The 288,358-nt window shown below is 44.2% G+C and overlaps 1 protein-coding gene, 1 non-coding gene and 1 pseudogene across 2 annotated transcripts; 2 read left to right on the forward strand and 1 right to left on the reverse strand.

Annotated features, from left to right (window-relative positions):
* Nucleotides 1-7,232: 7,232 nt before the first annotated feature.
* Nucleotides 7,233-205,546, forward strand: LOC124555888 (sodium channel protein Nach-like). Its single transcript, XM_047129948.1, has 12 exons — nucleotides 7,233-7,954; nucleotides 16,839-16,959; nucleotides 92,877-93,130; nucleotides 105,563-105,763; nucleotides 114,015-114,153; nucleotides 114,229-114,359; nucleotides 114,500-114,611; nucleotides 148,949-149,225; nucleotides 159,294-159,347; nucleotides 162,731-162,839; nucleotides 197,425-197,516; nucleotides 205,061-205,546. Exons 1-12 carry the CDS (start codon nucleotides 7,233-7,235, stop codon nucleotides 205,204-205,206), a joined length of 2,358 nt encoding a protein of 785 aa, XP_046985904.1. The 3' UTR covers nucleotides 205,207-205,546.
* On the reverse strand, nucleotides 21,429-21,546 carry LOC124556889 (annotated as a pseudogene).
* Nucleotides 205,547-266,780: 61,234 nt separating the features above from the next.
* Nucleotides 266,781-266,854, forward strand: Trnat-ugu. Its single transcript has one exon. It is a non-coding gene; the product is annotated as a tRNA-Thr (tRNA).
* The last annotated feature ends 21,504 nt before the right edge of the window (nucleotides 266,855-288,358 follow it).

A 288,358-nucleotide genomic window follows, 5' to 3' on the forward strand; every position in this document is an offset into this window, starting at 1 on the left:
CTCCAGTTTTGGCTTTCTTCCTAGATAAATAACTAATGACACTATATGAAGGATAACTATGGTTTGTAACTTTTGAACCAGTGCTCTTGAATACAAATACAGTCAACACAAATATCATTGGCGTCAGTCCCAAATTCAAGAACTTTATTTTTGAGACACTGTAGATTAAGGCTGATTATTTTTTAAGCTGTTATAACTAGTTTGAGAGGAGTTCATGCTTTTATTGTCTGATGTCACCAACTTCTTCTTGTTGAGGGTGGGTACCAAAAATCCTTTAGGGACACAAGTTTCCTGCCTCTTTACTTTCTTCCTTCTGAATGTGCTGTAACTGTTGAATCTGATGACCCGGTGGCTGCTGGCACATCAGTCACTATTTTTCTTGTTAATGATGTAGTTACCATGCAAGGTGGCGCAGTGGCTAGCACACTGGACTCACATTTGGGAGGATGATGGTTCAATACTGCATCCGGCCATCCTTATTTAGGTTTTCTGTGATTTCCCTAAATTGTTCCAGGCAAATGCCAGGATGGTTTCTTTGAAAGGGCTCGGCCAACTTCCTTCCCCATCCTTCCCTAATCCAATGAGACCGATGACCTTGCTGCCTGGTCTCCTCCCCCAAACAACCCAATGATGTAGTTGTGTAATATTTAGCTGCTTCTGATACAGGTGAAGTTGTTGCAGAGGCCACTATCTGAAACAAATGATTTACTTCATCGTCATTTGTGGGGAGTGAAGATTATAGTGCTGGACCTGTTGTCAGTGATTCAGTTTCATTCTCTTGTTCAAAATTTTTAGTTGCTGAGTTTGGTGGTGGAAGTGATGTGGTCAGGCCATCTTGTCTTTAACTGCTTTCACTGCACTAAGAATTTGTTGACTGGTAAATGCTTTTCCAAGTTTATTCCTGTGTAGCCCATGCCTGGTAAATGGACATTCTGCAGGTAGTACTTCAACATCTGTGGCATTTGGGAGGTTTTGACAAATTCTGTCAATTTTTTATTGCTAACTGTGATTTATTTGTTGACCCAGGAGTTTTCTATAAGATCATGCCTTTGTGGAATGTTAGCAATGAAGAAATTAACATTTGTGATTTTCTGTAATATACTTTTAGTGCTCTTGTGGCAAGTCTACCATTATTCCTATAAACATCATTAGCACCCGTTATGATTATACATTGTTATTGTAGGCTGATATGCAGTGTTAATAAGAAAGCAATTTTGATAACTAATGACATTAGATTACTATGTAGGAGGAAACAAGAACTGTGGTAGCATGTGCATGTTCTGAATATGTGTGCAAACTCAGTCCACTAATGTCAGCAGGTCAGTGTGTACTGTGTTGAATGTAGACTGTGAGAAGTCTGCAGAAAGCGACAGGGTTTCACCACATAGGATCTCAGCAAGTGATGCATGGATGTTATCTTTGCATGCTGATGGAATGTGAAGAGGCACCCATTGCAGCCCCTTGGACCATGACCCATTATAGCACATCATAGATGCCTTCACACTCTTATACCACCTCTTGATCAGCCTGTTGCTTTGGGACTGATAAAACATGGTGTGTGTGCAATTGATACTGCAAGGTGGCACAGGGCTGTGAAGAGGGATGACTCGAACTGCTGGTCGTGGTCTGTGGTGTTCTGAAGGTTATGTGTTCATATCTCGTTGGGGTCATCAATGTGGAAGTACAGTAATAAGGCATTCTAGAAGAACTGCTGGATAATGTATGACACAGTTATACACGAATCCTTTTACTGCACAGAATGAATTTACAGATCTTCCACACTGTTACAACCTCAAGAACAGTCTGATCATCTCTTTTTTTGAAGCACCCTGGACTTGGAACACTTCTGCAAGGAACACATAAGCATGTAGTTCATCCTCTATATTTAAGAACACAATGAGTTCAACACAAGTGGTCTTCGTTACCACTACAAACATGTAGCAAACTTTGAAACTGGTTCCTAACAGGAAAATAAGTTCACAACTAAATGCAGGTACTTGGAACACAAGTATTGGTTGAGGAAACAATACCATGAAAGTTTCTACAGTCAGAGTTCATTCTCCACTAGTTTGACTACCAAATGTTTAAGCCATCTCTAATGACCTCAATGTTGACAGAATGTTAAAACAAACCTCCCTTCCTTCCTTAAATGTTCAAGTCCTTGCTCTCCTTGGTTGAAGCACATAGGAACACACTGACACGCAATTTATGATTTGTATAAGTTCACAGTTGCTGCAGTCTTACCAAATGAGTCTGACAGAATACTAACAGGCCTGCAAGCATGTTGCCAAGATCCCTTTGTGGCAAAGGTGGCATGTGGCTAAGGTGGTGCTAGATCTGGAGTATATTCTTCTCCTGGCTGGTAGTGTCGTAACTGCCGTGATCAGCTCGGGTGCGGTCCTAAATACCTGTATGTTGGAGGCACGTTGCCTCCTGACCGGCTGCAAGTAACATTGGCAGATGCAACACTTTTTCTCCCCCAGAAATCCTCTCCTTGAGATGTCAGACAGTTTTTGACTTCTCAGAGCTCTCAATGTTCCCAACTAATTAATCAGAAGTGCTGAAAATATTATTTTGTCACTACAGTATTCAGCACAATGCAGATATTGAATGTGTTTTTCACTAGTCTCAGTCCAATTGCCAAATGAAATGAACAGATTAAATATGTGTTCTGAGAAGGGTTTATACGAGGGCTATTCACAAAGTACATTACGTTTTGGAATTAAAAATAAATAAAGTATTGGAAATTTTTTATTATATACAGATGAAATCTACACTTAAATACTACTTTTAACATAGTTGCCATTTAAATTAAGGCACTTATCGTAGCGATGGACGAGCTTGGAAATTCCTTCGTCGTAAAATTCGGCCGCCTGTGCCTTCAACCACATGGTTACCTCTTCTTGAAGCTGTGCATCGCCGGCCGCTAGTGGCCGTGCGGTTCTAGGCGCTTCAGTCTGGAACCGCGTAACCGCTACGGTCGCAGGTTCGAATCCTGCCTGGGGCATGGATGTGTGTGATGTCGTTAGGTTTAAGTAGTTCTAAGTTCTAGGGGACTGATGACCTCAGATGTTTAGTCCCATAGTGCTCAGAGCCATTTGAAGCTGTGCGTCGTCATCAAAACGCTGCATAGCCAACCACTTCTTCATTGCTGGGAATAAGTGGAAGTCGCTCGGTGCCGGGTCGGGACTGTACAGCGGATGAGGAAACAACTCCCACTTAAAAGATTCGAGAACTTCACGAGTGGCATTTGCCGTGTGGGCCCGGGCGTTGTCGTGAATCAGCAAGATCTTTGAGCCCAACTTTCCCCTGCGCTTGTTTTGTACTGCTCTTCTGAAGTTGTGCAGAGTTTGGCAATACCCTTGAGAGTTTATTGTAGTGCCTCTTTCCAGGAAATCCACAAAAATCACACCTTTTCTGTCCCAAAAGACAGTCGCCATCACCTTCCTTGCCGACATTGTCTGCATGCATTTCTTGGGTTTTGGGGGGGGGGGGATTTGTGTGCCCCCACTGCATTGACTGCAATTTTGTCTCGCAGTTCACATTCTTAACCCATGTTTCGTCACCAGTAACGATGCGATCGAGTAATAAGTCGCCATCTTTCTCGTAAGCGTCCAAAAACGCTGCAGCCATTCACTGATTTTTGTGAATCTCTGTCAAGATTTTTGGTATCCATCTTGCACAAAACTTGTGGTAACCAAGCTTTTCGGTAATGGTTTTGTGCAACAAACTTTGTGAAATTTGTGGAAAACTCATAGAGAGTTCCATTATTGTGAAATTACGGTTTTCACGGACTGTGGCATCGACTTTTTCGACAAGTTCGGTAGTCACTATGCTGGGTCTTCCACTTCGCTCTTCGTCATGAACGTTTGTTCGGCCATTTTTAAATTTTATGACCCATTGACGCACTCCATCTTCAGTGATTATGTTGTCCCCACACACTTCACAAAGCTGCCGATACATTTCTATTGGTGTACAGTTTTTTGCAGTCAGAAACCTTATTACAGCACGCACTTCACACTTCACGGCATTTTCAATTAACGCTGACATTTCAAACTGTCACAGTAACTCAACGGAGTACAACACGAACCTCGCACTAGCACGGCAGGATGCCGACTGAGCGGCGGAGTGCCATGACACCAAGATGGCCGCGCTAGCCCCGCCCCTAACGGACACAAACGAAAACGTAATGTACTTTGTGGATAGCCCTCGTATGACAAAAGAGTCTCAAGGAAATAACTTGCTCCAGATTAAATAATTACACTAAAGGTCAAAGTAAATTGTTGATATTTGCATCTACAGTGTAGAAGAAGTTAAAAAGTGTCAAATATTTTGAGTGGTATTAGTACACACCGAAACAAGAAGGAAAAAAAAAAAACAATAAATGTATGTCTAGAAATGCTTACTTTCAGAGATCTCAAAGTACTTGTTCATAGTATGACCTCAATATGATAACCAGCTATGATATTTTATCTCTGTCTTGTGACCTAAAGAATCATGCAATTGTTGACCCAATTGTTGTTGTTGTGTATGCTGGCATGCACTAAGGATGAAATCCATTAGAGTCTGTGCATCATTGACTGGAGTGGTGCAGATGAATTCTTTCAGGCCAAAAGTCTAGGGGACTGAGGTGTGGGGAAGGAGGAGACCACCTATTCAATTCAGTTGTCCTGATGTGTCGGTGATGGATGTTGTGACATACTGCTGCTAAAACTTGCTTGTGCACCCTCATGTATGAATCATATCTGTAGTTTTTGATGACATGCCACGTCTTCCTGCAATACAGGCAGTACATTAATAAGAAACTCCCAATAATGAGCCACAGTTAACCACTGTCATAGCATTTATCGTTCTTTTCACTTGTCACCAAATGTGTCTGACCATATGTTCATTGAGAAATGATGCTGGTGACCTGTTTCTGCAATTGCATGGGGACTTCCACCAGTGCACAAAATTTTATTATAAAAATTCAAATCAGCATCTTTTGTGAATCCAGCCTTACCGGTAAATAAAATCTCAGATTTGAACAAAGGATCTTCTTGTCACTTTTGCAAGACCAATTGACTGAACTGCAATCTGCCAATGTGGTCTTGTTGCTTTATGAGATGACTGCACTGAAGACATGGAGCTAACAATTCTTCATGAAGTACTGTCCAGACAAGATGAAGACTTATACCTTTTGCTGCTTCTAACCATAAAACACTGGTTCTTGTGTTTTTGTCTACTAAATGTGGCATCTTAAGCATGTGGCCTGGGGGACACCTTCAGTTGGTTATGTTTCAGTGTGCTAAGGAAATTGTGTCACTAAGATGCTGCAAAATTGGCCTAAGAGCTTACCACATGGTACTTTGCAATGTGGATATTTTTCAGTATAGAGAGCATGATTTCGGTGGCGAAATAATAAAAAAACAGTAAATACAACAGTGAAGTCATCTTTGTAAGTAGGTAGGACTCCACAAGACATAAAGTACTCACAAGGGCACAGTTCGATCCAGCATGCCAAAACTCAACCTGAAATTTTTTGAGTAGCAATAATACTATTTCAAAATTTTAGTTGGTAAGGTGCACTGCACGTATTAAAACAAAAGTTAAAAATTACCAAATTTGTAGTGCACCAGGCAGCTGGAGAAATGTGAACCCCTACCGGAGCTGTAAGAGACGGAACATGCGCAACACAGCAGGCACAAATCCTTGCTTGCCGACGCCTTGGTAAACAGATCACATGGCACAATGTGATTGTAATTTTTGAAGTGAATTTCAGTTCCCATTGATAATTTCTCTGGCACAATTGCGCACAGTTACTACTTACTTGAACTTGCATCTCATGCATTTCATTTAACATCCATAATAATTAGCACTGGCCTTTGCAATATGGCTAAATGTTGATGATGGAGATAAAATTCAATTGATTTTCTTTGTATTTCCTTCATATATGCATCCACTAGTAACTACCTTTGTACACGTTCCGGGGTTCACAGTAGTGCAGAATCCAATTAATGCCTTCAACCTTGCAAAGGTGAAATATGAAGAATATGGTATGCAACTGGAATCCCCTAAATCCCATGAACACCTACATATGTGTTATTTATTAGTTAATTTCTTGCAGTTTCATTTGAATGATGTCGACATTTTGTTAGAAATTGTGGAATCGTTAGAAGAAACAGAAATAGTTCTGACAATTCCATCAATTGTGGTTTGAACAACGATTGTTGTGCTAATTGAAATCCAGCACAAAAGTACAGGATCTTTCTAGCCCAAAGACGACATGTAAAGTAATAGATTTGAGTGACAAAACAAAGGCTGTAGTATAAAGCTACCTAATTTGGTGATGAACCCAGTAATTCTATAAATAATTATTTGATTAGCCATATATTTTTGCAAAAAATGATTATGTGACTTAGGTTTATATGTGTACGATATAATGACAGGAATTTCATAGCATTAGGTTTCGGTTTGATTGAGTAGAGGATACTTAAAAGAAAACTCTACAATTTTACCTAATTTGGTGATAAAGTTAGATACCTTTATGATATGAGTTCTTAATTTGGTAATGCATCAACATAAATTATAAATACGATGAAATAATTTGTATATCATTGAACATTTTTATTATACAATCAAAACGAGTGTGTGGCGGTTATCGACCGTGAGCAATCGACCGACTCATCTTTGAACTAACTTCCTTGAAAAATTGTTTATTGGAGTGTTCGCCATGTTGTCGAATCAAGCGACTGTGGATTTTCAATGTTTCGCTTCATGTATCTATTTCTAGCAACAATAAAAGTATTCAGTCGATTAAGTGGTATGTTTCGGTTCTACAGACGACCCAACTACTACAATTGTGACTCCGAACTTTTGTTTTTTCGTGTGCTTCTGAAACAACTCAGTGTATAAACAATGTGCCGATCAACAACGCGAGTGTGCCTATGATTCCGCTGTCCTGTGTAAGTGCGAGTGAATTCTCATGAGCTACGGTCGCAGGTTCGAATCCTGCCTCGGGCATGGATGTTTGTGATGTCCTTAGGTTAGTTAGGTTTAACTAGTTCTAAGTTCTAGGGGACTAATGACCTCAGCAGTTGAGTCCCATAGTGCTCAGAGCCATTTGAACCATTTTTGAATTCTCATGAACTGCTCCAGGACAACTACCGTTTGCGCCGAATCCTACATTTGCGTCTCTTACGAATTATTACGCTCCACAGTCGCAGCTTACGACAGACACTTGTGTTGTGACAATGCCACCCGACAGTGTTCGAGTGAAACAAGTCATCGACGACACATCACGTGCTGTGTATTCTGTGTTACCTACGTCGTACGACACACAGGCCACGCAATACGACCAGATTACCCGGTCATTTGTTCCGGCGGCACTAGCCGCCCCTGCCGCGCCTACCGCGATATACGCTGATCGTATTTCGGACCGTTCCGAGTTTTCAACAGCACCGGCTGTTTCATCCGCGCTGGCGACACACCACGTGTCTTCCGTACCAACCGTGTCGCATCGCTTCGCACCTTCAGCTGCCAAATGTTACATCTTGCCTCCAGGCGTATACCAGTTTCTGGACCCCGCCTTGTCTCCAGTCGCACAGCCGTCCAAGACCCCAAAACTGCCACCATTCAATCGTGACAATCCTGTCACTCTGTTTGCTCTAGTCGGGCATGTGTTTGAACTTAATGGTGTTATCTCAGATGACGCACGATACTCCAGTTTGATTACTCATCTACACGACGAGCTCGAGCGGGTGAGTGATAAAATTAATTCACCACCACCTCTGCCAAAATATATTTCGTCGAAGAAAATTATTGTGGAAAGTTTAGCACGCACTACGGACGAGGCGCTGCAGCAAATCATCCGTGTCGAGCAAATTCGAGAGAGATCGCCGTCTCAGCTGTGGCGTCGACTACGCTCAATAGTCGACCGGCAAACCCTGTCGGACACTGTCCTGTGGGCCATTTGGTCAGTTAAGTTACCATATGACATCCAAATGCAACTGCTCGCCCTCTTGACGGCACCTTTCGACCAGCGCCTACGGATCGCTGACAGCGCTCATCGGCTATATTCGCACAGACAATTCGAGATTCAGCTTCAGCTCACACCCGACATGCTGTTCCTGTGGACGTTTCACGTCGCGGATATCGACGAGCCGCTGCTCGGTATTGATTTCCTCTGACATTATGGACTTTCTCCTGACCTACAGTCTGCAGCACTGGTGCACCATGCTTCCGGCACATGCATCTCTGGTTCCTTCGCGCCACATCCTACAACTCTGCCTCTAAGTTATGATTGACTCATCAACTCTTCTGCCGATTGCTCCAACCTGTCAGCTCAACTCGTCGCCTCCATCGCCGAAGTCAACCGCCAACATCGTGAAACAGGTGCTATTCGTAACGACAACAACAGACAACGACAATCGATTGCGGACGCATCACGCGAGCTGGCGCGCGCACGCAGCGTGATCGCCAACCTCTCGTCTATGAACGCTCTCCTGTCATCTGGGGTCACTCACACCGCCAACCTCACGCACGTTTCCGCAACTGTCGCGGACTCTACTGACGAACTCCAGCTCGAGTTATTCCCTCGCTCTCATGTCGAGCCGGCACATGACCCCACCTGATCACTGGTCACAGCCACGGACCGCAGATCTCTTCCTGAGACGGCACTTCGCACGAACGCCCCCACCGACCACGCCCACGCACCTCCTGTTACGACACCGACTACGCGGCTCCCACAGCCGCCACCACAGGTCAGCGACTCTTCAACTGTCAGGGCCGCGGGTGATTCGACATCCTCCCATCGCCCCCACGTCGCGGTGATTTCGAACGGCACGTGCCACAGACTGAACACTACCGAAGACCCGCCAGTTCGTCACAAAGCCAGGCGCCTGTCGGCACACAAACTTTGCCAGGCAAAAATACATGACCTATTAGACGCCGCTATTGTCCGGCCGTCCTCCAGCAAATGGTCTTCTCCAATTCACTTGGCTTCCAAGAAAGACAGTTCGTACCGCTTATGTGGAGATTACCGCAAATTAAATGCACGCACCATCATTGACAATTATCCGATTCAGCATATTCAGGACTTTGCACAACTACACTGCGCACGCGTTTTCAGCGTTATTTACTGTAAAAAAGCGTACCATCAGATCCCTATGCACACTGATGAGCCGGCCGGAGTGGCCGAGCGGTTCTAGGCGCTACAGTCTGGAACCACGCGACTGCTACGGTCGCAGGTTCGAATCCTGCCTCGGGCATGGATGTATGTGATGTCCTTAGGTTAGTTAGGTTTAAGTAGTTCTACGTTCTAGGGGACTGATGGCCTCAGAAGTTAATTCCCATAGTGCTCAGAGCCATTTGAACCACACTGATGACATTCCAAAATCATCTCCTTCGGCCTCTATGAATATTGTACCATGCCGTACGGCCTCGCAACGCTTCATTGAGTCACTCCTTCTCCAACTACCTTTTTGCTATGCGTATCTCGATGACCCTCCCCCAAGAACCATGGACCTTGCCGTTGGTGGGGAGGCTTGCATGTCTCAGCGATACAGATAGCCGTACCGTAGGTACAACCACAACGGAGGGGTATCTGTTGAGAGGCCAGACAAACGTGTGGTTCCTGAAGAGGGGCAGCAGCCTTTTCAGTAGTTGCAGGGGCGGCAGTCTGGATGATTGATTGATCTGGCCTTGTAACACTAACCAAAATGGCCTTGCTGTGCTGGTACTGTGAACGGCTGAAAGCAAGGGGAAACTACAGCCATAATTTTTCCCGAGGGCATGCAGCTTTACTGTATGATGGCAAGGTAAGCGTTTCTGAAGAAGAGAAATTTGTTAACATCGAGTTTAAGTGTCAGGAAGTCGTTTCTGAAAGTATTTGTATGGAGTGTAGCCATGTATGGAACTGAAACATGGACGATAACTAGTTTGGACAACAAGAGAATAGAAGCTTTCGAAATGTGGTGCTACAGAAGAATGCTGAAGATTAGATGGGTAGATCATATAACCAATGAGGAGGTACTGAATAGGATTGGGGAGAAGAGAAGTTCGTGGCACAACTTGAGTAGAAGAAGGGATCGGTTGGTAGGGCATGTTCTGAGGCATGAAGGGATCACCAATTTAGTATTGGAGGGCAGCGTGGAGGGTAAAAATCGTAGAGGGAGACCAAGAGATGAATACACTAAACAGATTCAGAAGGAAGTAGGTTGCAGTAGGTACTGGGAGATAAAGAAGCTTGCACAGGATAGAGCAGCATGGAGAGCTGCATCAAACCAGTCTCAGGACTGAAGACCACAACAACAACATGTCGATGACGTCCTTGTTTTCTCAGCGTCAGAAACAGAACATGAAGAACATTTGTCACGTGTGCTACAAATTCTCTCAGACAATGGCGTTGCGATTAACGTGGATAAATACCAGCTCCGCCGCTCTCGTGTGACGTTTCTGGGTCATGAGGTCACCCCTAACGGCATACGGCCCACATCTGAGCGTGTCGCCATTATTAACGAACTGCCACTTCCAGAAACATATCGTGACCTCCGTAGTTTCTTAGGAATGGTGAACTTTTTCCGCCGACACATCCCGCTCGCAGCTTCACTCCAGGCACCGCTCAGAGACGCGTTGGCAGGCAAGAACACTTCTGGCGCACGCAAAGTAGTTTGGTCCGAGGATATGATACACGAGTTCGACAATCTCAAGTCCGCCCTGATCAACGCGGTTACACTCGCTCACCCTTTTGCCGACGTGCGCATCTCTATTACTATGGACGCGAGCGACGCCTGTATCGGCGCCGTGCTTCAGCAACACGTCGGTGATACCTCTCAACCACTCCGATTCTTCTCTAAAAAACTGTCCGCTTCTACACGCAAGATACCTCTCAACCACTCCGATTCTTCTCTAAAAAACTGTCGGCTTCTCAGCGCAAGTGGTCCGCGTTTGATAGAGAGTTACTGGCCGTTTACGAAGCTGTCAGACACTTTCGCGAAGATATCGAAGGTCGCGAGGTCACTATGTAGTCCATCAACAAAGGAGGTGGCTTACAAAACTCTCGTTCGACCTATACTTGAGTATTGCTCATCAGTGTGGGATCTGTACCAGATCGGGTTGACGGAGGAGATAAAGAAGATCTAAAGAAGAGCGGCGCGTTTCGTCACTGGGTTATTTGGTACCCGTGATAGCGTTACGGAGATGATTTTCCTTGACTTCCGGAAGGCGTTCGATACTGTTCCGCACTGTCGCCTGATAATCAAAGTAAGAGCCTACGGAATATCAGACCAGCTGTGTGGCTGGGTTGAAGAGTTTTTAGCAAACAGAACACAGCATGTTGTTCTCAATGGAGAGACGTCTACAGATGTTAAAGTAACCTCTGGCGTGCCACAGGGGAGTGTTATGCGACCATTGCTTTCACAATATATATAAATGACCTAGTAGATAGTGTCGGAAGTTCCATGTGGCTTTTTGCGGATGATGCTGTAGTATACAGAGAAGTTGCAGCATTAGAAAATTGCAGCGAAATGCAGGAAGATCTGCAGCGGATAGGCACTTGGTGCAGGGAGAGGCAACTGACCCTTAACATAGACAAATGTAATGTATTGCGAATACATAGAAAGAAGGATCCTTTATTGTATGATTATATGATAGCGGAACAAACACTGGTAGCAGTTACTTATGTAAAATACCTGGGAGTATGCTTGCGGAACGATTTGACGTGAAATGATCATATAAAATTAATTGTTGGTAAGGCGGGTATCAGGTTGAGATTCATTGGGAGAGTCCTTGGAAAATGTAGTCCATCAACAAAGGGGGTGGCTTACAAAACACTCGTTCGACCTATACTTGAGTATTGCTCATCAGTGTGTGATCCGTACCAGATCGGGTTGACGGAGGAGATAGAGAAGATCCAAAGAAGAGCGGCACGTTTCGTCACAGGGTTATTTGGTAACCGTGATAGCGTTACGGAGATGTTTAGCAAACTCAAGTGGCAGACTCTGCAAGAGAGGCGCTCTGCATCGCGGTGTAGCTTGCTCGCCAGGTTTCGAGAGGGTGCATTTCTGGATGAGGTATCGAATATATTGCTTCCCCCTACTCATACCTCCCGAGGAGATCACGAACGTAAAATCAGAGATTAGAGCGCGCACGGAGGCTTTCCGACAGCCGTTCTTCCCGCGAACCATATGCGACTGGAACAGAAAAGGGAGGTAATGCCACACACCGTTGGGTGGCTTGCGGAGTATAAATGTAGATGTAGATGTAAATCACCGTCCGCTTGCAGATGCCATTCGTAATCCTGCTACCGACCTCCCACCGCGTAAGTTCCGACATATGGATCTCATATGTCAGTACGCGACGGACGTCCGCTATATAAAAGGTGCAGACAATGTCATCGCAGACTACATGTCGCGCATAAACGCCATTACTTTGCCGTTTGACATGTCTAATCTGGCGCGCCTTCAACAACAAGATCCCAGCATACAGGACGTATTACAGGACACCAACACATCTCTTACCTCGGAGAACTGCCACCTACCGGGGTCTGACACCCCAGTCATATGTGACACTTCCACCGGTACACCGCGCCCAATCGTACCTGCCTCGCTCCGTCGAGCGGTTTTTGATACCCTCCACGACCTAGCCCACCCTGGCATTCGCGCTACGACACGCCTTGTAAACGAACGTTTTGTATGGCCTAATGTCAAGCGTGACTGCCGTGACTGGGTCCGTGCGTGCATACCCTGTCAGCGCAGTAAAGTCGGACGTCTACGCCCAGCTGCCACTCGGACAGTTCGATGTTCCTAAAGTCGTCGGCACACGGACCGTGCATCTGAACGTTGAGCGTTGAGCGTGCCGAGTTTCTGACGTCATCGCGTGGAATAGCACGCTCTAGAGTCTTTCCGAACGTGCAGAGCAATATCTGGCATGTCAGATATTCTGAGCGTGCGTCTGAGCCTTGACCAATGAGATAACACAACGCCACCTACGTCGCACGCTCGCCGTCTCTCTTCAGTACAGAATTGTGAGGCGCCACATTGGCATTCATTTCAAGCCTATATGTATATATGCCGTTTCTGAACACCAGCAAATTGAGAACCACTGAAAACGAGTTGTTAACTGTGTGATTCGTTCCAATAAAATAGTGAGAAACGTCATATTCGTGGCAAAAGAACTATTGTAACTTGCGTGTTATGAGAGTAGGCTATTTGAAGGCAGCGACACACTGAAGATCCAACCAAAACGCATTGTTCTTGGTACAATTTGTTATAATTAAATTTCAATTAGTAACATATCTACGATTAAGGTTTTCAGGAAGAGTAAGACAATATAACTACACATAAAGTGTGTGCTGTTAGGTTAGTGTTAGTCGGCACGGTAGTTCAGCGTGTTCGGTCAGAGAGTTAGCTGCCCTCTGTAATAAAAAAAACTGAGTTAATCGATCAACAACGAACTTAAACGGATGTCTTACGACGTCCACACCAAGCAGATGCAACGAACAAAAGCGAACAAACTGAGCTATAGCCGGCATGGTAGCTCATCGTGTTTGGTCAGAGGGTTTAGCTACCCTCTGTAATAAAAAACTGAGTGAACAGAACAACGAACAACCTGAACACGTGTCATCGGACGCCCGCCACGAACAAATACAACGAACAACATAGAACAAAATGAGATAAAAAAAGGCGTAATGAACATCATCACTGTTTTGTATTGAGCTGTTTGTAGGGACGGTGGTTCGCGTCTTGACCCCTCTAAATTTTTTTCCTGACATTCGCGTTTTTATTAGGTTCTGATACTTTATAACTAGTTTAATATAAGTAATACTTTAATATTTGAGTTATGTAAACCTTTTTTTGTGGGGTGACTCTGTTCGATTGGCTTAGTCTACAGGACAGCTTGCGCTACTTATATAAAGATATATAGCTCCTTTTTCTTTTACGCTTCGTAATTCACACGTTGCAAAGATTCTGCTACTGGGTAGGAACAGTGATCAAGTAAGACTGACCTTGGGATTTTTCTAAAATGAGGGAATGATGAAATAATGTTTATGTTATGCGGAGAAATATTCCAAATTTGTAATGCACTGTTTGTAATGGAACTTTTATAAGCCTGTGTCCTTATTGATTGGACATGGTACTTTCCTTTTCGTAGACGATGGAGGAAATGTGCGTTTTAATACAGCTGACGTGGGAATTTTACGCGCGCCCGTTGAGTGAACAGTGTGATTTACGAACTAGAAGCATCCCTCAACTGCCGCTGGAGTGCGTTGCGATCGCGTTTACCACGTTGGGGCCCACGTACCGTATGCGCAAGTCGCATCGTTCCTGAGCGTTCAGCAGCACGTTGAACTCGGCACGCTCAACGTTAACGTTCGACAGCGCGGTCCGTGTGCCGATGGCTTAAGGGTCGCTTCCGCCACGTCCACCTCGGCATCGTCGGTCCCCTCCCCCCTTCTGAGGGCTACAGATACATTTTGTCTATGATCGACTGTACCTGCAGATGGGTGGAAGCTGTAGCGCTTATTGACATTTCAGCTGCCTCAGTGGCTTGCGCCTTTGTCCAAACGTGGCTAACCCCTTCGGCTGTCCATCCCCGATTACTACGAACCAAATGGTTCAAATGGCTCTGAGCACTATGGGACTTAACATTTATGGTCATCAGTCCCCTAGAACTTAGAACTACTTAAACCTAACTAACCTAAGGACATCACACAACACCCAGCCATCACGAGGCAGAGAAAATCCCTGACCCCACCGGGAATCGAACCCGGGAACCCGGGCGTGGGAAGCGAGAACGCTACCGCACGACCACGAGATGCGGGCACTACGAACCAGGGCCGGCAGTTTGAGTCTGTCCTTTTCGCCAGTCTTCGCCAACTATGCAGTGTCAATAAATTCCATACATCCACTCATCATCCACAAGCTAACGGTTTAGTCGAATGCTGGCACAGAACACTAAAAGCAGCCCTCATGTGCCATGCGGAACAGTGGTCGGAGGCCCTTCCCTGGGTGCTTTTAGGCGCTCAATCAGCCTTCAAAGAGGACCTGCAAGCATCATTAGCGGAAGTGCTCTACGGCGAGCCCCTTGTTCTTCCTTGCGAGCTCATTGAGGATTCACATCCCTTTTCATCGGACGAGCTCCCCAACTTGGTCGAGCGTGTTCGCACGTGTATTTCACGCATCCTTGTACCCCCTCCGTGTGCACACACGGTTCCACGCGTTTTCGTACACAAAGACTTAGCTCACTGCGAGTATGTAATGCTCCGGCACGACACTGTGCGAGCCGCTTTACAACCTCCCTACACAGGACCTTACAAGGTACTGTCACGCTCCCAAAACACGTTCCAAATCTCCATCAACGGACAACCACACATCGTGTCCGTGAACCGTTTAAAGCCGGCACGGATCATCTCGGGAGCAGCATCCATTATTCCGTGTGACTTCACCACTCGAGTCGAGTGTACTCACCCGAGTGACAGCAGTGATCTAAGTGATGTGCCGTGTGACGCCCACACTCCGAGCGAGTGTTCTGACTCAGGTCATAGTGTCCCGTGTGACGTCTCTCCCCTCAGCGCGACACAGCTACGCCCCCCTTTAGGTCGAGTGATTGTGTCTCACCCGCACTGTCGCCAGCAACTCACCTTACGCCAGCTCCTCCGTCGAGCATCTACGTCACGGTCGACGTCTCCACGTATTCAGCCGACAATCTAGCAATACAGGGCCATGAGGGTCCCCTTTTCATCCTCCACGCCCCTCCCCGCTCTCTCAATAATTCACGTCCCTCTGTTACACTGCTCAGGCATCTCTCCCTTCCTCCCAAAGCCGATGTCGATAGCATTACATCGTTCATCGACACGGCTGGTACCCTCACTGTCACCATCCCCATGAGTCCCTCTTCCTCAACATCACTGTCTCCCTATCCCCTCCCCATGTCCAGAGCAGGTCGTCAGCTTCGGCCTCCTCTCTGGCATAGGGACTATAACTTTTCCTCGCCTATCTGTTCCCCCCTCGCGGATCTGGATACCTCACCGATTACGCCGTGCTCCGCACTACCGGCGGGGGCTCTGTGGCGGTCATCGACCGCAAGCAATCGACCGACTCATCTTTGAACAAACTTCCTTGAAAAATTGTTTACTGGAATGTTCGTCATGTTGTCGAATCAAGCGACTGTGGATTTTCAGTGTGTCACTTTGTGTATCTATTTATAGCAACAATGAAAGTATTCAATCGATTAAGTGGTGTGTTTCGGTTCTACAAACCCCTATACGACCCAACTACTACAAGTGTACTGAATAAAGAAAGTTGTCAAAAATTACACATTTATAATAAAAATAACCTTTACAAAAATAAATTCCGTTCAAATACAAAGTAAATTTTTCAGGTTCAAAGTTAACATTAATTATAGAAAAAGAACTGAGTATTACTAATTCAACAACATTTATTTCTGTCTAAACAATATCACCTCACTCATTTGTGGAACTGCAGAGATCACACATGTAAATATGTCCCACTGCTGATTCGCTTTGGCAGCGTTCATGGCAGAGAATGAGGTAGAATGAACATTGCAGCCAGTTCTTTTCATTTTTTTGTCTTTCATCCGTCGTATATTGGCCCCCACGTGTGCCACAAGTCCAGTCATCGTCATCATTGCAAATGTTTTTTTTAAACTTTTCTACCTATGGATTTCCTCATTCCAGAAGGTCTAGCTGAATCCAAAGCAGTGCTTTCTTTTCCTTTGCTAGTTTGTTGACTGCTCAGTGCACGAGCTTTTTGTTCATGTCCACTTACGAGCCTAGCCTTTGGGCCAACTGTCCTTGCACTTGTGATCTTCCTTCATACATTTCCTGCTGGTGTTCTTAGGATACTGTCAACTGGAGATAATGAAGTTGCTGGAGATTCAATAGCATCTGCCTGCGAACTCCCATCTGATAATCTACTTGCATCAGGAACTGATGGCCTACGTGTGGGCCCAGGATTCTCAGTGAGCTCTGATGGAGTCAAATTTTCTTGGGGAATGAAATTTTGATCAAACTGTATCATCCCACAAAACTTGAAGGCATCTTGAAGATGGTGTGGAAGTTTCTTTTATTTGGTTTCTCTGTTGGGTTTTTTGCCATAAAATAGTGCACTTCATCTCCCCAAGCACTCTTAACTGCCTTGTAAATGGTGATGTCCAGAGGATGGATAGCGTGCATAGTGTGAGATATCATTTTCACTAGCAAGCTCAAGCACTTGAGGAAAAGTACGTGCTCCATTCGAATCCATCAGCAGTAGGACAGGTATTGTTGCGTTATATTCAAGAAAAAATTGAAATCATTCTAAAAATATTCGTCAGTAATCCACCCCTTTCCAGATACACGAACCTACAAGTTTGGTAGACAGTACCTCATGTAATCTTCATTCCATCGAGAACCTGTGAAAATTATAAATGGGGGTATCCAATTGCCATTAGCACAAACAAAGCCTACCAAAGTCATAGTTTCTCCCCATTCTGCGTAGGTTCATCTATCTACAAAACTTCTTTCCAATCACAGTTACAACCTCATTGGGTTTGTCGACAGGCATCAACCCTGTTTCATTAACATTTCACAAACGACCTTCCACCTTCCTTAGAGGAGACAAGCCTAGAGTATTAATGGAATCTGAATGTTTGTCGAAATAATCGTCTATCATAACACGTTTAGACATGGAAGCTCAGTAGGCAGACAAATTTTCCAGCACTCTTGAGGTCAGACTATATCGACGTTTATAACTGAGCCACCATTTCTTGCTTGCAATTTCATTTCTCACTATTAAAAAAAATCACAACATGCACTGCACCTGCCAGTTCATTTGCCACCATCCTCACTTGTTGGGCAATAAGTCCAAATCCCATCTCTTCCGCTGTAATTACGTACTTCAGTAATTCCTATACTAATTCTGACTCTAAGGCGATTGGGCCACCTAATTTCTTCAGACCAGCAGCCGCACCATCATTATGATTTTCTGTCAGGAACCTTTTTAAAGAGCTCTAAGACACCCATTCTCCTTTGTTGCATTGTAAATGCTAATATGATTTTGCTGAACCATTCTTGCTGCCCATAGCATTGCACTAGAGCTGTATACCGGATGATGCTGTGGTATATCGAGAAGTTGTAACAATGGAAAATTGTACTGAAATGCAGGAGGATCTGGAACGAATTGACGCGTGGTGCAGGGAATGGCAATTGAATCTCAATGTAGACAAGTGTAATGTGCTGCGAATACATGAAAAGAAAGATCCTTTATCATTTAGCTACAATATAGCAGATCAGCAACTGGAAGCAGTTAATTCCATAAATTATCTAGGAATAGGCATTAGGAGTGATTTAAAATGGAATGATCATATAAAGTTGATCGTCGGTAAAGCAGATGCCAGACTCAAATTCATTGGAAGAATCATAAGGAAATGCAATCCGAAAACAAAGGAAGTAGGTTACAGTACACTTGTTCGCCCACTGCTTGAATATTGCTCACCAGTGTGGGATCCGTACCAGATAGGGTTGATAGAAGAGATAGAGAAGATCCAACGGAGAGCAGCGCGCTTCGTTACAGGATCATTTACTAATGGCGAAAGCGTTACGGAGGTGATAGATAAACTCCAGTGGAAGACTCTGCAGGAGAGACGCTCAGTAGCTCGGTACGGGCTTTTGTTGAAGTTTCGAGAACATACCTTCACCGAAGAGTCAACCAGTATATTGCTCCCTCCTACGTATATCTCGCGAAGAGACCATGAGGATAAAATCAGAGAGACTGGAGCCCTAATAGACGCATACCTACAATCTTTCTTTCCACGAACAATACGAGACTGGAATAGAAGGGAGAACCGATAGAGGTACTCAAAGTATCCTCCGCCACATGCCGTCAGGTGGCTTGCGGAGTATGGATGTAGATGTAGACGATAGATTCTATGTTCTTCCAGTCATATCGCATTTTTACGATTACTGTGCATCTTTTCCACCTTAATGTAAAAGATAAAATAAATCAGTCATACCTAAGTTGGTGGTACCATCTAATTTGGTGGTAGGCTGTATGGAAATATTTTTACCAAAAAATGTTGTTCTATGTATGTACTAACATATAAAAGCATTGGAAACTACACATGACAATTTAAACATAATCCATGATTTTTTGGATTTATACCTGCTTCATAAACAAGTTTGGGACACTTTATTTTTTCACGAAAATGCTAAGACGATACAAGGAGTACCGGGTAACTAAATAGTAAGCAAAAAATATACTTCACGAAAGTTTTTGTAACATTTTGAGAATGGAATACACTTTTCGATTCTCTTTACATCAATATACCGGCATTCTTAAGAAATAAAATAAAGTAATAATTTACTCACAAAGTGAAATTACTGCTGCAATACTGCTCACTGCCCTTTCACATCTGCTACAGTCGGCTAACAATGATGAAAAGGTGGTTCCGTGTGAGCAACACAAAGAAGAAATTCTCTGCCGTATTTGATTTGCGTCGCGAATTATGTGAGTCGCTTCTAAGTTAACCCTTAACGCCCCAGGTGTGGTCTCACAGACCACTAGCGTTTATTTTTACTCTGTTGCTAACGCACAGGGGTGGGTTAGGAGATTACAGTGTTATGTAGTTGTTCTCTGCTGAAGCTACAGTGATTTCCTTTGTCAGCAGCCACATTAATGTGACGTGAACCTATGTTATTACTGTTCTCTGAGACTACACCTGGGACTTTGCGTTATGGATTCAGTAGCCAAGTCTTCATCTGACTTTGAGGATACTGTTTTAAAATGGTGTGAGGACAGTTTGGGAAGTGATGTTGGATTAGATAGTGGCAAGAAAATTGAAAGTGAACATAATTCAGAATAGGAACAGCGCAAAAGTGAAGACGAATTTGTTTTGCCACTTGTGAAATCCTTGAATGAAACAAGTGCTCAAAGTGATGAAGACGGAATTGTTGAGACTGAACCATTAGCTAAAGGTTCTGTTAGAAATATTTAGTTGAAACAAATATCGCTGATCTTTCCACGTGTTGGACGTAAATGGGGTGAATGTGTTTGTCCTTCACAGTTACCACAAAAACGATACTCAGGCGAGCCGTTTTAATTTTTTGAGGAAGCTAGCAAACTCATTGGTAACACCTCAGATAAAAAGCGAGTCAACAACTATCACACAGCCCATGAACTTCGTGTAACCATTTACTGTGTTTTGGTTGTAGCAGAACCAAGAGTAGAAGCCGTTGTAGAACGATTGGAAAAACGCAAAAAATGCTCCACCTGTGACCCAAAAAAGAAGAGAAAGACGCCTTATATTTGCCATTGTTGCAAGAAGCCAAGTTAGCTGCATTTCTCTACAAAGATTTCCAATGAGTGCAAAGAAAACATTTGTGAAGAAAACTAAAAACTGGAAAATTACTAGCGTAATTTTCAGTTTTTGAATGTTTTATGGAAGTTTTTTATGTTTTTATTGTTACATGTACAATAAACAATAAAAATATAGCAAAAAGTAAAATTTAGAGTGCAGGGTATTCGAATCTTCAGAGCATTAACATTATCATGTAATATTATGTTCATTATGTGCAGTTTTTTGTTTAAATGCGGTTTTTTGCAAAAATAAACTTGAAAATTATTTGAATATATTTTTTGTGTGGTATTAATGTAAACTTTCACACGAAAAACTGAATTGTTTCACTGAAAGTGCCGAATGCAATTTTTATGGTTATTGAAACATAGCGGTCTGTCAGACCGCACCTGGGGCAGAGTGTGACAAAAAATGACCTTGGAAGCTAAGAGTTAACGAGAGACGAAATGACATGTATCACGAACTTAGTTATACCGCCAGATACGGTTTCCTCACCATAAATTTTTTGGTTAAACGAAGAAGGGAGAAATCCTTAAAATTAAGCACTTTGCAAAGCTGCTTCCGTTTCATAAAATCTGACCATGAATGGTGTAAATGGATGAAATATTTTAATGGAATACGAAACACACAACGAAATGAAACTTCCAAAAGTATGAAAGAAAAACTATTCCAAAGATTTAGAACTGCTCGTTAGAGTAACGGACCATTATTGTGGGTGATCTACGAGACTGGACTCCCTGATCTGCAAGTGAGATGAACGTTACTGATTTCTAGGCTTCTTCGACTTAGTTGAATAGATCCAGAAAAGTATATGGAAAAGGAAGTCGCAAAATTACGAGGTTCAAATAAACGTCTGCAAGATGTGCCATTAATACACAGTAAAACGTAAATTCCGTCCACAGGCCCTGGCGGACCCAGCGGTAGCGACTGGCCGCCGTGTCATCCTCAGCCCATAGGCGTCGCTGGATGTGGATATGTAGGGGCATGTGGTCAGCACACAGCTCTCCCGGCCGTATATCGGTTTACGAGACCAGAGCCTCCACTTCTCAATCAAGTAGCTCCTCAGTTTGCCTCACAAGGGCTGAGTGCATACCGCTTGCCAACAGCGCTCGACAGACCGGATGGTCACCCATCCAAGTGCTAGCCCAGCCCGACAGCGCTTAACTTCGATGATCTGAAGGGACCCGGTGTTAGCGCTGCGGTAAGGCCACTGGCATTACTATATACTACTATCACAGTCTAACATAACAGTCGCGACACTCACTGCTGCAAAAGTTGTTACCGTTTGACAGATGGAGCGACACTAGCGCTCCAAGTGGGGAGTAAGGTGAACTTCAGACCCGTCGTAAGCATCATGTTTGTTTTGCATACATTTCCTACGTAATTTACGAAATATTTGAGTTTTTTCTTGCCTCCAAGGATTTGTGTAGTATCAAGAGGCATATATGTTTCTAAAAATGATTCCAAAATACTCGCAAGTACGGACAAAAACCATGAATCGAGTGGCAAGCTACAACACATTTGTGAATAAACACTAGTGACGTTGGATAGAACTGCAGCTTACCACGTTCATACAAAAAGAATATAAACACACAGACTCACACATAAGAAGCACAGACATGTACCTCTACATGCAAAAGCGATCGACAGCTCATTTACCGTTCCATGGTTACCATGGCTTACCATGGTTGTCATTGTCGCCTGTTGCCACAAGTACAACCTTCATCATCTATTATCCCAAGTGGGACAAGCAACTGCCAAATAGTGGGAGAAATATGTTGAAAACATTATAATGAGCTGATTACATTACATTTCACGCAAAACGAAATAATTGAATAATTTTCAAACAGTCTGTCAGTGAACAAGGTGCTAACAAAGTAATGTAATTACACGAAGGAAGCAAGGAAAATTTAGTGACTAACAACAGAAGTGAATGAAATACGTACCAAAGAAATCAGCAGCCCAAATGAGCAAACTTCTTCAGTTTCTTATTTGCTTTCTTGTTGCTAGAAACTATGTCTTGATTCCAATATTTGAACCAGTAAACGAGTTTCACATTAACAAATATCTTGATCAACAGCAGCTTAGTTTCTTCACAACATCCAGGAGGAAAACTTGGGATAGCCATCAACAAGTCCACATATAATGTGCCACAGTTTTTCTTGTTTAGGATGTTCATCAAAGACGTCCCCAGAGGCTGATCAGAAAGCCTCCCCGGTGCGTCTGACAAACAGGTTTCAGGCACTGTCTCTGGCTGAGCCAGATGCAGCTGCCTGCCCTGTTTCAGAGGATGATTCTGTCTTCAAGGTCCGGGCAATCACAGAGGGTGGGCTTATTGGTAGTTGGGAGCTCCAATGTTAGGCGCGTAATTGCGCCCCTTAGGGATATGGCGGCTAGGGAGGGGAAGAAATCCAGTGTGCACTCCGTGTGCATTCCGGTGGAGTCATTACTGATGTGGAAAGGGTCCTTCCGGATGCCATGAAGAGCACAGGGTGCAGCCAGCTGCATGTGGTGGCACATGTCGGCACTAATGACGTGTGTCGCTTTGGATCTGAGGAAATTCTCTCTGGATTCCAGCGGCTATCTGATTTGGTGAAGGCTGCCGGTCTTGCTTACGAGATGAAGGCAGAGCTCACCATCTGCAGCATCGTTGACAGAACCGACAGCGGACCTTTGGTGCAGAGCCGGGTGGAGGGTCTGAATCAGAGGCTCAGACGGTTTTGCGACCGTGTTGGCTGCAGATTCCTTGACTTGCGCCATAGGGTGGTGGGGTTTCGGGTTCCGCTGAATAGGTCAGGAGTTCACTACACTCAGCTGGCGGCTACATGGGTAGCGGAGGCTGTGTGGCGTGGACTGGGCGGTTTTTTAGCATAGAAGGCCTCGGGAAAGTACGGGGTGGGCTGCAACCTCAAAGGGTGCATGGCATATACAGGACGTGCTTGGATCAAGGAACAGTCGGAATCGTAGTTGTAAATTGTTGTAGTTGTGCTGGGAAAGTCCCTGAGCTTCAAACGCTAATAGAAAGCACAGAAGCTGAAATCGTTATAGGTACAGAAAGCTGGCTAAAGCCTGAAATAAGTTCTGCAGAAGTTTTTACCAAGTCTCAGACGGTGTTCAGGAAAGATAGATTAGGCAGAATTGATGGTGGAGTGTTTGTGTCTGTCAGTAGTAGTTTATCTTGTAGTGAAGTCGAAGTAGATACTCCGTGCGAATTGGTATGGGTGGAGGTTATACTTAACAGCCGAACTAAGTTAATAATTGGCTCCTTCTACTGACCCCCAGACTCCGATGATGTAGTTGCTGAACAGTTCAGAGAGAATTTGAGTCTCGTAACAAATAAATACCCCACTCATACGGTTATAGTTGGTGGGGACTTCAACCTTCCCTCGATATGTTGGCAAAATTACTTGTTCAAAACCGGTGGTAGGCAGAAAACATCTTCCGAGGTTGTCCTAAATGCTTTCTCCGAAAATTATTTCGAGCAGTTAGTCCACGAACCCACGCGAATTGTAAATGGTTGCGAAAAATCACTTGACCTCTTAGCCACAAACAATCCAGAGCTGATAGAGAGCATCATGACTGATACAGGGATTAGTGATCACAAGGTCGTTGTAGCTAGGCTCAATACCGTTTCTTCCAAATCCACCAGAAACAAACGCAAAATAATTTTATTTAATAAAGCGGATAAAGTGTCACTAGAAGCCTTCCTAAGAGACAATCTCCATTCCTTCCGAACTGACTATGCAAATGTAGACGAGATATAGTAGCAACAGCAATTGAGAGATTCATAACTCATAAATTGATAAGAGATGGAACTGATCCCCCGTGGTACACAAAACAGGTCCGAACTCTGTTGCAGAGGCAACGGAAAAAGCATGCGAAGTTCAGAAGAACGCGAAATCCCGAAGATTGGCTAAAATTTACTGACGCACGAAATTTGGCACGGACTTCAATGCGAGATGCCTTTAATAGGTTCCACAACGAAATATTTTCTCGAAATTTGGTAGAAAATCCGAAAAAATTCTGGTCGTATGTAAAGTACACAAGCGGCAAGACGCAGTCAATACCTTCGCTGCGCAGTGCCGATAGTACTGTTACCGACGACTGTGCCGCTAAAGCGGAGTTATTGAACGCAGTTTTCCGAAATTCCTTCACCAGGGAAGATGAATGGAATACTCCAGAATTTGAAACACGAACAGCTACTAGCATGAGTTTCTTAGAAGTAGATACCTTAGGGGTTGCGAAGCAACTCAAATCGCTTGATACGGGCAAGTCTTCAGGTCCAGATTGTATACCGATTAGGTTCCTTTCAGATTACGCTGATACAATAGCTCCCTACTTAGCACTCATATACAACCGCTCGCTCACCGATAGATCTGTACCTACAGATTGGAAAATTGCGCAGGTCGCACCAGTGTTTAGGAAGGGTAGTAGGAGTAATCCATCTAACTACAGACCTATATCATTGACGTCGGTTTGCAGTAGGGTTTTAGAGCATATACTGTATTCAAACATTATGAATCACCTCGAAGGGAACGATCTATTGATACGTAATCAGCATGGTTTCAGAAAACATCGTTCTTGTGCAACGCAGCTATCTCTTTATTCGCACGAAGTAATGGCCGCTATCGACAGGGGATCTCAAGTTGATTCCGTATTTCTAGATTTCCGGAAAGCTTTTGACACCGTTCCTCACAATCGACTTCTAATCAAGCTGCGGGCCTATGGGTTATCGTCTCAGTTGTGAGACTGGATTCGTGATTTCCTGTCAGGAAGGTCGCACTTCGTAGTAATAGACGGCAAATCATCGAGTAAAACTGGAGTGATATCAGGTGTTCCCCAGGGAAGCGTCCTGGGACCTTTGCTTTTCCTGATCTATATAAATGACTTGGGTGACAATCTGAGCAGTTCTCTTAGGTTGTTCGCAGATGATGCTGTAATTTACCGTCTAGTAAGGTCATCCGAAGATCAGTATCAGTTGCAAAGCGATTTAGAAAAGATTGCTGTATGGTGTGGCAGGTGGCAGTTGACGCTAAATAATGAAAAGTGTGAGGTGATCCACATGAGTTCCAAAAGAAATCCGTTGGAATTCGATTACTCGATAAATAGTACAATTCTCAAGGCTGTCAATTCAACTAAGTACCTGGGTGTTAAAATTACGAACAACTTCAGTTGGAAAGACCACATAGATAATATTGTGGGGAAGGCGAGCCAAAGGTTGCGTTTCATTGGCAGGACACTTAGAAGATGCAACAAGTCCACTAAAGAGACATCTTACACTACACTCGTTCGTCCTCTGTGAGAATATTGCTGCGCGGTGTGGGATCCTTACCAGGTGGGATTGACGAAGGACATCGAAAGGGTGCAAAAAAGGGCAGCTCGTTTTGTATTATCACGTAGTAGGGGAGAGAGTGTGGCAGATATGATACGCGAATTGGGATGGAAGTCATTACAGCAAAGACGTTTTTCGTCGCGGCGAGATCTATTTACGAAATTTCAGTCACCAACTTTCTCTTCCGAATGCGAAAATATTTTGTTGAGCCCAAACTACATAGATAGGAATGATCATCAAAATAAAATAAGAGAAATCAGAGGTCGAACAGAAAGGTTTAGGTGTTCGTTTTTCCCGCGCGCTGTTCGGGAGTGGAATGGTAGAGAGATAGTATGATTGTGGTTCGATGAACCCTCTGCCAAGCACTTAAATGTGAATTGCAGAGTAGTCATGTAGATGTAGATGTAGATGTAGAAAACTGAAGCCATTTGATCTTCACAATCCCTCAAAAATAAACTAACATTTGCATTGCAAATAACCAAGCTTCTAAAACTGTCTTCATAACTTTTGAAATGGCAATAAAATTTGTCATTTGCATCTAAGTCCTGGCTGTTGTCTACAAGTAGATTACTACACTTGACACAATTATGTAAAGAAAAAAGTTTTTTGAAGATGTAGCCAAACATATATCTCATATTGCTTTGTTCTCCAAGGTCTGCTGGAACTTCCACATTTGGTAGCTTTGTCGTCGAACTTGTATCAGTACTGCATAACAATGCTGAGACCTTTAATGTTTGAGCAGATTTCATGTCCAGTATTGACTGACCCTACTCAATTCCTTCACAATTACTGCTTGCCACATTAGAAGAGTTTATCAATTTATTTAGTGTACAGTTGTTAAATGCAGCACAAAACTGCCTTGGAGATGGGTTGCTGCAAAAATTACCTCTCTGCCTTATAGTTGAAAAAAAGTTTTCTAATGTGTCTTGGTTAATTTTACGTGAGAATAAGTATAATTTTGTTCCAGTTAGTACCTCAGCAGCAAGCATTTTCAAAGCACATATATTGCTTAGAAGCCCCTTCACACATTTTATTCTCAGGGAGTAATCTTTCCCATCACAGTCTACAAATTTCCAAGAGTGAATCCATGGCTTCATCGCATGTAGAACATCCAAATCCTCTGAATCACTCCTAATACAGTTTCTTAGATGTGCAGGCCCTTTCACACTGTATGTATTAAAGATATCAAAAAAGTAATTAGTGGCCGAGCGGTTCTAGGCGCTTCAGTCTGGAACCACGAGACCGCCACGGTCGCAGGTTCGAATCCTGGCTCGGGCATGGATGTGTGTGATGTCCTTAGGTTAGTTAGGTTTAAGTAGTTCTAAGTTCTAGGGGACTGATGACCTCGGATGTTAAGTCTCAGAGCCATTTGAACCATTTTTTGTCATTAACTTTCTGACAAAAGTCTGAAGTGCCAATTGCAGATAATGACATACTACCACAAAATACAAGTGTGTCAATACCAGCTGCCACTGCGTCGCTTAACCCACTAACTGCAGTACCCACTTTCAGTTTTGAAAAAGCTGGCAGTTCGACAGCTTTTTTAGTCAGCTTGGGAGCTAACTTGTATTTTCTGTGCAAGTCATTTGAATAGAGCTGAGAAATGTCCTTCCAAGAAGCAGTACCGACCAAACCATCATTTGATTTATGAATTATGTCATACCTAAAGAGGTTGTTTCTGATACTCTTAAACAAATGTGGGGTGTCATAGAAAAAGTAGATCGTCTGCTCCTCATATACCAAACTTGGATTGTCTTGTGTAATTCCCAATCTCTTTCTCCAGTCCACAAAATTTGAATCCTGGTCAGTCACACAAGTCTTCACAACCAAGCCAATTTCCTGAAGTCTTTTGACTGCTTCATAAAATATAGCAGTCAAATGCATAGCTCCCACTGTTCCTTTACAAAAACGGGTATAGCAATTGTAGTTTGAAAAATGAAAAAATGCCATTAATCATTATCACCAACACACTGTTGGCAATTTTTGCTGTGCGTGTATAGCCCAAGTCCACAAAACCAATAACATTGCCAGAAGTGTTGTCATATGTTAAATTTGCCACTAGAGGCATTTAATCCAATGAATTATTCTCTAGTTTATCATTATCAGAGAAATACTGTGTCTTTTGCTTTAAAAGATGCAATATATTGTCACTTATCCCACACTTTATTTGTATGCCTTCCACATACCTTTGTAATGTATGCACTGATGGAAGCATAAAACATTCTGACAAAAACCTGTATGCCTGAGTGCTGTAATATAATAAATTTAAACAGCTTATTTTCGTCTTTCCATCTTGCAGCACGTTTCTCTTTCAGTGGCATGCTAATCTGGCTCAATAAGAAGTCAAGAGCATCTTTTTTTTTAAATATCGGGATCTTGCGATATTCAACATTCGTTTGTCCTTGTTCACTTTATCTTTCTGATACAGTTTCTGTCGCTATCTGTAGGCACTTTCCTTGTCCCATAATAGTTTTGCTCGACGTCTAGCGATCTGCACATTCTGACACTTCACGCGCTTTTGTAAGACGAGTAACTGCACTTAATCTAACCACTTCGTCGTCCAAGCAGGTCTGTATTGACGATTCACACGAATCTGGCACTGATACACGGAGAGTTGCACTGGCTGCTTCTGTGTCATAGGACTGTTTTACAGTTTTAGATGGATTGTCGAATCTTTGTGGCAGTTACCTCTTCATCGTCAGTTGAGGTGGCTTATTTGGGATATCAAACTGTGAGTACTGCATTCCACACTCGTTTATTATTGTCTGCGTTCATGAATTGGTTTTGTTCGAAATGTTGCGAACTAGACCTAATGTTATTATACAGGTAAACTGGGTCTTTTTTCATAAGGTCTTCTCGTCTGCTATTAACTAGCCATTTTCTGCTCCTAAAACGAAACATTAATCATTAACACACATGTAGTTTGCAAGTGAATTCTGACGATACAGCTTAGTAACATGATGCTATATACCTCTCAGGATCCTTAGGAAACCTAAAAAAAGACAGCTGTGGTGTCTTCTTCCTGTTGTTGCTGCAATTTATTGCACTACAAACCACTGCGCTTGCAAAAACCGTTGTAGAAATCAAAATAAACAACCACTACTCACTTTCAATATCGCTCTGAACTCACAGTTTAACTTACTGGCCGCTTGGGGCGCTGCTGATGCGGTAGGCAACAAAATCGGGGCGAAGTGTCGCGACTGTTATGTTAGAGTGTGGTACTATAGAGAAATTCGTAGCTCATGTGAAGACGAAGCTGCTTCTTATCACCTGAGATGCTGTGCGTTAACCCAGTCAGTCAGATTCCGTATAAAGAACTGCGAGCAAACCGCACTTCATCATTTAGAACGAAAAAAAAAAAAAAAAAACCAAGAGTCGCTGGTGCAGTCGATGAACGCTCTGACACATTCGTGTGCAACAGTGCCAAAGCTAAGTATTACTGTTTCCACAGCTTTATATCCGTTCCCAGGAGCCTCGGGGCAAATTATGGCCACAAGATTAAAAAAACCCGTTTACTTGCAAATATACATAGCAGAATCTGGTAAAATGAGAGAGAAAAATTTTCAACATTACAACCGAAATGTTGCAGAAAATAATTTATTCCTTTTGCTGGAGGTTGCCCTCGACATAACGTAACTTCCATCTTTAAGAGGACAACGAAAAGACTGTTAATATAATTCGTATTCAACCTGGAACTACTAGTGTGGGGCCTGTTCTCTCCTTGCATTTTCAGACAGAGTCAACCTTTTGCATAATCTCTTTCATCCGCGATGTCTTATTTTTAGGTACCACACTTACTCATACGTCTTTTTGACGTGAATACGTCTTTAAGACCAGAGCCACGTATGGGACACCAGTCAGCGAAACAGAAGTGAAATGTTTGCAGTGTAATACGTTTTGAGTTATGACTCCAAAATTAATTATGCGTCCTAAATTAAGTTGTGTCACTAGCAGAGTGTGTAACTAAAACAGGTTCACTTTTCGTCGTTCCCTAAGTCGAGTGGATCTTGCGGTGTGAGAGCTGTATTAACCAGCACAGATGAATATTGCATTGTCCACGGTATCGCCATCGCCTCTGCTGCTGCAGAGTGGAAGGTCACAGGACACTGCGTGACTTACATATAAACGATTTATTTGTTTAAAAGATGTCTATAAATTGCCAATGCCTATTTAGCGTGTTCGTAGCACATAAGGAAAAAGCAGCTACGTTGGATTAGCAAGAAGGCGTGCTATCCGACACGCCACGACTATGATTAATGGCTCAAAACAGGAAGTTTTGAAAGCACTTCCATTTACTATAGCGAGAAGTAACAGTTATCTACTGAATAAAGTTGTTGGAACTCGAACAGGGTGAAATACGGCTAAACTGGGAAAACGGTCCCCGCACTTTAGTTGCTTCAGCTCCAACATAAGGTTTGACAGGTTTTCTCCGTATATCTTAAATATTAGGAAGAAGAGCAGTGTAAATGGTATTAATGGCAGATCCAAAGGTGAGGAAGTGATGGGGGCTAGGATCGATACAGCTTTCCAGGTATAAACGCCCCTTAGTCACAACGTCTGGACTGAAAAGCCTATGGCATGTGACAGCAGTGCATAGTTTACTTATTATTTCTGTATTTATTACAGAGCGTTTTTCTCAGCGATACCCCTACAGACACACGTGATAATCATTGAACTATACGAAAAACACGTAGATTAGATACAAACCAAGGCTTTATTCAACATTTAAACACCACTACAGATATTCGGATTTAGGTTAAGACATATTCGATATGCCCACCGTCATTGGCGATGATGTGGCACAGACGAATAGCGAAACTTTGCATGACCCGCTGAAGTGTCGGAACATCGATGCTGGCATTGACCTCCTGAATGATTGCTTTCAGCTCAGTAATGGTTTTGGGGTTATTGCTGTACACCTTGCCCATAATATAGCCCCACAAGAAGGAATGGCATGTGTTCAGATCCGGAGAATATGGCGGCCAATCGAGGCCCATGCCAGTGGCCTCTGGGTACCCCATCTAACAATACCATCACTTGCAAATTAGGTTAGAAATCAGATTAATAATGTTGCTCACGCAGCATATTTTCGCTTTATTGGGCAACAACAAAGTTATTGACTGTGGATGGTATCGTCAGAATGGAAATAATGAAGTCACTGTAAAAAAGTCATTAATTTTGGCACTTATCTTGAATGGATTCCCACGTAGATTTCGTCGAAGTTGTTATGGCTCATCTTGTTGATTCTAGGGTGATTCCACTTTGACTGCTAGAAGGTCCAGATCTGTTTTTAGCAATATTTGAAGACCTAACAAATGCGTTTTTCAGGAAATTCTTAATGATCAAACAATCCCAGATCAGAACAATGGTATGGTAGAAATAATTTTTGACTTGGTGTTCACGATCCACATTTTTATTAAACTTCTTGTAAATTCACATAGACTTCTTCTTAATTGTCACATCATCAAGAAAACAGTTTTGTATCAATCTTCATATATTTAATTTCCACTTTAACCAAACACAAGACTTGACTGTTCTTTTACAAAGCGAAATAACAACTTAACTTCTGCAAAGTGAAACAAAGATTGCTCTGTGCGCATTCGCGCCAAAACGGTTACAAGTAAGTCAAAGATTATGAGAGTCTCACAGAAATCAATACACACAAGAACCGTATCACTGTAATATTTCGATACATCGGAGCACCTATACATTAATAAACACAAATGTGAATATTGTCACAAAAATATGTCTGTTACTTCGCAGGAAAGTAGTACGATATTACTGGTATCGAGAACTGGGGTTGGAAGGCCATAACGGTCACGTAAATAAAGAACCATTACACCCAGAACCAGAATGCGGTCCCCAGACTGCTCCTTCAGGACGTCAAATTTCCTCCTGCTTCGATGGGGTCGAGCTCCGTCTTGCATGAACCACGTCTTGTCGACATCAGAGTGACTTTGGATAATGGGGATGAAATCATCTTCCAAAACCTTCCCGTACCGTTCGGCAGTGACTGTGCCATCAATAAATATCGCACAGATTATTCCGTGACTGGACACTGCACACCACACAGTCACCCATTGAGGGTGAAGAGACTTCTCGATGGTGAAATACGGATACTCAGTCCCCAAAATGTGCCAGTTTTGCTTATTGACGAACCCATCCAAATGAAAGTGGGTTGGGTTACTGAACCAAACCGTGCGTGCGCATACTAATTCCCATCGTGCCCTGCGGCCAATCGTGCAGTTTGAACGTCCTAACACAAACCGTTCAGAAGTTACGACGATTTTATATCGTATAGTTCAATAATTGTCACCCTGTGTTTAAGGAATTGTTATGCCGTTACATGCTGACATTTATTTTTGTTTATTTATTATGAAGTTTTTCGCTTATGTAGGGGCTGTCAAGTTGAGATGGGTACGTTTCAAGTGTTGTTCAGGCGCATGATACAGGGTGTTTCAAAAATGACCGGTATATTTGAAACGGCAATAAAAACTAAACGAGCAGCGATAGAAATACACCGTTTGTTGCAATATGCTTGGGACAACAGTACATTTTCAGGCAGACAAACTTTCGAAATTACAGTAGTTACAATTTTCAACAACAGATGGCGCTGCGGTCTGGGAAACTCTATAGTACGATATTTTCCACATATCCACCATGCGTAGCAATAATATGGCGTGGTCTCTGAATGAAATTACCCGAAACCTTTGACAACGTGTCTGGCGGAATGGCTTCACATGCAGATGAGATGTACTGCTTCAGCTGTTCAATTGTTTCTGGATTCTGGCGGTACACCTGGTCTTTCAAGTGTCCCCACAGAAAGAAGTCACAGGGGTTCATGTCTGGTGAATAGGGAGGCCAATCCACGCCGCCTCCTGTATGTTTCGGATAGCCCAAAGCAATCACACGATCATCGAAATATTCATTCAGGAAATTAAAGACGTCGGCCGTGCGATGTGGCTGGGCACCATCTTGCATAAACCACGAGGTGTTCGCAGTGTCGTCTAAGGCAGTTTGTACCGCCACAAATTCACGAAGAATGTCCAGATAGCGTGATGTAGTAATCGTTTCGGATCTGAAAAATGGGCCAATGATTCCTTTGGAAGAAATGGCGGCCCAGACCAGTACTTTTTGAGGATGCAGGGACGATGGGACTGCAACATGGGGCTTTTCGGTTCCCCGTATGCGCCAGTTCTGTTTATTGACGAAGCCGTCCAGGTAAAAATAAGCTTTGTCAGTAAACTAAATGCTGCCCACATGCATATCGCCGTCATCAATCTTGTGCACTATATCGTTAGCGAATGTCTCTCGTGCAGCAATGGTAGCGGCGCTGAGGGGTTGCCGCGTTTGAATTTTGTATGGATAGAGGTGTAAACTCTGGCGCATGAGACGATACGTGGACGTTGGCGTCATTTAGACCGCAGCTGCAACACGGCGAACAAAAACCCGAGGCCGCTGTTGGATCACCTGCTGCACTAGCTGCGCGTTGCCCTCTGTGGTTGCCGTACGCGGTCGCCCTACCTTTCCAGCACGTTCATCCGTCACGTTCCCAGTCCGTTGAAATTTTCAAACAGATCCTTTATTGCATCGCTTTTCGGTCCTTTGGTTACATTAAACCTCCGTTGAAAACTTCGTCTTGTTGCAACAACACTATGTTCTAGGCGGTGGAATTCCAACACCGGAAAAATCCTCTGTTCTAAGGAATAAACCATGTTGTCTACAGCACACTTGCACGTTGTGAACAGCACACGCTTACAGCAGAAAGACGACGTACAGAATGGCGCACCCACAGACTGCGTTGTCTTCTATATCTTTCACATCACTTGCAGCGCCATCTGTTGTTGAACATTGTAACTACTGTAATTTCGAAAGTTTGTCCGCCTGAAAATGTACTGTTGTCCCAAGCAGATTGCAACAAACGGTGTATTTCTATCGCTGCTCGTTTAGTTTTTATTGCCGTTTCAAATATACCGGTCATTTTTGAAACACCCTGTAGAAACAGAGCTGCGAACACTGGTAATTGCAATCTTTGCTATTCTGAAAGACGCAACCAAGGTGACCAACTCCAGAGCTTCCTTTGTCAACTGTTTCACAACACCGTAGACAATTTCCAGTATGACATTAGATTTTATGAATGATTTGTGTGTACAACTTATTCTCACACTTCTTCATTTATACAAAACTTTGATTGTCTTACTTAATTCGTCCTTTTGGAACCATATTGAAATTTAAGATTTTCTCGTTACAAAAACTCTTATTTCGTCGCTACAGTATGAGGCAGACTGTAACCACACACACCCTGCCGATATTATCCAGAGTGAAGAGGTCCAATCACCAGGATACTTGTCTTAAAGAAAACATGGAAGGCCGGCCGGGGTGGCCTAGCGGTTCTAGGCGCTACAGTCAGGAACCGCGCTACCGCTACGGTCGCAGGTTCGAATCCTGCCTCGGGCATGGATGTGTGTGATGTCCTTAGATTAGTTAGGTTTAAGTAGTTCTAAGTTCTAGGGGACTGATGACCTTAGAAGTTAAGTCCCATAGTGCTCAGAGCCATTTGAACCATTTTTTTGAAAACATGGAAGAATCGTCAGGCTCTCTGTCTCCTCTAGTTTACTGCAGTGCGAAATGGACCAATAGATTACAACTGGGTGGCTAGCAATAGCGACCAACAAAGGTGTGTGGAAGAGGCAGAATTACGCAATCTTCAAGAGAGATCGTGTCGCATACAAAATACACCCTGCCGGCTTTCAATAGAAAATGAATGGAATGTGTAATGAGTGTTGGCCCTCAAACTACGTACCCTCAGACTCAGAGTTGAAATATTAAATGTTTTGGCTGGTTTCTTTGTCTAGGGCCTGGGATACGTAGTTGCCGCATTACAAGCCAAATAATACTGACAAGGGAACCTCCCCATCGCACTCCCCTCAGATTTAGTTATAAGTTGGCACAGTGGATAGGCCTTGAAAAACTGAACACAGATCAATCGAGAAAACTGGAAGAAGTTGTGTGGAACTACGAAAAAAATAAGCAAAATATACAAACTGAGTAGTCCATGCGCAAGATAGGCAACATCAAGGTTAGTGTGAGCTCAGGAGCGCCGTGGTCCCGTGAGCAGCTGCAGAACGAGAGGTCCTTGGTTCAAGTCTTCCCTCGAGTGAAAAGTTTACTTTCTTTATTTCCGCAAAGTTATGATCTGTCTGTTCGTTCATTGATGTCTCTGTTCACTGTAAAAGTTTAGTGTCTGTGTTTTGCGACCACACCGCAAAACCGTGCGATTAGTAGCCGAAAGGACGTGCCTCTCCCATGGGAAGCGAAAACATTTGATCGCAAGGTCATAGGTCAACCGATTCCTCCACAGGAAAACACGTCTGATATATTCTATACAACACTGGTGACGGCATGTGCGTCACATGACAGGAATATGTTGTCGACCCACCTAACTTGTACACTTGGCGAATGGGTAAAAAGATTCTTCTACCTTGCCCGATTTAGGTTTTCTTGTGGATGTGATAATCACTCCCAAAAAAGTGATGAAAACATAAGAGTTTGTCACATAAACTGCAACAAATGAATGCAACAGTTTCACAGTCGCACAGTTTTCCCTGTGCTCTGTCAAAACATATGTTTTTAACGTTTTCAAATTTTTCCGTGTGTAGACCGTCAAATCCTGCATATGTCCAAGTAAATCTGAAAATGTCCTGGAATTTTGGAGAGCGAAGTTGATTATCTGTGGGTGCCTGAACTTTGATAATTGTCTGAAAATAAAAAATTAAACTTTTCACTCGAGGGAAGCCTTGAACCAAGGACCTCTCTTTCTGCAGCTGCTCACGCTAACCACGGGACCACGGACCTCCTGAGCTCACACTCTCCTTGATGTTGCCTATATTGCGCATGGACTACTCAGTTTGTATATTTTGCTTATTTTTTTTCGTAGTTCCACACAACTTCTTCCTGTTTTCTCGATTGATCTGTGTTCAGTTTTTCAAGGCCTATCCACTGTGCCAACTTACAACTAAATCTGAGGGGGGTGCGATGGGGAGTTTCCCTTGTGAGTCTGCAGTATATGATAAGAATACACACATGAATCGAATGGCGGAAGGTTTCTATCACTCGTCTATTGCGAATGTAACGTAGAAATTACAAATGAAAGATTGCAATTAAATAAAATCTGCAGGTACTATCTTAAGAACTTTCAAAAAATGGCTCTGAGCACTATGGGACTTAACTTCTGAGGTCATCAGTCCCCTAGAACTTAGAACTACTTAATCCTACCTAACCTAAGGACATTACACACATCCATGCCCGAGGCAAGATTCGAACCCGCGACCGTAGCGGTCGCGCGGTTCCAGACTGTAGCGCCTAGAACTGCTCGGCCACTCCGGCCGCCCTTAACAACTTTAAATGATGAGTACGATAGTAGAAGTACTTTTGAGAATGCGGTATATTTCTGCAAAACACTTACTGGTATCGATGGTCCAGCAATTAAATAAAATATAAGCTGAATAACAGTGAAACAACAGATTCCTACTGCACGTAATGAGTTATGACTGCACGTAATTAGTTATGAACAACAACATAGCTTGCGAGACATTCACTTCTAAACGCACACTACGTCTTCACTGTAGAAGCCTCGGACATCTCACAAATTCACAAGTCTGCACTCCGAAGTATTTCTATCTCTCTTGACCATGCGCAAACCGCTCCACACTCAAAGTCTCTCTCGCGACCGTGTGTCCGCCGAGGCTGTTGCGTCCAGCACTTCCCCTGTCCTGTGCTGTCCCTCGCGCCGCACTCTCAAACTGCCCCCGTGTCCTCTCTCGAAACGATGCTCCTCCCCCACTTCTATACAGTCTCACCTTTAATGAGTGCTGTGATTGGCTAGAGCGCTCCCTCCATGTCTCCAAGCAACGTGCACTCACAAACATATTTAAGCACATACGAAATACGGGATTTACATTTAAATACTTCAAATTAAATAAATATTCCTACGGCTGGGCCATAAACACGCTCCAACACACATTATTAAATACGTAATCAAATTAAATAAACTTATATCAAAGGAATAGCAACAAAAGGTAGGCCAGTAGCCTAATGTTTCTATGCTTTCTAAAACACAGTAAATATTTAACCAATTCTTCATGAATAGTGTATATCGGATATAAACAAAGACATAGATGAATAAATATATTTATAAGCATGCTGATACCGTTTTTTCGTGCAACTGTGGAGTACTTATGGCCTGAAGCAATCGATAGTAATCGGCCACTGTGACCTCCAATAACTCATCTACTATTTAAGTTACATGCCTGTAATTCATACCAATTTAGGTTTACACTAATAGCTTTCTAAAGACACGGCGATCGACGAAATCGGACGAACCGTTTAGATTTTGGAAATTCGTTGCTGGGTGTTACTTGTATAATTTGTCATCAGATACTAAACTTTAAACCAATAAATATATTGAAAATCTCATTACACCATCAGAATCGTCGTGCAAATAATGATAATGCACATGTTTCTTTTTGAGGTATCATGATTCATCTGGATACTATTAATTTCTATACGAACTGTGAAATGTCTGCCATTAAGGTTTCACAAAGTCCGCCATCTTTGGCCCTCCCGGCGCACAGCGTCATCAAATAATTCCCAGCCACGTGCTTGAAGGACACGTGCTCCGGCCGTTGTGAGGCACCACACGGATGCTAACGAGCTCGGCCCTGCCGCGCGGCCCTAGCGGTGGCCCCCAACTCTGAACATAGAATATTTCCAGGGCGTCGCAACTCGCCAGTTTCCTCACAACCCTAACATCCTCGCGTGGCCGGAAACCATTCACAGTATGATTCCGATGGTGATGTGAGCAGGTGATACCTCATGTCTCTCCAAAAGTACTCATCGTTCCCTGAACCGTCGAACACTCAAGATTCAAAAATGGGTTTAGACAATCTGATAACACATTACTGATGTCATGGTAGCCTTGATTAAAGATGAGTTATGTGAGCGAGCACCTCAGGGTCGAAGCATCGGTCAGCATGCACCTGCTAATGCGCGAGTGTACAACCCATGCTGATTTCAAAGTGCCTTTCTGGAAGAATTTTGGTGAGAGAGTACTCAAGATCGAGAAAATCTTAGCATTTGATGCAGAATTATGGTAGTTCAAACTGTCTGATGCAATACTTTAATGATATGTTATAAAGAATTCAATATCGTACACTACTGGCCATTAAAATTTCAACACCACGAAGATGACGTGCTACAGACGCGAAATTTAACCGACAGGAAGAAGATGCTGTGATATGCAAATGGTTAGCTTTGCAGAACATTCACACAAGGTTGGCGCCGGTGGCGACACCTACAACGTGCTGACATGAGGAAAGTTTCCAACCGGTTTCTCATACACAAACGGCAGTTGATCAGCGTTGCCTGGTGAAACGTTGTTGCGATGCCTTGTGTAAGGAGGAGAATTGCGTACCATCCCTTTTCCGACTTTGATAATGGTCGGATTGTAGCCTATCGCGATTGCGGTTTATCGTATCGCGGCACTGTTGCTCGCGTTGGTCGAGATCCAATGACTGTTAGCAGAATATGGAATCGGTGGGTTCAGGAGGGTAATACGGAACGCCGTGCTGGATCCTAGAGGCCTCGTATCACTAGCAGTCGAGATGACAGGCATCTTATCCGCATGGCTGTAACGGATCGTGCAGCCACGTCTCGATTCCTGAGTCAACAGATGGGGACGTCTGCAAGACAACAACCATCTGCACGAACAGTTCGACGACGTTTAAAGCAGCATGGACTATCAGCTCGGAGACCATGGCTGCGGTTACCCGTGACGCTGCATCACAGACAGGAACGCCTGCGATGGTGTACTCAACGACGAATGTGCGTGCACGAACGGCAAAACGTCATCTTTTAGGATGAATCCAGGTTCAGTTTACAGCATCATGATGGTCTCATCCGTGTTTGGCGACATCGCAGTGAATGCACTTTGGAAGTGCGTATTCGTCACCGCCATGCTGGCGTATCACTCGGCGTGATGGTATGGGGTGCCATTGGTTACACGTCTCGGTCACCTCTTGTTCGCATTGACGGCACTTTGAACAGTGGACGTTACATTTCAGATGTGTTACGACCCGTGGCTCAACCCTTGATTCGATCCCAGCGAAACCCTACATTTCAGCAGGATAATGCACGACCGCATGTTGCAGGTCCTGTATGGGCGTTTCTGGTTACAGAAAATGTTCGACTGCTGCCCTGGCCAGCACATTCTCCAGACCTCTCACCAATTGAAAACGTCTGGTCAATGGTGGCCGAGCAACTGGCTCGTCACAATACGCCAGTCACTACTCTTGATGAACTGTGGTATCGTGTTGAAGCTGCATGGGCAGCTGTACCCGTACACGCCATCCAAGCTCTGTTTGACTCAATGCCCAGGCGTATCAAGGCCGTTATTACGGCCAGAGGTGGTTGTTCTGGGTACAAATTTCTCAGGATCTATGCATCCAAACTGCGTGAAAATGTAATCACATGTCGGGTCTAGTACAATACATTTGTCCAATGAATACTCGTTTACCATGAGCATTTCTTCTTGGTGTAGCAATTTTAATGGCCAGTAGTGTACTTTAGTACCTAGACAAATTACCCCTCCGTTTGCAAAAGGAAATAATATTTGTTGGCCAGAATACGCATTACATTAGGGCATTTCACTACCTTGGATATGATTATGATCGCAGAGCGAAAATGCGTGAACGAGTTCACATTGTGAGAAGCGACTTTTCTCTGGAAAGAAAGTGCCAGAAACTCGGGACTGGTGATCGCAGCATCCACTGCGACAAGACAGATATAGATGGAATAGGAACTCATAGAGCGGCCACTGGTCTCCATTGAGAAACCACAATAGTAGACGAAATTTTGGCAGACAGGAAAGATTATTATTTGTGAACATCCAAGAGACGTAAGTTTAGAGATGCACATGCACATAGTAATGTGTGAAACAGAGAGGAAAGCGATATTTCGAGGAACTGACTAGGGGACTCCGCAATGGGCTGTCTCGATGATGGGTAAGTGAGCCCATGTCTTTGTACATAGATTTTAAAGAGCTGCAAGAAACCTTGATAGAAGAAGAGGATAAAACACCCAGTGTCGCCTATCCGCAACTCACTGTTAGAATAAACGGTAAATGGGTTCAGGGCATTTTGGGTACTGGTAGTCAGGTCTCTGTGACGCACCATAGTCCCTTCGAATTGTGGAGTAAGAACAGGCTTTCGAATGTAGAGAATGAGAACATGAGGGGCAGTGAACAGAACGGGTACTGAAGTCAAGAAGCAGACTAGGATTTAGCTCGAATATCAGTTGTATGTGTTACATGCGATCTTCCTTGTCATTGTTTAACAGTGAGGCTTTACTCAGTAAACTTAATTTCGAATTTAATGTAACCAGGCATGGATAGAAATTTGAAATTTATCTTTCTTTGAATGTTCAGCTGAAATTATTACCTTCAGCCAATTTAATTAGTAACGGTGCTATTTAGGAAAACTGTTATTATTTGGTGGCCGAGCGGTTCTAGGCGCTGCAGTCTGGAACCGCGCGACCGCTACGGTCGCAGGTTCGAATCCTGCCTCGGGCATGGATGTGTGTGATGTCCTTAGGTTAGTTACGTTTAAGTAGTTCTAAGTTCTAGGGGACTGATGGCCTCAGCTGTTAAGTCCCATAGTGCTCAGAGCCATTTGAACCATTTTTGTTATTATTTGGGACAAGTCAATTTAAATGCCACACTTCCAGGCGCTCTTTGCTCAATAATTGTCATTTCATAGTGTACCTTCACAATGGTGCATTTCCGACCTATGGTTATGTATAAAATTTTATTCAATTCGATGTCCATTACCGTGCTCTGACCTCGTTATGAGATTGTTTTTCTACATCCTATTTACCTGAACATTTCTCAGTTCGTGGTCAGAGCACAGAAAAATGATTTATTGTTCATGTTAACAAAATTAAAGTTACCGTTATGTATTATGAGGTTAAACCCTCCTCACACATACGATGTTCTCAAGAGGCCGCCGCCGAAGGCTGGAACTGGCTGGAGCAGCAGTGCCTCGACCACCTCGTGGACATTGTGCTGGAGATTTGCAGACAGTGTGAAGTGTTGGTTGAGCATACAGGACACCACTGTGATGCTACAAGGTCTGGACCCAGTGAGGTGTACAGAGAATAGGCTCCCCATGAGATCATGTGAAATTAAAAAGCAAAGTCGTGCAATGGATGATTAACTAAATATCTGAATTAAACAGGGATGGTCCAATTAAACATGAAATATGGGTACCACAACTCACATAGACATAGTGATAAAGGTTTCCATCAAGCTACGAAATGAAACTAAAGGTCACTATAATAATATAATTTATTTTTAAATGTATTAATAGGACTGTAACCACTGAATAAACAGTAAAAATAATTACAAGAGGGTACAAGGGTGATAAAAAATGTTCAAGAGACCTTGGCATAGGTGGGTGGATTTGAAATATGAGTGACACAAAACCGTATCCTCGGGCCGATGATTGCTGAATAGGTTTTGTAACCTAAAGAAAAGACGTAGAAAAGTACATACAACTACCAGCTCTTTCGCCTAAGCGCATATTGAGTGCTTCTATCTTACCGCATGGTTTACGAAACTCTGATGTAAGACAAATGACTTCACTCGTTCTCTATCACGACGCACGCAAATGCAGCCCTTGCTTACTACGCTGCTGGTACCCAGGGACAGAGGATGGCTGCAGTACTCTCTGAGTATTCTAAGTCCAGCTGTGGCATTTGTGATCAGCTCCAAAGCGAAGCCATCTCCCTCTACTATACTAAACTGTCCTCTGTCTGTAGTCTCAAGATGAAGTCTTCCTCCTACAGAGATCTGAGATGTACACTCATGCTCATAAATTGAGGATAACTGCAGAATGTGGAGCCACACAACGTGACACTACATAAAACTGGCGCTAATAGCATAGGCACGTAGGGAACACACACGACACAGGTCTGTAAGTCCACGGTATTGGTGATAAGTTGAGAAAACCGTCCCGAAACATATGTGCTACAAAACGCCACTGTTTCCTGCGCGTGTACCCCGACATCAATATGGGATATGATCACCATGCACACGTACACAGGCCGCACAACGGGTTGGCATACTCTGTATCAGGTGGTCGAGCAGCTGCTGGGATATAGCCTCCAGTTCTTGCACCAGTGCCTGTCGGAGCTCCTGAAGTGTCGTAGGGGTTTGAAGACGTGCAGCGATACGTCGACCGAGAGCAGCCCAGACGTGCTCGATGGGGTTTAGGTCTGGAGAACAGGCAGGCGACTCCATTCGCCTGATATCTTCTGTTTCAAGGTACTCATCCACTCCGACCGCGGTGGCCGAGCGGTTTTAGGCGCTTCAGTGCGGAACCGAGCGACTGCTACGGTCGCAGGTTGGCATCCTGCCTCGGGCATGGATGTGTGTGATGTCCTTAGGTTAGTTAGGTTTAAGTAGTTGTATGTTCTAGGGGACTGATGACCTCAGATGTTAAGTCCCATAGTGCTCAGAGCCATTTGAACCATTTTTTACTCTTCCACGATGACAGCTCGGTGGGGCCGTGTGTTATCATCCATCAGGAGGAAGGTGGGACCCACTGGACCCCTGAAAAGGCGGACATACTGGTGCAAAATGACGTCCCGATACACCTGACCTGTTTCAGTTCCTCTGTCAAAGACATGCAGGGGTGTACGTGCACCAATCATAATCCCACCCCACAATATCAAACCACGACCTCCATACAGGTCCCTTTCAAGGACATTAAGGGGTTGGTATCTGGTTCCTGGTTCACGCCAGATGAAAACCCGTCGAGAATCACTGTTCAGACTATACCTGGACTCGTCCATGCCCATAACCTGGGACCACTGTTCCAATGACCATGTACCGTGTTTAAAAAATGGTTTAAATGGCTCTGAGCACTATGGGACTCAACTGCTGAGGACATAAGTCCCCTAGAACTTAGAACTACTTAAACCTAACTAACCTAAGGACAACACACACATCCATGCCCGAGGCAGGATTCGAACCTGCGTCCGTAGCGGTCGCGCGGTTCCAGACTGTAGCGCCAGAACCGCTCGGCCACTAGCGGCCGGCTGTACCGTGTTCTTGACACCAGGCTTTACGGGCTCTCCTGTGACCAGGGGTCAGTGGAATGCACCTTGCAGGTCTCCGAGCGAATAAACCATGCCTGTTCAGTCGTCTGTAGACTGTGTGTCTGGAGACAACTGTTCCAGCGGCTGCGGCAAGGTCCCGAGCAAGGCTACCTGCAGTACTTCGTGGTCGTCTGCGGGCACTGATGGTGAGATATCTGTCTTCTTGTGGTGTTGTACACTGTGGACGTCCCGTACTGTAGCGCCTGGACACGTTTCCTGTCTGCTGGGATCGTTGCCATAATCTTGAGATCACACTTTGTGGCACATGGAGGGCCCGTGCTACGACCTGCTGTGTTTGACCAGCCTCCAGTCGCCCTAGTATTCTACCCTTCACAACGTCATCAATATGTGTTCTCAGAGCCATTCTCAACACACAGTCACCATTAGCACGTCTGAAAACGTCTGCACACCTCTGCGTATGTGGACTCCTGCCAGCGCCACCATGCGACGACCGCAGGTCAAATGCACCACATGGTCATACCCTGAGGTGATTTAAACCAGCAAACCGCTCACCAGAGAGTTGTTTCACCATGAATCAGCATTATCCTTAATTTATGAGCATGAGTGTAGTTTGAACCTTATCATTCTTTGAGATGAAGTGTTTCTGTTCTTCTGAACAAATGCTAACTGGTTCTGCCAGCGTCAGAATGTCAGTATGCAAGAACAGTGTACAGTCCGAGTTCTGATCAATGAAAAGTTTATAAAAAATGTAATGGTTTTCCTTTTCCTAACGAAAGGACTATGGTTAACCAGTACTTCTCAGTCCTTTCTCAGAGTAAATCAGTGGACAGCAAGTCTCTTCCAATTTATGTGTGTTTCCACGATTTGTCCAATAGAAACGGCTGCACATTTACACTCGTGAGTCTCTGCCAGCGCTACAAAATTTATACTCACGAGCCAACCATTGGCCTCCTTTCAGTGTTCAAACAATTACACCTGCGGCTTCCTTTGGCCCCAACACAGATAATTTTTTCTACAGTGTATTCCGTAAGTTCCTCGCACAAGTTTATACGTGCTGGACACTCTTGGTCTGCCACCCCCATCGCGACCGTGCAGGGTCTTCGCAGCTGTTAAAAATAGTGTTCGCTTCCCAGCATATACTCGACTGAGTTCTGGCGTTCAGCAGAAACATTTTTGTGATCTGTGCACCATGCTACCCTCGGAAATCTTGTTAACTAACATAGCTGTCTAGCCACCCCAAGGTGCAGGAAAGCACTACAAAGAGACGTCGCCGGCCGGAGTGGCCGTGCGGTTCTAGGCGCTACTGTCTGGAGCCGAGCGACCGCTACGGTCACAGGTTCGAATCCTGCCTCGGACATGGATGTGTGTGATGTCCTTAGGTTAGTTAGGTTTAATTAGTTCTAAGTTCTAGGCGACTGATGACCTCAGAAGGTAAGTCGCAAAGTGCTCAGAGCCATTTGAAGCAAAGAGACGTCACTGTACAGATTTATTGGAAACAGAACTACTTAGATTTGCAATCACTGTTACTGGATTTAATTGTGTGCATACTTCCAATCAGCGTTAATAATTAAAATGGATTGGTTATCCTCATCTGAATAAAGGTTTATTGATAAGGTTACGGAGCAGTTTTGTAAAAACTGTCCTGCGACTCTACATAGGGGCTGCAAAGTGCTTTCTGAGCAGTTTATACTCTCTCTCTCTCTCTCTCTGTCTGTGCCTGTGTGCGCGTGTGTGTGTGTGTTTGTGTGTTCAAGTGAGTGAGAGACGGAGAGAGGGGAGAGAAGAGAGAGAGAGAGAGAGAGAGAGAGAGAGAGAGAGAGAGAGAAATGAAATAGCGGACGAGCTGTTATTTTCCATCACTATATACATATAACATCTACTATATTTTTTATTCTAACAAATTATAGCTTATTTACAGTCATTTTAGTGTCTAGGCTTATGTTCATGGCTGATATCTGACGTATTAATACGACATTATAGCAGTATGATAATAGTAAGTAATACAACATGGTAGTCTGAAGACCTACCCGGATAGCCGCGTGCGCTAGCATGTAAGTTCCAGGATTCAGGGAGTTGCCCAAACCCGTATCGACTCTGCCCAATGTATTAACGACGAAGGCAGGTATGCTGCCTAGCGTGGATGTAGTTTTTATGCGGTTTCCTGTATCTGATTAGGTGAATACTGAGCTGGTATCTACATCCCGCTTCTGTTACCTGGCTCAAAAACATTTAGAAACCTTTGCGTACTTTCACTTTGGATAACACCAGAAGCAGACAGATGGGGTACACATGTTTCGTCCTGGGACGGGGGTGGAGGGAGAGGTGGCGACATCCAGCCACGCTCTAGCACTAACATTGCCGAATAACATGCCGACTCCGTTAAGATATGGGGAAAAAAGGCCAGGCAAAAGAAGAAACACTATGTACGAGTATTAGTATGAACATTTAAATAGTATCCCAGAGAACTCTTTCACGTGGTTGTAGGTGAAAGATCACCAAACACACTCAGTATTGTTCTATTTTGTAATAGGCTATGGGGCAAAGGTATAACCAATTTAATCTCTGGGTTGCAAACCGGATGACTTAATCAAAATGTGGCGAATTTTGATGAGTGTCACTCCCACCAGCTTTTGCAAAAGAGACAACGAGGTCGCAAAATTTGTTGTTTTTTCCTTCATACAAGCACATTTTAGTATTACATCGTTTGGGATGCATATAGGTAGCGGGGACCGAACCCTAGCTACAGAGTTTCCGATGCTATAGGAAAGTAGCCACTTGCACGCTTGACATTGTCACGTATTCCAAAACGGAATAACTTGGGCAACACATGAGAGGCAAGAACATTAATTTGTTAAAAGAATTTACATCCAAAAATATACTCAGCTTTTGCTTTGTTGATACTGATGTATACGTTTTGAACTTAATCTAACCTAACACTGTAGCTGATGACTAAATAATCTAATTGAAGTTCAATATGGACTACTGTTAGAGAGTGTCTAAGTTCCGTATCTCAACAGATAAACACTTTGACCATCACGTCGACTACTATCCGAAGCTCGACGTTATCTGTCCGATGATTTGAACTGGTCGGCGATTGTAGATAAATGAAGGAAACTGTAGGATGGTTCAAATGTCTCTGAGCACTATGGGACTTAACATCTGAGATCATCAGTCCCCTAGAAAAAAAAGTGTGTGAAATCTTATGGGACTTGACTGCTAAGGTCATCAGTCCCTAGGCTTACACATTACTTAACCTAAATTATCCTAAGGACAAACACACACACCCATGCGCGAGGGAGGACTCGAACCTCCGCCGGGACCAGCCGCACAGTCCATGACTGCAGCGCCCTAGACCGCTCGGCTAGTCCCCTAGAACTTAGAATTACTTAAACCTAACAAACCTACTAACGTCACACACATCCATGACCGAGGCAGGATTCGTACCTGCGACCATAGCAGTCGCGCGGTTTCGGACTGAAGCGCCTAGAACCGCTCGGTCACCGCGGCCGGCGGAAACTGTAGGACTATAATGGATGAAAATTGTAGGTACCTGTGGACAACTGGCTGACTGTCAGCGTGCGGCCGCTTAAATCTCGTGTTCGGCGTATTAATTTGGGTTATTTGAATGTCTTCCAGCGGAAGCAAAAAGTAGTTCATGGTATGTGTGCCGTCTAGGAGTGGACTGATCATACTGCGAGGGTCGTTCCGAAAGTAATGTCTCTTATTTTAATTCATGGAAACTACAGGAGATACATAAATCGCAACAGCACAGCTAAATAGAGCAATATTTCAGCTACAGATTGTCATTTTTCCACATAGTAACCACCATTAGTTATACACTTTTGCCAACGATGAACCAGAGCCTGCGTACCGCGCTTGTAAAAATCGGAACGAGCTGAGGCTAACCACTTTCTTACAGATTTGACAACAACATTCGAGTCTTGAAAATGTCCGCCACGTAGTCTATCTTTCAGGTGCCCAAAGAGATGGAAGTATGAAGGCGCTAAATCGGGATTGTACGGTGGATGTGGTTAAGACAGGCCAGCCGAATTTTGCAGTGAGTCGCGTGGTCACAAAACTGGTGTGGGGCCTGGCGTTATCATGTTGAAGGTGAAAGCTGGTCTTCTTCTCTGGCCTTATCCTGGAAATACGGGATTTCAGCTTAGTCAGTGTCGTCTTGTAGCGTGCTAAACGAACAGTTTCTCCAGGCTCCAGGATATCCAAAAGAACCACATCCTGGTTATCCCAGAAGACTGCGCAGCACTTTGTCTGCAGACGGCTGTGTCTTTAATTTGTTCTATGACGGAGAATTCGCATGTCGCCATTCCATGGAGTGTGTTTTGGATTCTGGCTCGTAGTGGTGACACCACGTCTCATCTCCAGTGACGTTGCTATTCAGAAAATTTTCACCTTCAACTTCACACTGGTCCAGCAGGTCCCGACAAATTTCCATTCGATGACTTTTTTCTTCTGCAAGTATCTGTAGGACCCATCTCGCACGGACTTTGCGATAATCAAGATGTTCCAACATTGTTTCCAAGGCATGACAGCCGACATTCAGTTTTGCACACAATTCTCTAGTTGTTATGCACCGATCAGCACGGATGAATTGGTCAAGACGCTCTTCACTGCAATGGATGACAGCTGTGCAGGGTCGACCGGGCCATGGCTTGTCATGCACACCCTTTTCACCACCTTGAAAATGCCGTACCCGTCGCCTCACATTGCTCACGTCTATTTTATCGTCTCAATACACCTTTAGCAAGCGTCGATGGATCTCAATCGGCGCAATTTCTTCAGTAGTGAGGAATTCAATCACACATCGCTGCTTTATACGCGCGTCCTTATCACACTTCGTTTTGGAACACTCCTCTGCTGGCGCCAACTACTGCAGAACAACGGAACCACATTCAAATGAAAAAGAAAGGTTCAGAGATTACCACTACACGAAAGACGTCCAGTGCGGACATCCAAAGTCAACAGAAAAAAAATAGGAGGCAATACTTTCGGAACGACCCTCGTATATAGGGCACCGCATTGGGGCTGCGTGGTGTGTGGCGTTCACTGAAGTCTACCACTGTGTACCAGGTCTGGCGGTGACACAACCACAAGTATTCATCTTCTTTACTGGAATTTGTGTAGTTGCAATAGATAATGGCTCTGTTTTGTTATAAAATAAACCAATGCAGGACTGGATTCAACACAATTCATTCTATGATATTCGGGAAACTTTCATACTATTTTTAGGCTTTCTGACAGTTGTTATCTCACTACCAGACGTTCACTCACCAACTGGCCTATTTTCGTAGAAAAGTTCCCCGTTGTATCCTTAGCACTTCCCCTTCCCCCCCCCCCCCCCCCCCAAAATTCTGTAAGTCCCTCCAGATCCTAGAGTGCCATGCACTCTGCCTCGTCTTCCATATACGCCTCCTGTCCCCCACGCGGATCCTCTATGACTTGATTTCTTTCCCCCATCTGTTCCTATTCCTCGAGCATATCTGCATGCTCTACGCCTCCCGCCGCCTAGATCCCCCTCATCCCCTTGTTGCTCCTCTCCTCTCCCATCCCTGCCCCCTGCCACGCCTTCACTGTTTTGTCCCCCCTACCCTCCATCTCTACACCCTTCATCTCCTTACCCAAGGTGGCTTCCATCAACTCCCCCTCCCGGATGATGCCCTCTCTCCCTCCCTTTATCCCTCCTATCAACTCTGATCCCCATCTCCCCCTCCTTTCCTCTGTCCTTTCTCGGGCTCCCTCTTCCCCCTTCCATCCTGTTTTTTCCCCACCTAACCTCTCTCTGCTTCCCTTCTCCCCCCCCCCCCCCCCCCGGCGAGTCCTTTTGCATTCCCCTCCTCTGCGTTTCCCCATTCCCTGTCGCATCTGCCCAGCCCCACGCCCCCTTATGGGTCCTCGTCCTCCATCGGCTCCTTCCCCTCCCCCCCCCCCCACTTTGTTTTTCCTCTCCTTCCTCTCTTTTCTTGCCCATCATCTGTCCAGGTTACCCTCGTCTGCCCTCAGCTGTAGTACACTACTGGCCATTAAAAGTGCTACACCACGAAGATGACGTGCTACAGACGCGAAATTTAACAGACAGGAAGAAGATGCTGTGATATGCAAATGATTAGCTTTTCAGTGCATTCACACAAGGTTGGCGCCGGTGGCGACACCTACAACGTGCTGACATGAGGAAAGTTTCCAACCGGTTTCTCATACACAAAACAGCAGTTGACCAGCGTTGCCTGGTGAAACGTTATTGTGATGCCTCGTCTAAGGAGGAGAAATGCGTACCATCACGTTTCCGACTTTGAAAAAGGTCGGATTGTAGCCCATCGCGATTGTGGTTTATCGTATCGCGACATTGCTGCTCGCGTTGGTCGAGATCCAATGACTGTTAGCAGAATATGGAATCGGTGGGTTCAGGAGGGTAATACAGAACGCCGTGCTGGATCCCAACGGCCTCGTATCACTAGCAGTCGAGATGACAGGCATCTTATCCGCATGGCTGTAAAGGATCGTGCAGCCACGTCTCGATCCCTGAGTCAACAGATGGGGACGTTTGCAAGACAACAACCATCAGCACGAACAGTTCGACGACGTTTGCTGCAGCATGGACTATCAGTTCGGAGACAATGGCTGCAGTTACGCTTGACGCTGCATCACAGACAGGAGCGCCTGCCATGGTGTACCCAACCATGAACCTGGGTGCACGAATGGCAACACGTCATTTTTTCTGCTGAATCCAGTTTCTGTTTACAGCATCATGATGGTCGCATCCGTGTTTGGCGACATTGCGGTGAAAGCACATTGAAAGCGTGTATTCGTCATCGCCATACTGGCATATCACCCAGCGTGATGGTATGGGGTGCCATTGGTTACACGTCTCGGTCGCCTCTTGTTCGCATTGACGGCACTTTGAACAGTGGACGTTACATTTCAGATGTGCTACGACCCTTGGCTCAACCCTTGATTCGATCCCTGCGAAACCGTACATTTCAGCAGGATAATGCACGACCGCATGTTGCAGGTCGTGTACGGGCCTTTCTGGATACAGAAAATGTTCGACTGCTGCCCTGGCCAGCACATTCTCCAGATCTCTCACCAATTGAAAACATCTGGTCAATGGTGGCCGAGCAACTGGCTCGTCACAATACGCCAGTCACTACTCTTGATGAACTGTGGTATCGTGTTGAAGCTGCATGGGCAGCTGTACCCGTACACGCCATCCAAGCTCTGTTTGACTCAATGCCCAGGCGTATCAAGGCCGTTATTACGGCCAGAGGTGGTTGTTCTGGGTACGAATTTCTCAGGATCTATGCACCCAAACTGCGTGAAAATGTAATCACATGTTAGTTCTAGTATAATATATTTGTCCAATGAATACTCGTTAATCATCTGCATTTCTTCTTGGTGCAGCAATTTTAATGGCCACTAGTGTATATCATATTTGTACCAACTTTTTAGTGCAGTGTTCAAGTGAGTGTTCAGTGTTGTGCGTCTTTCCAAAGTGTTGCGAACAGAACTCATGCTGTCGCTCGGTGTGAATTTTATATCTCTTGGTAGCAGAAAGCAGACTGTCGCCGTGGTTTTTATCTGTCTATTATTTTACCTGTCTGCTTCCTGCGTATTTTATTAGCATATTCAACCCTTTGTTTTATGTTTTAAGTTTCACAATTTTCCGCCATTTTACCATTTAAGTCACCGATTTTATCGCCTGCTTTTATTATTTATTATCTTCATCTTTTTAAAAAAATTCTGTAGGCTGAAGAACGGTGTACTAAGCTGCTGCCAGCCTGCCCCCTTCGGGGGTAATCGAAACTCAATAAAGTAAAAAAAAATGGCTCCATTTTAGTCAGTACACTGCAGACTTGTATCACACTGACCTGTGACGCAAAGCCACCAGGAGGTACTCCATCTCACGCAGGCTAGTAGTCATAATACAGGGTTATTTATAAATACTTTCAGGGTTTCAGAAGGTGACTGCATGAAAACTGTAAGACATATAGAGAAGGAACACATAGCGGGTGGTTGAAATTAAAGTGCAGCTGCTCGCGATGGTTCTGTTCGGGCTGTAATTATTGGTTCCTGACACGGATCGAAGTTGTTGACATGTGGCCGGGCAATATTCTGTGGAGTGATAAGTCACTTTTTACGCTACAGGTTGCAGTGTATACACAGAACTGCCGAATTTGAGATACTGTTAAACCACAAGTTGTGCACGAAGAGCTACTGCACTCGCCGTATGTGACTGAGGTGTGGCTACACAAGCACGTTGATTCTGCGCCCGTTCTTCTTTGAACGCAGTACATCCACTGGGCCTGTCAGGTGTATCGTGACGACTGCACGTTGTCGAGAGCTCCGTGTTCAGCATGTGATTCCTGCTTTAGAAGTGCGTTGTTGTTGTTGTTGTGGTCTTCAGTCCAGAGACTGGTTTGATGCAGCCCTCCATGCTACTCTATCCTGTCCAAGCTTCTTTATTTCCCAGTACCTACTGCAGCCTACATCCTTCTGATTCTGTTTAGTGTATTCATCTCTTGGCCACCCTCTACGATTTTTACCCTCCACGCTGCCCTCCAATACTAAATTGGTGATCTCTTGATGCCTCAGAATATGCTCTACCAACCGATCCCTTCTTCTAGTCAAGCTGTGCCACAAATTTCTCTTCTCTCCAATTCTATTCACTACCTCCTCACTAGTTATGTCATCTACCCATGTAATCTTCAGCATTCTCCTGTAGCACCACATTTCGAAATCTTCTATTCTCTTCTTCTCTAAAATATTTATCGTCCACGTTTCACTTCCATACATGGCTACACTCCATACAAATACTTTCAGAAACGCCTTCCTGACACTTAAATCTATACTCGATGTTAACAAATTTCTCTTCTTCAGAAATGCTTTCCTTGTCATTGCCAGTCTACATTTTATATCCTCTCTACTTCGACCATTATCAGTTATTTTGCTCCCCAAATAGCAAAACTCATTTACTACTTTAAGCGTCTCATTTCCTAATCTAATTCCCGCAGCATCACCCGATTTATTTCAACTACATTCCATTATCCTCGTTTTGCTTTTGTTGATGTTCATCTGATATCCTGTTTTCAAGACACTGTCCATCCCTTTCAACTGCTCTTCCAGGTCCTTTGCTGTCTCTGACAGAATTACAATGTCATCGGTGAACCTCAAAGTTTTTATTTCTTCTCCATGGATTTTAATTCCTACTTCGAATTTTTCTTTTGTTTCCTTTGCTGCTAGAGCGTAACCATGTGGAAACCACCGTTTTCATGCCAGATTTGGCAACACCTCATGTCGCTCGCCCACTGAAAGATCTGCTTAATGCCACCTTCCACGAATGTTTTGGCTCCAGAGATTTTGCAGATCAGATTCATGGCCTGTAAGATCACCTGATCTGAACACACGTGACTTTTGCCTCTTAGGATATCTAAAAGAACGCGTTACCAGGGACACATTCGGTCTCTACCTGATCTGAGGGCCAGTTATAGAGGAACACATTGCTCAGATTCCACGGGAAATGCTGCGAACAACTCTTGATCACTTCGTTTCACGGATGCAGCATCTCGTCGACGTCGCTGTTGCTCATACTGAACAAAGTGAGTAAGCTACAGTTAGTGATAAAATCAGCATTACGCTTTTCTCACTAGTTTGACCTTTTTCCCATTACATGTGGAAACATTTCTTTACGTATTTCTTGCATTCATAGAGCCATGTTTGCGCCAGATGACCAAAACTGGAACTAATTTTTTCCAGCGGAAATCGATTCTGCATAACACATTAGAATATCTACCAAGTTTCGCGGCCATACGATAATTACAGCTCACTATGGACCTGTGTGAGTAGTTGCACTTTAATGATAACCTCCCGGCAATAGTGGATAGAGCATCTCTCCAAGTTTCGATCCGTAATGCAAGCTGTGGCGTAGTGGCAGTAGGGGGAAGGCATGTCAAAACATGTACACAAATCATTCATTCCGAACTGCTGCATCGAATTAGTTCGTGGCTGACGATAGGCAACACAGTTAACAGATTTACAAAATGGCCTGCTGTCATTCCTGCCGGAGCAGTTCGTGTCAGCGACTTCAGTTAGTTACGAGAGCTATTCGGCAAGTAAGGACCGATAGGTCGCAAAATGGAAACCACCGTGAAAATATCTTCCAGCTACTTCTGTACACAGTCGCCGCTTCGATTAAGACATTTGTCGTAGCGTTGTGCCAACTTTCCAATACCCTCGTCATAGAAAGTAACTGCCTGTGCTTTCTGCGAATTCTCTGCTCTCATGGAAAATGCTGCATGAGCACCTTCGTTGCCCCTGCAGAATACGGACGAGATTTGTTATGAAGAGGGAAATGCCTGACAGTTATGTTATGTGGGATGCATCACATCAGGAGAAATCTCCCACCAGGCCTCGTACGTGGAGGGATGATGATGTTTGGTTGTGAGGCGCTCAACTGCGCGGTCATCAGCGCCCGTACAAAGTCCCAATTTTTTCACAGTCCAGTTTTTACACAATCCCAGGCAGGGAAAAATCCCCAACCCAGTCGGGAATCGAATCCGGGACCCTGTGATCCAGAGGCAGCAACGCTAGCCACTAGACCACGAGCTGCAGACTACGTGGAGGGAGACTCTATTTACTATGCATCTTTACGTGATTACTGTGCGCTCAGCACTCAAGAGAGCGACATGATGCTGTCGAGTGGCATTCTAGATACACTGCCCGACACATCTGTGCAAAGCTTCATCGGAGTTTCACTGCGGTTTCCATTTCTCTACCGATCGGTCCTTACTTCCTGAATAACCCTCGTAAATGCGTGTTTTAAAATTAGCCATATCGCAAACTATGCCCACATACAGAACCTATAATGTGAGTTAAAAACTTGTGTTGTTCACTCTGCCTTGTAGGACCGTGCAGCCACGTTGCGTACGTTAAGTCAAGAGATGTGCTTGTGTATAGCCAGTCAAGTATCCACACAGAGAGTGCATCACGACCAATCACTACGGCGATCGTTATTGTGACTTTCTTCGACACGGCAGCAGAAAGAGACCCACTGATAGTGGTATGTCCAAAGACAATACTGGCCACCGGAGTGCCGCGAGTTGGTCTTTTCAGACGATTTACTGCACTGTGTCGTAACGGTCCAGCACCTGGCGTATGGTATGGAATGCCATTTGGTACACAACACGATAACTTCCAGTTCGCATAGCCAATAATTTTGATAGCAGACGTCTAATTTCTGACGTGTTATCGCTGGTAACTGTGACATAATTTCGAAGTCTGTGTGACATTATCTTTCAATAAAATAACGCAGGGGCGCATGATGCCTGTGCTCTCCTGACCTACGTCGTAACAAAGATATCCGTCTTTGCCTTGGCCAGCACATTCTCCAGATCTCTCACCCACTGAAAACATCTGGTAATTGGTTGCCGGAAGATTGTCACGCCACCTCTCACCAGCCACTACGATTGGTGAATGGTGGCATACAGCTGAAACAGTACGGAATGTCGTACCTGTATCTGTCATCCAAACTCAGTTCGACTTGACTGCCAGGCGTGTTAGAGCGGTTATGCTATCAGCGGTTTCAACTCTGCATACTATATAGGGTTAATGGCTATAACTGCAGATATTTTTATATGTGATACCTCAATAAGTACACTCGTCAGTGCGTTGGTTATTTTTTTCTCAGTCGTCCCACAAACACGTCACAAACTTGACGACTTGATATTTTTTGCCCAGTCGTAACTGCACCCCTAAGTGGACTACACCTGTCAGTATAGACTAAGCGATTTGCTTCCTTGTAAACACTTCTACGCCTGACCTGCTGCCCAGGGGAAAATAAGCATTAGTGGCTTGTTCTTACCACATGTCGTTGGAAGTACTATCGAAACTAAAAACGTACTACGCCTGATAGCTAGAATTATTAGTTTGCAAATGAAATAAAAACTGCTGTAGTGTTTTCTAGCATCCCGTCCTCAGTCACCAATGAAAATATCTGCACTTAAATCCGTTACAATGTGTATGTCTCACCCCTTACACTTCAAAAATAATCTACAGATTTTGAGAATTCAATAATTCTTCCTCCTATTATACACTACTACATAGGCACAATAAGTAAAATTTCTTAATATGCTGTCCTTCAAGCTGATGCGATTTTAATGGCCTCCACCGTTGACGTTATCATATCAACAAAACATATGATTGTCACTCTATGTTCTCTAGAGTCTGTCAGTTATTGATGGAAGAAAGAGTGAATTTGTTTATTTTTTTTTGTTTAAAATGGTTCAAATTGCTCTGAGCACTATGGGACTTAACATCTGAGGTCATCAGACCCCTAAAACTTAGAACTACTTAAACCTAACTAGCCTAAGGACATCACACACATCCATGCCCAAGGCAGGATTCGAACCTGCGACCGTAGCGGTCGCGCGGTTCCAGACTGAAGCGCCTAGAACCACTCAGCCACTCCGGCCGGCTATTTTGTTTAGCCCTAATGGCCGCGATACAACACGAAAACAATAGGTTTTCCATTGCATGTACTGGTTTCGCTCTTTAATTATGCATATGTCGTGTTGCATATCTTCAGAGGAGTGCTGCATGCGAGGCGTGGTCGTTACGCTCCTAAAGCAGAATCAGATCGGGTCGTAATTACGCTAAATAAATAATTAGGCCCTCTGCGTGTCGGTTTGCTGCAGTACCCGGGAACGACTGTGTTACACGCAGTCTGTCCCTGAGACGTGTTTGCAGTGCTGTGATTCTCACAAATAAACTTCCGACGTTGAAATAACTGGTACACCATTTCACAGTAAGTGCCTCAGCGTTGTTACACTGAACAGATTAGTATGGTGTCAGCTGAAGCTTAACTTTTAGAGAGTAGTATTTATTGTTCCTTTGCAGCAGTCGTATCTGGGAAGGTGCCGGCACCAAGGTCGTTAGAGATATTGGACATTGATGAGGAAGGAAATTTTCAGTGTCCTTGATTACAGAATAATCCCCGCTTGCTGTTTCCCTGAGTTAGCGAAACCATGTAAATACTGAATCTGGACAATCGAATAAAGAATTAAATCCGGCGGAAGCTATTTAAGGCAACGAATAGTTCTGTTTCAAAGGATGAGACGGTGGCCAGTCGAAAACTGGATTGTTGAAATAAGCTTTAAATCCGGTTCCTCCTAGCTAAATATTCATAATCAAACTTTTCCCTAGTGTTCCGCGGTATATATTATTTTTGTACTTTCCCGTTTAGTAAGGCACACTACAGAAACTGTGCAACTTAGTCTTCCAATCGGTTTCATACTGCCTGCATCTTCATTCCCTATCTTTTGTTAATATTTTCATCTCTGCTTCACTACTACACCAAATATCCTCTTCTGCATCTTCCAGAATCAAATTAACAATCGTGGAGGTCGTAGCATATGCTCCACGAACGTGTACTCTCTTGTGTTGACGTTAAGTAAATCGTTATTCTTCTTCCTGATACTTTTCATCACCTTTCTCTTTGATTTGTATACAAGGAGTTAAAAAAGTATTCCATATTTTTGAGAGGTGTTAATATGAAACCAAACAAGACAAAAGTGTCCAATAAACATGGGCTCTGAAAAACTTACATCAGGAGGTGCGAGTATATGCTCAGTAGACGAGATTTGTTTCACGTTAACGAAGACGTGCAAGTGCTCACAACTCTTTGCTATGCATTTTAGAGACCACTTTTCCTCGTCGTATCTGTCTTCTTTTGGTCCATACTACCACCTGTAAAAATATGGAAAACGTTTTTAGATCTCTGTGTATTGAAACTGTATTCTGTGCTAAGTATGCAGTTCATTCCTTTCAATAGCCCTCCTACGTCTCACAAAGTCCCAGCCCACCTTACCGTTGATGGTCTGCTTGTGTTTTACATTTATTACCCCTCCGACAATTCATTTCGCTTTCTTCATTCTTCAACGTATATTTGAACAACAGTGATAGCAACCTGAAAACTTATCTCAGAATCAGAATGTCATTGTACAAACTAAATGCATGCTTCTTGTTAATGTACGTTTTTATCTTTCCGAGGAAGAACACTTTCATATCTATGAGTAAAAACCCCACATATAGATATTGTTCCACTAGTATTTATTTATTACGAAACGTTGGACTTATTGAATCACTGTAAAGTAATAACTGATTAGTGGCAAAAATGCACTAATTTTTAAGGAGACCAAATCTTGAAAGTCAAGCACAAATAATCTTTCACTGTAATAGGTGGGAAATGTTACACGAATATCTCTGTATAGGTGTTACGTTTCAATTATATTACAACTAGAGCTGTAACACTATAGTAGGCTACCGGAGACTACCAGAAGTACGCGTAGGCTATGGTAATTTTGCTTGTGGCTTTGGCCAGTTAAAGTCGTACCCCACGTTACCCGTACATTGGGTGTACTGCATACCTATTGGGCGTTACCTCATATCGATCGCTTTCTTTACATATGTAGTCAGTGTCTTACTAGATTCCTAAAAAAAAGACCGGAAGTGGGAGAACCGTCTAGAAACTGAGTGAGGATATACACTGAAGAGCCAAAGAAACTGGTACACCTCTCTAATATCGTGTAGGGCCCCCGAGAGCACGCAGAAGTGCCGCAACACGGCGTGGCATGGACTCGACTAATGTCTGAAGTAGTGCTGGAGGGAATTGACACCATCAATCCTGCAAGACTGTCCATAAATCCTAGTACGAGGGGGTGGAGATCACTTCTGAACAGCACCTTGCAAGACATACTGAATACGTAATGTTCATGTATGGGGAGTTTGGTGGCCAGCGGAAGTGTTTAAACTCAGAAGAGTGTTCCTGGAGCCACTCTCTAGCAAGTCTTGACGTGTGGGATGTCGCACTGTCCTGCTGGAATTGCCCAAGTCCGTCGGAATGCACAATGAACATGAATGGATGCAGAGAATCAGACAGGATGCTTACATACATGTTACCTGTCAGAGTCGTATCTAGACATATCAGCGGTCCCACATCACTGCAACTGCACACGCCCCACATCATTACAAAGCCTCCACCAGCTTGAACAGTTTCCTCTGATGGCATGCAGGGTCCATGACTTCGTAAAGTTGTCTGCACACGCGTACTCTCGATCCACTCAATACAATTTGAAACGAGACTCGTGCGACCAGGCAATAATGTTTCCAGTCATCAACAGTCCAGTGTCAGTGTTTTTTTTTTTTTTTTTTTTTTTTTTTTGTGGTTTTAGGGCGCACAACTTCAACGGTCATTAGCGCCCAGATAACGTTAGGAATGCGCCGCGAGGCACAAGTTTAAAACAGCAACTAAAAGGGAAAACACGATAAAAGATCGACAGGCATAAGATTAAAAAAAACAGCATAATCAAATGTCCTTAGACAGGTTGGTCAATTTGATAAAACAAAGAACGCGAGCAGCTGCTCCTGGGTCATCCGCTAAAATGGCATCGAGAGTACATGGCAGGCCAAGATCAAGACGCAGTGTAGTAAAATCCGGACAGGACGTTAAAATGTGGCGGACCGTCAGCAATTGCCCACATGGGCAGAACGGCGCCGGCGCAGCCGTCAGCAGATGGCGATGGCTGAACCGGCAGTGTCCAATTCGTAACCGGGCCAAAACTACCTCCTCCAGCCGAGAGGGGCGTGAGGAGGACGTCCAAGCCGCGGGAAGAGGTTTCAAGGCCCGAAGCTTGTTGTCCGTAAGTGCAACCCAATCGGCATGCCACAGCGATAAAATGCGCCGACAAATGACCCTGCTACAATCTGATGAAGGGACATAACAAGAAGCTGTCCGAGGCTGGAGGACCGCAGCCTTGGCCGCGGCATCTGCAGCTTCGTTCCCAGGGATACCGACATGGCCAGGAACCCACATAAAGCTAACCGGAGAACCGTCGTCCACCAGCTGCTGAAGAGAGCGTTGGATCCAGTGCACGAAAGGGTGAACCGGATACGGATCACTGAGGCTCTGGACGGCGCTCAGGGAATCGGAGCAGATGACATAAGCAGAATGTCGGTGGCGGCAGATGTAAAGAACAGCCTGGTAGAGGGCAAAGAGCTCAGCTGTGAAGACCGAACAATGGCCATGGAGCCGATATTTGAAACTTTGTGCCCCGACAATAAAAGAACAACCGACCCCGTCATTGGTCTTAGAGCCATCTGTATAAATGAAGGTCATATTAATGAACTTCGAACGAAGTTCGACAAAACGGGAGCGATATACCGAACTGGGGGTAACCTCCTTTGGGAGCGAGCTGAGGTCAAGGTAAACGCGAACCTGAGCCTGGAGCCAAGGTGGCGTGTGGCTCTCGCCCACTCTAAAGGTTGCAGGGAGTGAAAAATCAAGGTGTTGAAGGAGGCGACGAAAGCGAACTCCAGGGGGTAGCAGGGCAGAGACATACAACCCGTATTGACGATCGAGAGAGTCGTCAAAAAAGGAACGATAAGACGGGTGGTCGGGCATTGACAGTAGCCGACAGGCATACCGACAAAGCAGTATATCGCGCCGGTAGGGCAGTGGCAATTCACCGGCTTCAGCATGAAGACTCTCGACGGGACTAGTATAAAATGCTCCGATCGCAAGACGTAAACCCCGATGTTGTATGGAGTTGAGGCGGCGTAAGATGGACGGCCGTGCAGAGGAGTATACGAAGCTCCCATAATCCAGCTTTGAGCGGACGATATAGGCGAAGTAGGACGGTTCGATCCGCTCCCCACGACATACCACTGAGAACACAGAGGACATTTAGAGAACGGGTACAACGGGCAGCCAAATAAGACACATGTGGAGACCAGCTAAGTTTCCTGTCAAATGTAAGACCTAAAAATTTTGTTGTCTCCACGAATGGGAGAGCAACGGGACCGAGTCATAAGGACGGTGGGAGAAACTCTTTGTAGCGCCAGAAGTTAATACAGACCGTCTTCTCGGCAGAAAAACGGAAGCCATTGGCGGCACTCCAGGAATAAAGATGGTCAAGAGAACGCTGAAGACAGCGCTCCAGGAAACATGTACGCTGCGCGCTGCAATAGATGGTAAAATCGTCCACGAAAAGGGAGCCTGATACATCAGCTGGGAGGCAATCCATTATTGGATTGATCGCTATGGCGAAGAGAGCGACGCTCAAAACTGAGCCCTGTGGCATCCCATTCTCCTGGCGAAAGGTGTCTGACAGGACCCACACGTACCCTGAACTGTCGATCCATTAAAAAGGAACGAATAAAAAGAGGAAGGCGACCGCGAAGGCCCCATGTATGCATGGTGCGGAGAATGCCCGCCCTCCAACAGGTGTCGTAAGCCTTCTCCAAATCAAAGAACACAGCCGCGGTCGGGCGCTTCCGCAAGAAGTTATTCATAATGAAGGTCGACAAGGTAACCAGATGGTCAACAGCAGAGCGGCGCCTACGAAATCCACATTGTACATTGGTAAGTAGGCGCCGAGATTCGAGCAGCCAAACCAAACGAGAGTTAACCATTCGCTCCATCACCTTACAGACACAGCTGGTAAGCGAGATGGGTCGATAACTGGAAGGCAAGTGCTTGTCCTTCCCCGGCTTAGGAATCGGTACAACAATAGACTCGCGCCAGCATGCGGGAACATGTCCCTCAATCCAGATGCGATTATAAGTGCGAAGAAGGAAACCTTTACCCGCAGGAGAAAGGTTCTTCAGCATCTAAATATGAATAGAATCAGGCCCTGGAGCGGTGGACCGTGACTGGGCAAGTGCATTTTCGAGTTCCCGCATGGTGAAAGGGGCATTATAACTTTCACGATTCGATGAGCGGAAGTTAGGTGGCCTAGTCTCCTCTGCCTGTTTTCGGGGGAGGAAGGCAGGGTGGTAATGAGCGGAGCTCTAAACCTCTGCGAAAAAGCGGCCGAAGGCATTGGAGATATCCTCAGGGGCCACAAGGACGTCATTCGCGACCATCAAGCCAGAAACTGGTGAGTGGACTTTAGTGCCAGATAGACGGCTACCCCAGACAACAGAACAAGGAGTAAAACTGTTGAAGGTGCTTGTGAAAGCGGCCCAGCTGGCTTTCTTGCTTTCTTTAATAATACGACGGCACTGCGCACGTAATCGTTTATAAGTGATACAATTCGCCACTGTAGGGTGGCGTTTAAAGGTGCGTAAAGCACGTCGACGAGCACGTAAAGCGTCGCTACATGCTGCGGTCCACCAGGGGACCGGTAAGCGACGTGGAGAAGAAGCAGTGTGAGGGATGGAATATTCAGCAGCAGTGAGAATGACTTCCGTGAGGTGTGCGACCTGACTATCGCAGCTTGTGAAGGTTTGATCCTGAAAGGTCGCCCTGGAAGAGAAGAGCCCCCAGTCGGCTTTGGAGATGTTCCAACTAGCTGAGCGCAGAGAGGGGGTATGATGCAGGAGATGGATGACACACGGGAAGTGGTCGCTCGAATATGTATCAGAAAGGGCATACCACTCAAACCGGCGTGCAAGTTGGGTAGTACATATAGAGAGGTCTAAATGGGAATAGGTGTGAGATGTGTCCGAAAGGAAAGTAGGGGCGCCAGTATTGAGACAGAGAAGATTGAGCTGGTTGAAAAGGTCTGCTAACAGGGAGCCCCTCGGGCAGGATGCTGGAGAGCCCCAAAGGGGATGGTGGGCATTGAAGTCTCCAGTTAACAAAAATGATGCAGGTAGCTGAGCAATAATTTGCATCATGTCTGCTCTGGTAATGGCAGACGACGATGGAGTGTAAACGGTACAAATGGAAAATGTAAAAGTGGGGAGAGTAATTCGGACGGCAACTGCCTGCAGGCCGGTGTGCAATGTGAGGGGATCGTAGTAAATATCATCCAGGACCAGCAACATAACCCCTCCATGAACCGGAATACCTACCACAGGGGGTAGGTCAAAACGCACAGAGGTGTAGTGTGCCAAGGCAATGTGATCGCATGGGCGTAGCTTCGTTTCCTGGAGGGCGACGACGAGCGGACGGTGCAAGCGGAGCAGCAACTTCAAGTCCTCTCGGTTGGAGCGAATGCTGCGAATATTCCAGTGAATAAGTGCCATCGTTAGAAGAAAAGGAAGAGGAAAGAAGGGGTCACCGTGAAAGCCGCTGAGGGCCTGGCTTCGAGCGAGTACTGCCGCCGCTATCAGTAGGCGGACAGTCATCGTCCATTGGTTCCATAGGTTCATCGGCCATCTCGTTAAGATGGCCGGGAGCAGGAGCTTCCTCCGCCGGTGGACGGCCAGATGTTCGGCTACCAGCGGTGCGGCCAGGCGAAACGGATGACGGCGTGGGGCGGCAACCGCTGGGTGGCGCAGGAGAGGAAATGCGCCGTGGCGGAGAAGGAGAACTGTGCTTCCTATGAGCCTTCTTGGAAGGTCTTTTAGTGGAAGTACTGGTCGACGGCTGGGAGTTCGAGGTACGTAGGAAGTCTGCACGGGACGGTTCCTTCTTGAAGGCCCATGCATCTGACTTCTCGGTCTTCGTCTTGGCAGAAGCTGATGAAGGTGCTTGTGTTGGAGGGGTGACGGGAGGAAGAGGAGACGTCGACCACGCGATCTTAGCACTGGCCGAACGGACGACCGTGGTGCTGAAGCTCAGATCGCATGTCTGCGTCGCCACCTCCCTGGTAGTCCGAGGAGAGGCGAGGACAGTACTGTATTTTCCCGCTGGGAGCAGCGTGGGCTTCCTACTAGCAAATAGCTTGCGAGCAGCCGAGGTGGACACTTCCTCTTTGACCCGAATTTCTTGGATACAGCGTTCTTCCTTGTAGATGGGACAGTCGCGGGAGGACGCTGCATGGTCACCCTGACAGTTCACACAACGAGGAGATGGAGGTGGACAGTCACCCTCATGGGCATCCCTGCCACAAGTGACACATTTAGCCGCATTGGAACAAGACTAGCGAGTGTGATTAAAACGCTGACACTGGTAGCAGCGCGTAGGTGTCGGGACATAGGGGCGAACAGAAATAACCTCATAGCCCGCTTTGATATGCGACGGCAGCTGAACACTGTCAAAGGTCAAGAAAAGTGTCCGGGTCGGTACAAGGTCATTGTTGACCTTTTTCATGACCCTATGGAGAGCCGTCACGCCCTGCTCAGCGCGGAAAGACAGAATCTCCTCGTCAGTCAATCCGTCGAGTGATCTAGTATAAACCACACCACGAGACGAATTCAAAGTTCGGTGAGCCTCCACCCGGACAGGGAACGTGTACAGGAGTGTGGCTCGAAGCAGCTTTTGTGCCTGAAAGGCGCTCTCAGTTTCTAGTAACAAGGTACCATTACGCAAGCTGGTACAAGACTTAACAGTTCCGGCTATGGCATCTGCGCCCTTCTGGATAACGAATGGGTTGACAGAGGAAAAGTCCTTTCCGTCCTCAGATCGAGAAACGACAAGGAACTGTGAGGCAGGCGGTAGTACTTTTGTCACTGGTGGCTGGTCAAGTTTCCGTTTATGGGCAGAAGTCGAGAGAGAAGAAGAAGAGAAATCCATTGCGGAGGAATCCCCCATGAATGCCAGTGTCTCCGATGGCGCGCTCCTTCCTTGTGGGGACCCTCTCAGAGGGCACTCCCGCCTTAGGTGAATGTTTACACCTCAGGTCACACCTCCCGAGAAACAGACGGAGGGACCAATCGGCATGGTCAGAAGGTATCAGCTCAGGCAATCACCCCTCCCTGGGCCTGGCCTTTACCAGGGGGTACGTGCATGCCTTACTTTTCTACCCAGGGCGAGGAATTACGCGTTACCCCGTCACCGGCTACGCTTGCGAACGCGTGGGTCGGCCTTCAGGCGCGCACAGGGAGGAAGGAAGAAGAGGAAAAAGAAGAGAGAGACGGGGAGAGGACAGACTGTCTCAAACGCCGAGGTGGAGACCAGAGAAGGCAATGAGAAGAAGACAATGAGAAGGCAAGGAGAAGAAGGCAAGGGAAAGAGTAAGGAAGACAGTGAGATGGAGAAGAGCATAGAAAGGAACCAACCAAAGGAAGGAAGAAACGAGAAGAAGTGAAAAAGCAAAATGACCGCAAATAGAGGTCGTGGAACCGTCCGTCTCCGGACGCAGGCGCCAACTACCCACTTGAGGGGGAGGGACTCCTTTTAGTCGCCTCTTACGACAGGCAGGAATACCTCGGGCCTATTCTAATCCCCGGACCCGCAGGGGGGGAGTGTCAGTGTTGATGGCCCCAGGTGAGGCGTAAAGCTTTGTGTTGTGCAGTCATCTACAGTATAAGAGTGGGACTTCGGTTCCGAAAGCCCATATCGATGATGTTTCATTGAATGGTTCGCACGCTGACACTTGTTAGTGGCCCACCATTGAAATCTGCAGTAATTTGCTGAAGGGTTGCACTTCTGTCACTTTGAACGATTCTTTTCAGTCGTTGTCGGTCCCGTTCTTGCAGGATCTTTTTTCGGCCGCAGCGATGTCAGAGATTTGATGTTTTACCGGATTCCTGATATTCACGGTATATTCGTGAAACGATCGTAGGGAAAAATCCTCACTTCATCGCTATCTCGGAGATGGTGTGTCCCATCGCTGGTGCGCCGACTATAGCACTACGTTGAAACACACTTAAATCATGGTAACCTGCCATTGCAGCAGCAGTAACCGATCTAACAATTGCGCAACTGAGCGAGGTGGCGCAGTGGTTAGCACACTGGACTCGCATTCGGGAGGACGACGGTTCAATCCCGCGTCCGGCCATCCTGATTTAGGTTTTCCGTGATTTCCCTAAATCGCTTCAGGCAAATACCGTGATGGTTCCTTTGAAAGGGCACGGCCGACTTCCTTTCCCATCCTTCCTTAATCCGACGAGACCGGTGACATCGCTGTTTGGTCTCCTCCCCCAAATCAAATCAAACCAAACAACTGCGCCAGACACTTTTCGTATACAGGCGTTGCCGACCGCAGCGCCGTATCCTGCCTGTTTACATGCTCTATATCTGAATACGCATGCCTATATCACTTTCTTTGGCGCTTCAGTGTATAAAGGGCCGGCCAACCTACGGAACATTTTTGTTCAGCATAGTTATCGTACTGTCTCTACTTAAGAATAAACGGTATCTACAGCAAAACTGAAACTGTCGATGTTGTATTGAGGTTCTATGCGAAAATTGTCTGTCTGTAACATGAAACAGAGGGATGTTGTTGTAGAAATAAAGAAAACCACGCAGATTTATCATATAGTGCTAGAAACCGCAAGTTCCTCAACAAAAAGGTAAAAAAAAACCACAAAGCAAAAATATATCAAATATATCTTCAAAACTTTGTCGAACTTACATAAAACATGTTTCTATTGTTCAAGAAAACTTTCACATGTTTCAATAATAACAAGAAACGCTTGCCTTAGATCGTGATGAAGAATATTCTCTGAGAAGAGAATAATAAGAATAATCCTGTAAATTTTGTTATGTTTGTGCATTTAAACCGCCCTTGCGTCAAAAATAATTGCCTTGGTTACATTAAAACACAGATGTTACTCAAACAACAAATTTTGTTACTTATAAATGCAATTTATATTCAATAAAAACATAAAATACACACTGGACTATTTATGTGAAAAACAAACAACTAAACAAGTAAAAAGCAAAGAGCAGTCGTCGGCTCCCGTTTTCACTCTTACACATTGATTTAGGTTTCTTCCCCTTCCAATTCTACTGATACTACCGGTAATCCTCCATTTACTACATTTATGTAGTACAGGGTATATCAAAAAGAATCATCCCATTTGTCACGTCTAGGTTTCTGAAACTAATAAACATACACAAAGATTTTTTTTTGATGAACGGGAAACTCAAAAAGCTTTTTTTTCGTACCTTATCATAGGTGTTCAGTATACCCCCCTTGAGATGCACGCCATATGTCAATGCAGTATTCAAATTGCTTTGACACTGCACCGAGCGTGTCTTGAATTGCAGCTTCCACAGCCGTTGTTATGCAATGTCTCAGTTCAATCATTGTTGTTGGTAACGGAGGCATCTAAACAAAGTCTTTTATAAGCCCCCACAAGAAATAATCACATACAGTCAGGTCCGGTGACCTTGGTGACCAGTGATGTAAGGTTAATCGTTTGGTCCTTCCACATGCCAGTGTGGGGGTGCCTCATCCTGTTGGTAAATGAAGTCGTTCGAATTCGTCTCCAACTTTGGAAAAAGAAAGTTCTCAAGCATATCGAAATATGTGCTTCCTGTCACAGTGTCCTCAGCAAAGAAACATGGAGCATACACTTTTCCCGGGAAACTGCACAAAACACATTAAATTTTGGAGGGTCCCTCTCATGTACAACTTCATGTGGTTATTCCCTACCCCATATTCTCACATCATGCCGGTTCACCTTTCCATTTAAATGAAATGTTTCCTCGTCACTAAACAGTAAGCGTGGAAAAAAGTGTCATTCTCCATCTTGCAAAGAATAAAATTACAGAACTCCATACGTTGTTGTTTGTCGCCTTCACGAAGAACTTGCAGTAGCTGCGTTTTGAATGGTTTCATGTGTAAACGTCGACGCAACACACGCCAGACGGACATCGAGGGCATGTGACACTCGGGTCCGGCCCGGGGATTTGCCTTTACATAAAGAAACTGTTTGTCGGAATCGTTCATATCATCGTCTAATGCTCTGCGCTGTAGGAGCATCCACATCGTACCTAGTACGAAAGTCAGTTTTGGTATAGCGCAACTCTGGTTACAACTAACCATCTTTTGCCAGCTCGCGTCAGTAATGCCATGGCACAATATAAACAGTTAAATGGAAATCGTATGGCATTACTGCCTGGGAGAAGCCATTTGGTGTTAGCTTGAGTCGACTCGAGCTATCCTTGAGTGGTCCTGTTAGATATATGCTCGACAGTCGGCTGATCGAGGATCTAATTTCCACTGACGCTCAGGTAGACGATGCCACGGGATAGGCAACGTGATTTTCTCATGTTCTGACATCTTCAAGTAAAATAAATACATAAAAATGAAACGTATATAGCGTGTTAAAAATATAAAAGAAATATAAAAATTGAGATGTGAGACAATAATTGTTATGACTTTAATTTTCAATGCCTCGTTTTCTTGTATGTTAGCATTTCCGCGAACTCAGCTGTTGTTAGTTGAAAATGACCGAATAAGTCAAAAATAGGCGTGAAACAAATGAATACTATTGGGAAGAAAGAAACTTGTATACATTTCACAAGAATGGATATCTTATAAACAGTGGAACTGCTTGCATTGCACATTCTTGTCATAATCACGGAAACAAAACCGTTCTGGAGTGCAGCACCATTCTAAGGCAGTAACATAGGCCTCTCGTTTGGTGTGACTGTCGTTCGTTTTTGCACCACGCTAAGCGGGGTGTTACGGACCATTCGTCCAGCTGACCAGGGCTATGGCAAAAAGGAAGGTCTGTCTGTCTTCAAACGGGAACCATTATCGGAGAGTTGTTATGCTTCTGCTTACAAGAGGACCGTACGAATTTCCCTTCGCCAATTTCAGTCATATTGACAGGGTGTGTTGGCACGACTAGGCCTTCACCATATGTAAACAGGGAGATGTAACTCTCAACCGTTTCCGAGATAATTGAGTTTCAAAATTTTAGGCGTGCACTTTGTAGGGTCTCTCTACTTAGCAAGCAGTTAGCAGCCGAGCGAGTAAGCACTTCGTTGCAGCCGGCCGGAGTGGCCGAGCGGTTCTGACGCTACAGTCTGGAACCGCGAGACCGCTACGGTCGCAGGTTCGAATACTGCCTCGGGCATGGATGTGTGTGATGTCCTTAGGTTAGTTAGGTTTAAGTAGTTCTAAGTTCTAGGGGACTGATGACCTCAGATGTTAAGTCCCATAGTGTTTAGAGCCATTTGAACCATTTTTGAACTTCGTTGCATAAGTGCGATGTCTTCGGATCAAGTCTCTATGTCAGCTTTTTTTTTTCTCGTGTAGTTCTAGCAACAGATTTATTATGACTGTGAAAGATATGAATATTTGATGATTCATTTCTTCTTCTTCTTTCGAATAACCCATTTGGAGGGTACGACGAATCAACTTTGGCTACTCTTCATTGTATTAGATTTCCTTAGTTTCCAAATTTCCTTCATCCTTTTAGAGTGTTGTTCCCTTTCTTCTAGTCTAGTATAGTTGTTTTCTTTCTCTCCTGAAATTCTGCCTTTTGAACTACCTTTCCGAAATGTGTTCTGTTTTCTATTGTGTCTATTGTAATTCTAGCGTTTTCCATATCCTTTTCAGTCTCTATGAACCATGGGGGCTTGGATTTGTAGCTACTGAGTAATGTGAATACCCGTTTGGTTAGCCTGTTGTTATCCATTATGAATGTATGTCCAAGAAACTGTAGTCTTCTCTTCCTTATTACATCAGTTACTTTTTCAGTTTTCAAGTATAGCTCTCTGTTTGGTCTTAACCTGTATTCAGCACTCTTTTAGCTCCCAGTATTTTCCTTAAAATTCATCTTTCGACCTTCTCTAGTTTCTCAAGATCTCCATTTCTTGTTAGATTAAGTGTTTCTACAGCATTCAGAGCTTCAGGTTTGGCCACTGTTTGGTAGTGTCTTAATTTCGTGTTCCAGGACAAGGATTTTTTGTTATAAACGTTTTTGGTCATATGATACACTCTTTCCATTGTGTGCACTCTAGTTTCTATAGCTGTCTTTTCTTTTGCATTTTATGTAATCCACTCTCCTAGGTATTTAAAGGAATCTGTTTTAGGTATTGTATTGTTGTCAACTACAATATTTTGAGGAGCATCACAGATGTTTGTCGTGAATTTTGTCTTTCCAAAGGATATTAGTAGTCCTACTTTGGCTGCTTGGTTTTGCAGTTCTCTTATTTGTTATTGGGTATTATCTAGCGAATCTGCAATCAAAGCCATGTCTCCTGTGAAGGCTAAACATTCGACAGTGATCTTGTTTGGATTTCTTCCTAGTTGAATCCTTTTATTATTGATGGCCTTCCTCCATTCTCGAACTACCTTCTCTAACACGCAATTGTAAGGCAGAGGTAACAAACCATCTCCCAGTCGGATACCTGAGTTTATTTCAAACGATTTTGAGAGCTCTCTCCTAAATTTTACTTTCGATTTTGTGTTTGTCAATGTTACTTTAATTATTTCAGTTGTTTTAGTATCGAGTCCCAATTCATTTATTATTTTCATAATTTTTATCCTGAAAAAAGGAGAAAAAATTGTATTCTAAGGAGACTGCAAATAAGGAAAGATAAACAAATCAGTAGCCTAGAGTTATTTTATTTATATTATTGTATTTAAGCTTAAGATAAATAAAATATGTAACCTAAGGAGCATTGTACAAATGAGGATGATAGTGATCGTAGAAACATGAAGAACAATTATTGCAGCACATTTAGTGAACGCCGAATTTTTGCTTGTGTATGATTTATTCAATGTGTCTAATGCAAAACAAGCTTGGTTTATGTACTTCATCGGTTGTCGTTCATCACACAGTTTCACTGCATACCATGCATATCGAAGCATATCATTTAAAACTGGTGCGGACAACTGATGGTCTACGATTGACTGAATTGTTACGCAACGTTCACTAGAAGATACCTCTCTATTCTGTTCGATGACGTACGCGTAATTCTGTAGTCTTGTCACACAGTTCTTCATCTGCCTGAAACGAAAGTGCCGGCAGCGAGATTCGAGCCAAAGACCGTGTGCTTATGACACTACGCAGTTACTCACTTGGTTGCTAGCGACCATACAAAGTACACAAGCTCGCCTAAAATTTTCAAACTCAGTTTTCTTGATAACAGTTAAGAGTCCCATCTTTCTGTTTCCGTATGTTGAAGTCGTTCTCGTACCCTACACACCCTGTCCATGTGAATCAAAGTGGCGAAGGGAAGTTCGTAGGCTTCCTTTGTTAGCGTTGAACTAACGCGGCCCTTCGCACTGTACTTTCTCATAGTTCACAACCTAAAACTTGTAATACTCTTCTTTATTATATGATTTCATATGTGCTTATCGCCTATCGTCCAGTGGCTTATTGTGGAGTTTCTACATGTTTTATTCTGTGGTTGAAGTTTTGTGAGTGCTTCACGTTACCCATCTTTAAGGGGCGTAATGACTTTGTTTGAATTCAGCCACTCATTTGTTAACTGTTATAATGATGAGGAGAACTCTCTTTACACATTCACCAACACTGAATTTATTTATCAGGTCCCGTGGGACCATACGAGCAAAAGCTACATGGTTATGGAACGAGTCAGTACATAGTTTACAGAATGAAGACAACAAAATCTATAAGCCAAGAATTAAAGAATTAAAACACATGTATAACAGACAGTATACGAATAAATAACACATTACAGAGAAACGTTTTCAACCACTGTGAGGGAATGTTAAACAGAACAGAAGGAGTGTGCCACAAGGAAACCATTCAATGTAAATTTGAATACTTGGGGAATTTACTCAATGCTTTTCAGTTCTGCAGAAGTACACTGAACAGAAGATCTGGTCAGTAGTGCACATCTTTCTGTAAAATGTGTAAGGACGTGTTATTCAAGTGCATATCGTTTTTCCGTCTACTGTTCACCGCATGAAGGTTGCCATTTCTTATGAATATGTCAATAATGTGAACAACAAAAATCCCATTGTGGAAAAGATATAGCCTACAAGAATGACACAGTTGGAATTTCGCGACACCTGAACAACGGCCTACACGAAATTCACGAACGGACACAACTGATCAATCTTACCGCCCCTTTCTAGCCTTAGAATATTCTTGGTGAATTCACAGAGTTACCCCAAAATATAACACCTCACCAGATGACAGAGTGAAACTCAGCACAATAAACCGGCTTTCGCGTTGTGTGTCAGAGACAGTGGGGATCATTCTTATTGTAAAGACGGCAGCACTCAGTTTCTGCATAATACCTTCAACGTGGTACTTCCAATAAGGCTTTCCATCTACCCTCATTCCTAAGAATTTGAAACAGTGAACTTCACTGACTGTTGGACCGTTGTCGGACAGTGAAGTTTCGCTTTTAAAAGTATTCTGTGTCAGAAACTGTAAGCACTGCTTTCTATTCCAGTCAAGGGTTAATCTGTCATCTGAAAGCCACATGCTGATGTTACTGACTACCCTGTTAGCTATATCATGTATAATAAGCTCCATGACTTTCATATTAACATATACGTCCTCGCCAAAGCGAAATTTATTTTGTCGTCTGTCCTGTTTTGTGCAGATCATTGATATGTACAAGGAAAGGCAACAGACGCAGAACAGAACTCTGCTGCACTTCTGCTTTACACAACTCTAGTCAGATTCAAACCTTTTCCCTACTTACTGACACTGGAGGGCAGCCTCTTGCTCCCTACCTTCCAGGTATAAAGCGAAGCACTGTTGATATTTTTTCCCCAGTCTCATGATGTTCCAACTTAAAAGTATTTTATGGTCCTCAAAATCATCCGCTTTTGTTAAATCAAAGAAAATACCTACCGTCATTTAGCCTTGATGGTGTTTCACATACAAAAAATAAAGTGCATTTTTTGTAGACTTTCCTTTCCTGAACCCAAACTGAGAGTCTGACAGAAAATTATGTGTGCTCAGATGTGCCTCTACTCTCCTGTACATTGCGTCCTTAAAAATTTCCAAAACAAACTGACAATAATTGTCTACGTTACTTGTTTCATCCTTTTTTGGGCAAATGTTTATGCGAAATGAAAACAAGATTCGCCAGAAATTACACAATGGATTTTTACCGAATTTTCATATGCAAATGAAAAGTGGGAAATGGACAAATGGGGTATCAAACTGTCTAGTTTTGAAGGATAAAGAAAGGTTCCACATTAATCAGGGTAATTAAGAAAAAAATCCTGGAACAGTACGCATTGCTTTCGTAAAAGGACTTAAGAATATAACGAAGTTCGAATTAAGAATATGATATTTATTTATGTCTTATCTTTGTTCACCAGCGCAAGGATGGGTTCGAAGTCTTCGTAATTTTTTGTATGCTTCATCTAGCGTGATTCTGAGCTCATCGGCAACAATTTGCGGACAGTCCTTTTTCAGATATCAATCTTTATGTGTATTACTTTCGACGTCCGATAGATCTGCTGACTGATAAAGTACATTCATGAAATTTATTCTTCTATAAGACCCGTTTCTCAGGAACTGGTACTACTATTTCGAAAGAAAAGGACAGACAAAGACGAAGACGTTAATACCAGTTTTTTAATGAAAGCAGAAGGTGGAGAAGAAGGAGAAGAAGAAAAAGAGGATAATTATGTCGAGGAAGATGATAATTATGACAATGATGAACACGAAGGAGAAGAAAAAGAAGAAGAAGAGGATGATTATGATGACGTTCATGACTGGAAGACGGTGTCCGCCAAATGGCCAGCCGATATTGACCCAAATGGATCGCTGGGGCGATTAGTTTTCTTTCTAGCACTGGAAGGGTTGGGAGATAATTCATGTGATTATGAAATAATGTCTATTGGAGATGAAGTTCGAGAATCATCAACTATTGCTCGAAGTTGCGGAAAATAAAGAGGTAAGTTGTGTATAAGAACATTCTGTCATTTCAAAGAACTTCACAAAAGGTGTATTTTACAAATTCGTAAACGGTTTACGTAATTACTGTATGGGATATTGCATATCGAACAGATGGTGAGAGATCGTATCCGATTACAAAGGAGAACTGAGAATATAGTAAGACTTAAAGTGCCAATATTACAAGCTAGTCATCAAAGAAGGTGAGACCTTAGTAGATGTGTCTGTGATATTAGAAGCTAGTCATCATGTAAAGTGTGAGCTTAGCAGATATGTATGTGGTCATGCTTGAAAATTTACGATGCCTATTGAAAATAAAAATAATGTTCTTATTAAAAGTGTAACATAAAATATGTAACTGCTCCATAACAGTGATGGCATAGAACTGGTAGAGACGACTTAGGCATGAGCAAGTCTCAGCTCGACAACTACGCATTTTTGGAAGCCGTAACTTGTTCTGGGAAAAACACATTTGCATTTTTGTCAACTAAGTGAAAAATGGGAAATTGAGCAAGTATTGACTACCTAAGTATTTCCGCTAGTCGGAACTTGTTGATAGTTGCTGATTCAACAGGAAAACACGTATAAATACGAGATGACCACTACTAGAAGTAACACACTGGTGCTGTTGCTGATGCTGGTGTAGCTGCTCTCCTCATCGAATAAGAATAATGTGAGTCTAGTGTTCACTATTACACTACTGGTCATTAAAATTGCTACACCACGAAGATGATGTACTACAGACGCGAAATTTAACCGACAGGAAGAAGATGCTGTGATACGCAAATGATTAGCTTTTCAGAGCATTCACACAAGGTTGGCGCCGGTGGCAAAACCTACAACGTGCTGACATGAGGAGAGTTTCCAACCTATTTCTCATACGCAAACAGCAGTTGACCGGCGTTGCCTGGTGAAACATTGTTGTGATGCCTCGTGTAAGTGCGTACCATCACGTTTCCGACTTTGATAAAGGTCGGATTGTAGCCTATCGCAATTGCGGTTTATCGTATCGCGACATTGCTGCTCGCGTTGGTCGAGATCCAATGACAGCAGAATATGGAATCGGTGGGTTCAGGAGGGTAATACGGAACGCCGTGCTGGATCCCAACGGCCTCGTATCACTAGCAGTCGAGATGACAGGCATCTTATCCGCATGGCTGTAACGGATCGTGCAGCCACGTCTCGATCCCAGAGTCAACGGATGGGGACGTTTGCAAGACAACAACCATCTGCACGAACAGTTCGACGACGTTTAAAGCAGCATGGACTATCAGCTCGGAGACCATGGCTGCGGTTACCCTTGACGCTGCATCACAGACAGGAGCGCCTGCGATGGTGTACTCAGTGACGAACCTGGGTGCACGAATGGAAAAACGTCATTTTTTCGGATGAATCCAAGTTCTGTTTACAGCATCATGATGGTCGCACCCGTGTTTGGCGACATCGCGGTGAACGCACATTGGAAGCGTGTATTCGTCACCGCCACCTTGGCGTATCACCCGGCGTGATGGTATAGGGTGCCATTGGTTACACGTCTCGGTCACCTCTTGTTCGCATTGACGGCACTTTGAACAGTGGACGTTATATTTCAGATGTGTTACGACCCGTGGCTGTACCCTTCATTCGATCCCTGCGAAACCCTACATTTCAGCAGGATAATGCACTACCACATGTTGCAGGTCCTGTACCGGCCTTTCTGGATGCAGAAAATGTTCGACTGCTGCCCTGGCTAGCACATTCTCCAGATCTCTTACCAACTGAAAACGTCTGGTCAATGGTGGCCGAGCAACTGGCTGGTCAGCCGGCCGTGGTGGTCGAGCGGTTCTAGGCGCTACAGTCTGGAACCGCACGACCGCTACGGTCGCAGGTTCGAATCCTGTCTCGGGCATGGATGTGCGTGATTCCCTTAGGTTAGTTAGGTTTAAGTGGTTCTAAGTTCTAGGGGACTGATGACCTCAGAAGTTAAGTCCCATAGTGCTCAGAGCCAACTGGCTCGTCACGATACGCCAGTCACTACTCTTGATTAACGGTGGTATCGTGTTGAAGCTGCATGGGCAGCTGTACCTGTACGCGTCATCCAAGCTCTGTTTGACTCAATGCCCAGGCGTATCAAGGCCGTTATTACGGTCAGAGGTGGTTGTTCTGGGTACTGATTTCTCAGGATCTATGCACCCAAATTGCGTGAAAATGTAATCACATGTCAGTTCTAGTATAATATATTTGCCCAATGAATACCCGTTTATCATCTGCATTTCTTCTTGGTGTAGCAATTTTAATTGCCAGTAATGTAGTACTACGAGTACACCGTATTTTACTGTGTAGACTAATGGTTAGAAAATTAATCGTAGTTTTTGTTGTTGCGTAAGTCTTGTGAATACCCATGTGTAGGGCGGCTTCCTAGTGTAAATTTTACCGTCACCAGAAACCCCGTCACGCCACTAAGTTTTAATTTATTCTAGTAGACAGCACACAGTTTAGATCAGTGCATTCTACTTTAAACATTTGTCTCGTGCAGTCACTTTTCGGCAAACAGGATTTCTAATAACAGGTATCTGTAAATACATCAATTTCAGTAGAGAAATTTATTTCTGTTTGATAGCTTGCGGTCTCAGAGTACAGTGCGAGATCTGCAAAGCAACTTTTAGTGTTACTTTATTCTCCTTTGGTATAGTTTCAAACCCAGTAGCGCCATTTGAGAGCTTATATGTATCTTATACACAGTCCGATATGGTTAGGGACTGTGCTTGTTGTCAGCGGATACTAGGAGAGTTGGTTGCTGCGCGTAAAACGCTGAAAGCTGCGATGGCTACCGTCGACAAGCTTCAAGCTAATGCTCAAAGTTGCGGTGACGTCGGGGTGCCAGTGACGAGACCTTTGGTGCCACTGGAGTACTCTGGTGACCCGGACGTCGCTTCGGCTTCTGATACGCATCACTGACCGGTCCATCCTCACTCCAGAGTGGGTGGCACATAGTGGTGGGTTCGCTTGTTACTGGGCAGAAGGCGAAAGAGGGAGCAGGCTGTGCAGCTGGCTCCCTACGTCTTAACAACAGATACGAGGTGCTTCCCAGTGTTGATGAGAACTCTGAGCCAACATGGGAAGCCTCTACTACTGGGCCAGCTGTCGATTTTCCTGCCCAGTCCGGACGAGTACAAAGGGTGGGTATGCTTGTCATTGGGAGCTCCAATGTTACACGGGTGATTGACCCCCCAGGGAGATAGCAAGCAAGGGGGGAAAGAATTCCAGTGTGCATTCGGTATGTTTGCCGGGAGGTCTCATTCGTGATGTGGAGGAGGCCATGCCGGTGGCTATCGAGCGCACTGGGTGCAACCGGCTGCATGTAGTGGCACATGTCGGCACGAATGACGCCTGCCGCTTGGGTTCTGAGGCCATCCTCGGCTCCTTTCGGCGGCTGGCTGATTTGGTGAAGGCAACTAGCAACGCAAACGGGGTGGAGGCTAAGCTGTCTATTTGTAGCATAGTACCCAGAGTTGATCGCGGTCCTCTGGTCTGGAGCAGAGTGGAGGGTGTAAACCAGAGGCTCAGACGACTCTGCGAAGGTATCGGATGCGAATTTCTCGACCTCCGGTATTGGGTGCAGAACTGTAGGGTTCCTCTTCATAGGTCAGGCATGCACTACAAACAGGAAGCGGCTACTAGGGTAGCGGAGTACGTGTGGCAAGCACATGGGGCGTTTTAGGTTAGAGAACCTCTCCGTTGGGAGCGAACACGATTTGCCTGTTAAATCAGCCACAGTGACCTCAGAGAATTTTGGTCCTCCCAGATCACAGATAGAAAAGATTAACATGATTTTAGTAAACCTCAGGAGCATCCAAGGGAAGGTTCCAGAAGTAGTATCGCTTACTGAAGGTTCTAATGCACAGATAGTATTAGGAACAGAAAGCTGGTTGAAACCAGACGTTAATGAAAACGAAATCTTAAGTTGAGATTGGAATGTTTATCGTAAGGATAGGTTAGTCGCCAATGGTGCTGGGGTACTTAATGCAGTAAAAAGTTCCATAAAATCTAGCGAGGTCATCATGGATTTCGAATGTGAATTAATCTGGGTGAAACTGAGTCAAACAACAGTCAAAAATGGTGATCGGGTGCTTTTATGGACCATCTGGGTCAGGGTCTGTAGTTGTAGAGCGCTTCAGGCAGAACTTGCACAATATCGTTAGTAATTTTCCTGATCATGCCGTTATAATAGGGGATGACTTCAACTTGCCAGCTATAGATTGGGAGTGTTATGCCATCAAAACTGTGCGCTACAGACAGGGAATCGCGTAGCACTGTTCTGGATGTCTTGTCCGAAAATTACCTTGAGAAGCAGTTAGAGAACGAGACCTACTGGCAACAAACAGACCTGAAGGTATCGAATCAGTTAACATAGAGGAAGGTATCAGTGATCACGTGACTGTGACTGTGAATCTATGACGACGGGTCCTACAAGGAATAGCCCGCATCTCGTGGTCGTGCGGTAGCGTTCTCGCTTCCCACGCCCGGGTTCCCGGGTTCGATTCCCGGCAGGGTCAGGGATTTTCTCTGTCTCGTGATGGCTGGGTGTTGTGTGCTGTCCTTAGGTTAGTTAGGTTTAAGTAGTTCTAAGTTCTAGGGGACTGATGACCATGGATGTTAAGTCCCATAGTGCTCAGAGCCATTTGAACCTACAAGGAATGTTAAGAAAGGTTGGTAGATATATTTTCTCAGCAACGGAGACAGGATACAAATTTCAGAATATTTCAGCAGTCAGCATCAAATATTCGGGGATGAGGACGAAAATGTGGAGAACAAATGGAAAAAAAATTCAAAGGCATCGTTTAATATGCCCAAGACAAGAATAATCAGAGTAAGATTTTAAGGGATGGGAAAGATCCATCATGGCTTAATAACCCTGTTAGAAAAGGGCTGCGTAAACAAAGAGCACTTCACCTCAGATTAAAGAGAAGTAAAAACCTAGCTGACAAACAAAAGCTGAACGAAGCGAAAATGAGCGTTCATTGATTTCAGTAAGGCATCTGACACCGCCCCGCATTTCCGTTTAATGAAAAAAAATACGAGCTTACGGAGTACCGCAGCAGACCTGCGATTGTATTCAAGACTTTCTTGCAGATAGAACTCAACACGTCGCTCTTAGCGGAACTCAATCGACAGATGTAAAGGTAATATCCTGAGTACGATAGGGACGTGTGATAGGACCGTTGCTGTTTACAATATATATAAATGATCTAGTAGAAATCGTCGGATGCTCTTTAAGGTTATTCGCAGATGATGCAGTTGTCTGTACCAAAGTAGCAGCGCCAGACGATAGTAGGAAATTGCAGAACGACCTGCAGAGAATTGATAAATGGTGCAGACTCCGGCAGTTGACCCTGAACGTAAATAAATGAAACGTATTGCTCATACATAGGAAAAGAAATCGACTACTGTGCAGCTACAGTACTGATGACAAACAGCTGCCGTAAAATATCTAGGCTTAACTATCCAGAGCGACCTTAAGTGGAATGACTATACAGGGTGGTCCATTGATCGTGACCGGGCCAAATATCTCACGAAGAAAGCGTCAAACGAAAAAACTACAGAGGACGAAACTTGTCTAACTTGAAGGTGGAAACCAGATGGCGCTATGGTTGGTCCGCTAGATGGTGCTGCCTTAGGTCAAACGGATATCAACTGCGCTTTTTTAAAATAGGAAACCACATTTTTTATTACATATTCGTGTAGTACGTAAAGAAATATGAAAGTTTTAGTTCGACCACTTTTTTCGCTTTGTGATAGAGGGCGCTGTAATAGTCACAAACATATGGCTCACAATTTTAGACGAGCAGTTGGTAACAAGTAGGTTTTTTAAATTAAAATACCGAACTTGGGTACGTTTGAACATTTTATTTCGGTTGTTCCAATGTGATACATGTACCTTTGTGAGCTTATCATTTCTGAGAACGCATGCTGTTACAGCGTGATTACCTGTAAATACCACATTAATGCAATAAATGCTCAAAATTATGTAGGTCAACCTCAATGCATTTGGCAATACGTGTAACGACATTCCTCTCAACAACGAGTAGTTCGCCTTCCGTAATGTTCGCACATGCGTTGACAATGCGCTGACGCATGTTGTCAGGCGTTGTCGGTGGATCACGATAGCAAATATCCTTCAACTTTCCCCACAGAAAGAAATCCGGGGACGACAGATCCGGTGAACGTGTGGGCCATGGTATGGTGCTTCGACGACCAATCCACCTGTCATGAAATATGCTATTCAATACCGCTTCAATCACACGCGAGCTATGTGCCGGACATCCATCATATTGGAAGTACGTCGCCATTCTGTCATGCAGTGAAACATCTCGCAGTAACATAGGTACAACATTACGTAGGAAATCAGCATACATTGCACCATTTAGATTGCCATCGATAAAATGGGGGCCAATTATCCTTCCTCCCATAATGTCGCACCATACATTATTTTGTGGCGGCGTTCGTAGCGACAAGCAATTCGCTGTAGAAACGGCTTACTAAGTCACCGCCACACTTTTAATAGCGGGCCGACCGGTCCGCTGGAACAGTGAACAGAAAGATGAAAACCCAAACACTCTGATTAAATAAAAGTCGGTACTTATCTTTATTAACGAAGATACAGAAACACAGTAGTGAACTCCGTGTCTACAGAAATCTGTCTAGTTCGAGTCGGAGCGGCTAGGTCAGCGTCGGCTGACGACAAACAACAACTCTGCTGCGATGAACACACAACTGACTAGCAAGTACACAATTCGGTGGCGAGTATACAACTGAGCGGCGAATACAGAACTGTCCTAGCGCTCGCGACTCCAGCGCTTAAGAAACCAGAAGCCAGCGGTGGCGCGCGCAGACTTGCGGCGATTTCCTGTCTCGCTGGCGCTGCTTATGCGGACTGCGTCCGGACTTTGATGCTGCCAACCTTTTGGCAGCGGGCTCGGGTGGAATTACTGGCTAGGATATAACACATTAACCCGCCAAGGTCGCTGATGTTCAACTTGTCACAGTCATCGTGGATTTTCCTTTGTCCAATAGTGCATATTATGCCGGTTTACGTTACCGCTGTAGGTGAATGACGCTTCGTCGCTAAATAGAACACGTGCAAAAAATCTATCATCATCCCGTAATTTCTCTTGTGCCCCTTGGCAGAAGTGTACACGACGTTCAAAGTCGTCGCCATGCAATTCATGGTGCATAGAAGTATGGTACGAGTGCAATCAATGTTGATGTAGTATTCTCAACACCGACGTTATTGAGATTCCCGATTCTCGCGCAATTTGTCTGCAACTGATGTGCGGATTAGTCGCGACAGCAGCTACAACACCTGCTTGGGCATCATCATTTGTTGCAGGTCGTGGTTGACGTTTTACATGTGGCTAAACACTTCCTGTTTACTTACATAACGTAACTATTAGGCGAACGGTCCGGACACTTGGATGATGTCATCCAGGATACCTAGCAGCATACACAGCACACGCCCGTTGGAGATTTTGATCACAATAGCCATACATCAACACGATATCTACCTTTTCCGCAATTGGTAAACGGTCCATTTTAACACGGGTAATGTATCACGAAGCAAACAGCGTCTGCACTGGCGGAATGTTACTTGATACCACGTACTTATACGTTTGTGACTATTACAGCGCCATCTATCACAAAGTGAAAAAAGTGGTCCAACTAAAACATTCATATTTCTTTACGCACTACGTGAATATGTAATAAAAAATAGGAGTTACTATTTAAAGATGCAGCTGATTTCCGTTTGACCTATGGCAGCGCCATCTAGCGGGCCAACCATAGCGCCATCTGGTTTCCCCCTTCAAGCTAGACGAGTTTCGTTCTTTGTAGTTTTTTCGTTTGATGCTTATTTCGTGAGATATTTGGCCCGGTTACTATCAATGGACCACCCTGTATAAAACAGATGGCGGGAAAAGTGGAAACCAGACTCAGATTCATCGAAAGATTCTTCATCCACGAAAGAAGTGGCTTATAAGGCGCTTGTTCGCCCGGTTCTTGAGTACTGTTCATCCATCTGGGGTCTCTGTTAGGTAGGACTGATAGAGGAGATAGAGAAGGTCCAACGAAGAGCTGCGCGTTTCGTCACGGGATCGTTTAGCTGGCGAGAGAGCATTATGGAGATGCTAAACAAACTCCAATGGCAGACGCTACAAGAGAGGTGTTTTGCATCACGGAGAGATTTACAATTGAAATTTCGGGACAGGACTTTTCAGGAGGAGTTGGAAAACATATTACTTACCCACACATACATCTCGCGTATTGACCACGAGGAGAAAATACGAGAAATTAGAGCCAATACAGAGGCTTACCGACAATCATTCTTCGCACGCACTATTCGCGAGTGGAATAGGGTTGGAGGGATTAGACAGTGGTACCGAAAGTACCCTCCGCCACACACCATTAGGTGGCCTGCGGTGTATGATGTTGATGCAGGTGAAAATTTGTCACACGTTTCTCTTGGCAGGACATGCATTACTGTTATGATAAAATCCACTACAGTTGTAAAAAGTATTTATTTCTAAAAAGGAACGCACAACCTGGTTTCAGAGCATGTATCCCATGCATGTTGCATATTAAAATATGAGTCCACAGAGGATGCATGACTGAGGTTAAAATAGGTTACAATATGTAAAAATAGTCCTTCCCTGGTACAACGTTGGGCTGTGCTTCGTAGGGGGCTGGTGAGTGTCTATGCAACACTGTTCGAAAGACCGCCTGTCTGACTTCGTGTGGATACATGCATGGGGCGACTCTCAACCCAGACCGTTGTCTCCTTCTGCTAGGGGCTTTCCGGTAGATCTAGGACGGAACAGGATATCCTGTTGCAAGCTATGAACAATGAAGCCACTATTTTAACGTATAGTAACCCATTTCAACCTCAGTTATACTTCCTTTGTGGACTCACAGTTTAATACGCACTTGAAGATGGGACACTTATCATGACACTGGTTTGTGTTTTCCTTTTTATAAATAAATAATTTTTACAACTATAGCGAATTTTATCATTGATGAGTAAAACTTGTAGTTTGTTTATTAATTACTTCCGTTTCCATGTTACAAAACGTGTAGCATCTGGGTGATGGTGGAAGCAAAATATGTGCCGAGAGACTGTCAGCATTTAATAAGGGCGAGCGCCAATGTTTCAAATGGCTCTGAGCACTATGGGACTCAACTTCTGAGGTCATCAGTCCCCTAGAACTTAGAACTACTTAAACCTAAATAACCTAAGAACATCACACACATCCATGCCCAAGGCAGGATTCGAACCTGCGGCCGTAGCACTCGCGCGGCTCCGGACTGAAGCGCCTAGAACCGCTCGACCACCGCGGCCGGCGGCGGGCGACACCCCATCTTGAGTACAATACGTGTTAACACAAGATCTGGAATGGCAGTACTGGTCTGTCTGTTCTCAACAATGGGACCATGTGTATGATGTATCATGGAAGACTGAACAACATGGAGACAGTCGATTTCAAAAGGAGTGATATGAACTAACGTCTGCGCCTAGTGTAAAACTGTGCGTATATAAAAATCACAATTCCTGTTCATAAGGTATCACACAGCTGAAATGTAAGAGAGAAAATATTCGCTCCTTAAGGAATGATTGTTTTAAGTCTGTGTTTAATTCACTAGAGTGTTTGGTTCTCACATAGAAAGTCATTGGATTTGGTTCAGACCGAAATGCTTTTTCAGCAGTGAATGTGAAAATAATACAGGAGCTTCAGAAAGAGTGCTTTACAGATTCCGAACACATTTTTGCTTTTGGAGTTTATGATAAGTATGGATGTGTTTATTATATTGCAGGGACTCCGTTTCGATATAAAAAAAATTGGTTGATTGTTATATTAAGGATATATTATTCATATTGTATACTTTTTTCCTTAATATATAATTCAGTATCATTTCGATTTTACTAAGGCAGATGCAACTGTCAAAACTTGGTTAGCTGTTACAGATATCTCAAACATTTACTCAAAGCGTAACAACATACTGTTTACAATAAATGATATTCGAAAAAGTAGTGAAGATGGATTGAAATGTGTAATAAATTTATTTGTTTCCACAGTTTGTGATAGCACAAAAAGTGAATCTGTTTCAGTATAACAAATGGTTTGTAAGGATATTAGAGTACTTTTTAACGCGAAAATTTTTACACTTTCAATATTCCTTGTTGTGTGTAAATATTCATAGTCATTCAAGTGTGTATGACTTTCTTTGGGATGCAATTTTTTTATAGTAAGTTTTTTATCGAGACAATTTTTTGTTTGAGTCTCTCTTTCCCATTGCCTCTGTATTATATTGATTATGAGGCAGGACAGTATTTCACGTAAATATTATTTAAGTATGATAACAGATAGATAGGTAGATACATAGATAGATGGAGATAGAGAGTTGAAATTTAGTGTTAAGACAATACAGTACTTAAGTATGAAAACGAGTAAAGCATAAAAGCAACGAAATTTACTGATGAGGCTACGGTATTTCCATAAGCGTTTCTCTCTCTCTCTCTCTCTCTCCCTCTCTCTCTCTCTCTCTCTCTCTCTCTCTCTCTCTCTGTGTGTGTGTGTGTGTGTGTGTGTGTGTGTGTGTGTTTGTTTGTTTTTAAATTTGCCAGCCACTGCCATCTTTAATATTTAAATTTCCTGCCACTTTTTTCGAATTGTGCACAGTCTTTTCTTAATGACATAATTAAAAAACTGGACAAGTGTGAGCAGCACTTGCGCTCTGAGGGTTCTGTACAAACTTGATTATGTATATAGATAGTTCTGACGAATGTGTCTGCAAGTATCGAAACAAGTGACATAAATGTCAATGTCTTTTGATTGCATTGACTTAGAAGTTTAAAATTTTTACACTGCCAAGAGATCGTAGACGTTAGTACTTCACGGAAGTTTCAACTTGACACCTCTTCCGTTTCTATCGATTGAGCTACAGAACCCTAAAAAATGGGTGTGGCTTGTGACATAATCGAAATGTCATTGACCCTGCCTCAGCATGTAGGCAACTTGCACTTTTGCACCTGCGCGCAGTTGCCTTCCTCAAGGAGAAGTGGACGCCATCTTGGATTGTGATGTCACTGGTATCGAATACTTCAGAACCGCATTTAAGTGCAAAGCGATCCAGAAACTGCATATCCATTCTACTCCTGACGTCCTATCCAGCGAGCAGGAAAGTCGTAGTTGAGCACTTTCCTAGACACAAGCGAGTGGTGAGCTGGGCACTCTTTTCGCTGGTATCTCATACATACACATACTCGTATTTCAAGTGGTACATTCTCTAGGAGTGCCAGTAGCAGTTCGGTAAGAAATTTTGGGTATCTTTTCTTCATTAAGGTTCCTCAATGAAATAAGGACTACCCAAATAGTCTCCATTAATCTCGCACCAAACTCTCATACTTCACTGCTTTGTTCAGCCTGCCCAAGCCATTGCGGATTATCAGCAGCTCAGTAACGGATATCTCTTACACTCATAATCCCATGATTTCTGACAGTAACTTCATCGGTAGACAGAATTTTTTTGAAGACGTCATGATGACGTATCAAAACCGAGCGACAGAATTTGATACGTCTTCTGCTATCCCACTGGTTAATCTGCTGGTGAAGTGACACGTCATACGGATGGAAACTGTTTGCGTACAAAATGCGAAGACCGTTATGATTACGTATTTCTGAGGCACTCCAATTTCTCTGGAGCCTCACATATGTGGATTAAGAGCAGCAACTGCCAGAACATCTATTTCCTTCGCTCTGCTCTTTGCAGGCTTACTCCTTTCCCTCTGTGTAGTATTCCAGTGACTTTCAATAACAATTTTAGCACATTCGCTGAATTTTCATTCTTTTCGAACACTATGTTCGGATACTTTTGTACACACAACTCAACTGTCCTCTTCACCCTCCTTCTTCAGTCTCCGTATTGAAGAAGTATATCTAGTTTCTCTTGTATGCGAAAGACATTTATTTTTTCAGACTAAAAAGCACTCGAAGTAAGTGAACGACACAGATAGAACGAAAGCTGCTTTTCCGCAGTGCTCCCTTTATACCTGTATCATGATGGTGCAACACGTCGTTTGCTTCTTATCCGACGTGACGCATTTTCTTATTTGGGTATGGAATCACTATCTTCCACATAAGACCGTAACTGGTTTCATGTTCAAAACACATAAGTCTCAAATTATAACACTGCAGTTACTCCGAATGTAGTTGCTGGGTTTAAAAGAATGAAACGCTGATGAATCTGTCTGTTTTAGAACTACGGTTCTGGCAGTAGAAATGATTAGATTACCATTTGAAAAAGCGATGCAGATACCGACATACTGCTAATTAATGTAGCAATGTAAAGAGAGTTTACGTCTTTTTGTGAGGACTTTCTCACAGTGCACCTGGGTGAAAACAGAATTGTTGTTGTTGTGGTCTTCAGTCCTGAGACTGGTTTGATGCAGCTCTCCATGCTACTCTATCCTGTGAAAGCTTCTTCATCCTTCATCCTTCTGAATCTGCTTACTGTATTCATCTCTTAGTCTCACTCTACGATTTTTACCCTCCACGCTGCCCTCCAATACTAAATTGGTGATTCCTTGATGCTTCAGAACATGTCCTACCAACCGGTCCCTTCATCTAGTCAAGTTGTGCCACAAACTCCTCTTCTCCCCAATTCTATGCAATACCTCCTCATTAGTTATGTGGTCTATCCATCTAATCTTCAGCATTCTTCTGTAGCACCACATTTCGAAAGCTTCTATTCTCTTCTTGTCCAAACTATTTATCGTCCATGTTTCACTTCCATACATGGCTACACTCCATACAAATACTTTCAGAAACGACTTCCTGACACTTAAATCTATACTCGATGTTAACAAATTTCTCTTCTTCAGAAACACTTTCCTTGCCATTGCCAGTCTACATTTCATATCCTCTCTACTTCGACCATCATCAGTTATCTTGCTCCCCAAATAGCAAATCTCATTTGCTACTTTAAGCGTCTCATTTCCTAATCTAATACTCTCAGCATCACCCAATTTAATCCGACTACATTCCATTATCCTAGTTTTGCTTTTGTTGATGTTCGTCTTATATCCTCCTTTCAAGACACTTTCCATTCCGTTCAACTGCTCTTCCAAGTCCTTTGCTGTCTCTGACAGAATTACAACGACATCGGCGAACCTCAAAGTTTTTATTTCTTCTCCATGGATTTTAATACCTACTCCGAATTTTTCTTTTGCTTCCTTTACTGCTTGCTCAATATACAGATTATATAACATCGGGGAGAGGCTACAACTCTGTCCACTCCCTTCCCAACCACTGCTTCCCTTTCACGTCCCTCGACTCTTTATAACTGCCATCTGGTTTCTGTACAAATTGTTAATAGCCTTTCGCTCTCTGTATTTTAGCCCTGCCACCTTCAAAATTTGAAAGAGAGTATTCCAGTCAACATTTTCAAAAGCTTTCTCTAAGTCTACAAATGATAGAAACGTAGGTTTGCCTTTCCTTAATCAGAATTACGATATCTTAAACCAGGGTCTGGCATGGGGTCAAAACCGGACGTGAGCACGATGTGCTGCACGTGTGGGGGCCGAAGGTCGGCCTGTCTCGTGTTTGCTTGGTCATTCTCGGATCTACTCGGTATAGCTTGACATTTTATTTAGCATTTCGGCATTTTTCGGCAAATGTGACATTCCTCAATTGGCAGAATCATGGTGTCGTTGCCGTTTGCCCTACGCTATTTGTTTGTGGTATACAGGAAGTTGACAGGTCCAGTGCCTGTTCGCACAAAAAGCGGCAGTCTAGAGATCTAGCGCCACAAGCCTTTAAAAATGAATTGGAATGACAGAAGAGAATGATGATAATTCCCAGTATCTATTATGCAGTCGCATAATCTACAGGAACCGTAAACTCACTGTGGAACGACATTACATTCAGAAAGAATTTAAAGATTCAGTTAAAGTGATTGAAAGAGCAAAAAATTGAAGTGATCGATAGACGGCAGTCATTGTACTGTGCATCAAGAAACACTTTGTGCTAAATTTACAGGCAGGAACACGTGACAAAATCGATAGAACGAATAATATATTCTCTGAAGTCGCACGCATTATTATACTGTCAGTTGCAACTATTTTCGATGGAGCTGAACGAAGAATATGGAGACTATATATATTACTGCTAATCACATTGGTGAAATCGAGGGTCGGGTCTCGAATGATTTTTCGACGTAAAACCCACTATTTAAGAGTTTATGAAGGAGAAAGGACTGCAGGAACGAAAATTAAAACATCCGGAATGGATAGCAGACCTCGCATTTTATGTGGGCTTCACTGCACACTATCCACAGTAAGACACTGCACGGTGAAGCACAACTTATTTCTGATTTGATGGGGATGCGTTTAAAAACAAAATCACATTGTGGCAGGACAAATTTTGACAAGAAAACGTATATCCATTTTCGAGGCCGTTTGCCATTTCAATTGAAACAGCCCCTGTTCCTTTTCAGATGAAATTGACTGATCTGCAATGTGGTTGCTGTTTAAAAGTCAAATTCTTTTACGTTAAGACTTTCCAAGAAATCTACGTAGTTTCTCTTGGAAAGAGTTTCAACGTCTGCATAATGAAGTTGCAAACGTGATAAAATATTTCGATCAAACATATGTGTGTAAAAGGTTGTTTTCGATTTTTGTTGTTGTTGTTGCTGTTGTGGTCTTCAGTCCTGAGACTGGTTTGATGCAGTTCTCCAGGCTACTCTATCCTGTGCAAGCTTCTTCATCTCGCTGTACTTACTACAGCCTACATCCTTCTGAATCTGCTTAGTGTATTCATGTCTTGGTCTCCCTATACGATTTTTACCCTCCATGCTGCCCTACAATGCTAAATTTGTGATCCTTTGATGCCTCAGAACATGTCCTACCAACCGGTCCCTTCTTCTTGTCAAGTCGTGCCACAAACTCCTCTTCTCCCCAATTTTATTCAATACTTCCTCATTAGTTATGTGATCTACCCACCTAATGTTCAGCATTCTTCTGTAGCACTACATTTCGAAAGCTTCTATTCTCTTCTTGTCCAAACTATTTACCGTCCATGTTTCACTTCCGTACATGGCTACACTCCATACAAATACTTTCAGAAACTACTTCCTGACACTTAAATCTATACTCGATGTTAACAAATTTCTCTTCTTCAGAAACGCTTCCTTGCCATTGCCAGTCTATATTTTATTTCCTCTCTACTTCGACCATCATCAGTTATTTTCCTCCCCAAATAGCAAAACTCCTTTACTATTTTAAGTGTCTCATTTCCTAATCTAATTCCCTCAGCATCACCCGACTTAATTCGACTAGATTCCATTATCCTCGTTTTGCTTTTGTTGATGTTCATCTTATACCCTCCTTTCAAGACACTGTCCATTCCGTTCAACTGATCTTCCAAGTCCTTTGGTGTCTCTGACGGTATTTACAATGTCGTCGGCGAACCTCAAAGTTTTTATATCTTCTCCATGGATTTTAATACCTACTCCGAGTTTTTCTTTTGATTCCTTTACTGCTTGCTCAATATACAGATTGAATAGCATCGGAGAGAGGCTACAACCCTGTCTCACTCCCTTCCCAACCACCGCTTCCCTTTCATACCCCTCGACTCTTATAACTGCCATCTGGTTTCTGTACAAATTGTAAATAGCCTTTCGCTCTCTGTATTTTACCCCCGCCACCTTTAGAACTTGAAAAAGTGTATTCCAGTCAACATTGTCAAAAGCTAGAAACGTAGGTTTTCCTTTCCTTAATCTTTCTTCTAAGGTAAGTCGTAAGGTCAGTATTGCCTCACGTGTTCAAATATTTCTACGGAATCCAAACTGATCTTCCCCGAGGTCGGCTTCTACCAGTTTTTCCATTCGTCTGTAAAGAATTCGCGTTAGTATTTTGCAGCTGTGACTTATTAAACTGATGGTTCGGTAATTTTCACATCTGTCAACGTCTGCTTTCCTTGGGATTGCAATTATTATATTCTTCTTGAAGTCTGAGGATATTTCGCCTATCTCATACATCTTGCTCACCAGATGGTAGAGTTTTGTCAAGGTTGGCTCTCCCAAGGTTATCAGTAGTTCTAATGGAATGTTGTCTACTCCCGGCGCCTTGTTTCGGCTTAGGTCTTTCAGTGCTCTGTCAAAATCTTCACGCAGAATCCTATCTCCCATTTCATCTTCATCTACGTTCTGTTCTATTTCCATAATATTGTCCTCAAGTGCATCGCCCTTGTATAGGCCCTCTATATACTCCTTCCACCTTTCTGCTTTCCCTTCTTTGCTTAGAACTGGGTTTCCACGTGAGCTCTTGATAATCATACAAGTGGTTCTCTTTTCTCAAAAGGTCTCTTTAATTTTCCTGTAGGCAGTATCTATCTTAACCCTAGTGAGATAAGCCTCTACAGCCTTACATTTGTCCTTTAGCCAACCCTGCTTAGCCATTTTGCACTTCCAGTCGATCTCATTTTTGAGACGTTTGTATTCCTTTTTGCCTGCTTCATGTACTGGGTATTTATATTTTCTCCTTTCATCAATTAAATTCAATAATTATTCTGTTAACTAAGGATTTCTACTAGCCCTCGTCTTTTTACCTACTTGATCCTCTGCTGCCTTCACTACTTCATCCCTCAGAGCTACCCACTCTTCTTCTACCGTATTTCTTTCCCCCCTTCGTGTCAATTGTTCCCTTATGCTCTTTGTGAAACTCTGTACATGCTCTGGCTTAGTCAGTTTATCCAGGTCGCATCTCCTTAAATTCCCACCTTTCTGCAGTTTCTTCAGTTTTAATCTACAGTTCATAACCAATAGATTGTGGTCAGAGTCTACATCTGCCCCTGGAAATGTCTTACAATGTAAAATCTGGTTTCTAAATCTCTGTCTTACCATAATCTATCTGATACCTTCTAGTATCCCCAGGATTCATCCATATATACAACCTTCTTTTATGATTCTTGAACCAAGTGCTAGCTATGATTAAGTTATGCTCTTTGCAAAATTCTACCAGACGGCTTCCTCTTTCATTTCTTACCCCCAGTCCGTATTCACCTACTATGTTTCCTTCTCTCCCTTTTCCTACTCTCGAATTTCAGTCACAAATGACTATTAAATTTTCGTCTCCCTTCACTACCTGAATAATTTCTTTTATCTCATCATACATTTTATCAATTTCTTCATCATCTGCAGAGCTACTTGGCATATGAACTTGTACTACTGTAGTAGGCGTGGGCTTTGTGTGTATCTTGGCCACAATAATGCGTTCACTATGCTGTTTGTAGTAGCTTACCCGCACTCCTATTTTTTTTTATTCGTTATTAAACCTACTCTTTCATTACCCCTATTTGATTTTGTATTTATAACTCTGCATTCACCTGACCAAAAGTCTTGTTCTTCCTGCCACCGAACTTTTTCGATTACGAAACTAAATAAATCATGAATACGTGGCAACCTGAGTGCGAAAATCTATGAGATTGTCTCGTGTGTCCGTATACCGCCAGTTTGTACCCGATAAAAACTATGTTATGTCTTCAGCGCGCCTAAAATAATAGAGTAATACCGAAATTTTTTTGTGATCTATGCTGTTGAGAAACATATAATATGAAACCAAGTCGTGTGTAGTATAAGTGCTTTGCTATTGATACATGGAACATTTTCAGTTTTCCCCTCTTCCACCTTGTGCAGCCAGACAAGAGAGTTACGCACGCATGCAAGAGCAGAGTCCTCTTCTTGCTCGTACCTTTCATAAACGGTTCCAGAAACATTTTAGGTGTACAGTTTAACTAAACCACCCCGTATAGCGCAAAAGAATATCCTTCGGCATATGTATGATATATTCCTGGGATCGGCCGGCCGGGGTGGCCGAGCGGTTCTAGGCGCTACAGCCTGGAACCACGCGACCGCTACGGTCGCAGGTTCAAATCCTGCCCCGGGCATGGATGTGTGTGATGTCCTTAGGTTAGTTGGGTTTAAGTAGTTCTAAGTTCTAGGGGACTGATGACCTTAGAAGTTAAGTCCCATAGTGCTCAGAGCCATTTGAACCATTATTCCTGGAATCCTAATATTAATGTTCCTTACAATATGTATGTGAGGGTCAAATGCGTGACTAAGTGAACACATGTGCTTTTGAAGCTAACTGATGGATTAAATCTGGACGTTTGGAAATTGAAACTGTGAGGGCAAGTCATCAGTTGTGCATGGATAACTCAGTCAATAAGGGGGTTGCTCGTCAAAAACGAAGTTCTGGCCTTGAGTTCTGGACCGGCATACAGCTTGAGTTTTTTAGAAAGTTTCAAAAACTCGACCTTGCTATAGAGTGACAGATCAGTTCTGCAAAATACCTCTAGGCTGTGGCTGAGCCATTTCTTCCTGGGTGCTAGTCTCGCAAGATATTCAGGAGAGCTTCTGTGATGTTCGGCAAGTAAAAGCTAAGTACTTGGTAGTACTGAAACTGTGTAAGCTGATGGTAAGTCGTGTCTGCATAGCTTAGGCAGCAATAACGTCGTCCACGAAAGATACGACTTCGCGTTCAAATGTGAGTCAGGCACACAGTTTTAACCTGTCAGGAAGTTTCAAAACAGCGCAAACTCAGATGCAGACAGAAAGATTCACTGCGGACATATTAATGCTATCAACCCAAACTAACCACCTGCGAATCACAAGACTACTGGGACACCAACAGTACCAAGCAATTTTCTGTTGGAACTAAGCTGCTCGTTTGTTCATGCCACATTGTCATCCTTTTTTTTTTTGTTGAAACGTTTACCTTGCGTATTTTCTAGCTTTACAAACGGACGTATGATGACTTTAATTCGGTTTCATAACACCTATGTGATAAATGAATGCATTTTGTAGTTATCACAAAATTTAATTGATATACTAGAGGAATGTCAATTGGAAATATTTGTTTAACTAAAAAACCTATGGCTGGCCGTGGTGGCCGAGCGGTTCTAGGCGCTTCAGACCTGAACCGCGCTGCTGTTACGGTCGCAGGCTCGAATCCTGCCTCGGGCTTGGATGTGTATGATGGCCTTAGGTTAATTAGGTTTAAGTAGTTATAAATTCTAGGGGGCAGATGACCTCAGAAGTTAAGTCCCAAAGTGCTCAGAGCTATTTGAACCATCTGAACCAAAAAACCTATGAACCAATCAATTGCGCTACAGATGGAGTTTGGCCAAAAATACCCATTGGAAACAGTTATGAAATACACAATTGTAAAGTAAGTTAAAGTACTGTATTTTACTAATTAAAAACTACTGAATTAAAAATTAGGACACGATTCTCGTTGAATAGCTGTTTCATGTACTGCAACATTAATAGTTGTCTTGTCCTCAACATCGTAAAATCATTTTGTTCATTAATTTTTTTGAAATGTATGTCGTCTCGTAAACTGGGGGTGACAAAAGTCACGGGATACCTTCCAATATCGTGTCGATCGTACTTTTGCCCAGCGTAGTGCAGCAACTAGACGTAGCAAGGACTCAACAAGTTGTTGGAAGTCCCCTGCAGAAATATTGGGTCATGCTGCCTCTACAGCCGTCCATAATTGCGGAAGTGTTGCCGGTGCAGGATTTTGTGCACGAACTGATCTCTCGATTATGTCCCATAAATATTTGATTGTATTCACTTCGATCGAACTGCAGCTACCAAATAATTCGCTCAAATTGTCCAAAATGTTCTCCAAACCCATCGTGAACAATTGTGACCAGTTGACATGGCGCATTGTCATCCATTAAAATTTCATCATTGTTTGGGAACATGAAGTCCATGAATTGCTGCAGATGGTCCCCAAGTAACCGAACAGACACGCGATCCAGTTGGCCCACTCCATTATGGAGCCTCACCAGCTTGCGCAATGTGCTTCGAAGGTTCTGTGCCACATTCTAACCATACTATTAGGGACTCAGCTGACCAGGCCACAGTTTTCCAGTCGTCTAGGGTCCAACCGATATGGTCACGAGCCCAGAAGGGGTGCTGCAGGCGATGTTGTGCTGTCTGCTGCCATAGCCCATTAACACCAGATTTCGTCCTGATGTCGTTCGTCGTACGTCCCACACTGATTTCTGCTGTTAACTGACAGCTCTATGGAAACGACGCTGCTCTCGGTGGTTAAGGGAAGACAGTCGGTGACTGCGTTGTCCGTGGGGAGAGATAATGCATGAAATTTGGTATTCTCGGCACACTCTAATCATTGTGGATGTCGGAATACTGAATTCGCTATCGATTTCCGAAATGGAATGTCCCACGCATCTAGTTCCAAGTAACATTCTGCATTCAAAGTCAGTTAATACCCGTTGTGCGGCCATAACCGCGTCGGAAACCTTTTCACATGAATCACGTGAGCGCAAATTACAGTTCCGCCATTGCACTACCTTTTGTACTTTGTGTACGCGATACAACCGTCAACTGTCTATGGGCATTCCACTATCCCATGATTTTTGGCACCTCATTGTAATACTGTTGTTGGAGGATACTTAATTGACAGATATACAGTATAATTAACTGATAACGAATTGCAATTCTTTTTCAGGAAATGTACGAGCTTGAATTCGCAGAACATGCAAAGTCTGGCATGACTACGTACGATAAATTCCACAGTAAAAAGAAAATATTTTCTGAGTTCAACACAGCAAGTACGGCGAGCGAAGTTGATCAAAAGATCAAATACCCTGCAGTATTATTACCGATGAAACCAGTTTTGGATTATTTTTTCTTATTTATGGAGACTTCTTCAATACATGGTTTCAACCACTTGACCAGCAGGAAGAGGACACCAGCTGAATAGTGAGTTACATACTTTGACTTTTATTTCTTGGGAGTAATATCATACTGCACACTTATAGTTAAACAATTAAATGTTGCGAACCACTGAAGCAACATTACGGATTTGATATGTGTGTGGTTCTGTTATTTCTGACGTGTGCAAAGGAACAAAGATCCAGCAGCTGTATATATGTATGATGAAATGAAATAAATGCTGGCGTCGACCGAAACTGGACGCTGATATGAATTCAATGGTGACAAGTAAAAATTTGTGACGGATCGGAACTCAAACACGGATTTTCCGCTTTACAGGAACGGTCACCTTAACCGTTTTTTTTTTCTTTTTTCGCGCATATCGTAGACAGACAAAGGCGAGGTTAAAACGAAGACCGAAAAATCTAAAGTCCGACCGAGATGCGATCCCACGCTCTCTCGGTTTCCAGGTACGCATCAGTCACCCCTTCCCCCTTTTCCCCCGATACCTTACTCCAAAAAGGGCACAGAAAAGTATTCAGATTACCAGAATACCACTAGATACACCGAAAAAAATTGAATGAAAGCAAAGCCACGACAGAGAATCGAAAACGGACCAGCGATTTGGCAATCCAACGCGTCATCCGCCATCTGTACACTGAAAAAAATGATAAAAAGTGGACTTTCTCCCTAGTCAGTCACTTCTTGCTACTATTTTTAACAAGACCAACAGCATCACGAAATGGAATAACAATATATCTGAAAAGCGGCATTGACTAGGGCCGGCTAACTCAGCCGATAGCTTGACACTGAAATACAAAGTTCAACACATGACGAGTAAGTTGCCAGCTATTCATCGCCCTCGGCACAGTCTTATCGACGAAATTTAATAAGATAGTCAGGCTAAATTTAACAGTTGCTGCCTGACGAGAACTTTTGGAAATTAACACAATTTTACCAACTTTAAACTAGTCGGACACAAACCCCCTCTCAACAATTTGTTCAAAAAGAATGTAAAACTAGTAACCAACGAATGCTAAAAATACCCATGAAACTCCTGTGATAGTCCATCCAACACCGACGACTTACGAAAAGGCGATTTGAGAATAAGGTCACAGGCATCGTCACATTGAAAAGAATCTAAAAACATAGCTTTATGTGCAGGTGTAAGTTTACAATACGGATCCCGAACAAACAAATAGGGTGACGTACCGACAGGAACGGTTACCTCTTACTGTCCAAGGTGCACTGGTTGGATAAAAAGTAGTGGCAACACCGCCGTAACTTGAAATATGTGCGTCACCTCTGATACTGGCTGTTTGTATCTGGTAGCACAAAGCTAGCTGAAGTAGCGTAGTGAGTGGCGATGGCAGTGTTTGAGTCAACTGCTGTGTGTCCTTCATGAAAGCGTAGAAGGTCATTTCGAGCTCCCAACAGTATGTTTAGGAAACAAGGAGAACGTGCATGTATCAAGACTGAAGTGTCACGTGGTCGTTGCAGACAGCAATGTTTTTGTCTGGCACTGAATCCTGTCATACTGCATGACAATGCATGATACCACATGGTGAACACTATGCAGAAGCTGCTGAGTACGTGGGGATGGGAGATACTGCAACATCCACCCTATTACCCCATGCGTTTAGCAACTGTTCTCCAAAATGAAGGAAGATCTTCGTGGCACGCGCTACGAAACAAGAGAGAACATCGTCCATGCCATAGGCGGTTCCTTGCAAGACATCGACAGAAATGGATGCACTGACGTTGTACTACGCCTTCCATCTCTGAGGTCGACATGTGAGGTGATCACATTGAGGGCATGTAATACAGTGAACATCTTTAGTAACGTCTAATATGAATTATAAGCCTGTAGACACTGCTTTTTATCCAACCTATGTAGAACTGATGTACAGCATGGAATACACTACTGACCATTAAAATTGTTACACCAAGAAGAAATGCAGATGATAAATGGGTATTCATTGGACAAATATATTATACTATAACTGACATGTGATTACATTTTTACGCAGTTTGGGGGGAATGTTGTCGTGCCCTTCAGTCTGAAGACTGATTTGATGCGGCTCTGCACTTTAGACTACTATGTGGAAGCCTCTTGATCCCTGCTTAGCTACTGCAGCCTACATCCACCAGAACTTGCTTGCTGTAGTGTGAAGCCTTGGTCTCCTCTAGAACTTTTATCTTTCCACCCTTAAAAAAAAAAACTGCATTCCAAATCAAACTTTCGTTAATGTCTCAATTTATGTTTTATCAGCCTACCTTTACATGAAGTTGTGCCACAAATTTCTTTTCTTTCCAATTTGATTCAATATTTCTTTATTTCTAACTCTCAGCGTGCTTCTACATCTCCATATTTCAAATGCTGTTTTTCTCTTCTTGTTTGTACCATTTACAGTGGGTGTTTCACTTCCATATATGGCTACACTGAGACAAATAACTTCATAGGGGACTTTTTAAAACTTAAATTTATATTCATTGCTGAGAATTTTCGCTTTCTCAGAAACACTTTTCTTGTCATTACCAATCTGCGCTTTATATTCTCTTCTCTTCGACCATCACCATTTAGTTTGCTACCCAAATAGCATAGCACATCTACAGTAGAGGGACTAGGCTGTTTCTGGCGCATTTTGTTAGTGTGGGCTGCCTACATGACGGGCAGGTATGCACTCAGGGGCAGACCTGTTGTTCTGCTTTGATAGACAGGTAATTAACATATTGTTCTGCTAAGTGATTTTCCATGTCGCTGCACTTAACCTATTGTTCCCCCCCATTCCCTCCCGCTCCCTTCCCCCTCAGGAAATGCACCACCCCTCGCTGCTACAGGTACACTTTCAGGTCTGAGTTAATCTATTATTCTGTTAAGTGCTTTTCCATATCACCCACATTTCCTTTTGATTGACAGGCACTTAACCTATTGTCCCACCACCCCCTCCTCTCCCCAAACCCCCTCCACCTGTCACTGCTACAGGGACACTTTCAAGTCTGAGTTATTGAAATAGGCCCCCCTCTCACTCTTATCAATTTGATTGACTACTTAATTAATTTCATCAATTAATTAACCTCTCTGATGGGAAAGTGCCACACACCCCCAGTGGGAAGTTAAAATTCCATCAGGACAATGCAACCTCTATTAACCTAAGAAAACAGCGGGAAGATAAGTCACATTGTCTACTTAATTAAATTGATCAATTAATTAACCTCTCTGGTTGGAAAGTGCCACACCCCTTCCCAGGTGGTAAATTCAAATATTGTCAGAATTTCGTGAGTGCCATGCCCACCTGGACTTGGAATAAAATATTTAGTCTCCACCACGATCCTTAACCGACCGCCACATCCCCTTACCAACCCATGTTGGCAGGCTGACATGTACTAATGTGTACTAATGTGCACTAGCGTGCACTAAAGCATACTAACGTGAATGAATGTGCACTATCGTGTACTAACACGCACAGTGCACACCCTCTTCGAAGATGGCGGCCGTAACGTCAGTTTATGATGCAAGTGCCACACCCACTGACTGGAAGTTTGAATTGTGGCGGGAAAAAAGGGCACCTCCGCTAACCTAAGTCATCCGACCATCACCTCTTCCTAGGAATTGGCTGGAAAAAGACTCAGTTCATCGGTCATTTGGAGGGAATTCGATTGATCTGCATGGAATATTGTTTAAACAATTTAGACAATGTGTGGAATATGTGGAAATGGTATATTGTTTATTTATTAAAAAATCAGTTTATGGGGGTTGGATATCTCTTGCTCATGATTCTTGACTGTTTGGGAGCATGTAGATCTTGCAAGAAGCAGTTACATGGGGCAAACATGTTGCACAACCCAATGTTAGGCACTGTACTCTGGGTTTCTTAACTTAATGTTTGGGCCTTTGTCAGCACTTAACTTATTGTTCTGTTAAGTGGTTTTCCAAGTCACCGCACTTAAACAACTTATCTCCGGTGGGGATGCCGTCACTCATCTGCCACTATGGCATTAGGACATCTCCAGGTGTAAGATATCGAAAATTGTGACCATTTTTTTCTCTTCTGTAAGACAGTGCTTCGACTTCTGTTTGCATAATGGTTCTGATTTCCACGTCTGTGCTTAGAGACTGCTCTCTTTCCAAACAACAAGAATGCTTATATGATTAAAGGTATTTTCGCGAGTGAGCACAGGCTTTTAGCGGTGAGAACGTTTGCGTATGTTGAAAGCAGGAAGGGAAACACGTGATGGACGGGCTGCCACGTTATTTTCGTAAACTGGTTCTGTTAGGGCAAGAATTTCCGTGCATACAAGCCGAGATATCACGAAAACTGCTACAAAAGTGCACATTAAGTATTTCTCAGACGCTATGCAATTTGCAAGTGTTTGCTATAGATACTGAGATTCGTTCCAGAACCACAACCTTCAAGAGGAGACATTACCTGTACATTGATCGCTGTCAGACTGTAGCAGCAATACTAATATTTAATTATAGTTACACTGGTAAATATGTTACTGACTTTCAACATTCTTGTGAGTCTAGTATGTATTTGACGATCTGTAAATAACTTTTGTGGTGGTTAACTGGCAGTGCAACTTAGCGATCTGTGCAAAATAATTTTACTGCTGAAACTCTTGGTCTGCAGAAAAGAATGGCAAAAGATTCACTAGGAACAATGCACCCTCTGCTATTCTGGGAAGGATTGCAACATCTCCCTCTCACCACCCAGGACCCTATGTCTCATCGCGTATGAGACAGACGTGAGCGCGCCTTGGAGTTCTGTGACGTCGGTATAGCACCCGAAGAATTCTAACTGTATACATGGAAACAGGCCCAACTTTCACCAGCAGTGGCATGAAAGCGATGGGTCACGCTAGCTTGCATCCAGTAGTGGCTTGCGGTGGCGGTTGCGGCTGCAGTGGGAGTGGCGACGGCGTCGGGCGTCGAGTGGCAGAATGTGGTTTTTTTTATGAGGAATCTTTCGTTTAAACTATATTCAATCGATTTCACCGACTAAAAGGATGCTTCGAATTAAGAAAAAATACTCCATACACATGAAGAATACCGACTGAATTAATTTGCATACTTTTTAATATCAATGTGGTGTTAGTGGTACAATAGTTAATGGGAAGGAGTGTTTGAGTGGGTGACTTGGAGCAGAGAAGGTTATGTGCAGAACACTACATTAATTTGCATTATTTTTCTCTGGAACGAAGTACAATAGCTTAAGGGGGTGGGTGACAAAGAAGAGTGAGCCAGAAATGGCGTTAAAAAGCATGTGAAATTCAAAAAGTGTACCAGAAAATGGTGGGAGGACATACTTAGTTTGGTATCAAAGGTGGTACAATTGTTTAAGTGCGGTGACATGGAAAACCACTGAACAGAACAATAGGTTAAGTGCCGACAAAGGCCCAAACATTAGATTAAGGCACCTAGAGTACAGTACCTAACGTTAGGTTATGCAACATGTTTGGCCCATGTAACTGCTTCTTGCAAGACCTACATGCTCCCAAACAGCCAAGAATGACGAGCAAGAGATATACAACCCCCACAAACTCATTTTTTTACAAATAAGCAGTATACCATTTCCGTATATTCCATACATTTTCTAAATTGCTTAAACAATATTCCACACAGAGCAATCGAATTCACTCCAAATGATCGATCAACTGAGTCTTTTTCTAGCCAATTCCTAGGAAGAGCTGGCAGTCGGATGACTTAGGTTAGTGGAGGTGCCCTTTTTTCCAGCCACAATTCAAACTTCCAGCCAGGGGTGTGTTACTTGCATCATAAAGTGACGTCACAGCCGTCATCTTGGATGAGGTTGTGCACTGTGCATGTCAGTACACGATAGTGCACGTTCGTGCATGTTAGTACACGTTAGTGCATGTTAATGCACGTTATTACACGTTAGTTCTCTTTAGTACATGGTAGCCCACCAACATCGGTTGGTAAGGGGACGTGGCGGTCATTAGAGAATCGTGGTGGAGACTAAATATTTCCAGGTGGGCGCGGCGCTCGCGAAACTCTGACAAAATTTGAATTTCCCACCTGGGAGGGGGGTGTGGCACTTTCCCACCAGAGAGGTAAATTAATTGATGAAGTTAATTAAGTAGTCAATCAAATTGATAAGTGAGAGGGGGGGCTATTCCAATAACACAGACTTGAAAGTGTACCTGTAGCAGCAAGGGGTGGAGGGGGTTTGTGGAGGGGAGGGTGTGGTGGGACAATAGGTTAAGTGCCTGTCAATCAAAAGGAAATGGGGGTTATATGGAGAAGCACTTAACAGAACAGTTGGTTAATTCAGACCCGAAAGTGTATCAGTAGTAGTGAGGGGTGGTGCATCTTCTGAGGGGGAGTGGAGTGGGAGTGGGTGGTGGGGAACAATAGGTTAAGTACAGTGACATGGAAAACCACTTTGTAGAACAATAGGTTAAGTACCTGTCTATCAAAGGAGAACAACAGGTCTACCCCTGAGTGTAATCCTGCCATTGATGTAGGCAACCTGCACTAACAAAATTGTGCCAGAAACGGCCTAGTCCCACTACATTCGACTACTTTCTGTGACTCATAACCTAATCTAAATCCCTCAACATCCCTGATTTAATTCGATTGTATTTCATTATTATTGTCTTGCAACTGTTGATATTCATCTTAAACTCTCTTTTCAACTATTGCTTCCTTTTCATGTCCTTTGATTCTTATGAATGTAGTCTGGTTTGTGTACAAGTTGTACATAAATTTTCGCTCCCTGTATTTTATCCCCGCTACCTACAAAATTGTAAAGAGTGTAGAGTCCTCATTGCCAAAAGCTTTCTGTAAATCTACAAATGTTATAAACATATCAATGTCTTCCCGTGACCTACCTTCTAAGATAAGACATAGGATCGGTATTGCCTTGCATGCTCCTACACTTCTCCATGACCGAAACTTTTCTTACCCCGAGATCGGCTTCTACCAGTTTTTCCCTTCTGATGACAATAATATGTGTCAATATTTTTCAACTATGAGTTATTAAAGTAGTTGTTAGCCAATTGCACCTCTAATAGCAATCAATGTTATAGTTAGTTATCATCGATAATGCTACTTATCGAGAATTATTATCGAAGTACAGGTATCATCATATAAGAGTCAGTAATTATACGCAAACTACGCATCTAATCGTTACATATACATATGTACTTATCCAGCAGGTGCTGTTTATAACTTTTTAAAATGTGGATAAGCCGGCTGAAGTGGCCGAGCGGTTCTAGGCGCTACAGTCTGGAACCGCGCGACCGCTACGGTCGCAGGTTCGAATCCTGCCACGGGAATGGATGTGTGTGATGTCCTTAGGTTAGTTAGGTTTAAGTAGTTCTAAGTTCTAGAGGACTGATGACCTCAGAAGTTAAGTACCATAGTGCTCCGAGCCATTTGAACCCATTTTAAAATGTGTTTAAAGAGTAGACTGTCAACACGTGGAAAGGACGCATGATTCATAGCAATCCGATGTGTTTAGTGTTGGACCGGATGTGCATTTACAGCTGTACGCCTTGTGCCCCATCGCCGTGTGCCTGTATCTGTCTCACACTCAAGAAGAAGCCAGCCTTTAGCTGCAACCCTCTTTCTCGTCATTTGCACATGCGTCATTCCATTCCCATCTAGAAAGAATCACGCACGCTGTTACAGTAAATGTCGCTGCGGTCGGTATATTTTGAGACAAAGACGAATTCGTAGAAATAATTGCAAGTATTGAGATAATTAATAACTTTTGCATGATGCATGTGTGAGCGTAGTTGAAAAGATAAAGATGGCGACGAGTTTACTGTTTAACAATTGTAGTCGTTATTTCTAAGTAATGCTTCATCTGAATCGTTTAACAGAGAGAGGTAACATAACAAAGCAGCAAACATACAGAGCTGTGGACAGGTCCACGAAGTGTGCATAAAGTGTGTGACCGATGTACATGCAATAATTCTTTTGGTGACCAAGGACGTTGTGCTGAACAATATTACATAAGTTTTTATGCCAATTGCAGACTAATAATTATAGCTATTACGAGATGTTTGTTTTTAGGTTGGGTGGTATCTCCGCATAGTCGTGGCAAGAGCAAGCTATTAACGCTTATTCTCCCCTGGGCAGCAGGTCAGGTGTTGATGTGTTCATGCGTGAACACAAATCAGGTAGTCTATACTGGCAGATGTAGTCCACTTAGTGGTGCAGTTACGACCATGCAGAAAACATTATTTGGGACTTATTTGTGCGAAGACTGTTCGGCGTAGTGAAAAAAACCAACACACAGGTGTGTACACATATTAAGGTATTACATACAAAAACATCTGCATTTATACCTGTTACAGCCTGTATATCTCCCCTACTGAAATGTTTAGACTCAAGCACTTGCGCAGAGAGACCCGTGAACTCAAAAATCAGAGACTTGCTTGACTTCACAACGTTGCAGGGGTCATTTGTCTCTTTGTGGAACAGCCACATGCACCTAGTATGTGCAGAAAGTTGCACTGGTGTGAAAACACCTTTAAACAGTTACGGCACCATATGACGGATGAAAGTCCCGAACGAGTAGTCCTGTGTCCACGTAAGCAATAAAACATTTGAATTAATAATATTATGTATCTGGTCGCGGCGATAAACAGAGCTAGATCTAGCTCACAAACAAAGAAGAATCGATATGCCTCAAAGTGTAACAAGTTTATATTTTGTTCTTGTATCATAGTCAAGGATGTTGCGTTTTGAATTGGCCGACTACTACTTTTGAGCCAGGTTATGTCGCGCTCCATTCCCATTATGATCGTGAGAGTTGTTTTCCCATGTCGCGTCACGTAAGTAGTGGACTGGTTTCTATATATACAGGGTGAGTCACCTAACATTACCGCTGGATATATTTCGTAAACCACATCAAATACTGACGAATCGATTCCACAGACCGAACGTAATTGAAAACGGAAACCACGTGTGTACGTGTACCTCACCCCTCATGGTAATGTACATGTGCGTCAGTGAAAAAGACCAATAAAAAGGTGTTAGCATGTGGACGTAATGTGCTGTTCCAGTCTCTTCTGTATCTAAGGTCCATCACCGTTCCCTTTGGATCCCTACGTAATTCGGTGCTCTCCGATACACACGATCGAACAGCGGAGGAGTGGTACTCAAGCGTCAACTTTAGGTTACAATATCTCCGGATGTAATTAATACTTTACAATGCAACACACGGCAATGATTACGTTTTTGTTTATATGTTCAGATGTGCTAACAAAACTAACGGGGTTCCATTTAAAAAAACATAGGTTTGTGTTAAAAAACACACTTCCGTGCATTTTTTTATGGTTTGCATTAACCAATTACACTAGCCCCTCTCCTCACGTTCGTTCTGTGGAATCGATTCGTCAGTATTTGATGTGGTTTACGAAATATATCCAGCGGTAACGCTAGGTGACTCACCCTGTATACAGACACCAAATATCTTTCCAACAAGGTTATTGTATTCGAAGACCGTATTCGAAACTTCATCGTTGTCAACGGGACATTAAACAGTAAACTTCCCGAGATGTAGGTGCACACCAATGCATTGAAAAAACAGCTGACTTATCGAGCTTCCCTCATGGACAACAATGTTCACGAACATATCTTTAAACACTGATTGCGGTTGTCAATCGGCAACTAAAAGACAATGAGTTTAGCTAAATGTTTATGGCCGTAAGCAGTTCCAGAACACCATTAATTCAAATGTTTTTATCGCTTATGTCTGTATTGCACTTTGCGTCTGTCATTTGGTGCCTTATTTGTTTAAATGTAACACAACAAACATTTGTATAACATAAAATGAAGCCCATCCTAACTTAACATATAGAAGCAGTCTATTTGTTATTTCTGATATCTGTTATTATTTTAACAGCAGCTGGGTAGATTCAACTAATGTTGCTAATTTAGTATACCGACTGTGAGATAACATTTTATACAAATGTCTGTAAATGACTTGATATAGAGTTTTGTTTTATATTCCTTAGCACGCAGATGTGTTTTGGGTTAGACGTTTACTGCTGCGATAAACATATAGCTACGTTTTCGTCGCCGTCACGGACACACAAGAGTCGATATGGCTCACAGGGTAAGAAGTTTAGATTTTAACATCGTGTCAACGCCGAGATATTTATAGATGCAGTACTTGCACGGACTGGACAAGGTAGTTATGAAAAATACATTATGGAGGCTTGTCGGGATTTGAGTCCTGCTTTCCAGCTACGAGTCTCCCATTTCAATCGGTTCGATGCCCGTAGATGGCGAGTTTTTGAGGTGCTATTCACACAAAAAGACGAGATGGTAGATGGAAGAAGGGAGAAAGGAAGATTAGAGTGAATCATCCAGGCAATTAAGAGTCCAACCACAACTCTGACTGCGCAATTACAGGAAAAGAATTCAACGTAGTCTCGTATTAAGGAACCATATTGAAATGCCACTCAAGTATTTTAGGGATTGTATTGAAAGTCTAAATCACGGTTGCCGGAAGAAATTTGTATCCCTCCTGAACAAGAGTCCCATTGTCTTGTAATTTATACTGCGCGGTGTCATGGAATATCTGGAGGAGAAGGCGTAAAAACGGTAACAGGTGTAAATATGGGCACTTCTTCCCAAAGAGGTATGGGAGATGTGGTTGACTGGTGGCCATGATTGTACACGGTACCGCATGCTGATATGCGAATTCGTGTTTGATCTAGGCTGCAAACATTTGGAGAGTATGGAAATCGTTTTCTTTCCATGTATTTATGGTTAGTTTAAAGTAACTTCACAGTGATATCCGGAAAATTAGTCACCTACGTCTTTGCCGGCCGTTGTGGCCGAGCGGTTCTAGGCGCTTCAGTCCGGAACCGCGCTGCTGCTACGGTCGCAGGTTCGAATCCTGCCTCGGGCATGGATGTGTGTGGTGTTTAGGTTAGTTATGTTTAAGTAGTTCTAAGTCTAGGGGACTGATGGCGTCACATGTTTAGTCCCATAGTGTTCAGAGCCACTTGAACTATTTTTTCACCTACGTCTTTGGGTTATATGTGACAGGGCGATCTTGCGTATGTGGGGTTGGTGTAAATATTGACTCTCATTTAAATATCAAAATATTCCATGGAGACTTCAAATGCAGTTTCTCTGTTCGACACATCTCCTGTCCCCAATATTAAGAAGAGAATCTCCACACGGGAAAGCAAAGCACTAGCGTTATGACTGGACGCCATACAAGAATCTGTAGACCGAATCGCTTGATTGGTTGACATAAGTGCTGTCAGCAAGAGGTCGTTGAGTTTTTCTGGTACTGGCCAGAGTGGAGGGCTGGAAAGACCAAAGGACTTCAGAAAAAAAAAAATCCATCTACGAAACGGTACGATTTTTCATCAGATTCCTGCAACTCTCTCCTTGTGGGCAGCGCTAGTGACCTTAACAACAACAGTGAGGATACACCAGACTTAAGGGACGCAACATGCACATTTGGTGATGAAAAGTTCTTTCAAGGCATTTGTGGAGAGTTGTGGTTTCAATGTATCATAGATTGCGCCCGAGCTGAAAGAGCCATTTAAGTTGGTGATTTCTGGAAATATGTGTCGATTCTGTTGTCATTTAAAATGCTTAAATAAACATGATGCTCCTTGTAGACTAGCCTACTGTTTTGTAACGTTTTATCCAGCTTTATTAAAACATTTTAAAAAAACTATGACTTTTCAGTGTACATCTTATATTGGCTGGCACCTGCTTATTTTTATTGCTGTTTTGCAAGCTTTTCGTGAAACTTCGTTTTCTAATAGAAATAACTAATGTTATTCATTTTTTGCCCCCTGTCACTGAATAAAAATGTTATATTTGTTAGTGAAAGCAAAACAAAGTACCTTTAAGCCAGAAATAAAAGAGGGTGTTCATATTAAAACTTATCCTCTGCACATGTGCAAATAGAAAACCTTGTTCGAAGTTTTGTTCACTGTTATTGCCAATACTACCAAAACAGACATTTTGTCTTCGAGTCTGAAACTGCTTAGTATTGTTACTGCTACGTTTAGACAAAAAATTGCAAATGTGCTTCATTTATGTAATAGTTACAGTAAGACGTAACGAGGAAGGCCAGTGCAGTATCAAATTAATTTCCATCCATCATACTATTGAAGTGGAATAAAAATTACATTTAATTACCGATGCACAGGAAGCATGTTTCACTGTCTTTCTTTTCTATCGTCACATGACGAAGACAACACTGTACTTTCCGCAGGCTGTCATCACAGTTACCCACAATGTGACGGTTACAGTTAAGACAGCTGACAGTCAAGTAGAAAACCATTCATGAGGCTGTAAGCCATATGGAGTTTTTATCATGTTTCATATTACTGTTATTACTTTATGTTATGACTGTAAATGCTATAATTTAATAATATTTATTGGCTTTGGCTTTAGCCGTTGAAATTTGATATTAATATTGTGTTTTCTGGAGGAAATACTAGTGATTAAAATTAATGATCTGTTAGCATACTCTGGCTCATCGCTATCTGTGTCGGTGTCGTCGGCTGTGTTCTGCTGAGCACTTCCACCTGGCACCGCTACCAGGAGAACCCTACAGTCATTTCCATGGAGCGAGACTACCAACAATGGAATACATCATTTCCTACAGCTACACTCTGCCCACGAATGGCACCCAATGATAGAAAGGTGCAAGCACTCTCAGCCAAGTACGTAAAACATTGAAAAATGCTAGTTTTATACGTGGCAATGTCTATTAATGAGTGGGAACACATATTGTTTTACATAGCTGTTATACGAGAGCAGAGTGATACGTCTCAGGTTGGCACAAAGGTGACACCGATTTCAACGAAATTTTGTTTGTGCTATGTTGCTCAGTAACATAAGTATAGTTTTATGTATATCAATTCTTAAGGTAGTCGTGTTGTCTTCTTTCCTTCAAATAAATAAATAAGTATACCGTGCCATCCTACAGACAGCAGTTTTGATAGTTTCTTGTCCACAAAAAATCGTCTAAAACTGGGGTTCTATAAGCAGCGTCCTCCTATATTCTTAACAGTTATGCAATTGTTATTATTATTATTATTACTATCGTTATTATTATTTACAAGCTTTACACATCATGAAAGTTCGCTGCACGTTGATCCATACAGATTTTTTCAGTTTCAACATTTTGTTTACAGGGAACGTGCAACTTCATTAAATTTCTTAAAGCGTTCATTAACGATTCTGAAAACGGTTGCAGTACTTATATTAGACGGCTAGTTTCAAACCTTACAGGTTCATTTTCAAATCTAGCCTACTGAGGCTACAAAAACAGTACCCATTTGTCAGTGAACAGTGAATGCAAAAGTGGAATTACAATAAATAGTTCAAATGTAAGAGAAATTAACTGTAAATTATGTCGGGTCATGAAGTCTGCATTTGAATGGTGCTGTAATTCATAGTGGCGCTATATGAAAAAATTGTTCATGCAGCATGCATGACCAGTGACGCAAAATTGTTTCGAATTACGTAAAATGCTTAATATTCGTATTTCAGTATCTTAATAATAAACATCAAAGTTGCAACATATACTTTATAAATGTTGCCATAATGAATATCACTGTCCACATGTGCCTCTTACCACCTCAAAATCAAAAAGTGGAAGTCAACTTAGCCAATAGCAATAGGGAACTTATGATAGCGCTAGTGTCGCCCCATGTACAACAGCAAGTCCGCAGCCAATGGCCGTGTCGCGTTTTAAATGCGGATGGGCCTAAGAACCTTCATTAAACTTGACATCAGTGTACAATGAATGACACCAATGTTCAAGTATCACGTAAATACAAATACCAGTGCCGCGTGTGCACGTTACATATTTGAACATAACAGAAGCATTTCATGTTCAGATCAATGGGGGCATCGATTTAAAATGGGGGTATCGCAGCGTCTTTGTTAACCAGTCACATTTAATAGAAAGTACAATAAAACTAATAAAAATCGCATTTGTTGCTCCATTACAAGTTTTGAGTCATACACACAGATGGTTATCTTCCAAAAGTCTACATACTTAAATAGTATGCATAAACAAAATATTTAAAAAAACATTACATATCGCTTGCTTAGGTAATAGATTTTCTATAGAACAGTTACATAGTCCTACTAAAACAGGGCCTCGTGGCACATAATCATTACGACATCTCGTCATTCGCGACAACATTGAAATCGCCTGTACTCATGGTGCGTATCTTTTCATGTGAGTCCTGCTGTAAATGATGGAGGACGAATACTGAAATACGGATACTCAAACATTTTACATAATTCTAAACAATTTTGCGTCACTGGTCATGCATGCTGCATGAACAATCTTTTTCATATAGCGCCCCTATGAATTACGGCACCAGTCAGATACAAACTTAATGACCTGACATAATTTACTAACTGGACATGCTAATCAAATTACAGGTGCACTAAAGTACTCCCCTACCAAACATTGTATCAAATTCAAGAATCATGATCTGACATATTTGCTGGCTTGAAAAGTATATCTAATGACAGATGACATTCAATTGATATGATGTCCACTAAAAAGCCCTCTCGTACGACACAGTGTGCTACGTTCATACAGCGGGCAGTATTTTCTATTTATTCGCTGTGAGATCATCATACATCATTTTGGGTACCTTATGCAGTATTTAAAAATTGAAAAGGCCAGTATGCGTAGCCTGCAAGTGAAAGACTGCATACCGTCAAGTAAAAAACGAAATAAAATAAAATTAAAATTAAGAAATAAAATGTAAGAAGTCAAGAAATAAAATTTTAAAAATCAGACCATTGAGTGCAGCCTCAGCGTACGAGCCCTTCTGCACATCATCTATACACTTCATTTTAAAACCATTTAATAATAGAGATCGTGCCATTAATACCTTGGCCGCTGTTAGTGTCCTTACCATCTCGCAGTTATAGGGAAATGGCACTGGCTTCCCAGAATGAGTGATAAAGTAACTGCTTAATTTAATGGGCGTTCAGTGAAATGTCCATATGTGACTAAATACTAGGTAAGTGCAGAGTCCTTTCGTTACAGTGATCTTGCCCATGTGCATGGTATTAAGTAGGTTCAAGAAATCACGAAAACAGAAGTCACTACAAGCCCCAAGTCAATTTGAGGAGCGTGATTATACGATGATAAGCTCTAGTTGGTCAACCGACACGTCCACTTATAGAATCACTATCCTTACTGTAGCCAATAGTTTTTTGTCCAGCCCCCAAGACAGCTATGGGGAGTGTAACCATAACAAACGTATAAAGTAATCGGACTAATGTGTTAATATTCAGCCATCGTATGGCTATGTAAATAGTTAAAGCACAACATCTATATACGCAGTGTTATTAACGACTTACGGGTAGCCGGCCGGTGTGGCCGTGTGGTTCTAGGCGCTTCAATTTGGAACCGCGTGACCGCTACGGTCGCAGGTTCGAATCCTGCCTCGGGCATGGATGTGTGTGGTGTCCTTAGGTTAGTTAGGTTTAAGTAGTTCTAAGTTCTAGGGGACTGATGACCTCAGACGTGGAGTGCTCAGAGCCATTTGAACCATTTTGAACTTACGGGTACATAGTTCGCAAAAATGAGTTTTTACTTGAACTATTGTTCTGCAAAACTTTAAAATGTAATATAAAATCTTCTGTCACTTTATGCTGCTAACTAATGGTTTGCAACAAAGCTGTGATCCTTTGCTTGTCGTCGCCAGCAGATGATGGGACAGCAGTCAGGCCCACACGCAACCATCTTTACCAACTACCAAAGTGAAACAGCCAATCACATCCCAGTATTTTACTGGCCATTAACATGACACAACCAATCCCCATCTTTGTTCTCCATAACTCCCATTTGTCAGTGAACATATTTCGATTATTGCATTGAACTGGAACACGGCATAATGTCGATATTACAGAACATTTATAAAAAGTTGTAAGTGCACACACACACACACACACACACACACACACACACACACACACACAAATACACACACAATCTTTATGTCTATGTTAGTACTACATCTAACCTGACGTCAAAAACATAACGGTGAAGTCTGAAATTAAGTGTCAAAATGGTATTTCCATGTTTAAATTGTTCTAAAACACATGTGCTCTGCTAGTTTATAACATGCTAAGAAGGTAGTTCACAGTTCCTCAAAACTCTATTTCAGGCTACCTTACTGGTGGTACAAAGATTGACATTTCTTCATCAGATGTTTTAGAAGCTTTTAATTAATGCACCACCACACCAAGCATCAATTTAGGTGGGAAGAAGATAATGTATAACGTTCTGTACAAGAATAATATAATCAGTGTTACTGACTGGCTAATATATGTCTCTTATTTTTTGCTCATGTTTATCACGTTTATCCACTGACATTAGCCTACATTTGCTGACACTTTATCACAACAAACTATTCTAAAAATGGTGCAATTTGACGAGATAGTTAATGTTCTATTTTACCTAAACTGCATATTTTAGCAATACATAAGTACATAATGCAGGAGAGTAAAATGTAAAAACAACACAACACTTTCTAAGAAAAGATTGATAAAGTCCTACACGGAGAGTAAAGTTCAATATCTCGAAAACATTACATTTTGCACCAAAATAAAATTGTTGGTCGAAATACATAACGGTTTCTAGCACAAAACTTATGCAAATTGCGTAGCATAATATGCAAATATAATTACGAATCTCTGATTGGAAACAAAGATTTAATCTTTGTGTGAAAATAAAACTGTCTGAATTTTATCCATTACTGTCGGTGTTGCTTCTATGACTGTATTATTTTTGTGAAATAAAAACACAACCACTACAACATGCATGATGCATGTTAAGCCCTGGGGGCTCGTCTTTGGTTGCCCAATTAGTCAACATCATTTTTCGAATTAGGTAACCAGTGGTCTTGTTAAGAAGATGCGTATATAATACAAAGTGACAAACTGTGACTACAATTTTGACAAAAAAAATTGAAAAAAATTCTGGTCACAATGTGCTACTTTGTAATGTAGCCATGTACTCTCAACAGCACCAGCAGTAACTTAAAGTCAAAACATGAAGTCTTGCACCTGAAGATGAGCCCCAAGACTTCAAATGCGTCATGCATTGATATAAAAATCACGATTTTTGACTGAAGTTTTTTTTATTTTGATAAAATTCTCCTGTTATTTGTCAAAATATGCACACATTTCGAGTACAAAATGCATATCGTATACTGCAGTAGTTTAATTTTTCTGTAACATTTAAAAAGTACATATGATTTAAAGAAACCAAGAAATTACTTTATTATTTATCAAATTATGTAAAAATTAATTCTATAATATTAGAAAACACATAGCTTTACTACTGATATAACTTGCATATTAAAATGCATTGTTGGTGAGAATACGTCCATCTTTGTAATACCTTTTTAGGAAACCCAAAATTATATGTATTGTTTATCGAAATACACGAAATTTTGTTCTATAACATTATAAATCACGCATGGCATTATTGCTGATATAACTTACAGGTAAGGCTGGACTTCTCGAAAAGCATAGTTCAACTGTTGTGCCACAATTAACCCAAAAATTTTCAATAGTATTTCTTGTTATGTTGTAGAACACTTTGTCTACAAGTCAAAAAGTTTTAATTTTTTATAACATGTGACCCAAGTCATTGACCTACCCATCATGTCACAATCCAGAATGGCAGCAGGCACACCCCCTTCTCTGTCACGTAACAAGCCATGGCCCCTTCCCCCTCCCACATCTCTTCAGCCAATCAGAATCCAAGATGGGAGATGTAATCCCTCTGTGCTAGTGATAAATTAAAAAAAAGGATCCAAGATGGTAGAAGTAGCCCAGTTGTGGGTTGTAACCACTCCCTGCCCTCTTCTGTCCACACCCTTCTCCTCACCTAACCTGCAACACTGGCAGTGTTCTCATGAGTATTTTGACATATGATACACATATTTTAGATGTGGAAATATTTAATTTATGAAGTGTGGTATAGTAATCAAACTACAGTCATTAAGACGTGGGATGTGTGGAGAATAAGGATGGGAACTGCCTGTTTCTTTTCAATGGGCAGGAAAATACTGGGATGTGATTGGCTCTTTCATTTTAATTGCCAGTAAATATGGATATACCTTTGCATATATGTATCTATTCTTTGGAATAATAGTTGAATAGTCTTCAGCAATTACGTATTCCCGGTCTTCAATAACATTGCATAGGCGAACGTTCGTTCTAAATACTTATAGTGAGTTGTAAATGTATTATGACATTGAAAGGCTCCATAATACACTGAACTGCATATCTCAGTGTTTTTTGTGATATATCTGTTTGAAATTCTGTAGTAGACAGAATATTTCTTGCCTTCAAAGCACTCTGGCTGATCTGTTTCCAATAGAGAGATATGGCTTAAACTGGAGAAGAAAAATAGCGGCAAATGGGGTATACAGAACAAGATGGTGGTGGTGGTGGTTCTGTGGTACATACTGACTGGCTGTTTCGTTTTAATGGGCTGCGATTGGATGAGACTGGATTGGAGGGCAGGGCAAGGAGTGTGTGGACAGAAGGGAGGTTGATGTTTTTTTGAGGTCAGTACACACTGTCTCTCCGAATCGATATTGAATTCCTGCTTAGAAGAGTCCAATGACACGAAAGCAAAGTAACAGTTGAATGGTTATGTAGGGGATGACATAGTGTTGTAGCCCCTCCCCGATGTTTATTCGATTTGTACATTGGGCAGGCAATAAAGGAAACCCATGAGAAATCTGAAAAGAGAATAAAGGTTCAGGAAGAAAAAATAAAACCTTTGAGGATTACCGATAACGTCGTAACTTTGTCAACCACGGCAAAGGATGTGGGAGAGCCACTGAATGGAACGGTTGCGTCTCGAATTAGATAATAATGTGAACATCAACAAAAGTAAAGCAGGTGTAATGGAATTTAGTCGAATTAAATCAGACGATACTGGCCGAATAAAATTAGGAGCGGAGAAAGTAAAAGTAGCAGATATGATTTGCTATTTCGGCAGTAAAATAGCGGATGACAGCCGGCTAAACAATAGGTAAGCATTCAAGGGGGTACAGCAATGTCTCCCTCGGTTCTCGTTTCATTAGGGAACATGGAGAAAATTATCTTATAGGCTATGATGATGATTTTTTGTTTTATTAATTATAATTTAATTGCAGCATTTTCAGTATTTATTTTCACAAAAAGGTGTGACATGTTGTCTTTTATCCTTTACAAATCACACTTATAGAACACTAAATATCTTTCCACCACTACTGTTGACATAAGAGCATAATAATATGCCGATCAGGACTGATGACCTTAGCAATTAAGTCCCATAAAAAAAACAAAAAAAATATATGCCGATCGTGTTAACAAAATTAACTTAAGGTCGTCACCAGGGTTTCAGTACTTGTTACTCAGCCAGAAACGGAATATCGGAAGACGGAATATAACAGGAGTGCGTTATCAGACGATGATTGTTCTCTTGGCGACTGTAGTTGAATGAGCATGGCAATCGGCTGGCATCATCTCTTGCTGGCGGTATAGTTGCGTATTCTCCTCTACTGCAAACCATACGGGTTCCTATAGCTGGCCAAAAGAAGTGCTGCGGGCGTCTCAGCACCTTCTGGTCCAATGATAACATCTGTGGCGGCTTTCAAGGGCTGCCTAAAGGTGCAGGCACAGTGACACCGCTACTGGAAAAGAACCGTTCACTCTTTCCTCAGTTAGCACACAAGTTTCACGAATACATCAGATGCAGAGAGAAACGTTCTGTTACATACTCGAGATGATTAGTGGTGACACTGAAAAGCAAGATTACAAACACATTTCTGAACTTCTAATAAATTCAGCAAATAAACATATGGCAATCAACCTGAAATGGCTGACATTCGTTACGTGTGTGAAAGACAAACAAAATTCTTAGAGTAAAATAGTCTGAGCAAAACCACCTCACATAACAGATTCACCGCCCTACTGGCATAGAAACATCAGCAAAAAGGAATAACAATTCGTAAGCAGATAATGCCCCTGCTATAGTAGAAAATAGATCCACTACAGTAACTTTAAACAACTTAATTAACATAAGCCACCTTTCTCAACTGAACATATAATTTTTTGAGGTTATGATCGAGACCTATAATTTCCGATATAGAGTTTGCCCGAGTAGCAGTAAGTGTAGACACGAAGCTGAAAAGGCTAGAGAGACACATAAATTCATAATATAATAATCGATAACTTTCAATCAATTTTTATTAAATTTTTAAATTGTTAGAAAGCGATTTTATCCAAAAGGCAATGAATTCAGAGGATGGATTCCGAGTGCGATTACACTACGGACTTTTGCTAACACTGTGGTGAGTGATGAATAAATGTTTCGTAAAACTTCCCAGAATTAGAATCAGTCAGTTCACCTTTCCTCTATAAATCAGGTTCCCACATGCTAACACACGACAATATCACCAACACGCAACCCAGCACAATACAGTTCAATGAGCCTCCGTGGGACTTGGTTTGATTTAATAATGTAGCTGTGTTTTATGGTAAATGTATTTAATCAGCGTTAAATGTCACAGAACAACAGGTCTCGCTTGTTTGCAAGGAGGATGTTTCAGTTTTTCAGGAAAATAAGATTCAGATAATTTTTAACTGTGTTCCTTTTCAAAGAATGAACTATACATTTAAAAATCTTAAATAACGTGGGGGAATACACTGATTAAAATATTTTCCAAAGCAGAAGACACTGAAGCCGATGAAGGTAAGTTTGGAGAATTGTAATGTCACTAAATATAAACAAAAAACAAAATAATAAAAATAAAACAACACAAAAATAAAATCACCACTGTGCAATTTCTGTAGTGTTTAAAGAAATGCCAACGAACAGTCTTATTGTTTATAAGAATAACCTGTTATGTGTCTTCTCCTACGTTCTAGTTTGAGCACAAGGGGTTTTAAAGCTGCTTCGTTCTTAACGCAGCTAACTCAAGTATCCTACGGAGCAAACATGAATAATTTACCATTAGATCCTGATCATAAATTCCATCCGGAAGAATACTTAAATCTAATATATGCGGTATGTACAAATTGAATTAGTTCAGGTTTTTCCACAAGGTATTTTCAATACAGAAATGCCTTTTTCTCTTTCCAGGTCACTAATAGTTTTGGTTACAGCATAGGGACTAACGTGGGCGCGAGTATTCCGTTTCTTATTCAGCATACTAGTGAAATGGGAATTTGTTATACTTACAATACGAACGTCGCACAGTATAACTCCAAACCGTAAGTAGTGAATTGCTATTGATAGTGGTTGTAGTTTCCTGAACATGAACTTACTTTGGTTCTTATCCTTGTTTCTTGTGAGATGAAGCGATGCACTTAGAGCTCCCTGTTTGTATTTGCTCTTTTCGCTCTGTCGAAAGGTACTGGGACGCTAACAACTGGACGCTGTACCACCCTATGAATCTGATAAGCGGGAACGAGCTAGACGGCGACCTGTTTGCGCAGATCATGAACATGCATGAACCATCGATTGTGCGTAATTTACTATAGATCACTTATTTTATGAACAAAAATTAATTCTAAGTTTAAGACCTCGTCATTTTTTACATTTACTTCATTAAGGAGTTAATATTTCAAAATGTTTGCTTATCGTAGCTAACAAACACTATCTTTCCATGTCCATTTCTTGGTCACCCTTGTTACCGTGGAGGCGGAAGAGCCGGAGATGGCTACTTAAAACGGCAGTAGTAAAGTTTTATTACTTAAATTATAGCTTCTAAGGCGAAAATTTATGGTGAGGGCCAGTTCTGGAGCCAATGTGCTGCAGGAATATACAAAAATCTGTCACTTAATTTCTTTCAGTTCCATTGATAGGCCTAACAAAATAAAACACGGCACAACATTTAGCAAGCATTTATTTTAGCCATCGGCGTTCCACCAAGTAGTGTTCCTAATGACCGCAACGTGGCCTTGACGTTAAGTTCTATTTTGTATCTCGCTGTCAGAAGAAAAAATTCTACAAGCGCTGCACGCATTCTTCGCTATGCAGTATGACGTCACCGGTTGCAGGGAGTATCATGAGCAGGGTTTCGTGATAGCAGTACACGATGTTGTTGAATCTGTGACAGCTGTGCAGGATGTTGGTCAAGCTGTCACTGCTGTGTACGATGCTACTGATGCTGTGACTGATCCTGCTGAAACTGTGACTGCAGTGCACGATGTTGTTGAATCTCTGACAGCTGTGCAGGATGTTGGTCAAGCTGTCACTGCTGTGTACGATGCTAGTGAAGCTGTGACTGATCCTGCTGAAACTGTGACTGCAGCGCACAATGTTGTTGAATCTGTGACAGCTGTGCAGGATGTTGGTCAAACAGTATCTGCTGTGTACGATGCTAGTGAAGCTGTGACTGATCCTGCTGAAACTGTGACTGCAGCGCACAATGTTGTTGAATCTGTGACAGCTGTGTAGGATGTTGGTCAAGCTGTAACTGCTGTGTACGACGCTAGTGAAGCTGTGAATGATACACATGATGCTGCTGAAGCTGTGGTTGCAGTGCACGATGTTGTTGAATCTGTGACAGCTGTGTAGGATGTTGGTCAAGCTGTCACTGCTGTGTACGATGCTAGTGAAGCTGTGACTGATCCTGCTGAAACTGTGACTGCAGCACACGATGTTGTTGAACCTCTGACAGCTGTGCAGGATGTTGGTCAAGCTGTAACTGCTGTGTACGACGCTAGTGAAGCTGTGAATGATACACATGATGCTGCTGAAGCTGTGGTTGCAGTGCACGATGTTGTTGAATGTCTGACAGCTGTGCAGGATGTTGGTCAAGCTGTCACTGCTGTGTACGATGCTAGTGAAGCTGTGACTGATCCTGCTGAAACTGTGACTGCAGCACACGATGTTGTTGAACCTCTGACAGCTGTGCAGGATGTTGGTCAAGCTGTAACTGCTGTGTACGACGCTAGTGAAGCTGTGAATGATACACATGATGCTGCTGAAGCTGTGGTTGCAGTGCACGATGTTGTTGAATCTCTGACAGCTGTGCAGGATGTTGGTCAAGCTGTCACTGCTGTGTACGATGCTAGTGAAGCTGTGACTGATCCTGCTGAAACTGTGACTGCAGCGCACAATGTTGTTGAATCTGTGACAGCTGTGTAGGATGTTGGTCAAGCTGTAACTGCTGTGTACGACGCTAGTGAAGCTGTGAATGATACACATGATGCTGCTGAAGCTGTGGTTGCAGTGCACGATGTTGTTGAATCTGTGACAGCTGTGTAGGATGTTGGTCAAGCTGTCACTGCTGTGTACGATGCTAGTGAAGCTGTGACTGATCCTGCTGAAACTGTGACTGCAGCACACGATGTTGTTGAACCTCTGACAGCTGTGCAGGATGTTGGTCAAGCTGTAACTGCTGTGTACGATGCTAGTGAAGCTGTGAATGATACACATGATGCTGCTGAAGCTGTGGTTGCAGTGCACGATGTTGTTGAATCTGTGACAGCTGTGTAGGATGTTGGTCAAGCTGTCACTGCTGTGTACGATGCTAGTGAAGCTGTGACTGATCCTGCTGAAACTGTGACTGCAGCACACGATGTTGTTGAACCTCTGACAGCTGTGCAGGATGTTGGTCAAGCTGTAACTGCTGTGTACGATGCTAGTGAAGCTGTGAATGATACACATGATGCTGCTGAAGCTGTGGTTGCAGTGCACGATGTTGTTGAATCTGTGACAGCTGTGTAGGATGTTGGTCAAGTTGTCACTGCTGTGTACGATGCTAGTGAAGCTGTGACTGATCCTGCTGAAACTGTGACTGCAGCGCACAATGTTGTTGAATCTGTGACAGCTGTGTAGGATGTTGGTCAAGCTGTAACTGCTGTGTACGACGCTAGTGAAGCTGTGAATGATACACATGATGCTGCTGAAGCTGTGGTTGCAGTGCACGATGTTGTTGAATCTGTGACAGCTGTGTAGGATGTTGGTCAAGCTGTCACTGCTGTGTACGATGCTAGTGAAGCTGTGACTGATCCTGCTGAAACTGTGACTGCAGCACACGATGTTGTTGAACCTCTGACAGCTGTGCAGGATGTTGGTCAAGCTGTAACTGCTGTGTACGATGCTAGTGAAGCTGTGAATGATACACATGATGCTGCTGAAGCTGTGGTTGCAGTGCACGATGTTGTTGAATCTGTGACAGCTGTGCAGGATGTTGGTCAAGCTGTCACTGCTGTGTACGATGCTAGTGAAGCTGTGACTGATCCTGCTGAAACTGTGACTGCAGCGCACAATGTTGTTGAATCTGTGACAGCTGTGCAGGATGTTGGTCAAACAGTATCTGCTGTGTATGATGCTAGTGAAGCTGTGACTGATCCTGCTGAAACTGAGACTGCAGCGCACAATGTTGTTGAATCTGTGACAGCTGTGTAGGATGTTGGTCAAGCTGTAACTGCTGTGTACGACGCTAGTGAAGCTGTGAATGATACACATGATGCTGCTGAAGCTGTGGTTGCAGTGCACGATGTTGTTGAATCTGTGACAGCTGTGTAGGATGTTGGTCAAGCTGTCACTGCTGTGTACGATGCTAGTGAAGCTGTGACTGATCCTGCTGAAACTGTGACTGCAGCACACGATGTTGTTGAACCTCTGACAGCTGTGCAGGATGTTGGTCAAGCTGTAACTGCTGTGTACGACGCTAGTGAAGCTGTGAATGATACACATGATGCTGCTGAAGCTGTGGTTGCAGTGCACGATGTTGTTGAATGTCTGACAGCTGTGCAGGATGTTGGTCAAGCTGTCACTGCTGTGTACGATGCTAGTGAAGCTGTGACTGATCCTGCTGAAACTGTGACTGCAGCACACGATGTTGTTGAACCTCTGACAGCTGTGCAGGATGTTGGTCAAGCTGTAACTGCTGTGTACGATGCTAGTGAAGCTGTGAATGATACACATGATGCTGCTGAAGCTGTGGTTGCAGTGCACGATGTTGTTGAATCTGTGACAGCTGTGTAGGATGTTGGTCAAGTTGTCACTGCTGTGTACGATGCTAGTGAAGCTGTGACTGATCCTGCTGAAACTGTGACTGCAGCGCACAATGTTGTTGAATCTGTGACAGCTGTGTAGGATGTTGGTCAAGCTGTAACTGCTGTGTACGACGCTAGTGAAGCTGTGAATGATACACATGATGCTGCTGAAGCTGTGGTTGCAGTGCACGATGTTGTTGAATCTGTGACAGCTGTGTAGGATGTTGGTCAAGCTGTCACTGCTGTGTACGATGCTAGTGAAGCTGTGACTGATCCTGCTGAAACTGTGACTGCAGCACACGATGTTGTTGAACCTCTGACAGCTGTGCAGGATGTTGGTCAAGCTGTAACTGCTGTGTACGATGCTAGTGAAGCTGTGAATGATACACATGATGCTGCTGAAGCTGTGGTTGCAGTGCACGATGTTGTTGAATCTGTGACAGCTGTGCAGGATGTTGGTCAAGCTGTCACTGCTGTGTACGATGCTAGTGAAGCTGTGACTGATCCTGCTGAAACTGTGACTGCAGCGCACAATGTTGTTGAATCTGTGACAGCTGTGCAGGATGTTGGTCAAACAGTATCTGCTGTGTACGATGCTAGTGAAGCTGTGACTGATCCTGCTGAAACTGTGACTGCAGCGCACAATGTTGTTGAATCTGTGACAGCTGTGTAGGATGTTGGTCAAGCTGTAACTGCTGTGTACGACGCTAGTGAAGCTGTGAATGATACACATGATGCTGCTGAAGCTGTGGTTGCAGTGCACGATGTTGTTGAATCTGTGACAGCTGTGTAGGATGTTGGTCAAGCTGTCACTGCTGTGTACGATGCTAGTGAAGCTGTGACTGATCCTGCTGAAACTGTGACTGCAGCACACGATGTTGTTGAACCTCTGACAGCTGTGCAGGATGTTGGTCAAGCTGTAACTGCTGTGTACGACGCTAGTGAAGCTGTGAATGATACACATGATGCTGCTGAAGCTGTGGTTGCAGTGCACGATGTTGTTGAATGTCTGACAGCTGTGCAGGATGTTGGTCAAGCTGTCACTGCTGTGTACGATGCTAGTGAAGCTGTGACTGATCCTGCTGAAACTGTGACTGCAGCACACGATGTTGTTGAACCTCTGACAGCTGTGCAGGATGTTGGTCAAGCTGTAACTGCTGTGTACGATGCTAGTGAAGCTGTGAATGATACACATGATGCTGCTGAAGCTGTGGTTGCAGTGCACGATGTTGTTGAATCTGTGACAGCTGTGTAGGATGTTGGTCAAGTTGTCACTGCTGTGTACGATGCTAGTGAAGCTGTGACTGATCCTGCTGAAACTGTGACTGCAGCGCACAATGTTGTTGAATCTGTGACAGCTGTGTAGGATGTTGGTCAAGCTGTAACTGCTGTGTACGACGCTAGTGAAGCTGTGAATGATACACATGATGCTGCTGAAGCTGTGGTTGCAGTGCACGATGTTGTTGAATCTGTGACAGCTGTGTAGGATGTTGGTCAAGCTGTCACTGCTGTGTACGATGCTAGTGAAGCTGTGACTGATCCTGCTGAAACTGTGACTGCAGCACACGATGTTGTTGACCCTCTGATAGCTGTGCAGGATGTTGGTCAAGCTGTAACTGCTGTGTACGATGCTAGTGAAGCTGTGAATGATACACATGATGCTGCTGAAGCTGTGGTTGCAGTGCACGATGTTGTTGAATCTGTGACAGCTGTGCAGGATGTTGGTCAAGCTGTCACTGCTGTGTACGATGCTAGTGAAGCTGTGACTGATCCTGCTGAAACTGTGACTGCAGCGCACAATGTTGTTGAATCTGTGACAGCTGTGCAGGATGTTGGTCAAACAGTATCTGCTGTGTACGATGCTAGTGAAGCTGTGACTGATCCTGCTGAAACTGTGACTGCAGCGCACAATGTTGTTGAATCTGTGACAGCTGTGTAGGATGTTGGTCAAGCTGTAACTGCTGTGTACGACGCTAGTGAAGCTGTGAATGATACACATGATGCTGCTGAAGCTGTGGTTGCAGTGCACGATGTTGTTGAATCTGTGACAGCTGTGTAGGATGTTGGTCAAGCTGTCACTGCTGTGTACGATGCTAGTGAAGCTGTGACTGATCCTGCTGAAACTGTGACTGCAGCACACGATGTTGTTGAACCTCTGACAGCTGTGCAGGATGTTGGTCAAGCTGTAACTGCTGTGTACGATGCTAGTGAAGCTGTGAATGATACACATGATGCTGCTGAAGCTGTGGTTGCAGTGCACGATGTTGTTGAATCTGTGACAGCTGTGTAGGATGTTGGTCAAGCTGTCACTGCTGTGTACGATGCTAGTGAAGCTGTGACTGATCCTGCTGAAACTGTGACTGCAGCGCACAATGTTGTTGAATCTGTGACAGCTGTGCAGGATGTTGGTCAAACAGTATCTGCTGTGTACGATGCTAGTGAAGCTGTGACTGATCCTGCTGAAACTGTGACTGCAGCGCACAATGTTGTTGAATCTGTGACAGCTGTGTAGGATGTTGGTCAAGCTGTAACTGCTGTGTACGACGCTAGTGAAGCTGTGAATGATACACATGATGCTGCTGAAGCTGTGGTTGCAGTGCACGATGTTGTTGAATGTCTGACAGCTGTGCAGGATGTTGGTCAAGCTGTCACTGCTGTGTACGATGCTAGTGAAGCTGTGACTGATCCTGCTGAAACTGTGACTGCAGCACACGATGTTGTTGAACCTCTGACAGCTGTGCAGGATGTTGGTCAAGCTGTAACTGCTGTGTACGATGCTAGTGAAGCTGTGAATGATACACATGATGCTGCTGAAGCTGTGGTTGCAGTGCACGATGTTGTTGAATCTGTGAAAGCTGTGTAGGATGTTGGTCAAGTTGTCACTGCTGTGTACGATGCTAGTGAAGCTGTGACTGATCCTGCTGAAACTGTGACTGCAGCGCACAATGTTGTTGAATCTGTGACAGCTGTGTAGGATGTTGGTCAAGCTGTAACTGCTGTGTACGACGCTAGTGAAGCTGTGAATGATACACATGATGCTGCTGAAGCTGTGGTTGCAGTGCACGATGTTGTTGAATCTGTGACAGCTGTGTAGGATGTTGGTCAAGCTGTCACTGCTGTGTACGATGCTAGTGAAGCTGTGACTGATCCTGCTGAAACTGTGACTGCAGCACACGATGTTGTTGAACCTCTGACAGCTGTGCAGGATGTTGGTCAAGCCGTAACTGCTGTGTACGATGCTAGTGAAGCTGTGAATGATACACATTATGCTGCTGAAGCTGTGACAGCAGCACATGATGTTGAATCTAGCTGTGTAGGATGTTGGTCAAGCTGTAACTGCTGTGTACGACGCTAGTGAAGCTGTGAATGATACACATGATGCTGCTGAAGCTGTGGTTGCAGTGCACGATGTTGTTGAATCTGTGACAGCTGTGTAGGATGTTGGTCAAGCTGTCACTGCTGTGTACGATGCTAGTGAAGCTGTGACTGATCCTGCTGAAACTGTGACTGCAGCACACGATGTTGTTGAACCTCTGACAGCTGTGCAGGATGTTGGTCAAGCTGTAACTGCTGTGTACGATGCTAGTGAAGCTGTGAATGATACACATTATGCTGCTGAAGCTGTGACAGCAGCACATGATGTTGAATCTGTGACAGATGTGCCTGATGTTGGTAAACCTACGACTGCTGCGCACAGTTACGGTGAAGATGTGGCTGCTGCGCACGATGCTGATGAAGCTGTGACTCCTGCTCATCATCCTGGAGAAGTTGTGATTGCTCCATACAATGGTCATACAGCTGTGAGAGCTACGTACGATGTTGGTACGTATCCCACTGCTCCATAATGGCTCTCGTGTTGATAGTGGAACTGCAGGGTACCAAGGTTTGTTTAGTAGCTGAGAAAGTAGATAGTAAACTTAATGAATGTAAAGATATGAGGGGAAAGACTGCAGAGAATGTTGTTGAGGTGCGGTAGCTGGAAAAAGTGGGAAGCACAGGAAGGTACAATGTATATTTCGTAAAGGTATATATTGTTGTGGGAGTAGAATATAGGTGGGTGTAGATAACGTTGTCATAGTGGTAATAAATATACTCATTGTCGATGATGATTAGAAGTAAATGTAAAACAGTGTTGAGTTTTTATTTTCCTTATTGTGATTTCGTTTCACTTCTGGGTAGACTGGCACCAGTTAAGTACCTATTTCTCAACCATATATGTTTGAAGTACAAAACTGAAAATAAAAAAAACCCTGAAGATTTCACTCATTTAAACTGGTGGTCATGATGAATCGAAGAATGGCTTCGGTGGTGGTGAAGTTGATATAATACTGCAGAGAATGTTGACACAGAAACAGCCATCATTATACTGCAGGTGGTATGTCGAGGGGGTGACGACTGGCTCCAACTAAACTGTAAGAAACACAAAGCAGTAACAGACATTGGCTGCAAGCGGGCATTGAATTGAAATCAATGGGGAAAGTTGAAAATTTGTGATAGACTGGGATTCGAACTAGCGTCTCCCGCTTACTAGGCAGATGATCTCACCACTTTTTTTTCTTTTCTTTTATTCCTTAGACCTCTTCTACTTCAGGCGTTGGCCCCTATCACCCGTACTCCTCCTGAAAATCTATCTAATCTAAAAACAAAAACAAAGCTAGTGCCACCGCCACTTTAACCATAAAAGCTAACTAGGACGGTTGTTTGCCGCCACTTCAGACTCCGCCCACGAACAAAAATTAAATACGCCTCTGAACGTTTTATTTAAAAAAAGAAAAGGATAAAGGAAGGGGTACAATACTTTTATTATACTTTATTTGTTTTCATTTTTTTCTCTTTTTCTTATTTTTAATCCCTTTTTTCTATCTGTTTTTTATTTATTTTTTTATCTTCTTTCGGCGGTGTCCACAGCAGCCAGATGGCGGGATGTCCACCCCTCATGGTAATGTACATGTGCGTCAGTGAAAAAGACCAATAAAAAGGTGTTAGCATATGGACGTAATGTGCTGTTCCAGTCTCTTCTGTACCTAAGATCCATCACCGTTCGCTTTGAATCCCTACGAAATTCGGTGCTCTCCGATACATACGATCGAACAGCGGAGGAGTGGTACTCAAGCGTCAACTTTAGGTTACAATATCTCCGGATGTAATTAACATTTTACAATGCAACAAACGGCACTGATTACGTATTTGTTTATATGTTCAGATGTGCTAACAAAACTAACGTGGTTCCATTTAAAAATACGTAGGTTTGTGTTAAAAAACATACTTCCGTGCATTTTTTTATGGTTTGTATTAACCAATTACACTAGCCCCTCTCCTCACGTTCGTTCTGTGGAATCGGTTCGTAAGTATTTGGTGTGGTTTACGAAATATATCTAGCGGTAACGTTAGGTGACTCACCCTGTATGTGGCGTGCCGACATGAGCGCCACCACATCTCTATTCGAGCTTAACGCCGTGTGTATATTACTGCCACCTCCCAGACATGTTTGGTCGGCATGAATGGCATTTCTGACAACAGCGAGGAGGCGAGCACGAAGAATGCGGGCGAACAGCCTCTAATCCGAATTCACTAATATCAACGGCTGGAAGTCTTGGAGTCTCCACCCCCTATTTGGTTTTGGCACAGAGATGATCATGCCCTCCGGAAATTCGGGAGGGTCGCGAAAATCCGGACCCAGGAATTCACAGCACATCTACCATCAAACTTCCCCCATCAGGTCAGAAAAGGTGCTATAAAATTCAAGTGGAAGACCATCAGGTCCAGAGGAATTGCTTCTCGCACCCCGTGGCAGGGCTATGTGCATTTCTTCCCACGTGATGGCCTCCAAGAACGTGGCGTCGCCTTGCGCCATACCCGAAGGTGGCAGGACGTGCAGGAGGTCCGCATTGTCATTCTCACGCCGTTGATCTTCTAGATAGAGAGTGCGGTAATAATCTATGAGGGCACGGGAGATGGCGTTGCGTGTGTCTGCGCGTTGCCCGTTTGCAGGCATAGCTGCCGTGATTATTCCTCTCTTATGATGTTCCCGTTCTCTGACGATGTGGTAAAGAGAAGCACGTTCCTCTGGTATGGAATCTTGCAGCGTCGCTCGAACCCGCGTGCCGTCCAATCTGTCAGCTGTGATCTGCAGAAGCCGTGCTTGGGTGCGGTTGACGATCATTTGGTGCTCTGGCCGAGGTTGTTGCAACACTAGTTCTCGCAAGACCGTTTAGTGGCACTCAGATGTCGATTGGAGCCAAAGTGCCCTGTCTCGTCCATACGCCATGAGCGTGCGACGAAGAGCTGGTTTGGCGTAGTATGTCCACCATCGCGTTGTGGAACCATAGGTATGGCGCTGTCGCTTACATTTGTGCCAGGCAGCACTGACAGCTACACGGTATCCCTCTTCCCGGAGAATGTTAACGTTAAAATGGTTGGTTCAAATGGCTCTGAGCACTATGGGACTCAACTGCTGTGGTCACAAGTCCCCTAGAACTTAGAACTACTTAAACCTAACTAACCTAAGGACAGCACACAACACCCAGCCATCACGAGGCAGAGAAAATCCCTGACCCCGCCGGGAATCGAACCCGGGAACCCGGGCGTGGGAAGCAAGAACGCTACCGTACGACCACGAGATGCGGGCAGTTAACGTTAAAGAGTCCAAGGACCTTTACTACGACTCGTCTGTTGTCGTGGCAGAGTCACGGCGCAGATGAAGGCCTGATGGTCGGTGAATGCAGTGGGCCACAGATCAGCACCGACAGTCGCTACCGAAGACCTCAGGAGACGTAAATCCTGTCCAACCAGCTGGCCGAGTGGCTGGTGAAGTGTGTATATCCGCGTCGGTCACCGTGGATTAGTGTCTATATATCATGCAAAATGAGATCCCTGACCATAGCATGGACATGAGACATGGTGAGGGACCTGATCCTCAGGGCGTAAGACGCTGTTAGAGTCCCCGCCCACTGCTAAGTGCTCTGTAGCGCCCTGAAACAATGGAGCTACCTTAGTGGAGTAATAGTGTGGTCGCTCTCGACGCTTTGCAGTACCAGACGGGGCATAGATATTCACAAGGCGGACTGTGCCGATGGTGAGCGCAGTGCCTCTCCCTGATGGCAAATACTGAATATCTGTTGTTTTGATGCCATCTCGTAGTAGTATCGCCGTTCCTCTTGAAGGAACACGCTATCAATTTCCGCCGCCCGAATCATGTCCTTTAACAACTAGGTTTTGATCGTGGAACTAATGCCGTTGACATTGACTATACCTATCCAATACATCTGAGTCATTTGATAGTACGATGACGTATCCTGCAGTCGTTTAAGCCAGTAAGCGCCACGTCGTCCGTCCGACCGTCCCTGCCATCCACTCTGTGTATATTATTGATCGGCTGAGACAAGATGTCCGTCCATCGATCCACCGGCCCCGTGCATTTGGTATTCACTCGAGTCTGATGTCATTCTTTCCATCTCCATCTCGGACGCCCAATCACCAAGCTCGAGGGGTGGTACGTTAGGCGACGCATGACGTTCATCTGATGTCTTAGCCGCAAAATCGCCAGGGGTCTCGTCGGTCAATTGAGTATGGTCAACATGGCTTTGTCCTTGGGCGGACGTTGCCAGCAGCGAACCAGGAACCGTTGGAGTGAGGTCGACAGCTCGGGCCACAGATAGATTTTCCTCATCCTTCTGCAATGTGTCATCATCTCGCGAAGCATTTCCTCATCTTTCGTCGCTTGGGCGACTTCTGCTTGCGGGAACGTGTGTCCGCGTCCTGTGGATCACGACAAACAGTAAGACACCTCCCGCATCTCCGTGTCTGAGCTCGAATCGATCTTCTGGTGCTCTCCTTCCTCACAAGGCTAGAGAGCAGACGTGGTCTCCACTGTCGAGCACGGCGATGGTTCCGATGGAGGCTGCGTCGTCGCGGTCGCGGAAACTGGGCCCGCGGTGTCGGTAACTGGAACGGAACAACGTCCGCGTCCTTCACGTTCCTCGCTGTCTCAGCGTATGTAATAGGCAGCGTTGTCGGTTGCGATGTAGGCGTCGTGTTTGCACGTGGTATCTGGACGAGGCGTCCCTGCAGGCACTCAGAGCGTACATGTCCTTCCTGCCCGCACCCTGAACATGTCCGCAGTTGACCGTCATAAATAACGATCGCTCGACAAACAGCAACGGTCACTTACGATGGGATGTGTTTGCGCAGTTCGATTCGTACCTGACAAACACTATTCAATACACGAGACGTCTCGAACGTATGCCACTTTTCTTCCACGTGACTTAGTACTTCCCCGTAAGGCCGCAGCGCGTCCACGACAAGCGTGGCTGGAACTTCAAACGGCAGCTCGAAGATTCGTATGTTCCGAACGCCGAATCCTGCGTGGTTGACAGTCACTACACTCACGTTGCCGTCCGAGTGGTGGAAACAATATCCGTCGGTGGAACGGCGAATAAGCCGTTCGCACGCTGCTTCGTCGATAAATTTCAGGTAAACTGTGCTGAAGACGATCGAAAGATATATACCGAGAAGTTTCTGTGGATCGACATGCATTACTTCACGCAGGAAACGCTCTACTTCGTATGCCTTAGGTCTTGCGCACTGTGGATGGAACGTTAATTTAATTGTGGTCTTTCTATAAGAAAGCGCCATCGTCGTTCGAGGTGATCTCTCTACACTGCAATACCAGTGGCCGCGCGAGTAAACAACGGTGCGCTTGCGGAGCGCCGCACACAGCCCCGCACACGTCCGCTTCGCAACACGGCTCAGAGCAAACTGCTCCACTTAGCCCGCGCAACATAGCTGTCGTTCCACCTGCACAAACTACCGTAGCACGCCTCCCGTCAGCCCAAATTCTCAAGTTATCCGCACACTACTCATGTAGTGACCCTTACCCGTCATTCTTATTACTCGCGGCATTTCGTCGATTCCCATAACAGTTCGTTCCGGGTACGCATCTACCACGAAGAAATCATACGCCGTCTCGCCTTAACTATTACATATACAAGGTGAAAAGTATTTAAACCGACAAACTCTGGGAGGTTGTAGGCCCCCTGGCTCAGCAGCTGTTGTGGCCGAGCACCTGAAGGATAATTTGGAAAATATTTCGAGTGGATTTCCCCACCATGTTATAGTTCTGGGTGGAGATTTTAATTTGCCGGATATAGACTGGGAGACTCAAACGTTCATAACGGGTGGCAGGGACAAAGAATCCACTGTAATTTTTTTAAGTGCTTTATCTGAAAACTACCTTGAGCAGTTAAACAGAGAACCGACTCGTGGCGATAACATATCAGACCTTCTGGGGACAAACAGACCCGAACTATTTGAAACAGTTAACGCAGAACAGGGAATCATAAAGCGGTTACGGCATCGATGATTTCAGCCGTAAATTGAAATATCAAGAAAGGTACGAAGATTTTTCTGTTTAGAAAAAGTGACAAAATGGGGATTTCAGAGTACTTGACGGCTCAACACAAAAGTTTTGTCTCAAGTACAGATAGTGTTGAGGATCAGTGGACAAAGTTCAAAACCATCGTACAATATGCGTTAGATGAGTATGTGCCAAGCAAGATCGTAAGAGATGGAAAAGAGCCACCGTGGTACAACAATCGAGTTAGAAAACTGCTGCGGAAGCAAAGGGAACTTCACAGCAAACATAAACATAGCCAAAGCCTTGCAGACAAACAAGAATTACGCGAAGCGAAATGTAGTGTGAGGAGGGCTATGCGAGAGGCGTTCAATGAATTCGAAACTAAAGTTCTATGTCCTGACTTGGCAGAAAATCCTAAGAAATTTTGGTCTTATGTCAAAGCGGTAGGTGGATCAAAACAAAATGTCCAGAAATTTTGTGACCAAAATGGTACTGAAACAGAGGTGGCCGAACGGTTCTAGGCGCTACAATCTGGAACCGCGTGACCGCTACGGTCGCAGGTTCGAATCCTGCCTAGGGGCATGGATGTGTATGATATCCTTAGGTTAGTTAGGTTTAAGTTGTTCTAAGTTCTAGGGGACTGATGACCTCAGATGTTAAGCCCCATAGTGCTCAGAGCCATTTGCACCATTTTGACAGACAGAAGGCCGAAATACTAAATGTCTTTTTCCAAAGCTGTTTCACAGAGGAAGACTGCACTGTAGTTCCTTCTCTAGATTGTCGCACAGATGACAAAATGGTAGATATCGAAATAGACGACAGAGGAATAGAGAAACAATTAAAATCGCTCATAAGAGGAAAGGCCGCTGGACCTGATGGGATACCAGTTCGATTTTACGCAGAGTACGCGAAGGAACTTGCCCCCCTTCTTGCAGCCGTGTACTTTAGGTCTCTAGAAGAGCGTAGCGTTCCAAAGGATTGGAAAAGGGCACAGGTCATCCCCGTTTTCAAGAAAGGACGTCGAACAGATGTGCAGAACTATAGACCTATATCTCTAACGTCGATCAGTTGTAGAATTTTGGAACACGTATTATGTTCGAGTATAATGACTTTTCTGGAGACTAGAAATCTACTCTGTAGGAATCAGCATGGGTTTCGAAAAAGACGGTCGTGTGAAACCCAGCTCGCGCTATTCGTCCACGAGACTCAGAGGACCATAGACACGGGTTCACAGGTAGATGCCGTGTTTCTTGACTTCCGCAAGGCGTTCGACACAGTTCCCCACAGTCGTTTAATGAACAAAGTAAGAGCATATGGACTATCAGACCAATTGTGTGATTGGATTGAAGAGTTCCTAGATAACAGAACGCAGCATGTCATTCTCAATGGAGAGAAGTCTTCCGAAGTAAGAGTGATTTCAGGTGTGCCGCAGGGGAGTGTCATAGGACCGTTGCTATTCACAATATACATAAATGACCTTGTGGATGACATCGGAAGTTCGCTGAGGCTCTTTGCAGATGATGCTGTGGTGTATCGAGAGGTTGTAACAACGGAAAATTGTACTGAAATGCAGGAGGATCTGCAGCGAATTGACGCATGGTGCAGGGAATGGCAATTGAATCTCAATGTAGACAAGTGTAATGTGCTGCGAATACATAGAAAGATAGATCCCTTATCATTTAGCTACAAAATAGCAGGTGAGCAACTGGAAGCAGTTAATTCCATAAATTATCTGGCAGTACGCATTAGGAGTGAATTAAAATGGAATGATCATATAAAGTTGATCGTTGGTAAAGCAAATGCCAGACTGAGATTCATTGGAAGAATCCTAAGGATATGCAATCCGAAAACAAAGGAAGTAGGTCACAGTACGCTTGTTCGCCCACTGCTTGAATACTGCTCAGCAGTGTGGGATCCGTACCAGATAGGGTTGATAGAAGAGATAGAGAAGATCCAACGGAGAGCAGCGCGCTTCGGTACAGGATCATTTAGTAATCGCGAAAGCGTTACGGAGATGATAGATAAACTCCAGTGGAAGTCTCTGCAGGAGAGACGCTCAGTAGCTCGGTACGGTCTTTTATTAAAGTTTCGAGAACATACCTTCACCGAAGAGTCAAGCAGTATATTGCTCCCTCTTACATTTATCTCGCGAAGAGACCATGAGGATAAAATCAGAGAGATTAGAGCCCACACAGAAGCATACCGACAATACTTCTTTCCACGAACAATACGAGACTGGAATAGAAGGGAGAACCGATAGAGGTACTCAAGGTACCCTACGCCACACACCGTCAGGTGGCTTGCGGAGTATGGATGTAGATGTAGATCAAAACAAATATTTTCCCCTAATGTCATTTTTCCCTATGAGGAGTATTTAAACTGGCAGAGGAAGATTTCTCTGGCGGCAAATTAATTAAACCAACAAACACTCTAGCCGGCCGGAGTGGCCGTGAGGTTCTAGGGGCTACAGTCTGTAGATGAGCGACCGCTACGGTCGCAGGTTCGAATCCTGCCTCGGACATGGATGTGTGTGATGTCCTTAGGTTAGTTAGGTTTAATTAGTTCTAAGTTCTAGGCGACTGACGACCTCAGAAGTTAAGTCTCATAGTGCTCAGAGCCATTTGAACCATTTGAACAAACACTCTACCTCTGCTAATCCACGTTTCTGGGAACCGTCGGTCCGGGAACCAACGCACTCGATGACTGAAATGTGCCGGCGCCCCGTCATGTTGGAACCACATGCGTTGTCTTGTAGGGAGCGGGACGTTTTCCAGCAATTTTGGCAATGCTCTGGCGAGAAAATTCCAATATTGCCTGCCATTTAATGGCCTATGTAGCAGATATGGCCCAATTAAACATTCGACAACACCGGCCCACATATTAACGAAGAACCATACTTGATGAGCGCTAGTAACTGTGACATGTGGGTTACCCTCACTCCAAACATGCGAATTGTGGATGTTGAAGACTCCATCACGCCCGAACGTTGCTTCCTCGGTAAACAACACAGAGGATGAAAATGTAGGACGCATTTTACACTGTTCCAGGTACCACTGCGAAAACTGTGCTCTGGGTGGATAATCAACTGGTTCCAGGTTGTGGACACGCTGTAAGTGAAATGGACGTAATAATTGCTCTCGAAGGACTGTTCTTACATTCGTCTAATTCGTCCCCATGTTACGTGCAATTGCACGAGTGCTGATTGAAGGATGCCCCTTCACATGCTCCAAGACAGCTTCCTCAAATTGCAGCGTTCTTACCGTGTGACGGCGTCCCTGTCCAGGTAATCTGCTAAATGACCCGGTCTCACGCAGACCTTGCTACACAGCAGCAAAGGTCGTATGATGCGGGATTCGGCAATTAGGGTGTTACTGTTGATAAACACGCTGTGCAGCTCGTCCGTTGTGGTGCGCTACGTAGTACGCACCAACCGTATCAATGTACTCACTCCAGGCGTATCGCGCCATTAGTAAACAGAGACAATGCACTACTACACTGGTGGACAGCAGTTTCCTACAACTGAAGAGCGTAATACGGCCTCCACCGGTTTAAATAATCCTCATAGGAAAAAATGACATTAGGGAAAAATATTTGTTTTGATGTCCCCTACAACGTCCCAGAGTTTGTCGGTTTAAATACTTTTCACCCTGTATATGTAGTGAGTGTTCCTTCGGAGATGTCATAGGCAACAACACGAGAAGTGTTCGAACGGCTGCAACAGAACTTCCTGAGATAGTGTTATGACTATAAAGCAATTGGGTGACGCCGTATTGAAAGAACTGTGAATGTTGCTTGTGCAGGTAGAATAATTTATAGAAAAGAGTCTACTTAGATTTTTATCGTCGTCAACAGACTAAGTGTGAATTTGAACCTTTCGACTTTTGGTTTGTGATAATCGAATGAGGCATTTGCGAACGAGGTTTCCGTATCTCATCTGTTATTTCCCAGAATTCTTGAAAGTTTCTGTCATTATCATGGAAACTCCACGGGAATCCTAAGGGGAGTATTCCTTGGCACACACAGTTCAGTGATTCCTAGAGGGTCTATATGAAAGTAGAACACACTGTGTCTCATGCTTTAAGGTGTACCGTCGCTAGCAGAACAGGTTATGTAACTAACTGATACATGATGGTCTGCTAGCCTACTTGCGTACTGTCATGCCACATAGCACATCTGATCATTTGACTGGAACCCCCTAGATTTCTCTTCGCAACCGAACGATTTAATATAATGCTTAAGAGACTGGACACATTCTCGGAAGATTTGCGTTTCAAATCCTCGTCTGGCTATCAAAATTCAGTTTTATTTCGGAGCTTCCTTAAATCACTAAAAGGAAATATCGGAGCGGTTCCTTTCAAAATCGTTTACGCGATTTCTTTCCCCATCCTTCCACAATGAGCGATTCTTTCTGATACGCAAAAACTTCAGTAATGCTTCTACACAGATTGTGACAATTTTTCGGGAATAGCTTGGAATATTCCTATGAGGGAATAAATCAGAAATATAAAGTTTGGACACTTTCATTACAATTTGAACATCTATTGCAAAGCTAAAAGCACTACCAGTAATATTATAGTGGCATGCTATATTACACTGTGTCGCTAGTCCTCCATTGAAGACTCACTCTCTTCTTGATTTGTTATGAACACTTTAGTCTCTTCTCCCGAGGGCTGTCTGTATGGATGTCAACATTAATTTTCTAACCGCTTAAATTGTTGTTGTGATCTTCAGTCCGAAGACTTGTGTGATACAGCTCCTCACGCTAGTCAGTTCTGTGCAAGCCTCTTTATATCTGCATAACTACTAACCTGCTTACTGTAATCAGACTGTGGTTTCCCCCTACAGTTTTTTCCATTCACATTTCGCTCCATTATCAAACTGATGGATGTTTGATGTGTCAGAAGGTATCGTATCAACCGATTCCATCATTTAGTCACGTCGTGCCATAAATTTCTTTTCTTCGCAGTTAGATTCAGTGTCTAGTCATTAGTTATTCGACTGTGAAGTGTATGAACGTGACCCATCAATTTTATACATGTGCTGTGAGCATCTTGTACCCGCAGGATAAAATATAGAGATAGTTTATTTATTTATCGTATGACATATATCGCAATTCTTATACACTTATACACAATTTAATTACAAATTGAAATCCAGACAGTGAATATAATCGACAGCCTCCTCTGTTGCAGCTGGGAAGTCGATGGAGGTTCTCTTGTAAGCTCAAACTGGACACTCTCCTATCATGTGCTAGACTTTGTTTTTCAGCACCGCAGTCGCAATTTGGAGTTGGTATCTTTCCCCATTTGTAGATGGTGCCAGCACTTCTTCCGTGGCCAATGCGTGTGCGATTTAAAGTTGCGATTTAAAGAGCGACTGACTGCAGCCGAGTGGCTTCTCATTTACCATGAATCTTTGGCATTTTGGTGGGCATTGTTCTTGTTAGTGTTGTTTCCAGAGACTGTGGATGTCAAAGTTATGTCTTTAGCAGTGAGTACTAGTGATCTTCTTGATCTAAGACTTCTGCGTTCCACCTCAGCTGTATCTACATCTACATCTACATCCATACTCTACAAGCCACCTGACGGTGTGAGGTGGAGGGTACGTTGAGTACCCCTATCGGTTCTCTCTTCTATTCCAGTCTCGTATTGTTCGTGGAAAGAAAGGTTGTAGGTATGCGTCTATTAGGGCTCCAGTCTCTCTGATTTTATCCTCATGGTCTCTTCGCGAGATATACGTAGGAGGGGGCAATGTACTGCTTGGCTCCTCGGTGAAGGTATGTTATCGAAACTTCAACAAAAGCCTGTACCGAGCTATTGAGCGTCTCTCTTGCAGAGTGTTCCACTGGAGTTTATCTATCAGGTCCGTAACGTTTTCGCGATTACTAAATGATCCTGTAACGAAGCGCGCTGCTCTCCGTTGGATCTTCTCTTCTCTTCTATCAACGCTATATGGTACGGATCCCACACCGGTGAGCAGTATTCATGCAGTGGGCGAACAAATGTACTGTAACCTACTTCCTTTGTTTTCGGACTGCATTTCCTTAGGATTCTTCCAATGAATCTCAGTCTGGCATCTGCTTTACCGACGATCAACTTTATATGATCATTCCATTTTAAATCACTCCTAATGCCTATTCCTAGATAATTTATGGAATTAACTGCTTCCAGTTACTGACCTGCTATATTGTAGCCAAATGATAAAGGATCTTTCTTTCCATGTATTCGCAGCACGTTACACTTGTCTACATTGAGATTCAATTGCCATTCCCTGCACCATGCTTCAATTCGTTGCAGATCCTCCTGCATTTCAGTACAATTTTCCATTGTTACAACCTCTCGATAAACTACAGTATCATACACAAAAAGCCTCAGTGAACTTCCGATGTTATCCACAAGGGCATTTATATATATTGTGAATAACAACGGTCCTACGACACTACCCTGCGGCACACCTTAAATCACTCATACTTCGGAAGACTTCTCTCCACTGAGAATGACATTATGAATGGCCAGCTGAGGGTTATTAATTACCTTGTTGTATTCTCTAAGGAGAGCATTTTTTCGCCGTATCTCTGGTGATATATGGTTCAGGGTTGGCAGCCATAAGGTAGGGGTAGATTTTATTGTGCCGCTGATTTTGTGCTTGGTGTTGTTTCATACCACATCAATTATGTTTGTGTACGCGCTATTAATCTATTCTGGAGCGCAGTATTCTGCCACAGAGTAGACAAGCCCAACTGCTGATGTGCGCAGTGCATCTACTGTGGAGCCCTAACTAGTGCCGCAAAATGTATGGATGATGTTGTTTCTCCGTCCTCATTTTGCCTGCATTTTTTGTCAGGTGCTCCATGTAAGAGAGCGTCCTGTCCTTTTTTAACTCCTAGATATTTGGGGTAGTTGTTACGGTTAAGGCGTTTCTCTTCACAGGTAACGTTGAGCTCTCTTCTTGCTGAGTGGTTGCAAAGGTGGATGCATGATACTTCCGTCTTGTTCGGGTTTGGCTGCAGTCTCCATCTGTAGAAGAAGCCAGTCAGTGACTTTAGATCGGAGCACAGGATGTCTTCAGTGGTCTAGGGCAGAGTCGTCCGGGTAGCGAAACTTCATAGGTTGGTTGGTTGGTTGATTTGTGGGAGGGGACCAAACAACGAGGTCATCGGTACCATCGGATTAGGGAAGGAAGTCGGTCGTGCCCTTTCTAAGGAACCATCGCGGCATTGACCTGAAACGATTTAGGGAAATCACGGAAAACTTGAATCAGGATGGCCGGACACGGATTTGAACCGTTGTCCTTCCGAATGCTTGTCCAGTTCCTAGGTTGTCTTTGGAGTGTGGGAAATGTTAAGACTGAAGAACAGTGTGGCGAGGACTGAACCCTGGGGTAGCTCATTGTTGAGTATCTTGGTGGAGCTCTTTCTTTCCCCAGTAAACACTTTGAAAGCTCTCCCAGCAAGTATGTTCTCGATCAGTATGATAGTATTGCTGCTTGCAATTATTTGAATTAGTTTGTTCTGCTTGTACTGTCTCCAGACAACGTAATACGCTGCGCTCAAATATATGAATGTAGTTGATGTTTTTGCTTTTTCTGATAGGCTGCTTCCATGTAGGTTGTTATGGAAGTTTCAGTGCAGCTTCTATTAGGTCGGAATCCTGCTTGTTCGTCTGGGATTGTTTCCAATATTTTTGAGCTCAGTCTTATATAGACACAGTCCCTTTGACTGTTCAGAGAACTCACTAAACCCGCCCAAAGATGTAAAAAACCACGCAAGAGCAGCGCCTATTAGACGGAGGGTCTCCGACAGCCGATCAGTTCCAGTCATTCCACCAGGAAGGAGCTACACGGCTCGTGCTGTCTGTAGATCGACCATGCCTGGACGGCCAATACCGCGGTTCGATCGCGTCCGCATTGTTACTTTGTGCCAGGAAGATCTCTCAACAAGGGAAGCGTCCAGGCGTCTCGGAGTGAACCAAAGCGATGTTGTTCGGACATGGAGGCGATACAGAGAGACAGGAACTGTCGATTACATGCCTTCCTCAGGCCGCCCAAGGGCTGCCACTGCAGTGGATGACTACTACCTACCGAGTGAGGTGGCGCAGTGGTTAGCACACTGGACTCGCATTCGGGAGGACGACGGTTCAATCCCGTCTCCGGCCATCCTGATTTAGGTTTTCCGTGATTTCCCTAAAATCGCTTCAGGCAAATGCCGGGATGGTTCCTTTGAAAGGGCACGGCCGATTTCCTTCCCCATCCTTCCCTGACCCGAGCTTGCGCTCCGTCTTTAATGACCTCGTTGTCGACGGGACGTTAAACACTAATCTCCTCCTCCTCCTCCACTACTACCTATGGATTACAGCTCGGAGGAATCCTGACAACAACGCCACCATGTTGAATAATGCTTTTAGTGCAGCCACAGGACGTCGTGTTAAGAGTCAAACTAAGCGCAATAGGCTTCATGATGAGCAATTTCACTCCCGACGTCCATGGCGAGGCCATTCTTTGCAACCACTACACCATGCAGCGTGGTAGAGATGGGCTCAACAACATGCCGAATGGACCGCTCAGGATTGGCATCACGTTCTCTTCACCTATGAGTGTCGCATATGCCTTCAACCAGACAATCGTCGGAGACGTGTTTGGAGGCAACCCGGTCGGGCTGAACGCCTTAGGCACACTGTCCAGCGAGTGCAGCAAGGTGGAGGTTGCCTGCTGTTTTAGGTGCAATTATGTGGAGCCGACGTACGCCGCTAGTTGTCATGGAAGGCGCCGTAACGGCTGTACGACACGTGAATGCCATCCTCCGACCGACAGTGCAATCATATCGGCAGCATATTGGCGAGGCATTTGTCTTCATGGACGACAATTCGCTCCCTCATCGTGCACGTCTTATGAATGACTTCCTTCAGGATAACAACATCTCTCGACTAGAGTGGCCATCATGTTCTCCAGACATGAACCCTATCGAACATGCCTGGAATAGGTTGAAAAAGGCTGTTCATGAACGACGTGCCCCACCAACCACTTTGAGGGGTCTACGCCGAATCGCCGTTGAGGAGTGGAACGATATGAATCAACAGTGCCTTGATGAACTTGTGGATAGTATGCCACGACGAATACAGGCATGCATCAATGCAAGAGGACGTGCTACTGGGTATTAGAGGTACCGCTGTGTACTGCAGTCTGGACCACCAACTCTGAAGGTCTCGCTGTATTGTAATACAAGAAGCAATGTGTGGTTTTCATGAGCAATAAAAAGGGCGGAAATGATGTTTATGTTGATATCTATTCCAATATTCTGTACAGGTTCCGGAACTCTCGGAACCGAGGTGATGCAAAACTTATGTTGGTATGTGTACGTGACACTGAGCAATGCGATTGGTCTATAGCTCTTTGGCTGGTGACTTTGTTTTCCCGGCTAAAGCAATACGGTGACTTTTGAGGTCTTCATTTTCTGTGGTATGTTCCCAGTTGTCATAACATTTGTATAAAACTCTACAAGCCATTTTTTGGCATACTTCCCACAGTGGGGAAGGAATTCTGGATGTATTCCATCAAGTCCCTGTGCCTTTCCTGCCCTGACGTTCTTCAGCGCGTCTCTGATTTCAGTAGTGGTAAATTTGGAAGAATATTGATCCAAATACGTGCTGATTGTCTATGGGGCACTAAGTTCACAGCGTATTGTACTTGTATAGTTTTTACCCCTTGGAGCTCTGGATGTAGCCTGTATGTGAGCTTCAATTCTATTTGCAGAATTATCTGTAGAGTTATGATGTAATTTGTTAGCTACATCTTGTTTTTGGAGAAGAGACCTGGCCTTTCTACTAGATGATTCGAAATCAAGCGACTCTACGGTTGCGATGCATTTCTCTCGCCGAGCATGGTCTAAGCTGGGCAACAGGTCGTCTCCAACCTCAAGAAGATACCGCAGGTCATCAAGAGTAGTGACTGGCGTATTGTGACGAGCCAGTTGCTCGGCCACCATTGACCAGACGTTTTCAATTGGTGACAGACCTGCAGAATGTGCTAGATAGGGCATCAGTCCAACATTTTCTGTATCCAGAAAGGCCCTTTACAGGATCTGCGACATGCGGTCGTGCATTATCCTGCTGAAATGAAGGGTTTCGCAAGGATCGAATGAAGGGTAGAGGCACGGGTCGTAACACATCTGAAATGTAACGTCCAATGTTCAAAGTGCCGTCAATGCGAACAAGAGGTGACCGAGACGTGTAACCAATGGCACCCCATACCATCACGCCGGGTGATACGCCAGTATGTCGATGACGAATACACGCTTCCAATGTGCGTTCACCGCGATGTAGCCAAACACGGATGCGATCATCATGATGCTGTAAACAGAACCTGGATTCATCCGAAAAAATGACGTTTTGCCATTGGTGCACCCAGATTCGTCGTTGAGTACACCATCGCAGGCGCTCCTGTCTGTGATGCAGCGTCAAGGGTAACCGCAGCCATGGTCTCCGAGGTGATAGTCCATGCTGCTGCAAACGTCGTCGAACTGTTCGTGCAGATGATTGTCGTCTTGAAAACGTCCCCATATGTTGACTCAGGGATCGAGACGTGGCTGCACGATCTGTTACAGCCATGCGGATAAGAAGCCTGTCATCTCGACTGCTAGTGATACGAGACCGTTGGGACCCAGCACGGCGTTCCGTATTACCCTCCTGAACCCACCGATTCCATATTCTGCTAACAGTCATTGGATCTCGACCAACGCGAGCAGCAATGTCGCGGTACGATAAACCACAATCGCGATAGGCTAAAATCCGACCTTTATCAAAGTCGGAAACGTGATGGTACGCATTTCTCCTCGTTACACGAAGCATCACAACAACGTTTCGCCAGGCAACGCCGGTCAACTGCTGTTTGTGTATGAGAAATAGGTTGGAAACTTTCCTCATATCAGCACGTTGTAGGTGTCGCCACCGGCGCCAACCTTTTGTGAATGCTCTGAAAAGCTAATCTTCTGCATATCACAGCATCTTCTTCCTGTCGGTTAAATTTCGCGTCTGTAGCACGTCATCTTCGTGGCGTAGCAATTTTAATGGGCAATAGTGTATAACTTACTTTTGAAAGTATCCTCGTAATACAGATCACTGATGATACCTAGCATGAAATGGCGAAATCTGTTTGGTTAGACATAAATAAAACATTCAGTAGAAAAAGACTGAATTTGTCTTATCTACATGATAAACATAAATGAAGGAGCAATTGTGGAAGAATAACTGCAAAGATTAATAATAAATTTCCAAATAGAGTATCCCAGTCAACTTGGCGAATTCATTCTCCCAATTTATAATTTCTATAAACGGAAGTTCACCTTTCTTCAGTTTATCTTTTAAGTTAGTTCGTAGGTTCAGTGTCGCCTCGCGTGTCCCTGTATATATCTCAAACATAAACAGTTCCCCCCCCCCCCCCCCCTCCGGAGGACGGCTTCTACACGTTTCTCCATTGTACTATAAATAATTCGCGCGGCAGTACTTTTTCACCATGACTTCCTAAATTGATAGTCCGGTAAAATTCGTACCTGTCAGTACCTGCGTTCTTTAGAAGTTAGTTTATTCCAATCTTCTTGAAGTCTGAGGGTATTTAGTGTATTTCATTCTTGTATTTCGTATACTAGGTTGATCAATTTTATCAGTGTTGCTTTTCCGATGGAGCTCAATAATTCGATGGTAAAGTCTTATAGTCTACGTGCCTTGTTTCGGCTTAGGTCTTTCAGTGCTCTGTCAAATTATACTCTCAGTTATCATGTCCCTTATGCGATCTCTATCTGCTTTCCCTTCCTTTTGTATGTGATTGCTTTCGAGTTAGTCTCCTTTGGATCGACCCCTCCTCCCCGTCTATCTCCTACATATTCATTCCACATTTCAGCCTTTGTTTGGTTCTGGCTTTTCTTCTCTTCCAGCCATACCCGCTTTGCCATTTTGTACTTAGACCCAGTCTCATATTTAAATCTCTGTATTGCCTTTTGATTTCTTTAAATATGTTTTCTTGAATTCAATTATTTAAACTAGGTCTTTTCTTTTGGCCTATTTCATTCATTTTTAATCTGTAGTTCGTAACAAATAAATCATGTTCAATGCCGACACCTGTCCTTGGAATGATTTTTAGTTTAAAATCTTTCTTCGAAATCGGCTTCTATTATGTATGAAAAGCTCTCGGGCGAGAGCCTAAATCATCGTGACAAACATTGACGATATTTCGAGAGCTGACCGAGACTTCATTATCAGGCGTCTTGATGGGTTGTTGCCAGGAGCTGCTGGTAATAATGATGCTTGGGTCCACCTTCGCTAGGTCGTTAGCACCCACACTAAAATATTATGAGATATGTGTACGTAAAAGATGTTAAACAGAAAAAGTGTTTAAAAAGAATTTCAAGTATAGAAATTCCTTACATCTCTTGTGTCACCCCCCCCCCCCCCCGTCACCCCCACCCGTCCTTCACCCAACTGCTCCACCCACACATCCAAATATAAATACACATAATGTTGTCAGTTATTTTTAAGACCTTCGATAAAAACCAGAAATCAAGACATAATGTTCTAAATTAGTACAGCGTATAAATATGTCTAATGGATCACTGGATCGAACAAGAATGACTCTGGCACTGGTATACAGTGATACCTCGAGACTGGGGTCCAAACACTGCACAAAGATTTCAGTGTTTTACCATACTTGTCGCGTCATCAGCTAAAATAGAGGGCAGGTCTCTACAAAAATCAGATCCCCATTAAGATAACTTTTGCTCTCGAGTCAAAACATGGAACGACATCAGTAAATTTTCAGTTTTATTTGCTGTCGATGTAGACGTTCGATCTGTCAGTGTTTCTACACAAGTCTCCTTATTCAGTATAGCTTTCCGAGAAACTTTCATTGATCTTAAGTAAAATGGATTCCATTTGTGAATATTGTTTCCAGCCTTGGAATGATTTGACTGAGTTTTGTGTACAGTTGGAATCTACCTCGCCTATAATCGAATAACTGGAAAACTATTGTCAAATGAGTGTGTTGAGAGAACTGTCCCGAAAACCGTATCTGTGATACTCAAAGCATCTCAAGTATTACGTACTCCCGTTGACACTGTTTCCCTTCCGGAAAAGACCAGTATGAAACACGCACAGCCACTTGTCTATGAGCGGTGTGTCAGAGGCAGGGGAAGCAGTCTAAAGCAAGAATGCGTGACACCCATCTACCTTACCAACAAGTATTTAGTTCTGTATAAACCTGACAGAGAGATAGAGCCAGGACGATATTCCTCTAGCGTTGGAAAGCCATATGTATACCGTGTCAGAGTAAGCCAGAAACAGAAGGGTGGGGGTTCATTGACCGTCGGTAGCTAAAAAGTACGGCGAATAATGGAATCCCTCAAAGAAATTTCGGTAAGGGATGGGGATGAGACAATGTGTGCTGTGTGTGTGTGTGTGTGTGTGTGTGTGTGTGTGTGTGTGTGTGGGTGGGTGTGTGTGTGTGCGTGTGTGCGTGTGTATGTGTGTGTGTGTGTGTGTGCGCGCGCGCGCCTAGGGAACCACTCCAACGTGCTGAAGAAACCTTCTGAATAATAAAGGGTGCTACCAGCTGCAGATCATGGACCACGTCGAAAGAGACGATGCTTATCGCCTGGTTTCTGAGATAATACTTGGTTCATTTCTCGAACTGGCAGAGAAGATGAAAGCAATCACCTTGCAAGGTACCACGTGTGGGAGGTAGAAAGAGGTGTGAATTTTTATTTAAACTCTATAAATGAAATGCAAGGAGCGTTGTTCAACATATAAGTGGTTTATTCAATGAAACTGCATTAAACTGTATATGCAATAATTATTGAAATTTTATCAAATTCATTAAACATTCGCTCACAAATTATTCAAATAATGATAAACAAAAATAAAAAAATTGGGTCGCCAGTTCCTGTATAAAGTATTAAAAAAAAACGACAAATAGAATTGAATTGATACCAAGAGCTCACAACAAGCGAATTATATAATATGCCTGCCCTGGTATTTGCCTTTTAACATGAGCATTGTATGACTTTATTCTAATTTAACATATAAATAAATTACACGAGACGGGTTGACCTGGTGTAATAAATGAGGAAGGAATAAAATTAAAAAAAAAAAAAAAACAGCTGAACATATGACTCTCTTAGCCGGCAAACGGTGAATACTGTGCCTTGCGTCTTTATGAGCATCTAACACATTGCAAGGAAATTGAAGAAAGCAAAAGAAGAATGCGCAGCTAGGAAAGCGGGCGTTTTCTGTATTACCATGTTCATAGCGTGGTCAGCGTGGCGGTGGAGTCGGCTGATTGCGTGCGGCTGCATCGAGACTCTGTCGGCGACGTAGTTGATAGCGTCTAACATGCCCTACGCTGAAAATAGTGACCGAAACCTGCTACTGGAAGTTATCATTACTGGATGACGGTATGCGTCGATCTGCAAGTGCAAACCTACGTGAAACTGCATAAAATAAAGCTCAAAACTGTTCCAACAGTACTACCGTCATCGGACATGTAGTAAATCAAAATGTGATCCTGAGTTAAGCTCTTGATAACGCGCACAGTGAGTGAAGCACGCCTACTTGGATATAACAAACTTTGCTTTCTACGCTGCTTGCGACGAATGCAAAGAGCATCGTCTCATGACAAGCGATAAGAGAATCATTGCGACCTATCGGAAGCAGTCAAGAGTGAACTCCTGCCTCCTCAGATGCAATATTCGGAATCCCCTATACTAGTGAACTCCTCGCACTTGGGGAGAGAGAGCCGCTCCCCTACAGCATCTTGTCTCAGCCCTTCCGCAAATTACGTAGCTCGTACTATTTTTCAAAGCGAACCTGAGATTCTCGCCAATGAAGAGCTCCGTTTCAAAATTTCCTCCCTCCTTGCCGTCGCATTCCGCGAGGAAAAGAGAGCGATACCCTGTGTGAGACAGTATACAAATAAACCAAGACTCCTCCCTTTGAGTATTGCCACAACGTTCCCAGGTGTTCCGCTCGCGGGAAACGGCCAAAATTCCCCGCGCGACTTGAGATTCTTGGACACTCAAGTCGTGCTGTTGCTATTCAACTCGCCGCTCTGTCTGTGTTACCTAGAACCGTGGCTGAGCTGTTTCTCGCTCTAAGTTTGTAGTCTCTGCTGCCTCGGGCACACGTGCGAATGTCCACGGCTTCCCTTGGCAGCGTGTCGATGTATGCAGCGTCTTCCTCTGGGGGCCTGCCCTCTGTGGAGCGTGCCGACATGGGCGCGCGACCGCCGCTCGCCCGTGGGCGCACTACCTGTGTCCACCTGGTCGCCGGGCTTCCCAGCTAGGAATGCATCAGAAGAATTCCTTTGACGCACAAAGTGTACCAAGTTTGCAAAGAGAAGAATCATAGCCCTTTACCGATGCTTAATGACACAATTATTCACCTCCATCACACTTCATATATTGCAATAAACTAATGACTGATTTTAAAAGCAATTATCTCCTTTAATTATAAACATGAAAAGCTTTGACGCTTTTCAACCTTTGCTCATTGTGTTTTGACGATGCTCACAATAAATACACTCCTGGAAATGGAAAAAAGAACACATTGACACCGGTGTGTCAGACCCACCATACTTGCTCCGGACACTGCGAGAGGGCTGTACAAGCAATGATCACACGCACGGCACAGCGGACACACCAGGAACCGCGGTGTTGGCCGTCGAATGGCGCTAGCTGCGCAGCATTTGTGCACCGCCGCCGTCAGTGTCAGCCAGTTTGCCGTGGCATACGGAGCTCCATCGCAGTCTTTAACACTGGTAGCATGCCGCGACAGCGTGGACGTGAACCGTATGTGCAGTTGACGGACTTTGAGCGAGGGCGTATAGTGGGCATGCGGGAGGCCGGGTGGACGTACCGCCGAATTGCTCAACACGTGGGGCGTGAGGTCTCCACAGTACATCGATGTTGTCGCCAGTGGTCGGCGGAAGGTGCACGTGCCCGTCGACCTGGGACCGGACCGCAGCGACGCACGGATGCACGCCAAGACCGTAGGATCCTACGCAGTGCCGTAGGGGACCGCACCGCCACTTCCCAGCAAATTAGGGACACTGTTGCTCCTGGGGTATCGGCGAGGACCATTCGCAACCGTCTCCATGAAGCTGGGCTACGGTCCCGCACACCGTTAGGCCGTCTTCCGCTCACGCCCCAACATCGTGCAGCCCGCCTCCAGTGGTGTCGCGACAGGCGTCAATGGAGGGACGAATGGAGACGTGTCGTCTTCAGCGATGAGAGTCGCTTCTGCCTTGGTGCCAATGATGGTCGTATGCGTGTTTGTCGCCGTGCAGGTGAGCGCCACAATCAGGACTGCATACGACCGAGGCACACAGGGCCAACACCCGGCATCATGGTGTGGGGAGCGATCTCCTACACTGGCCGTACACCACTGGTGATCGTCGAGGGGACACTGAATAGTGCACGGTACATCCAAACCGTCATCGAACCCATCGTTCTACCATTCCTAGACCGGCAAGGGAACTTGCTGTTCCAACAGGACAATGCACGTCCGCATGTATCCCGTGCCACCCATCGTGCTCTAGAAGGTGTAAGTCAACTATCCTGGCCAGCAAGATCTCCGGATCTGTCCCCCATTGAGCATGTTTGGGACTGGATGAAGCGTCGTCTCACGCGGTCTGCACGTCCAGCACGAACGCTGGTCCAACTGAGGCGCCAGGTGGAAATGGCATAGCAAGCCGTTCCACAGGACTACATCCAGCATCTCTACGATCGTCTCCATGGGAGAATAGCAGCCTGCATTGCTGCGAAAGGTGGATATACACTGTACTAGTGCCGACATTGTGCATGCTCTGTTGCCTGTGTCTATGTGCCTGTGGTTCTGTCAGTGTGATCATGTGATGTATCTGACCCCAGGAATGTGTCAATAAAGTTTCCCCTTCCTGGGACAATGAATTCGCGGTGTTCTTATTTCAATTTCCAGGAGTGTAACATAGTCCATAGAAATGACGGTAAACCTCTGGTTATGAGCAGAGTAGGTGTCTTAACTTCAACCATAATTTGCCTAGACCTGCGCCATAGGATTCAGAGCAGCAGGGTCCCTCTAAATGAATGAATGGCACGTTATGAAGGGTGGTCACAACGTTTCAGTTATCACCTCAAAAAATAAAGTTATGTAATTACGTTTTGTTTATTTGTTCACAAGTATGTGCCAGTAGACCTGATGTACTCTGAATTCGTTGCGAAACGGTTATCATAAAATGCTGTTAGACGAGCCAAAATAAAACAGTGCAGTCCACTGATAAAATCTACTGTCGAAATCGTTTCTGTGTATGAAGGGGAACAATAACACGACAATTTTTGCTGCCAGGTACTCCATATCAGTGACTCCAGTAGTCATTAGACATCGTGAGAGAGTAGAAAGGGGTGGTCCGCGGAACTCCCGGACTTCGAACGAGGTCAGGTGATTGGGTCACTTGTGTCATTCGTCTGTACGCGAAATTTCCACACAACTAAACATCCCTAGGTCCACTGTTTCCGATGTGATAATGAACTGGAACCAGAAGGGAGACGTACAGCACAAAAGCGTACAGGCCGATATCGTCTGTTGACTGACAGAGACCGCTGACAGTTAAAGAGGGTCGTAATGTGTAATAGGCAGGCATCTATCCAGGCCATGACATAGGAATTCCAGGATCCACTGCACGTACTGCGACAGTTAGCCGTGAGATGAGAAAACTTGTATTTCATGTTCGAACGGCTGCTCATAAGCCACACATCACGCCGGTAAATGCCAAACGACGCCTCGCTTGGTGTAAGGAGCGTAAACATTGGACGATTGAACAGTGGAAAAACTTTGTGTGAAGTGACGAATCACGGTACACAATGTGGCGATCCGATGACGGGGTGTGGGTATGGCGAATGCCCGGTGAAAGTCATCTGCCAATGTGTGTAGTGCCAAAATTAAAATTCGGAGGCGGTGGTGCTATGGTGTGGTCGTGTATCTCATGGAGACGGCTTGCACCCCTTGATGTTTTGCGTGGTACTATCACAGCACAGCCCTACATTGCTATTTAAGCATCTTCCTGCTTTCCACTGTTAGAGAGCAGTTCGTGGATGGTGACTGCATCTTTCAACACTATCGAGCCACCTGTTCATAACGCACGGCCTGTGGCGGAGTGGTTACACGGCAATAACATCCCTGTAATAGACTGGCCTGCACTGAGTCCTGACCTGAATCCTATAGAACACCTCTGGGATGTTTTGCAATGGCGACTTCGTGCCAGGCCTCAGCAACCGACATCGATACCTCTCCTCAGTGCAGCACTCCTTGAAGAATGGGCTGCCATTCCTGACTGAACGTATACCTGCAAGAGTGGAAGCTGTCATCAAGGCTAAGGGTGGGCTAACGCCATATTGAATTCCAGCATTACCGGTGGAGGGTGCCACGAACTTGTAAGTAATTTTCAGTCAGGTGTCCGGATACTTTTGATCACATAGTGTATGTGAAAGAGCAGGGGCCGGCCGGAGTGGCCGAGCGGTTCTAGGCGCTACAGTCTGGAACCGCGCGACCGCTACGATCGCAGTTTCGAATCCTGCCTCGGACATGGATGTGTGTGATGTCCTTACGTTAGTTAGGTTTAAGTAGTTCTAAGTTCTAGGGGACTTGTGATCTCAGAAGTTAAGTCCCATAGTGCTCAGAGCCATTTTTGAAAAGAGCAGGGATTGTTCGGAGAGGAGTGAGCAGTAAGAGGTACGCCACAAACAGATAGCTGATTTTAACCAGATTATTCCCTCTCACGGGCAGTGACGCTTCCTCCCATGTTTGATGTCTTTTTGACTCAACAGCGAGGCAACAACCTCCAACGGAAATGGCATATTCTGTCTCATTGTTTTCGCTTCAGGCCTCAATGGCAGTTGTACCCGGTTGAACGTATCCCATGACCTGCTACTAAGGTTGACGATACTTGTTTTTCCTATATTGGTACTATTTTCTCTGCTACATGCACTTGTAGTATTGCTTGTACTGTGCTAAGGAAATTACAGCAGGTAAGAAATTTCCATCAATTCCAGTCCTTCCAGATGACACGCAGTTCTCCAGTGAATATAGTGTACTCATTGTGAAAGCGAATCCAGAAGTCATCGTTCGTGAAACAACTAAACTGTCATCGGAATCCTCTTTCTTTAAACCGTCGTATTATACGATTTCATAACAGCAGTGTAACTGTGCAGTATTATAGAATAAAGATTTATGAGCCACAGTCCGCCCCGATAGCTGAATGGTTGCCGGCACGGTAGCTCAGCGTGTTAGCTCAGAGGGCTGCTCGCCCTTTGTAATAAAAAAAACTGAGTAAAGAAATCAACGATCAAGTAGAACGGATGTCTTGTGACGTCCACCAACACCAAACGCAACGAGCAATACAAAAAAATGGGGGGAGGGGGGGGGGGGACGGGTTGGATTCCCGGCTGGGTCGGGGTTGGGTTGGGTTCTATTTGGGGGAAGAGTTGAGTTGGGTTGTTTTGGGGAAGGAGACCAGACAGCGAGGTCATCGGTCTCATCGGATTAAGGAAGGACCGGGAAGGAAGTCGGCCGTGCCCTTTCAAGGGAACCATCCCGACATTTGCCTGGAGCGATTTAGGGAAATCACGGAAAGCCTAAATCAGGATGGCTGGACGCAGGATTGAACCGTCGTCCTCCCGAGTGCGAGTCCAGTGTGCTAACCACTGCGCCACCTCGCTCGGTTGGGTCGGGGATTTTCCGCTCAGACACTGGGTGTTGTGTCGTCTTCATCATTATTTCTACCCTATCCGGCGCGCAGGTCGCCCAAAGTGGCGTCGAATGTAATAAGACGTGCACCAAGGCGGCCGGACCTGCCCTGCAAGGGGCCTCCCGGCCAATGACGCCAAACGCAAATTTTTTATCAGTTACAGCTAAGGAACATGTAGCAGAGGTGCTAATTTGCTCCAAGCTCGGATAGAAACATTGATAGGAGCCCAACTCATCTCTAGAAGGCAGTTTCTCGGACAAACCCCAAACGTACAAGTTGCTCTCAATACAGTCGTTCCATCGTCGAGAGGACAATGGGTTATTATGCATGTATCTGTGCCTTGGGAAATATTTTATACTCTTGCCACACCACGAAGAATCACTGTATGATGTTATGCGGATTCTCACCATAAGGTAACAGCGGCCTGGAATGGGGAACAATTCCAAAACAATTAATTCTTCAGTTTTAGTCCTGCACCACCTTTTACTTCATGTGATTCCTCAACATATTCCTTCCATATCTGTTTGTTCACTTCCACGGATGGTGACCGAGCGACGTGTCGCAGTGGCTAGCACAGAGGAATCGCATTCGGGGGGACGACAGCCCAAATCATTGTCCGGCTCTCCAGATTTAGGTTTTCAGTGATTTCCCTAAGGGATTGTTGTTTTGAAGGGGCACGGCCGATTTCTTCCTCATCCGTCCGTAGTTCGAATCTGTGCTCTGTCTCTAATGACACCGTTCACGACAGTACGTCAATCATTGTCCTTTCTCCCTCCACGGATGCTGCCATCTACAAATTTTTATTTAGTACGCCCTGTTCACTTTTCTTGGCTTTCTGTTTGTTAGGGACCTAATTTTTCTATACATTTCTTGTAATTTACCTTGATTTATAATTCTAAGGTCCGCAGCTCGTGGTCTCCCGGTAGCGTTCTCTCTTCCCGAGCACGGGGTCCCGGGTTCGACTCCCGGCGGGGTCAGGGATTTTCACTTGCCTCGAGATGACTGGCTGTTGTTGTGTCATCATCATCATTCATCCCCATTGCGGTAGGAGGAAGGCAATAGCAAAACCACCTCCCCCAGGGCTTTGCCTAGTACGGCGGTGCGGGTCTCCCGCATCGTCCCCTACGCTGTGTTACAATGTATGGGACTTCATCATTTAATTCTTCAGTTTCTGCACTCTGGGGTTCCATCCACTCCTCTCTGGTTTGATCAATAAATCCTTCTATTTCTTTATTCTGGTCTTTATATTTTTTTTAATTCTATAAAGCCGGCCGGATGGCCGAGCGGTTCTAGGCGCTTCAGTCTGGAACCGCGCGACCTCTACGGTCGCAGGTTCGAATCCTGCCTCGAGCATGAATGTGTGTGATGTCTTTAGGTTAGTTAGGTTTAAGTAGTTCTAAGTTCTAGGGGACTGATGACCTCAGATGTTAAGTCCCACAGTGATTAGAGCCATTTGAACCAATTCTATAAAAGACTGTGCTCCAGAAGCAAAAATTAAAACCTACACGCAATTAGATGTATTTTGAGTTCTGGTTATAGACCTAAGTGATAATTTTTCTAATTGGCAGGAGTTTCAACAAGCCTGAAACCGCTGCATGTCAGTGTAAACGCTTCACATATGTAAAGTCTGATGAGGAAACCTCATTCCATTTCTAGCTGCAGGGCGGCCTGATCAAAACATGAGAAGTGTGGTGCTACTATGGGAGATCGATTTTTGGGAGACTCGTTGTTTCAGGTGTATATCCACGGGCCCAACGAGATTCCGGACTCCGCAATCCGCCACACGGAGCTACTTCAAAACCAATACAAGACTCTGGACTTGACGGGCTTGGCCATATACAGCACGGCGAACACGCACTCGCTGTCGGTGAAGCAGCGCAAGTGCCGCTTCCTGCACGAGAGCAACCTGCTCATCAGCCCCGTCTACACGTACAACATGTGCCGCATGCAGTGCCGCATGCAGCTGTCCTACGACCTCTGCGGCTGCGTGGCTCACTTCTACCGCCCTGTCGGTAAGTACTGGACAAGTTCCGGGGCAAATCCGCCCATCTGCGTCCTTACCTAGGATCAACATGGAGCAGCATCGAGTTCTTACTACTACAATTGATTCTTAAAAAGTGAAATAGAAGAGAGAACGTTCTCATCCACTGTGGTGACATGTGGAGCCAATTTGTAACCATTGTATGACATATTCAGAATTCGATATGAATATATCATACACTACTTGCCGTTAAAATTGCTACACCAAGAAGAAATGCAGATGATAAACGGGTATTAATTGGAAAAATATATTATAACTGGCATGTGATTACATTTTCACGGCCGGCCGGTGTGGCCGTGCGGTTCTAGGCGCGTCAGTCTGGAACCGTGAGACCGCTACGGTCGCAGGTTCGAATCCTGCCTTGGGCATGGATGTGTGTGATGTCCTTAAGTTAGTTAGGTTTAAGTAGTTCTAAGTTCTAGGGGACTGATGACCTCAGCTGTTAAGTCCCATAGTGCTCAGAGCCATTTGAACCATTTGAACATTTTCACGCAATTTGGGTGCATAGATCCTGAGAAATCAGTACCCAGAACAACCACCTCTGGCCGTAATAACGGCCTTGATACGCCTGGGCATTGAGTCAAACAGAGCTTGGATGGCGTGTACAGGTACAGCTGCCCACGCAGCTTAAACACGATACCACAGTACATCAAGAGTAGTGACTGGCGTATTGTGACGAGCCAGTTGCACGGCCACCATTGACCAGACGTTTCCAATTGGTGAGAGATCTGGAGAATGTGTTAGCCCGGGCAGCAGTCGAACATTTTCTGAATCCAGAAAGGGCCGTACAGGACCTGCAACATGCGGTCGTCCATTATCCTGCTGAAATGTAGGGTTTCGCAGGGATCGAATGAAGGGTAGAGCCACGGGTCGTAACACATCTGAAATGTAATGTCCAATGTTCAAAGTGCCGTCAATGCGAACAAGAGGTGACCGAAACGTGTAACCAATGGCACCCCATACCATCACGCCGGGTGATACGCCAAGGTGGCGATGACGAACACACGCTTCCAATTTGCGTTCACCGCGATGTCGCCAAACACGAATGCGACCATCATGATGCTGTAAATAGAACCTGGATTCACCCGAAAAAATGAAGTTTTGCCATTCGTGCACCCAGGTTCGTCGTTGAGTACATCGCAGGCGCTCCTGTGTGTGATGCAGCGTCAAGGGTAACCGCAGCCATGGTCTCCGAACTGATAGTCTATGCTGCAGCAAACGTCGTCGAACTGTTCGTGCAGATGGTTGTTGTCTTGCAAACGTCCCCATCTGTTGACTCAGGGATCGAGACGTGGCTGTATGATCCGTTACAGCCATGCGGATACGATGCCTGTCATCTCGACTGCTAGTGATACGAGGCCGTTGGGATCGAGCACGGCGTTCTGTATTACCCTCCTGAACCCACCGATTCCATATTCTGCTGACAGTCATTGGATCTCGACCAACGCGAGCAGTGATGTCGCGATACGATAAACCGCAATCGCGATAGGCTACAATTCGATCTTTATCAAAGTCGGAAACGTGATTTCTCCTCCTTACACGAGGCATCACAACAACGTTTCACCAGGCAACGCCGGTCAACTGCTGATTGTGTATGAGAAATCGGTTGGAAACTTTCCTCATGTCGGCACGTTGTAGGTGCCGCCACCGGCGCCAACCTTGTGTGAATGCTCTGAAAAGCTAATCATTTGTATATCACAGCATCTTCTTCCTGTCGGTTAAATTGTGTATCTGTAACGCGTCATTTTCGTAGTGTAGCAGTTTTAGTGACCAGTAGTGTATCTTTCTTGGTGTAGCTCAAAATTAATCTTTTCATTCTTCTTTGGGCTGCTATTAGTTTAAGGACAATGAACTAATTCAATGTCCATGTCTCTCAGCTATAAGTTATTACTGGCAGTATACATTGGTCAAAGCTGTTTTTCTTAGCTGCCCCGACTCTTGGACTTGAAAACTGGGGAGTATCTTCCATAAGCTTGCCAGCCTAATTCAATACATTGAAATATTTCTGGTTTTAAGTCTCCTTCCATATTTAGCAGGTGACCCAGATAGATATATTCTGTGAGCCTCTTAAGTTATATGCTTCCTACATCTATCTTTCCCTCTGGTGTCCACACATTCATCATCATCGTCCATTCGTAGACATATTCTATGACCCTTTGAAGTAGCATACTCCCAACAGATGTATGTCCGTCTGGTGTTCATTCATTCATCACGATCTTGGATTTATCATTGTACATTTTTAGACCAACTTCAGAGCAGACTGAGGCAAGTTCACTAACAAGTATTAGAAGTTCTTCTATACTATTTGCTAATAATACAATGTTGTCAACGGACCTCAGGCTGTTTTAAATCTCTTTCCCAGAATTTGCATTCCCTTTGTTTTACTATCTAATTTACACATCGATTTTTCGAGAACTACTGAAGAAAGTTGTTTCCCGGCCTTTTCGATGGGAAACTCATTGGTTTCTTCAACTACATTTACAAACGCTGTGAGGGTTTTGTACATTTTGTATAAAACTTTTTATATTGGCCTGTTCTATCCCTTGCTCTGTTAGAGCCTCAAACACTGCTGGGTGACTGATCGAATCTAATTCCTTTTCGTACTCTATGAAGGGAAGGAGAAGAGGTAGATGGTATTCATTTGTTCTATTAATTGTTTCATGTAGAGTGAGGATATGGTAAGGTGTACTAAATCCCGCGCGGAATGCAACTTGCTCAGTGGGTTGGGCCAGGTCAAGAGTAGTGTTCAATTTGGTGTTCAAAATTCCAGTTAAAATTTTGTGCCGTACGGACAGGAAGCTGATAGGGCTATAGTTCTTTGTAACTTTTGTACTACCTTTCCTGTGTATTAGTATTATTTTGGCTTTATCCCAGTCTCTTGGTAATTTGTCATTGTCCAAACAATTTGAAAATATTTTAGCTAAATGTTTTGTAGACTCGTCATTCAACATCTTTAAAATATCGAGTGGGAGATCATCACTACCTGGAGCGGTTCCTTTTGTCATATCGTATGTAGCATGTAGCTACTTCGGAAACAGAGGCATTCAATTCGTGTAGGATTATTATATTTTAATTTTACAATTAATCGTTTAAAATTGCGAAGAATAAAATAAAACGCGAAGAAAAGATGGTGGTAGTGGGAATCAAGCCCTAGCCGAGAAATTGCCACTCAGTGTGCTTGGAAACTTTTTATAACTTAGTTTTTTTACCATTTTTTAAACTAGGACCTTAAGGGATCAGGTCGTTGGTTGGCAGAGGCAGGATTGGCAGAGGCGGCAACTCGAAGCCTGTTCACGTCTTCTACTTCTTCTCGTTCCTGGGTATGTAGTCCAAGGGATGAAACGTTTTGGCTATTTACAGGCGCAAAACACAACATACAGGAAGTAAAGGTGTCATTCAACACATGCAAATGTAAAACTGCTCCAAAATCCGTCTAGATTCAACGAATCCACGAAGAAGAAACATGACCCTACAACGGCCAAGTTGGCGTGTATCCAGGTTGGCTTCTCACGAACTAAAAATGATGTATAGTCCCCTGAGTACATCAGGCGTGAACATAAGTTCCCAAGCCATGATCTACCTTCTGACTTCTAGGCCACTGCTCCGTTAGGTCAACTGCTCCTCAAAAAGCCCCCTACTCTACACTTGCACCGTACATCACACGCACATTCTAAAAAACACTCATCTGATGCTCTGAGAAATGTAGCACTCGTAGTGCCAGAAGACATGACGCCACGTCAGTATATGCAAAGTCGAAAACAGACAACTGCGTCCCGTCTCAGAGTTGGTCGTAGCACGGTTGACCATTATTTCAGTACTCGACACTGGTTTTTAGTTTTCGCCGAGAGAGCGCTACAGGAGAAATGGAGTAATATTAGTGCAATTCACGGCTCACATTGGAAGAGAAATGGCACAATTTTAGTGCCATATTTACAGTGCGCCGTAACACATTAGCACATGATAACCGACCGCCATTCGTTAAGCCATCTGAGTGTAAGGTAGTAATGGGACTGCTCTATTTTGTATACGCCTCCGCAGTTACCTTACTGGCTGGGTGACTTCACTGCACATATTCATAAATTTTATATCACATTAGACGTAAGGAAAAAATTACAGAATTGTAGGGAAATAAAACAATTTTGTGAAAAAAACTGCGTTTGCATATTGGGAAGAGGCAGCTTGTACAATCCATTAACCTAGTACCGACTGGATGCAGCAGTGGGATGTATACCACGGAAAAATGTCCGATTCCATCACAGCACAAACTCTCTGCTTTATAATAATTATTATTCGCTGCCTACACCCATACGTCAGAAACCTTTACAATTCCCACTTTAGCAATATTACACTAATTTATACATACACTTAGACAAAGCTGTATTCAGGGAAATTACCGAAATTTACAACAGAACTTGTGGGATTTTAATGTAAACACTAGATGTAAGTGGCGGATGACGTCACACAATTATAATGAAATAGAAGAATGAGAGAACATTCCAAATTATACGTCAAACTGTGCAATACATGGACGTAATAAAATGATGTTCACAAAAGATATCAAATAGAATTAAGCTACAGTATAAAAGAAGATGATACCACATATCTACTATAGATTACTAAGTAGATGGTGAAACATTCTTAGTTAGTTCCATGCTCATGCATCATTTGAACGATCAATCACAATGATCTCGAATCAATCATTTTTACATCACGTCACAAATTAATTAGTATACATGGCTTCATGATGACCATCTACAACTGCTTCTTTTTTAATATTCATAAGTGAGTTTGTAAACGCTACCCACAACCATTTACACGTGACAATAATACAAATTCTTCTGTTCAATAGGAGGATTTGTTAAAGAGAAACTCTTGCAGTTTATTTTCAAAGTATAGTTTGGTGCCTTCCACACATTTTATACTGCTGGGTAAGTGGTCAAAAATTTTCGCTACAGTATTGTGCGCCATTCTTTGTGCTAGAGACAACCATAATTGGAGCAATGAATGTCATTTTTCCTGTCGGTACTGCAATTACATAAATCATTGTTTCTTTTGAACTACAGTGGATTATCTACAACATTCTGAGTGAATAAATACACTATGTGATCAAAAGCATCCAGACACTCCCAAAAACATACGTTTTATCATATTAGGTGCATTGTGCTGCCACCTACTGTCAGATACTTCATTCAGCAACCTCAGTAGTCATTTGACATCGCGAGAGAACAGAATGGGGCGCTCCGCGGAACTCATGGACTTCGAACGTGGTCAGGTGATTGGGTGTCACTTGTGTCATACGTCTGTACGCAAGATTTCCACACTCCTAAACATCCCTAGATCATCTGTTTCCGATGTAATAGTGAAGACGTACTTTGCGCTATTGACCAACCGTGCACCCAGTGAGTGATGATAATACAGTTTTGGCACCGATTTCAACGGCCTTTCTGTTTTATGCAGAGAGCATCTCTGATATACTGGCCTTATTTTTCGTAAATATAATGTGAAATATGTTTTATGACCTCCAGCTAACATTAGGGTCCTTTTAGATTACGTTAAGGATGATCTTGGTTTTTGTAAGGCAAGTGTCTATCGTATTCCTTGTAGCTGTCGGATATCATATACTGGTCAGCCACCCAGGATCGTGGAAGACCGGTGTACTGAACATAAGCGTCAACCACGCTTAGACGAGGAAATCGGCTATTGCAGAACACTGTCTTGACACCGGTCATCCAGTGGAATATAACAACACGGAGATTCTGGCATGCACTTCTTGCTACTGGGATAGTGGTATTCAGGAAGCAGTTGAGTTTAAAGTAACACGTAATCTTGTAAATAGAGAGATAGGTTTCTGCTTAAGTTCTGCGTGGAATCCTACTCTCTCTCTCTTGTTAAAAAACAGTGGGATACAGTTAATGCTATTTCATCCGTTCTTTAATAATTTCACTATCGGTAACTTCTGGCATCAGTGATCTTTGGCTGTGCATTGGCGCTAGTGTTTACTGTGTGTGTGTGTGTGTGTGTTTCCGGAATTGCCCTGCAAACCGAGGTTTTAAATTCCCTTCTACACCACTTACTTGCTGCAGTTTTGACTCGAAAAATACAGGGAGTGCACCTGTCGAAAGATCGACGGTTGTCGGCGATGTCGTTTGGCTGCATTCCCGTATTCGACCCACATGATGTCTATATTATCATAGTTCTCTATATATTTGAAAGAGACAAGAAGCTCTTGCACCTTATTACTCAGTCGCGTAATATTATGATTCAATAAGCTAATTTAATTTTACTCTGTATTTTTAAGAATTTTGTGTGACTCCTTTCTTGTATCAACTTCTTTCATGAGAGGGTTTCCCGAATCCAGATTCTGACGATAAAAAACACCCCTCTGACACCAGTAACCATAGAGATCTTGCTTTGTGCCTTGGTGACCTCCGTGAATTTTCTGCAAGAGTCTCAGCCAACCTATCTTTCCCTCTCTTGTTCATGTATAGGTCGTGCCTAGTATAAATTAATTTCCAAATTATATTAACAAACATTGCGCTCGTATGAGATTCCATTTTAGTCAGCAGCAGCTTGCTCAACTCCGTGTTCACACGGTTCACAGCAGTGTCAACACCGGAATGATCACGGTGTTGTAGGAGTTCCACAAAATTGTTTAGTTACTACTCCTATTTCATCCAGGTCATCCTTGTACTGTAGTTTCCGTCTTTAGCGAGGCTTTCCCCGGCTCCACTTACTCTGATAACATGAAACTCTTTGTCAAAAACTTTACACAAGTTCTATCCACCCTCTGTCAACTGGCTAATGATAGCACCTGTGTTCACAATACTTGTGACCTGGTACCCTTATCCTAATCTACCCTGTACCATCTGGCCAACACTCCTGGTGTAGCTACTTCCAACAGCAAAACCCTTTCTTTCTACTCGCTTTTGGTACTGACCTACACTTAACTTTTTTGCTAAAAGTACACTGCACCCTGCTGTGATCTACACCCCCGTTCTACTAAGGGGAACAAGTTAAACTGTTCTCCTAGGTAAACTGACGTTCTGTGGGATTGATGGTATAGCAAACTAATAGATAATTTCATATCTGGCTAAAAGAATGCGGAAAGTGGTACTTAGTAATTCTGCCAATATATTCCGCGGCAATAATTCTGGCTAGGGAGAGGTCCACTACTATTCCTCATATATAAACCATCTTCCATCTAATATACAACGAGCAGAATTAGCTCTTTTTAGCGATGGCACTAGTATTATAATCAATCCAGGCATACATACAGAAAAAGAAGAAATGGTAAACAATGTTCTTACACGCATCATTGACTGGTTTTCTGTGAATGGTCTCACCCTCAATTCCTGCAAAGACAACATATTCAATTCTGCACATCTAGGGGTACAATACCAGTGATAAGTGTAATACATGCTGAGGAAATAAGAACTTCGCAGTTAGAAGGTGTCCATATGGATGAGAAAGCAAACTCGAAAAAGCACATTTTGTAACTACTGAAACAACTTAGTCCAGCCACATTTCCACTTAGAGTCACTGCGAATCTTGGGAAGAGACATATTAGTAAGCTGACGTATTTTGCATATTTTCATTCAATAATGTCATATTGAATAATGTTCTGGGCTAACCCATCTTTAAGAAAGAAAGCCTTCGTTGCTTAAAAACGTGTTGTAAGAATAATATGTGGTGCTCACCAACGATCATCTTGAAGACATCCGTTTAAGGTCTTCGACATTATGACTAATGCTTCGCAGTATATATATTTCATCATGAAGTTTGACATTAATAATACAGTTCGAAGGGAGCAATGATATACGTAATTCCAATACCAGAACGAGAAATAACATTCATTACTCCACATGAAGGTTGTCTTTAACAAAAAAGGGTGCAAAAATGCTACAAAAAAATATTTCGATCGCTTATCAAGTGACGTAAATTGTCTGACAGATAGTAAAGTATGAGTACAAACTGAGGAAGTTTCTCGTTGACAATTTCTAATATTTCGTAGATAATTTGTGTTTTTGTAATGTGCAATATGTCGTGCATAGGAAGTACTAACTCAAATTTGCAAAAAAAATCAAAAATGTTCAGAATGCAACCATATATACAAATTAATTTGCGATGTGATTCGCTCCACATTGTTACGATTTATCGTGAAAAATGATCAGTGGAAGATGAAACTAAATAACTGTCGGATTATGTATTGGATGGATCGAGTAAACGATGCAAATACGAACTGTCAAATATGATCGTGCTACAATATATAAGGGAGATAACACAAGGTATCTGTATTTTAATAAATACGAGGGCTATCCACAAAGTACATTACGTTTTGGAATTAAAAATAAATAAAGTGTTGAATTTTTTTTTTATTATATACAGATGAAAGCCACACTTAAATACTACTTTTCTACATAGTTGCCATTTAAATTATGGCACTGATAGTAGCGATGGACGAGCTTGGAAATTCCTTCGTCGTAAAATTCGGCCGCTTGCGCCTTTAACCACGTGGTTACCTCTTCTTGAAGCTGTGCGTCGTCATCAAAACGCTGCATAGCCAACCACTTCTTCATTGCTAGGAATAAGTGGAAGTCGCTCGGTGCCAGGTCGTGACTGTACGGCGGATGAGGAAACAACTCCCACTTAAAAGATTCGAGAACTTCACGAGTGGCATTTGCCGTGTGGGCCCGGGTGTAGTCGTGAATCAGCAAGATCTTTGAGCCCAACTTTCCCCTACGCTTGTTTTGTATTCCTCTTCTGAGGTTGTGCAGAGTTTGGAAATACCTTTGAGAGTTTATTGTAGTGCCTCTTTCCAGGAAATCCACAAAAATCACACCTTTTCTGTCCCAAAAGAGGTAACCACGTGGTTGAAGGCGCAGGCGGCCGAATTTTACGACGAAGGAATTTCCAAGCTCGTCCATCGCTACGATAAGTGCCTTAATTTAAATGACAACTATGTAGAAAAGTAGTGTTTAAGTGTGGCTTTCATCTGTATATAATAAAAAAAATTTCCAATTCTTTATTTATTTTTAATTCCAAAACGTAGTGTACTTTGTGGATAGCCCTCGTATATGATTAAAAAGGTTCAACTTCCATGTTCTGTAAAAGGATATTGCTGAAATTGACAGCAGCAAACTATTGTGATACCTAAATTATACGTTAATACATTTTTCTCATCATGTGAGACTCCTTTAGAGAGAAACAGCAGTTTCAAAATCTTGTACATTCACGTACAAAGTGCAACTTGAATCGATAGTTTTTACCGACACCCGGTCCAGGTTAATACTTTCATGCTATTCCTGACTTATTTTAAACCTTGTTGGAGGTGGTTAATTCATGATTAAATGTTTTACTACCACACTCATAATAAAAGTCGAATGGAATGTCTATAAAAACTCGTATCTAATTATGAATGAAGATATGCTCCTATATACTTTCCGATTCATCATATTACATACATCGACCAGTTACTTCTCTTAGAGACCATTTATCACATATTCTGTCATCTTGCAGCTAAGGATGTCGAAGGAAGATATGTTAATATAGTTTTAACGTCACAGTTGTGGGGAGAAACCATGACACATTTGGATGTCAAAACGGTTAATTTATGATAGGGTATCTAATATATGCTTTAAATTCTAAGAAAAATCTAGGGATTGTGTGTCAAAATCAATGACTGTCCACGAAAACAAATATCTCTGATCGTAAATTGAAAATTCATTTTATTTTGGAACCAAAGAAACCAGTATTATTTCCAAGTCCGAATTATCTGTATTGTTTTGTCAAAAATCTCCTCTTAGTTCTGTTAAAACTGATAACAAAGTAATCCATACTGTTCTTACAGTTTCGAATCAATAAAATTATTGTATGTGTACGTAAAAGAAAATTTCTGTCTTAGTACAGTCACGCACACTGTCTGAGAAAAATAAAATTAAGTACTGAACGAGTTCCATTTCTTCGTTCCTAGAACCAATATTTTGTCACGAATCGTGCTAATAAGATGTGTTATGTCTCATTTCTCACTTCTTTTTTCCAGGAAAATTCCCTATATGTGATTCTGAAGGGATTACATGCCTTGGAGAACATTCTGGTAAGTGAAAGAATGTAAACTTCACTTAAAAATCAAATTTTCGTTATAGTCATAACTTTATGTAACAACGTGAGTACGTTGTATTGTACAACACGAATGTGTCGAAATTGCTTTTCAGTTTTTCTGACGTTGCTACAAGCCTGAAATTAGTTTATGGGCACTGTTTGATATAATATACAATCTGCGACGGTAAACAATGCTTTAATGAAGATATTATGTTCGAAAATGCTATCTGAATTCTGTTCGAGAAAGAAAGACAGATTTTCCGCAACACTATTTTCAAGGCATGGTTTAATTGGCGGAGGTATGCCATTGACTTCTACCAACCTGAAAACTAGCTCACGTTGCTAGTTTTGGAGGAATCTGAAAATCGATACAATCTCATTTTTTCACATATAGTAGGCATTTAGATGGGTTAACGTCACATCAACATACAGACAAAATTCTAGGACTATGGAAACCAAAACTGATCACTTGATTTCATTGTTTGCTATCAAGGAAGCCAACAAGTCGCCCTGGCCCATTTTTCTATACCTTACTGGCAGTTGTATCCATATTCGAGTACTACGTAGTAACTTACTTAGAACTGCCTCAAATGGTTACTGGACCATAGTTGTCACATAACCAAATATTGGAATGAATTTCTGAAGCTTTCTGGGCCTTCTCATTTTCCGTGGATTTTCTGAAGACTCATTCATTTTACCTTCTAAATGATGCAATATACCTGTATGTAAAAACTTCATGAAATATTACAACTGTATGCTGGACCAGAACAGTATCTATGGTGAACAAACCGTTTTCATTATAGTAACTGACAAGTGACCATAAACAGTAAACTCGGGAACTTCACACTAGTTATTGCGAAATCAAAAGTGCTGCACTAAACCTGCTTGGGAAACTAGTTCGTATTGGGTACTTAGCAGATTTGCGAATAGAACAGAGTATTTGTGGACTGACGAAATGGAAACACATGAAATGAGAATCGATACGGGCCACAACGGTAACTCTTAATGTTCTCACGGGGGGGTTGTTATAATATCATCATTATTCACCGTATGTATTAAAGAGTTGCCAGGTAACGTTAGTTGCGATATGAAGAGTTTAGCAGATGGCGTTGTTATATTTTGAAAAATGTGGGACTGTCCATTACCTGAATGTGCAACTGCTCTTATCTCTCGTCGTAGGATTACGGTGACATAATTAGCACCAGTATCATCAGATAAATAGACTATACCAGACTCTGTACAGGGTGTCCCAGGAGAATTGGTAAATATTCAGGGATATGGACAGGGAAGCTGATTTGAAACAAAAGACTTCATGCGACATATACTTTTTCCGAATGGGTTCCGAGATAGACCACATTTAATGTACTCGTATATTAGTTTTTGGACTAGTAGTGCGCACGTATGTGGCTTACCCACCCTACCTCTTTGGCATTTATTCTAACCCAACCTACCTCGTTCTTTTCTGTCTCTTTGTTGGAGATGTCTTTCTGTCATCAAACTACCAATTTCAACGTGCAGTTGTCCCTGGTGTGTTGTGAGCGAGTATATCAGAGAGAAACATCCGTTAAGTGTGTTTGTACACGCACTTGCTAAAATGCCACGCATCTACACTGATGAAGAATATACAGATATGGTTTATGTTCACGGCTTCTGCTCCTGTCGAAAAATAACGTCGGCGCTTTCCGACACTTCAAATTCATGACCATCGAGTATTTGCCAGTTTTCAAATTTGGTGATATACGTATTCTTCCAAGCTCCCATTTTTCTTCCGAACAACCTGTGCAGGAACAGCAACACATTTTTAAGATGGTGCAGCACAATCCAACAACCATTATACGGAGACTTTCTACGCGTATCAGTGTCCAATGAACACTCGCATGGCGAACATTGCTTGAGGTGTACTTGTACACATTTCACATAAAACAACAACAATGTACATTAAATATGTTCTATCTTGGGAACCTATCTCGGAAACTGTTAGGAATATGGCATACGTCCATATGAAGTTTTTTGTTTCAAATGATCGTTTCTGTTATATCCTCAATTCTGACCATTTCTACTGGGACGCACTGTATAATGTAAGGTTTAATTCGTGACGAGAAGGGTGGGAGGGGGATTAATTTTTAGGTATTGGTGGAATACATTACAGCATCACATACTAGCATATAGACTGTTACCTAGGATGTTGCGGTTGGGGCTAGTTTCGTGCAAAGGGGATAAGCGTTTTCAGTTACACTGGTCCTTTGGTGAAATACGAGTATCTTCGCATGTTACGTAGGACCTCGCTGTCTATGCCTGACATTCTGTAGGAATGATTTTTTTCTGTATTGAAAATAAATCCGCATAAGGATGAGAATTTAATACTGGAGTAGCAGTTCAATAGCGTTCGGTCAAGCTGTTGATGGTGTTACACTTCCCATTCCCGTCTGTGTAAATAGAAAGCATTTGTCAGTAGGAATAATAAAAATTACGACTGTAGACTAAAGCAAATCATTGTTTCTCATCGTTTCATGTTTGTGACCGAAGTCTTTTGATCATTATAGCTGTGAAGCCGTACGATTTCCTATAAACTGATAACATTAATAAATAACCATCCGGATAACATGTAAATATATAAGATTGATTTTTATGGACTTGATGATGATCTATGTGGTCGTAACTAGCGATCAGTAAAACGTTTTTATACAGACAGCAGCATGTACAGGTGGTCATGACCTCTTTACAATTTTCTAGTTGAGGTTACTGCCTAAGTGGTGGTTGTTATCTCCTACTAATTTGAGATGTGAAGTAAGGAATGAGTAAGGGTGAAATTGAGAAATACGAGGTTTTTAACGAAGTATGATAAGCCATTTCAGAAATACGAGGTGATGGATTGCTGGAATGAGGGAGAGTGAAACAGATTATAGGAACTTAACAGAGGAAGTTTGAAACTTGGACTGAAAATCAATTGTAATCAAACTAAAACAACGCACAAATAGAAAATAGTTTGAACAAAAAATGAGTTTTTCGTTTAGGGTTACTGAAAAGAGCGACTGGACTGACAGCATGGTAAATAACAGGAACATAAAATACCATAGAATGATTTCGTTAAACTAAATAGAGTTTTCAGAATCAAGTTTCCGATATGTCTGAAGCTGGATGTCTATTGTTAGTGTACACCATATGTAACTTATGACAATGAAACAAATACTTTTAATGTAAAACTGAACAGTGTTCCCCGATGGCAATGGGACAAATACTTGTACAACTGTGCGAAATTTAGCGAACAATGGAGACACTTGTATTGCGTATTACCGAGAGACATGAAAAAAAAAAGGAACAGACTGAGTGAAGACGTAATTACGACTGTTTTGAAATCACTTTTCTCTGATGTTTCAGATTCTCTCATCAAGGTGATCGATCCTAAAACGCAGAATAAAGTTTGTGACTGTATGCCGCCCTGTGATGACGTCAATTACATGATTGAACTAGAAAACGACATGCCATGGCAAGTAACGAAACTTTTAAATACATTATAACAACAACGGTACATTCATAGGTCTACAGTTTCATATTAATTCTTGTACAGGATGTACTATTTATTTTGACCACCGCAAATAAATTTTTGTCTAGAAAAAAAACTATTATTGTTGACAAAACGGTGGATGTGCAATTTTCTGGGGTTCCCATTTGTTTACTGTCAACTCCACAAATGGACGAGCCACGTTACCTCACTGTGTACTACTGCAGGAGAGCCAAAGTCTGGTTTGTGTTATGTTTCTAGTAACGTCACGTTTACGCAAATGGTACATTGTGATACACGTGTTGAGGAGAAATATAGGGCGTTATTTAAAAACTAAGTACTGCTTTTCATATCTTCGTTAAGTACGAAGTCAAATGAAAGGTAATCATTGTGGTTAATGTCCACCTGGTAGCTAAAAAACATTTAGTTGGCAACTTTATTTGGCTTCTGGACAATACATTATGGGTGATGGTTCAGATTAATGGAACATCCTGTAGAAAAATGGTTCAAATGGCTCTAAGCACTATGGGACTTAACTTCTGAGGTCATCAGTCTCCTGGAACTTAGAACTACTTAAACCTAACTAACCTAAGGACATCACACACATCCACGCCCGAGGCAGGAAACGAACATGCGACCGTAGCGGTCGCGCGGTTCCCATCCTGTAGAAAATCACTGTGTTAGGCATGTCACGACATAGCGGCAATCATTGACAAAGGTCCTGTCGCCATCGTCCAACTTCTGGATGCTGAGGAAGAACGTCAGTTAGAAGGAGGATGACAGTGATGAACGGTTGCTTAGCTCTCTGTTGTTCTTCTGTTACTCGTGATCATAGAAATAAAGAAAGCAAAGAAGGTTGAACCTGTCGCAGGAGCGTAGTTTAATCTTTTCGTCCATCACTGCAGGGATCACAGACCTCGACACACCATCCGACGTACACCTTCAAACGTGTCACATGCCCCCGCCGTGAGTTTTGCATGGGACAAAATATACTGAGGCGACAACAGTTGGGGGATAGCTATATTCACATACACAGATGGCTGCAGTATCGCTACACAAGGTATAAAAGGGCGATACATTGGCGGAGATGTACTCGGGTGCTTCATGTGGAAGGGTTTCCAACGAGAATTAACAGACTCTGAACGCAGAATGGTACACTACTGGCCATAAAAATTGTTACATCACGAAGATGACGTGCTACAGACGCGAAATTTAACCGACAGGAAGAAGATGCTGTGATATGCAAATGATTAGCTTTTCAGAACATCCACACAAGGTTGGCGCCGGTGGCGACACCTACAACGTGCTGATATGAGGAAAGTTTCCAACCGATTTCTCATGCACAAACAGCAGTTGACCGGCGTTGCCTGGTGAAACGTTGTTGTGATGCCTCGTGTAAGGAAGAGAAATGCATACCATCACGTTTCCGACTTTTATAAAGGTCGGATTGTAGCCTATCGCGATTGCGATTTATCGTATCGCGATATTGCTGCTCGCGTTGGTCCAGATCCAATGACTGTTAGCGGAATATGGAATCGGTAGATTCAGGAGGGTAATACAGAACGCCATGCTGTATCCCAAAGACCTCGTATCACTAGCAGCCGAGATGACAGGCATCTAATCCGCGTGGCTGAAATGGATCGTACAGCCACGTCTCGATCCCTGAGTCAACAGAGGGGACGTTTGCGAAACAACAACCATCTGCACCAACAGTTCGACGACGTTTGCAGCAGCATGGACTATCAGCTCGGAGACCACGGCTGCGGTTACCCTTGACGCTGCATCACAGACAGGAGCGCCTGCGATGGTGTACTCATCGACGAACCTGGGTGCACCAATGGCAAAACGTCATTTTTTCAGATGAATCCAGGTTCTGTTTACAGCATCATGATGGTCGCATCCGTGTTTGGCGACATCGCGGTGGGCGCACATTGGAAGCGTGTATTCGTCAGCACCATACTGGCGTACACATAGCGTGATGGTATGGGGTACCATTGGTTACACGTCTCGGTCACGTCTTGTTCGCATTGACGGCACTTTGAACAGTGGACGTTACATTTCAGATGTATTACGACCCGTGGCTCTACCCTTCATTCGATCCCTGCGAAACCCTACCTATCAGCAGGATAATGCACGACCGCATGTTGCAGGTCCTGTACAGACTTTTCTGGATACAGAAAATGTTCGACTGCTGCCCTGGCCAGCATATTCTCCAGATCTCTCACCAACTGAAAATGTCTGGTCAATGGTGGCCGAGCAACAGGCTCGTCACAATACGTCAGTCACTACTCTTGATCAACTGTGGCATCGTGTTGCTGTACACTCCATCCAAGCTCTGTTTGACTCAATGCTCAGGCATATCAAGGCCGTTATTAGTGCCAGAGGTGGTTGTTCTGGGTACTGATTTCTCAGGATCTATGCACCCAAATTGCGTGAAAATGTAATCACATGTCAGCTCTAGTATAATATATTTGTCCAATGAACACCCGTTTATCATCTGCATTTCTTCTTGGTGTAGCAATTTTAATGGCCAGTAGTGTAGTTCAAGCTAGACGCATGGGACCTTAAGTTTCGGAAATTGTTAGGGAATTCAATATTGCGCGATCCACAGTGTCAAGAGTGTGAGGAGAACATCAAATTTCAGTCATTACATGTCACCACGGATAAGGCAGTGGCCGACGATCATCACTTAATGTCCGAGAGTAGCGGCGTTTGCGTGGAGTTATCAGTGCTAATAGATAAGCGACATCGCGTGAAGTCAACTCATATATGAATTTAGGACGTATGTCGAACGTATCCGTTTGAACAGTTTGGCGAAATTTGACGTTAATGGGCTATGGCAGCAGACGACCTCCGCGGGTGGCTTCGCCAACAGTCTGACATTGCCTGCACCCCCGCTTCTAGGCACTTGAACATGTCGGTTGGACTTTAGATGACTGGAAAACCGTGGCCTGGTAGGATGAGCCCCGAGATGGTAAGAGCTGATGATAGGGTATGGATGTTGTGCAGAGCTCACGATGTCATGGACCCAAGTTGTCAACAATGCACTGTGCAGGCTGGTGGTAGCTCCATAATGGCATGGGCTGTGTCCACAAACAATGGACTGGGTCCTCTGGTAAAACTGAACCGATCAGTGACTAGAAATGGTTATATTCGTCTACTTTGAGACCATTTTCAGCCGTTCATGGACTTCATGTTCGCAAACAACGATGGAATTTTTATGAATGACAATGCGTCATAGCACTGGGCCACAGCTGTTCGCGATTGGTTTGATGAACAATCTGAGAAAACTAAGATTCCAACTACCACTTCTCAGCCATTTACCTGTGGCAGAATTTTCTAAAAACACCACGTCCTGAACTCCCACTCAAGGTTTTTCCTTGAGATCGCTTAATTAGCTACTTTCCCAACTTGAGAGGGAGAGAAATTCTCTCCAATGTTGAGTGATTCCTGGCTGTCCTTAAGGACAAGAAAAAAAACTTGTAACAATAAAAAGCTGCTGGGCTTCCCACGAGAATGTAGAGACTAGTATATCCCCGCCAGCCTGTCTCACTCCAGTTTCTAAGATAAGTTTTGGCTCTGAGCACTATGGGACTTAACATCTGAGGTCATCAGTCCCTTAGACCTTAGAACTACTTAAACTTAACTAACCTAAGGACATGACACACATCCATGCCCGAGGCAGGATTCGAAGCTGCGACCGTAGCACTCGCGCGGTTCTGGACTGAAGCGCCTAGAGCCGCTCGGCCACCACGGCCGGCTAAGATAAGTTTAATTCGCGGAAAAAAAATCCACGAAGCTGCTCTCTGAGCGGAAAGGTCTTATAAGCAGCATAGCTCAGTATACTGGACTATTTAGAAAACGTCTGAGACTGCCCAGCATGTGTCTGTAGTTTGTGAAATCCTGGCCGCACGCGCCTTGCTGGCACCGAAGCAATTTTTTTTTGTTTTTCCTTATTGTCATTTTAATACCTTATATGAGGTAGGCTGGCAGCGGCAAAAGTACGCCGCTCTTCGGCCACAGATATTACGAGTTCGTGTGCGAGTCTGGGGAACTGTCAAAGGGGAAAAGGTGGGGGAGGAGGGAAAGGGGAGAGTGTGGATTCCAGTGGAAGAGGAGAGGGGAGGGGGAGGAAAGAAGGTAGGGGGTAGGGGAAGCCTGGCGGGAGAGGAGGGAGGGAGGAAGGGAGGAGGGAGAGAAGGGAGAGATGGTGCCCTTGGGTAAAACACAGGGGGTGGAAGGGAAGGATTAAAGTAGGAGGGGTAGATGGAGGGGATGAGGGCATCATCAGGGAGGGGGAGTTGGCAGAAACCACCTTGGGCGAGGGTATGGGGAGTGGAGAGATGGAGAGGAGGTGGGACGTGAGAATACAGGTGTGGCAGTGGACGGGGGTGGGAAAGGATGGGAGAGACAAGTGGGTGAAGGGGAGGTGTAGAGGATCCGTATCCATTCGAGGAAAAGGAGGAGGTGTGGGAATGGAATGAGGTCATACAGGATGCGCGTGAGGGAGGGGAGGCGGATGCTATATGCGAAGTGGAGTGAATGGCGTTCCAGGATTTGAAGGGATTTGTAAAAGGTAGAAGGGGCAGAGATCCAGGCGGGATGGGCGTAGCAGAGAATAGGGCAGATGAGGTGAAGCAAACAATATGGGACCTGTAAATCTGTACTTGGTGGCCAGTGCCTGGGACGCCATTCCCTTCTCCAAGCGGCCTAATCTTTAGAACTAGTCTCCCCCAGGAACCTCCAGGGGCTGACAGCCATAAGCCTTAAGGGTCTTTCAAGTATCTATAAGATTCGTACTACAGAACAAATATGGGACATGCAATTACGAGAACGTGCTGAAAAGTAATGCTTCCGAATTCCTTATGCGAAAGCGTATTTGCACCACACTGCCGCTAGAGGGCTCCGAATTGTGTGTAACATCTCGGTGTGTAATGTAAAATGTGTCAGTGCGTAAGAAACAACATGCTGGAACCGAGTTTCTAAGTCAGACAGTTCGTCCACACATGACAATGCCAGAACACAGACGAGTGCTGCAACATTTGCAACAATCCGACGCCTTGGGCTCATTGTCATTGGTTACCCTCCATACAGGCGCGATTTGGTTGGCTACTTCCCTTTAAGTGGACTCTCCCAACATTCCACTGTTTCGTTTATCTCAGCCAGAGTCAGTAGTATCGTTGGTGTGTATCGTTACGTGTTGATGTGAACGTTTAAGTTTAGTTCCTTTGTTCGTTTGTTTCGTTTTTGGCACTCTTAAAGTGCTAACCATTGAAGAACGTGTGTTTTTAGCCGATCAAGTGTTTAAAGCTGGCGGTAAATACACAGTTTCAGTTTGTCAAACATTTAATTCAGTTTTCCTGGAGACAACACTCCCACATCGTGATACTGTGAGAGATTTGATTAAGAAATTTCGATGTACGGGTTCAGCGACAGATGCACCGAGAAGTGGTCGTCCTAGCGTTTTGTCTGAGGATAAGCTACTGGATATTTCCGATAAAATGTCCATGAGTCCAAACAAATCAGTAGGAAAACTCGCCCAGGAAATCGATGTTAGTGTCGGAGCGGCCCACACAGTTGTAAGGAAAAAATTAGAACTTTTTCCATATAAAGTGACAGTCGTGTAAGAACTGAAAAATACTGATCATGGAAAGAGACTGCATTATTGTCAATGGTTAAAAAATTTCATTCAACAAAATGGAAGGGATATTCTTAATGAAACGTTTTTCACTGATGAGGCGTGGTTTTATTTATCCGGGTACATGAACTCGCAAAATTCTCGTATGTGGAGTACTGCAAATCCACCGTGTATTCATGAGGAACACTTCATTCTGTGAAAATAGGAGTTTGGATTGCAATTTCTAGATGTTGGATTGTGGGTCCCATATTTTTCAACGAAAGAATAAACGCACAACGATGCTGCAGTGATATTCTGTTCCCATTCATAGGAGAACTTGTGTTAAGTGAAATACTGGACGGTTATTTTCAACAATGCAACCACGCTTACAGCTCGCGTTTCAATGTCACTGCTTGCTGATGTTTTTGGTGAGCGCATAATTTCACAGGGACTTTGGCCTCCACGATCGCCTGACCTAACACCACCTGATTTTTTTCTTCTGGGGTGCAGCGAAAGCCACTGTTTCTAAAAACCGTCCAAAATCCATCGATGAATTGAAAAATGCAATATCCACTTTCACTGCTTCTTTTACAGAGGAAATGTGACAGTTTGTGATTGGAAACGTGATTAGACGAATTGAACAGGGGGGACACTTTCAACATTTAATGTGAAACTTTGTAAGTAAAAATGAATATTCAATAAATTAATAACTTGTATTTGACTGAGTTTCATTTCGGTATATTCACTGCGGCATACAGCACGCATGGCTAACAATCATACAGCACTGTCGAGAGACGTTTTGAAGACCCTGTAGAATGTTAATAATGTTTCTATTGTTTAAAAAATTTAAGCTTTCACACAAAAAGTTTGAAGGCATGACTTTTCAGCATGCCTTATAACTACACAGTTAAATAATGACATGCTAGTGGCTAGACCTTTGTAATCACCGATATCAGCCATGATATCAGCATCGGATAGTATGGATTATGATTGGTTGAATCAATAGCAACTACACATGAGACATGGTAGTTCATATGGTATAGATGGGTGGAAGAAACAATACCCGCAGATGATGAAGTAATGGTGGAAATTCATCAAGAAATAGATAATAAATTGCTAAAGGTAAGGGCTATTTCAGAAACAGACAAAGCCGAATTAGAGTGGGTATTGTGGCAAAATGTCGAAATGTTTCTACCAAAACCAGGTGCCATTGAAATGTTTCAATACGAATTCAAGGTTAGAGATCACAAGCCATTTAGAGTACCGCCTTATACTATACCACTGTGTTACCGAAGACAAGTATTTTTAGAATCACACAAGATGCTAGATGATAACATTCTTGAAACTTCAGCCTACATCTACATCTACATCTACATCTACATCCATACTCTTCAAGCCACCTGACGGTGTGTGGCGTAGGGTACCCTGAGTACCTCTATCGGTTCTCCCTTCTATTCCAGTCTCGTATTGTTCGTGGAAGGAAGGATTGTCTGTATGCTTCTGTGTGGGCTCTAATCTCTCTGATTTTATCCTCATGGTCTCTTCGCGAGATATACGTAGGAGGGAGCAATATACTGCTGGACTCTTCGGTGAAGGTATGTTCTCGAAACTTTAACAAAAGCCCGTACCGAGCTACTGAGCGTCTCTCCTGCAGAGTCTTCCACTGGAGTTTATCTATCATCTCCGTAACGCTTTCGCGATTACTAAGTGATCCTGTAACGAAGCGCGCTGCTCTCCGTTGGATCTTCTCTATCTCTTCTATCAACCCTATCTGGTACGGATCCCACACCGCTGAGCAGTATTCAAGCAGTGGGCGAACAAGCGTACTGTAACCTACTTCCTTTGTTTTCGGATTGCATTTCCTTAGAATTCTTCCAATGAATCTCAGTCTGGCATCTGCTTTACCGACGATTAATTTTATGTGGCCATTCCATTTTAAATCACTCCTAATGCGTACTCCCAGATAATTTATGGAATTAACTGCTTCCAGTTGCTGACACTTGTCTACATTGAGATTCAGTTGCCATTCCCTGCACCATGCGTGAATTCGCTGCAGATCCTCCTGGATTTCAGTACAATTTTCCATTGTTACAACCTCTCGATACACCACAGCATCATCTGCAAAAAGCCTTAGTGAACTTCCGATGTCATCCACCAGGTCATTTATGTATATTGTGAACAGCAACGGTCCCATGACACTCCCCTGTGGCACACCTGAAATCACTCTTACTTCGGAAGATTCCCTCCATTGAGAATGACATGCTGCGTTCTGTTATCTAGGAACTCCTCAATCCAATCACACAATTGGTCTGATAGTCCATATGCTCTTACTTTGTTCATTAAACGACTGTGGGGAACTGTGTCGAACGCCTTGCGGAAGTCAAGAAACACGGCATCTACCTGTGAACCCGTGTCTAAGGCCCTCTGAGTCTCGTGGACGAATAGCGCGAGCTGGGTTTCACACGACCGTCTTTTTCGAAACCCATGCTGATTCCTACAGAGTAGATTTCTAGTCTCCAGGAAAGTCATTATACTCGAACATAATACGTGTTCCAAAATTCTACAACTGATCGACGTTAGAGATATAGGTCTATAGTTCTGCACATCTGTTCGACGTCCCTTCTTGAAAACGGGGATGACCTGTGCCCTTTTCCAATCCTTTGGAACGCTACGCTCTTCTAGAGACCTACGGTACACCGCTGCAAGAAGGGGGGCAAGTTCCTTCGCGTACTCTGTGTAAAATAGAACTGGTATCCCGTCAGGTCCAGCGGCCTTTCCTCTTTTGAGCGATTTTAATTGTTTCTCTATCCCTCTGTCGTCTATTTCGATATCTACCATTTTGTCATCTATTCGACAATCTAGAGAAGGAACTACAGTGCAGTCTTCCTCTGTGAAACAGCTTTGGAAAAAGACATTTAGTATTTCGGCCTTTAGTCTGTCATCCTCTGTTTCAGTACCATTTTGGTCACAGAGTGTCTAGACATTTTGTTTTGATCCACCTACGGCTTTGACATAAGACCAGAATTTCTTAGGATTTTCTGCCAAGTCAGTACATAGAACTTTACTTTCGAATTCAATGAACACCTCTCGCATAGCCCTCCTCACACTACATTTCGCTTCGCGTAATTTTTGTTTGTCTGCAAGGCTTTGGCTATGTTTATGTTTGCTGTGAAGTTCCCTTTGCTTCCGCAGCAGTTTTCTAACTCGGTTGTTGTACCATGGGGGCTCTTTTCCATCTCTTACGATCTTGCTTGGTACCTACTTATCTAACGCATATTGTGCGATGGTTTCGAACTTTGTACACTGATCCTCAACACTATCTGTACTTGAGACAAAACTTTTGTGTTGAGCCGTCAGGTACTCTGTAATCTGCTTTTTGTCACTTTTTCTAAACAGAAATATCTTCATACCTTTTTTAATATTTCTATTTTCGGCTGAAATCATCGATGCCGTAACCGCTTTATGATCGCTGATTCCCTGTTCTGCGTTAACTGTTTCAAATAGTTCAGGTCTGTTTGTCACCACAAGGTCTAATATGTTATCGCCACGAGTCGGTTCTCTGTTTAACTGCTCAAGGTAGTTTTCAGATAAAGCACTATAAAAAATTTCACTGGATTCTTTGTCCCTGCCACCCGTTATGAACGTTTGAGTCTCCCAGTCTATACCCGGCAAATTAAAATCTCCACCCAGAACTATAACATGGTGGGGAAATCCACTCGAAATATTTTCCAAATTATCCTTCAGGTGCTCAGCCACAACAGCTGGTGAGCCAGGGGGCCTATAAAGACATCCAATTACCATGTCTGAGCCTGCTTTAACCGTGACCTTCACCCAAATTATTTCACATTTCGGAACTCCGTCAATTTCCTTCGATACTATTGCACTTCTTATCGCTATAAACACGCCTCCCATTCACTGTCCAGCCTGTCTCTGCGGTATACATTCCAATCTGAGTTTAGGATTTCATTACTGTTTACGTCTGGTTTCAGCCAACTTTCTGTCCCTAGTACTATATGGGCGTTGTGACCGTTTATTAATGAGAGCAGTTCTGGGACCTTTCTATAGACGCTCCTGCAGTTTACTATTAGCACATTAATATTGTTATTCCCTGTTGCATTTTGCCTACTTCTACCTTGCCGCGTCTTAGGAGGCGTCTTGTCGGGCCTAGGGAGGGAATTCTCTAACCTAAAAAACCCCCATGTGCACTCCACACGTACTCCGCTACCCTTGTAGCCGCTTCCGGCGTGTAGTGAACGCCTGACCTATTCAGGGGGACCCTACATTTCTCCACCCGATAGCGGAGGTCGAGAAATTTGCACCCCAGATCTCCGCGGAATCGTCTGAGCCTCTGGCTTAAGCCTTCCACTCGGCTGCAAACCAGAGGACAGCGATCGGTTCTGGGAACGATACTACAAATAGTTATCTCTGATTCCACCCCGCGAGCGAGGCTTTCCGCCTTCACCAATTCCGCCAACCGCCTGTACGAACTGAGGATGACCTCTGAACCCAGACGGCAGGAGTCATTGGTGCCGACATGAGCAACAATTTGCAGTCGGGTGCACCCAGTGCTCTCTATCGCCGCCGGTAGGGCCTCCTCCACATCTCGGATGAGACCCCCGGCAAGCAGACAGAGTGAACACTGGCTTTCTTCCCCGACCTTTTCGCTATTTCCCGAAGGGGCTCCATCACCCGCCTAACGTTGGAGCTCCCAATAACTAATAAACCCCTCCCCCCCGTGTGCCTACTCGGACCTTGCTGAAGGAGCAGCCACATGTCCACTCACAGGCAGAGCGGGCGATGCCACACGGCCAGCCTCCACATTTACCCTCCGCCTCGTGCGCCGCGAACGCCGCTGAACCCGCCACTCCCCTTGGGGAGAGGGTGGCCCAACCGCGCCCGGTACCCGCGAAGATGTCTCGACAGCAGGGACAGTGGGTGAAGCATGTAACACCTGGGGTGTACCTTGCGACGCACCAGACTCCCCACTGCCGCTACACTCCGAGGCAGCAGCCTGAAGACGGCTGACCGCGGCCATCAACACGTTCAGCTGTTCGCGAACAGTGGCCAGCTCCTCCTGCGTCAGTACACAGCAGTCACACATCCTGTCCATCCTAAGGAATCAATTTACTGAAGAGAGTTAATCAACTTTTAACTAGACTGCTAGTTCACTAAAGGCGGCCGGCCGTGGTGGTCTAGCGGTTCTAGGCGCGCAGTCTGGAACCGCGCGACTGCTACGGTCGCAGGTTCGAATCCTGCCTCGGGCATGGATGTGTGTCATGTCCTTAGGTTAGTTAGGTTTAAGTAGTTCTAAGTTCTAGGGGACTGATGACCACAGTAGTTAAGTCCCATAGTGCTCAGAGCCACATTAGCCAATTAGCCACTAAAGGCGGCTGACTATTGACTAAACTGTGATTGCTAGCCAGTTCTTGTAGAAAACAAAGAAAATAGCACTACCTGTCTCTTGACTGTATTGAAAACAAACACTAGCACTACTGGCACTATGGTTGACTAAAGGGACTCTCTGACTGTATTCAAAACAAACACGAAATCTACGGAACACTATTAATAGCACTCGACAAATAAAGCTTCCTAAAAGCAAAAACACACGGAAGAAGAAGTGCCACGTAAGAAAAATACAGTTAATACTTAAATTAAGGTAGCTCGCTGCACAGTAGACGTGAAGCAGACGGCGGTTAGGACATCATACAACAGTCAATTGCTAATTGTGAATAAGAAGGATGGATGTATTAGGTTGGTCATTGATGGGTGACAGATAAATTCCATTATCATTCCTGGAACCGATCGTCCAGAAAAATTGGAAGAGCTTTAACAAAGTTCTTTGAAGCCAATATTTTCTCTTCCTTAGATTTGAGGTCTAGTTTTTGGCAAATAGAACTAATGTAGAAAGTATACGGCTTTTATCGCATTTGGAGGATGTTATCAGTTCAAAAGTCTCCCTCTCGGACTGAACATATCCTCTGCTGCCTTTATAAGAGGTTTAGGAACTGTATTGGATGAAGGACTCCAACAGTGTCTCACCTGTTATGTCGATGACACATTAGTAGATGAACTGTCATGGAAACTTCAAAATGAGGTGCTCAATAAAATGCTAAGGACATTAAAGTAACAAGGAGCAACTGTGAACATAGTGAAGTCCTGTTTTTGGGAAAAAAAGTTTGAGTTTTTAGGCCATATTTTTACTGAACAGGGAAATGAACCTAGCCCTAGCAAACTGCAAGCAATACAAAATTTAGGTACTCTGTACAACAGAAAGACATTGCGTGGCTTCTTGCAGCTCATTAACTTCTACAAAAAGTTCATTTTGATAGAAACCCTTGCTACCCCAGGTTTATGCACGTTAACTATTAAAACGCTGCCCTGGGTATGGGATGCCCAAGCAGAACAGGAATTCCAACAACTAAACACGTCATTGGCAATGACCCCAGTTTTAGTGCAACCCAATTTAATGAAAGAATTCTGCATGGCGACCGACGGTGCTAAAGCTGGGTTAGGGATGGTATTATTTAAACAATATGAAGAAAACGGAAAGTGGATAAGAAAGACAATAGCTTTCGCTAGTTGAGTACTTACCAAATGTGAGAGAAATTACTCGATCACAGAGTTGGAAGCCTTGGCAGTAGTATAGGGGCTTCGTGGGTTCAGATACTTCCTGTTTGGTAGAAAAACCAATGTGTTTACTGACCACAAGGCACTGGAATTTATACACTCCTGGAAATTGAAATAAGAACACCGTGAATTCATTGTCCCAGGAAGGGGAAACTTTATTGACACATTCCTGGGATCAGATACATCACATGATCACACTGACAGAACCACAGGCACATAGACACAGGCAACAGAGCATGCACAATGTCGCCACTAGTACAGTGTATATCCACCTTTCGCAGCAATGCAGACTGCTATTCTCCCATGGAGACGATCGTAGAGATGCTGGATGTAGTCCTGTGGAACGGCTTGCCATGCCATTTCCACCTGGCGCCTCAGTTGGACCAGCGTTCGTGCTGGACGTGCAGACTGCGTGAGACGACGCTTCATCGAGTCCCAAACATGCTCAATGGGGGACAGATCCGGAGATCTTGCTGGCCAGTGTAGTTGACTTACACCTTCTAGAGCACGTTGGGTGGCACGGGATACATGCGGACGTGCATTGTCCTGTTGGAACAGCAAGTTCCCTTGCCGGTCTAGGAATGGTAGAACGATGGGTTCGATGACGGTTTGGATGTACCGTGCACTATTCAGTGTCCCCTCGACGATCACCAGTGGTGTACGGCCAGTGTAGGAGATCGCTCCCCACACCATGATGCCGGGTGTTGGCCCTGTGTGCCTCGGTCGTATGCAGTCCTGATTGTGGCGCTCACCTGCACGGCGCCAAACACGCATACGACCATCATTGGCACCAAGGCAGAAGCGACTCTCATCGCTGAAGACGACACGTCTCCATTCGTCCCTCCATTCACGCCTGTCGCGACACCACTGGAGGCGGGCTGCACGATGTTGGGGCGTGAGCGGAAGACGGCCTAACGGTGTGCGGGACCGTAGCCCAGGTTCATGGAGACGTTTGCGAATGGTCCTCGCCGATACCCCAGGAGCAACAGTGTCCCTAATTTGCTGGGAAGTGGCGGTGCGGTCCCCTACGGCACTGCGTAGGATCCTACGGTCTTGGCGTGCATCCGTGCGTCGCTGCGGTCCGGTCCCAGGTCGACGGGCACGTGCACCTTCCGCCGACCACTGGCGACAACATCGATGTACTGTGGAGACCTCACGCCCCACGGGTTGAGCAATTCGGCGGTACGTCCACCCGGCCTCCCGCATGCCCACTATACGCCCTCGCTCAAAGTCCGTCAACTGCACGTACGGTTCACGTCCGTGCTGTCGCGGCATGCTACCAGTGTTAAAGACTGCGATGGAGCTCCGTATGCCACGGCAAACTGGCTGACACTGACGGCGGCGGTGCACAAATGCTGCGCAGCTAGCGCCATTCGACGGCCAACACCGCGGTTCCTGGTGTGTCCGCTGTGCCGTGCGTGTGATCATTGCTTGTACAGCCCTCTCGCAGTGTCCGGAGCAAGTATGGTGGGTCTGACACACCGGTGTCAATGTGTTCTTTTTTCCATTCCCAGGAGTGTTGAAAGAACCGGGCACACAAAACGGCAACCTCATGAGTAGTTTCACTAGGACAAAAGCACTTGTGAAAACCCACCATCTCTCTCTAGCAAGAAAAAACATGAAAACCATAAATTCTTTCCGGTATATAAAGGCCCTATGGAGGTAAGTAAGGTGGTTCATGATAATGCAGTCGAACTGATTAACCCAAAAACAGGAAAATCATTAGGCTTGCACCATGTGAGTCACTTGAAATTGTATAAAGGGTAAAACAGAAGAAAAATTAGATGTCTCAGATATCCAAATTCCAATGAAAGAAAAATGTAGAAGTAAAAAACTAGGGAAGTTAAGAAAATGCATACAAATAAAATATTTTGTACTTATCTCATTAAAATAAATTGGTTAACTTTCTCAGTGTATCAAAAAGATAGTTGTGAAGGAAGAACAGTAAAGTAAGAACTAAAGTAATCATTCTGAAGAGGAAATGTGTTATGGGAAATGAGTAGGAAGAAAGGAGAAAGATAGAGATTAGCATGTGGGTAGTTTGACGAAATGGTAGTAGATTCTCTCTTAAAATGTAGCGTAAAGTAGAAAGAAGTTGATTTTGTGGACGGAAAGAAGCCATGAAATTGTGTGTGTTTAGTATTGTCTAAGAAGGAAGTATTTATTTGTGGTTTGTTCCGTGAACATTTTGTTGAGGAGACATTTATGAGAGTATGAGAAGTATTTATAATTTGTGGAAGTTACCACAAGTTAATGTTAAAAGGAGATGTTAGGGAAATTGATGTAAGAGGTTGTTAGGAGATAAGAATTAAGAGGGAGAGCTGAATGATTAAGGAAAGCGAGAAACATGTTATTTCTTTGAGGTATGTAGAAAGAGGGATGTGAGTTTGACACAGGGATGATTTCAATAAGGAAGAGTAAGACAGAGGGAAAAAGTAATATAAAAGTTTACTGTTTGTAAGAAGGAGGTGGGATAACTATAAATGATAAAAGTACAGACTCTAGAACAATGGAATTGGACAATGGAGAAAGTTTTTAAAGGGAGCCAGGAAGCAGACGTACATATTGTATTTTGAAGTTCTGTTACAGCTTATGCCGCAAAGAAGGAATTGCAGAGAAAAAGTATCCAGAGTTGGAGTCAAGGTGCGGAGTTTTATAGTATGATGTTCCTGTAGTTAGAAAAAAAGGGACAGAATAATACAGTAAACTTCATCACCATCAATTTCACTCTTACTATTACTTGTGATGAAGCTGAGGAAACCGTTAAATTTATACTAATAGTGAAAAGAAATAAGAAAGTGTACATGTAGAATGGGGATAAAAGATATTGATCTCTTAAAAGAGATGTAAAGTTATGAAGAGATTTAATAAGGTGAAACTTATGTATACTTTTTAATAGAGAACTTTTGTAAATTCTCTTAGTAGTTTAGTATTTGTATAGTTTGTGATGTATCTTAAGGGAGAAGGGGTTAATGACAATTTTTGCTTTGATAAAGATTGGTAGAGCAACCCAAAAACTAAAATAGGTGGTAATAATATGTAAACTAGAAAAATTTGGGGTGCAAGACGAACAAGGGTGTTCAAAATGTTGTATTATACCCGAAGTCATAAAGAAGAATGCAGTGTCATCATGGTCAGAAAAATGGAAAAACTGGGTAGAGCAGTTAGGCGTGAAAGAAAGCAACACTATGTGTGTAAATGCCTTTTTGGGGGCAACTGTCCAAGAGGATAACACCTCTGTGGAAAAGTATGGGGATCTACGACAAAACCTGGATAGAGCCGACATGACGCGATCTTTATTCATGTGGAAGTCACACGCGATCTTCATAACAACAGTTCTGCTAAAGTGATAGATACTTACCACTTATGTCACAAACTGTTTAGAGCAGCATATGGAGATATGATGGATGTCCACCAAACTGGAATGGAGGCGTATGTGTTACATCAGTGACAAACAAGTGTTTGAATTCACCGGAAGAAGAAGAGGCGCGTTTCTGTAATCCAAGGTACAGGATGGCGGAACATTTCCTGAACACTCAGGGGGATAATCAAGGGAAGCGATGGACGGATGTCCAATCTATCCTGAAGAGCAAGCTCATACAATGAGGGATGCACAATACTATAAGAATTGTACAATAAATATGTTAAGCAGGTCTTAAATCCCAAGTCCCGGTTCAGAGAAGAACGAAGACACACGTGAGAAGATAGCAAGATGCAACAAGAAAACAGGATTCAATGCAGAAGATTAGGAAGAAAGAAGTTCTGGACCAAAAGAAATCAAGAAAACTTTCTAAATCTCTTCCTATATAAGAGCATTATTGCATCTACTTACCAAAAGAAAAACCCATTTTTTAACTGTTCTAACAATACAAATGTCCAATATATTCCTTATGGCATATCGCAACACTTTCAAACGTATCACCGAGAGATGAGAGACGACTATTCGTACAGGAAGCGGGAGACGAATTAACCAACGATGGATTGGCATAAAGATTCGAGGATTGACGAAGAATATAAGTTTTTATACTGCTAATAATAGATCTTCAATATAATTTCGCCATGGGTACATGCGAAATGGAATGAAGGCAATCAAGCATTCACAGTACTCGCAAACCTTGTGTAGCTTTTCTCCCTGCCGACCGTCATTCCATACTCATAGAAGACACATCGAGGCACATGAAGGTGAGGATGACAACTTCAATGAATCACATGGAAGATAGAAGAGGAACGACATAATAACATGTATCTGGTTAAATTGAAAAAGTTGTGGACACAAAGAGTTGGTTATTGTTTAAATATATATAAAAATGGTTCAAATGGCTCTAAGAACTATGGTACTTAACATCTGAGGTTATCAGTCCCCCAGACTTAGAACTACTTAAACCTAACTAACCTAAGGACATCACACTCATCCATGCCCGAGGCACGATTCGAACCTGTGGGTGTAGCAGCGGCGCGGTTCCGGACTGAAGCGCCTAGAACCACTCGGCCACAGCGGCCAGCTTAAAAATATATAATTTTTGAAGAATTTTGTGTAAGAAACAGATTTTTTGCTAACAATACTTTTGAATTTCTCTTAACCTTGACAGATAAATGAAATTTTTTTCTGTGTTTCGTATTCTGACAACATAACTAGGTTAAGAAAATCAGGTGTTGATATCGTCTTTTGATGCTAAGATTTTTGTATATAACGTGTTTGTTGATGTATAGGTTATGTACAAAAATAATTTGCAATTTGATGAAGTTGGTTTGATGATTACAGGGTAATTATTAGGAATAGGGATTTAATATTTTTGTAAAAGCCAATGAATAATTTATTTCTTAGGTAAAGTTATAATGCATAAATTTAAGATTTTTGGGTGATATGACCATGTTTGTGATGTTGAATGAAAAAAATAATGGGATTGTGCTTGTGAAGTTATGGAAATGGTACTTCTAAATATAAGATGATTTAAGAAATTATTGTAACGGATGAAACTTCCTTGAATTATAATTGCTATAGAAGCTACCAATAAACACAGAAAGTGAGGTTGAGAATAAGACATAAGTGCTGAAAAAGGGAGGGTAATCTTAAATGTAGGTTTCTTCAACTTCAGTATATCTCCATCATCATTTAACATAAATCTTGATGTCAAATAAAATTTCTTCTCAAATTTAAAAATTATGACTGGCACAAATTTGCATTAAAGTCAGATGCAAATATACAGTACATAAATTGAAAGAGAATGTCTATTGTGTTTAAATTTAAAATTAAAAGTATAGACAACCATAGAACAGAAAGAAAAGGCTTCATATTAAAAAAAATTATTAAGTCGGAAAACTAGTAAAACATTTTAAAATCTGGAAAAACATTAGCTTTTGTACTCAGATCTGTGGTATATAGTAAATCAGTTGTGGTGGAAAAACAAAGATAGACCGAAAGAATACCTGTTTGGGCTATGTCAAATTAAAATAGAGAGTTGGTCTATATAAATTCAGCAGTAGAGAACAATTTTGCAATGACTTCAATCAATTTTTTAACTGTTGATTGACCCAGCACAAAACTGAACATGGAAGAAGGCGGATATATAAGGTGGCAGCTTGAATGAATGTTAATTTCGCACTTTAGATGAGATTCTGTATGTCTTAACGAGTAGAATAATATGTCCCATGATATACTTCAGTGACAGTCAGCAGATTTGCCTGTCAAAATATACTGTACGTTGTGCAAAAAGGTATGACACTCGATTCGACGGTATTAACAGACCGAACCCAAATCCTGCATCTCAATGAGCGAAAGGTGAAAAATAAAAGCTGCTGGAAGAGATGCTTGTGTTTGGGACAAATTTGGGTTGCCCGGCCACGGCCTACATACAGTGAAATGTTTTTAGCAGGCTGTGACCCGTGGCAAGGGAGACGGTGAATGCCCCAGGTGGTCCATCGAAAGGAGCAGGCGATGGCCAAGCCCTGCCTGCGACGGAGAAATTCTTTAGGAAATTGCATTGGGGTATTTACAGACGGATGTAAACAGGCTTGAGACGCAATTAAATAGAGTCGCATTTTCTGATCACATGAAAGGTCTGTGGTGCTTATAAGATGCCTCTTACGTAAGAAAGACATTTTTACCAGTTTTAATAAATTATTGTCTCTTACTGATGTATTCACGATAGTTAGGAAGTGCTGTAGTCCGTAGCCGGCCATGAGTCGGAGAGCATTTCCCACGATGGCTGATTAGGTGACGAAGCGACCATATGTCGCGCGTAGTGGGGTGGGGCTCGGCGCAGGACCGTAGCAACAAGCGTCAGCCTGAGAAATATACATGACGGGAAGTACCGCCATCTTGGCGCCAAAGTCACCAATTTTGTTTATTTATATTTAATAATTAAAGTCATTTATGACAACATGAATACTAGGAGAAGCCTCTGGATGTTTAAAACTATTTATCATAATTTTGCCTCGTTAAAATTCACACCCGTTCATTAACAAATGCATATCTTAGTAACTACGAACTTTATCGGAAATCCACGAACTGTGACGAAACTAGTAGAAGATACGGACTGGGCGCCAAAGTCGGCAGTCGGCGTTAAGAGCTCTTCCTATCTTGTTTGACGGTAGCCATGCTCTTGGTTACGAGTAGTCGGTGACATGACTGTTTCATTATTGATCTAATAGGAATAAAAGTGATATTACGGCATTCTGAATGTTAATTCCGAGTAAATAGATACCCCAAAGTTGATCGACAGCAATTTCAGATAATTAGCTTCCACCGACAGAGACATCCAATGCGCCAATGGGGAATCTGCACGGGACGACATTTACGAGAGCTGCACCGCGCACAGGTAGGAGGAAATTCGACGACACGACCCACCAAGGCGGATCAAGGAAGGTCCCACTTACACTCGCAAATGCCGGGTGGAAATGCTGACCAGTTATACTGTACGTCACATATACCACCCTTTATGGACTCGCGGCTAAGCTGAGTAATAACAGTATCAGTTTAGAAGCGAGGGGAGCTTGCATGCTCTTGTGATGTACAAGTGTAGCTTTTAGGCATCAGGAGTGGGCACAAAATGTCCGATTGTCCGAAATAAACTCGGAAGGAGTAGAAGTGGCGAGATGACGGCACAGTTTGAAGGTACTCCCTTTGAAATTGGCGGTGTAGTTTCAACTAGATGAAAGGAACACTCCCATTGGTCTAAAAAGTCGTGACGTGAAGCATGAAAGGACACAGGTGGGGGACAGTTTGCGACGAAAGACAGAATACCGAAAACTTCAGGCACTCTGCTCTGAACCAGCGTCAATGTTGAACAGGGCGCAATACTCTCTGCACGACACAAAAAGAGGAATTTTGTGTGATGAGGGAATGGACAGAGAGAAGAGGAGGGGGAAGTGAGCAGAGAGGGGGGGGGCAAAATAAGACAGAAAGGGAGAGGGGAGTGGGAGATAGACAAAGACAGGAGGGAGGAGAAGATGAATAGACACAGGAGGAGAAAGTGGAGGGAGAAAGGGAAGAAGAGATGGATTGAGAAAGGAGGTGGAGGTGATGTACAGAGATGGGATGGAGAAATGGACAAAGAATGGGGGATAGAGGAGGTGGACAGAGAGAGGGGATGGAGGAGCTGGACAGAGATAAGGGGTGGAGGAAGTGGACAAACGGAAGGGGTGGAGGAGATGGACTAATAGAAGAATGAGTAACTAGTATTGCAGATTTGTGTATTTATTCCAATCTTCTATCAGTTCATCTACACCTACCCCCTCTCTCTGTCCATCTTCTCCTCCCTCCTGCCTGTGCCAATCATCTCATCTCCCCTCGCTGTCTATCCATCTGCTCCTATTTTCTTCTCTTTCCACTTTATCACGCTCACTCCAATAGGAGGCTGGTCAGTCCTACCCCCGCAGTATATCTTTCCAGATTGTATCTAATATGTGTACCAAGTTGGGATGAAATCATCCCAGGGCTTTAAGTGAGCTTTTATCTGTGGCTCTGCCCACGTTCGCACATCTCAAATATATTTAACATATATTTAAAAAAATCCATACGTATTTGTATACATACTTCACCTGTATATCTAGCATCTTGGAGTTTCATTTTCACGCAGCTCGATGTTTATAAGGTCGTATCCCCTCAGCTTTCTGCTGTAAAGAGATATAATTTTGCAGGTACTTCAAGCGGTATCTGTGCTTACTGTCTGCGAAATACGTTGCGAATAAAGTTACTGGCAACGAAGTAGTAAATTTAAACGTCTTGCATGATGCGTGGTTTTTCACACATATCATTGTTTATGACGTCATACCTCCTGAGCTGTGTGCCCTACAAAGATATACATTTTCCGGTACGTTCATATGTATATTTGAACACTGTCTCAAAGCTCTGTCGTGAATACAATCAGTAGTAAAGAAGTGATTAGTTAAAACGCCATGCTTCATACTGCAGTTTTACTGCGTGAGCAGCGAAAATGTAGTAAGCGATAAACATTTTCCCTTTCAGCATTTTGTGGAGATCGTCAGCGAGTAGAATTTTCGTGAAGGTTTGAAAGTATATGTAATGTTTGTTGCAAGTCTCTAAAGTGCTGTCATGCACAAGTGCTGGATGACTAAAATATGGATATTTACACGTCAAGGGCTGCACTACATTTTCACCCTAATACATGTCCTTTTGATAGTGTGGTGTGCGTACTGTAAGACCTTCGGTACTCACACCATCAGATTATTTGACTTGTCGCTCTAATGAAGTAGGCGAGTGTCAGCAATGTGTCTCATGGTCTTATTTTGGCGTGTTTATCTTCTGCCGTTAGGTCAGACGGTAGAAATGTTACTTGCACGCTTAGAGTAGCAGATTGACGGTGTCCAACTTTACACAGAACTTGATTAATTTTCACACACATTTATTAAAATAATAACAAGCATAAAATTACTCAACTTGATTCTGGATGCTGTTTACAATTGACGATCTGAAGTTCCTTTGGTCTTGGTACATTAATCTTATTCTCACATATCTCTGATACTTGACAAAGTGTCTATACATTTATCTTCATGGCTATGTACAGGAATATGGTAATCTTATTAGGTCAGACTGAAACTTGTTTATAGACTGGTACAGACTAATGCAAACTGGTACAGACTGGTGCAGACAAATGCAGACTGACCAATTGGAGGTCTGTACACTTGTTATAATACCTCTCACGTTCAGGTATTACTGCACGACTGTGATCCATGAGGAGAAAACGTTCTACGTTAGCAGCAATCTCATTGGCTGTGTTACATATTAATACGCGGATCAGCAGAAGAAGAATTTGGTCCGTCTCTAAGGCAGCGCCATCTCGTAGTGCGGAGACAGACGAGCGCTGCGCCTGTGCTGTTGTGCTTAGCGGGGCGCGCTCTAGTGGGAAAGTTGTGTACGTGCTGACTACGTGGAACTATGTACACAACAGATAGGCAGGTGGTTCTTACCCCCACAGAAATGATTTCCAAGCAGTAAATGACGCGTGTATCAAGTTTGGTTGAAATCAGTCCAGTGGCTTAGGAGGAGATACGTACATACATACGCACTAATAGATGTAGATAAAGTTTTATAATATGTACGGATGTATAACAGAACAATGCTTTCTGCGAACCAATCAGTCACTGTACTGGCAAATAATAATCGTCATGCCTAAAGTTGCGTACGTAGCGGCAATGCCACAAGTCTGTGGTTAGGAGGACGGGGTGAAAAGTAATGCCTCACAATTTTTATGTGAAAACTATAAAATTCTTTAAACTAATGTTAATACGTTTTTCTTCTTTATTCTTCATGTCTACGTATTTGCCACTATACAGCTCCGAATTATAGCGTATAATTTGGCGGTGTGTAACGTTACTATGTCGGTGCAGGAGAAAGAGCGTTTTTGCTCGTTTCGAGTTCGAAGAGTTCGTCCACACATGGAGCACTCTCTCCTTAAGCATGAGAATGCCAGACCACACACGAGGACTGCAACATCTGCAACAATCCAACACCTTGGTTTCACGATCATCGATGATGCTCCGTACAGTCCCGACTTGGTCCCATCCCAAAACTTAAAGAACATCTTCGAGGACTTAACTTTGATAGTGATGTAGCTGTGCAGGCAGAGGTGAGATTGTGGGTCCGTCAGAAACTGTACGGTGACGGTATCAACAAACTGGTCTCACGTAGGGAGAAATATGTTCGTCGCCAGGGTTACTATGTTGAGAAATAAATATGTAGACATAAAGGATAAAGAGGTAGAATGTTAATAATGTTTGTTTTGCTTAAGAAGTTTTACGAGTTTTCAGACAAAAATTTGGAGGCAATATTTTTCATCACGCTCTCGTATACTTCCGAACTCGTGTCCTCGCTTTCGTTCCTGGGCGGGACGAGTCCACATGAACAGTGTGTAAACTTTTAGATGGCAGACCTCTCCCTAGTCCTGAATCGGTAGAAGTCGGTAAACGTCGGCAGGCTTCGGTAGGCACGCACTTTCGACTGCTGCCAACGTTACGTAGATGACTGTGTTGTACAAGGTAGACATTGTAGTCTGCTTCGTTATTGTTTTGCGCTGTACTGTTCTGCGTGTTTTTATTGTGCAGTTGTGTTAAACATTATCAAAATGAGTAAAGAGGCAGTTGCTGGCCCATCTCGGGAGTCGCCAACAATCCCTACCGGTAAGAAGGAAACCAGTATTACGTAGCGATGCTCGCAACATTATATTGCGTGTGATTGAATGCTGCGAAAGGGAATATTTTAATGTACATGACGATTTCAGTTTCGTTTACGAGCAACATTTAAAGCGAGTTTTACTTCCAAGCCTTTCGTCTGCTTTCGTGTAAGCATGACGCGTAATTTGTAGTGCCAGCACTGCAACTGGTAGGCGTGCCTTGTCCCGTCCCCCCCCCCCCCCCCCCTCCGCACCCAAACGGCTCCACTCCCCTCGTCGGCCAATGCTTGCTTCCTCCTCTCCCTGTACTCCCCTCACAACTCAGCCGTCTTACAGTTAACACACTGTATTCCACTAAAGATTCAAATGACGAGTTTTCCGTTAAAACGGCAGTGACGGAGTCGAGTTTCAGGGCTCACGGAGACGGCGAGTTCCGAGATGACGTCATAGGACTCGCTGGCGAGTTTGAATCGAGTATATAGAGCTCATTTTCGATCCCTAGTGAGCGCACTCTCTCACTCACTCCCCCCCCCCCCCCCCACCCCATTCCCTCTCTCTGTCTCTCTCTCTCTGTCTCCAGCTCTGCGTAAATTTCCAGAACGATATTGTATTTAGTCACTTGAATTCAACCTAATTCCAAAAGAACATTTAGTTGGTGATTAAACAGTCCCGTTTTATAATGAGAAAGCACCCTGGCTACGACAATGTCCTTCTTCATAGCGACATTCTTCTTTGCTGGTGCCTCGCATTTCTTGCTGTTGTTGCTTCTATTTTCCTGTGTGTCCTTGTGAGCTCGTAGTCTTCCGACGTTTAAAAAAAAAAAAAAAAAAACGGGATTAGTGTTTAATGTGTTGTTGATGAAGAATTCATTAGAATCGGAGCATAAGCTCACATCCGTCAAGAATGGGGAAGAGAATATGCCGTTTCCGGTGCAAAGCAAACATCCCAGCATTCGCTTTTAGCGATTTTCAGAAAACGTGAGAGATATGCAAGTGTATGGTCTAACGGAGATTTGAATGCCCCTCTTCGAGAATGCGAGTCCATTGCACCACATTGCAGTAGTTAAGGTGCGATCAGGCCTTACACAGAGTGTACTGAACTCGTCACGTAAGCAAAGTAGCACTGAGTTTAATAAGTCTTCTCGCTTAAAAATGTTGTCGTCTTCAGTTTCGTTGCAAGAACGCTAATGTATTTGGCAACTGATGCTGTAGCTGTAATCCAGTAACATAGCGCAATACAACGAGGAGCACACATGTATGGACGTCACTTGCCTTTCAGTGATTCGTGAAGGTAGAGTTCAATACAAGTATACCTGATTTTCTATTTCATTTTATTGGCTTTCACGACGCGCCTACACGGCCATATCAACAGTGGAATGCCACTTATGACTCTGCGAACGTAAGGACAACACAACACCCAGTCCCCCAGCGGATAATATCTCCGACCCGGCCATGAATCGAACGCGCGCCCTTTCGGTTAGCAATCTGCTTCGCTGATCGCGCACCTACCGAGGCGCACATATATCTGCTTCTGTAGTAAGTTAAATAGAAAACGCAAAGACGTTTTTGAGCTGTCTTTTTCAATTAAAATGAGCTGAAACCAGCGAGGCCTATTAAGGTTATAATCCTCTAAACTGAAACGGTACTGGACGGTTGCTTACATTTTAATTGTCAAAGCCCAGCGCAATTTAAATTTGAGGCTTAAGTTAAACGTGCCTGCTACTTTTCATCGTGGATAAACCTAACAATGGAGCGACAGAGATGAATGTTAACAGCCACAAAAATTTTGAGCCTTACGCTCAGTGTAGCGACAAATCATGATAGACAGTGGACCATCGAACCCTCATACATGACACTACTAGGTGATAACTTCCTGGTGTTACCGTCAATTATTTCTTGAAAACAGGTAAAATGGTGCATATAATCTGTAGTAACCACAACCAACAGCGGGAACGCCTTGGGCTGCGGACCGGAGCCGCCAGGCGGGGAAGCCGCCGGCGGTGGAGCGCGCACCACCGGGTAAACACAGGACGAGTCGGACGACAGACCAACGACAACAACCGACCACGACCGACTATGAACGACACAACAAGGAAGAGATACACGACGGAGGCTTGTGGAAACCACAACACCAAACGTAAATCCACTCGGAACCGGAGCCAGGCAAACGTCAACAACGCGCAACGACCAGAACGCAGTACCGCCGAGATAGAAACGAAATCCAGAGCGAGTACCAGACTGGCTGGACTAGGGTTTTGTTTTTCTTTATTGTAATTTTAATCACCTCATACAAGGCGGGCTGTCAGCAGAATATTACGCGCTGCTCTTCAGCCTTGAGTGGTACAACAATATGACATATAGGTGGCACAGACAATACAATAAAAACGGCGGGCAAAAAATGTAGATACAAAAGACAATAAACATGAAGCCGTTCGCGCTGGACGAGAAAAAACACTAACACTTGTTGACACGGCGCACATAACACGGATAACTGCGACGGCACACGTGAACAGTGGTGGCGTGATGGCGAAAGAACACTAAACACAAAACGAAGGCACACAGACGAGACACTGATGGCGATGATCTCCGGCGCGCGAAAGTCCACTGAGTGTGTACGAGTCCGGGGACCTGCCAAGAGAGGAGGAGGGGGGGTGGGAGAGGGAGAGGGGAGAGCAGAGATGCCATGGGCAGGGGAGATACGGGGAAGGGAGGAAGGGGGTGGAAGGGGAGGGGAAGCCCGGGAGAAGAGGGGTGGAGGAAGGAGGATAGGGGAGAAAAGGAAAGAGAAGGGAGGGAGGGTGCCTAAAGGAAAGGACACAAGAAGTGGGGGGAAGATCAAAGTTGATAGGAGGGGTAGATGGAGGGGAGGAGGACATCATCAGGGAGGGGGAGCTGGCGGAAGCCACCATGGGAGAGGGTAAGGAGGGTGGAGAGATGGAGACCGGGCGGGACATGGGAATACAGCCGTGGCAGCGGGTGGGGGTGGGAGAGGATGGGCGAGACAAACGGGTGAGGAGGATCGAGTTTATGGGAAGTGTACAGGATCCGTATCCTTTCAAGGAAAAGGAGGAGGTGCAGGAACAGAATGAGATCGTACAGGATCTGTGTGGGGGAGGGGAGACAGATGCGATACGCGAGGCGGAGAGCATGGCGTTCAAGGATTTGAAGGGATTTATAAAAGGTAGGGGGTGCGGAGATCCAGGCCAGATGGGCGTAACAAAGGATAGGGCGGATGAGGGATTTATAGGTGTGGAGTACGGTGGGGGGTCCAGAACCCACATACGGCCGGAAAGGAGCTTGAGGAGACGGAGTCGGGAGCGTGCCTTGGCCTGGATTATCCGGAGATGGGGGGTCCAGGAGAGGCGACGGTCGAGGGTGACGCCAAGGTACTTAAGGGTGGGGGTGAGGGCGATAGGACGGCCATAGATGGTGAGATAGAAATCAAGGAGGTGGAAGGAAGGGGTGGTTTTGCCTACAATGATCGCCTGGGTTTTGGAGGGATTGACCTTAAGCAACCACTGGTTGCACCAAGCAGTTAACCGGTCAAGATGGGACTGGAGAATGTGTTGGGAGCGCTGCAGGGTGGGGGCAAGGGCAAGGAAGGCGGTGTCATCGGCAAACTGGAGAAGGTGGACAGGGGGTGACGGCAGCAGCATGTCCGCCGTATACAATAGGTACAGAAGGGGGGAGAGGACGGAGCCTTGGGGCACACCGGCGGAGGGAAAAAAGGTGTAGGAATCCGTGTTATGGATGGTGATGTAGGAAAGACGGTGGGAGAGAATGGAGCCGATCAGATGGACGTAGTTAATAGGAAGAGCGAAGGTTTGGAGCTTGAAGAGGAGACCGGAATGCCATACGCGGTCATAAGCACGTTCGAGGTCCAGGGGAGGAAGATTGCGGAGCAACGGGAATTAAGCTGTTCGGAAAGGAGATGGGTGAGGTGAAGGAGAAGGTCATCGGAAGAGAAGGAAAGCCACACTGGGTGACGGGAAGGAGGCAGTGCTGGCGGAGATGCTGGTGGATGCGTCGGGTGAGTACAGATTCCAGGACCTTGCTGAAGACCGAGGTAAGGCTGATGGGACGTAGGAGGAGATGATGTACGGCGGTTTACCAGGTTTAAGGAACATCACGATACGGGAGGTTTTCCACAGGTCGGGGAATTACCCGGTGGACAGGACTACATTGTAGAGCCTTGCCAGTGTGGAGAGGAAAGAGACAGGAGCTTCACGAAGGTGACGGTAGGTGACACGATCGTGACCAGGAGCAGTGTTGCGTTTTGTGTGGAGTGTAGCAGTGAGATCCTGTGTAGTGATAGGGGCATTGAGTTCTGTGTGTGCAATGTTGTCCAAATACTGGAAACCAGGTGCGAGGGGAGGGACAGAGGTGTCAGTTCGATCGCGGACATCCGGGAAGAGGGAGTAATCGAACTGGGGATCATCGGGGATGGAAAAGACATCGGAGAGGTAGGAGGCAAAGTGATTGGCCTTACTAAGGGTATCAGGGAAGGGGTGATTATCATGGAGAAGAGGATAGTAGGGGGGGGTTTAGTTCCGGTAAGGCGACGGAAGGCTGACCAGAACTTGGACGAGTTGATAGGTAGGGTAGCATTTAAACGGGTGCATGTCTGTCGCCAGTCCCGGTGTTTCTTAGCCGCGAGCAAATTACGAATGTGTCAATGGAGTTGCCGGTGGCGTCGTAGTGTGTCCGGGTCACGCGTGTGTAGGAAGGCGCGGTAGAGACGGCGGGATTCATGGAGGAGGAGGACGGCCTGTAGGGGTAAGGTAGGACGGTGGGGGTGGATGGCGACAGTAGGGATGTGGGCCACCACAGCCTCAGACAAGGTCTGCTGGAGAAAGGAGGCAGCATGGGTTACATCGTCAGGGTGGTGGTAGGTGAAGGGGTGGCTATCAACCTGGGTGGAGAGGCTATCCCGGTAGGCATTCCAGTTGGCACGGGAATAGTCATGGATGTACTTTGGGGGAGCGTCAGTACGAGGGTCGGGGCGGGGGCGACGACTGTCTGAAATGGTGAGGAGGACAGGGAGATGATCGCTACCAATAGGCTCCAGGGCATCCAACGTTATGCGGCCAAGGAGATTAGGGGAGGAAAGGATAACATCGGGAGTGGAGTTGGATTTGGTACAGGTGTGCTAGGGAATGGGGATGAGGTCGCCTTGAAGGGAGGAGAGGAACTGATGCCACCGCCGTAACTGGGCGGCGGAACGACTATGGATGTTGAAGTCTGCGGCAATCACGTAGGAGGAGAAGGTACGGTCAATGTGGGAGAGGAAGTCGAAGGGAAGAGGGGCGTTAGGGTGGACATAGATGGTGGCGCAGGTGACGGCAAGGCCGGGGAAGAAGAGACTAAGGATCAGGTGTTCGGTGGGGTCGGGAAGAAGAGGTTGGAGCCGAACTGGGATCTGGTGGTGGTGACCAATGGCAACTCCACCACGCGCAATCGGGAGGGGATTATCGGAGCGGTGAAGGAGGTAGGGCAAAGTGTGGATGGTATGGTGGGGTTGGAGGAAGGTTTCATTGAGGAGGAAGGCATCCATGTGGTGGGTGGCAAGGGTGTGCAGGAAGAGGTTCTTGTTGGTGGGAAGGGAGCAGATGTTGTTGAAAAGGATATGGTGCTGTCGCGCCATGACAGGGATTTAGACAAGGATGTCAAGACGGGAGAAGGTGAAATGGGCCTGGTTTTTGGAGTAGGTGGCATACATTTTTAAGTGGAAAACGGAATGGGCGGTGTGGGGGCGCTGGAATGGGTGAACATTTTGGAGGACGATGGTGAGGAATCTGATGATGTCCTCAGCAGTAGGGGGTGGGCGAAGGGAATTGCCGGGAGGGGTGGGGTGTCCAGAGGGCAGACAGGAACGGTGAGTTCTGGAGTGGTAGGAGGGGGTCAGGCCTTATATTTCTGGGAATAAGTAGGATGAGGGATGTTACAGGTATTACAGGAGGGGGGGGGGCTGGAGATTGGGGCACTGCCGTAAAAAGTGGGCTTGCCTACAGTGCGGGCAGGTGGGGGCCTCGCGGCACTCAGATGTCGGGTGTGCATTATACTGCAAGCACCTTTGGCAGTATAGGGATTGAGGAGGGGAACAGGAAGGGTCAACTTGGTAGCATTGGTGAAAGAGAAGGCCACCCTCTTTCAGGAGATGGTCTATGGAGAGGGTGTGTTCGGAAAAGACCCACATAAGGTGGGTGGGGCTGGCTGAGTTACAGATGTGGCGAACTGCACGCACCTCCAGATGGGGATGCGCCTTGAGCTCCTCCAACACCTCCTCCTCCGTGATCGCCGGACTAAGCCGAGTGATCACGGCGGTGAGGGTCGGCGGGCAACGCGGGGGTTGGGGTTGGTGGGAGGGAGGCGGGGAAGGAGCAGGGGTGAGGGAGGCATTAGGGCCAAAGTGGGTGACAGGGATGTGGGAAAGGAGATCTGTGTGGAGGGTAGGGCTGGGGGAGGAGATGAGGACCGAATCACGGCAAGGAGCGAGGAGGGAGATGGGGCACCAGGAAAATTCTGGCGAAGGAAGAGGGTGAGGTTCTGGGCCTCAAAAAGGGAGGGATCAGGACAGGAGAGGAGGTAGCGGTAGGAGGAGGGGGTGGAGGAGGAGGAGGGGGAGGGGGCAGGGACAGGCGGGGAGAGATCCATGGCGGATGGGGATGTGTATATGATGGCTGTGGTGGTGGCAGTAGTTGTGGTGGTGGGGGTCGACATTACGATAAGGGGAAAGACACAGGACAGGACAAAGAAGTCCCCCTTCGGACGAGGCGGAGCCTTTTTGGGAATAGAGGAGGCAGGGGTGCCACTGGGGCGCTTGACGGCGGCGGAGGTGGTGTGGGGGATGGGAGCGACTGGAATGTGGCGTGGAGTGGCAGGTCCTGGTGCAGGAGTCGGCGCCGGAGATGGTGAGGGCGATGGTGAAGGCGACGGTGATGACGATGATGATAATGAAGGTGAAGGGGAGAGTTGAGCGTGGGCTGTGGCCCTCCGGCGACCACCCTAGCAGGGGCCGCAGAAACGGAAGGAGCAGAGGGAGGGAGTGGAGGGAAGGGATCAGAGGAGGCGCGGGAGGGAGGAGCTGGGGATGGGACGACAAATAGTGAGGGAGATGGGAGAGTGAGGAGTGGGGGGATGGACTGAGGGGGGGCTGATGGGGCACACCACGTGATAGTGGTGGCGGCGGCGGATGGGGATGTGTATATGATGGCTGTGGTGGTGGCAGTAGTTGTGGTGGTGGGGGTCGACATTACGATAAGGGGAAAGACACAGGACAGGACAAAGAAGCAAACGAGGGATGGGCAAGGCGACGAGAGACACAGAGTAAAAGGGATGGAGAAAGATGAAGGAGACTGGGGCCGAAGCCCCACTCTGCTGCTGCTGGCGGGGGAGACGACCTGGCTGGCTGGCCGGTGGGGACGCTGCTGCTGCTGCTGCTGCTGCTGCTGGAGACTGGCTGGGACCGCTGCTGGCTGCTGGCTGCTGGCTGGGACCGCTGGATGCTGGCTGGAACCGCCACTGGCTGCTGGCAGGAACCGCTGCTGGCTGCTGGCTGGACCGCTGCAGGCTGCTGGACGCTGGCTGGGACCGCTGCTGGACGCTGGCTGCAGGCTGCTGGCAGGAACCGCGGCTGGCTGCTGGCTGGGACCGCTGCTGGCTGTTGGCTGCTGGCTGTTGGCTGCTGGCTGGACCGCTGCAGGGTGGCTAGCACCTGCAATATACCTAACGCTTCGAGTAGAACCGAAAGGCCAATCGAAGGGCGGTATCCTTCCGGATTACCGCCGGAGATGCTGGACTAGGGCCGAGCGGGTCCCTATATACGAAACCGGAGGGAACGGCTATCGGCCGCTATCTGCACGTGGCTTAGCGGTGGCGCCCTCGCTGAGCGAGAGCGGAATAGCCGCCGCGGAGGCGGAGCCCTCTATGGGCTGACCACGTCCATTTGTTCTGCCTCGTGTTCGACTTCGGCGGCGGAAGGTACTAGATAATCTTCACTCCATTAGGTCAAGCGGCTAAAAATGTTGATTAAGTAACCTACGTTGGTTACCAGAAATAAAGTTCTTCTGCTTCACGGGAAAGTTATTTGTCATGAACATTTCGTATGTACAAAAATGGAAGAACGAATTTGAGCAGCATCCAACTTCTTTACTCACTTGATATAATGCGAACTAATGATGAAGGGCAACAGGCAGATTCCATATTTCTAGATTTCCGGAAAGCATTTGACACTGTGCCCCATTGCAGACTGTTAACGAAGGTACGAGCATATGGAATAAGTTCACAGATATGTGAGTGGCTCGAAGCCTTCTAAAGTATTAGAACGCAGTATGTTGTCCTCGACGGAGAGCGTTAATCAGAGGCAAGGGTATCGTCAGGAGCGCTCCAGGGAAGTGTGGTAGGACTGTAGACATAAACGATTTGGTGGACAGGATGGGCAGCAATCTGTGGTTGTTTGCTGATGATGATGTGGTGTACGATAAGGTGACAAAGTTGAGTGACTGTAGGAAGATACAAGATGACTTAGACAAAATTTCTAGCTGCTGCGATGAATAGCAGCCAGCTCTAAATGTGGGAAAATGTGAGTAGACACGAATGAGTAGGAAAAATAAACCTGTAATATTCGGCCACAGCATTAGTAGTGTACTTCTTGACACAATCACGTCATTTACACTACTGGCCATTAAAATTGCTACACCACGAAGGTGACGTGCTACAGACGCGAAATTTAACCGACAGGAAGAAGATGCTGTGATATGCAAATGATTAGCTTTTCAGAGCATTCACACAAGGTTGTCGCTGGTGGCGACAACTACTACGTGCCTGCATAGGAAAGTTTCCAACCGATTTCTCATACACAAACAGCAGTTGACCGGCGTTACCTGGTGAAACGTTGTTGTGATGCCTCGTGTAAGGTTCAAATGGTTCAAATGGCTCTGAGCACTATGGGACTTAACTGCTGTGGTCATCAGTCCCCTAGAACTTAGAACTACTTAAACCTAACTAACCTAAGGACATCACACACATCCATGCCCGAGGCAGACTGTAGCGCCTAGAACCGCACGGCCACTCCGGCCGGCCCTCGTGTATGGAGCAGAAATGCGTACCATCACGTTTCCGACTTTGATATAGGTCGAATTGTAGCCTATCGCGATTGCGGTTTATCGTATCGTGACAATGCTGCTCGCGTTGGTCGGGATCCAATGACTGTTAGCAGAATATGGAATAGGTGGGTTCAGGAGGGTAATACGGAACGCCGTGCTGGATCCCAACGGCCTCGTATCACTAGTAGTCGAGATGGCAGGCATCTCATGGCTGTAACGGATCGTGCAGCCACGTCTCGATCCCTGATTTAACAGATGGGGACGTTTGAAAGACAACAACCACCTGCACGAACAGCACGACGACGTTTGCAGCAGGATGGAATATCAGCTCGGAGACCATGGCCGCGGTTACCCTTGACGCTGCATCACCGACAGGAGCGCCTGCGATGGTGCACTCAACGACGAACCTGGGTGCACGAATGGCAAAACGTAATTTTTTCGGATGAATCCAGGCTGTGTTTACAGCATCATGATGATCGCATCCGTATTTGGCGACATCGCGGTGAACGCACATTGGAAGCGTGTATTCGTCATCGCCATACTGGCGTATCACCCGGCGTGATGGCACGGGGTGCCATTGGTTACACGTCTCGGTCACCTCTTGTTCGCATTGACGGCACTTTGAACAGTGGACGTTACATTTCAGATGTGTTACGACCCGTGGCTCTACCCTTCATTCGATCCCTGTGAAACCCTACATTTCAACAGGATAATACGCGACTGCATGTTGCAGGCGCTGTACGGGCCTTTTTGGATACAGAAAATGTTCGACTGCTGCCCTGGTCAGCACATTCTCCAGCTCTCTCACCAACTGAAAACGTCTGGCCAATGGTGGCCGAGCAACTGGCTCGTCACAATACGCCAGTCACTACTCTTGATGAACTGTGGCATCGTGTTGAAGCTGCATGGGCAGCTGCACGTGTACACGACATCCAAGTTCTGTTAACTCAATGCCCAGGCGTATGAAGGCCGTTATTACGGCCAGAGGTGGTTGTTCTGGGTACAGATTTCTCAGGATCTATGCACCCAAATTGGGTGAAAATGTAATCACATGTCAGTTCTAGTATAATATATTTGTCCAATGAATACCCGTTTATCATCTTCATTTCTTCCTGGTGTCACAACTTTAATGGCCAATAGTGTAAATATCTGGGCGTAACGCTGGAACAAGCATTTGACGATTGTAGTAGCGAAAGCGAATGGTTGACTGTGGTTTATTGGGAGAATTTTAGGGAAAGTGTGGATCATCGGTAAAGGAGAGCGCTTATAGGACGTTGGGGCGACCTATACTTGTATACTGCTAGAGAGTTTGGAATCTGCACCAGGTCGAATTAAAGGAGGACATCGAACCAAATCAGAGGCAAGCTACTGGATTTGTTATCGGTAAGTTCGAACAACATGTAAGTGTTACGGAGATGCCTAGGGTCTGTAATCGAAATCCCCGCAGGGAAGGTGACGTTGTGTTCGAGGAACACTGTTGAGAAATTTAAGAGAACCTGCATCTGAAGCTTACTGAGGATTGATTCTACTGTCGCCAACATACAATACGCGTATGGACCACGAATATAAGATACGAGAAACTGGGGCTCATACAGAGGCATAGAGAATGCCATTTTTCCCTCCCTCTATTTGCGAGTGGATCACGAAGGGAAATGACTAGTAGGCTATAGGGTACCGTTCGCCACGCAACGTACGGTGGCTTGTGAAGTGCTCTTGTACATGCAGATGTAGTTTCGCAATAAACGCAAACCAAGTAAGGTACCACTGTCGTAGGGTACTCGTTGTGAAATTGAACTGGGGTTCAGTCCGGTTCTGTCGACTTATTTGCTTTCAATAGTGTTTTTCAGAAAAATCTTTCACGACCTTAGGGGGAATTAAATGATTTTTATGACAGATGCCTTCAGTCTACATCGTCGATCTCATCTCAAACCAGTAGGAGTTCAGCTATTCTACAATTCCACTAAGAAATCTCATACTCCCTTTAGAAGAGCCTGATACTTTCGCTTTAGGGTTTATGAAGATTTAATTTAATAATACCTCACGTGTTGTCTTGTGGTCTAGCAGTTGGAGCATTGGACGTCAGCTCTGGAGGTTCCGAGTTGAACCTCAGATAGGAGTGAGGATCTTTCCTCTCTCCAGTCCTAGCAGAACAGCATTATGTCCACTCAGCACTCAACCAACTATCTAAACAGTACCGTGGACTTACTCGGGGATGCGCCCGCCACCCCAACCCACCTCCCCTTTTCTAGTGCCGCGGAGGAGGAAGTTTGCACGTTACCGGAACTCAGGCCAATAGGACGGGAATGAGCTTCTGCCACAAACTTTACATTCTTTTCGCGTGCAACCAACGGAAGGATTACATGCTGGAAACTGGTTTCAGGATGAGCCCAGTACAACGCTCTACTTATCTTTCATTTCATCATCTGTGTCAATGATAGTTGAAACATTTCTCTAGCCATTAGTGAATAAATAATTTACTTTATGTACTCGTTTTGAAGTTTAATTTAATTTTATCGTCTAAAGAAAGCACAGAAGTGTGTAATTTTCATATTTTCAATATTTTCTTTTCTGAAGTAAGCTATGTTGTTTCAGGTTTCTCGGCACAAATATTAAGTGGGGATTGACGAAGTATCCCCAGATGAGGCTCAAACGTGATGTGCTTTTCGGATTTACAGACTTATTAGGTAAGATTGTGTTTATGTTACCTTGTGCAGTTTTATGTTGTGTTGAATCATCGAGTAAATTTTTTCCGTGTATTCTTCGTGCACGGGCTTAAAAAGCATGTCAGTAGATTGCCAAATGTCTTCAAGGATTTAGCTGGTGTATCATATCATTACTAATATTTTCCAGACTGGAACTTAAGTATTACAGGGATATGAAACTTGAATAAAAACTGCACCAAAAAAGTGAGCTAAGTTACTGGAGGCGTGTGGTCGTTGTAAAATCAAAGGATAACACACCAGATTTTTTTTCATGTAGATGGAGAAGCTTGCGTATGACCTACGTCAATAAAATTTGATCATAACTGGAAAATAAAATGTACGAACTTCAATTAAGACATCAGTGATGCTTTTGGGAAAATGAGAAACGGACCCTTCTAAAGGTGTAGTTAGCGGCTCCACATGAACAGAAGGCTGGGAGAGATTAATAACGGTAATGAATTTGTAACGGGCAGTCAAATGAAAACTATACACAAATGTGAAAAATTAATTAAACTATTATTTCAAGAATAATAGCCTTAACAAAATTAATGCTATTGTGAGAGAAGACAGTTAAGACCATCATAGAAAAATGTTTGCGGTTGTCTACGGGACAACGATTGTACTCAGGCGTGCAGCTCTTTGTCCGAATGACTTTCTTCACGTCTAGAAAAATGTAGAAATCGCATGGAGAGAGACTGAGACTACATGGAGGATGTACACTCCTGGAAATGGAAAAAAGAACACATTGACACCGGTGTATCAGACCCACCATACTTGCTCCGGACACTGCGAGAGGGCTGTACAAGCAATGATCACACGCACGGCACAGCGGACACACCAGGAACCGCGGTGTTGGCCGTCGAATGGCGCTAGCTGCGCAGCATTTGTGCACCGCCGCCGTCAGTGTCAGCCAGTTTGCCGTGGCATACGGAGCTCCATCGCAGTCTTTAACACTGGTAGCATGCCGCGACAGCATGGACGTGAACCGTATGTGCAGTTGACGGACTTTGAGCGAGGGCGTATAGTGGGCATGCGGGAGGCCGGGTGGACGTACCGCCGAATTGCTCAACACGTGGGGCGTGAGGTCTCCACAGTACATCGATGTTGTCGCCAGTGGTCGGCGGAAGGTGCACGTGCCCGTCGACCTGGGACCGGACCGCAGCGACGCACGGATGCACGCCAAGACCGTAGGATCCTACGCAGTGCCGTAGGGGACCGCACCGCCACTTCCCAGCAAATTAGGGACACTGTTGCTCCTGGGGTATCGGCAAGGACCATTCGCAACCGTCTCCATGAAGCTGGGCTACGGTCCCGCACACCGTTAGGCCGTCTTCCGCTCACGCCCCAACATCGTGCAGCCCGCCTCCAGTGGTGTCGCGACAGGCGTGAATGGAGGGACGAATGGAGACGTGTCGTCTTCAGCGATGAGAGTCGCTTCTGCCTTGGTGCCAATGATGGTCGTATGCGTGTTTGGCGCCGTGCAGGTGAGCGCCACAATCAGGAGTGCATACGACCGAGGCACACAGGACCAACACCCGGCATCATGGTGTGGGGAGCGATCTCCTACACTGGCCGTACACCACTGGTGATCGTCGAGGGGACACTGAATAGTGCACGGTACATCCAAACCGTCATCGAACCCATCGTTCTACCATTCCTAGACCGGCAAGGGAACTTGCTGTTCCAACAGGACAATGCACGTCCGCATGTATCCCGTGCCACCCAACGTGCTCTAGAAGGTGTAAGTCAACTACCCTGGCCAGCAAGATCTCCGGATCTGTCCCCCATTGAGCATGTTTGGGACTGGATGAAGCGTCGTCTCACGCGGTCTGCACGTCCAGCACGAACGCTGGTCCAACTGAGGCGCCAGGTGGAAATGGCATGGCAAGCCGTTCCACAGGACTACATCCAGCATCTCTACGATCGTCTCCATGGGAGAATAGCAGCCTGCATTGCTGCGAAAGGTGGATATACACTGTACAAGTGCCGACATTGTGCATGCTCTGTTGCCTGTGTCTATGTGCCTGTGGTTCTGTCAGTGTGATCATGTGATGTATCTGATCCCAGAAATGTGTCAATAAAGTTTCCCCTTCCTGGGACAATGAATTCACGGTGTTCTTATTTCAATTTCCAGGAGTGTATAAGAGCGATTTCCATATTTTTGGAGCCCTGGAGAAAGATATTCGTGGCCGTCGATTTGCTCCGGAGGAAGAGTTGCACGCTTAAGCACAACCATGATTTCGTAGCTAACTATAAACAGTTTTCCATGAAGGCACAGACCGTCTTGTATCATAGTGTACATTGGGGCCAAGAAAAATCGATTACTGCAAGCTTCGCTACGATAGAGGTTGTCTCTCACCTCACTTCCCCGTGTAGGCGTCCACTAGCACAGTAACAAAAATTTCAACTGGAGGGTTAATGACGTAAAATTCTATTTCGTACTGAGAAGGTCAGTGGTAGTTCAGAATGAGATTTTCACTGTGCAGCGGAGTGTGCGCTGATATGAAACTTCCTGGCAGGTTAAAACTGTGTGCCGGACCGAGACTCCAACTCGGGACCTTTGCCTTTGTGAGGACGGGGCGTGAGTCGTGCTTGGGTAGCTTAGATGGAAAAGCACTTGCCCGCGAACAGCAAAGGTCCCGAGTTCGAGTCTCGGTCCGGCACACAGTTTTAATCTACCAGGAAGTTTCTTAGTGTTAGTTGTTTGTGGCTTTCGCAAAGGGAAGCGGAAACCATTAGTTTGCATGAGTTAAGGTACCAACTACTGCCAGTTGCCGGCCGGTGTGGCCGTGCGGTTTTGGGCGCTTCAGTCTGGAACCGCGTGACCGCTACGGCCGCAGGTTCGAATCCTGCTTCGGGCATGGTTGTGTGTGATGTCCTTAGGTTAGTTAGGTTTAATTAGTTCTAAGTTCTAGGTGACTGATGACCACAGATGTTAAGTCCCATAGTGCTCAGAGCCATTTGAACCATTTTACTGCCAGTTATCGACAACGAGGTTCGTTACAATGTTATTTCAGTCGCCTTCTTACAGTACTCTTTACTTTCTTCCGTTGCTCCTTCGTCCAGGTTTTATAGCTTCAGCACCACGTTTTCCTGTTACGTGCATTTGCATCATTGATGAGTGGTTTTGGAATTCCAGCGCGCCCTGATGTTCACTGCTTATGGTGTTCCTTTTGTGCCCTTTTATTCAGCAGTGAGTTTTGCAGATTTTGTCATCTTGTTTTTCTTCACAGTCCTCTTCAATCTCTGTCTGCACGATTGCTCAGCACACTTTCCTCTGCGTTGTGACTTAGCAGATGATGTTTTTCCGCTTTCCAAATATACGGTAGAAATATTCGATGCGATGCCTCTTGAAACGTCAAATGCTTCGTCTCCCTTGATCACGAAAACATCCATCATACAAGAACCACATTCGAACAAACTTAGCTCCGGCGCGTAACGCAGTCTGACCATGACTGGCACTTGCGACATATTGTGGACCTTTGAAAGGTAATGTTAGTGGACAAATATAAAAGGACAGCCCCCAAGCCTGGCTAGCATATTCATTTATGTTCAAGCTTGCATTTCTCGCTCTGTTTCCATATTATTTATCCAATCCGTATATGTAAAGGAAGAGCACAACGAAACTCTGTCTCGAAATCTGACAGAAAACCTAAAGAGGTTCTGGTCATACGTAAAGCACGCCAGTGGTAAGACGCAATCAATACCTTCACTGCGCGATAGCAACGGTGAAGTCACTGATGACAGTGCCAAAAAGGCAGAGTTATTAAACATGGTTTTCTGAAACTCCTTCACCAAAGAAGACGAAGTAAATATTCCTGAATTCCATCAAGGACAACTGACACGATGAGAAACATAGAAGTAGATGTCCTGGGCGTAGCAAAGCAGCTTAAATCACTTAATTAAGGCAAGGCCCCCGGTCCAGATTGTACCTCGGTCAGGTTTCTTTCACAGTATGTTGGTACAATAGCTCCAAAGCGTCATTCACCAACAGCGGTAACGTAAACCGGCATAATATGCACTATTGTGCAACGGAAAAACCACGATGGCTGCGACAATTGGAACATCAGCGACCTTGGCGGGTTAATGTATGGTGCGGCATTATGGGAGGAAGGATAATTGGCCCCCATTTTATCGATGGCAATCTAAATGGTGCAATGTATGCTGATTTCCTACGCAATGTTCTACCGATGTTACTACAAGATGTTTCACTGCATGACAGAATGGCGATGTACTTCCAACATGATGGATGAGCGGCACGTAGCTCACGTGCAGTTGAAGCGGTATTGAATAGCATATTTCATGACAGGTGGATTGGTCGTCGAAGCCCCATACCATGGCCCGCACGTTCACCGGATCTAACGTCCCCGGATTTCTTTTTGTGGGGAAAGTTGAAGGATATTTGCTATCGAGATCCACCGACAACGTCTGACAGCATGCGTCAGCGCGTTATCAATGCATGTGCGAACATTACTGAAGGCGAACTACTCGCTGTTGACAAGAATGTCGTTACACGTATTGCCAAATGCATTGAGGTTGACGGAAGCACCTGCTGTATTTCGAACATCTGCAAAACTTTGCGAATCTTGGGGATTTTGCGTTCTTTTAAATTTGGTATGCTTTTTTCGTTGCTTCTGCAACAGCGATCTGCCCCCTATTGTGTACCGTGGGGGATAAGTACTATTACTTATTGATTTGTGTGGTGTATGTCTCTCAATTTCTGTCGATACTATCTCTATGAAATCACTCCACATTATTTCTACGCTTACACGATCAGAACGGAAGAAGTGGAGGCTGTCTCTTAAAAAGGCGTTAAGAGCATTTTTATCAGCTTTTTTTTTAAATAGATGTACTTTGTGTTTATTTTTGATGGTTGAGGGTGTTACGGTATTCAGCCTAGCAGCAACTGCCTTGTGGTCGCTAATTCCAGTACTCGTCATGACACTCCCTATTTCGCCGGACGGAGTGGTCGAGCGGTTAAAGGCGCTACAGTCTGGAACCGCACGACCGCTACGGTCGCAGGTTCGAATCCTGCCTCGGGCATGGATGTGTGTGATGTCCTTATGTTAGTTAGGTTTAAGTAGTTCTAAGTTCTAGGGGACTTATGACCGCAGCAGTTGAGTCCCATAGTGCTCAGAGCCATTTGAACCATTTTTGAACTCCCTATTTCTCCAGGATTGTTTGTTTTAAGAAGTCAAGTGTGCTTTCGCAACCATTTACACTTCGAGTGGGCTCATGTACTAATTTCTCAAAATAATTTACTGAGAAAGCATTCAGTAAAATTTCGGATGACGCTTTATGCCTGCCGCCGGCTTTAAACGTATAATTTTTCCAGTAAGTCGAGAGTAGATTGAAGACACCACCGACAATAATTGTATAACTGGGGTACCTTTTTGAAATGAAACTCAAGTTTTCTTTGACTGTTCAGCAACTATATCTTGTGAATTGGGGGGTACGGGTGCAATCGATGTTGGTGTAGCATTCTCAACACCGAAGTTCTAGAGATTGCCGATTCCCGTGCAATTTGTCTGCTACTGATGTGCGGATTAGCCGCGACAGCAGCTAAAACACCTACTTGGGCATCGTCATGTATTGCAGGTCGTGGTTGACGTTTGACATGTGGCTGAACACTTCCTGTTTCCTTAAATAACGTAACTATCCGGCGAACGGTCCGGACACTTGGATGATGTCGTCCAGGATACCGAGCAGCATACGTAGCACATCCACGTTGGGCATTTTGATTACATTAGTCACACATAAACACGATATCGACCTTTCCCGCAATTGGTAAATGGTCCATTTTAACACGGGTAATGTATCACGAAGCAAATACCGTCCGCACTGGCGGAATGTTACGTGATACCACGTACTTATACGTTTGTGACTATTACAGCGCCATCTATCATAAAGCGAAGAAAGTGGTCCAACTAAAACATTCATATTGCTTTACGTACTACATGAATATGTAATAAAAATGGGGGTTCCTATTTAAAAAAAACGCAGTTGATATCCGTTTGACCTATGGCAGCGCCATCTAGCGGGCCAACCATAGCACCATCTGGTTTCCCCCTTCAAGCTATACGAGTTTCGTTCTTTGTAGTTTTTTCATTTGATGCTTATTTCGTGAGATACTTTCCCCGGTCACTATCAATGGACCATCCTGTATAGTGTACTAAAACTACCGAGCCTTAGGTTTGGTAGAGCAAAGCTCTACACGTAAAGTGTATTAAAACACAGGTGTGAATGTCCGCCGGCCGGGGCGGCCGAAAGGTTCTAGGCGCTACAGTTTGGAACCGCGCGACTGCTACGGTCGCAGGTTCGGATCCTGCCTCGGGCATGGTTGTGTGTGATGTCCTTAGGTTAGTTAGGTTTAAGTAATTCTAAGTTCTAGGGGACTGATGACCTCAGATGTTAAGTCCCATAGTGCTCAGAGCCAATTGATCCTATTGTGAATGTCCGTACACTGTACTTCGTCAAATGACCGCCAAATCCATTTCCTCATCGCGTCGTATAATAGCGCTGAAGATAATCGGAGGGAAGCAACCAGTCGGAAGCTCTGGTTTCATTATAAGTTAACAATGTTCGGTAAGTAGCTACATTATAGTTAAGTAACTGCCCGACTCCGGTCGCTCCGGCCAACCTCCGACTGCTCGCCGGCTCCTACGCTTACTACTGGAGATAACCGAAGGAACAGCACTACTCGGAACTGTGACGTACTCTCCGGTTAAAGAGATCCGATGATCAGCTGCACTTGGAGGCGAACACACGACGGCGCATGTTCAGTTTGTGCATGTCGTATTCTCTTTTACCATCACAAAATGGTCGTTTAAGATACAAATCTTTATCTGATTATACTGTCAGTTGCTTTAGCTCTAAGAAGAACCGCGACAATTCAGTTCGTTGTTGTGAGGGCCAAAACTACCCTTCACTGACATCTGAACGTCAGTCATATATGGCTTCTTCAAATTCTGTGTTGTTGCACAAGGAGCTCCAAATTCACAGCCAATATTCGACACAACTGCTACCAATAACTGTCCTGTAACAAATTTCCGCCTTCGAATGTCAAAGTCAAAGAGGTTCCTTATTTAATCGTGTGTAAACATATGCAGTGTTAATTGTTACCTAACAAACTGCACAGTAGCTTAATTCACTACAATAACAAAATAAAGAATAAAGTCTGACTACGAGGTCATTAGCGACTGAGCATAAGGTCGGACAGGATAGTATTCGGGAAGAAAACAGGAATCATCCTAGCATTCATCCTAATCGGTTGAAGCTAACGGCAGAAAACTAAATATGGGAAGCTGGGCGTAGATTTGAACCTCACTCCTCGTGGTTGCAAGTCCGGGTCTGTATTGACTTTGCCACCTCGTTCGGTAGCAGTAAACGACACTGTATTCCCGCCTCATAAATATGTTATATTCTTAGCATGGTTGCTCCCATTATTCTGACAATCATGCCTGTGAATCATTGTCACGTAGTGCAAGGTAGATGCATTTTGTTTACAACGTGCCTTATTGTTCCAGTGTACATCGGTGGTACAGCAGGATTATGCCTCGGATGCAGCGTCCTCAGTTTCATAGAAATTATTTACTTCTTCACCATCCATCTCTTCTGGTTCATCGTTAAGGGTAAAAGATTCTGCTGTGTAAGAAGAATGGACTCTAGATAATCAAGATATTCTCCTGATAATAAGCAATATTTTATGTAGAAATTGGACATGTGCCGTTGAATAGACAAACTAGCTTTCTATTGTATTTATTCGTAAGTCGCAACATATGCCTAACAGAGCAAGAATTTCTTTAATACGCATCGTGGAAATATCATGTTTAAAAGGTTATCCTTAGAAGAAAATAGAGAGAAGACGTCTTTGCATGATGTGCTGAACCGCCGTGTTACTTTATCTTTCGTATTTACACTAACACTTTCTCTACCTGTGACTTAATTGTAAAAATTATTTCTCAAGATAAGTCAATTACACTCGCTGAAAACTAAACACAAACACTAAGGCATCTGACCATCTCTTTAGTAACTGTCAAAGTCCTGACATGTAATTAATATAATTTCATATAAAAAAATAATGCTTATTACATATAGCTTCTATTATTGTAGCGCAACACTCCAAATACGTAACGCTGTAGTTTCTATGTGTGTGCTCACGTATGTAAATCTCGAATTAACTTTAATTAATGTTACACTAAATACACATACAGTAACTGATATCGACTTAAATTACGGGCGTGTTGCACTACAGGTACTGCGTTGTATTTTTGTGCACGGGAAGTTTAATAAAGTACTGCGTAACTAACTCTACCTGAAACTGTAAACAATCTTCCATAGTCAGAGTCAGTTTGAATGAAAATTTCGTGGGTGTTAATCCGTATCATTCTGACAGTTTTGCACTCTGAAGGAGACTGCTGCTAAGTTTGTCAGAACGTTGATTTTGTATTTGTTTTCAATGTTTCAAAATAATGCTGTCTAACACCCAATATGTTTTTATTCAAATTCTATGTCTACTATTGCAGTAACAGTTCCGTGATAAGAGTCTCTAACAGCCTTAATCGGCGTTTACACTTACTATCAGCATCTCGTTACTACAAAAAAGGAAATACATTTGTTGCTCATATTATCCTGCAAGAACCTGCGGAACTCAAACTTATAACAAGATCTGATCAGATTAAGCAACAAGTGAAGTGTCATCTTGTGAAACTGGTAAGTGGGGCAGACTGAAATCAAATCCGAATCTGAAACGGAAACGGTTGGTCTGTTACAGTTGTCATCTTGCGTATGCTTTGAGGACACCGATGTTGGAGATTTATAGTCTTGTTCCCCACCTTTGCCGCTGAGACGCGCTCAGTTAAAACACATAACAGTAAAGCAAAAGCGTATAATTTACACCAGTAGGCCCGCGCGGGATTAGCCGAGCGGTCTCGGGCGCTGCAGTCATGGACCGTACGGCTGGTCCCGGCGAAGGTTCCAGACCTCCCTCGGGCACGGGTGTGTGCGTTTGTCCTTAGCATAATTTAGGTTAAGTAGTGTGTAAGCTTACGGACTGATGACCTTAGCAGTTAAGTTCCATAAGATTTCTTCCCACGCCCGGGTTCCTGGGTTCGATTCCCGGCGGGGTCAGGGATTTTCTCTGCCTCGTGATGGCTGGGTGTTGTGTGCTGTCCTTAGGTTAGTTAGGTTTAAGTAGTTCTAAGTTCTAGGGGACTGATGACCATAGATGTTAAGTCCCATAGTGCTCAGAGCCAACCCAACCAACCATTTCACACACATTTGAACATACACCAGTGGTGGTCAAGCTGGGCCGCTAGTGGGCGTTCCAGCTTTGGTGAGGGGCGGGAGGCGGTATGGGTTCTGAAAACATTTTCATTAAGTTTTCATAATATTCCGACAAAGTATTTTGTAAGTAATTTTTAGGTTGATGCATAAGTTTGTAGCGTTTTTGTTTTGTATCTTGGTATTCCGGTGGCACTGGGTTTATTTATCGATTGTCATTTTTTTTTGCTATCAGAGTTTACTTGTCATTGTGTCATCTGGAGACAGTGAGTGGAGCTGCGGACACTAGAAAAAGGAATGCCAAGTGGAGAAATCGGAACATTTGCGACATATTTTTCTGTTTGAGTTCAGTAGAGGGGTGACGTCAGTGGAGGCATCCAAAAACATTTGCGGTGTTGATGCAATAATACCATTGGACAGAGCATAGAAAGAAACGTATTTTTTCGTTTTAAGGGGGATGGTTTTGACATTAATGACTCTTCGCGTTCAGGACGATCTTCCGGGTATGATGCAGATCGTTTAAACGTACTAGTCGACAACGATCCACGTCGGTGTACTCGAGAACTGACAAATGTGGTGAACTGTGATCATTCCACCATCGTGCAACATTTGTATGCAGTCGGGAATGTCCAAACACTGGTTGTATGGGTACCGCAGGCTCTAAGCCAAAATCACAAAAACCATCTCTAATTGTTCGTCATCAGTTGCCTCGTGAACAACACCGACTATTCCTATAACGTGTCGTTACTGGTGACGAGAAATAGCGTCTTCATGCTAACGTAAGGAAAAGGGAGGAATGGTTGAACCCAAAAAGGCAGCAACGTCCCGTACAAAGAGCTGCACGCGTCTCCAAAAAATGTTATGCATCTTTTGGAACAATGACCGTGTGATGTAGCACGAGTTGCTTCGCTAGGCCGCGCGGGATTAGCCGAGCGGTATAGGGCGCTGCAATCCTGGACTGTGCCGCTGGTCCCGGCAGAGGTTCGAGTCCTCCCGCGGGCATGGGTGAGTGTTTGTCCTTAGGATAATTTAGGTTAAGTAATGTGTAAGCTTCCGGCCGGAGTGGCCGTGCGGTTCTAGGCGCTTCAGTCTGGAACCGCGTGACCGCTACGGTCGCAGGTTCGAATCCTGCCTCGGGCATGGATGTGTGTGATGTCCTTAGGTTAGTTAGGTTTAAGTAGTTCTAAGTTCTAGGGGACTGATGACCACAGATGCTAAGTCCCATAGTGCTCAGAGCCATTTGAACCATTTTTTGTGTGAGCTTAGGGACTGATGACCTTAGCAGTTAAGTCCCATAAGATTTCACACACATTTGAACATTTTTTTTTTGCTTCCCGGGGTGTAACCGTCACTGCTGACATTTATTGTCAACAACTGAAACGTCTTGCAGACGCAATCGAAGACTGCATGAAGTGATACTCCTGTAGATAACATCCTTCCGTATTCTGCAAGACTTACAAAAAGCACTATACAAAGTTGTATGCCGGCCGTTGATGGCCGACCGGTTCTAGGCGCTTCAGTCTAGAACCGCGCGCGCGCTACGGTCGCAGGTTCGAAACCTGCCTCGGGCATGGATGTGTGTGATGCCCTTAGGTTGGTTAGGTTTTAGTAGTTCTAAGTTCTAGGGGACCGATGACCTGGGATGTTAAGTCCCATAGTGCTCAGAGCCATTTGAACAATGTTGTATTGGGAAGTCATTCCGCACCAGTTTTTGAGCCCTCAGATTTTCATCTTTTCCAGCCTCTATCGAACGACCTTGAAGCAAATTTCTTTCTGGATGAAAATGCGCTCCACACATGGCTCGATCAGTTCTTCGCCCCAAAACCATTTGATTTCTACAGTCACGGAATCGAACAGCTACCCCAGCACTGACAGATTGTTGTAAATAGTGTAGGAGACTATATTATTGATTGCTAAAGTCTTCTATGTGTATCTGTTGTGCTTATTGAACGTATAGGAAAACACTAAATGCTTATGAACCAACCCAGTATTATTTTATGCTTCAAATTGTTGCCGGCCGCGGTGGTCTAGCGGTTCTAGGCGCGCAGTCCGGAACCGCGCGACTGCTACGGTCGCAGGTTCGAATCCTGCCTCGGGCATGGATGTGTGTGATGTCCTTAGGTTAGTTAGGTTTAAGTAGTTCTAAGTTCTAGGGGACTGATGACCACAGTAGTTAAGTCCCATAGTGCTCAGAGCCATTTGAACCATTTTTTCAAATTGTTGTAACTCTGCTTCATAAATTTTGTAAGGCAAAGTTACTTCCCTACTTTATAATTCGCTGTCGCTGTGGAACTGGCAAGTGGTTAGAAAATTTTACTACTAGCAGAGATAGAAAAGTGAGTGGTATGTAGAAAAGGTTGACTACCTCCGATTTACATGGTCCGGAACATATTGTCGAATAAGAAGCGCAGTCGCCGTCGTGTAATGGTTGTGATACTAGATTGTTGCATGGAGGGTCGAACTGCAAAATTTTAATTTCTATATTCGGTTCGAGTACAAGGGAGGAAGTGGAACAGCCATTGAACCCAATCCTTCATTTCCCTTTAAAATGGTAAAAAAGTCGAGACCCAGGCGAAGTTACGTTCCTACAATGCCTCATGAGGCACCAAAGAAGACTGATGTCTGGAGGACCCAGAATAACCAACCAGTATGTTTCCACTGCGGACGACCGGAATATGTGGTGCGCTATTGTCGAGAAAGACGGATATTTTACGACGCCCGCGCCAGAAGACAGCAGACCGATGTTACCCGACGCCAACTCCGGGACGACGAAGGTGAACAAGAAGATGTGGGTGCAGGACGACGTAGGTCACGATCGCTCCAAGCTAGCCCGCTGGAGAGGACGCTCCCCAACACGCCGATCAAGGTCTCCATCGCCGTTTAGAAGCTCCAGTGACAGGCAACAAGCGGAAAGGTAACGCAGAACGTAGCGGCAAGGGAAGTTCTAAGAAGATCACCGCCAGGGCGAACATCAAACATCGGGAGCCGGCCGGAGTGGCCGTGCGGTTCTAGGCGCTACAGTCTGGAACCGAGCGATCGCTACGGTCGCAGGTTCGAGTCCTGCCTCGGGCATGAATGTGTGTGATGTCCTTAGGTTAGTTTGGATTAATTAGTTCTAAGTTCTAGGCGACTGATGACCTCAGAAGTTAAGTCGCATAGTGCTCAGAGCCTTTTGAAGTCGGAGTATGCAGGACAGTTGACTCGTTCCCTGACTTGGAGGACGTGACACCGAGACGGCGTTCTTTTAAGGAGGGAGGGATGTCGCAGAAAAATCCGAATAGCGTGGTCGTCGTAGTGTAGTGGTAATGACGCTAGATTGTTGGATGGAGGGTCCTGAGTTCAAAACTGCCGTAAACTACAAAGTTCAAATTTCTATATTCTGTTCGTGTACATTCTAGAAGTATCCACAAATGGCAAGAATCATTGTAGTGGAGTGTTTTGTAGCCGTATATACACCGTATGTGTTCTGGCCGGAGGCAGTTCTCTATGCGCTCTTGTATGTGCGAGAGGTGAATAATCCTTCGTTAAGTGAAGTTAGTGTTCGTCATTCATCTACTTCCACCTTCCTGAACGTGCACGAGTTTTCTCCTGTAGATGGAAAAACCGCTGTAGCGGTATAAAGGACATTTAACTATAGGCACAAGGGTCAAATTCTCGAGGAACGAAGACTCATATAGAAAAAATCTTGTTTAATGTGAACAAGAAGAGGGCTCGATGGAAACTTTGTGTCTTACAAAGAGGTTGTCAGACATGGCTTCCGTATTTGATTAGGCCAGGTTTGTGAACGAACTTGACAGTGACCTTTTTGAAGGAACCATTCCAGCATTAGCTTGAAGTGTAGACAAAATACCTAAACTGCGTGGTAGAATATACGTTTAAACCTCGATCTTGCAGAAAATGTGAAAAGAATCTAACCCACTGGACTACCTTGCTCAGTACAATAAGAAATACAAGCTCATTGGACAAAAAATTAGTCATATCTAGAGAAATTATCATACTGTGGTGTCATGATCGATACCACCACACTGGCGTCCCACAGTTGATAATGTCAATGCAATTTTCCGTCAGACGCCGAAAGCAGTCATTCGGGATCCAGCGGACTCAATGGATCGTGCCAGCTGAGCCACACCTCCAGCGGCTCGGTACCACGACCGCCTCTGCTGCCAGGATATGCTATGATCGGCGGCAGCCACACAGCCCGTTCGCAACGAGGCACAGCTCAATCGCAGTGGAACGGCCAGGGAGACGCAGCCTATTTGCAGCGCTGTCACTATCGCTTCTACATTACTTAAGAGTGCCTCACCCTACGATGCTCATGTTGCTATTGTATCAGCTGGACTTTATTGTTCCACATGCTTTTGTAAAGAGTCTTACTACGCTCCGAGAAAGTTACAAGTTATGTAAAGCTTCTGTTTACTGTATTTACTTGCTCATCAATCATTTCTCCTTTTGTCCATCTTTGCTACAACAAGAGCTGCTTCATAACTCTATAGCCCACCGTCATTACCAATGTGTACGTAGTAGTACACAACACAAGCATCATTTGTAATTCCACCGCCTGGATTCGGTTAGGAAGGTAGTCCACAAAGTTGTGCAGGTGCACTACTGGCCATTAAAATTGCTACACCACGAACATTACGTGCTACAGACGCGAAATTTAACCGACAGGAAGAAGATGCTGTGACATGCAAATGATTCACACAAGGTTGGCGCCGGTGGCGACACCTACAACGTGCTGACATAAGGAAAGTTTCAAACCGATTTCTCATACACAAACAGCAGTTGACCGGCGTTGCCTGGTGGATAGTTGTTGTGATGCCTCGTGTAAGGAGGAGAAATGCGTACCATTACGTTTCCGACTTTGATAAAGGTCGGATTGTAGCCTACCGCGATTGCGGTTTATCGTATCGCGACATTGCTGCTAGCGTTGGTCGAGATCCAATGACTGTTAGCAGAATATGGAATCGGTGGGTTCAGGAGGGTAATACGGCACGCGGTGCTGGATCCCAGCGGCTTCGTATCACTAACAGTCGAGATGACAGGCATCTTACCCGTAGCTCTACCCTTCATTCGATCCCTGCGAAACCCTACATTTCAGCAAGATAATGCACGACCGCATGTTGCAGGTCCTGTACGGGCCTTTTGGATACAGAAAAAGGTTCGACTGCTGCCCTGGCCAGCACATTCTCCAGATCTCTCACCAATTGAAATCGTCTGATCAATGGTGGCCGAGCAACTGGCTCGTCACAATACGCCAGTCACTACTCTTGATGAACTGTGGTATTGTGTTGAAGCTGCATGGGCAGCTGTACCTGTACACGCCATCCAAGCTCTGTTGGACTCAATGCCCAGGCGTATGAAGGCCGTTATTACGGCCAGAGGTGGTTGTTCTGGGTACTGGTTTCTAAGGATCTATGCACCCAAATTGGATGAAAATGTAATCACATGTCAGGTTGTAAGTAGGCTGTTTATGTTTTCTCTATGTAAGTAGGCTGTTTATGTTTTCTTATTGTCAACGTTACGTAGCGCTCAATATGAAAATCACTGGCTGTGCTGTGTGCAGTCTGTGGCTGCTTTGCATTGTTGTAATACTCGCCATTGTAGTGTTAGGCAGCTGGTTGTGAACAGCGCGTAGCGTTGCGCAGTTGGAGGTGAGCCGCCAGCAGTGGTGGATGTGGGGAGAGAGATGGCGGAGTTTTGTAATTTGTCATGAACTGCTATATTTATATATGATGATATCAAGGTAAATACATTGTTTGTTCTCTATTAATATCTTTCATTTGCTAACTATCCCTATCAGTAGTTAGTGCCTTCCATAGTTTGAATCTTTTATTTAGCTGGCAGTAGTGGCGCTCGCTGTATTGCAGTAGCTTGAGCAGCGAAGATTTTTGTGAGGTAAGTGATTTGTGAAAGGTATAGTTTAATGTTAGTCAGGGCCATTCTTTTGTAGGGAATTTTGAAAGTCAGATTGCGTTGCGCTAACAAAATATTGTGTGTCAGTTTAAGCACAGTCATGTATAATTGTTCAAAGGGGACGTATCATATAGCATTTCACTTTTGTTTATCATGTGGTAAGTACATTGACTTCTGCAGAACTTAGCTTTCGGAGGACGATAACTACGACACTTCCACAGAGATTATGTTGCGACAAGATGCACAGTTTAGCGCTACAGTACACGCATTTGAGTGATTAATCTTATACTTAAAACACTTATTTTTAAATATTTTTTTTAATTACAAAGAAAGTTTTCCGTGATACATTTCATTCCATTGCTGTAATTTGTAACACCTGGGAGTATAATTACATTTATCCTCAGGGGGGTACACGCTCACTTTGTGTACCTTGTGTTTGGCAAGCACAAGGAGCCCTAGCTAATATGGTATTTGCTTATACAACTTTACACTTCGGTACCATATTTCTCTAACACACAATTACACAGCTATCTGATTATTTGACAGAGAAACAAACATTTTTTTTTACTACGTCAGTGACAGATGTTTACGCAATTACAGAGTTGGATAACTTCACACTTATGAAATTGTATTTTGTCTGTACTTTGTAAACTGTTCATATATTTTTTGGAACCATTGTGATACTATGAGAGCTTTGAATGATGTATTTGGTATGGATTCATGATTTTTAAAGTACGTTTGAGGCAGATGACACTTTTGACATGAGCAGAGAATTTTTTTAATTATTGGAGGAAGCTACGACGATTTTGAGATTTGACTGAGGTGTTATGATGTTATTTTTACGACGACGATGTGTATTATGCTGCTGAGGTATGTTTATGATTAATAGGCTGAGGCTATATGAGTTATTTGATTATGCTTCATATTTATAATGACGAAATATTGACGAGTGTCGATGGATACGTATATGTGTAATAAGGTAAGGAGTAATGAATAGTGGGTAGGGACTCTTGACTTGTGAAACAGGATGTTGGAAACCAAGAATCGTACTTTATGAGTTATGAAATGTGTGTAAATGCGTGAATGTATCACAATGCCGGCGAAAATTTTTTTGGACACTTATATTTATAGGATTTTGTTTCTACAGATTTGCAACGCTAATTCTTGACCTGTGAAATATTTTTATGTGAGACTGTCACTGTAGCGGAAACTGCTGTCGTAAATATTTCCGTAAGAAAGTTAAGTGACCACCTGCACGTAATGCGTCTGCGTCACGGGCACCCACCTGGGCGTCAGCCGCCCGAAAAAATAAAAAAAAAAAAAAAAAAAAAAAAAGCCATTAGCCTTTCAGCGGCACAGAGGTAGAAAAAAAAAGGGGAGGCCATTGTCCGCCCTACTGACATCTCCTTGTTGAAAGCATGCTGTGGAGCTCGTAATTTATGATATTTACTGAAATGCCTAATAAAATGACAAGAAATATTTTTACATCTGCACACCTGATTATGACAAGCGTCTTTCTATGAGAGTTGAGAGAATTTCTACTAACTTATGAAATGTCACATGACTACTGAATGATATTTTTATGCTTTGCTTTTCATAGTTGCTTATTTCATTTGATATCTGGTTTCCAGCTGTGTTGCAGCATTGCTTTTATAAAATGAAATGCATTTGCTAATGTGAACACTTTCTGTCAACAGATCTATTAAATAATTATTTTATGATCCACATTCTTTAAAAAAGGAGCACTTGGAAAGGAAAGAACAATAAGAAGGAACTAGTAACAGTAACATGTAATTTTCTTTTCAAGTACATGGTAATATTTCTTTTTACAATCAGTTGTTGTGGTGCACCACTTTAATTACATAGATATTAAGATGTGAATACACATTTCCCTTATCTGCATTGTTGTTTTTACTGTAATACTTTTTCTGCTTGAGCTATGTCATGTTTAGGTATAAGTTACTGCTGTTTGCCAGGCGTAGTGTTACTGAATTTCACTTTGTGTTACTCTGCTAAGCCAATTTTACTACTCATTTATTTTTCTTGTTGCTGCACATTGGCTCATATTAGTTGTAATGTTGCATTGCTTGGTAATTTAGATTTACTGTAGCTTGCTTTGCAATTTTCCATTTTTTTGGTCATTGTTGTTTGTGTTACTTATTTTGTGCTGCTGCATTGCCTCGTTCCTTAGTTTAGCATCTGAGCTCAGTAGATTTAAGTTAGCTTAAGAGGGGGTAGCCTCTAAGAGAATGAGTTTCGATGAATTGGAAGAAATGCATTGAGAAGTTATACGAAAAAAAAGTACAGAAAACAGGTTTAGGTAGGATTTTCTTGGAAATAAATGTTGAGGTAAGAAATGTGTGAACATATAAATACAGAAAGCATGCTTAGATAGAATTTTTTTTGGTGGAAACAAAGGATGAAATAAGAGGAAAGATATATGAAGTTTTGGGTTGGACTGCAGTACCACATGTTACACTGACAACGAACCCTGTCCTTTCCTATTGGTGTTATCCCACTATATGTTTGTGTACCCTTGTGTATTTGTTTTCTTCCTGTCTCTGTGTAGTTTCATAGAATTTTTTCTTCTTTTAATATTAAGCTACATTCACTATGATGAGGAATACTGTTATCCTCGAATATAATTGGCATTAATAATATGTTATTTACTTTGTAAAGATGTTAGATATTATTAATTCTGTTCTGTTTAATGCTCATGTGTGAAGTTGATGTTTCGAAAGTTACTCTGATCTTTTATGTATGTACTCATGTCATAATTCCACTGATGGATATGGTAGTTCGATTCCTTTGTAAAGCCTGTACTACAAATGTTATCTGTATTATTATGTTTTAATGATGTTTTCTGTATCTTTGTAATTGTATTCTCATGTTATAAAATTGTACTTGACACCAGTTCATCAAATTAAGTAACTTGTGAGTTACATTTCACTGCACACGTTTCTGTTGGTCATAGTATATGGACAATATGTGAGAAGTTGGGACTGTTAGTGTTTGCACGTGTGTTACTAATTCAGCAAGGGACTGGATAACAGCATTGCTTGTTCTAAGGACAATTTCAAAAACTTTGTGAGTGCACAAGTGGTGGTTTATGGACTTGCTATATCATCCGCAAGACTCTTCAATGGTGATTGTGCACCTGCACAGTCACAACAGATGGCTGCTGGCTATCTCTACAAGGACTACAGTGCGTCTGCATCTTTGATGACCCACCAGTACCATTATCTCTACAAGGACTACAGTGGGTCTGCATCTATGATGACCCACCAACGCCATTATTTCTACAAGGACTACAGTGGGTCTGCATCTTTGATGACCCACCAATACCATTATCTCTACAAGGACTACAGTGGGTCTGCACCTCTGGTGGCCCACCAATACCATACTCTCTACCAGGACTACAGTGGGTCTGCTCTGTGATGACCTACCTACCAATATTCTTCCAAACTACGACTGACTCTGCTGTGGGTTTGCTCTGTTGTGGCCCATTATCTGTCAGCATGTCAAGAGTCAGCACTGTCTTTCCGTTGGAAGGACAACGCTACTTCTTCAAGACTGCATGGAAATCCACTACTTCCGTGTGCATTTTCTTTTACTGCTCAGACTTTGAGAAAAACACTGCTATTCTACTGTTATGTACGATTAGGACTGTCTTTATGGACTGTGAGAAAATTTGAGCTTTTGACCAACGTTGTATCAATAAGTGTGTGCATTTGATATCTTTGTTATTGTAATTATGAAAAATTTTTTCAAATCTGTATTGGGCACTGCCCAAACCAATTTGTAAAATTTTTTGTGGGGAGCATGGGGGCTATGTAAGTAGGCTGTTTATGTTTTCTCTATGTAAGTAGGCTGTTTATGTTTTCTTATTGGCAACGTTACGTAGCGCTCAATATGAAAATCACTGGCTGTGCTGTGTGCAGTCTGTGGCTGCTTTGCATTGTTGTAATACTCGCCATTGTAGTGTTAGGCAGCTGGTTGTGAACAGCGCGTAGCGTTGCGCAGTTGGAGGTGAGCCGCCAGCAGTGGTGGATGTGGGGAGAGAGATGGCGGAGTTTTGTAATTTGTCATGAACTGCTATATTTATATATGATGATATCAAGGTAAATACATTGTTTGTTCTCTATTAATATCTTTCATTTGCTAACTATCCCTATCAGTAGTTAGTGCCTTCCATAGTTTGAATCTTTTATTTAGCTGGCAGTAGTGGCGCTCGCTGTATTGCAGTAGCTTGAGCAGCGAAGATTTTTGTGAGGTAAGTGATTTGTGAAAGGTATAGTTTAATGTTAGTCAGGGCCATTCTTTTGTAGGGAATTTTGAAAGTCAGATTGCGTTGCGCTAACAAAATATTGTGTGTCAGTTTAAGCACAGTCATGTATAATTGTTCAAAGGGGACGTTTCAAGGTCTAGTATAATATATTTGTCCAATGAATACCCGTTTATCATCTGCATTTCTTCTTGGTGTAGCAATTTTTGTGGGCAGCTGTGTATGATGGAAGTGGATAACGATTGAGTTCTTGTGATTAGTAGCCAGGGGAAATACAATTCACCCTCGTGCTGACAAAACTGTGTTTCTTTAAGCACCAGACACTTCGGGTATCTCGGTTACGGAGGCATCCATAATACGAGCATTAACAGTTTGTCCACCTTGGCATGCAATGAACTCCGATATAATGCACTCACAACTACACAAAACACTGTTCCGACCATGACTTACACTTTCAACGTACTGAGGACATAGCACTGGTGCCGTTCGTGATCAAATACAACAGCGCAACCTGTAGGCATGGCTAGCATCTGCATTATGTTAAGCATGCATTTCTCACGCTGTTTCCATATTTTTGTCCAACCCCCGTATCTTTCACTGGTATCCGAGCTGGCGACGTTGCTGGTTGGTTTGGAGACAGTACACGAACTCCTTTATAAGACATGGAGTTTCAACGTAATATATACTAAAACAACTAAAAAACAACGTTTTGAATTAAAATCACACTTTAACATATCAACACACTGCAAGCAAATCTACCCATTTAGCACTCAGCGATTACTTCAATCCCACATCCAAATTAAGCCTTGTAGTTACTAAGTTAGGCTGTCGACAGTACTGACAAGCAAATATGACTGTGATCGTTAAATGTACAGAATTTAACACAAGAGAGAAAGATATTGTTAAACAGATGGCAGAAGAAAACTGGCAGGCCTGTGTGCTCACTAAGGAGAAGCAGAGATGGCTTTAGTGAAAGTAAAGAAAACACCATCGAGAACTATATGAGCGTCTAAATACGCTAGATAGAGAGAGGCAACTATGTAAGGTGACCACGTACAGAAAAGAAGTCTCGATGTTATCGAGAATTACAATTACGTTAAGGCAAAATGAGCGTCATATTTCACAGAAGTCGGAACTTAGTTTTAAAGAGGTCATCAAGTAGAATTACATTACTGGCTAATTCTGGAAGGTAGTCCATTTAATGACAACCGAAATTATCAGTTTTTCCGAAGTAACTAGAGCGGTGAACATCATGAAACATTTTAAATGTCCTGGCCTAGATGACAGAACGTACAACTTCGGGAGAAACTCTGTCTTGGATGGATATCCCGGCTGAGAGTTATTCAAAGCGATATCTGTTATCTGATATATACTTAGTGACTCATTGACAAAAATAATCATAATCAGCTTCAGGAGCAAGGGTAACTCCACTTTGTGTTCTAATCACTGCATTTTTTTCGCCCCTATAGAATGAAGATATTTGAAATAATCATTGACCACTTCATCTAGATTCCTCAAAAGTGTGAGATTCCGTAAACTAATACCATCTTCGGTACCCATTAAGTCATTGGTAATATCGACAGACAGCCTCATAAATCCACAGTACACACTTCGGTATTGAAAAAGAATTTGATCGTATTCCACAGCGACCTATTTGGATTGTTCGCAGTGACCGCATAGATGAACATCTCATCACCTGGGTGAAAATACTGAGCAGAACCACGAAAATCTGCGTGAATTGTCCAGCTGACCTGTCTTCTGGAGACAGTTGCGCTTTGGGCTGCACCATTGGTCAGATCTGTCATCACGTTTGCTTACTTTGGTCACGAATAAGAACTGTAGTAGAAAATAGCCTGTCCCTTGTTCTACTATGATGATTTCTGTTCCACAAAACCTAAATTGCAGCGACATATCAGGGGAGAGTATGATCAAATCAATCAATTTTGATCTCGGTTAAATATTCTAAAATCTGTGTTCTTCGAAACTGTTCCTACTCATAAAAAACGTAAAGAAGTGGACGTATACTAATACTGCGCGTCGCACCTACAAAGTGAAAGCAGTATCTGCAGCGATTAAATACATGTGATAAACGTAGCTCTTATACGATGATGGGTTCTCACTGAGGTATGTGAAGCAAAAAAAAAAAAAAAAAAAAAAAAAAAAAAGACTGCAGTCCATCGGAAGATCAAGATATACAAGATGATCGTTCGTCCTGTAGCACTATATGGCACTATATGGTAACCGTGGCAACTGAAAGACGCTTGCATATCAAGGAAATATCTGTGCTTCATTGGAAAACAGGCGTAACCGTAACTGACCATATCACGAACGATATTATATGACAGGGAGAGGGAAAATGAGGGAAGGCCATCTCTGCTGGAATGGGCGCGTCCATGTAGTGTTGCCAAAACTAGATTTAACATGGGAGTCAGCGGCTGATAACACATGGACTACGCAAGTACAGACAAGTGGCATTGTCAACGGAATGAAGATTGTTAGGCTCCGCTCAGCTACGCTGAGGACTGAGTAAAACAGCTATCCAACTTCGGAAGAAACATACCCAGATTAAGTGGTAAAAGGCTAGGAAGCAGAAGAGGAAACAGAAAACGTGAAGATAAGCTTTGGTTCAAATGGTTCTGAGCACTATGGGACTTAACATCTGAGGTCATCAGTCACCTAGAACTTAGAACTACTTAAAACTAACTAACCTAAGGACATCACACACATTCATGCTCGAGGCAGGATTCGAAGCTGCGACCGTAGCGGTCGCGCGCTTCCAGACTGAAGCGCCTAGAACCGCTCGGCTACTCCGGCCGGCAAGATAAGCTTTTCTCGTCCCAGAGAAGGATGTTGATGATTGCATTTAGATTACCATGGTAGACCAGGAGTTACTGTACCCGCCAGGGTAGCCGAGAGCGCTAATGCGCTGCTTTCTGGAATCAGGTAGGCGCGCCGGCCCCAGACCGAATCCGTCCGGCGGATTATCGATGAGAGCCGGTATGCTAGCCAGCCTGGATGTGGTTTATAGGCGGTTTTCCACATCCCACTAGGTGAATACAGGGCTGGTCTCCATGTTCCGCCTCAGTTACACGTCTCGCAGATACCTGAAAACATTCGCACTATTTCATGACTTACACTGGACACAGACAGCTGGGGTACACCAATTCCGTCTCGGGGGGTTTCGGGGAGGCGACAGAAAGAGCATCCGGCCTCCCTCTGGAATTAACACTGCCAAATCCACAGTAATAAGGCCGACCTCGGGACAAAGGTCGAAAGGAAATGATGATGATGGTAGCCTAGGAGTTTCTCTCTATGTTCTCTTGAACAGTATACGTAACATAACTCTTCATTTTCAGTTGAATTAAGAACATCGATAAGCCTTCTCGTTCTTAAGTACGTAAAATGTAGCATGGTCAGCTTATGATGTATTTACGACATGATCATCCGGTTTCACATGAAGACATACAAGATGCTAACGCTCCCCTTTGTAGACACAGTGCGTTACCTACTAGTACCGAGAGTGTTTACAGCAACGCCAATGTTAAAAAAAAAAAAAAAAAATGGTTCAAATGGCTCTGAGCACTATGGGACTCAACTGCTGTGGTCATTAGTCCCCAAGAACTTAGAACTACTTAAACCTAACTAACCTAAGGACATCACACACATCCATGCCCGAGGCAGGATTCGAACCTGCGACCGTAGCAGTCGCACGGTTCCGGACTGCGCGCCTAGAACCGCGAGACCACCGCGGCCGGCGCCAATGTTCACCAATTGCTTTCGGTGACGGTTAATGGGAATAAATACTTTAAAAATAAAGTTTAAATATAGTTTGTGACTAGACATCGATTCAAACATGGATTAAATGTTAGTTTCCAGCACCACACAACATAACTTACCGTTCTGTTAAAAATATGAGCTCTAAAACGCATGGATAAAATAGATAGAAAATTTCCAAAAACAAAAAGACAGTATATTACCAATACATTCCTCCAACCCTGAACAAATACGATCTCCATAACCTCTGCCAACGAAGCTTCAACCGTCTTACACTCACAGAAAATGAAATCCGTCATGATGATTGTACTACCTATCAGATCTAGCTCACTTCTCCATATAGAGGGCTCTCCATTAACTTCAATCCTTTCATCTTCCTTCTGCCTCATAATCAGTGTTAAGCCTCCACACGCACCCCAGATCCCATGCGTTTTTCCTCAAGAACCCTTCCATGTTTCAGTCATTCAGATCACCTGAGCCGTCACTAGCCGATGCATAGCACCACTAGTCCTTCAACTCTGAACTTATGCTCCCAAGTGATGATCCTTTGTTTTCAGTTCAGTGAAGTGCTTCATGTAACCCTCATCAGGTCAATTAGCTCTGTTTTAAGATACGTTAAATTATTTTTTTACGTCCTTTACATATATCCATTCTTATAACAATTTTTTAAAAAGTGTAAATAATTTGAAAGTACTATGTCTCTGTTTCTTAAGTCTGTTTTTTGGCTGAAGAATGGCGAACTGCACTGCTGTGAAACCGCACTGGACCATAAGTGGCGAGGGAATGAAAGGAACTAAAAAGAGGATCATCAGCCACATTGATACACATCTACGAAAGTAGTCCCAATAATGGAACCGTACAGTTCTTGCACTTTAAGAGTGTGGGAGGTACTGTAATTCATCTTGCAATTACGCCAGTGTTTACCTCAGTCGGTCAAAGACATGTGTACATGAAGCGAATGGGATGCGAAACCCTAATCTTGCTTCTGTACTTTCCTTGTTCAACAGGCTTGATTACCAATCGCCTGTTAACGCTCGTCGGGAGAAGTTGAGAAGATCTTCGGGAATGGATCTAAGTTCTCTCTATTTGTGGAGGGAAAGATTTTGGAAAATAGGTTACAGTTAATATTCCTCCAACATAGCAAAATGGTTCAAATGGCTCTGAGCACTATGGGACTCAACTGCTGAGGTCATTAGTCCCCTAGAACTTAGAACTAGTTAATCATAACTAACCTAAGGACATCATAAACATCCATGCCCGAGGCAGAATTCGAACCTGCGACCGTAGCGGTCTTGCGGTTCCAGACTGCAGCGCCTTTAACCGCACGGCCACTTCGGCCGGCTCCAACATAGCGCCATTAAAGAGCTACAGTGAGTGAATCTCAGCGAAGATGGTAAACGGAACAGGTAGTGACTTTCTAGCCTGGAAAATGTTTATCCATTGCAAACGCCTTCGGCATGCGGGGAGTGCTCAATTAATGAATCTCCAGGACTCGGTATTTTGTCCTTGATTTCACACCGAAATGATTCCAAGAGAAAGACTATCTCGCAGCTTCATTTGGCAGCATTTGAGGCATGGTAAACTACAGATTAAACAACAGCTCGTCAGTCACGAAATGCGTTTGAATAATTCATTGGGTAATTTCAAAATTGATGATTCACTTTCATACGAGGGTAGGTATTCAACAAAGGTCATGACAACTTCGTGCTATAACCATAAACAATTATTGGGTCTTCCTCATAATATACTCGGACGCTAAGCGGAAGGCAGTGTAGTGAGCCATGACTACTAAACACGAAGTAGACTATAGATCATAGTACGTAGCAACAAACTGCGTGCGCTGAAATTGAAAATATGTCATCATAATAGCAAATGGAGATGGGGCCTAATCAAGTACTGTACATGGAAGAGTAGGTGTTTAGAAAGGGAACTGCCACACAGACTGGAGCGTCACAACATATTTCTGTAAGTAAATAACCTGTATCAACGACTCATCCTCTCCCAGCCCTCTGCAGTATTACAGTATGTGCTTTGATTAATAAACATAAAATGAGTGTTCGCACAGAGTTATACGGATCCTTCTCAAGAAACTTGATACATGCTTCTCGAAAAACCCAAAATTTATACTTATAAATGTAATTCAAAATCATTGTTGAAAATTATAGCGAAACGGGTATAAGTAGTAAATGGAAGCGATAAATATGAAACAGCTATTTTCAAAACTACCTCAGCATTCACTTTCTCGGTTAAAACCATATTAGGAAATCAAAATTACATACTGCAGACTCAAAAATATGTTCTATATATCATTATTTCAGTGCAAAGGTTGATGTAATGAAATACTGCATAGATATTATATATTCAAAGATGTTTATATAGATAAATAAATTTAATTCGTTGTTTGGATGGTTTTACACCATATTTATCTTCAAGGTCATTGAATGTTTGCAGATGTTTAACCATTCACTGCTTTCCATCTATTATGTGTAGCAGAAACACCATCTTCTCAGTAAAGTTAAAACTGTTACTCTCAATATCAGTGACACTACGTATACATGCAAAGTTCAGATAAATTTGCAAAGTTCAATGACGTAGTGATTTGGTGACCTGCGGTTAGGACTGATATTCCTCATGCCAGTGCGACGACTTCCCAAGCCCAGGAAACACGCAGGCCTCAGATTTCATTTGCCATCATTGCCAAACAAGAGAGAAAATGAAGCGTTTTCCGGAAAGTTCCACTTAAACATGCACTGCAGTGATCACAACAAAAACAGCATCCACTGTCTCAGGAAATTTTTAACGCTGACGGCACTAACCTTCTTTCAGAGAATTACGCTTGTCATCTTCCAGCAGAAAGATATTCGACCACCTGTCTTGAGAAATGTGCGAACTTCGAAATTGGACGTGTACCTCTGTGTCTTCCGCCTGCACATTCGCCTGACATGCCCATCCAACAAAACTTTAATATGAACGACAATAACTTGTTCTTTACAGTCCTCCAACATCATGTTATGTGGACTTTAAAACGAACTACGTACTGGGAGACTGGCAACGGGCACATTCAGGCCGCCTCTGATTGCATACCACGCTCTTTGGAAGCTGAGAGTGCAGGACGTGTTAGGTTCATCCCAATACTTAATTTTCAAAGTTAGAAATCATGCACAGCTCTGTATTACTAAACATTTGTAGCCTATATTTGGGATAAAGTTTATTTCATGTTTATTTATTCTCCCCGATATATTAACGTTAATAAACATGTACACTGGTTTTCAAAATTTAAGGACAAATAACTGCTATAGTACAGTACAGTCTAGTACAGAAGGTAATTGATAGAAATACGCAATAACACGAACAGAAATGACACTGCTATTCAAGAACAATAATTACTGGACATGGTTCTTAATTGTGTGTAATAACCACGTCGATTTAGCATAGATATGATCTAGTATTACACTACAGACCATTAAAATTGCTACACCACGAAGATGACGTGCTAAAGACGCGAAATTTAACCGACAGGAACAAGATGCTGTGATATGAAAATGATTAGCTTTTCAGAGCACTCACACAAGGTTAGCGCCGGTGGCGACACCTACAACGTGCTGACACGAGGAAAGTTTCCAATCGATTTCTCATACACAAACAGCAGTTGACCGGCGTTGTCAGGTGAAACGTTGTTGTGATGCCTCGTGTAAGGAGGAGAAATGCGTACCATCACGTTTCCGACTTTGATAAAGGTCGGAATGCAGCCTATAGCGATTGCGGTATATCGTATCGCGACATTGCTGCTCGCGTTGGTCGAGATCCAATGACTGTTAGCAGAATATGGAATCGGTTGGTTCAGGAGGGTAATACGGAACGCCGTGCTGGATCCCAACGGCCTCGTATCACTAGCAGTCGAGATGACAGGCATGTTATCCGCATGGCTGTAACGGATCGTGCAGCCACGTCTCGATCCCTGAGCCAATAGATGGGGACGTTTGAAAGGCAACAACCATCTGCACGAACAGTTCGACGACGTTTGGAGCAGCATGGACGATCAGCTTGGAGACCATGGCTGCGGTACGCTTGACGCTGCATCACAGACAGGAGTGCCTGCGATGGTGTACTCAACGACTAACCTGGGTGCACCAATGGCAAAACGACATTTTTTCGGATGAACCCAGGTTCTGTTTACAGCATCATGATGGTCGCATCCGTGTTTGGCGACATCGCGGTGAACGCACATTGGAAGCGTGTATTTGTCATCGCCATACTGGCGTATCACTTGGCGTGATGGTACGGGGTGCCATTGGCTACACGTCTCGCTCACCTCTTGTTCGTACTGACGGCACTTTGAACAGTGGGCGTTATATTTCAGATGTGTTACGACCCGTGACTCTACCCTTCATTCGATCCCAGCGAAACCCTACATTTCAGCAGGATAGTGGGCGACCGCATGTTGCAGGACCTGTACGGGCCTCTCTAGATACAGAAAATGTTCGACTGCTGCCCTGGCCAGCACATTCTCCAGATCTCTTACCAATTGAAAACGTCTGGTCAATGGTGGCCGAGTAACTGGCTCGTCACAATAAGCCAGTCACTACTCTTGATGAACTGTGGTATCGTGTTGAAGCTGCATGGGCAGCTGTACCTGTACACGCCATCCAAGCTCTAACTCAATGCCCAGGCGTATCAAGTCCGTTATTACGGCCAGAGGTGGTTGTTCTGGGTACTGATTTCTCGTGCTCTATGCAACCAAATTGCGTGAAAATGTAATCACATGTCAATTCTAGTATAATACATTTATCCAATGAATACCCGTTTATCCTCTGCATTTATTCTTGGTGTAGCAATTTTAATGGCCAGTAGTGTAGAATAAAATTAAAGATAGGTTTGGAGGACTTACGACCAAATAAGATAGAAGTACAGATAACACTGCATCGTAATTTCTAAAATGATTGGGGAAAGTGGCAACTAAAGGACTATTCACGTTGGTGTGTGGAATGTGTGAATCTGGCTACATACCATCTGACTTTCGGAAAAATATCAGCTACACAATTCCGAAGACTGCAAGAGCTGACAAGTGCGAGAATTATCGCATAATCAGCTTAACAGCTCATGCATACAAGTTTATGACAAGGATAATATACAGAAGAACAGAAAATAAAATTGAAGATGTGTTAGATGACTATCAGTTTGGCTCTAGGAAAGGTAAAGGCACCAGAGAGGCAACTCTGACGTTGCGGTTCATAATGGAAGCAAGACTAAAGAGAAATCAAGACACGTTTTTAGGATCTGTCGACCTGGAAAAACGTTCGACAATGTAAAATGGTGCAAGATGGTCGAAATTCTGAGAAAAATAGGGGTAAGCTATAGAGAGAGACGGGTAATATAATAATAGGTACAACAGCCAAGAGGGAAAAATAAAAGTGGACGACCAAAAACGAAGTGCTCGGACTAAAAATGGTGTAAGACAGGGATGTTCTCTTTCACCCCTACTGTTCAATTTATACAACGAAGAAGCAATGATAGAAATAAAAGAAAGGGTCAGGAGTGGTTTTAAAATGCAATAGTGAAAGGGTATCAACGATACAATTCGCTGATGATTTGCTATCCTGAGTGAAAGTGAAGAATTACGTGAGCTGCTGAATGGAATGAACAGTCTAATAAGTATAGAACATGGATTGAGAGTAAATGGAAGAAAGACGAAAGTAATGAAAAGTAGCAGAAATGAGAGCAGCGAGAAACTTAACCCCAGGATTGATGATCACGAATTTGATGAAGTTTAGGAATTCTACTACTTAGACAGCAAAATAGCCAATGACGGACGGAGCAGGGAGGACATCAAAAGCAGACTAACACTGGCAAAAAGGGCATTCCTGGCCAAGAGAACTCTACTAGTAATAAACATAGGCCTTAATTTGAGGAAGAAATTTCTGAGAATCTACGTTTGGAGAACAGCATTGTACAGTAGTGAAACATGGACTGGGGGAAAACCAGAACAGAAGAGAATCGAAGCATTTGAGATGTGTTGAAAATTAGGTGGACTGATGAGGTAAGGAATGAGCAGGTTCTGCGCAGAATCAGAGAGGAAAGGAATATGTGGAAAACACTATCAAGGAGAACGGACAGGATGATAGGACATCTGTTGAGACATCAGAGAATGACTTCTATGGTACTAGAGGGAGCTGTAGAGGGCAAAAACTGCAGAGGAAGGCAGAGGCTGGAGTACATCCAGCAAATAATTGAGGACGTAGATTGTAAATGCTATTGTGAGATGAAGAGAGGTTGGCACAAGAGAGGAATTCGTGGCGGGCCGCATCAAACCAGTCAGAAGACCGATGAAAAAAAAAAAAAAATGAAGTTCCTCCACGGACGCGGTTAACAAGTGCTCGATGGTAGATGGTGCATGTGGACATGCAGCAATACATCTTCCCACAGCATTCAAAACGTGCCTCGGTGGGATTTAAGTCGGGGGAACGGGTAGGTCAGACCATTCGTCGAATATCCTCTCTTTGAAGGAATTCCTCCATATGAACTGTTCGGTGCGGTCGAGCATTGTCATCGATAAAAATGAAGTCAGGGGCGAATGCACATGGGGAAGGAGTACAGTGTCACAGTAACAATGACCAGTGAATGTACCGTGTAAGACTTGGCGGTCAGTACGCCCATGCAACATTACGCTTCCCTGGAACACCAAAACAACTATATTCGAAAATGGTGCTGGGTGCATTACGTGTTCCCATCTCTCGCTCTATGAGGGTACATCCAGTGCTGGTAGAAGAATAGAACGCTCTACCACACGAACTCCTTACCATGTGGGGACCATCACGAATCGCGGTGGCTTAAGTGTGATTATTGTCTTAAAATAAAATTGTCATTTCTGTTCGTCTCCCTTCGTATTTAATTCAGTTACCTTCTGTACTATTTTGTAGCAGTTCTTTCTAAGTACTGTCCATGTTTCATCGAGCTATGTTACTGGGCAATGACACATCATGGGAAAGTTACTTTCGACCGCCTTCAGGTTTTGCTCAGCACTGTGTTTACAAGGAACTCACGAAATTCCAAAGTGACGAAATACTCCGTTTTGAATGGTAGAAGTCTCCAATGTGAAGAAATGAAGCTACCTTACGAATCATGAGTAATTTCAGAGGAGCTCACTGTGTTGCTACACTGGAAAAAAATCATTCAGAACGAAAACAAACCATTAAGCGTGACACACATATAGCATTTATATTTACGAAGTATTTATTAAATAAACCTGGTTTACAAAAAAGTGAAGAAACACATCAATGTGAAACTCAGAATAACAATTTTATAATGATTTGGATTAAACCTCACTGAGGAATGGCTGACGCTGAGAAAATGGTTGCCCTTGCTATAAGTAGGAACTCCCACTGGTGTGTCTAAATGCGACAAAAAACTACCAAGAATCTCAGTTCTAACGTTCATTTTAAGACAAATCGGAGTCATTTGTTAAAACTACCATGCCGGCCGGTGTGACCGAGCGGTTCTAGGCGCTTACGTCTGGAACCGCGCGACCGCTACGGTCGCAGGTTCGAATCCTGCCTCGGGTATGGATGTGTGTGATGTCCTTAGGTTAGTTAGGTTTAAGTAGTTCTAAGTTCTAGGGGACTGATGGCCACAGATGTTGAGTCCCGTAGTGCTCAGCGCCATTTGAACCATTTCAAAACTACCATATGGAAGTACACATTAACCAGTTGTCAAACGTGACATCACTCGTCTCTGAAGAGAACACAAGAACAGAGCAAAAATTGTATAGTGGTATTTGCACAGTTTGTGGTTTATCTGCGTTGACTTCGAAGTGATATCTTGTAAGCCGCTCTCCTATCTTGGGTAAGTACGTGTTTTTGTGTAAAGTGACCAAGACATTTTATGCCCTGAAATTTACGTCCAGAAAGCAATGATGATGCTGTCTGACCTTTTTACTAATGGTAGGAGAGCGCGAGCTCACATGTAACACAACAAAAGGGGAAGTTACTCGCAAATAACAGCTGAATATTGAACACGTGCATGAAACTGTTAACCACGTAGAATACAACCTCGAAGTGTTGCAAATTGCACCTAATTCGTCCGATTTGTTCAGAGACAAATGTATTTGTCATCTGTTGCCTACTTTGCCTAATAACCTACAAACAATGACCCGCAATCTCGTAGTCTCAGCAGCTGAAAATCTGGCAGTAACTGCATCAGCTTCAACTTGTCTTGTTTGCTGAAAATCGTTTATAGAGTATGCGATTCTAACAGAGAACGCATTTGCAATGTAACTCTGCAGTCTGATCTAAGCAAAAGGAAGAAACACATCATCCCATCCCATGAAAGTGACTATGATTGGTAGAAGCAGAGAAAGATAGGAATTAATTTAACTAGCGAAATCTAAACGCAAAAGGTAAGCAGTATAATTTACCAATAGATTTGGGACACAACTATGGCATGGTGGCGATGAATAAACATCGAGTAAAAATAGCTAAAATTCCTCATGAACAACATTCCGGATTCGCAAGAGAAATGCTATAACAGATCGCTTGAAAACTTTGTTGTGAGTGCAAGAAGCTACTTGTAAGTCGCCTGAGTTCACAGATGCTTAATACTGAGACGGATTCGGATCACAACGTGTTCCGAATCGAGTACAGTGTGAGCAAGAATCTGCACAAAGAAACACGTGATACAGTACGACTTTACCTAAAAAGACTTGTATCATAATTCCCAAACATATGAAGGCAATTGCATTGTTTGCCGTTCGCTGCGATGACAACATAGTACCGATGTGTTCTGGTCGAAAGCGTTCATGTTCACACTAGCCAAATGTATGCAAAACTGCTCACTACATCTTTTTGGCCTCGGCGACCAACAAGGAGGACGCGATCTCTTTGCCCAGAATTCTACCACTTAACTTTCCCATTGTCCGAAGCCGGTCAAAGCTCTCCACTCGCAGTGGCAAGATATGCTCACACTCTCTCGTTTCGGCAAAGATACCTGTTCTGGCAGAAAGAGACGACGGACACCTGAAAGTCTGTCATCAAAGAAATGGCTTACGTCGAGCGTGGAGTAATTCTGCGGTGAATGAAAGACGTTAGTTCCAAAACGGCCGTCTTTCGATCTTAATCATCCTCACTAATATTACACTTGTCCGCATTGCCTATGTTGTATGATGATGCGTTAAATCACATTTTGGTTGGATTAATTATTTTCCCAACCATACTCGCAAAGCATTCCGTTACTATATAGACTTTTACATGTGTAAAGAAACATGCAGAGGAGATCTTAATTCTTTAAAAATCATATAAATGGTAGAGGATTCTCAATTGAGGCTGCTGTTGTAATCTTCAGTTTTAAGACAGTGAAACGCTATCTACACGACCAACAAAAGTGTTGTTACCATTTCTATCGTAGGTCAAACTGATGGGTATAGGTAACTATAGATTAGTGTTACATTTTAATAACAGCGGGCCTAAGGTATTTGTTATACAAAATTCGCTTGCAACTTCACAGTTGAGCACAGTATTCCATGGTGAATACTAACGACAGACCTGTAAAGGAAACTAACACTCTAGATCTTTCGAGCATGAGCCACGCCTGCAAGACCTCATGCAAGAGCAAACAAGCCGTGAGGTGTAGACTTGACGTATATTCCAGGGCCACAACCACTGGTTGCTGCGATAGAACTAATCTATATCTTTTGGTGCTTTCTATTTTTTTGCTCTTACTATGTTTTAGTTAGATGTTTCAATTTTTTCTGCATGGTTAATATTTGTTTTAGATTAAGTTGGAACAGGCTACACAAACCGCTGATAGCACTGCCAATCTGTCGATTATTATTACTAGAAGGTGAACCACAAAGTTCATATTGTAAATAAATTATAAATAATAAAAAATCACCATATATTAAACGCATTACTGTAGCTTCCTGTAACGATTAATGCTGCATCTTCGATAACCGGCCATGAACCGTAAACAATGCCAAATTTCGCTATGAACACAACATAGATAATTCTGTGTTGGTTTCCAGGTAACGTCACCAACGTCGATGGGGCAGGCAGTTGCTTCTTGTGAAATACAAGCAGTTTACAAACACGTTCCTCATACCATCACTCTTTCAAAACCTTATAACACCTGAAGTAATTATTTCTGACCATTGATCCTCAGAATACTCAGTTTAGGAGCCCCTACCTTCTGTATAATTGTGGTTCAGAATCTCCTACGTTTTTATTCTGGCGATCAGTAACATTCTAATGACGTGCTTTAATGCCGTATTTTTATATAAGTCTAAATTGTTGGTGGTCGTACAATGTTGGTGCAATGTCTAAGTACGTCTAACAATGAAAGCACGGATTACGACCGAAGGCTCTTTTATATTTTAAAACCATAATTCCACAAAATGCATTTAGTTTAAAGCTGCCCAGCCTCTTGGTAACAAAAATAGTGTCCCAGTTGCTTGAAAATCTTTTGCGAATATATGTGAAACCTGTAATACAACTTCCTACTCAACTGTTCTTGGTGTTATTTCTAAAATACGGTGCATGTTCGCAGTTTCTTCTTCTTATTAGCCGGCCAGGGTGGCCGAGCGGTTCTAGGCTCTACAGTCTGGAACCGCGCGACCGCTATGGTCGCAGCTTCGAATCCTGCCTCGGGCATGGATGTGTGTGATGCCCTTAGGTTAGTTAGGTTTAAGTAGTTCTAAGTTCTAGGGGACTGATGACCTCAGAAGTTAAGTGCCATAGTGCTCAGAGCCATTTGAACCATTTTTGCTTACGATTGCGAAAGTCGCGTTTATATATATTTTCTGCGTTTTCTGTTACAGAGATATTTCATTTCTGCGGCGTAATTGAAATTGATTTACCGAAATTGAAATTAATTTATTTGCCTGTTAAAAGTGGTTGTGTTGTGTAAGGCATCGTCAGTGCATAATTATACAAATGGTTAACATATACAAATATTAGTACATAGATGTTGGTTATCTTGTGCTCACCACGTAATTAGTTTTTTTGAACAGATTGCATGGACCAAAAATTAGGTTGTATGCCCTAAGTTACAATTTGGTTTGTTCACAGTCACATGGATAACAAAAGATCATCTTTGTTTATTACATAAAAATCATTTGTAAAATGGAACTTCTTTGCTGTCATTATGTCTCTCCCACCATTTGAAATTCTTTCATGCCATCTAGTTGTGTGTTAGATATTTTGTAGAAAAATATTTTGCCAGCAAGTAAACGAAAATATTTTGACTTTGCTTAACCGAGTCCAAGAAATGTCCTGCAAGTTCCTGTTTCTAGTTAAATATGGGTGTACATCTAATCTAGTTTCATAATTATGATGATTTTGTTTGGCATGTATGAGTAACATGAGTGTGTATAGACCGGGGGCTGTAAGTGAATTGTACTCAGTGAGGGATTGTCTTCAAGATGTGAGTTATTAAAACAAAAATACATCTGATGGCTTTCTTCTGTTTGTGCTCGCCCGACAGACTGAAATTCGAATCTGATTTGTCGTTCATAATCGTTTCACCGTTGCTCGCGGCGCTGAAAGAGCGTACAGCTGGAAATACCCCGATATGGGTAGTACGACCTTCAGACGACCTCTGGGCGCTGGATTTCGGAGTGAATTGTCCCGCCAGAGCGGGCGGCGCAAGCGAAGGCCGCTTAGGTGCAGCTGTCATGTGTGGGGTTGCGAAACGCGGTCTGTATCTGTGGCTTTCGGAACCAGGTCAGCCAGGCAGGCGCTGCCACTGACGTGAAAGTGCTGCCGGCCGCCGCTTACCTACACTTTACGCTCCATAATGCATAACGACCGGCGCAACACGTGGCCGGCCGCCGGCACCGCCCATATTCACGAGCAGGACATCCACACACGACGTGAATACCGTCTGACAAGGAGTACAGGAGGAGGCACGAAGCAGGGGCAGTGTCTGTGGCAGACTGCAGGGTGAAGGTTAGACTTAAGTTCAAAACGGTCCAAATGGCTCTGAGCACTATGGGACTTAACTTCTGAGGTCATCAGTCCCCTAGAACTTAGAACTACTCAAACCTAACTAACCTAAGGACATCACACACATCCATGCCCGAGGCAGGATTGGAAGCTGCGACCGTAGCGGTCACGCGGTTCCAGACTGTAGGGCCTAGAACCGCTAGACCGCCCCGGCCGGCCAGACTTAAGTGTCGATCACTAGAGACGGCACCATAACAGTTAAGTAAGGACTGGAAGGGGTAATCGATCGAGCTCTCGCGGAAGGAACTTGTGACGCTGCTATCTCCGCTTGTACAGGGTGCGGTGCTTAAATCCGGGCAAATGAAACTTTTTCTAAGGCAAATTTATTAAAACAAAATAGAAATGAAAGTGAAAATCATTTCACATGTAAGTGCTGGTGTCTTTGAAGAGTAACTTTACTTGATGCAGCCCATACAGCCGTAATGACACCCTGCAATCTTGTCCTGAAGCAATGGCGCGCATTCTTTAAAACAGCGCTGACAATATTCGCGAATGCCGTTCGATAGCGGTGCGTCGACATGCGATATTAGGGTACCTCGTCTTATTGGTGATTCTTTCGGCTACGCTCCAAACATACACTACTGGCCATTAAAATTGCTACACTACGAAGAAGTGCTACAGACGCGAAATTTAACCGACAGGAAGAAGATGCTGTGATGTGCAAATGATTAGCTTTTCAGAGCATTCACACAAGGTTGGCACCGGTGGCGACACCTACAACGTGCTGATATGAGGAAAGTATCCGACCGATTTCTCATACACAAACAGCAGTTGACCGGCGTTGCCTGGTGAAACGTTGTTGTGATACCTCGTGTAAGGAGGAGAAATGCGTACCATCACGTTTCCGACTTTGATAGAGGTCGGATTGTAGCCTATCGTGATTGCGGGTTATCGTATCGCGACATTGCTGCTCGCGTTGGTCGAGATCCAATGACTGTTAGCAGAATATGGAATCGGTGGCTTCAGGAGGGTAATACGCAACGCCGTGCTGGATCCCAACGGCATCGTATCACTAACAGTCGAGATGACTGGTATTTTATCTGTATGGCTGTAACGGATCGTGCAGTCACGTCTCTATCCCTGAGGCAACAAATGGGGACGTTTGCAAGACAACAACCATCTGCACGAACAGTTCGACGACGTTTGCAGCAGCATGGACTACCAGCTTGGAGACTGTGGCTGCGGTTACAGACAGGAGCGCCTTCGATGGTGTACTCAACGACGAACCTTGGTGCACGAATGGAAAAAAAGGTCATTTTTTACGATGAATCCAGGTTCTGTTTACAGCATCATGGTGGTCGCATCCACGTCTGGCGACATCGCGGTGAACGCAGATTGGAAGCGCGTATTCGTCATCGCCATACTGGCGTATCACCCGGCGTTATGGTATAATGTGCCATTGGTTACACATCTCGGTCACCTGTTGTTCGCATTGGCGGCACTTTGAACAGTGGACGTTACATTTCAGATGTGTTACGACCCGTGGCTCTACCCTTCATTCGATCCCTGCGAAACCCTACATTTCAGCAGGATAATACACGACCGCATGTTACAGGTTCTGTACGGGCCTTTCTGGATACAGAAAATGTTCGACTGCTGCCCTGGCCAGCACATTCTCCAGATCTCTCACCAATTGAAAACGTCTGGTCAATGGTGGCCGAGCAACAGGCTCGTCACAATAAGCCAGTCACTACTCTTGATGAACTGTGGTATCGTGTTGTAGCTGCATGGGCAGCTGTACCTATACACGCCATCCAAGCTCTGTTTGACTCAATGCCCAGGTGTGTCAAGGCCGTTATTACGGTCAGAGGTGGTTGTTCTGGGTACTGATTTCTCAGGATCTATGCACCCAAATTGCGTAAAAATGTAATCACATGTCAGTTCTAGTACAATATATTTGTCCAATGAATACCCGTTTATCATCTGCATTTCTTCTTGGTGTAGCATTTTTAATGGCCAGTAGTGTAATAGTCGAGGGGGTTCAAATCCGGACCACTCGTGGCCAGACCTCCTTTGAACAGAACATGTCAACGTTATTAGAGAGCCAGTTTTTGACGAAATGGCTCGTATGAGGTTCTCGTCTGTCTTCCGACGCATTGTCGCTCGTTGGCGATCAGTACTGACGGCAATTTCCTCAGCGATTGCCATGGGTCCTCCTAAATCAGCGCCTGAGTCTTTTCGATGACTGCTGAAGTTCGTGACAGGCGTTGCCTCGACTAAGGTTTTCTCGTCGAGTTAGCGGAACCTTCCCCAAGCTTCTCCGAAGCATTCTACTTGGTCACAGTGTCGTAAACAGTTGATCTCAGGTACGGGAAGAAACAAACTATTTCAGTGGGAGAACGCCCAGCCCGAACATCTTGGAGAATCGCGGCTCTTCGGTATTCCGCACTTCTCAGTAACATCTCGGCCAATTCGAGGTTCTGACTGTTTACTAGAGGCCTATGGCTTTCAAGAACGCAAATCGCGACCACCACGGAACAAAGACATGGCGAGAAATTCAGAGTGAAATTTATTTATTTAATAAAATTGCAGCCAAATAGCCATATACAGTTACTTTGCTTAACATTTGCATTTACCTTTACATTTTACATTTTTGCATATTCATTTATCGATTTCACTCTTTCACTGCACGGGTCACAAACACATGTTGTGGTTGGGTCGTGATAAGTTTTGTTTTTGCAAATGAGATGATGAAAGCCGTGAATAGAATGTCTAGGTACGACATGTCGCAGCTCGAAGTTTGGTGCTGTCCATGAGCGGTTCGTCATTGCTTCGGTGCCATAGAACTCCGGCCATACTTTTTCCCGTTTGTCCTCCACGATCTACAGTTGCTTTCTGGAAGCCCTGGTGTGTGGCATCATATATCGAAGTTTGATGTCTTCAATTAGGAATGTCTCTCTCGCTAGCAGGTACACTAGTCTAGATCTTGTTGTCTTTGAGAGACCTAGTGCTCTTTTTAGATAAGTTGATTTTACCTTTTCTAGTGTTCTAGATTTTTTTCTGTCAGGTGGTCCCATATAACCTCCATCCCAGAGGCCAGGATTGGAAGATTTTTGCGTTGAATAATTTCATGGCTGTTTCTAGACTGAGTAGGCGGATGTTTTTGATGTCCTGTATTGCTATTATTGCTTGGGCTGCACGTTCTGTTGTATGTTTTGTGAAGCATTTGGCTGTTGGTTGCAATGTCACCCATAGGTATATAAATTCTGATGGGATTTTTATTTTTTGTCCTCTGATGATGATTTCCCCATTCTTGGGTGTTTTGCTCCCTTTTCTGAAAATCATCATTTCTGTCTTTGTTATGTTTACGTGCAGTTTGTGTTCACTGCACAATTTGTCTATTTTCTCAATGATTTTCTGCAGCTTCTGTATATCTGTTGAACCTACGGCTATGTCGTCATCGTATGCCTATACATATACATCTCCTTCATTTTCTCTAGTTCGGAGTACTTCTTCAGTGGCAAGGATGTACAGCAAACGGTTCATTGGGTCACCCTGTAAGGCTCCGTTCGATTGCAGAATGAGAGGTTGTCTGATATTGTGATTAAATTGTATTCGAGGATTGAATTGATTATTCTTGCCCATACGCTATCTTCTCCAATTGTGTTTTCCAGTTTTCGGACTATGAGATCTCTTTCCAGTAGGTCAAAGGCTTTGGTAAAGTCTATGAACACTGTGTAGAACATTTGTTTCTTTTTTAGCGCTTCGTCGATGTTGTTTAGAAGAAGCCTGACTGCCGTAAGTGTGGATCTTCCAGATCTGAAACCCATTTGGCGTTCTGGGTGATGACTGTTCACAGAGGCTTTGATTTTTTGTGTAATTATCTTTGAAAACATCTTGAACTGAGTATTTTCCAGGTCTATGCCTCTGTTCTTGTTGGGGTCCGTTGGGTCTTCTCTAAATTTGTAGAGAACTTTTATTGTCTAGTGTCTCCATTGTGTCGGAATTCTTCCAAGTTCCAGGCTTTTCAGATTGAAATTTGTCCTGTTTAAGCGCCGCACACTGTACATGCGGCTCTTCAGTTCTAGACAGCTTACGCTTTATTATTCAGTCGCTGCAGACGACGTAAGGAAGCCGCAAATCTTTTCTGTATGATTCAAAATGCATTCCGAAAAAAAATTGTACGAAACCCAGCAGACTCAGTTTTCCCACGAGATCCAGAACGCAGTAAATACTAGCGCCCATGTGCCTACCGTGCTGACTTCCAGTTAGCGTTCGATACAGTTTCGCACTGCCGCCTAATCAACAACATACGAGCGCACTGGATATCAGACCAGCTGTGTGACTGGACTGAAGAGTTCCAAACAAACAGAACACAGCCTGTCATTCTTAATGGAGAGGAATCTTCAGACGTAGAAGTAACTTCAGGTGCACGCCAAAGGAGAGTTACACGACCATTCTCTTTCACACAATATGTGTGAGTGACCTAATGGATAACGTCGTAAAAATTAGTAACACTGGAATATTGTAGGGAAATCCAGGAAGGCCTGCAAAGAATTGATGCTGGATGCAGGAGTTAGCAGTCGACCCTCGGCATAACGAAAGGTAATGTACTGCGCATAAATAGGTAGGAAGACACATTAATGTAGGATTAAAAGACTGGAGAACAGTCACTATAAGCTGTGACATCCATAAAATATATAGGAATATGGACACGGAGAGAATTAAAGTAGAGTGACTATATAAAAACAATTGCAGTTAAGGCACATGCCAGACTAATATTCTTTTAAAGACTCCTGAGGAAGTACAGTCTATCCACAAAGGAGGTACCTTACGAAACTCTAGATCGACCAGTACTTGAGTATTGGTCGTCAGCCTGGGATCCGCAGCAGATAGGATTGATAGGAGTTATTGTTACGAACCAGATGACAGCAACGCGTGTCGTCACGGATTCCTTCAGTAAGCACTAAACAGCCACGGAGATGCTCAGCCAGTTCCAGTGGCAGATGCTACAAGAGAGACACTGTGCACTGAGTGGTTTATGTTACAATTCCGAGAGAGTACCTTACTAGAAGAGTCAACCAATACATTGCTTCCTCGTACTTAGATTGGTGTACAAGTTCGTAGTGTTTTTGTTTTGCATGTTGGTATTCCGGTTGCTGTGGGTTTATTTGCCGTTTGTAATTTTTTAATTTGTAGTTTGCTGCTGCTATTTGAGTTTACATACTGTCATTTGGAGATGGTGAGTGGAGCTATGGACGCTAGAGAATGGAGCGCCAAGTGGAGAAATTGGAAAATTTCCGATATTTTCTCCTGTCTGAGTTCAGTAGAGGGGTGATAACAGTGCAGGCAGCCATAAATATTTGCGGCGTGTTTAGTGATAAGGGTACTGGACGGGGGACGCCAAGAAAACGCATTTCTCGTTTTAAGGAGAATCATTTTGACATGAGTGACTCTCTACCTTCAGGCAGACCTTCGAAGTTTGACGAAGATCGTTTAAACGCATATAGCAATGATCCACATCAGTGTAGTCGAGAACTGGCAAATGTGATGAACTGTGGTCATTCCACCATCGTGCGACATTTGCATCCAACGGGAAAGATTCAAAATTCGGGTGTATGGGTACTGCATGCTCTAAGCCAAAATCACAAAAATCAGCGGGTGTGCATCTCTGCTTGCTCATTATCAATTGCCTCGTGAACAACATCGACTATTCTTGACCTGTATCGCTCTGTATCGTTACTGGTGACAAGAAATGGTGTCTTTATGGTAACATAACGAAAAGAAAGTAATGGTCGTGCCCAAACAAAGCAGCAACGCCCAGTATAAGGACATGTAATACACTCCTGGAAATGGAAAAAAGAACACATTGACACCGGTGTGTCAGACCCACCATACTTGCTCCGGACACTGCGAGAAGGCTGTACAAGCAATGATCACACGCACGGCACAGCGGACACACCAGGAACCGCGGTGTTGGCCGTCGAATGGCGCTAGCTGCGCAGCATTTGTTCACCGCCGCCGTCAGTGTCAGCCAGTTTGCCGTGGCATACGGAGCTCCATCGCAGTCTTTAACACTGGTAGCATGCCGCGACAGCGTGGACGTGAACCGTATGTGCAGTTGACGGACTTTGAGCGAGGGCGTATAGTGGGCATGCGGGAGGCCGGGTGGACGTACCGCCGAATTGCTCAACACGTGGGGCGTGAGGTCTCCACAGTACATCGATGTTGTCGCCAGTGGTCGGCGGAAGGTGCACGTGCCCGTCGACCTGGGACCGGACCGCAGCGACGCACGGATGCACGCCAAGACCGTAGGATCCTACGCAGTGCCGTAAGGGACCGCACCGCCACTTCCCAGTAAATTAGGGACACTGTTGCTCCTGGGGTATCGGCGAGGACCATTCGCAACCGTCTCCATGAAGTTGGGCTACGGTCCCGCACACCGTTAGGCCGTCTTCCGCTCACGCCCCAACATCGTGCAGCCCGCTTCCAGTGGTGTCGCGACAGGCGTGAATGGAGGGACGAATGGAGACGTGTCGTCTTCAGCGAGGAGAGTCGCTTCTGCCTTGGTGCCAATGATGGTCGTATGCGTGTTTGGCGCCGTGCAGGTGAGCGCCACAATCAGGACTGCATACGACCGAGGCACACAGGGCCAACACCCGGCATCATGGTGTGGGGAGCGATCTCCTACACTGGCCGAACACCACTGGTGATCGTCGAGGGGACACTGAATAGTGCACGGTACATCCAAACCGTCATCGAACCCATCGTTCTACCATTCCTAGACCGGCAAAAGAACCTGCTGTTCCAACAGGACAATGCACGTCCGCATGTATCCCGTGCCACCCAAAGTGCTCTAGAAGGTGTAAGTCAACCACCCTGGCCAGCAAGATCTCCGGATCTGTCCCCCATTGAGCATGTTTGGGACTGGATGAAGCGTCGTCTCACGCGGTCTGCACGTCCAGCACGAACGCTGGTCCAACTGAGGCGCCAGGTGGAAATGGCATGGCAAGCCGTTCCACAGGACTACATCCAGCATCTCTACGATCGTCTCCATGGGAGAATAGCAGCCTGCATTGCTGCGAAAGGTGGATATACACTGTACTAGTGCCGACATTGTGCATGCTCTGTTGCCTGTGTCTATGTGCCTGTGGTTCTGTCAGTGTGATCATGTGATGTATCTGACCCCAGGAATGTGTCAATAAAGTTTCCCCTTCCTGGGACAATGAATTCACGGTGTTCTTATTTCAATTTCCAGGAGTGTATGTTATGCATCTGGTGGAACAGCGACAATATGGCGTACTACGAATTGCTTGCCCGAGGTGTAACCATCACTGTTGACATTTACTGTCAACAACTGAGACGTCTTACAGACTCAGTCCAAAAACAACGACCAGGAAGACTGCGTGAAGTGATGCTACTCGACGAGAACTCCCATCCACATTCTGCTAGACTGACAAAAAACACTTTACAGGAGAGGGGTTGCGCAGTCATTCCGCACCCATCTTATTCACTTGATCTTTGGTCTTCATATTTTCACCTTTCCCGCCCTCTATCGCACGACTTTGAAGGAAGTTCCTTCCCGGATGAAAATGCGCTCCGAGGCGACATTGGGTCCACAATTCACCATAAATTAGCCTGTGGAGTATAGGTTTAGTTCTTGTAGGAATTGGCACGCTCCCGGAAATACTTGCTGCAGCTTAATCAAATGGCTCTCAGCACTATGGGACTTAACATCTGAGGTCATCAGTCCCCGAGAACTTACAACTACTTAAACCGAACTAACCTAAGGACATCACACACATCCATGCCCGAGGCAGGATTTGAACCTGCGACCGTAGCGGTCGCGCGGTTCCAGACTGAAGCGCCTGGAACCGCTCGGCCACACCGGCCGGCCTGCAGCTTAATCGCGAAGGTCTATAACCAGCATTTAAAGCACTTTTCTTTCAGTAATAATTGTCTTTGGCGCCCGACTACTTAAACCTAACTAACCTAAGGACATCACACACATCCATGCCCGAGGCAGGATTTGAACCTGCGACCGTAGCGGTCGCGCAGTTCCAGACTGAAGCGCCTACAACCGCTCGGCCACACCGGCCGGCCTGCAGCTTAATCGCGAAGGTCTATACCCAGCATTTCAAGCACTTTGGCGCTTTGCAAGCACTGGGACCAACGGATTTTGATCCCCGCGTTCACTTTCATCAGTGGATTATCTACCACAATGCTGTAGTGCCGAACTTCATACTGTTTGTATTGTTCACGGATGAGGCTTCATTCACCCGTCATGGTGTTTTCAACAGCCATGTCTGGAGTGAGGAAGGTCCACACGCTACCCATATCGGTGGCGGCCAGTAACGTTTCTCTGTCAACGTATGGACGGGCATTGTCGAAGGTCACCTTGAAACGGTACAGTAGTTTCCGCTCTATAAGCAGCAGGTTTCGCTGCTCGCTCGCACCGCGAAATACAAACAGAGGCGGCTCCGCCGCCAATTTTATTGCACGACGCAGCCGGCCGCGGGTGCAACAGAACCCATGTGGACGGGTGGAAAGAAATGTGTCAGGCTTCATAATACGTATTTATATGTGACGTATATTATGCATTTCTTGTACGTGAAGTTGAATCTGCACATTAGCTTTCCTAATCCTCCTCTCACTTTTCCGTAAAGCGTGGCCAAATCTTAGTTGGGAAGTAGTTCTGTAGTATAGTAGTGCCAACCTCACTCCTGGGTGGGGGATCAGAGAGACATCACAGGCAGGTCAAAGTCAGAGACGTTCCAGTTTCATAAGATTTGGGGTGGAGAGGTTGGTCACGGCCAAGTGGTTCGACCACCCCCTCCACCGGGGCCCAGGAAGACCTCCGGGTGCCCGCCATATTCTAGGAGTGTTGCAGAAGACGGGTAAGTGAGCAGACGTACCCTCAGTGCGTCTGTCTCAATGTTCACGCATGGCAGAGAGGTATTTGAATATTTGTACTAATTCTTTTATTTCTAGCTTTGGATTGTGTAAGGAAATGAATGTTCTCGTTTAATTTCGGAAATTTGACCCCCTGTGTTAACGTATCTGGTCCCCAGTTTGCCCGTTATCCTCCTCACATAGTGGATGTCCTATGTAAAATATTGGGAGACTTTGGTGGTATACATTTGGCCAACGCAATTCCGTCTTTCTCGTAGAAATGTGCGTGCAGATTAGTATATAATATACCCGAGCTATAAACTGTAAAATTGTAATATCTGTAAACTGGAACAATTGCTGCAATCGCTGTAAAATCAAGTGATAATGTTTAAAATAAATAGGTAATCAATTGTCATCAATCTTTAACATACCTTAAAAATCACAAAGAAGTTAAGTTAAAGGAATTCATTTAAGATAAAAATATAGAATGCAGGAAACCACACATCAGCGTGTGAGCCCTCCAGCCCCTTGCCTAGTATCATACAGAAAGGGCACGCTCTCTAGGTAGCGCCTTCAAGCTACCCTCCCCAGTTATTCGTTGCGCAATTTTCATTCAGGACTCGACGACATCAACTTTTATCTGGCGTCCCTAGGCAAGGAGGTTTGACGGTAAACTTTCAACCTAATAGGACTCTATTTGATGTTTACCCGTTTGAGTAGTCAACGTTACCTGCGAGATGTGCTGCCTGTACCCGTAGTTGTCTGTGAAATAATGAGGTTTGAACACGATGGTGCACCAGCCCACTTCGATGTTAGTGTCCGTGATCAGCTGAACAATACGTACCCTCATCCTCGGATTGGAAGGGGAGGTCCTGCTCATGGCCAGCACGATCGCCAGATCTCACACTTTTGGACTTTCGCCCCTGTGGTTACACCGAGACGCTGATGTATGAAACAGCCGTAGAAATGGATGAAGACCTGATATTAAGGTTCAAGCTGCCTGTCTCCTGGTACAACAGACATCTCACGCCTTTGAAATTTTGCCTCTTTGGTTAGACTGAGACTTTGGTGTATGAAACCCCCGTACAAATGGATGAAGACCTGCTATTAAAATTCAGGCTGCCTTTCTATTGGTACAACAGACATCCCACGCCTTTGGATTTTTGTCTCTTTGGTTAGCCCGAGAGGTCGGTGTATGAAATCCCCGTAGAAATGGATGAAGACCTGCCTTTTAAACTTCAGGCTGCCCGTCTCGTGGTACAACAGAAAACACGGATTTTTGAGAGAGTGCAACAGAAATTGATGCGCAGTTGCCATGTATGCATTGAGACTGGTGGTCATCACTTTGAATAATTACTATGAGCTACGATGTTTTAATGTGGTGTACGCTTTCTATGTCCATAACACCATGAATATGCGTTTCCGACCATTGGTACCCTATCTCACTATAATCGGTTATGGACCCACTATCACTTGTTTTAATTTAACGCAAAAAGTTGAGACGCCCTGTATAAAAGAATCAACAATGCTTCCATAAGCAGCGGCCAAGTGAAACTCCGCCTCATGCGCGCGAGATCCAGAAAGCAGCAGATAACAGAATGGTTCAAATGGCTCCGAGCTCTATGGGACTTAACATCGGAGGTCATCAGTCGCCTAGAACTTAGAACTACTTAAACCTAACTTATCTAAGGACATCACACACAGCCATGACCGAGGTAGGATTCGAAAAAAAAAGTGTGTGAAATCTTATGGGACTTAACTACTAAGGTCATCAGTTCCTAAATGGTTCAAATGGCTCTGAGCACTATGGGACTCAACTGCTGAGGTCATTAGTCCCCTAGAACTTAGAACTAGTTAAACCTAACTAACCTAAGGACATCACAAACATCCATGCCCGAGGCAGGATTCGAACCTGCGACCGTAGCGGTCTTGCGGTTCCAGACTGCAGCGCCTTTAACCGCACGGCCACTTCGGCCGGCTAGTTCCTAAACTTACACACTATTTAACCTAAATTATCCTAAGGACAAACACACATCCATGCGCGAGGGAGGACTCGAACCTCGGTCGGGACCAGCCGCACAGTCTATGACTGCAGCAGGATTCGAACCTGCGGTCGTAGGCAGATAACAGAGTTCAAGTTGATGCTGTGTTTCTTAGTTTCAGATAGCCTTACGTACAACTTCGCACCGTTATTTAATAAACAAAATTCGTTGATTCGGAGTATCCGAACAGATATACTACTGGATTGATGGCTGTCTAGCCAACAGCACTCGGAGACGCTCCGTCACATGTGGACGTAGCCACGCAGTGGTGTGAGAGTGCCAGTGTTATTCACGATATAAGTAAGCCTAAATGAGATGGCGAATAGCATATATAGTCCTATGAGGCTCCTCGTTGTTTTAATCATACACGGAACAATTGTGTACAGGGATGTGACATCGTCAACAACTTGTTTGGAGATGCATTTGAAGGTGCAGGTGATCAGTCCATGGTGAGAAGATTAGTAGTTGACTGTGAACATAAATAAAAGCGACGATGTTGTTGTCTTCAGACCGAAAACTGCCTTGATACAGCTCTGCACGCTAGCCTGTCCTGTGCAAGTCTCTTCACTTCCGCATAAGTAATGCAAACTATACCCATTTTCAAGCGCTTACTAGGTCTATAGTGAAGTCTTGGTATTCCCCTACATTTTTTCCGCAACCAAACTGACAATTATTTAATACCTCAGAATTTGTCCTGTAAACCGATCCCTTCTTTTATCCAGTCCGTGACATAAATTTCTTTTTTCCTCACTTCTCTGTATTACCCCTTCATTAGTTACACGATCTACCCACCTAACCTTCAGCATTCTTCTGTAGCACTGTATATCAAAAGTTTGTAGTCTTTTTTTCACTGAACTGTTTATCTTCCACGTTTTACTTGCCCAGAAGACTGCACTACACTCAAATATTTCCAGAAAAGACTTCCTAACACTTAAATTTATGTTAGATATTAACATATTTCTCTTTTTCAGAAACGCTCTTCTTGCAATTGCCAGTCTGCATTTTATCTTCTCTCTACTTCGGCCATCGTCAGTTATTTTGCTGCTCAAATAACAAAAGTCATCGACTGCTTTTAGTGTCTCGTATCCTAATCTACTGCCCTCAGCATCTTCTGATTTAATTCTACTACATTACATTATCCTTGTTTACTATTCTGGATGTTCATCTTAGAACTCCTGTGACTGTGAACATAAATAAAAGCGACGATGTTGTTGTCTTCAGACCGAAAACTGCCTTGATACAGCTCTGCACGCTAGCCTGTCCTGTGCAAGTCTCTTCACTTCCGCATAAGTAATGCAAACTATACCCATTTCTTCTATCTACGAGGTAGCGATGAAGTGGGGATTTTTCCAGTCTGCATTTTATCTTCTCTCTACTTCGGCCATCGTCAGTTATTTTGCTGCTCAAATAACAAAAGTCATCGACTGCTTTTAGTGTCTCGTATCCTAATCTACTGCCCTCAGCATCTTCTGATTTAATTCTACTACATTACATTATCCTTGTTTACTTTTCTGGATGTTCATCTTAGAACTCCTTTTCAAGACATTATCCAGTCTGCTCAACTGGTCTTCTATGTCCTTTGCCGTATTTGAAAAAATTACAACGTCAACGGCAAACCTCGCTTTTATTTCTTCTCCCTGAACATTACTTCCCATTCCAAATTTGTCCTTGGTTTATGTGTATCATCTCATAGCTTGGACGTGCCTGTTTGCTCTTACTCTGGCTATTGACTACAAGATCTGGTTGGGGGGACGGGGGGGCGGGCGGGAGAGGGAGAGGAAGGAGACTTTCTTCAGCCTGGAGCTTATAGGCCGTTGTTTATCGTAGCTTGCTAGAGCAACAAAGAGTACCTAGCCACTGGAAGATTTCGCAGGCCATTCTCATTTTCAACACGGCTCGTATGACAGATGCACATAGTTATAGGCCTATATCGTTGACGACAATTTGTTGTGAAATTATGAAAAGTATATTTTGCTCAAGAATTACACTGAAGCACCAAAGAAACTGGTATAGGCATGCGTACTCAAATACAGAGATATGTAAACAGGCAGAATACGGCGCTGCGGTCGGGAACGCCTACATAAGACAACAAGTGTCCGGCGCAGTTGTTAGATCGCTTAATGCTGCTCAAATGACAAGTTTATCAAGATTTTAGTAAGTCTGAACGTGGTGCTATAGTCGGTGCACAAGGGATGGGACACAGTATCTACGAGGTAGCGATGAAGTGGGGATTTTTCCGTACGACCATTTCACGAGTGTACCGTGAATATTTGGAATCCGGTAAAACATCAAATCTCTGACATCGCTGCCGCTGGCAAACATCCTGCAAGAACGGGACCAACGACGGATGAAGAGAATCGTTCAACGTGACAGAAATGCAACCCTTCCGCAAGTTGCTTCACATTTCAATGATGGGCCATCAACAACTGTCAGCGTGTGAATCATTCAACGAAATGTGTTTCCGGAGTCGATGGTCCACTCGTATAACCTTGATGACTGCACAACACGAAGCTTTACTCCTCGCCTTCGCCCGTCAACACCGACACTGAACTGTTGATGACTGGAAACATATTGTCTGGTCGGACGAGTCTCGTTTCAAATTGTATCGTGCGGATAGACGTCTACGGTATGGAGATACCCTCATGAATCCATCGACCCTCCATGTCAGCAGGGAACTGTTCAAGCTGGTGGAGGCTCTGTAATGGTGTGGGTCGTGTGTAGTTGGAGTGATATGGGACCCCCGATTCGCTTAAATACGAGCCTGACAGGTGACACGTACTTAAGCGTCATGTATGTCACCTGCATTCTTCCATGTCCATTGCGCATACCGACGGACTTGGGCAGCTCCAGCAGGACAATGCGACACCCCACACTTCCAGAATTGCTACAGAGTGGCTCCAGGAACACTCTTCTGAGTTTAAACACTTCCACTGTCCACCAAACTCCCCAGACATGAACATTGTTTAGCATATCTTGGATGCCTTGCAACGAGATGTTCAGAAGAGATCTCCACCTCCTCGTACTCTTACGAATTTATGGACAGCCCTGCAGGATTCATGGTGTCAGTTCCCTCCAGCACTACTTCAGACATTAGTCGAGTCCATGCCACGTCGTGTTGCGGCACTTCTGCGTGTCCCGGCAGGTGTACCAGTTTCTTTGGCTCTTCAGTGTATGTTTATTTGGAGAAGGAAAATCCCCTCTGTAAAAATCAGCGTGGATTGCGCAAATAGAGATTTTGCGACACTCAGCGTGCTGTGTTCGTCCATAAGATCCACAGCGCTGCTGACAACGGCGGTCAGGTTGATACCGTGTTCCTTGAGTTCAGCAAGCATTTGACACCGTCCCACACTGTCGTTTAGGGAAAAGATACGAGCTTTCCGATTATCGGATCAGATTTACAAGTGGACTCAAGACTTTCTTGCAGACAGAATTCAACACGTTGCACATAACGTAGCAAATTTGACGGATGTAAAGGTAATTTCAGGTGTATCCCAAGGAAGTGTGATAGGACTGTTATTGTTTACAATGTACATAAATGATCTAATAAAAAGCGACACAAGCTCTTTAAGACTGTCCGCAGATGATGCAGCTATCTATAAGAAAGTAGCAACGCCAGAAGGCAGCATCGATTTGCAGAATGACCTTCAGAGGATTGATAAATGGTGCTGGCTCTCGCAGTTGACCCTGAAACTGTAAGTCCCCGTGGTGTTCGTAACATACATCGCGTATATGTGTGGTTGCCCGATATTGCTTCCGCAATGGAATTCTCACGCCAAAAAATTATTAAAGTGACCCTGCCATTGACTGCCTGCACCTAGGGATATCCATAAAACAAAATATCGTGTCGTGGTTGTACTTCATTTTAGCACATCATACCAATTACAACTATCGGGATGTTACTAGTGTGGTGTCACCGCCAGACACCACACTTGCTAGGTGGTAGCCTTTAAATCGGCCGCGGTCCGTTAATATACGTCGGACCCGCGTGTCGCCACTATCAGTGATTGCAGACCGAGCGCCGCCACACGGCAGGTCTAGAGAGACTTCCTAGCACTCGCCCCAGTTGTACAGCCGACTTTGCTAGCGATGGTTCACTGACAAAATACGTTCTCATTTGCCGAGACGATAGTTAGCATAGCCTTCAGCTACGTCATTTGCTACGACGTAGCAAGGCGCCATTATCAGTTGCTATTGATATTGTAAACAATGTACAGACAAGAGCTACGTTCAACATTAATGGATTAAAGTTAAGTATTCCACCAACTACATCCTTTTTTTTCTAGTCTAACTTCCTTGTCCTGTTCCAGACCTCACGCCAGCCGGCGTGAGCTAAAACGCGTGCCTATCGGCTTCCTCTCATAGTGGGTTGGCTCTCTTGCCAATCCACAACAACTGGAATAATCTCACCTTGGATACCGTAAATGATTTATTCTCAGAAAACATGTAGAGTACAAAAAATTGTATAAATATGAAGTACGCAATGTCGGATTCTACTCTGAATGTAACTTCACGATTGGCAGAACCTTCGTTTGACTTCTTTTAGTGCGCCCCACTCTTTGTTAGAGGAACACTGAGTTGGTGATACTTATAAGAAACACCAGACCTGGACCCTCACTGGCAGCTTCAGAAAGAGCTCAGAGGACAAGCACATGGAACTCAACACATTTACTGTGAGTGTTTCCCTGTCCGCCGAACCCGAGAGCGCATGTCACCTGTCGAAGCATGTATTGCATTTGTATTGGAGCGATGATCTGCCCGTTACGGTGCTGGCCGCTGTGCAGCTGAGGTACGTGGTGTAACCGCAGTTAACTGCCTACACAGTAGACGCTGTCCACAAACTCCTAGGGCTGAAGTAACCACGGTAAATACACAACACGAGTCAAGATTTCTGTTTGTTCAGTAGCGAGGAACAGAAATGCGACTGAACTGTTCTCCCATAAAGAAGCGCATCAATGTGTGTCAGTCTCCACAGAAAGTTACAGAACCGTCACTTGGGTAAACAGAATAACAACTCTGTTCACAGAGAAACAATTTCAGGCGCTCCTTGTGTAGAAAGCAACGCTTTTCAAGATTTTCTGCTGTGGCTCTCGCCAGCGTAATGCCTAGGTCGACCCCTTGGAGATAAGTGTATTCGATTGATCCTCACAGGGGAGTGCCTTCGATCGATCCCAGCAGGGAAGTATATCTGCATGCCGTATGCCCACTCCTTCTTGGACACATGGTGTCTACGTTTGTGTACAGGCGACAAATTCCAGCGGCTGCTACAAAAACATTACCTCCCATTACATGATCATGAATATGACAGCCAATGACATTAAGGTCATACTCCTTTCAGAAGATTTCCTGGAAGTTTCCATTTTCCCTCCTATATCCTTAGCACTCTACCAATCAAATATGCGTCTCTCCTTTTCGTTGGGAAGCATGCCCAGGCGCTTCCCGTGATAGAACGCCTCAGAGGTCAGCTAGCAACTTTTGTTTATGACACCACGCATTCATTTGCACTAAAATGATGTCTTATCGCCTTGTTCTGCCCCTGATGCTCCTTCGCCATGTACACTGCTCTGAAATTTTTGTACGCCGCACCAGAGTGCAAGCTCCCACCTGAAGTCTCCGCACTACGGGAGTTCTACGTCCTCCAGCGTTGCAAAGCGCTACTTCCTCGCTCTGCTATCTCTCAGGGCAGTAAATGTCTGCCTCTGCAGAACACGATAACTATCTTTTCAGCTCTTCTTTAATCGATTGCAGCTTCTGAGGAACGTGTAACCCATGTCGTGCTTCCTGTCGGTGCTCAGCTCTAATTAACTCCCGGACGTACAGTACCACAGAAATTGTTAGTACGTCATGCTGGCTGGTATCAGCCAATGAAGCGATTAATAATCTTATTGTGCGTCGTGAACAGTATCTAATATAAACACAAATCGGAAACAATGTATAGAAGATTAAATGTGTTAGGTAATATCTTGCCGCCCTACAATATGTAACATGTTTCGCATAGATGCGAAACTAAATCACCATTGTACAACTACACTGTTGATGACAAATTGCTGAAAACAGTATCTACCGTAACATACCTAGGAGTAACTGTCCAGAACGACCTTAAGTGGCATGACCACACAAAACAAATAGTAGGACGCCAGACTGAGAGTCGTAGGAAGGAACTTAAAGAAATATAGCCGGCCGCGGTGGTCTAGCGGTTCTAGGCGCTCAGTCCGGAACCGCGCGACCGCTACGGTCGCAGGTTCGAATCCTGCCTCGGGCATGGATGTGTGTGATGTCCTTAAGTTAGTTAGGTTTAAATAGTTCTAAGTTCTAGGGGACTGATGACCACAGAAGTTAAGTCCCATAATGCTCAGAGCCATTTTTTGAAATATAATTCATCCACTAATGAAGTGGCTTGCAATGCGCTGATCCGACTGATTTTGAAGTACTGTTTATCAGTCTTGGTTCCTCACCAGCTAGGACTGATAGAGGAGATAGACAAGATCCATGCTTCTACAGCCTTGCATTTCTCGCCCTATCAGTCGTGCTCTGCTATTTTGAACTACCTATCAGTCTCATTTTCTAGACGTTTCTATTCGCTTTTGCCTGATTCACATGCCAATTTGTTTTTTACTTTCATCGATTAGTTTCCATATTTCAAGTGTTATCCAATGGTTTCTACTCTGTCTTGTCTCTTTGCCTATTTGATATTCTATTGCGTTGACTACTTCATTTCTCATAGCTACTAATTCATTTTATCCAGGTCCCATCTCTTTTATTTCCTACATTTCTGTAGTTTCTTCGGCTCTAAACTCCAGTTCATAACTAACAAATTATGGTCAGAATCCATACCTGCCCCTGAAAATATTTTACAGTTTAAGATATATTTTCAAAATCTTTGTCTTAGAACTAGGTGATCCGTCTAAAACCTTCCGGTGTCTTCAGGTCTCTTGCACCTATACAGTCTTCTTTAAAGCTTCTTAAACCAAGACTAGACTATGCTCTGTGAAAACTTATACCAGGCTGCCTATCCATTCATTCCTTCCCCACAGTCCATATTCTCCTACAATTTTTCCCTCTCTTCCTTTTCTTACTGTCGGATACCAGTCCCCATGACAACCAAATTATCGTCTTCTTAAACTAATCATCTTTTACCTCATCATACATTCTTACAAGATTTTTAATCATCTGTAAAGGTGGACGACATATAATTACGCCATTAAAATTAATCTGGTATTATACGAGGGTCACTCCAAAAGAAATGCAAACTATTTTTTTTTAAATCCATCTTTTTTTCTACATGTTTGAAAGTTTTACAGTGTGTAGATACATCCTTCAGGAACAATATTTTCATTTCTCCACGTAATTTCCATACCTCTCAACGGCCTTACGCCATCTTGGAACCAGCGCCTGTATACCCGCACGGTAAAATTCTGGACCAACCTGTTGGAGCCACTGTTTGGCAGCGTGCACAAGGGAGGTATCATCTTCAAACCTTGTTCCACGAAGAGAGTCTTTCAGTTTCCCAAAGAGATGATAGTCACATGGAGCCAGGTCAGGACTGTAAGGCGGGTGTTTCAATGTTGTCCATCCGAGTTTTGTGATCGCTTCCATGGTTTTTTGACTGACATGTGGACGCGCATTGTCGTGCAACAGCAAAACACCCTGCTTTTGTCGATGTAGTCGAACACGACTCAGTCGAGCTTGAAGTTTCTTCAGTGTCGTGACATATGCATCAGAATTTATAGTGGTTCCACTTGGCATTATGTCCACAAGCAAGAGCCCTTCGGAATCGGAAAACACCGTAGCCATAACTTCTCCAGCAGAAGGTGTCGTTTTGAATTTTTTTTTCTTGGGTGAATTTGCATGATGCCACTCCATTGATTGCCTCTTCGTTTCTGGTGAAGAATGATGGAGCCATGTTTCATCACCTGTCACAATTCTTCCAAGAAATTCATCTCCACCATTGTCGTACTGTTCCAGAAGTTCGCTGCATACCGTTTTTCTTATTTATTTGAGAGCCACTGGAAACCCACCTGGCACAAATCTTTTTTTAACGCCAACACTATCAGTATTCTGCAAACACTTCCTTCCCCTATCCCGACGTAGCGTGACAATTCGTTCACTGTGATGCGTCTGTCTCTGCAGTGTCTGGAGTGTGTGCAGTACGAGGCCTGTCGCTGTGAGGACAATCCCCAATATTGCCGTGCCCGCTTTCATCACGTAACCTGCTTGCCCACCGACTATCTGTACTGCGGTCAACAGCAGCATCTCCATACACCTTTTTCAACCTCTTGTGGATGTTTCCTACTGTCTCGTTTTCACAGCACAGGAATTCTGTGACAGCACGTTGCTTCTGACGAACGTCAAGTGTAGCAGCCATCTTGAAGACATGCTGTGACGGCGCCACTCACGGGAACAGGTTGAACTAAGTTTGAAAACAAGCGGGAAAGATGTATTTACACACTGTAAAACTTTGACACATGTAAAATGAAAACTGTATTTTTACAAAAATAGTGTACATTTCTTTTTTAGTGACCCTTGTATGTTGTACTAGGCTGGTAAATTGATAGAATTTCAGTGAGCTTCCGCAGAGTCGGGGATTTTACTAACTGGCAGATGCATCCCGCCTGGGGACAGACATTCACGAATTATAAGGAGTTTGCCACAGCAGAGGATGGCTCCTCCAGCCGCTGGGCCAGAGACAGAGGCCAGACCCCGGTCTGCTGGTCTCTGTGAGCAGTGTGCCACGGGCAGATCTTTGTACAGACACTGAGCAGTCGTCTGGCAGAGAGGTCTCCCAAAATACCCCACGACAGTGTGGAATAAGGGACTCGTAACTGAAGGGGACCTGTCGTGGTCTGTTTTATTCATCCAAATTGCACCCTGTAGCTCCTGCTGGCAACAGGTCGAATGCTAGTGATAACCAAACAGACAGTGGGTGCCCGACCCGTGAGATAACATCGCCCAAGTCCGTGGGAGTGTTAAGCTTGCCGTGTATTCGGTCCATTTCTTTAATCATTACAACATCAAGACTCGGAGAATGGTTAATCGTCTGGTTTTGTACTGTACAGGAGAAACCATGGTTGGTCGGTGCCTAAAATTGTTGACACAGTGGGGTCAGGCGCTTTCTTTCCTCGAAGCCAGGAACACGATGTATGGGTTTGCTTGCACGGGTCTGAGCTGCAACATTTTGCGAGAGTTGTAGTCTGTACCAAAAGGTTAACATTTAGTTTAAACTTGCCAAATTCGGAGATTGGTTAGCTGATAACTAAGCTTTTTGTAGGAGAGAGGGCAAGGTTTGTTACACAGCATGCCATTGGGAGCTCATGTAACAATCTTGCAGCTTCTTGTACCGTAACATCATAGCAAGTTCACGCTGGCAGTGTTATTGCGGGTTGATAGTGTCGAGTCAGTATTAGGCCCGTTGTTCCAAAGTTGAGGGTATCTGGTTTGGTTGGTTGGCTGGTTGATTTGTGAGAGGGGACCGTACAGTGAGGTCATCGGTCCCATCGGATTAGGGAAGGATAGGGAAGGAAGTCGGCCGCGCCCTTGTAAAGGAACCATCCCGGCACTTGACTGAAGTGATTTAGAGAAATTAAGGAAAACAACCTAAATCAGATTTTTTAAAAGATTTTTTTAAATTTTAATTTTAAAGATTAATTATTTATTTACAAGCACTGTGGATTCGCAGCAGCACTATTTTGTTTGCACTGTGCGCTTATATGTTTATCTTTGCTATATACATCTTATCTATGACTAGCGCAGTAGTGGCGACTTTGATATCTTTGACGCATGCGCTTTCAATCCTCAGCAGCTTTGTATCACGTGACTCTCCGTATAAATAGGCACGCGCAAACGCTATGAACTCAGTCTCTGACTCGCGTTGAAGATGGCTGGGAGGTTTCTAGCCGAAATATCGCAAGAAGAATTGTCGCTGTCCCGAGTGCACGCCCGAAAGATGATGGAACAAACCTAAATCAGGTTGCTAACCACTGCGCCGCCTCGCTCGGTAGTATCTGGTCTCAAATTACGTTGTATGCTATGACTCGCTCATAACTCAAGTAGTCTGGTTCCTGTATGTGTTTTCAAATGAACGTTTGGCGGCTTTGAAATCTGGAAAAACGGTTCAAATGGCTCTGAGCACTATGGGACTTAACATCTGAGGTCATGAGTCCCCTAGACTTACAACTACTTAAACCTAAGAAACCTAAAGACAGCACACACATCCATGCCCGAGGCAGGATTCGAACCTGTGACCGTAACAGCAGCGCAGTTCCAGACTGAAGCGCCTAGAACCGCTCGGCCACAACGGCTGGCTATGTGTTTTCCTTTACCCCACAATGATCGATGCAATCATCTCATCCAATTCGGAATCATGTCTTTACTTCATTCCGATCGAATACGAGTTTAGTACCAATTGCTTTCTCCTTCCAGGTTCCTGCGGACTTTACCGCTCAGATGTCCTTTGTTAAATGTATTGTACGGTCCCTGTTTGTCCATCTGTAACATTTTTGTTTTTCCTCTTGCAGTTTCTAATAATAATTTTTGCTTTCAGCTTTAATTACAGTCAGAGATGCCAAGGACCACAGCATAGGCTCGTTTGTCAAGGTCTTCCCAATCGTTTCTGTTGCGTACAGAATGTCACATCACATCTGAGTCGGATAGGGGCTATCGGCATATCCACACGGTTCACCCAGTGTGTATCACAGGCGCAGCATCTATCAGCTATAGTTCAGTTGCGCCTTGAAAGACCGTGCTCCTCTCTTCTCGGCGTCTTCGACTACGTCAACTTCTATCTCGTGTAAAGATCACGACACTGATATAGAGAAATTTGGGGTCATACTGATGGTTACAAGTAATCTTTGTTTCATCCTACTTTTCGTGATTTAAATAGGGACATGTAAAGTATACTGATACACTGTGTACCCTATTCCTCCCACTGTACAGTGACTCGCAGAGTGCAGATGTAGATGTGGGTGTAGATGTAGATATCACGAGCGGTCTAAGGCGCTGCAGTCATGGACTGTGCGGCTGGTCCCGGCGGAGGTTCGTGTCCTCACTCGGGCATGGACGTGTGTGTTTGTCCTTAGGATAATTTAGGTTAAGTAGTGTGTACGCTTAGGGACTGATGACCTTAGCAGTTAAGTCCCATAAGATTTCACACACATTTGAACACTTTTTTTTTTTTTTTTTTTGTAGGTATCAGTAGTCCCTCTGTCTCTCTAACGTATCATCACTGAATCTTCTCCATGGAAGACTGGAAGACTACTGCGTCTACTTTTGATTACTTACACCATTTTCCAACCAGATGCCAGAGGGTAAGAGGCCATCGTATATTTTTCATTGCCTTGAAAATGTTCAAAGCCTCTTCTATCGCATATATATCAAATTCTATTCTTACGCCCAACAAGGTCTTGGTCACCATCCCAGGGCCTAGGACTTTACTAGGTGGCTGTCTTTCCTGAACGTTATAAACCAAACCGTTATACCCCCGGTAGAAAAGATAGGCACTGTTTCTATTTAGTGATAGGTCGATGCGAGAGGCTCTAGTTGCCTTAGACTGGTAACAAATTTCACCGAATTCGAGGAAGAGGTCGGTCAGAAAATAATTTGTCATTGACATAAAGTTATTTAGCGAATCTTAAGAAAACATAAATGAGAAAGTTTTTATATGAATTCCTGGAGAGTTACACTTTAATACAAGTGAAGTCTTAACACCGTATCGTCGTCCGCCCCTGGTAGCTGAGTGGTCAGCGCGAAGGAATGTCATGTCTCACGGGCCGGGTTCGATTCCCGGCTGGGTCGGAAATTTTCTCCGCTCAGGGACTGGGTACTGTCATCTTCATTTCATCCCCATCGACACGCAAGTCGCCGAAGTGGCGTCAACTCGAAAGACTTGCACCAGGCGAAGGGTCCGCCGTATCGTCACAATTGTCAAAGTTGCAAGAACGATGGCGTATTTAAAGAACTGCCTGTGGCAGCGATTTAAGTCTAAAATATATAAAAAGAAATTGAAGAAGTCTAAAAGTGTTGCATGGAAACAATATGTTTGTATGCTACAGCAATGACTTAAAGCACTGTGCTCTAGTCGAAGTTAGTTAGTTGGTTGCGTGTTCCATTGATCAATCGCACAGTACAGTAGCCGTTATGATGTGGAACGTCTCAAGTGCACAAGAAATGCACATATGAAACAAGATTTTTTAATATGTATATATTATAATACAGAATTGAGGATTAATATTTCTATTATTTACCCCATTACCTTAAATGGCACAAAATGCATATACCATATTTATAGATTTATGTATTCCTATTCAAGAATTCATCTATGGTATAGAAGGAGTTGTCAAGGAGATATGCTTTCAATTTATTTTTGAAGCTATTACTGCTGTCTGTCAGACATTTTATTTCATCTGGTAACTTTTCGAAAAATTTTATAAAAGCATATTTTACCTCTATCTGTGCCAAAGATAGGTTGAGTAAAGGATAGTGTAAGTCTTTCTTTTTTCTGGTGTTATAATCATGAATGTCACTGTTGTTTTTAAACTGGTCCATGTTGTTGAGAACAAATTTCATTTGTGAGTAAATGTACTGTGAGTCTGTTGTAAGAATTCCCAATCTTTTAAAAAGATGCTTGCAAGATGTGCGACTATGAACCCTACACATTATTCTAACCACTTTCTTTTGAGCAGTGAATACTTTTTGTCTAAATTTTGAGCTACCCTAAAATATTATTCGGTAAGACATCAGAGAGTGAAAGCATCAAAGTACGTTAGGTTACTAATTTCGATATCCTCAAAATTGGCAATTATTCTGATTGCAAAAGTTGCTCAACCTAGTCGCTTTAGAAGATCCAAAATATGAATTTTCCAATTAAGATTCTCATCTATGTGTATCCCCAAAAACTTAGTATACTCTGCCCTGTCTACTGACTTCTGTTGGTGTGTTATATTTATTGAAGGAACTGTACTTTTTGCCGCAGAAAATTGGATGTACTGTGTTTTTTCAAAGTTTAGAGCAAGCCCATTTGCAGAAAACCAATTAATGACTTTTCCGAAGACCTTATTTGTATCATTTTCAATTGCAGTTTCTATTACCGGATTATTAATGATGCTTGTATCATCAGCAAACAGTGTCAGTTCAGCTTCCTGTTTCAGATAGGAAGGGAGGTCGGCCACATACATCAAGAACAGAAGGGGACCCATGATTGAACCCTGTGGAATACCTAATGTAATTTCACCCCAGTCAGATGAAGTGGCAAACTTATTTAAATCACTTGACCCATATAAGGAAATTTTTTGCTTCCTGTTCTGTAGGTATGACTTAAACCACTCATATGTCATGGTTCACACAATCAAATGCTTTGGACAAGACACAAAAATTCCTATTGGTGACATTTTATTATTTAAAGACTCTATTATGTGGACAGTGAAACTGTATATTGCTGTCTCAGTGGAACAGCATTTTTTAAATCCGAACTGCGATTTACTAAGTATCCCATTACTATTGAGATGGCTAACCACTCTTGAGTACATTAATTTCTCGAAGTTTTTTGAAAATGCTGTAAGCATGGATACTGGCCGATAATTATTGACATCTGTGGTGTCCCCCGTTTTGTAGAGCGGCCTGACAATGGCATATTTTAACCTGTCTGGGAAATATCTTATTAGAGATGTCATCTACTCCAACAGAACATTTATTTTTCAAAGATTTAATAATTTTACTTATTTCACAAGAGGTTGTTAGGTGAAACTCAATCCGACTAAATTTTTTCAAAACAAACTCTTCCTTGTACTGCCTGGCTTTTTATTTTGAACTGTTCTCACCAATTTTTTCCTCCTACACTTAGGAAATGGTTGTTAAATACATTAGGAACTATAAACTGTACAAGAAAACTTTAAGCTCATAGCACTTGTGCTTGACTTTCTGAAGGAGTGAGCCGTCGTTTCCAGCATCACACGGGACTGATAATCAATCTAGGCATGCCACGGTGGCGACTATGAGCACATTTCGAGCAAGTAACATGATTTCAGCGAGGTCGCATTGCGCTACCACGCCCTAGCTGATTGGCACAGCTCTCGCAATCCCAGGCGAAGTAAAAGAGCAGAGCTGGCTCCAGTTCACGGGCGAATCCAATATTAAGAGCCTGCTGGCATTTTAAATTGATTTCGTTTCCAGTGTCCGACCGTGGAAGGAGTCTACAGCGTTCCTACTAGCAGGGGATGCCTGATATTACATTAACTAGAAAAATATTTAGAAGTAATAAAAACAGAGCTTATTCTAAAATCATCAGCATCTACATCTGCATACATACTCTGCAAGGCACCATACGGTACGACTACAAGTCGTTTTCTTTCCAGTTCCACTCGCAGATAGAGCGAGGGAAAAACGACTATCTGTATGCTTCTGTATGAGACCTAATTTCTCGTATCTTATCTTCGTGTCCTTACTCGAAATGATTGTTGGCGACAGAAGGATCGTTCAGCAGTCAGCTTCAAATGCTGTTTATCAAAATTATCTCAACAATGTTCCTTTAAAAGAAAGTCGCCTTCCCACCAGAGATGATTATGTGAGTTCCCACAGCATCGCCGTAATACTAGAGTGCTCTTCAAACCTAATGGTAACAAATCTGAACTGCTTCGACATATTCCTTTAATCCGACCTAATGCGGATCCCAAACACTCTAGAAATGTTCAGGGACAGGTCGCACCAGCGTCCTATATGCGGTCTCCTTTACAGAACCACACTTTTCCAAAATTCATTCAATAAACCCAAAACGACCATTCGCTTTCCCCCACTACAATTTTCACATGGTCGTTCTACTTCATATCGCTTTGCGACGTTATACCCAGATATTTAAACACGTGTCAAGCAGGACACTACTAACAGTGTATCCAAACATTACGAGTATTTCCTACTCATCCCCAGTAACATACATTTTTCTACATTTAGAACCAGCTACCATTTATCGAAATGTGGTGCTACAGAAGAATGCTGAAGATTAAATGGGTAGATCACACAACTAATGTCGATGTGTTGAGTAGAATTGGGGAGAAGAGGAGTTTGTGGCACAACCTGACAAGAAGAAGGGACCGGTTGGTAGGACATGTTCTGAGGCATCAAGGGATCGCAAATTTAGCATTGGAGGGCAGCGTGGAGGGTAAAAATCGTAGAGGGAGACCAAGAGATGAATACTAAGCAGATTGAGAAGGATGTAGGTTGCAGTAAGTACTGTGAGATGAAGAAGCTTGCACAGGATAGAGTAGCATGGAGAGCTGCATCAAACCAGTCTGAGGACTGAAGTCCACAACAACAACCATTTATCACACCTACTAGAGATTTTTTCTAAGTAATCTTGTATTATCCGACAGTCACTCATCTTCGACACCTTCCCGTACTCCACAGCATCATCAGCAAACAACCGCAGACTGCTGCCCTACTGGTCCGCCAGATCATTTATGTATGTAAAATATAACAGCGGTCCTATCACACTTCCCTGGGACAACCCTGACGATACTCTTGTCTCTGATGAACACTCGTCGTCGAGGGCAACATAGTGATTTCTATTACTTAAGAAGTCTTCGAGCCACTCACATGTCTGGGTACCTATTCCGTATGCTTGTCCATTCGTTAACAGTGTGCAGTGAAGTACCATGTCAAATGCTTTTCGGAAATCTAGAAATATGGAATCAGTCTGTTGCCCTTCATCCATGGTTTGCAATATATCAAGTGAAAAAAGGACAAACTCAGATTTCCTCGAGCGATGCTTTCTAAAACCTTTCTGATTCGTAGGCATAAGCTTTCCGGTCTCTAGGGAATTTGTTACATTCAAATTCAGAATATATTCTAGAATTCTGCAGCACACTGATATTAAGGATATTGGCCTGTAATTTTGCGGGTCCGTTCTTTTACCCTTCTTATATACAGAAGTCACCTGTGATTTTTCCCAGTCGTTTCCAACTTCGCGCTGGGCGTGAGATTCGTGATAAATGCAAGCTAGGTAAGGGGCCTATGCCGTAGAGCACTCTTCGAAAAACCCAACTGGTATTCCATTCCGGTCTAACGACTTATTTCTTTCAGTTATTTCTCTACGCCAGTAATGCCAATTTCTATGTCGTCCATACATGACTCGGTGTGATGATCAAACGACGGTATGTTTGTAAGATTGTCCTGCGTGAACGACTTCTTGAACGCGGAATTTAGAACTTCAGCCTTCGTTTTGCTATCTTCAGCTGCCACACCAGACTAGTCAACCAGTTACAGGATGGAAACCATCCACCCTCTTAGCGATTTTACGTGCATCCAGAATTTTCTCGGGCTTTCGGCCACATCTTTTGCTAAAGTATGACGGTGGCAGTGGTTGCATGCTTCGCGCGTACATCTTTTCACAGACACATGAATGTCTACTAACTTTTGCCTTTCGTCATTTTCGCTTTCTCTTTTGAACCGAGAGTGCAACAGCCTTTCCTTCCTCAGCATTTTCCGAATTTCGTTGCTAAGTTACGGTGGGTCTTTTCGGTCCTTAATCCACTTACTAGGCACATACTTCTCCAGAACACGATTTACAAACTGTTTAAACTTTGCTCATAATTCCTCCACGTGCATCACATTGAAACTAAATGACTGCAATTCGTACTCTAAGTGAGATGCTAACAAGTGCTTATCTGCTCTTTCTAGCAGAACAACTCTTCTAACCTTCTTAACTGATTTAATAACTTTCGTTAGCATAGTCGCCATGATGAAGTCATGATCACTGATTCCCGTCTCTATGCTGTCGCCATCAAGACGGTCCGGCCTGTTTGTAGCTGTAGGGTCTAAAATATTTCCACTGCGTGTGGGCTGCCGAACTAGTTGCTCAAGACAGTTTTCGGAAAACCTGTTCAAAAGTTCTTCGCACTACTGTCTGTCTGCACCCCTTGCAACGAATCCATAGACATCGCAGTCTCTACTTTGTAGATTAAAGTCGCCTCCAACTAGTATTGTATGATCTGGGTATTTACCCGCTACTGACCGTAGACCTCATTTGTATGACTCAAGAACGGTCACAGCGGAATTAGGTGGCCGTTAGAAACAAGCAACAATTAACTTTGTTTCACCTAGACCTGTTACACGCGACCAGACAACTTCACTATCACATTCAAATCCAACCTCAATAGAGACAAATATTTTTGTCAACTGCAATGAACACTACCCCTTTTACGCCGTGTAACCTGTCCTTCCGATAAGCGTTCCACGAATCGTTACGTATCCCACAGCATTCTACTTCGGGTTTTAGCTAGTTCTCGGTCCCAGGAATAATTTGAGCGTGACAGGTTTCCTGTAGGGCAGAAAATTCGAGACCTTTGTTACGAATAATTCGACAATTTACTGAAAAAATTTTAATACTCGAAGCGTCTTTGCTCTGAAAGCGGCCTGATGTCCCTTTCTGCGTATCGACTTGCAAGTGTTCATTCAGTACCTGTAACTATGCCATAAACAAAATAAATAAATAAAATAAAAAAAAAATGTGCATTCCACGAGTACTCCACTGTTTGCTTTGAGTAGAGCACCCTTGACCTATCGCCGGCCGCGGTGGCCGAGCGGTTCTAGGCCCTCAGTCCGGAACCGCGCGACTGCTACGGTCGCAGGTTCGAATCCTTCCTCGGGCGTGGACGTGTGTGATGTCTTTAGGTTAGTTAGGTTTGAGTAGTTCTAGGGGACTGATGACCACAGATGTTAAGTCCCATAGTGCTCAGAGCCATTTGAACCATTTTGAACCTTGGCCTATCAAGGATAGTCCTAAATTCCCCATCCGATACGCAGGTCTAGAAATTTACAGCCAAGACAGTCACAGAATCGCCGAAGCCTTTGGTTGAGACTCTCCACTCGACTCCAAACGAAAGGATCCAGACCAACAATGCTGGGAACAATGCTGCAAATTGCGAGCTGTGCTTTCACTATGCGACCGAGACCAGCAGTCTTTACCTCCTCCGCCAGCCGCCTGTATGAACTGACGCTGGACTGAAAACCCATTCCAAAGGAGTAGTTGGTGCCGACATGAGCCACAGTTGCCAGACAATTGCATCCTGCACGCTCGATAGCCACAGGAAAGGCCACTTCCACATCTCAGATGAGGCCACCCTGCAGACACACCGAGTGGACATTGGCTTTTTCTCCAGCCCTCAATTCTACTTTCCTAAGGGGTCTATAACACTCCTAATGTTGGAGCTCCCATGAACAGCAGACCCCTGCCCACGTTTGCCTGCTCGGACCCTACTGAAGGAACGGCCACCTGTCACTCACAGGGCGAATAAGCGACGCCAGACGCCCAGCCTCCACACTGAACCTCCCCCTCGAGCTGCACGAACGCGTTACATCCCGCCACAGAAATTGCTGTGAGGGCGCGTTCACCACGTCCTGTACACTAGGAGGTGCCCCAACAGCAGAGCCCGTGAGCGAAACAAGTGCCACCTACGGTGCCCCATGAGACGAGCTAGATTTTTCGCCACGAGTACATCCCAAGACAGCAGCCTGAAGGCAGCTAACCGTAGCCACAACCACATTCGACTGTTATCAGACTGCGGCTAGCTCCTTCTACGTTCACATACATGACGCACACACCCTACCTCTTCTATCAAGACTAACTGAAGAAGTAAACTATAAAAGCTGACAGCACCTAGATATGCAACTTATTACCCTCGTGACCTGTCACCAAAAGGACGCTCATACTTTAATCAGCTTTATAGCTGGCTATTCAGAAGAAATGACAACTGAGCTACAGACTGCCTGAATTTGCACTTACAAAACACGAGATTTAACCTCTTAAATACGAGGGTTGACTGAAAAGTAATGCCTACACCTTCGTAACTCTTCAACAGTTGGCATCATTGGTATGCGGCAGGTACTGGCTTGTTCCGTAGCCTCTTCTCTACAGCTTCAGTTGGTGGGAAGCCTTACCATTGAACGGTTGTGTTGTTACAGTGTAAAGTACGGAACCCTGCGCAGACGGTCGGTCAATGCGTGCAGTCATTGAATTTCTGACAGAAGATCGTGTCGCCCCAAAGTAGATTCATCAGAGAATGAAAGAAGTTTATGGTGATTGTGTTGATGTGTGTACTGTATGTCGTTGGGCGAGTAAGTTTAAAGATTTTGAGGCGGGAACATCTAACCTGCGCGACAAGCAAAGAGTTGGACGTCCTGTGACAGCAACCACCAAATTTCACAAGAAAAATTTTGACAGATTGATCCAGGACGATCGTCGTATCACAGAGAGGAAGTGCAAGCACAATCGGCATTTCACATTATTGCTTTGCTTAGCTATCGGAGGATCTGTGCACGATGGGTAACCCGGATACTGACTCCTGAAATGAAAGTGCACAGACTTGAAATTTGCCAGGAACCCCTCTCGCGTTTCGAGAATGAAGATGACGCCTTTCTCCATTCAATTGTGGCAGGAGACGAAACGTGGGTACACCATTACGACCCGGAGACGAAACATCAGTCTATCGAATATCGACACATTGACCCGCCCCAGAAAAAGAAATTCAAGACGCAGCGCTCAACTGGAAAAATCATGGCAACAGTGTTATGGGATGAAGATGGTGTTATCCACGTTGATTTCCTTGATCATGGAACAACAATAAATTCAGAGCGCTACATCACAGCGCTGCTAACAATGAAACGACGGCTAACGAGGGTCCGAAAGGTAAAGGGAAATGTTTTCCTGCAGCATAACAATGCCGAACAACACACTTCACGTGCCACCACAGGAGAACTTCAGAGACTGAATCTCACCACTGTACGGCATTCTACATACAGTTCAGATTTAGCACCGTCTGACTTCCATCTGTTCCCGATAATGAAAGATGATCTGCGGGGACAACATTATGCTTCTGATGAAGATGTTGAGAGAACTGTAAGGCTATGGTTGCGGAAACGGAGTGTCGACTTCTTCCGTGACGGCTTCAGAAAACTTGTTCATCGTTGGCAGATATGTATCCAATTAGCTGGTCATTATGTGGAAAAGTGAATATTGGTAATTAAAGACCACATTCTAAGAATTATTTCTGCGTTTGATTTATTAAAATATTCCCATTCAAACCCAATTAACGAAGATGGTGGAGGCATTACTTTTCATTCAACCTTCGCACAAAAATACACACGAAATTTAAGCAATACACACTACTAAGAAAACACAGGAACATTTAAATAAAATCAAAATGGAAAAGGATTCTTTTAAGCCGAGGGCAGCCTTCACTGACATTACACACTACAAAATGACACAGTTAACAAGCATTTAACCATAGCTACACACACGCACACACACTCATCTAAGAACTAATTGGAGAGATAATGCTGAACGATAATAAGCATCATGGACTGTGCGGCTGCTCCCGGCGGAGGTTCGAGTCCTCCCTCGGGCATGGGTGTGTGTTTGTCCTAAGTTTAATTTAGGTTAAGTAGTGTGTAAAATTAGGGACTGATGACCTTAGCTGTTAAGTCCCATAAGATTTCACACACATTTGAACAATTTTGATAATAAGCAAATCAGTGTCACAAAGGGTGGGGACGGGGGTGGGGCGGTGTGGTGATTGTGGAGACGGGGAACTTGTTGGCTCTTATTGCATGGATGGTACCATTGGTATACAGTCGAATCCCAAGATACTCGTGATTACAACGCGGAGGAAACGGAGAGCGAAATCGAGTAACATTGCTATGCTCTGTTCAAGGTAACGAACAGTTGACTGATGCCGGCCGCTGTGGCCGAGCGGTTCTAGGCGCTTCAGTACGGCACCGGACGCAGGTTCGAATCCTGCCCCGGGCATGAATGTGTGTGAAATTTAACCGACAGGAAGAAGATGCTGTGATATGCAAATGATTAGCTTTTCAGAGCATTCACAGAACGTTGGCGCCGGTGGCGACACCTACAACGTGCTGACGTGAGCAAAGTTTCCAACCGATTTCTCATACACAAACAGCAGTTGACCGGCGTTGCCTGGTGAAATGTTGTTGTGATGCCTCGTGTAAGGAGGAGAAAAGTGTACCATCACGTTTCCGACTTTGATAAAGGGCGGATTGTAGCCTATCGCGATTGCGGTTTATCGTATCGCGACATTTCTGCTCGCGTTGGTCGAGATCCAATGACTGTTAGCAGAATATGGAATCGGTGGGCTGAGGAGGTAATACGGAACGCCGTGCTGGATCCCAACGGCCTCGTATCACTAGCAGTCGAGGTGAGAGGCATCTTATCCGCATGGCTGTAACGGATCGTGCAGCCACGTCTCGATCCCTGAGTCAACAGATGGGAACGTCTGCAAGACAACAACCTTCTGCATGAACAGTTCGACGACGTTTGCAGCAGCATGGACTATCACCTCGGAGACCATGGCTGCGGTTACCCTTGACGCTGCATCACAGACAGGAGCGCCTGGGATGGTGTACTCAACGACGAACCTGGGTGCACGAATGGCAAAACGTCATTCTTTCGGATGAATCCAGGTTCTGTTTACAGCATCATAATGGTCGCATCCGTGTTTGGCGAGATCGCGGTGAACACACATTGGAGGCGTGTTCAAAAAAATGGCTCTGAGCACTATGGGACTTAACATCTGAGGTCATCAGTCCCCTAGAACTTAGAACTACTTAAACCTGACTAACCTAAGGACATCACACACATCCACGCCCCAGGCAGGATTCGAACCTGCGACCGTAGCGGTCACGCGGTTCCAGACTAAAGCGCTTAGAACCGCACGTTGGAGGCGTGTATTCGTCATCGCCATACTGGTGTATCACCCGGCGTGATGGTATGGGGTGCCATTGGTTACACGTCTCGGTCACCTCTTGTTCGACTTGACGGTACTTTGAACAGTGGACGTTACATTTCAGATGTGTTACGACCCGTGGCTCCACCCTTCATTCGATCCCTGCGAAACCCTACGTTTCAGCAGGATATTGTATTACCGCATGTTGCAGGTCCCGTACGGGCCTTTCTGGATACAGAAAATGTTCGACTACTTCCCTGGCCAGCACATTCTCCAGATCTCTCACCAATTGAAAACGTCTGGTCAATTGTGGCCGAGCAACCGGCTCGTCACAATATGCCAGACACTACTCTTGATGAACTGTGGTATCGTGTTGAATCTGCATGGGCAGCTGTACCTGTACACGCCATCCAAGCTCTGTTCGACCGAATGGTCAGGCGTATCAAGGCCGATATTACGGCCAGAGGTGGTAGTTCTGGGTACTGATTTCTCAAGATCTCTGCACCCAAATTGCGTGAAAATGTAATCACATGTCTGTCAGTTGTAATATAATATATTTGTCCACTGAATACCCTGTTATCATCTGCATTTCTTCTTGGTGTAGTAATTTTAATGTCACCGTGTGACACGTCCACAGCGGCATTGGGAAGAATTGTGGTGAAATTTCGTGTCATTGTGATATCTTTAACCTGCCGTACACTTCACATGAATTTATGAACTCTGGCCTCGTTTTTGCGTGTCACTTCCTCCCCTGGGGGTAGGCAACCCCTTCGAAAGCTTTAAGCTTCCGCATGCCCGCAGCAGGCGCCAGATCAGCAGCGTAGAACCTCTCAGCTGAATGGATGTCAAAGTCTCTGCATAGGTAATTTTTAAAGCGCTAAACAAAGGTGCGCGGGTGACTCGGAGGGAGTTAGAGGGACCTTTTGCCATCTTATTCACGCACGTGTTAACATTGCATCCCACTCCCCTCATGATCACGCTACAGGAGGGCGCGAAATACGAGGACTGGAAAAGCGTGAAGATCTCTTCCTGTTTCCTGCTTTGAATCACGTTCAAATTTCGTCGAATGATTTTGAACAGTCAGTAGTGGGTCCACCCTGCATACAAAGAAAAATATATATATATATATATACTAAGATGGTGTCTGTTCTTTCGGACATGTCAGAAAGAACAGATACCATCTTAGTATATATATAGTTAAGGCTCACCGGCCACTTGACCATCTTCTTCTTCTGTGCGAGTGCACAAACAGTGCCCGAACACTTACGGGAATCGGTAACGCGCCGCGATTAATGAGTATAATGGGCGGGGGCACTACGAATGTAGTGCGGGACAATACGTTGAGAATGTGGGTTTCGCTGGAGGCGTGCCAGAGATAAATCTCTGCAGTCGCGCTATCGTCTGTGTCCTCGGTGGCTCAGATGGATAGAGCGTCTGCCATGTAAGCAGGAGATCCCGGGTTCGAGTCCCGGTCGGGGCCCACTTTTTCATGTGTCCTCGTTGACATATGTCAACGCCTGTTAGCAGCTAAGGGTGTTCATTTCATTGTAAAAAAATATATGGCTGTGGAGCTACCCTCTAAAAGAGGTCAGATCACGTTCAAATGGGTTGCAGCACCATGATTTTTTTTTTTAGAGAAGTGTTGAATCGTCTGAGTGTTATCAGCAGTGTCGAACATTATCAAGAAGTCGTCCTGTTGTTCAGAACACTACACACTGTCGTTTTCGACTGCGAAGTGTTTGGGAACAAACTCACCAAAGGAAGTGGTCGTTTCATAGACCCCATTATGCCACCTCCTGAGGCCTTTTTGTGTGGATTCCCGACAGCTGTGTGCCTGAAATTTTTCCTCGCCCACCCATAAACTAACTGGGTGATTTTAACGCTGAGTGTAGTGGTTCTGACCTCCATCGCAGAGGCGTCAACAGAAAGGGTGAAACGTGGGGAAGAGGCGGTGTGACTACCTTCCCATCGTGTAGCAAGTCCACGGTGGTGTTGGGCAGAATTGTGGTGAAATTTGGTGCCAACATGGTATCATTACGTCCCTTTGCACCTCGCATGGACTTCTGAGGCTGTTTTCTTTCGCATGTATCTACACCTTGCTGTTTCATGCGGCTCGGGGCCCAAGGGTGACGTATCTACATCTATATCTACATTCATACTCCGCAAGCCACCTGACGGTGTGTGGTGGAGGGTACCTTGAGTACCTCTATCGGTTCTCCCTTCTATTCCAGTCTCGTATTGTTCGTGGAAAGAAAGATTGTCGGTATGCCTCTGTGTGGGCTCTAATCTCTCTGATTTTATCCTCATGGTCTCTTCGCGTGATATACGTAGGAAGGAGCAATATACTGCTTGACTCCTCGGTGAAGGTATGTTCTCGAAACTTCAACAAAAGCCCTTACCGATATACTGAGCGTCTCTTTTGCAGAGTCTTCCACTGGAGTTTATCTATCATCTCCGTAACGCTTTCGCGATTACTAAATGACCTTGTAACGAAGTGCGCTGCTCTCCGTTGGATCTTCTCTATCTCTTCTATCAATCCTATCTGGTACGGACCCCACACTGGCGAGCAGTATTCAAGCAGTGGGCGAACAAGTGTACTGTAACCTACTTCCTTTGTTTTCGGACTACATTCCCTTAGGATTCTTCCAATGAATCTCAGTCTGGCATCTGCTTTACCGACGATTAATTTTATATGGTCATTCCATTTTAAATCACTCTTACTGCCTACTCCCAGATAATTTATGGAATTAACTGCTTCCAGTTGCTGACGTGCTATATTGTAGCTAAATGATAAGGATCTTTCTTTCCATGTATTTGCAGCACATTACACTTGTCTACATTGAGATTCAATTGCCATTCCCTGCACAATGCGTCAATTCGTCGCAGATCCTCCTGCATTTCAGTACAATTTTCCATTGTTACAACCTCTCGATACACTACAGCATCATACGCAAAAAGCCTCGGTGATCTTCTGATGTTATCCACAAGGTCATTTATATATATTGAAAACAGAAACGGTCCCACGACACTCCCTTGCGGCACACCAGAAATAACTCTTACTTCGAAAGACTTCTCTTCATTGAGAATAACATGCCGCGTTCTGTTATCCAGGAACTCCTCAATCCAATCACACAAATGATCTGATAGTCCATATGCTCATACTTTGTTCATTAAACGACTGTGGGGAACTGTATCGAACGCCTTGCGAAAGTCAAGAAACACGGAATCTACCTGGGAACCCGTGTCCAAGGCCCTCTGAGCCTCGTGGACGAATAGCGCGAGCTGGATTTCACACGATCGTCTTTTTCGAATCCCATGCTGATTCCCTCAGAGTAGATTTGTAGTCTACAGAAAAGTCATTACACTCGAACATAATACGTGTTCCAAAATTCTACAACCGATCGACGTTAGAGATATAGGTCTATAGTTCTGCACATCTGTTCGACGTCCCTTCTTGAAAACGGGCATGACCTGTGCCCTTTTCCAATCTTTTGGAACGCTACGCTCTTCTAGAGACTTAGCAGGGGACCGCTCTTTTGCAACATATATAGGAAGTTTACAGGTGAATTTGACCCAAATTTAAAACTTTCGCGTCGTAATGGGAGACAATTGCTGTGTTTCAAAAAAGTTACCCTTTCATTACATTTTTCAGTGTATAACGACATCCAGCCTATACCGTGGCCATTCCTACGACTGGCAGATGTTCCTCGCAAGCACGACGATGTCTATGCTTACAAATCCGTTGTTACAACACGCTCGTCATCTGATTACCTCACCTGTCCACCGATAAGCATGTGTAGGACACGCCCGCTGGTCCAGTTTACGTTACAGCCTTCCACGATTCACCACAGGTGGGAGAAGTGTAGAACTATCTCCCAACGGAGCGAGATGCCGTAGTGGTATGACACTAGAATCACTAACAGGAGGGCTGGGGTACAAATCACTAACGGGTCATACAGACTTAGGTTTACCGTGGGTGCTCTAAATCACTAAAGATAAATGCTTAGATTCTTCCTTTGAAGAGTTTACAGTCGTATTCCATCCATATCCTTTCCCAGTCTGAGCTTGCGCCACGCCTCTAACGATCCGCCGTTCACGGAACGACCAGTCCTAAGCTCCCTTCTGTTTTTCTAGATGGTATACCACAGGTCGACAACTATATCAACGCTCAGTTACCGCAGTTCATTGTACCCAGACGGTTCTATACAACATACTGTAATTTTTGTTCTAGACTGTCTGTCCATATATGTATTAGATTGCAATTATGATCACACAAAGTTAAAGTGCGTAATATGTGAAGAAAACTCCAGTAATTTTTCGGGTAGTTAATTATTCCAACTTCGTTTGAGCAGCTATAGGGTGTAATTTAAATTAATGAAAAGATTTTTATGAAACGTTTTGGTATAATTTTTTGTTATCGTCCGCCAAAACTTCCAGAAAGTGTGTGAAATACGTTCTTATACCACCAAACCGCTGCTATGAAATCTTACTTCGTTCTGTAATTACTTTATACATCATCATCATCATTTAGATTTAAAGAATGATTTCATAGCAGGTTTTTGGTTGTGTAGAAATGTCTTTCATTCAGTTTTGGAAATAGAGCCTCCTGTAATCGGAGCAAATAAATTCTTCATTTCGCTGACAAGGGAGACACCCGTGTAAAGCCGGTCGAGGGTGACACTCCTGAAGTTAAGGTCCATGTCTGATAGATGTAGAGTCTGCCCACTGCGCTTTATTTACTTCCGTGAGAATCCAGATACTTTATGTTAACAATACGTTCTTCAGACAGACACTACAGTTGTTGGTGATGAGTGGAGCTCATAGATTAAAATCGCTGTTAGGTGCGCAACAACATCTACTACCTCTTATTTTAATTTTTGTTGCAGAAAACGAACATTTTCAGTAGGCTCAGATTACATATCAAAACAAAAACCCATCAAGATTGAATGTCTACCTAAAACCACTGCAGCGTATCGATATAGCAACATCTATTTGTTGATCTTACTTCTGAGGTCAAGTGTCCTGTTGACTACGATGATTACTCTGATGTTCACCATAATTCTTCGTTACACACAATTAGGAAACTTCCGCACAGAACCCGTAACTGTCAGTGTACCTATCGTGAGGTCATCCCGGTTTAGTTGTACCGGGTTTCTCTAAATACCTTTGGGCGAACGTTGAAACCGGGATATTTCCTTAGACAAGGGCACCTGTGAATTCATTCCTCATCCTTGTCCAAAATTAGCATATGCTTCGTCACTAATGACCTCGAAATCAACGGGAAATTATACTGTAATATTCCATCGTTTTAATACCACGGATTGCAACAAGGAAAATAATTAATTCTAATTCCTAGCCAGTACCAAGTGAATTAGATAAAACGCGTTGTCCCTCTTGGGGACGTACTGCCTGTTAATGCAACCGAGAGAAAGCCGTGGGACATGAGTGAGAAGTGATGGCAGACTCCTGTTCCGTAAATATACCCGAAGAGCCCGTCCGTTTAACCGTGCGGTCTAACGTACGGCTTTCCGGATTGGGAAGGAGCGCCTGGTCCCTGGCACGAATCCGCCCGGCGGACTTGTGTCGAGGTCCGGTGAGCCGGCCAGTCTGTGGATGGTTTTTAGGCGGTTTTCCATCTGCCTCGGTAAATGCGGGCTGGTTCCCCTTATTCCGCCTCAGCTTCACTATGTCGGCGATTGCTGCGCAAACAAGTTCTCCACGTACGCGTACACAACCATTACTCTACCACGCAAACATAGGGGTTACTCTCGTCTGGTGTGAGACGTTGCCTGGGGGAGGGGGGGGGGGGGGTCCACCAGGGGCCGAACCGCGCAATAACCCTGAAAGAGTGGTTCGATGTGGGGTGGCGGAGAGGTGAATTGGACTGCGGTAGTCGTCGTGGGGTTGCGGACCACTGCGCCCGATAGGTAGCAGTACGGAATTATTAATAATTAAGATAAATTACTTGACTTTCTCCAAATTCATTGGCTCGAATCTAGCTGATTGTAGTAGACTTTCCCGAGTGCCGAGCAAACTAGAGCAAATCATCGGTGTTGTTTGATGACATGTAGAATTCACCTGCTGAATTTAATGGGCCGACGTTGATAGTCTCATTGCGTACATCTGTCGATGGCTTGCTAAAGATGCTTATAGCGCATTGGATTATATTTAGGTGTAAACTACTTTTAGACTTGCGGATCAAAATAAAATAAGCAAAGATGGTGATTAAATAAAGCGTATACACTGCAATAAGATTCAGGTAACGCAAGTCAAAAAACATCTTAAATTTTTTCAGTAACTTCATTTGATGCCACAAAAATAGACAGAAAAAATTTAAAAAATGTGATACTTCTATCAGTGGATTCTCGACCACAGTGCTGTAGTGCCGAACTTCGTACATTTTGTGTTGTTCTCGGATGAGGCCTCACTCACCCTTGATGGTGTTTTCAATGCCCGCAAACGGTCATGTCTGGAATTAGAAGAATTCCCATGCCACCCACATCGGTGGCCACTACCAACGATTCTCTGTCAACATGTGGGCGGGCATTGTCCAAGATCACATAAAAGGACCTCATTTGCTGGGTCTGCATTTGACTGGTCCACGTTACCTGCTGTTCCTGCGAAATATGCTCCCATATTTCTTTGACACCGTACCCCTTGTTATCTGCGAAAGTACGTGGTTTTAACACGACGGTGCACCATCCCACTTCGATATTAATCTTCTGTACCCTCATCGCTGGATTGGAAGGGGAGGTCCTGACCCGTGGCCACAGCGATCGCCGGATTTCACACCTCAAGATTTTCTCCTCTGGGGTTACGTCAACACATTGGCATATGAAAACCCCGTAGAAATGGGAGAAGACCTGTTTGCTAGGGTCCAAGCTGCATGTCACCTAGTACAACAGACACCAGCGGTCTTTGGGAGATTGCGGCAGAACTTGATGCGTCGTTGCTATGCATGCACTGAGACAGGCGACCGTCACTTTGAACAGTTACTATGAGCTACTTTTTTGTGATGTGGCTTACACTGCGCATGTCCGTAGCACAATAAATATCCACGTTCGAACATTGGTTCCCTATCTCAATACAATCGGTTGAGGATTCACTATTAGCTGCTTCAATTTGACCCAAAAGGGTTGAGACATCCTGTATATCACCAATTCTGTTGTTTACACATGTCATAGAACATTTTCTTACGTACTCAGATGGTCTCTTGTTCACCAGCTCCACAGAAGTGTGACATTAAGCACGCAACATTGGAGTGTGATATTGCTTCGCCCTTAACATGCACATACAGGGTGTTCCAAAAAGGTACGGCCAAACTTTCAGGAAACATTCGTCACACACAAAGAAAGAAAATATGTTATGTGGACACGTGTCCGGAAACGCTTACTCTCCTTGTTAGAGCTCATTTTATTACTTCTCTTCAAGTCACATTAATCAGGGAATGGAAACACACAGCAACAGAACGTACCAGCGTTACTTTAAACACTTTGTTACAGGAAATGTTCAAAATGTCCTCCGTTAGCGAGGATACATGCATCCACCCTCCGTCGCATGGAATCCCTGATGCGCTGATGCAGCCCTGGAGAATGGCGTATTGTATCACAGCCGTCCACAATACGAGCACGAAGAGTCTGTACATTTGATACCGGGGTTGCGTAGACAAGAGCTTTCAAATGCCCCCGTAAATGAAAGTCAAGAGGGTTGAGGTCAGGAGAGCGTGGAGGCCATGGAATTGGTCCGCCTCTACCAATCCATCGGTCACCGAATCTGTTGTTGAGAAGCGTACGAACACATCGCCTGAAATGTGTAGGAGCTCCATCGTGCATGAACTACATGTTGTCTCGTACTTGTAAAGGCACATGTTCTAGCAGCACAGGTAGAGTATCCCGTATGAAATCATGATAACGTGCTCCATTGAGCGTAGGTGGAAGAGCATGGGGCCCAATCAAGACATCACCAACAATGCCTGCCCAAACGTTCACAGAAAATCTTTGTTGATGACGTGATTGCACAATTGCGTGCGGATTCTCGTCAGTCCACACATGTTGATTGTGAATCGAGGAAGTACAGCCGGCCGAAGTGGCCGTGCGGTTCTAAACGCTGCAGTCTGGAACCGCGAGACCGCTACGGTCGCAGGTTCGAATCCTGCCTCGGGCATGGATCTGTGTGATGTCCTTAGGTTAGTTAGGTTTAACTAGTTCTAAGTTCTATGGGACTAATGACCTCAGAAGTTGAGTCCCATAGTGCTCAGAGCCATTTGAACCATTTTTTTTTGAGGAAGTACAGTACATACAGGCGAAACTAAAATGAGCTCTAACATGGAAATTAAGCGTTTCCGGACACATGTCCACATAACATCTTTTCTTTATTTGTGTGTGAGGAATGTTTCCTGAAAGTTTGGCCTTACCTTTTTGTAACACCCTGTATAGAGTCACCAGAAAAAAGTGAGTCACCATCTTATTTGGACACACTGGTCGAGTTGAAGCGCTGTAGATGAGGTATAGTTGGTATCGCGTGGTCATGGGGCCCTCTACCGCAGAAGAAAGTCAAGGCAGTGAAGTGGTGTGATTATGCGAAATGACTATACGGAATTAACGCTGTAAGTTGGGTCGACGTGTAGACTTGACAGAATGCTGGAAAGGAGGTTGGGAGTACCCAAGAAATACCGTGAATGAAGTTTCTCGATTTACTTGTATATCAAACAGACTGTCCGACGTGGCTGCAAGAAATAACAATGGTGTGCCACTCGCAGCAATGTAACACTTTACAAGAACAGTATAAATAATAAAGTAATCAACAGGTACCGCAGACAAGGGACACTCCTTGTCAATGGCAATCGCTTTCAAACTCGACAGGAACTGTTGCTGTCAGTAAATATACACTCCTGGAAATTGAAATAAGAACACCGTGAATTCATTGTCCCAGGAAGGGGAAACTTTATTGACACATTCCTGGGGTCAGATACATCACATGATCACACTGACAGAACCACAGGCACATAGACACAGGCAACAGAGCATGCACAATGTCGGCACTAGTACAGTGTATATCCACCTTTCGCAGCAATGCAGGCTGCTATTCTCCCATGGAGACGATCGTAGAGATGCTGGATGTAGTCCTGTGGAACGGCTTGCCATGCCATTTCCACCTGGCGCCTCAGTTGGACCAGCGTTCGTGCTGGACGTGCAGACCGCGTGAGACGACGCTTCATCCAGTCCCAAACATGCTCAATGGGGGACAGATCCGGAGATCTTGCTGGCCAGGGTAGTTGACTTACACCTTCTAGAGCACGTTGGGTGGCACGGGATACATGCGGACGTGCATTGTCCTGCAAGTTCCCTTGCCGGTCTAGGAATGGTAGAACGATGGGTTCGATGACGGTTTGGATGTACCGTGCACTATTCAGTGTCCCCTCGACGATCACCAGTGGTGTACGGCCAGTGTAGGAGATCGCTCCCCACACCATGATGCCGGGTGTTGGCCCTGTGGGCCTCGGTCGTATGCAGTCCTGATTGTGGCGCTCACCTGCACGGCGCCAAACACGCATACGACCATCATTGGCACCAAGGCAGAAGCGACTCTCATCGCTGAAGACGACACGTCTCCATTCGTCCCTCCATTCACGCCTGTCGCGACACCACTGGAGGCGGGCTGCACGATGTTGGGGCGTGAGTGGAAGACGGCCTAACGGTGTGCGGGACCGTAGCCCAGCTTCATGGAGACGGTTGCGAATGGTCCTCGCCGATACCCCAGGAGCAACAGTGTCCCTAATTTGCTGGGAAGTGGCGGTGCGGTCCCCTACGGCACTGCGTAGGATCCTACGGTCTTGGCGTGCATCCGTGCGTCGCTGCGGTCCGGTCCCAGGTCGACGGGCACGTGCACCTTCCGCCGACCACTGACGACAACATCGATGTACTGTGGAGACCTCACGCCCCACGTGTTGAGTAATTCGGCGGTACGTCCACCCGGCCTCCCGCATGCCCACTATACGCCCTCGCTCAAAGTCCGTCAACTGCACATACTGTTCACGTCCACGCTGTCGCGGCATGCTACCAGTGTTAAAGACTGCGATGGAGCTCCGTATGCCACGGCAAACTGGCTGACACTGACGGCGGCGGTGCACAAATGCTGCGCAGCTAGCGCCATTCGACGGCCAACACCGCGGTTCCTGGTGTGTCCGCTGTGCCGTGCGTGTGATCATTGCTTGTACAGCCCTCTCGCAGTGTCCGGAGCAAGTATGGTGGGTCTGACACACCGGTGTCAATGTGTTCTTTTTTCCATTTCCAGGAGTGTAGGTCCAGCTCAAGCAGTTTCAAGTGTCACATGAAGCTGCATGTCTTATATGGGCTAAATAACACAAACTGAACAGTTGTTAGCGGAAACAAATCACGATTTTGCCTCTTTTCAAATGATGCAAGGCGTCTAATTCTCTGAAGCCCACTGAGGAGTTTAACTCAAATTGCATGGAAGGTGTAGCTCAGAGCGGACACGCTTCTGTGAGCTTTTGAGTGCGTTTTTCGGCCCATGATTTGGACCTACATATACACGTTACCGCGGACATGACCGAGAAGTGCTCTTTCTTCTACATTTTCGTGATGAGTATGCTGTGAAAACTTGTAAGGCTCCAATATCCGTGGTCACACGGCTATGTGCATACTTTGGCGAACAGTCAGGCATTCTGTCGCACATCGACTGACATGCTTAAGCACCCAGTCTTAATCCTCTAGAAAAATGGGTACTACTAGGAAAAGGAAGCGGAGCATAGCAAACTACATTTCCTTATGTTGGTTGTTCTATGGGATCTAATCACCAATCACCATCCGGTCAGCTGTATACTGCATACGTAAAGAAAATTTTGGGTTCTCGTCCTCTCTTATCTGAGTCCATGGTGAAGTCCACAGGCCGCGTTGCACGATATTAAAGTGATGTTTCGTGGCAGAGATTAATTTTTGACGGGTTGCTTACGTTTTTAAACTCACACTGTTTTCAAATAATGTCGATCGCGGCCTCAATTAGGATTCTGAGTAGTTCTACAGAACGAAGTGCGTGGTGTCACCGCCAGACACCACACTTGCTAGGTGGTAGCCTTTAAATCTGCCGCGGTCCGGTAGTATACGTCGGACCCGCGTGTCGCCACTATCAGTGATAGCACACCGAGCGCCGCCACACGGCAGGTCTAGAGAGACTTCCTAGCACTCGCCCCAGTTGTACAGCAGACTTTGCTAGCGATGGTTCACTGACAAATTACGCTCTCATTTGCCGAGACGATAGTTAGCATAGCCTTCAGCTACGTCATTTGCTACGACCTAGCAAGGCGCCATTATCAATTGCTATTTATCTTGTGATGCATGTACCGTCAAGAGCTATGTTCACCACTTATGGATTAAAGTTAAGTATTCCAGCAGCTTCGTACTTTATTTACTAGACTCAACTCCTTTAACTGTTCCAGACCTCACGCCAGCCTGCGTGAGCTTAAACGCGTGCCTTTCGGCTTCGCCTCCTAGTGGCTTGGCTGTCTTGCCAAGTCACAACAAAGTGTCTACAACAGGAAAGATTGAAATGATACGTTCTTTCGGTTATAATTTGAAACTCGTAAGAACATGGAAGTAAACTATTGGATCAAAAGTACCCCGACATCTGTTAGTAGACTTCAATATGAGGGCTGTGGAGTAATGGCAGTCAGTTCTCCCTCAAGAGCCGAAACCATAGAAGTTAGTGACGTTGGACGTTGGGATCTGGAGCGAAATAGATGTTCTAACTCACATCAAAGGTGTTCTATTTGATTCAAGTCGTGGACTCTGAGCAGTCCAGTCCATTTCAGAATTTCTACTGACCACAAATCATTGCCTCACCAGATGATATTTTGTGACAGGTTGCACTGCCATGCAGAACTTCATGGCTTATGACCGGCTTGAGGTGTTGAATGTTCTGCGGGGTATCAGTGTCATCCATGCACTTAATCATACAATGATCTATGAAAAAACAATGGCTCTGCCGCAAATTCCCACACAATGGGACGTCGTTATAAGAGAGTGATACAAAGGGGTCCAAAAAAATGTATCCACTGTTTAAAAGTCCATAACCGGCAAACTTACTGGTGGAGTTGTCTTATCTTTGGTAGTGTAATAGTTTGTAGTTCCGGCAATCGCCACACAAGCGTTGCATTGCGTTGTTTTGTTTTGTCAGGCGACAGTCGCCAGATAGTCAGTGTTTTGTTCTTAGTTGCACCTAGTTACTTGAGTAAACATGGCTGGCGCAAGGCTTACATTCGATGAAAGGAAGTCAGTTTTGAAGTGGTATTTTAAGTATGCAAATATTAATGAGGTTCAACGGCAATGGCGAAACGAGTATCAAAGAGAGCCATCGACACGTTTAACGATTATTCGCATTCGAGACAAATTTGAAGCCGAAGGCTGTGTTAAAGATGTACACAAACAACGATCTCGACGACCTGTAACAGTAACAAGACGAGCTAACTCCCGTCGTGTGTTACAACAATTCACTCGCTCACCACAGAAGTCTGTGAGACAGTGTGCCTGTGAAACTGGAGTGAGTCGCTCAAGTTTACGGCGACTTTCGAAGACAGCAAAGTGGAAGTGCTACATCCCACGATTGCTACACGCAATGAACGAGGACGTCCCAGATCGTAGAATGGAGTACTGTGAGTGGTTTACTACCATGGTGCTCAACGATGAAGAGTTTGCAGAGATGATTGTGTGGTCTGATGAGGCACAGTTCAAACTCAATGGTACAGTAAATCGCCACAATTGCATCTACTGGGCCGCCGAAAATCCGAATGTCCATGTAGACAAAGCCGTGAATTTGCCAGGAGTAAGTGTGTGGTGTGGGTTGTCTTACCGGGGCTTGATTGGGCCATTCTTCTTTGACGGCACAGTTACCAGTGAGGTGTACCTTCAGAAGCTTCAGACATCGATTGTACCTGCCATCCGAGACTTGTACGAAGACTGAAGTTTTTACTTTCAACACGATGGTGCCCCAGCCCACTACCAAAATCGTGTTAGGGCGTATCTCGACGAAACTCTACCAGGAAGATGTATAGGCCGTAGAGGTGCTGTGGAGTATCCACCACGTTCCCCAGGCCTAACTCCTCTGGACTTTTATCTGTGGGGAACACTAAAGGACGTCGTTTATCGACAAAAGCCACGCACATTGGACGAACTTCGAGAAGCCATCGTACATTCATGTGCAAATATCCAACTGAACACGTTGCAGTGAGTAGTTCGTGCTGCAGTTCTGCGGCATCGTTTGTGTGTGGATGTTAATGGTGACCATTTCGAACACCTACAGTGATATCTTTAAGTTGGACTTTAAGCTACACTTTCACCAAAAACGAGACAACTCCGTCAATTAGTTTCCAAGTTAAGGACTTTTAACAGTAGATACATTTTTTTGGACCCCTCTGACTATCACTTTTTACCCAGACGAATGACCACGGGAATCCTGCGCTGGAGACTGAATCGAGAGTCATCTGCAAAATGCACATACTTCCATTCAATCATGCTCCCATCTCGATGTTTCTGATTACAGACATTATAATACGATGAGCGAGACACGTGCTTACGGACATCTGACAGACAACTGTCTCTGGGCATCTAGTGCTAGAAAATGGCCATTCCAGAAGTAGCTGCAAGCTCTACAGACACCGGTGGATTTCGTTGTGCAGTCAAGTAGCATAGCGGTATTTATTGGGAGGCTGCTAATGTTCATAAAGCTTCTGTTGGCCTGGGTGAACATTTCCTGCGCCTTGGAAGGTTCGTGATAGCCCTCAAATCGCATTTCACTGCACACTAAACCATTTTAGCACACATTCAACATTGTCGCGATTACGATCTGTGCTTGACCGCCTTCAAGTGTGAGTAGTTCTGCATTCTGTTCACAATGAAAGTTCATACACAACTGGGACATTACACAGTGCTATTCGTTGCCTTTGAATCACAAGCCCGTTCGAATAAGCGAGTATTCATTTCTGTCACATAAAGCTCAGTTTAGGTGTATATAAATTTTATGGCGGTCATTTACAATATCTGCTCACGTTTTCTCTTTCCATTCTGTTATGTTCCTGATAACTCTTAACTACTGAGCACTTGTGTAATATCTCCTGTACGTAGTGTATGCGATAACTATTTCCCGTTTTCGATCTATTTTCCTGATAACTCTTAACTACTGAGCACTTGTGTAATATCTCGTTTACGTAGTGTATGCGATAACTGTTTACAACGTGCCACAGTGGTTTAGAGGAAGTCGAGACGAACACAGTAAGCAACGAATACAAGAAGAAATTCACAACACTTGTTGTGTATCAAGTCGGAAAATTATCTCAAACTGGCCTACAAAAACCACCTAACCTACAGCGCATGCGCGTCGCTCGGGATTCTCAATATTCTTTCTCTCTCTTCTTGCAAACTCTTAGTTCTCGAGAAGAGATGAATATGAACTTTTTTTACAAATTCTGTTCGGTGATTCGTTTTCGCTGTAGGCCGCGGTTTTGGAGTTACTCAATACAAACCTAAAAATATGACCCTGAGACGCCCCCCTTCCCAGACTGGTCGGTTCATGGCACTATCTCACACCACCGTATAACTATTTCCCGTTTTCGATCTTTTTAGGCTTGAATGGGCTATTACGCCACCAGCTTAGTTGACAGCTTCATTAAAATTATTAATTTATACTTCCCTGTGACGGTAAATGAAACGAAAATTTTTTGTAGATGTTATGTAAAAATTAATTACGTTAAGAATCTGACCAAATTTAGCCGTTACAAGCACGATAGTTACGTAGTAGTGACTGGTATTGGTTGAGCGCGGGGGTGCTGGTCGTTTTAAGGTCACTTTTCTACGTTTATTTTGAATAACTAGGAAGCCATCGCCTTTAGCGAAAACGTATCCTACTACAAAAATAAACTACATGAAATTTCCTGTAAAAATTATCTATTAATTTTTTGTCTGGAATCAACAGTTTGGGCGGAGAGAGCGAGAGAATACTGTAAATTTCGCGCGACGCACATATGCCGTAGTTGAAGTGGTTTCTTTGGGCCAGTTTGGGATGTTTTCCCGACTTGATGGACCACAATTGCCCCTATATCAAATCGTTTGCCTCGTCTTTCTGTGTACCACTGTGGCACGTTTCAGCAGTTATATTTTCACCCTGTATGAAGTATAGGACGAATAAAGAAATGCAGTTGGCCGCGGTAGCTGAGCGGTTCTAGGCACTTCAGTCCGGAACCGCGTGACTGCTACGGTCGCAGGTTTGAATCCTGCCTCGGTCATGGATGTGTGTGATGTCCTTAGGTTAGTTAGGTTTAAGTAGTTCTAAGTTCTAGGGGACTGATGACCTCCGATGTTGTCCCATAGTGCTCAGAGCCATTTGGACCATTTTTTAAAGAAATGCAAAGGAGTGACAGTAAACAAACCGTACACTTATTACTAACATTGTATAGTTTTTCGCTTCACTAACTGTCAGTTTCTGAAACTGGTAAACAAAGAAAGCATACATTTAATTCCTGAGGATGTTACGATAGCTCTGCAGCAGTAGAATTTCCTGTGTTGCGTGTTTCATCGGTAGGGCCTACACGTGGAGGAGTTCGCTGATGTAAATCATGATATCAGTTCAAAAATGGTTCAAATGGCTCTCAGCACTATGGGACTTAACATCTATGGTCATCAGTCCCATAGACTTAGAACTACTTAAACCTAACTAACCTAAGGACATCATACACACACATGCCCGGGGTAGGATTCGAACCTGCGACCTTAGCAGCAGCGCGGTTCCGGACTGAAGCGCCTAGAACCGCTCGGCCACAGCGGCCAGCGATCTTTTATGTTAATGATCTGTATATGCTGAGGAAGTTTACGTTTAAAAATGCTTAATTTATTGGGAAGCTTTAATCCAGCTTGCGGTGAATAACGGCAAATGTTGTCAATTTTTTTATTCATTTGGTTCGTGACTTGCGTTTGGGTATTAGAGGACTTGCGTGAATGCCGCCAAAATATTTGGCTCCAAATAAATTATCTTGTTGCCTGCGTTTCACTTTGTCGGTTCACATAATTTAGACAGTGGCAATGGTTATTTAGAATGATTGTGTAGCATAACAATATGAAACGAAAATAGTATGCAAAAATGATTAACCATTAAGAGGATAACATCGATTTCATTCCTACATCCACGTCATGAGAGGCTGAATTAGACACACTTAACTAGAAGCGGCCACACGCTGTGGACTGAACTCTACGAGACACGGAAAGCTCCGGAGTGCCATTCTCACCACTCAGGGTCCACCTACATTTCGTGGACATTGGGCACCAGAACTGAGCCCAGCATGAGAGCAACTCCCAAGATGGTGTACCACACGCGTTCAGTAAGGACAATAGTAGCACCGTCACGCCAGTGGAATATTCCTCGAACCATTATGGTACGATTAGATTTTTATGGCATGGTTCATTGTTTGCTGGACGCTATAGACGAACAAGCAGATGTAACTTATTGAACAACCGCTTCTTGCAATGTTCGTGGATGAAAGATGGTTGAGGACGTTTCAAGGGCGTAATATTATCCCATGTACACATCCCTACACGAGAATGCCTCCAGGAGCTGCTTGAACGATGCTCTGTTGGCAAGCGGGATGGCACGCTCTAACGTATACCAAAGCTCATTGCTCTGCCGCGGGGGGTAGCCGCCCGGTCTGAGGCGCCTTGCCACGTTTCGCACCCCCCCCCCTGCCCCTCCCCCTCCCTAGCCCCCGCCCGTCACAGGTTCGTGTCCTCCCTCGGGCATGGGTGTGTGTGTTGTCCTTAGCGTAAGTTAGTTTAAGTTAGATTAAGTAGTGTGTAAGCTTAGGGACCGATGACCTCAGCAGTCGTCCGCTGAGCTATGCACCGTGTGACGTGCGGTGTGCGCGGGCACATCTGTGGTTGATGTATGCCTTTTACACTCCATAGCGAGAAATTCGTTGTAAATGATACGGCTGTTTACCGGATGTTGCTACCTAGCAATGAAACGGTGATTGAACTCTTTCACTGTAGTCTATCTATAATCAATTACAATTCCGTAAATCGAAGTACTCGTGGAACATCCTAGACAGCGAGGTACACGATAGCTCAGCACCCGCACGACCTCGTACGCGGGGTTTACCATGCGTCGGGCATCGACGGTTCGGCTGCTATTAAATGGGCTTATGTCACGTTTCTTCGCCATACGGCTCTCGTCTGTTACACTTGCGGCCGACGAGGTTTGACGACATCCCAGTCAAACGATATGCCGAACTATGTCATTCACTGTGATAACAGGAGTGTGCAATTAATTGCAGCATAGTAATTCACGTTTTTACTGTATATACTTAGCCTTGTCCCTTCATGACGTTGAGTTTTCGTTCTTACTACATTTTTGTTGGGTCAATTTCTTCTCTGTGTGTCTGTTCGGTACAAATTTTGCAGTTGATTTTAAGCTAACTTCCCGATGAGCTGTTATAGGTGTTGCCATCGGCGCCTACCTTGCGTGAATGCTCTGAAAAGCTAATCATTTGCATAACTCATGGCAAATTGTCGATGCACATATGGACCTCTTCAGGCACATACTGACTTTAACACATTTTCTGTATGAAGGCCAGTACTATGAGCAGGCAGAAGAAGTGGCCATGAGCTGCTCCATTTCCCCAGAGGTTGTCGATCTATTCATGAAAAAATTTCAGGAGGAGACATTAGAGATGGCAATGCCATATGCTTCTTGAGATATGTGGATTATACCTATGTGATCTGGCCTCATGCTAGGGAGAGACTGAATGAGTTTTTGAAACATTTTAACTCAAAACAAACAAAAAACGCCCTTCGGACAGGCTGTGAAGGCCGAACGGTACCGACCGGCCACCGTGTCATCCTCAGCCCTTAGGCGCCACCGGATACGGAGGGGCATTTGGTCAGCACACCATTCTCCGGACTGTTGTCAGTTTTCGTAACCGGTGCCGCTACTTCTCGATCACATTGCTCTTCACGTGTCCTCACAAGGGATGAGTGCACCCCGGACGCCAACAGCACTCTGCAGACCCGGACGGCGACCCATGCTGGCCAAACCCGACACTGCTTAAGCTCGGTGATCTGACTGGAACTGGTGTTTCCACTGCGGCAAGGCCGGTGGCAACATTTTAACTCAGACCACCAGCCGGCCGCTGTGGCCGAGCGGTTCTAGGCGCTACAGTTTGGAACCGCGCGACCACTACGGCCGCAGGTTCGAATCCTATCTCGGGCATGGATGTGTGTGATGTCCTTAGGTTAGTTAGGTTTAAGTAGTTCTAAGTTCTAGGGGATTGATGACCTCAGCAGTTAAGTCCCATAGTGCTCAGAGCCATTTGAACCATTTTGAACCACCAGCCGGCCGCTGTGGCCGAGCGGTTCTAGGCGCTTCTGTCCGGAACCGCGCGACTACTCCCATCGCAGGTTCGAATCCTGCCTCGGGCGTGGATGTGTGTGATGTCCATAGGTTAGTTAGGTTTAAGTATTTCTAGGGGACTGATGACCTCAGATGTTAAGTCCCATAGTGCTCAGAGCCATTTTAATCAGACCACCAAAATGTAAAGTTCACCACGGAAATGGAGAAGGATGGACAGTTGCCGTTTCTGGATGTACTGGTCAAAATGAGGCGGCTGGGTCGTTTCGTCACAGAGTGTATTGCAAGCCAACACACACTAGCAGAATAACAGAATTCTGCAGACATTGGTCCATGGAGTACACATCTCGTCAGACCAAGACAGTGCTGCTATCAGAAATAGAATATCTATACTAAGTCTTCTGCAAAAATAGATGCACGGTGAAACAGATTCCGAAAACCCTTTCAATTACCCAGCTGCAACATGGTAGAGACGAAGAGTAAGATTAAACAAAGACTGTAGCTTACTTCACCGATGTTGGATCTGTCTCTGCCGAGACCACGAGTATTCTCCAGAAGCATGACATCAAGTGTGTGTTCTGATCACTTACCAAAATAACAGGACTACTACGAAAAGTTAAAGATGCCCTTGCTTTACGCAAACCAGGTGTTTATAATATCCATTGCCAATGTGGCATTTCGTACACTGGCCAAACAGCTAGGTCAGTGGACATCAGATGCCAAGAACATCAGTGGCACATCCGCCTGATGTTGTTGTTGTGGTCTTCAGTCCAGAGACTGGTTTGATGCAGCTCCCCATGCTACTCTATCCTGTGCAAGCCTCTCCATCTCCCAGTACCTACTGCAACCTACATCCTTCTGAATCTGTTTAGCGTATTCATCTCTTGGTCTCCCTCTGCGATATTTACCCACCACGCTGCCTTCCAATACCAAATTGGTGATCCCTTGATGCCCCAGAACATGCCCTACCAATCAATACCTTCTTATAGTCAAGTTGTGCCACAAACTTCTCCCCAATTCTATTCAATACCTCCTCATTAGTTATGTGACCTACCCATCTAATCTTCAGCATTCTTCTGTAGCACCACATTTCGAAAGCTTCTATTCTCTTCTTGTCTAAACTATTTATCGTCCACGTTTCACTTCCATACATGGCTACACTCCATACAAATACTTTCAGGAACGACTTCCCGACACTTAAATCTATACTCGATGTTAACAAATTTCTCCTCTTCAGAAACGCTTTCCTTGTCATTGCCAGTCTACATTTTATATCCTCTCTACTTCAACCATCATAAATTATTTTGCTCCCCAAATAGCAAAACTCCTTTAGTACTTTAAGCGTCTCATTTCCTAATCTAATTCCCACAACATCACATTCCATTATCCTCGTTTTGCTTTTGTTGATGTTCATCTTATATCCTCCTTTCAAGACACTGTCCATTCCGTTCAGCTGCTCTTCCAGGTCCTTTGCTGTCTCTGACAGAATTGCAATGCCATCGGCGAACCTCAAAGTTTTTATTTCTTCTCCATGGATTTTAATTCCTACTCCGAATTTTTCTTTTGTTTCCTTTACTGCTTGCTCAATATACAGATTGAATAACATCGGGGACAGGGTACAACCCGGTCTCACTCCCTTTCCAACCACTGCTTCCCTTTCATGCCCCGCGACTCTTATAACTGCCATCTGGTTTCTGTTCAAATTGTAAATAGCCTTTCGCTCCCTTTATTTTACCCCTGCCACCTTCAGAATATGAAAGAGAGTATTCCAGTCAACATTGTCAAAAGCTTTCTCTAAATCTACAAATGTTACAGGCAACTAAGTCAGTCATTGTCGAGCACTGTTAGGAACTTAGTCATACCATAATCTACGAAAAAACGACGGTTTTTGCACAGACCCACAGATAGCGCGACGGTGTCATAAGAGAGCCAACGGAGATAAAAATGGCGAAAAACATCATGAACCGTGGCATTGGGTACCAACACGGCTAAGTCTGGGATTTCTACACTGGAATTGCTAAAACGCAACGGCTGCAGCAGCAGAACTCATCATAAAGAACTGAGAACACGGACACGGGCAAGAACGCCAGAGAGAGCACCAGGAGCACGGTGCCGATATGTTTTTTTAACTGGAGAGTTGTCGCCTTTGCTAACGTAGTCTTATAGGATGTGGAGGTAATGGGTTTTGTTTTCCCTTTATTGTATGCGCTTTCACAGGGGCCGCTGGTGCTCCGGTGGGCCCTTTGCACCTACGTATTGGTGTTGGTGGGATTGTTAACCTTTGGTTTACTTGTTACAGAATTCCCTACGGGTTTTTACATCCGACATTGTAGGTGCCTAGTCCGGGGCACCTTCTGTAATGCCTCTTGGAATTCGATATCTGTACCACCGTTGGGATGTGGCTCTGAATACGTTTTCTAGTTGTTGTACGACACCTCTGCTGGCGTCTACTTTAGCAAAGAACCTCCGAACATGCTGTGTAATCTTCTCTGTTCCTAGCTTGTCTCTTAACTCTCCGTTAATTTCTCATGTCCGCGACCATCTATTGGCATCAAGTGTCCACCTCATGTATTTGTGCTGCAAGGTTTGAAGTTTTTAACGTTGGAGGGGCATGCTATTCCCCATGACGATGCACCGTAGAAAAGTGATGGTTGGCTTGTGGCTTTACAGAGACATGGCTTTGTTGTACGGTTTGAGTCCTTGCTTATAAAGGATGCAATGAATACTCGTAATGGTGTTGGTTTGTTTCCTTTCCTTGACGTGCTCGGAGAAGGTAATCTCTTTATACAGAACAATTCCTATGTATATAACTTCAGTAGACCAGGAAATCTGCTGGTTCCATACCGAGAACAGAACGCCAGATCGCTAACACACACACAGCTCCGAAAACGGAACGCCATCTCGCGGTCAGGGACACCGGATCGAAAACAAAAAGTCTCACCACGCTTCTAAAGGGAATGGACCGCAAACAGAGCACCTAGAACCGACCATGAAAAGGGGAGGCAGTAGAAATAAATATAGGACCCGTTCCATTCAGCTAGCAGTTTCAGGTAACGCTTGATGAAAATAACGAGTCAAGTTGTAGAATTATTGTGCGTGGACGACACTGATATCCAGCAGAACACTCACCACTATCAAGATGCTATCAGATAGCCGGGTAACCTGAAGAATTACAAGAAAAACCATGTTTACACTTGGCAGAATTAAAATTATTTCTGGTCTGTTTCAGGTTTCATACTAACACGGAGGGGTCGGATGCTAACGAGCTGATTTAAATCTCCAACTTAGCAAGCCCCATCTATACATCGTCCCTAATGATGAATTCTGACTGATGAACACCCTGTGCAAGAACAAAAGTGAAAATTTGCAACCTTCTTGGGTAATCCTCTCACCAACTTCAAGGTGCCAGATACTGCAGCATATAACATCTACAGTGGTAGGCACTGGAGGTACGTAAGGATTCAATTCATGAAACCCAAAATGCTGCTAATAATCTTCTAATTGTTCTACAACATAACAATACGGGAAGATTTTTCTGTGCGTTTTAGCAGTTTCATTTCAGCAATATGAGCGGTGTAATTACTTCCATACGAATGAGAGTCACATGCGTGAAGCTAGAAACTAGACTTTCACCTTTGTGTAATAAAAACGAAACATATTAAGGATAACCTTTCTGCCTATTGGGTACAGGCGACAAAAGGAGGTTCCGACTGTTTTCGGTCGGTATGAAACCAAAGAAAATGGCTCCACGCAGTCGGTATGCGGTCATTTCAAGAGTTAGGAGGAGGAACCGTTTACTTCATGATTGATTAAAATTGCTCAACTATGGCTACGCAGTAAGATACACTATGTGATGAAAAGTATCCGGACACCTGGCTGAAAATGACTTATAAGTTCGTGGCGCCCTATATAGGTAATGCTGGAATCCAGTATGGTGTTGGCCTACCATTAGCCTTGATGACAGCTTCCACTCTCGTGGACATACGTTCAATAGCGTGCTGGAAGGTTTCTTGGGGAATGGCAACCCATTCTTCACGGAGTGCTGCACTGAGGAGAGGCTGGCAGATGACGTTCACGTAGCATTCGCCATACCCACACCCTGCCATCGGATCGCCATATTGTGTACCGTGATTCGTCACTCCACACAACGTTTTTCCACTGTTCAATCGTCCAATGTTTACGCTTCTTACGCCAAGCGAGACGTCGTTTGGCATTTACCGGCGTGATATGTGGCTTATGAGCAGACGCACGACCATGAAATCCAAGTTTTCTCACTTCTCGCCTAACTGCCATAGTACGTGCAGTGGATCCTGATGCAGTCCCAAAGCTTACACACTACTTAAACTAAATTATCCGAAGGACAAACACACACACCCATGCCCGAGGGAGGACTCGAACCTCCGCCGGGACCAGCCGCACAGTCCATGACTGCAGAGCCCTAGACCGCTCGGCTAATCCCACGCGGCGGACCTAGGGATCTTTAGGAGTGTGGAAATCTCGTTAACAGACTATGACGTAAGTGACCCGAAATCACTTGACCACGTTCGAAGTCCGTCAGTTCCGCGGTGCGCTTCATTCTGCT

Source organism: Schistocerca americana, chromosome X (assembly GCF_021461395.2).
Source record: "Schistocerca americana isolate TAMUIC-IGC-003095 chromosome X, iqSchAmer2.1, whole genome shotgun sequence".
NCBI lineage: Eukaryota > Metazoa > Arthropoda > Insecta > Orthoptera > Acrididae > Schistocerca > Schistocerca americana.

What these genes read in the sequence shown, in the direction of transcription:
- LOC124555888 (XM_047129948.1), top strand. Translation starts at nt 7,233, where the DNA reads ATGCCACCCGACAGTGTTCGAGTGAAACAAGTCATCGACGACACATCA. An exon ending in ACTTAAATCTAATATATGCG is followed by an intron (nt 114,154 to 114,228) that starts GTATGTACAAAT and finishes TTCTCTTTCCAG; the next exon opens with GTCACTAATAGTTTTGGTTA. An exon ending in GCACAGTATAACTCCAAACC is followed by an intron (nt 114,360 to 114,499) that starts GTAAGTAGTGAA and finishes CTCTGTCGAAAG; the next exon opens with GTACTGGGACGCTAACAACT.